A 280,618-nucleotide genomic window follows, 5' to 3' on the forward strand; every position below is an offset into this window, starting at 1 on the left:
ACAGAGTCTCGCTGTGTTGTCCAGGCTGGTGTGTAGTGGCGATCTCAGCTCGCTGCAACTTCTGCCTCCCGGGCTCAAGTGATTCTCCTGCCTCAGCCTCCCGAGTAGCTGGGATTATAGGCATGTGCCACCATGCCTGGCTAATTTTTGTATTTTTAGTAGAGACAGGATTTCGCCACGTTGGTCAGGCTGGTCTCAAACTCCTAACCTCAGAAGATCCACCTGCCTCGGCCTCCCAAAGTGCTAGGATTATAGGCGTGAGCCACCGTGCCTGGCCAGCATTGTTTTTTAATGGTTTATGGAACACTTCTTAAAGAAATTGGAAATTAGAGAAAAATGTAAGAAAAAGTTGTTTGCGTTCCCGTGTCTGTGGAGGTGCATTTTGGGTTTTTTTTCCTGATCTTTTTTCTCTGCTTGGAAATGTGGCAGGCACCACAGAAGACAGTGTGCCCGTGCCTTTTGGGGGCAGGGGTAGAGCAGGGCTTGGGAGTCTGGAGACCTCTGTAGGACTTGCAGTTTGGCCCACATACTAAGCCAGTGATTCCAGGGCTGCGTCTGCCGTGGCTCAGAAGGTGATCAGAGGCTGGGCGCTGGGGCTCATGCCTATAATCCCAGCACTTTGGGAGGCCAAGGTGGGCAGATCACCTGAGGTCAGGAGTTCCAGACCAGCCTGGTCCAACATGGTGTAACTCCGTCTCTACTAAAAATACAAAAATTAGCTGGGCATGCTGGCGGGTGCTTGTAATCCCAGCTACTTGGGAGGCTGAGGCAGAATTGCTTGAACCCAGGAGGCAGAGGTTGCAGTGAGCTGAGATCATGTCATTGCACTCTAGCCTGGGCAACAAGAATGAAACTCCATCTCAAAAAAAAAAAAAAAGTTCTCAGAAACAGCTTGGCCTTCCCTGAACCAGGCTCTCAATAGTATCCTGCAGCTGTCCAGGCTTTTGACCTGCTGCCTGCCCTCAGAACAGAAACCCAGCTCTTCCCGTCCACTGGCCCACCACCCGGGAGGCCCAGACAGCCTTTGAACTAGCACAAGGTCCTGGTTCCTTTCGCTTAAAGAACAGCAGGATCCAAAGCCTGCCCTCACAAGATGAGGCAGCAGCTGAGAGGAAGGGATTTATTTTTCTCATTGGAGACTCTAAATTTGATGAAGGAATCCAAAGCTCGGAAAGGTAAAGCAACAAACTTGAGGTCACACAGCAAGTCAGTGCTGGGGCCAGGACAAAGCGTGGAATGGGAGGATAGTCAAAGCCTCCAGGGAAGGGCCCGAAGCTGTGGGGCTATGCTCACGAATGGGGTGAGGTCCCCGAGGTACAGATTAGGCACCCATTTTATAGGCCAGGTCACAGAGCTGGTTCACAAAATCCCTGCCCAGGGTGTGGCCCCAAGTGGCAGGAAGGAGTGAGAGAAGGCCTCCAATCACTTCCTAAGCAGTGGAATCACAGGGAGAACTTACTGTCATCAACCAGTATGATGACGGGGTGGGGAATGCCTCAGTTTCTCCCACCCCCAAGGGCCTACAGGACTACAGTTCCCAGGGCCCTGTGCTGCAGGCTAGCAGCCTCCCGCCAATGCTGGCCTGTAACCTGAGCATCCCTCTCCAAAAGGTCACTTCAGAGCTCCTTGAGGGACAGCAACAGGGGGAGCCCAGAGCTGCTCAGTTTCAGTGGGGGTGGAGTGAGGGCGGTGGCCCTGCCTCACACAACCTCCCTCACACCACCAGGGTCGTGGGCCCCCTTTCTCGAAGGGCCCCCTGTCTTGAAGACATTCTGCTAGTTGCACCTCTTCCGTAAGGGGACACTGACTTGCCTCCTGCACCGCAGCCTGCAGGGGGTCCTGGTTCCTTTTACCACAACACATGGCCTCCCATCCTGGTTTAGCCACTGGCAGACAGCTCCCCAATCCAGCACTCTTGCCTGCTCTTTCTTGTATCCAACCCTGCAAAAGGCAGGGACAAGGGACAGAAGACCCGTGTGCAAGGCCTGGAGGAAGTGGGTCAGCACAGGCCTGTGAACAAGCCAGGCCAGTCTTGGAGGCTCAAGTGGAGCTCACCTCTCCCTCCCCTCCCCTCTCCTTCCTTTACCCTCAAAATAGCTCCCTGAGCTGCCAGGCCAAGACCCTCCCATTGCAGGGGAGGCGGGACGTGCTGCCCAGAGCCAGGCTTTAAATCCCCTTGAGCCTGGGGAGCTCTACTCCCTGGCTGGAGGCAGTGCTGAGGCTGCCGTCTCCTCCACCATCAGTCCAATCCGGCCCGCCCTCCTGCAGCCATGTCCCGGCCCCTGTCAGACCAGGAGAAAAGAAAGCAAATCAGTGTGCGTGGCCTGGCCGGCGTGGAGAATGTGACTGAGCTGAAAAAGAACTTCAACCGGCACCTGCATTTCACACTCGTAAAGGACCGCAATGTGGCCACCCCACGAGACTACTACTTTGCGCTGGCCCATACCGTGCGCGACCACCTCGTGGGGCGCTGGATCCGCACGCAGCAACACTACTACGAGAAGGACCCCAAGGTGCTGCTGGGGACACCTGGGGTGGGGGTATGGGATGGAGGCACTGCCAGGGAGCTGGGGATCTTGATTTAAGTGGCTGCCCCTCGTCACTCTAGGTTCTTGGGGTTGGAGAATCCAGGGGTGCCAGGCACAAGTGGTGCTGGGACAATCTGAGGGAGAAACCTGGGGCGGGGGTGGGGGTCAGGGAGCTCAGAGCAGGTGGTCTGGCTGCAAAAGTGCCCACTCGGAGAAGGTTGGAGGGGGTGCTGGTGGGCAGGACAGCACCTGTGGCCTGGCTGGGCCCAGGTGGAAGGACATGTCAGTTGCTGCATGTATGCGTGGTGTGCCTGTGCAGCAGGAGGGGCTGGGGCAGCTCGGGTGGCAGAGATCAAGTGTCCTGTGGGGTCACTGGTAAATGTCAGCAACCTGACACCCCTCAGTGGGGAGTGGGGGGGGAGCAGGCAGACGGGGCCCGGGAGGGGACCCAGGCAACCAGGAGACCAGGCACTGGCAGCATCCTAGTTTCTGGTGCCTCTGGGTCTCCTTGGGATTGAGGCTTGAGGGCCAAGGGGAACTGGGCAGTGCAAGGATGGGAGGTGACAGTCTCTAGCCCAGTCTCTAGCCACTGTGTGACCTTGAGCAAATGACCTTTTTCTCTGGGCCTTGGCCTTGCCCTCCTGGGGAGCTCTTGGAGGCGCTTCCGCATGTCCTGGCGCCCTCCTGGGCAGTGCGGGGGGCGTGTGTGCAGGGGGAAGGGGTTCCCACTCTCCTGAGCGCCTCAGTCCCTGAAGTGGGTATGGCCAGCGCCATTTCCCAGATAAGGAAACAGGCCAAAGAGAGTGATTTGTCCAAAGTCAGAGGAATGCTGGGACCAGAACCTTACCCGTTGGGCCCCAAAGCCTGAGACAGGGAGAAGCAAACTGGGGACAGGGATGGGACTGCTGAGCAGGGCAGGCGGCCCAGAGGTCCAGGTGTGGCTGGGTCTGGCTGAGTGTTGGTGTGTGGCCCTGACCCCATCCCCTGCCCGTCCGTCTCTCTGGGTAGAGGATCTACTACCTGTCTTTGGAATTCTACATGGGACGGACGCTACAGAACACCATGGTGAACCTGGCCTTAGAGAATGCCTGTGACGAGGCCACCTACCAGGTATGTGTGGGGTGGGGCAAGCCATGGGGACTGGGGGATTCCCCTGCTAACACTTGACCCTGACCACTGTCACCCTCACCCCTCCAGCTGGGCCTGGACATGGAGGAGCTGGAGGAAATTGAGGAGGATGCGGGGCTGGGCAATGGGGGCCTGGGCCGGCTGGCAGGTAAGTGGACAGGGCCATGAGGGTGGAGGGGGCCGATGGGGTCCTCCGTGCTGGGTCCCTGACACCTGCCTCCCTGCACACCCCCAGCCTGCTTTCTCGACTCCATGGCAACACTGGGCCTGGCCGCTTATGGCTACGGGATTCGCTATGAGTTTGGGATTTTTAACCAGAAGATCTCCGGGGGCTGGCAGGTGAGCAGCCTTGGCTCTAACCTTGTGGGGTCTAGTCAGGATGGGGAAGACCCCCACTTGTTTATTATCTCTGAATAGGTCCGAAACAGCCCCCCAAGCTCTGTGGAAAGCATCCCTGCTGCTCCCCACCCCCCAACCCAAAGCCAGCTGGTGCCCCTGAAACAGGTGGTCTATGTCCCACTGGATAGCCCAGCAGACCAGGGGCCCACCTCAGAGCCCCTAACTTACACTTGGTGTAGGGTACACGGGCCCACAGCCCCCGCCCTGCCCCACCATGCACTGTGGTGTGAATGCCTGCGCTGATGCTGCCGGCCTTTCTCCCTGACCTGCCTTGGGTGCAGATGGAGGAGGCTGATGACTGGCTTCGCTACGGCAACCCCTGGGAGAAGGCCCGCCCTGAGTTCACACTACCTGTGCACTTCTACGGCCATGTGGAGCACACCAGCCAGGGTGCCAAGTGGGTGGACACACAGGTAAGGATGAAGCTGGGGGTTGGGGGAGCTCAGAGAAGGGGAGGGGAGAGAAGGAAGCCCAGAGAGGAAGCAGGACCCAGTGTATTTTATAACTGAGGATACTGAGACTCAGAGAGGTTAAGTGACTTACTCAAAGTCACACAGCTGAAGCCAGGAAAGACTGGATACAGGGACACAGGGGAGCCAGTCTAAGTACTGAGCCTGGAAGGGGAGAGAGGCTGCCCTGCTCCCCCAGTGTCTCCCCATGACCTGGCTCCACCACACACCATGAGATTTATCAAAGGACCATCTTACGACTTGAGTCTGCCCTGAACATCTCGATAGCAGCAGCCCAGAAACGGGGACAGGAGAAAACTGGGACCTTCTGAAAGGAATTCACTCACCACACAGCAACTTAGAGGAATCCTGAAACCAAACCAAATCTGGACACGGTGACTCATGCCCGTAATCCCAGCACTTTAGGAGGCCGAGGCAATAGGATGGCTTGAGTTCAGGATTTCAAGACCAGCCTGGGCAACATAGAGAGACCCTGTCTCTACAGAAAAAAAAAAAAAAAATAGACTGGGGCAGTGGGTCATACCTGTAACCCCAGCAATTTGGGAGGTCAAGGTGGGCAGAATGCTTGAGCTCAGGAGTTCAAGACCAGCCTGGGCAACAGGGCAAAATCTGTCTACAAATAACACAAAAGTTAGCCGGGCATGATGATGTGCGCCTGTAGTCCCAGCTACTCGGGTGGCCGAAGTGGGAGAATTGCTTGAGCCCAGGAGCCTGGGTGACAGAGCCAGACCTCGTCTCAAAGAAAAAAATTTAAAAATTAGCCAGGGTGCTGGTGCATGCCTGTAGTCCCAGTTACTTTGAGGCTTCAGTGGGAGGATCATTTGAGTCCAGGATTTCAAGGCTGCAGTGAGCTATGATTGCACAACTGCACTCCAGCCTTCGTGACAGAGTGAGATTCTGTTTCAAAAATCAAAAAGACCAAAAACTGAAAACCTTAAAACCAAACCAGGTGTCCAAATCCCAGTTTAGGCCGGGCATGGTGGCTCACGCCTGTAATCTCAGCACTTTGGGAGGCCAAGGCAGGTGGATCACCTGAGGTCAGGAGTTCAAGACCAGCCTGACCAATATGGTGAAACCCAGTCTCTACTAAAAACACAAAAACATCAGCCAGGCATGGTGGCACGTGCCTGTAATCCCAGCCACTCAGGAGGCTGAAGCCAGATAATTGCTTGAATCTGGGAGGCGGAGGTTGCAGTGAGCCAAGATAGTGCCACTGCACTCCAGCCTGGGCAACAGAGTGAGGCTCCATCTCAAAAACAAACAAAAAACAAATCCCAGTTCAGGCAATCTTCCTGCTGGAAGCTTCAGGTCATCACCCCCAAGATGGGCTGCAGATAAACCATTAGACTTTCAGAACTGAGCATTTGTTTGCTGTCATCCAGGTTAAGATACACTGGGGGTTGCTGGCAGTCCATGCCAGGTGCACATGGCAGCTGGCACAAGTGACTGTGGCTGGAAGGCAGGAGACCTGGCTCCCTCTGGTGCTGCCAGCCTAGCTGTGTGCTTGGGCTTGGGTCCCTTCCCTTTCTGTGTGTCAGCTCCCACCCTGCTCCAATCAGGGTGACTGAGTGTGGGGAGGGAGGGCGATGCCCCTTAAAAGGGCTCCCTTGGAGGAGTGAATGTACCCCTGGCACCGTGGTAGCAGACAACTACTGATGTTTGCTAGTTATGGAAGGCGGGGCAGAATTAGTCACCGTGAATTAGCCCTGTGGTCAACCAGACATGAGACCTTTGGATGGACTTGACCTCTGTGACCCCTTCAGCCTGGCCCTGGGTTTCCCCACCCCTCTCATGAATCCACAGTGTCCTCTAGCTTTTGCTCAGGCCAGGCTGGCCAGCCCAGCCCCCATCGCAGCAGAGTGGTTGCCAACAGAGCCCCTCCTGGGCTCCGGGCTTATCACCTGCCTCCTTCCGTTCTCCTCACCACCGTCTGCCCAGGCAGGGCTTATGGGTGTCGGGGCTTGAGGGTGTCTTTGCTCTAGATGAGGTCCAGAGAGACTGTGGGGTTTGCTCATGGTTACCCAGCTCGGCGATGCTAGTGTCAGGACAAGAGCCTGTGTCTGCAGAGTGCCCTGAGGGGAGGGAGGCAATTGCCAGGGCTGGCCAGCTCCCAACAGGATTGCCCCCACAGGTGGTACTGGCCATGCCCTACGATACGCCCGTGCCCGGCTATCGCAACAACGTCGTCAACACCATGCGCCTCTGGTCTGCCAAGGCTCCCAATGACTTCAACCTCAAGGACTGTGAGTTCATCCGCTGGTAGCCAGCAGCCCCAGCCTGCCCGCTGGCCACGCCCAGCACAGGCCTTACCCTGTCCCCACTTTCGTCCCTCAGTCAACGTCGGTGGCTACATCCAGGCTGTGTTGGACCGAAACCTGGCAGAGAACATCTCTCGTGTCTTGTACCCCAATGATAATGTGCGTCACCCCCTGGGCTGGGGGCTGGAAGCCTGAGTCTTCGGAGCGGGGGTCAGGGAGAGCTGGGGAGGGACACTTGCTGGTGCCCTAGTCACACCCAGGGCATATTGCTGGCCTTGTGCATCCTATACCCCCACTTCAAGTCTTTTGAGTGCAAGGACACCTGAGTCCTCAGGAAAGTGGGTTAGTGAAGGGCACTTTGGAGGGGCTGTTCCCTGGCGACACCCACAACACACTCAGTTCTTGTGCACCTCTTCCTGACACTGTCTCTCGCCACTAGTTCTTGGTGGAGGAAAGGCCCCTGGGTCCCAGAGAGGGGGACAGCTCAGGACTCAGGGGGCCCCGTATGGGTGGGAGTCCCTCCTGGCCACACCCACTGCAGCTTTAGGCCATGCCCCCACCACCCTGACTCACGCTGCCTCGTGCTGTGCCCAGTTCTTCGAAGGGAAGGAGCTGCGGCTGAAGCAGGAGTATTTCGTGGTGGCCGCCACCCTCCAGGATATCATCCGTCGCTTCAAGTCCTCCAAGTTCGGCTGCCGCGATCCCGTGCGCACGAACTTCGATGCCTTCCCAGATAAGGTAGCATGAGCATGGAGGGTGCCTCTGTGACTGGACAGTGTGTGCCAGGCCTCTCCCTCCAGCCTCAGCCTGCCTGCCCCATGTAATAGATAAGGGAGTGGAGGATGGGAGTGTGGGAGGGTCAGTTGCTCAGGATCCACAATCCACAGGCTCATAACCTGGGCTTCCCTCCTACTCCTGCCCCACTCCCCCATTCCTCCCAACCCCGTGAGCGCCTGCCTGCCTCTGCCCACAGCCCAGTCACAGAACCATGCTGGGCTCTCTGGGGGCCTCCAAATGGCACAGGACAGTGACCATAGCATGGAATGTGGTTTGGAGCCCAGACTGACTCCTCCCCCTACCCCAGGTGGCCATCCAGCTCAATGACACCCACCCCTCCCTGGCCATCCCCGAGCTGATGAGGATCCTGGTGGACCTGGAGCGGATGGACTGGGATAAGGTGGGCTTCAGGGCCCCTCTGCCCCATCTGATGCTCTCCGCTTCCGAGTTCCCTTCCCAGTTTGGGAGCGTGGGAGGATATGAGTGGAGTGAACAGATTGGAGCCTGAGGCCAGAGGGACCATCCTGGAACCTGGCACTGCAGTGCGGGGGGACCCACTGGGCTGCATAGTGTGTGAGGAGACCCACTGGGCTGAGGTCAGCATCCTGACTGCCCACCTGTGTGCCAGGCATGGGATGTGACAGTGAGGACCTGTGCCTACACCAACCACACGGTGCTGCCTGAGGCCCTGGAGCGCTGGCCGGTGCACCTCTTGGAGACGCTGCTGCCGCGGCACCTCCAGATCATCTACGAGATCAACCAGCGCTTCCTCAACGTGAGTCGGGAGGCTTGGGGGACAGTGTAGGGGTGAGGGGGAGGACACCCAGTCTGGGCCTGGGAGTTGGGGCGTCCAGCCCGGGCCCTGAGACTCTGGGGCAGTGGGGGCTCTGGGCAGAGCTCTCGGGGTATGGGGCTGGGGACTGGGGACTGGGGTTTCTGGGTCTGGTCCTAGCTCTGGGCTCTCTGGGCACAGCGGGTGGCAGCCACATTCCCAGGGGACGTAGACAGGCTGCGGCGCATGTCGCTGGTGGAGGAGGGCGCAGTGAAGCGCATCAACATGGCACACCTGTGCATCGCGGGTTCGCACGCTGTCAACGGCGTGGCGCGCATCCACTCCGAGATCCTCAAGAAGACCATGTGAGCCCCGCTTTGCAGATCCCGCCCCTCTCTAGGCCCCACCCACTCCACACCCCTCCCACTCCACGCCCCTGTCACAAGAAGCCCCGCCCTTCACCGACCGCTCTCTGTTCTCTGGCTCCTGGCGCCTTTCACAGGTGGTGTCATTCTTACAAGCACAGCAGCCCCTTCCAGTGCCACCCTGTCCTGAGATGATCCCCTCTTACACACAGCACCCCCAGCCTTCCCCAGGTCTGCATTCCCTGCATCCCCTTTCAGCAAGACACCAGGGTAGGGGCCCCAGGGCAGAGGCCTCCATCATACAGGGGCGAGTGGTGACCTTCGTCCAACCTCATCCTGCAGCTTCAAAGACTTCTATGAGCTGGAGCCTCATAAGTTCCAGAATAAGACCAACGGCATCACCCCTCGGCGCTGGCTGGTTCTGTGTAACCCCGGGCTGGCAGAGGTCATTGCTGAGGTGAGAGGCCACCGTAGGGCCAGCAGAGTCAACATGGGTCCCTGCAGGGATCAGCTGGGTATGGTCGTGTAGGTGGTTCACTGAGGCTGAAATCCCTCCCGCACTGTGTTCCCCAAGCCTCGCATCCGCCTGGAGGAGGGACACCATCTTATTTGCATGAGGGTGCTCCGTGTGCTAATGGAGGCCCTGGCTGTGGAGGTGAACCCAGCAGAGGTCACAGTCTAATGGAGGGAGTCATCCATGGGTCACATCTGAAGTGAGCCTGGAAGGGGGCAGATATCTGGTAGGGAAGGCGCAAGGTCATGCTGGCGTCAGGAAAAGGCCAGGAAGCCGGGAAGGCCTGCTGGGGTCAGATGGGGTCAGCCATCAGAGCTCAAGGACGGGAGGGGAGGAAGGTGCATGGATGCCCTGTGCCCCATCTGGGAGGCTGGAGGAGGAGGGGCTGGGAGGGCCCCCCAGAGCAGCCTGCTGGGTGGAGGGGGCTTGGCCGACCTGGAAAGGGCCCCTTCTGTGTTGAGAGGAGGGAGGACAGGGGGATGGGCTTGGCTGAGAGCCATTTTCCCACAGCGCATTGGGGAGGACTTCATCTCCGACCTGGACCAGCTGCGCAAATTGCTCTCCTTTGTGGATGATGAAGCTTTCATTCGAGATGTGGCCAAAGTGAAGCAGGTGGGGAGAGCTGCATCGTGGGACAGCTGTGCTGTGTGGAGAGCGCTGGAGGGGGCCAGATGGCTGGGTCAGGTGTGGCAAATAGAGCTCATCTCTCCTGCCAGCCCAGGCCGTTGGTGGAAGTTGGCTGGAGTCTGTGGTGGGAAGGCATCATCTGACCTCACGTGAACAGTGCTGACGTTGATTAGCAATGTCTACCCTGGTGCGGGAGTGGACAGAAGTAGCCAGTGAGCCTCCTGGCAGCCATCCTTCTGGGGCTGAGTGAATGGAGTGTGGACTGTAGGATTTCCTGAGGCTGTGGCCTGTTGGTGAGCCCTTCCCTGTCTCTGCCTCCAGGAAAACAAGTTGAAGTTTGCTGCCTACCTAGAGAGGGAATACAAAGTCCACATCAACCCCAACTCACTCTTCGACATCCAGGTGAAGCGGATTCACGAATATAAACGACAGCTCCTCAACTGCCTCCATGTCATCACCCTGTATAATCGTGAGTGGCAGTCACTCTACCCTGTCTCTCAGTGCTCCCCTGTGTTCCTGAGGCATAGTACATACTGCCCACCCAACATCTCCTTTGGCCTTGGGACTACTCTCGGGGCATGGAATTATCCCCATTTCACAGATGGGCAAACTGAGGCTCAGAGAGGGGAAAGTGACACTCACATAGCAAGTGATTTTCTGAGTCAGGCCTACTGTCTCCCAGCCCAGCCTCTGTCAGGAGCTACTACCCAGAGGGAAAAGTAGGCCTACTGGATCCCTCTCGTTCCTCCACAGGCATCAAGAGGGAGCCCAATAAGTTTTTTGTGCCTCGGACTGTGATGATTGGAGGGAAGGTGAGAAGCCAGGCTCCAGCCCTGGGCTCCCATCCTTTGATATATCCAGGTTGAGGTCAGCCTGGCTGAGTTGCAGGATAGGGGGTGGGGGACCAGGCAGTAGAGTTGACCTCAGACTTTGTCCCCTCAGGCTGCACCTGGGTACCACATGGCCAAGATGATCATCAGACTCATCACAGCCATTGGGGATGTGGTCAACCATGACCCGACAGTGGGTGACCGCCTCCGTGTCATCTTCTTGGAGAACTACCGAGTCTCACTGGCCGAGAAAGGTGGGTGCTGCCAACAGGGACCCTAGGGAGGCTTTGACCCTAGTTCAGTCTCAGGAAGAGGCATCAGTCATCTCTTCCTGGGATACTCGTACTTGAAAGAAGAATCTGGAGAGGGCAATGCTTAAACCATGAGGAAGCTGGGTGTGGTGGCCAACGCCTGTAATCCCAGCACTTTGGGAGGCCAAGGTGGGTGGATCACCTGAGGTCAGGAGTTCAAGACCAGCCTGGCCACCATGGTGAAACCCCATCCGTACTAAAAATACAAAAATCAGCTGGGCGTGGTGGCGGGCACCTATAATCCCAGCTACTCGGGAGGCTGAAGTAGGAGAATCACTTGAACTTGGGAGACAGAGGTTGCAGTGAGCTGAGATTGCGCCACTGCACTCCAGCCTGGGCAACCAAAGCAGAACTCCATCTCAAAAAGCAAAACAAGACAAAACAAAACAAAGCAAAAACCCCATGAGGATGCCCTCTAATGGTGGGCTTTCAGGCAGTACACGATGAAATTACCTTCAAATCTTCAAGGTGGGGAAATCCAGGTTGGACCTAGATGGTCAAGAATCAACAAGAGGTGGAGGGCAGTGGGGGTGCAGTGTGAGAGGCAGGCTTGGCTGGTGAAGACTGGGAGTTTGGGGTGGAGCGACTTTGAGTCCGGCTATGCCTGGGGCCAGCCTAATCCGAGAGTCCCCAGCTGGTGTGAGGGTCTCCCCTGAGTTGACTTGTCCCCCTGCTGCCACCCCACAGTGATCCCAGCTGCAGACCTCTCTGAGCAGATCTCCACTGCGGGCACTGAGGCCTCAGGCACCGGCAACATGAAGTTCATGCTCAACGGGGCTCTGACCATTGGCACCATGGACGGGGCCAATGTGGAGATGGCAGAAGAGGCTGGAGAGGAAAACTTCTTCATCTTTGGCATGCGGGTGGAGGATGTGGATAAGCTTGACCAAAGAGGGTATGGGGGTCAGGGTTCACGGGGAAAAGACACTGAGGTGTGGCTGCTCGAGGGTGGTGCTGGGAGCAAGAGGCATGTCTGGAAAGACTGGTCCAGGCCCAGCAAGGTCTTGGTCATGGCCAGCAGGATTCTGGGAAACTTTAGAGGGTGCTTACAGCAAATAAGCTTAATGAAATGGGGAAAGAAAGAAGTAACACAGAACCGAAGGAAAAGGAAGAGAATATTATATCAACCCTAAGAGATAATATTGTTTGGGAAATGGAAGTAAAAAAATCCTTGCTCCCGGCCGGGCGCGGTGGCTCAAGCCTGTAATCCCAGCACTTTGGGAGGCCGAGACGGGCGGATCACAAGGTCAGGAGATCGAGACCATCCTGGGTAACACAGTGAAACCCCGTCTCTACTAAAAATACAAAAAACTAGCCGGGCGAGGTGGCGGCGCCTGTAGTCCCAGCTACTCGGGAGGCTGAGGCAGGAGAATGGCGTGAACCCGGGAGGCGGAGCTTGCAGTGAGCTGAGATCCGGCCACTGCACTCCAGCCTGGGTGACAGAGCGAGACTCCATCTCAAAAAAAAAAAAAAAAAAAAAAAAAAAAAAAAAAAAAAAAATCCTTGCTCCCTGGAAGTCATGGGCAAAAGGGAAATACGGGCACAGTAGTTACAAGGGGCCTATGGTCAGAAACAGTTCTTCAGAGGAGACATTATCCTGGCATTACATTAAAAAAATTTGTTTTTATTTTATTTTTATTTATTTATTTATTTTTTGAGATGGAGTCTCGCTCTGTCACCCAGGCTGGAGTACAGTGGCATGATCTCGGCTCACTGCAAGCAGCTCCGCCTCCTGGGTTCACGCCATTCTCCTGCCTCAGTCTCTCGAGTAGCTGAGACTACAGGCACCCGCCGCCACGCCTGGCTAATTTTTTGTATTTTTAGTAGAGATGGGGTTTCACCATGTTAGCCAGGATGGTCTCGATCTCCTGACCTTGTGATCCACCTGCCTCGGCCTCCCAAAGTGCTGAGATTACAGGTGTGAGCCACCGTGTCCGGCCTATTTATTTATTTTTGAGATGGAATTTTTCTCTTGTTGCCCAAGCTGGAGTGCAGTGGCGCGATCTTGGCTCACTGCAACCTCCACCTCCTGGGTACAAGCAATTTTCCTGCCTCAGCCTCCTGAGTAGCTGGGAGTACAGGTGCATGCCACCACACCTGGCTAATTTTTGTATTTTTCGTAGAGACGGGGTTTCATCATTTTGGCCAAGATGGTCTATATCTCCTGACCTCATGATTCACCCGCCTCAGCTTCCCAAGTGCTGGGCTTACAGGGGTGAGCCACTGTGCCTGGCCTATTTATTTTTAGTTTTTTGAGACAGAGTCACTCTGTCACCTAGGCTGGAGTGCAATGGCATGATCTTGGCTCACTGCAACCTCCGCCTCCCAGGTTTAAGTGATTCTTTCACCTCAGCCTCCCGAGTAGCTGGGATTACAGGCATCCACCGTTACGTCCAGCTAATTTTTGTAGTTTTGTAGAGATGGGATTCTACCATGTTGGCCAGGCTGGTCTGGAACTCCTGACCTCAAGTAATCCGCCTGCCTCAGCTTCCCAAAGTCCTGGGTTTACAGGCATGAACCACCGCGGCCTGCTTGAATCCTGGAGAGAGATTTTCCATGTTATTAGTCTTCAAAAATATTTTAAATGTTTGTATAACATTCCATCCTATGAGCATGTCACAACTTATTTAATCAATTCCATATGGCTGGACACTGAGGTTGATTTCTGGTTTGTTAAATATTATTGTGATGAGCAACCTTTTAACATCTACGTCCACATCTGATGACTTCGTTAAGATAATTATCGGAAAGGCAATATTTCTGAGTTAAAAAGTATGAGTTCTTAAGGCTCTTGATACAGATTGCCAGACTGCTTTCCAGACAGTTTCTCCCAGTTTACCCTCCCACAACAGCTTCCCAGAGTTGGCATTAAACACTGAAAGGAGTTTCTCCTGTGAGGCTTCACTAGAAAGCTGGCTGTCCCATGGGCAGGAGGGAGCTGTGAGATGTTGTGATCGCGGTCCCCCATGCTCAGAACTAGGCCTGGAAGAACCCTCTGGCTGCAGGATGGAGACAGTGCTGGAGGTGGCAGATGGGGGACCGCTGTGGGGGCTGACACCATAATGCAGGGAGAGTCGCCTGAGAGTCGCATGAGGGGACAGGGATTAGAGACTGTGGGGAGCGCTGGTTTCTGATTGGAAGGGTTAGGGTTTGAAACTGGCCTGTGGAGCACTTTGAGCCGTGGTGGGGGCGCTGAGGGTCAGCTGAAGGGATATCTTTTTTTTTTTTTTTTTCTTGAGAGGGAGTCTCGTTCTGTTGCCCAGGCTGGAGTGCAATGGCATGATCTCGATTCATTGCAACCTCTGCCTCCCGGGTTCAAGTGATTCTTCCACCTCAGCCTCCCGAGGAACAATTGGGATTACGGACACACAACACCACGCCCAGCTACTTTTTGTATTTTTGTAGAGACCAGGTTTCACCATGTTCGTCAGGCTGGTCTTGATCTCCTGACCTCAGATGATCCGCCCCCCTTCAGCCTCCCAAAGTGCTGGGATTACAGGCATGAGCCACCGTGCCCAGCCCAGTTGAAGGGTTGTACCTGTTAGCTGCTCTTGCAGTCCGAGGGCAAGGCCAGATGTGGACTTGGGCTACTGGAGGAGAAAAGCCATTTTGGAGCAAACAAACCGGTTAAGAGACAGCAGTGGCATGTGGAAGGCAAAGAGCTTGTTCGGGGGCCTTGGCTCTAACACTTAGCTTTGTGTATCCTCCGGGCCTCAGTTTCCTCATTCACAAAGGAGGGATGAAAAGCTGAGCAGAGAAGGGGAGTTGCAGGGAGGCCCTCCGGGGTGTGTGTGGCAGCCCTGGGGAGCAGCAGGCCGAGCCTGGGTTTTGACCCTTGGGCATGGGACCTCAGCTTTTCTCTGGAAGAGGAGCCAGGAACCCCTTTCTGGGTAGCTGACTGCAGCTCTGTCCTGGCAGGTACAATGCCCAGGAGTACTATGACCGCATTCCTGAGCTTCGGCAGGTCATTGAGCAGCTGAGCAGTGGCTTCTTCTCCCCCAAACAGCCCGACCTGTTCAAGGACATTGTCAATATGCTTATGCACCATGACCGGTGAGCTGGCTGGCCCGGGAATCACGCAGGTGGGGCTGCTGGGTGGATCGAGGTTCAGGTTTGTGGTGGGGAAGCTGGACAGGGGTCCTGGCAGTTGAAGCCAGGAACCTTTGGAAGCAGCATGACCCTCCAGGTCCCCGGCTGTCCACTGGGACAGGGCAGGCTTGGCCCTTGACCTCATAGAACTTAACCTAGCCCCTAAAGGAATAGCACATGCCTATCCTTTCCCCTCCAGGTTTAAAGTCTTCGCAGATTATGAAGACTACATTAAATGCCAGGAGAAAGTCAGTGCCTTGTACAAGGTGAGGGGTCCTGGGCCAGGGGTTGGCAGGGCTTTGGTGGCCCTGGTTGGGATGAGGCAGAAAGTGGAGATCCTGCCACCAGAGTGAACCAGAGCTTCCCTTTGACCTGCAGAACCCAAGAGAGTGGACGCGGATGGTGATCCGGAACATAGCCACCTCTGGCAAGTTCTCCAGTGACCGCACCATTGCCCAGTATGCCCGGGAGATCTGGGGTGTGGAGCCTTCCCGCCAGCGCCTGCCAGCCCCGGATGAGGCCATCTGAGCCTCCAGTCCAGACCCCAAACCAGCCCTTGAGCCTGTCAGAATCCCCTGGGCCAGCCCCAGTGCCTCATGCAGAGGGTGGGGTACTAAAGTTAGATCTCTAAGCCCCCTCCTGGAAGTCTCATTTTCCCCACTCTCAATGTCCCAGTGTCCAGCGTGACTAAGGACACGGGCCCCCTTCCATCCTCGGGCTCCCGGTCCCCTCCTATTTATGGGGTCTGACCAACTGCACCCACTCCCCAATAAACTGATTCTCCTTGGGAGCCTCCTTACTCCTCGTTGTTGGGAAATATTTTTAGCTCTTGGCGGGCTCAACAGCAGCCGCGCAATCGCCCTCTTATCCTCCACCCTCGGCAGGTGCGTCCCAGGGCGGGGCGGTGGTGGGAGGTGGAGGGGGCGACCCCGTGGGGGCGGGGCCTAGGCCTCTCCAGCCCCTTTCCTGGCGTCACCCTCCACGCCTCTCTTCCCAGTGCCGTGTCCATACTAGGTCAGCGGCCAGCCTAGCTGGCCGGGGGCGGGGCGTCTGTCTGGGTGGGGCCCACCGGGGCTGGGAGCTGGGACTCGGGCTGAGGCCTCCCGGACCATGGAGGATCCACGCTGTCGAGGGCAGGACCCAGGAGGGGGAGGAAGCAGAGGATGCTCGGCGCCTTCTTGGCTCCGCCCTTAGCCCCGCCCTACTGCGGCGTTTAAGGGTCTCTTAGCAGGTGGCTTGCGCTCGATCCAAAGTCGGGGGAGTGGTAGGGCAGGGAACACTCGCAGACTGCCTAGGCTAGGCCATGTCACCCCCTCATTATGGGGAAACTAAGGAATAGAAAGGGCCTGTTTCTAGGTCTTACATTATCAAGACTGAGGTGCGGGGGCGGTCCTGGTTCCCCCGCCCCGAGGCTGGGAGGGGCACGCCTCGGAAGGGAGGTTTGGAGTCGGTGGTTTCACAGTGAGTGTGTGAAGCCAAATGGCCGGAAACCGTTACCCGCTCTCCTAGGCCCGGCTAGTGGGGACCCCAACCGCCTGCGGCTGCCTCTCCCAAGTTCCTCCCTGCTGGCCAGGCATCCAGGCCCCCAGTCTCCAAGCTGCGGAGAACCCACCGACACATGCGGCTGCCCCTTTCCATTCGGCCCTGTGGGAAGCCAGGCTTCCGGGGCTCCGTTCCTCCTGTGTGAACTGGGCCCCCCGCCCCCATGCCTAGACATCAAGGCCACGTCTCCAGGTAGCCACAATTTCATTCCTCGCTCCCCACAGGCCCTTCTCCCCAAAATATTCCCATCTTGTCCTAGCCCCTCCCCCAGACTATCTCAAGGACCCGCTGTCCCCACGCCCCCGACCTCCACTAGGCCTGTGCCTCCCGCTGCCTGCAGGAAGACGCCCGGTCCCGGGCCGGGTTAGCCCCGTGGGAACGGTTTGTCTCGAAAACAGGAACCCGGGCTGGGGGCTGGGCGGGGCGCCCCTTCCCCACCGCAGTCCGCTTCCTGCCCCTCCCGGCTTCCTCCGCCCGACACCCAGGCAGGGCGGGGGGCACTGGGGCGTCCGGGGTTGGAGGAGGGGCTCTTCGTTTCGGTCCCCCCTCCGCGTCCCGGGCGGCGGGGCCTGCGCTCGCCCACCCTCGGGGCAGCCAATGGCGCAGCCCCCCACCCGCGGCCCTGGCCTCCCGGGCGGCGCGGCAGGGGAGGGGTTAAGCTGCCGCAGGGACCGCCGCGTGCGGGGCGAGAGGGAGCCCCCGGTGGGGGTGGCGCAGCCGGCGGTGCGGAGCCCGGCGCAGGGGCGGAGGGGGGAGGGGGCGGGGCGGCGGGGAGCGGGGCCGCGGCGCGGAGAGCGGGCGGGAGCCGCAGCCGCAGCGAGGCCGGCGGGCGGAAGCGCACGGAGGTGGGGCCGGCCGGGCCGGTGCGGGCTCCTTGCGGCAGGTCCCAAGAGTGAGTGAGCGAGCGAGCGCGCGCCGGGCGCTAGGCAGAAGAGGGCACAGCCCCCAGGGACCCCCCCAGGGTGGCGCGGGCGGGCTGGGGTCGGCGGGCGGGTGGGGAGTCTGCGACCCGGGTCAGGGAGAGGGGCCAGCGGCCACGAGAGCTAAGGCGCCCTGGATCCCCAGAGGGCGGAGGACCTCCGCTGCGCATCTGGCTTTTCCTAGCCACGGTCCATCGGGGCCCTCCCCCGCGAACCCCCATTTGACAGATGCGAAAATTGAGGCTCCGAGAGGCCAAGTGATTCTCAAGGTCACACGAGGAGGCGGCAGAGCCAGGCGGGGACGGCTCTGGGTGGCTTCTAGGAAAAGTCCGCCTGAGAACTCTGTACAGGAGCTCTTCCGTCCTCCAGCCTGGGGGAGTGAGTATGTGTAGGGCCAGGGTACCTTTCCGTGGGGCAAGGCTCTGCCAAAATCTGGGAGTGAAGGGAATCAGGGCGCTGGGACCGCAGGGCGGGCCCTGCATCGCAGATGGGAGGGGGGCGATGGAATGGGCGTGCGCACCCATGGGGGTGTGTGCATGTGTGTGGGAGTGTACATGCGTGGAGAAGCACTGCCTTGCGTGTGTGCACACGTGTGAGGATGTCAGCGCCTGTGTGGCCGCGGGACTCGAGGCTGGCCTGGCTCAAGTGAACAGCAGGTCCAGGAGGCGACCTCGTCCACGGGTTTGCATTCTGGGGTAGACGAACCGGGTATGTGTGCCTGAGGGTTCCTTCGTGCAGGTGTGCACGGGGTGTGGGTACCATTGTGTGTGAGAGACGGAGGATGGGAGGCTGGTGCCTGTGGCCCGGTGCGTGTTAAGTGCGGGCGCCTGCACCTCCATGTAGGTCCCCGGCCTCCGACGAATAACTTGGGTGTGGAGTGTTTGCCCCTGCCAGGGTGCGTATGACCAGTGACCGGAGTTGCTAATGGTGTCATGCACCCACCGGCCACCCCCGGCTCGAGCGCCCTCCTCTGGACGCCCTGCTCCGTGCGCGCTCACAGTTCGCCTGTGCGGGGCCAGGGCCGGGGTCAGGAGCCAGGGATAGGGAGGAAGAGGGCCTGTGGACGAGCTGAGCCGTGACCCCTGGGATCTTTGCGGAGGTGGCCTGGGAGCGCTCCGTTCCCATGCTCAGGCTTCCCGTTGACGCCTCCGGGCCGCAGCGGTCTCCCCCCGCCCCAGGAATGTTCCTCTCCCATCTAGTCCGCCTCCCCTAGGGCAGGCCCCTGGGGGCTGCCGCAGCCCCGCCTCGCCTTCCCGGGCTCTCGGGAAGAGGGGAGGCGGGCAGGACGCCTGGGTTCTCTCCTCCCTCCTCCCATACCAGGGAGAAATTCCTCCGAGGTCCCCTCAGGCTCCGGGTTCCCAAAATAACCCTGCGGGGGAAGGGAGGCTGTGGAGGGAGGGAAGCGGGAGGGGCGCAGAGCCGAGCTGCGGGGTGCTGCAGGTGCCTCTGGGGAGAGGACGCGAGGAGAAGGGGGCCTGCGGGGGCCTGGGCGCCAGCCAGTCCTGGGATCCTGGCTCCCCCGTCCTCATGAAGCCCCTCGGCCCTCCCGCGACTCCGAGGGTGGGCCGGAAGCCTGTCCGCGGGTCCATTTCCCAACTGGCGGGTTGCACCATCCCGGGCCAGACCGTTTAACCCCGGGAGTGGCCGCGGCGGACAACTCCGCCCCTGCCCAGCAGGGGGCGTGCCCGCCCCGCCCCGTTTCTGCCCGCGGGGCCGCTCCCCCGTCCGCGCCTCCGCAGACTCCCGATCTGCCTCTCCCGGGACAGGGGTTCGGTCCGAGACCGGTGGGAGGCTCCCGGAGCGCAGTCTGAGCCCAGCCCACCCCGCGCCGGCGGCCATGGCGGGCACTCTGGACCTGGACAAGGGCTGCACTGTGGAGGAGCTGCTCCGCGGGTGCATCGAAGCCTTCGGTGAGTGGCTCGGGAGGGCACACGGAGCCTGAGCCCAGCCCCGAGTCTGAGCCCGGGTCCCTGCCTCCCAGGCACCATCCAGGGCACAGCCCTGGACCGGACCCACCCAGCTCCGCAGCGTGCAGTCTCTTTAACTAAAGCCTCCTCTGCATCGCAGGGCAAAGAGATGCACGCCCTTCAGACAGATGAGGTTTCCCTTCTCTAGCCTTCGCCAGCGGCGGCGAAGGGAGAGCCGGGTCCCTGACTCTGACACTTGAGGGGCATTATCTGTCTCCTGGGGAATCCGGAGGAACTCTCTATCTCCGGCCTGGGAGCTGTTTCCGGCTAATGGGGGGCGGCTTATCTGGTGAAGGGGTGCCCCTTCCCCCAAGCGCTCAGGAAATGACCTCTGGATTCTTGACCCCTGGGAACCCAGGCTCCTTCCGCCCCAGCTGGGTCCCCTCCGGACGATGGGCGGCTCGGGCGCTCCTCTCCTCCAGTCCTCAGGGCCTGCCTATCCCTCGCCCACCCCACCTTTCCTCTCTAATTAGCCTCCTGCTCTCGGAGTCCTGGGCAAGCAGGAGGTGGGCGGGGTCGAGCATGCACCCGAAGGGCCGATACCCAGCGGGCTGCGGGGTGGGGGTGAGGCATGGTCGCTGCGGACCCAGCTCAGCCGCCTGTCTTTGACCCTTCGGAGTCAGATGACTCCGGGAAGGTACGGGACCCGCAGCTGGTGCGCATGTTCCTCATGATGCACCCCTGGTACATCCCCTCCTCTCAGCTGGCGGCCAAGCTGCTCCACATATATCCTTCGCCCGCCTTGCCAAGACCCCCGCCGTCGGAGCCCATGCGCAGCCCCTCTGCCCAGCCCAGGCGCAGAATGAGCCTGGCTCCTAAGTATAGGCGGCTCTTTATCCCAGCGCTCAGGCGTCGCCCCAGCCTCCAACCAGGGCTTAGGCTCTGCCCCCTCCTTGCTCCTGGTGACTCGGCCCTGTCCCCAGCCTCTGTCCCCAGCCGAGGCCTTGCCCTCCTCCTCCCTAGAGTCTAGGGCCTGCCCCTGTTCCAGGCTTGGGTCCGCCCCGTGCATCTATCTCTCCCAGAGGCCAGGCTCTGCTCTCAGCCTCCCTCAGCACCTAGTCCTCCACCCCCACCTCCAACCCTTCCCAGAGCGCAGGTCTCACCCCCAGCATTCCCGCAGAGCGCAGGCCCCATCCCTAGAACGTGTCTCCTAGAACCAGGCCCCGGCCCCAGCCTCCCTCCCCTCGGGCCTCCCTTTTTAGAGTTAAGCGGCCTCCTTAACTCTCTCCTTCACCTACCAACAATCCCGGAAAGACAACTCCAATTCCCTGCAGGTGAAAACGTGCCACCTGGTCAGGTGAGTCTTTCGCCTGGGGCTCTGACCCCTCCCTTTCTCCCTTCTCTCTGGCTTCAGGCTGGCCTGGAGGAGGGGGCAGGGCGCTGCTTCTGGGAGTGGGTTTGAACCCTGGTTTGTCTGGGTGGGCTGTGCTGCCACAGGCTCACCCCTTCCTGGGTCTGGGCCTTAATTTTCTTTTCTGTGCAGTGCGGGTGGTTGTCTAAAGGCTCTAATGTACACTTGGAGAAGGAAAGAGCTGGAACCATAGTTTAAGGCTCTTTTTCCTTGGGTGACTACAATCTCAAATAGCTCCTTGCAGCCTGCTGGGTGATGGTGGGGGAAGGGCTGTCTTGGGTGACTCCCCTCTCCTCCAGGTACTGGATCTCTGCCTTCCCGGCGGAGTTTGACTTGAACCCGGAGCTGGCTGAGCAGATCAAGGAGCTGAAGGCTCTGCTAGACCAAGAAGGGAACCGGAGGCACAGCAGCCTCATCGACATAGACAGCGTGTGCGTGGGGGGAGTACAGAGGGCTGGGGGGGCACTCAGTATCCTATACCATCTGTGCTTAATAAATGTCTGTTGAACTGAATGAGTGAGGGTCATGTCACTCTCTCGCTTAAAAACCTTCCATGGCTCCCTATTGCCTTCAATATGCCTTCTTTGGGCAGCTTGGCGTTCCTGCCTCATCTTCCACTGCCACCGCCCATCCCACACACCTCCTCCTGTAGCTGCGTTGGGTCGCCTCCCCGTCAGCTGAGCTCCTGAGTCCTTTCCCACCATGGTGTTCTGCTCATATCATCCCCTTGCTGCCTCCTCCGTGTTACCAAGACTCAGCTCAGGCACGAAGTCTCCACGGGCTCTGAGGGTTCAGGGCTCTTCCAGGGTAGAATTTGTCGTTCCCTCCTCTGTTCTCCATGGCACTTTGTACAGACTCCTGTACAAAGACCTCTGTACATGTGTCACGCTGTTTTGTGATCATGTGTTTCTGTGTCTGTCTCCCTCAGTAGACTGTGAGCTCCTCGAGGGCAGGAACCGTGTCTTACTCATCTCTGTATTCCCAGCGCCTAGCACAGTGCCTGGCACAGAGTACGTTGTTCATAAACGTGTGTTGAATGCATGATGGGGTTGGGGGAGATATGGAGGAGTTGCTGGGACTGGGAACATTCGTGCCTAGGACAGTGCCTCGCATTGTGTAGGTCCTCACAGTGTGAATGGTGTGTCTGTGTGAGTGGGGGGCCACGAGGCATGTGAGTGTCCAGCAAAGGGCTCACTACTCCTGTCCCCCCAGCCCTACCTACAAGTGGAAGCGGCAGGTGACTCAGCGGAACCCTGTGGGACAGAAAAAGCGCAAGATGTCCTTGTTGTTTGACCACCTGGAGCCCATGGAGCTGGCGGAGCATCTCACCTACTTGGAGTATCGCTCCTTCTGCAAGATCCTGGTGCGGCCCGAGGGTGGGGGCAGTGGTCCAATGTGGGCTGGAAGGGGGTTCTAGGAGGGGCAGGGTCCCTGGGGTAGGCTGGGTCACAGGGTGCATCAGGGGTTTCAGTGCAACCACTGAAGGTCAGCTGGAGAGTGAGGAGGAGTGGCCATCCGTGAGGGGAGAGGCTGGCAAGGTGCTGAGGCCACTCCTCCTGCCCCCAGTTTCAGGACTATCACAGTTTTGTGACTCACGGCTGCACTGTGGACAACCCCGTCCTGGAGCGGTTCATCTCCCTCTTCAACAGCGTCTCGCAGTGGGTGCAGCTCATGATCCTCAGCAAACCTACAGCCCCGCAGCGGGCCCTGGTCATCACACACTTTGTCCACGTGGCAGAGGTGCCTGTCCCTCCCTCCCTGTGTCTCCCAACCTCCCCACATGCCGGTCAGGCCAACCCTTCCCTTCCCCTAACCCACTGCCTTCTTTCCAGAAAGGCTGGGCCAAATTCTGGGCCCACTCAGTGACTCCCTGCCTCTGCCTCCCCATTTGCCTTCCAGAAGCTGCTGCAGCTGCAGAACTTCAACACGCTGATGGCAGTGGTCGGGGGCCTGAGCCACAGCTCCATCTCCCGCCTCAAGGAGACCCACAGCCACGTTAGCCCTGAGACCATCAAGGTGCCTGGGACTAGGGAGGGGCAGGTGCTTCCCAGATCTGTCTTCACTGGGTCCTCCCAGCAGCACTGGGGGCTGGGCACAACTGTCCTCATTTGACAGATACAGATATGGAGGCTCAGAGGGGTTAAGTGCTTTTCCCAGTTTGCACAATGGCAACAGCAGACTGGGGGCTCACAGGTCGTCATGGACCCCAAAACTAGTACTTTTTTTTTTAAGACAGAGTCTCTCTCTGTTGTCCAGACTGGAGTTCAGTGGTGCAATCACAAGCTCACTGCAGCCTTGAACTCCTGAGCTTAATTGATCCTCCCACCTCAGCCTCCTGAGTAGCTGGGACTATAGTGTACGCCGCTATGCCTGGCTAATTTTTGTATTATTATTAATTTTTTTTTTTTTTTTTTTGGTAGAGATGGGGTTTTGCCATGTTGCCCAGGCTGGTCTTGAACTCCTGGGCTCAAGTGATCCACCTACCTTGGCCTCCCAAAGTGCTGAGATTATGGTGTGAGCCATTATGCCTTGCCACTTGTACTTTCTTCTTTTCCTTGTCCTTCATTTATTATTATTTTTGAAGTATTGAGTAATACACATATAAAAAAGTATATAAAAACTTATGAGACTGGGTGTGGTAGCTCACGCCTCTAATCCCAGCACTTTGGGAAGCTGAGGTGGGCAGATCATGTGAGGTCAGGAGTTTGAGACCAGCCTGGCCAACATGGTGAAATCCCATCTCTACTAAAATACAAAAATTAGCCAGGCATGGTGGTGGGTGCCTGTAATCCCAGCTACTTGGGATGCTGAGGCAGGAGGAGAATTGCTTGAACTTGGGAGGCGGAGGTTGCAGTGAGCCAAGATCGTGCCACTGCACTCCAGCCTGGGCTACAGAGTGAGACTCCGTCTAAAAAAAAAACAAAACAGTATATACAAACATATGAATCGTTTAAAGAAAAATTGTACAGAAAACGCTGTGTAACTACTGCCCAGGTTGGGAAATAGAACCTTGCCAGGCTCCCAAGTGCCCAACACTTTACAGCATAACTCCCTTCCCACGACTTTTGCAATGATGATCTTGCTTTTCTTTATAGCTTCACCACGTAGGTATGCGGTCCAAAACAATGTGGGGCTTTTTGTTGTCTGTTTTGAACTTTCTATGAATGGAATGTTGTTTGTGTTATTTTATGTCTTGCTTCTTTCATTCCACATGGTTCTGAGAGTCTTTTCATTCTGTTATGTGGAACAATTGTTTTTTCATTTTCATTGCCATATAATATTTTATTGTATGTCTACCCCAATTCATTTATTCATTTTTTTGAGATGGAGTCTCTCTCTGTCATCCAGGCTGGAGTGCAGTGGCGAGACCTCAGATCACTGCAACCTCCGCCTCCTGGGTTCAAGTGATTCTCGTGCCTCAGCCTCCTGAGTAGCTGAGATTATCTGGCCAACTTTTTGTAGAGACAGGGTTTCACCGTGTTGCTGAGGCTGGTCTTGAACTCCTGAGCTCAGGCAATCCACCTGCTTTAGCCTCCCAAAGTGCTGGGATTACAGACGTGAGCCACCGCGCCCAGCCTATCCCAGTTTATGTATTGATTCTATGTTGAATGTTGGGGTTTTTCCTTTCCTTTTTTTTTTTTTTTCTTGAGACGGAGTCTTGCTGTATCTCCAGGCTGGAGTACAGTGGCGCTAATTTGGCTCACTGCAACCTCCTCCTGGGTTCAAGCGATTCTCCTGCCTCAGCCTCCCAAGTAGCTGGAACTACAGTTATGCACCACCACACCTGGCTAATTTTTGTATTTTTTTAGTAGAGACGAGGTTTCACCATGTTGGCCAGGATGGTCTCCATCTCTTGACCTCATGAGCCGCCTGCCTTGGCCTCCCAAAGTGCTGGGATTACAGGCGTGAGCCACTGCGCCCGGCTGGTTTTTCCAGTTTTTGCTGTTTGGACGGGGCGGCTGAGTACATTCTTCCAGGTCATTGTCCTTTGCTGCCTTGCCTCCCTGAGCCTCTGATTCTCCTGTTAAATGTTGATGATACTCTGTGTCCAGGCCTGGTTTAAAGTTGTGGTGCTTTTGGCAGTGAGTATTACCTCAAATTAATGGCAATGAATTCAATCCCCAGGGGCTGAGAGAGCCAGTCCTGGGGGACAGTAAGGGAGAATTTTACTCTTTCACCTGTCCCTGACCCTGACTCCTCCTCACTCACTCCTACATTTCCAGGGCTGAGATAGGGAGGATAGTTGTGGGGGTATGACCCCTCTGCCCTTTGTCCCCCAGCTCTGGGAGGGTCTCACAGAACTAGTGACGGCGACAGGCAACTATGGCAACTACCGGCGCCGGCTGGCAGCCTGTGTGGGCTTCCGCTTCCCTATCCTGGGTGTGCACCTCAAGGACCTGGTGGCCTTGCAGCTGGCACTGCCTGACTGGCTGGACCCAGCCCGGACCCGGCTCAACGGGGCCAAGATGAAGCAGCTCTTTAGCATCCTGGAGGAGCTGGCCATGGTGACCAGCCTGCGGCCACCAGTACAGGCCAACCCCGACCTGCTGAGCCTGCTCACGGTGAGGAGCAGGGGGCAGGGAGGTGGGGAGCTGGGCACCAGGGCTTGACAGTTTCCCCGGGTCCCGGCGGTGGGCGTGGCCTGGGGCTCTGGGTTCTGACCAGGGAACTGAGAGCTAGCATGGGCTCTGGGGTTTGGAGTGGATGCTGAGGAGGGGTCCAGGCTCTGGTTGGGGCTGTGGACTGAGGTCTGATCTCCAGGCTGGCATGTGGACTGTGGGCAGTTTGAACTGGGCCTGGGTCCCGGTTTGAGTTCTGGCAGTGGGTTGTGTTCTAGGGCTGGGCCAAGCTCTGCGTTCTGCGGGCAGGGGTGGTTTCTAAGCATGGCCCTGGGCTGGGAGTGAAGTTCTGGGCTTGGCTTTGCACTTGGTCTTGGGGTCTAGGGTGGGAGTTGGGTTCTGGTTTAGATCCAGACTAGGTTCTAGACATTGGGCTGGGGCTTAGGTGTTAGGGTTTGGAGTGGATTCTTAGCTGCTTTTGTACTCTGGACAGGATCAGGGTTGAAAGCAGAGCTTGCGGCTGGGTTCTGACCTAGCTTCTTCCCTGACATCTTGGCAATATGTCATGTTCAAGGTTTGGGGCCATGCTGTGGTTTGATCTGTGCACTGGGACGGCGTGGGGTGGCTGTGCTGTGTTCTAAGCCAGGCTTTGTCCTGAGTCTAGCTTCTGACCCGAGCTCTGGGCTGAGCTGTGGCCTCTAGGTGGACCTTTGACCTTGGGCTCTGTGGCCATGGGCAGGGGCCAGTGGGTGTGATCAGACCTGTATGTCCCAGGTGTCTCTGGATCAGTATCAGACGGAGGATGAGCTGTACCAACTGTCCCTGCAGCGGGAGCCGCGCTCCAAGTCCTCGGTGAGGGGGTACTCTCTCCTCTCCACTCTGCCCCTCCCTCCTGAGAATCCCAGGATGTGAGGACGGGAAGAGCTCTTAGCAGCCACCTCACCATCCTTCTTGTAGGACAGAGGCATCCTGGGGGCAGGGCACAGTGTTGATCAGACTTCCCTCTCCCAGGGATTCCCCTCTCTGTTCCCCTGGGCTCTGGGCTCCCCCTGCCTCTGGCCCTAGCTTAGGCCTGACCATTTCCATAGCCAACCAGCCCCACGAGTTGCACCCCACCACCTCGGCCCCCGGTGCTGGAGGAGTGGACCTCGGCTGCCAAACCTAAGCTGGATCAGGCCCTCGTGGTGGAGCACATCGAGAAGATGGTGGAGGTGAGCTCCTGCGGAGCCTGAGCAGTGTGTGGGGAGAGGCCAGTTTGCTGGAGCACTGCCCTGGAAGCCAGCATGAGTGTCCTGTTCAAGACCCAGCACGAAGCCCCCAGGAGTCACAGGGCCTGGCAGGCCATCTGCACAGGGCTGAGGTGCCCATGGGTAGGGTGGGGGCGGGGCTATGGAACAGGGGCAGTGTCAGAGACCTCTGAGACACACCTCATCAAATGGACTGGGAATGTGGGAAGGGACAGTACCTGATGTCCCCTTTACTCTCCCCTCTCCCGGCTCTGTGTGTCCCTCTGTATGCCCCAGTCTGTGTTCCGGAACTTTGACGTCGATGGGGATGGCCACATCTCACAGGAAGAATTCCAGATCATCCGTGGGAACTTCCCTTACCTCAGCGCCTTTGGGGACCTCGACCAGAACCAGTGAGGAGGGCTGGGGGCCTGGGGGAGAGGGAAGGCAACCTAGCCCACTTCTGCCTGGGCTTCAGTTTCTTGTGTGCAAGATAAGGTTACTAAACCAGACCGTCTTGGCCTGGGAAGCTGCCAGTGTGGGAAGGGGCACTTGCTTTTGTGGGGAGGAGAGGCTGCCAGCTGTGGAGGTGCAGTGGTATCTCACAAGTTCAGACAGATGGGGGGCTCCACCTGAGTCTTATAAAGACTGTGGCCTGGGGACAGTGGCTACAGAAGTGCTGTTTTATTTGTGGAACTCACAGCTGTCAAGAAGTGTGGGCAAGTTGAACTCCTGGATAGCCTGTTTTAATGACTAGATAAGAAAAGTTTATAATTAGTGGTACCCATTTGCTTATCAACAGTTCATATGCTGACAATTTGGAAAAACAGCTGGTTCTCTGAAGTAGGTGAAACATGCCCCCTGCAGCCAGATTCATGCCCTATTTTTGCTGAGCAGACAAAACTCCATTCAAAATTTACAGTCCATCTCAGGTCGATTTATTTTTTAATGTTACCTGTATTTCAAAAATCTGTTGTTTTTTATTTCCACATTACAAAAATCCATGGTAAAATAAAATCTAGGTAGTAAAATAATTTTATAGTGAACAAAGTGTTTAAAGTAAGAAATGAGAGGCCAGGCGCAGTGGCTCATGCCTGTAATCCTACCACTTTGGGAGACTAAGGTGGCAGGATCAATTCAGGCCAGGAGTTCGAGCCCAGCCTGGGCAACATATTAAGACCCTGTCTCTACAAAAATTAATTTTTTTTTTTTGTTTTTTGGAGACAGAGTCTCACTCTGTTGCCCAGGCTGGAGTGCAGTGGCACAATCTTGGCTCACTGCAACCTCCACCTCCTGGGTTCAAGTGATTCTCCTGCCTCAGCTTCCCAAGTAGCTGGGATTACAGGCATGTACCACGCACCTGGCTAATTTTTGTACTTTTAGCAGAGATGGGGTTTTACCATGTTGGCCAACCTGCTCTCAAACTCGTGACCTCAAGTGATCCACCTGCCTCGGCCTCCCAAAGTGCTAGGACTACATGCATGAGCTACTGCTCCCAGCCTAAAAAGATTTTTTTCGGGCATGGGTGGCGCGTGCCTGTAGTCCCAGCTACTCAGGAGGCTGAGGCAGGGGGATCCCTTGAGCCCAGGAGGTTGAGACTGCAGTGAGCTATGATCACACCACTGTACTTCAGCCTGGGTGACTGAGCGAGACCACGCCCATCAAAAAAAAAAAAAAAAAAAAAGGGAAGAAATGAAAGTTCCCTCTTTCCTTTTCCGCTGGTAGAAGTTGCCATGATTAAACACTGTTGACAATATTAAGCTTGGCAGTATGTGGGTTCTTCCAGTCTTCTTTTCCCAGGCATGTGCACATTGATAGAGATTTTGTTTGTTTGGTGTCTGCTTCATGGACAAACAGGATTAGAGTATAAATCCAATTCTGCTTGTGGCTTTCACCGTAGCTGCTTTATTTCTTCTCCCAGAGTTTAGGCAGAGGTAGTTAAGCTCCATGTTTTCTCCCTGGGTTGGTGGGCGGATTTTTATCTAGACCACCTTTTCAGTGAGGATGACCCTTTGAGATTATGGAGGCCTCGGCTTCATGCAGCGCTCTCAACTTTAACCCTCCACCTCCTGCAGGCCCCAGTCTGTGTATGTGTGTGTGTGTGTGTGTGTGTACGTGTGTGTTGGTGAGGGGGAAGCCTTGGTTGGGTATCAAAACCTAGCACCTGGTTCAGCAGGAGGGAGACCGGGCCCAACTCACCGCGTCATTGTAAAGCTCCCTCTTGGTTTCTGGAACTTGGGGGTTTCCATTTCTTTCTTACAAAATTATCTATGCATTTACAGCAATTGTTGATATATCTTTACGCAGCATCTAGGTACTTGTAGTAGTGGGGTTCTCTTTTTTCTTTCTTTTTTTTTTAATCACCCTCTTTTTTTTTGAGACAGAGTCTTGCTCTGTCGCTCAGGCTGGAGTGCAATGGCGTGATCTTGGCTCACTGCAACCTCTGCCTCCTCCCAGGTTCAAGTAATTCTCATGCCTCAGCCTCCCGAGTATCTGAGATTACAGGCACCGTGCCACCAGACCTGGCTAATTTTCTTTCTTTCTTTCTTTCTTTTTTTCTGAGATGGAGTTTCACTCTTTGTTGCCCAGGCTGGGGTACAGTGGCACAATCTTGGCTCACTGCAACCTCCGCCTTCCGGGTTCAAGCGATTCTCCTGTCAGCCTCCCGAGTAGCTGGGATTACAGGTGCCTGCCATCATGCCTGGCTAATTTTGTATTTTTAGTAGAGATGGGGTTTCACCATGTTGGGCAGGCTGGTCTTGAACTCCTGACCTCAGGTGATCCACCCGCCTTGGCCTCCCAAAGTGCTGGGATTACAGGTGTGAGCCACCGCGCCTCGCCTAATTTTTGTATTTTTAGTAGATACAGGGTTTTACCATGTTGGCCAGGCTGGTCTCGAACTCCTGATCTCACCTCAGGTGATCTACCCACCTCAGGTGATCTGCCCACCTCGGCCTCCCAAAGTGCTGGGATTACAGGCATGAGCCACTGCGTACCCAAAATCACCATCTTGACAGAACTGCATGCCTTGCTTTTTGCTTTTTTTTCGTCTTCATGCTTGTTTTCCACTTAACCCTTGATCACAGACATCTTTCCATGTGGATTCATGTAGAACTACCTCATTCATTAGAACAGCTGCACAGTATTCCACTGTCCGGTTAGTCTATCATTTCCCTAACCATCCTCCTGCTGATGGACAGTTAGACTGTTCCAGTTTTTCACGACGATTGTACGCCAGGCTGCCGTGAATGTCCTTTTACTGATCCACTCAGGCCAGTATTTCTGTAGGAGAAATTCCTAGAAGTGGGATAATTGGATCAAAAGATATGCACATTCTAAATTAGGAGAGAGACTGCCAAACTGACCTCAGACAAGGTTGTACCAGTTTGCACCCCCATCGGCAGTGTACGAGTGCCTGCTTCCCAACTTCCTCGCCAACAGTGGATGCTATAAAAAGCTTCACAATTTTGCCAGTCTCATTGGCAAGTGGTATCTTGGTTAAATTTGCATTTCTTTAATACTAATGGGGGTAGGGTATCTTTTCATATGTCTATTGGCCATTTATTTCTTCTGTCAATTGCCTGTTCAGATTCCTTGTCCATTATTCTACTGGGTTTGTTGGTCTTTTTCTCATTGATTTTTAGAATCTCTGTTAATGGATATTAACCCTTTGCTGTTGAATGTGTTTGCAAATATTTTCTCCCTGTCTGTCATTTATATTGTCTTTTTCCACATAAAATTTAAAAACTTTTGTGTGCTCAATATGTCAGTCTTTTCCTTTCTGGCTTCTCGGATTTGTGTTCTGTGTAGAAAGGCCCTCAGCCCCTCAAGATTATAAAATTATTATCTTGTATCTTTTTTTTTTTTTTTTTGAGACAGGGTCTCTTGCCGTGTCATCCAGGGTGGAATGCAGTGGCATGATCTTGGTTTGCTGCAACCTCCACCTCCCAGGTTCAAGTGATTCTCATGCCTCAGCCTCCAGAGTAGCTGGGACTACAGTCGCCCGCCACCACGCCTGGCTAATTTTTGTGTTTTTAGTAGAGACGGGGTTTTACCATGTTGGCCAGGCTGGTCTCCAACTCCTGACCTCAAGTGATCCGACTGCCTTGGCCTCCCAAAATGCTGGGATTACAGGCGTGAGCCACCGTGCCTGCTCTATCTTATATCTTTTCAGATAATTTTATAGTTTTTTTTTTGCAGGAGTGTTTAAAAAAGTCCAGTGAGAACAGTGAGAATGTAGTTTTCATGCACAGTATGAAGAATGTTGGCTTGTATTTTTATTTTTTTTTTTGAGACAGAGTCTTGCTGTGTCGCCCAGGCTGGAGTGCAGTGGTGTGATCTCAGCTCACTGCAACCTCCGCCTCCTGGGTAGGCTTATATTTTTTTCTTTTCTTTCTTTCTTTTTTTTTTGATACAGGGTCTCTTGCCATGTCACCCAGGCTGGAGTGCAGTGGCATGACCTTGGCTTGCTGCAACCTCCACCTCTAGGTTCAAGCGATTCTTGTGCCTCAGCCTCCCGAGTAGCTGGGATTATAGGTGCCCGCCACTATGCCTGGCTAATTTTTTGTATTTTTAGTAGAGACAGGGTTTTGTCATGTTGGCCAGGCTGGTCTCGAACTCCTGACCTCGTGATCCACCCACCCCGGCCTCCCAAAGTGCTGGGATTACAGGCGTAAGCCACTGCGTTTGGCCCTGTATTTTTTTCATTTTTTTTTTGAGACAGAGTCTTGCTCTGTTGCCCAGGCTGGAGTGCAGTGGTGGGATCTCAGCTCACTGCAAGCTCCACTCCCGGGTTTACGCCATTCTCCCGCCTCAGCCTCCTGAGTAGCTGGGACTACAGGCGCCCGCCACCACACCTGGGTAGTTTTTTGTATTTTTTTAGTAGAGACGGGGTTTCACCGTGTTAGCCAGGATGGTCTGGGTCTCCTGACCTCGTGATCCGTCTGTCTTGGCCTCCCGAAGTGCTGGGATTAAAGGCTTGAGCCACCGCCCGGCCCCTATATTTTTTTTCTTTTTTTTCTTTTTTTTGAGACGGAGTCTCGCTCTGTCGCCCAGGCTGGAGTGCAGTGGCGCAGTCTCGGCTCACTGCAAGCTCTGCCTCCCGGGTTAGCGCCATTCTCCTGCCTCAGCCTCCCGTGTTGCTGGGACTACAGGTGCCCGCCACCGCACCCGGCTAGTTTTTTTTTTTTTTTTTTTGCATTTTTAGTAGAGATGGGGTTTCACCGTGTTAGCCAGGATGGTCTCGATCTCCTGACCTCGTGATCCGCCCGTCTCGGCCTCCCAAAGTGCTGGGATTACAGGTGTGAGCCACCGCGCCCGGCCCCCCTATATTTTTTTTCTAAATGGCCAGTTATCCTAATGCTCCCTTGATTTGAAGGACCACCTGGATCACACATTATGAGACCCCTCATACAGCAGGTGGGAGTCTCAAGTGAGGGCCAGTCCCGATGGGAAAAGCACTTGGTGGCTGAGGACCCTTCTATCTGTGCAGACACTGTTGTAAAACTTCACGTGCACTATCTAATTTAATCCTCACCAAAATCCTATGAAATGTAGGAATGATCATTACACCCATTTATAGATAAGGAAACGGAGGGGCAGGGAGATTACTTGGCTACTCATTGGCAAATTGTCAAGAGGCAGAGAGGTAGAGCTGCGATTTGAACTGAGGTCTGTGTCTAGAACACATGCTCATTCTTTCCCTAAAATGTATTCACAGGTGAAAAAGGGCTTCCGCGGAAAGCCCTGGGTTATGTGGGAAACCCTGGATTTACAGATGTCTTTCCAGCAGGCTGATGCAGGAGAGAGAGGGGTGCGATTTCTCCCAGTCTTTTCTGGTCGCAGAACTCATTAGAGAGTTCTCCCTGCCCAGGGCTCCCGACTGGTGTTGCACACAGTACACTTCCGGAGCCCGAGGCTGATGGTTCCATGGAAAGTACAGTCCTTTTAGTTTGCAAACCAAGTGTGAAGTGGGCAGGGCAGGCCAACTGTTCTGAGAAGGAACCCAGGGAAAGGGACTGGCCCAAGACTACACACTGGTTAGCGGCACTTCCCACATCTGCCTGACCCCTAGTCCAGTGCTGCCTTTTCTTTACTCTGCACCAGGAGTCTAAAATCAGGAGTTCCATGAGGACACTGGGAACAGTGGGATGGGTTAGACCAGCGGTGGATGGTCCTGGGGAGGGCCCGAGCTGAGGTGCCCCCCAACTCCCCACAGGGATGGCTGCATCAGCAGGGAGGAGATGGTGTCCTATTTCCTGCGCTCCAGCTCTGTGCTGGGGGGCCGCATGGGCTTCGTACACAACTTCCAGGAGAGCAACTCCTTGCGCCCGGTCGCCTGCCGCCACTGCAAAGCCCTGGTGAGCGCCCCTTTCCCGGCTCACCGCCCAAGCCACGCCCCTCCAGCCCCGGCCCCGCCCTCCCTTCTGGCCCCGCCTCTGCCGGAGCCCTTTTCAAGCCTGGAAAACCTGGTTAATTCCATCTGTCTCTCCTACTGCGGTTCTGCCCCTGGCCCTGAGGCGGGCTCTAAAGCCCCAGTCCCACCCTCAAGAAGGAAGAAGTAGAGTCATCACCTCTAAATCCCACCTCCCACCACCGCCCCTCCTCTATTGCAGATCCTGGGCATCTACAAGCAGGGCCTCAAATGCCGAGGTGAGATGGAATGACTGGTAGGGCTGCTGGGCAGTGGTTTTTTTTTTTTTGGAGAGTTACTATTTTGGTGGGGCAATTGCCAAGGAGTGAAGTACCTTAAAAGCAGGCACGTGGCCATGCACGGTGGCTCACGCCTGTAATCCCAGCACTTTGAGAGGCCGAGGCGGGTGGATCACCTGAGGTCAGGAGTTAAAGACCAGCCTGACCAACACAGGGAAACCCCGCCTCTACTAAAAACACAAAAGGTAGCTGGGCGTGGTGGCACCCACCTGTAATCCCAGCTACTCGGGAGGCTGAGGCATGAGAATTGCTTGAACCTGGGTTTCAAGTGATTCCACCTGGGTTTGCAGTGAGCTGAGATCACGCCACTGCACTCCAGCCTGGGCAACAGAGCGGGCTCTGTCTCAAAACAAAACAAAACAAAAAACAAAAAAACCCCAAAACCCCACAAAATCAGAGGTGCAAGATGATTGATGTGAACGGAGTGGCCTTTAAGAGGCTATTTATTTTGATGAGGCAGCTGCCCAGGAACAGAGAACGTGGGAGAGGGCATAGACTGACAATTAGGAGGAGGAGAACACTTTGGAAGGAGACTCTCATTTTGGTGGGGCAGCTGCTCAGGAACAAAGGTTCCTGGGGAGGGGCGCAAGCCTGCGGGATGGGATGGAGGGTATTCTGACCAATGGCCCTGGCTGGGCTCTCCATTTGCCCTCCCCCAGCCTGTGGTGTGAACTGCCACAAGCAGTGCAAGGATCGCCTGTCAGTTGAGTGTCGGCGCAGGGCCCAGAGTGTAAGCCTGGAGGGGTCTGCACCCTCACCCTCACCCACACACAGCCACCATCACCGCGCCTTCAGCTTCTCCCTGCCCCGCCCTGGCAGGCGAGGCTCCAGGCCTCCAGGTAAGAGGGACTCATTCTGTACCGGCCTGTGGAGGGAGGGATGCAGGGCCATCGGGGCAAAGAAGGCAGGATGGAAGCCATTCCAAAGTGCATAATTCTCTTTTTGTGGTGGGATAATAAAGAAGGGACAGGTAAGGGTGCCAGAAAGTGGCCAGGGAGCCCTGGACCTTCTGAGGCTGAGGAGAGAGACCCTAATTTATAAAGAGGTATAATAGTGAAAGAGGCTTCAACATTCCAATTACAGTCTTATTTTGTTGGAGGGATTAACGAAGGATTGGAGAAGGTGTTATATGAGCCATTGGCTTGCCTTTTCCTTTTTGGCTGTTCTGGAGGCTCTTCTGGGGAAAGTCCCTTGCCCTGATAATGTCCTGGCAGCTCTCTTGGGGTCTTTGATGGTTTTAGGTCAGTTTGCTGAATGACAATTGGGCAAATGATTATTTTGCTGAGAACAGTCGGAACAACTATGTTAAACCGGGGTCTAAGGTAGTTGATCACAACTGTTTACGCTGGCGTAAGTCCTCAAAAAACAGAGGCAGGCAAAGGGCATACATCTTCAAAAATGGAAAAGATAAATCCATTTGCATTGAGCCTTCCAGAAGTGCTGGGGTCTAAAATGTGAAATACACACAAAATTGACATTTAAGCAAACAGCACTGACGAATCTGTGGCGGCAAAAAAACTGGCAAAACGAAAACATAGAAAAAGAGCCTCAAAAATTGGGCTGAGGCTGGGCGTGGTGGCTCACGCCTGTAATCCCAGCACTTTGGGAGGCTGAGGTGGGTGGATCACCTGAGGTCAGGAGTTGGAGACCAGCCTGGCCAACATGGCAAAACCTCATCTCTACAGTACAAAAATACAAAAATTAGCTGGGCGTGGTGGCGGGTGCTTGTAATCCCAGCTACTTGGGAGGCTGAGGCAGGAGAATCGCTTGAACCTGGGAGGCAGAGGTTGCAGTGAGCCGAGATTGTACCACTGCACTCCAGTCTGGGCAACAGAGAGAGACTCTGTCTCAAAAAAAAATTGAGCCGTTAGGTCATGCAGGGAATTGATTTTTGGTGGATGGGTTTGCTTCTGGGATGATGTGGACACCTCCTGTGGTGAGGGGAAGAAGGGTTGCCAAAGTCCCAGGGACCTGGAAGTGTGTTCTGCAGCAATCCCCCTCCCAGCAGAGATCCGTGAGGAGGAGGTACAGACCGTGGAGGATGGGGTTTTTGACATCCACTTGTAATAGATGGTGAGTCCTCCCACATCAGGCACCAGAGCTCCCCACTGAGGGCTGGGGCGGGGGTGGGGAGTATCAGGGAAATGGGTGCTTTATCCAAATGGCCCCAAGCCAGGTGGGCTTCTACCTTGTTGTTGAGGGGGGTGTCTTCTTCACAACCTGTTTTTCTCTTCCCAGCTGTGGTTGGATCAAGGACTCATTCCTGCCTTGGAGAAAAGACTTCAACCAGAGCAGGAAGCCTGGGGGTGTTGGGGCTGGAGACTGGGGCTGGGGGTGGGATATGAGGGTGGCATGCAGCTGAGGGCAGGGCCAGGGCTGGCGTCCCTAAGGTTGTACAGACTCTTGTGAATATTTGTATTTTCCAGATGGAATAAAAAGGCCCGTGTAATTAACCTTCACCATCAGTGCCTAGAATCCCGTGGGGTGGGGGGATGCTATACTCTACAGGAGGACAATCTTGGGAGCTAGAACTTTGTAGCAAGAGAAACTTGGGAGGTCTGGAATCTCATGTGTCTGGAATCTTGGGGGAGAGAATCTTAGAAGCAGAAAACCTTGGAATATAAGAATCTTGGGGAGGGTCTAGGATCTTGAGGAGACCAGATTCTTGGACATCTAAAACTTGAAACTAGTAGGGCTTGGCACCCGAGAATTGCGGGGCCAGTGGTCTTGCATACCCAAAGCCTTCAGCCCATGGCCAAAATTCCCTTGCTGGACAGGGGGCTTTTCAGCCCCTGCTTGTACGCTTCCAGTAACAGGGCCCTCACTGAAGGAATCGTGGGAGGGAGGGGGGCAGTGCAGAGTTGCTGGCTGTGGGGGAAGGGAGGGAGGGCCCTGGGCAGTCCGAGGGCTCTGCTGGGCTTGTGCCTCAGGGCAGGGGCTGCACTCCTCGGCCTTGCAGCCTCCTGGCCTGGTGCTGCTGCCAGCCGGAAGGACAGTGACTTCCAGAGGAAATGCATATCCATCCTGCTTTCAGCCTCCGGTGGCGGCCTCTCCCAACCCAGCTCTTCCCTCCTGAGCCTGCAGCACGGAGGTTTTGGGGGTCACTGCTACCTGAAGAAGGCTAAGGCCACTTCTTTTTTTTTTTTTTTTTTTTGAGACGAAGTCTCCCAGGCTGGAGTGCAGTGGGCGATCTCGGCTCACTGCAACCTCCGCTTCCTGGGTTCAAGCAATTCCCAGCCTCAGCCTCCTGAGTAGCTGGGACTACAGGCACCCGCCACCATGCCTGGCTAATTTCTGTACTTTTAGTAGAGATGGGGTTTCACTATCTTGGCCAGGCTGGTCTTGAACTCCTGACCTCATGATCCACCCACCTCAGCCTCCCAAAGTGCTGGGATTACAGGTGTGAGCCACTGCACCTGGCCGGCTAAGGCCACTTCTAAGGCTGGTCTGGGAGTTTACGAAAGGTTTTGAAGCTGGGCCGGGCTGCCCTTGGAGTCAGGAGACTCCAGACAGCAGTCCTGACAATGGGAGCTACCTCCTAAGTCCCCCAAACTGGGAGGTGTCCCAGCAGCTGTGGGATTGTCCTGGGGGTGGAGACCTGAGCACCTTCAACTCCAAAGCCCAGTATCTGCGGGCCTGGCCATGGCCTCAGTTCCCCCATGAATGCCCTGGCCCCCTACTCCAGGGTGTCTCCACATCACATCCATCCCTGCTTTGAGACCCCACTCCCCCTGGCATATTCTTTATTTTGTGTCACTCCCTTCTCTTTCCTGGTCATACCTCTCCTGCAGGCCTACCCCGTGTTGGGCCCCCCAGCCCTGTCTCTGCATCGGGTGCCCCCCTGCCCCTCCTTCTGTCCTCAGCCCCCTACACCCTTCCCCCTCTTGAGGCTGTAATATCCGTTTCACGATTTGGGGGCTGAGTTGCTATAACAACAGACGGCGATTGTGTTGTGAAGAGCAGCTCGCTCCTGTGCTGCCTGCCTCCTGCGCTGCCTCCATCCCTGCAGCCCAGTCAGCTCCTCTCCTCACCACCCTGTAGTTCCAGTCTGGCCTCTTCCTGGTGTGTGTGTGTGTGTGTGTGTGTGCGCATGCATATGTGTGTCCAGGTCTGCCTGTCGGGATGTGATGTGTAGCGGTTTTCATGGTTGCATGTGTCTGAATTTGGTGTCTGAGCTTCATGTTGTATGTGTCTGTGTGTGCACAGACATGCATGCTGTATCTGCTGTGTTTCCCCTCCCCCATGTGTCCCCACTGGCCTTTGCACATGGGAGAAGGGCATGTGCTCAGCATATCACTCAACTGTCCACATCGGGTGGGTGCCTGTGTGCGGTGTGTGAGTATGGGGTGTGTCTTGAAGTGGCAGGTCCCAAATGCTTAGGCAATCTGAACCTTGGACCTTGCAGAAAGGAGAGATGTCCCTGTAGGTGGGAGGGGCAGGGAGGTGCAGCAGCTGCCCAGTGACCTTTTCTGCCCTTGATGGGCAAAGCTGGGGGTGGGGACAGGAGACAAGTGCTCATACTTACCTCCCTCCCTGCCCAGACTCCTCTGTAAGAGTCTGAGTCTGTCTCTGTGAACCATTGCACCTGTCTGTCTGTCTATGCCCTGATGCCTGGATGGACAAGGTGTGTGTATGTGTGTGTGTGTGTGTGTGTATGTGTCTGAGTGAGTGTGAGGAGGCTGCAGGAAGAGGAACAGTGGGGGATGGGCAGGAAAGTGGGCTGTGGGGTCAGAGAGGCGATTTCACATTCATAGGCCCTGACTCAGCAGTTCCACTCTCTGGCTCCTTCAGTGGCTTTGGTGGGGATGCCCTGAGGGTCTCTCCAAGGTCAGAGTGGGCCCTAAGTCTGGGACCTGGCTTAGGGATCACCCTTCTTGACTCCTAGGAAACACTCCTTGCAGCCTGGGTCCCCCTCTTACCCCGTCACAGGCTGGGGAAGGAGGTTCCCTTTGGGGGACTGGTGTCCGTGTTAAGCCACTCGGTAACTGACCACTCTTTTCAAAGTGTCTGGGCAGGGGTCCAGGATGACTGTGGGCAGGTCTCCTGGGTGCACCTGTTCTGGGCATGTATTAATTGCCTGGTGTGGGTACCTGTGTGCACAAGTGTGTGTATTCTTGGGCAGTATATGCTTCCTGTGGGTGTTACCATGGTGGGGCATTTCTGCAGTGCTCTTGTGTGTCTCTGGGAATGCCCAGTGTTCACAGCTAGGTGTGCATGGCTGTGAGTGCCCGATGTGCATGCATTGGTGGTTGAATGTAAGTGTTCTTGCATGTTGCCTCTGGCTAAGGAAGTGCCAACTACCACCAGCTGTGCATATCACAGACCCTGCAACAGAAATCAGGGTCCTGGAGTGAGCTGGCAGAATGGTCTGGCACGTGTGCGCGCACACACACACGCACACACACACACTCTCTGTCTCATTCAGCAGCCCAGTGACCAGCCTCCAGGTACACACACTAGGTGCCAGTGTGTGTACACTTTTATTGGCAGAGTGAGTGAAGGGCGTCCCCCAGTCCCCCACACTCGTACAGATGCACAGTCATGCATTTACCCTTACAGGAGAGACCTGCGCCCCCCAACACCACTCTAACTCTGAAACTCATGGATGGGAGGAGGAGAACAGAGAAGGGGGCTGCTGCCAGGTGACCTCAGTCACCAGGCATGTGCAGCCGCAATCCTGCCCCCACACCTACTCGTACCCCAGTCCAGGGTTCCAGGCAGAACTTAGAGTTTGGCCTCAAACTCTGGGATTCCCATGAGGCAGGACTGGGAAACCCCCAAGTCCTAGGTCTACCCTGCCCCCATCTCTGCCTTTCCTTCCCCCACTGTCTCCGTCTTTATCCCAGCAAAGCCCCTTCCTCTTCAGTGCTGGGGGCTCCAAGCCAGGGGCCCTCCGGACGGTGGGAGGCGGGGGCCAGGCTACCGGCTGGAAAAAGCCCCCAGCAGCCGTGGACCCACCGGGTTCCCCTTCTCTAGTCTCCTCGAAGCCCGGGCCCGCCCCTGAGCATAGCCGGCAGAGGGCGCTGCGGCCCAGGCCCCGCACCAGCCCTGCTCCCGTGGCGCCCCAAGTCGGGGTCCACAGCCTCTCCTTCGGCTCGTCCCAGCCCCTGCGCTGCGCGAAGACCCGCTGGCCGTTGCGGGAGGGTGCGGGACCCAAGGCCCCGAACCAAGGGGCAAGGGGCGAGGGTGCCTGGGTTCCTGGAAAAGACACTGAGGCCGGGTTTGGGGTCCGCCTGGTTGGGGGCCCGGGCGCCCCAGAACCTCGAGAGGCTGGGAGGAGCGCGGGTGCCGCGGAGCCGGGACGCCTGGGTCCCGCGCGGGGGAGGGAGTGGGCCTGTGGAGCCGCCGGACTGACGGCTTCTGCGCCCTTGCATTGGCTGTACTGCTCGTCCGTCAGCGCAGTGTGGTCCAATGCGCGCGTCTCGGGGGCGGGCACTGGTGCTGATGCTGCCGTCAGTCGGTGTTGCAGGGATGCGGCGGCGGGAGCAGCCGCCCTGACTCGCGGAGCATCCTCCTCGGAGAGGCACCGCGGCGGGGCGGGCGGGCGGGGACGCGGCGGGGAGTGAGAGAGGCGCGAGGCGGCAGACACCGCTAGCCCCGGCTCTGCCACCCGCCCGAGACGGAGACGGGGCGGCCCTGTGGCTCTGCTACCCACCCTCCAGCTTCTGGCGCCCCGAGAACCAGGTAAAAAGGAGGGGGGCTGCGGCGGAGACAGGCGGGGGGCGGGAGCCGATCGGGGGAGGGGAGCGGATCGGAGGGGGCGGGGGAGGCAGGACGGATGAATTGGGGGGCGGGGGCGCCGCGCTGAGAGGGCTGGCCGGGTGACAGAGAGGAGGCAAAGCTTCTGGGGGCTTGGGGGTTGGAGGCTCCTGTGGAAGGGGCACTGGCCCTGACAGCTGGGGAGAACGGGGAGGGGTGGGAGGGAGGGTCTTTGGGGGAAGGGATGGGGAGAGAAGGAGGGGCATCCAGAGGACTGTGAGGGGGTTCTAAAAGGGGGGTCCCCAGTCTGTGCTAGCCCCAGAGGCTGGAAGCAGCGCCGGGCCAGAGGGGCTGTTGTGTTCTGGAGGGTCTAACCAGCGAGAAACTGGGCTTCGTGGGAGGAGAGGAGAGGGGGCTGGAGAGGAGAGAGAAGTGGAGAGGGAAGGAAAGGGGCCAGGCCAAGGGCTTCGTCCTGAGAGGACCCACTGAGGACCAGGCTTTCCTGGGGGATGGGAGCCAAGGCGAGAAGAGGTTATTGGGAGAGGGCAGAGGGGAATGTGCCAAGGTGCTCCAGGCAGGGATGGGTCTGTGCTGGTGGAGAGCTGGGGAAGATGGGGTCTGAGGGAGAGGAGCGGAAGCTTGCGGGGGAAGGCTGGGGGTGATGAGAGAGGGAGACTGGGAAATCAGTAGGAGGGGGCTTTGCTGGGGTGGGAATGCGCTGGGGGCGGTGACAGGGTTCTGGTCAGAGAGTGCTGCAGGGGGAGAGGAAGCTGCAGGGCCCTTGGCTTGCTCCCCCACCCCTAAAGAGGAAGGGACCATTTCTCATGTCCCAGCCTCCTCCCCCAGCTGAAGCAGCAGTCTTCCCTGGGGTCTTTGGGTTGGGGTATGAGCCTTTGAACCCTTGATGGGCTCTTGGGGCACAACTGGCTTTGGGGTGCTGTTGTCTCCTTTACTCTCAGCCCCCTCCTAAGTCTTGGGAGAGGGCATTCGATGCCTCATTGAGCTAGCAAGGGCTGGGAGGGGCTTTTTCATGGTGTCTGGAGGTGAAGGAGGAGGCTGTCCACCTGGAATAATGAAAGAGATTTTTAGGGGGTGGGTCTTGGGTCCCCAGTCCCTTGGCTGCCCTGGGAGCTTCCAGACAGCCCTGTTTTTGTATGTGTTGGCGGGTGGGCATCTCTCCTCTTCCATTCATTCTTATCCTTCCCTCTTGTCCACCTTCCCAGTGTCTGGGTGTTCCTTTTGGGGGAGGGTAGACATTAGGGTCTTACTTTCTCTGTCTTCTGCCAGAGAAGGAGAAAGAAAGAAGGGGGAGGGAAGGAGAAGGGGAGGGAGGTCTGTGGTCCACTAACTGTGAGGCCTTCTGTTTTGTGGGTGCTTCAGCCCCTCAGTCCCTAGCTCCTCTTGCTTCCAGGGATGGCTCCAGGGATACTGGCATCTGAGGTGTGGCTGGATCTTTTGGGAGACAGGGGAGAAGGGTGTGCTGGGGGCTCTCCATTCATGCTAGAGGAAGTATTCTCAGACCCATCCTGTCCTCAGATCCACAAGGGTGGGCGGGATGGATCAACCGGCCATGGCTGCTGGGCAGTTCTTTCCAGGAGCCTGGGCCTCTCCTGGCGTCTTGGCCTGGGTTGAATCCATATGACAGTGGAGTTCTGAGAGGAGGGACTGGGTGATTGAGTGGCTGGTAGGGACCCCTCTTTCCTTCCAGGCTCAGTCACTACCCAGGTCCAGCTGCTCCCTCCCGCCTGCCCTTGCCAGTGACACAGACACTCTGACAATGATACACAGGCTCAGTGGCACCCACCCAGACACACACCTACACAGGCACACACACCTGCGTACACAATACACCTCCTGGCAGCATACCGCCCACATTCCCCACCCAGAGAGGCTGCCACCTCGTGCCTGCCTCCTTGAGACCTCCCCCAGGTGCCTTGCTGTCATGTACACAACACACACACATGGTCACTACGTGCCCCCAGAGCCCCAAGCGCCGCACTGCCAGCCCTCACCCTTGGATGCACACAGCCCCCATCCAACCACTCACCTCCCCAGGCTCACAGCCATTGCAGGCACACCTGTGCTTCTTCCTCATACACCTTCAGTCCCTGCAACACACCCTCTCCTTCTAGACACCCCATCCCTCCCAGGTCTTCACAGCATGTGTGCACACCCTCCTAGACACACCAGTCCCTGACCCCAGCAAGCTCATCCTGAAGTACCATGTGCATGTCTGTCTGGGTGCTGAGCACTTTGCCCCAGGCCTTTGTGTATGTGCACGTGCGTGTGCACACCAGCACACACTTGCTAATACACTTTATGCTGTGGCTCACCCCCTAAACCTCTCTTCTACTTTCTCTCTCACTCACTTATCTTTGTACCTTCGGCCCAGGGCCTCCTACCCCTCCTGGTCACAACCACGACCCTTCCTGGTGGAGTCCAGCCCCCAGCTATACCTGGCTGCCCTGGGAGCCTTCCCATTTCTAAGTGGCACCATCCCCCGCATCAGTCCACAGGCACAGGGGCCCCTACACCTGCCTGTGCACTGGAGACACTGTCCTTTCATTCGCAGCTCCCAAGTCCAGACCCCACGGGGATGCCCCGATTGTGTGTCCTCACCTGCCACCCACCCTGCTGCTCCATCTGTTGGTGCAGCTCCTCCACCCCTGCCCCTTCCACACTGACGGGCCTGTGGGCTCTCGGAGACTCATTCAACAAACAGTCTGGTGCACACCTTCAGGGGTGTGCGAGGCACTTTGTTAGCATTTACGAAGCTGCTTCCCTACTGCCACCACCGCTGTTTGGCATGGTGGGGTGAGGGTGAGGCTGGGACTCCGCTGTGGTCCTCAGTGAGCCTCAGTTTCCTCACCCGTGAAATGGGATCCTCATCCCTACCTAATGGGATGTTACGAGGACTCACTGAGAGGACAATGATGGCAATGACAGTAGTAACAAGAATATTTATTGTGTACCTACTGTGTGCCTGGCCCTGTGCGAAGCACGCTGTAAACCTTACTTTGATGTATTTGTCAGGCACATAGAAGGTCCCCATAAATGGTAGCTATTTTTATTGTCATTATCATAACCTTCCCTGCACACACACACGCACACACACACGCATACACACACCTGTCATAGATACCTTTAGGAACATTCCCAAGCACCTCGTGCTTACTCACAAGGCCGCCCCGGAAGCCATCTGTCCCCTCTGCATCACTGGGGTGCACCCACCCAGGCTGCTGTGCCGCAGCTGTGCACAGCATAGGTACGCTTGGTGCTTATCCCTCCCACCACCTACCTCCATGCTCCCATGCACCTGTCCTCTGGCCCCCACTGCACCGAGTCATTCCATTGCACCTCCATCCCCAGCCCACCTGCTTCCCCAGCTCCACAAGTGGCAACAGCCTTGTCCTGTGCACCCTGAGCTACCAGCTCCTGGGCCCAGCCCGCTCCCTGCTTCTCTCCATGACACAGAGAGCTGCTTGGAGACCCGTGGACATGCTCACTCATGCCCAGCCCACCCTGGCATGGGACTCTGACTTATCTTTAGACCTGTTTGTTACTTCTCCTGCCCTCTGAGTCAGGACAATTGACCAGCAGAGTTGAGGAGGACACGAGGGATAGGGATTAGACAGAGCCAAATCTGAATCCCAGCTCCACCATTTACTATTTGTGGGACCTTGGGTGAGTCCCTTCTCCACTTTGAGTATCTATTTCCTCATCTGTAAAAGGAGCAGTGATAATACTTGTCTTGCTTACTTTTCTCACCAAACCCTGGTGAGGATCAAAGGAAACACTAGGCACTCAGTACTGCAAACTGTAAAAGGCCGAGATGAGAGGTTTTAAAAATAATCATTAATACGACACACTTTTTTTTTTTCACACGTTAGTCTATGCCAGGCACTGTACTAGGTGCTTTATGTATGTTAATTCTAATTTTGACAACACTATTACTATCTCTATTTTATACATAAAGAAAGTGAAGCACAGAGAGGCTGAGTAACTTACCAAAGATCACACAGCTGGGTAGGGGTAGAGCTGGCATTTGAACCCAGTCTTTGGAGCCAGTGCCTCTAACCACTGTGCTGTCTTGTTTTTGCTGCTGCTGAGGTTATGGCTGGGTGTGGACAGGCATGGGGTCTTCCCTTTTTTTCTGCCAGATCATCATGGCTGGAAGGAAGGGGAGGTAGGAACTGTTCACTGTCTGCCAATCCTGCCTGGAGTTTCATGGGGGAGAAGGGACCCTCCAAAAAACACTCTGCACCTGAAAAGAACCTCAGGGGTCAAGCAGTCTGCTGTCCTCTTCCATATGATTCAAGAGCCTCCCCCACGCCGAGCCTCTCTGAGCAGCAGTCATCCGGTCTCACCTCAAACACCTCCACAGACGGGGAACTCACCGCCCCCCGAGGCAGCCTACTCCATTGTTGGATGCTTTAGATTGCCAGCCAGCAAGTTTCTCTTTAGCCTGAGCCAAAATCTCCCCCCGTAGCACGCACTTCTCCCACCTGTCCACGGGCTGCCTTCTGGGGCCACCAGAATGTGTGTAAACCCAGCTCTTCCTCCCTGGCGCCTGGAGGAGGCCCCTGCTGTCTCACTCCCAGCTGGCATGAGAGGATGCTGGCGTGAGGAGAGGAGAGCCAGAGGGAGGCCGGCATCCCCATGGCTGGAGGTGTGTGTATGGGCGTGTGTTTGTGTGTGTGGGCATTGACAGAGAGGGGGCTGTGTGGATGTGGGGAGAGGGCCCTTGGCCAGGGGCTCTGCTTGTGTGGGCATGGATCACTATTTGCATACATGCCCCTGGTGCTGTGGGGCTGAGGCCTTTGGTCAGGCAGGAGGGAGGGCCCAAGTCTAGGTCAGCAAGTGCAATGGGAGGTGTCTGGAATGGAAGGCCAGCGACCTTGGTTCTAGTCTTGCTTTTCTGTGTGATCCCGGGCCAGCTCACTGCCCCTCCCTGGGACTCAGTTTCCACATCAGGAAAAAAGGAGAAGATGAACCCCATGAGCTCTGAGGTCTCTGTCTCCCAGTCCCAAGAGTGGGCTTTAGAGTGGGGCACCTGAGAGAGCCGTGTCCCCTGTGAAGGCCAGATCAGAGGAGGGTGGCTCTGACCCCCAGACACAGTGGTAAAAGAAATGCCTTGGAGCCCTCACACCCTTTACCTGCCCTGTGGCCTCAGGCAAGTGAATTCATCGTGAAGCTCATCAGTGAAGCTCAGCTTCCTGGTCTGTAAGCCAGAGTGACAAAATGACCTCCTAGAAGCTGAAGGATTGAATAAGACAGTGTACATGGGGTCCAGCCTGGTATCTGATGCAGACGGAGCCCAAAGCTTGCAGCCCAGAGGCTTCAGTGGCACTGACCTGGCCATGGGAAGATGAGGAGGAGGCCCTGGCCTAGGAGGACCCAGGAAGAGTTACCGGGAGAGGGTAATGTTGAGTTATCGGGAGAGGGTAATGTTGAGTTATCGGGAGAGGGTAATGTTGAGTTATTGGGAGAGGGTAATGTTGGGGAGAGGCAGCAGAAGTCCTGAGGGCAGCCTAGCCACTCCCTGCCCCATCCACTCCAGCTTGGGCACCACTGGCCCAAGGCTGCTGAGTCTATCTGTGGGCGGAGGCAGGGTGGGAGGCACTAGGGAGCTGACTGGGTGCAGAACCCCAGGATTACTCAGGAGGTCAGCTCCTCAGAGGTGTGGTGGCTCTGGGCCAGCAGTGGGTTGGGTGGCAGTGTGCACTGCACTGACGTCAGTGAGCAGGCAGGTACCCCAGGGCCACCCTGCAGTGTCCCTGCACTGGCAGTGGGCAATGGAAGAAGAAAAGTGGGCCCTGGGGGGGCAGTACTTGGACGCTGTGGGTGCAGGGGGGCTTCCTCTGCATTGCATAAACCTGGGGAAGAGCTGTTGCCTTGTACAACTCCAGGGGACACTGTTTACTTGATGTGGCCATGTGAGGCAATGGCCCTGGCCTGTGGGGAGACCTCTGGAGAAAGGGTTGCTGCTGAGTTCCAGGAGCTGAGGAAGGATGGAGCATCCAGGGTAGCAGGAGCCCCCTGTGTTCTGGGAGAAGGGTGGGTTGGAGGCTGGGTCGGCTGCAGCCTGGGCCTGGGGCGGGAGAGGCGTGGGGAGGGGAAAGGCGAGGGAAAGAGCAGCACGTTTCCTGGACACTGAGTGTGGGAATGGAAAGGACCCAGGTGTCTGCTGGCTCACTCCTCCTGGGGCCATCTCTGCCTGGCAAGCGTGAAGCCAGGGCCTGTGGATCCCTGGGGAGAGAGGACTCAGGGAGTGCTGGGGCTTCCTCCTGGTCAGCCCCGCAGCCCCTGTGCCCCCAGCAGCCTGGCTGGCCTCTGCTGCAGAGCTGTGGGCTGCGGGGAGAATGAGTAATGAACCTTGAGGGGCCGCAGGCCCAGACCTTGCTTCTGACCCTCCCTGGAGGCACCGCATAAGCCCAGCCTCTGTCCCTGAACCGGCTCACAGAAGCCTGCCTGCACAGCACCCCTCCCACTCTCCCTCCACACAGACCAGTAGAACCTCTACCTCCTGGACTCTCACCCCCTTCACCTCCCTGCCCCTCCACCCAGATAACATTCCCTTTGGCTCTCAGGACCCAGGCATCTGCCTTCCAGCCTCTGACAGCCTCCCCACCATCTTTCACTCTATCTGTCCTCCCCCAACTTCCTGCCCCTAGCTTTTCCCACAGAACCCGTCTGCCATCTCCCTAAAGGGTGGTGGATGTGACCATGGCAGGGGGTCTGGGCTGGGGGTGAGGCAGATGAAAGAATCCCTCCTATTCTGAGCTTGGGGGTGAGTGGACAGCAGCACGAAATCCTATTCCCTCCGCCAGTGGAAATCGATAGCTAATTAATTCCCTCCCCAAAATAGTGTCCGGAGGTGGGGGTGGGTGCTGGGAGGGCAGCAGACAGAGGCTAGGCCAGGCCAGACTGAGATGGAGACCCTAGCAGGGAGGGAGGGAGGCACGCTGGTCACTCTTCTGGCCACAGGACTGTCCCTTTGCTGAGGGTCTTTGGCTACCCCTTCTGGAAAAGAGGAAAAGCTTAGACCTTTCCCTCCCGCGACGCCTGAGGAGCCCCTTTCCCTGCCCTGGGCTGGGGATGCATGTGTGTGTGGGGGGGTGAGGGCGTCAATCAGGCTGGGAGCAGGTGCTGCATTTAATTTGATTGGCTAATTAGCCCGCACATGTTAATTATCTCCATTACCCAATGAGGAGAGGCAGTGGCAAAGCTATATATAACCTGACAGTGTTTGTAAGGAGTGGGGGCTGCTTGCCTGGATCTCCTCCCCACTGCCCAGGCAGAGGCAGTCCTTGGAGGGGTGCTGGGGCAGGACATTGGAGCCTTGTAGGATTGGGAGGGCAGCAGTCAGGAGTTGGATGGCAGGACCCAAGGGCTGAGCTTTACGGGCCTCTTGGAGATGGCTCCCCCAACGCTCCTGACTACCTTCTGAGGCCTTTTCTGTCCAATCTTCCTCTGCACAAGGGTTACTCTCCAGACGCCCCCTCGCTATGGCTTTTTAGGAGGTCTCTCGTTTCCATCCACATAGCTCTTTGGCTCCTCACTGCACCTCTGCAGCCTTCCCCTCCCAAAGTCAGCCTTCTCCTTATCTTCTGGTTCTCACCTCACTGAGTTACACCTGTGGCTGTCCTGTGCTTTTTCTATTTCCTGGGGATGCTGGAGTCAAGCAGACTTGGATCTGAGTCTCAGTTCCCTGCTGACTGGCCACGTGACCTTGGGCAAGTCCCCAGATCTCTTTACCTGGGTTTCCCCAGGGGTTAATGAGAATAATGGGACTTCTCAGAGTGATTATGTAAAATGACATTTGTAAAAATGCCCAGCACCCAGGGCACTGACAAATGCTGTTTGGATTTGGAATTTAATTTTCTCTGTCTTTTCTTTCATTTCTCCCCACTAGGCCACCTTTCTCCTCCATTACTCTTCCATCTCTGTCACTTTTCAGGCACTTCCTCTCATTCCTCTTTCTCTCCCCTCTTGCTTCAGTCTTTCCCTGTCTTTTTCTAAACTCTAGCCCCTCCCTGCTTCTCTCCCAGGCTTCTCCCCACCTCCTTCCCTCCCTCCCTCCCCAAAATAAAATCAATGCAATATTCAGGAGGGTTGTTGGATATAAATAATTACGACTTGGAGTTTAACGAGATGCAAATTCCCCTCCCCGGCGTGGGGTATAAATTGCTCTCTGACAGCCCGTTACAAGGGTAATCATTTCAGAAAGGCAATTTTATGCAAATGAGCCTGCCTGCCTCCTGGTGGCTCCCCCAATCTTGGGTGGGGGGTGTGCAGAGGGAACTGAAGGGTGAAGAGAGCCCAGGTAGTGGGGCCAGTCCTGAGGCTGAGCACCGAGAACTGGAAGTTGAGGATGACAGACATTTAGCTTCAGAAAGGACCTGGGTTGATAAGCAGAGAGGCTGGGGCCTGGGAAGGGGCGAGCGTGGTTTTGGGGGAACTGAAGACACAGAATTGGATGCCAGTGTCCCTGCTAGGATAGAGAGGGCTTGGGGCCTGGATATCTGGGTCCTGGCTGGCTTCTCTCCCTTGCCCCCTTCCCAGTCTGGTTACCCTGTGATACCATTGACGAATTGGCATTTAATTAATCCCAATGAATTATTTAGCAACTTCATTATCCAGTATCAAGGGCTGATGAGAGGAACAGTGGTTGGAGGTGGGAGCCAGGCAAAGACGTTGGGCGGTTCAGAGAAGGGGCTGGGGTCACCAGGCCGAGGAGAGTGACTAGCCTCGCTCGAGGAGCTGGCCTTGGTCCTGACACCCAGGTCCTTTGAGAAGGTGAGGGCGCGGGCAGATGGGTTGGGCTCTTACAGGGCTGGAACGTGTCACCTCTCCCTGTCGACATCTCAAACCAATGCTGCCCCTAGTGCGTGCCATCTCTCCCAAGTGCTGGCCCCCGGAATCCGTGTCTCTTGCCTCGGAACCCTCTGCAGGTCAGGGCCTCTCTAAGTTATGTAGGGAAACAGTCTGGTGCCTGCTGATATGAGTGGGGAGCCCGGCACCGACAGCCCCTGTCGTTGGAGCCCCTCATTAACCCTTTCCTCTCTGTTCTCCCGCAGGCATCCCTCCCCGCTCTTCCGTCGGAGCCCGCGGCGGGGGAGGGGCGCCGCCGCCGCCACCCGAGGGAAGCCGGCGCCTGGCCCTCTGCGCGCCTCGCCCCGCGGCCGGGCCCATGGCACTGTGAGCCGGCAAGAGAGCCCCGCTCGGCGCGGGGAGCTCCCGGCCCCCTCCCGCCCCATGCGCCCGCGGCTCTGAAGCCTGAGCGGGGGCCGGGGGCCGGGCGGGGCCGGGGCCGCCGGAGGCATGGCGCCCGGGAGTCGGTGGCGGCTGCCACCGCCGCCGCCGCTACTGCTGCTGCTGCTGCTGGCGCTGGCGGCGCGCGCGGACGGCCTGGAGTTCGGCGGCGGACCCGGGCAGTGGGCTCGCTACGCGCGCTGGGCGGGCGCGGCGAGCAGCGGCGAGCTTAGCTTCAGCCTGCGTACTAACGCCACGCGCGCGCTGCTGCTCTACCTGGATGACGGCGGCGACTGCGACTTCCTGGAGCTGCTGCTGGTAGACGGCCGCCTGCGGCTGCGCTTCACGCTTTCATGCGCCGAGCCGGCCACGCTGCAGCTGGACACGCCGGTGGCCGACGACCGCTGGCACATGGTGCTGCTGACCCGTGACGCGCGCCGCACGGCGCTGGCGGTGGACGGCGAGGCCCGCGCCGCGGAGGTGCGCTCCAAGCGGCGCGAGATGCAGGTGGCCAGCGACCTGTTCGTGGGAGGCATCCCGCCCGACGTGCGCCTCTCGGCGCTCACGCTGAGCACCGTCAAGTACGAGCCGCCCTTCCGCGGCCTCTTGGCCAACCTGAAACTGGGCGAGCGGCCCCCCGCGCTGCTGGGCAGCCAGGGCCTGCGCGGCGCCACCGCCGACCCGCTGTGCGCGCCCGCGCGCAACCCCTGCGCCAACGGCGGCCTCTGCACTGTGCTGGCCCCGGGCGAGGTGGGCTGCGACTGCAGCCACACGGGCTTCGGCGGCAAGTTCTGCAGCGAAGGTGAGCTCCGGGGAGCGGCCGCCTGGCGCCTGGGCGCAGGGGTGAGGGCCTGGGGCGCCCCGTGGGGGTCGGAGCCTGTGGGGGCTCCTGAGGCACGGGGGCTGGGCGCGAGGGCTTGTGAGTGGGTGCGAGCGCGCCAGGACTGCGAGGACGCGTGTCCGGGCGACGGCGCGTGGAGTTGGCGGTGGGCGGGGCGAGCGGGCGTGGCCGGCGTGGGCGTGGTCAGCGTGAGTCCCGCGGCGACCTGTGGGCAGCCTGTGTGGCCAGGTTCTGAAGGGGCTGCTGAGGGTGGGGTGCACGAAGCCCTGTGGGCTTGGTGGGTGAGGGGCTGTGAGGCGCTGGTGAAGGCTTGTGGGTGGGGTCTGCGTGGACAGGGCTCATTAAAGGCAGTGGGCGGGGACCATGGGGCCCCTGGAGGACAGTGGGTGGGGCTTCTGCATAGAGCGGGACCTCGTATGAGGCCGTGAGGGGCGGTGGGTGGGGCCGGCGTGGAAAGGCCAGTGTGGGCAGGGCTTATAAGACAGGGGGCGGGACCTCGTGTGAGGCCATGAGGGGCTGTGAGTGGGGCCTGTGTGGAAGGCCAGTGTGGGCGGGGTCTATGAGAAAGGGGGCGGGACCTCGTGTGAGACCGTGAGGGGCTATGAATAGGGCCTGTGTGGAAGGCCAGTGTGGTCAGGGCCTACGAGACAGGGCAGACCTCGTATGAGGCTGTGAGGGGCTGAGTGGGGTCTGTGTGGAAGGCCAGTGTGAGCGGGGCCTATTAGACAGGGGCCTGGGCCTCCTGTGAGATCATGAGGGGCTGAATGGGGCCTGTGTGGGCGGGGCCTATGAGACAGGGGGCGGGGCCCCGTGTGAAACCGTGAGGGGCTGAGTGGGGCCTGTGTGGAGAGGCCAGTGTGGGCAGGGCCTATGAGACAGGGATCGGAGCCATGTGGTGGGGCCTTCGGGCAGGGGGGCATAGTCGACAGTGGGTCGCAGTCTTTGAAGGTCCTCGAGCGAAGGGCGGGAAGTGCGGCCTGTGCGGCCTGGACAAGCACCAAGGGATGAGGGCCTAGGTGTGAGGACGCTGAGTGTAGGGAGAAGGGCACAATAGCGATTCCAGGGCAGGTGAGGGAGAATGGGGATTGCGAAGCTGTGGCCAGGAAGGGAGGGCTTCTTTTTCACCACAGAATCCTCAGAGCGCCTTCAAAGAGTAAAGGGAAAACGGGGGAGAGGGTGGCTGAGGCTTCTCAGGCTCCTGACGAGGAGTGGACAGTTTGGGTGAGGGGCAGAGATGGCCAATAGTTTCTCTTGATGACAGACGGGGCGTGGAGCCACTGAGAGCGTCGGGTTTGGTGGGAGATTGCTGGGCTGGACAGGGCGAGGTGGGACCCTGGGCTGTGGGGCTGACTATGGAATGGCGCTTGGGAGAGAGGCTCAGCGGAGGGAGGGGTCCGGCCAAGACCGTGAAGTGGAGAAGTGCGGGCGGGCCCTGGGCTGAGCGGCCCGGGGCAGGGCTGTGGTGTCGGGGGGCTGAGGGGAGGAGGCACTTGGAGGAGCCTCTTTCTTAAGGGTCTGGCTGGGCGGTGGGAAGGGGCTCCCCTATCAGGCTGGGGGCCGCGCATGCGCGTCTCTCCCCGCCCCTCGTCCCTGTTCTTCCAGCCCGTGTGTGCCTCAGGCCTGCCCTCCTCTCCCCTGGTCCCTCTAGAAGCTGTGGGTCACTCAGCGGTTGTGTGTGTGTGTTCGTCCTCCCAGGGGCAGAGGCTTTTGAGGGAGCGTGTGCTTGTGCACGTGTGCGCCAGCAAAACGAAATGGCCCGGTACTGCTTTGGGGATAAGTGTCCTGTGGCTGTGTGCCTATGGGCAGCCATGGGAGGGGCCCAGCCTGCAGGTGTGGCCCTGGGTGTGGGAAGACTGCACTTAGGAGTGTCGTTTGCCTGCGTATCTGTAGTTGTGGTCGATGAATACATTCGAAAGTTCTGGGGATTGTTTTCTTGGGGTTATTGGTACAAGGTTGTGGGATACGTCATGAGGAACTGTGTATTAAGTTAAGCTGACACCTTCTCACCCTTTCTCCAAGGAGTTCAGGTGTTTCCTAAACTGTGAAATTCTGTGTCGGTGTGTGTTTGCCTGCGTGTAGAGGCCCGCGAGTCTGGCAGTGTGTATTTGACGTGTGAATGGGTCTGTTTGAATAGCAGTGTTTGCAGATAGGAGCCTAGTGCCTAGTAGAGTGAGTAGTTCCCAAGTATGATGCTCATGTGCCTGTGTTTTAATGCGAGGCTTCAGTAAGACAGCTGGAATGTATGAGGACTCTTTCTTTCCAGAACCTTAATTTGATCCTCTGGTTCCTCTACCCTTCCCCCAAAGCCCGCCTAAGAAAACAGGATGAACCATCCTCTAATTTGATGGAGGGAAAGCTTGAGCTGCAGGAGGTTAGGGTAACTGGTCCCTGGCCTCACTGTGGCTGAATTGGGCTTGGGTGTATGAAAAATGCAGCCAGAGGCACCTTGGTCAACCAGAGCCTTTGTATCCATTCCCTGAGAGGATTCATTGGCCAGAGGCTTCCAGTGAGGCAAACAAGTGCATGCTTCTGAATATGGGTTGTGTGGTTGTGTGTCTAAGATGTGTTTGAGTACCTGTGGGAGAGGGATGGATGTGTGTATAATATGGCTTGGTATCAGATGAATGTTTGTGTCAGCTGTGGTGAAGATGTGAGAGATGGTTGAGTATGTGTGTCTGACCCATTGTGTGTGTGTGTGTGTGTGTGTGTGTGAGATTCATGTAAGAAAAGGGAACGTGAGCCGGGTGCGGTGGCTCACACCTGTAATCCCAGCACTTTGGAGGCTGAAGTGGGCAGATTACTTGAGGTCAGGAGTTCGAGACCAGCCTGGCCAACATGGTGAAACCCTGTCTCTACTAAAAATACAAAAATCAACCAGGCATGGTGGCAGGTGCTTGTAATCCCCACTACTTGGGAAGCTGAGGCAGGAGAATTGCTTGAACCTGGGAGGTGGAGGTTGCAGTGAGCTGGGATGACACCACTGCACTCTAGCCTGGGCGACAGAATGAGACTCTGTCTCAAAAAAAAAAAAAAAAAAAAAAGGGAAAGTGAGATATAAGGTGGGTGCCAGCTGGTAGGGGCAGGGTTGCCTGTGCGTATGTCGTGTGTGTGTGATGTGTGTGTGTGGTATCTTTTGAGAGAGCAGTGCTTTGTGGTAAAGGGGGAGTGTTGTGTCTTTATTCATTTCTGTATTTCCAGCACCTAATCTGGTACCAGACACATAGTGGGTGTTTGATAAAGATTTGTGGAATGAATGGAGAGATGTTAATAAGTAATTGAGAGAATAAAGGCTTGGGGCAAAGCTGTACATACATATGAAAACATGTATGTATATATTTTCAGATATATGTTGTGGGTGGGCACGGGGGTTGTAGGCACTGATTGCATCTGGAGATGACAGGCACAGCAACAACCCTACTGATTCCCTTCTTTTCTCTCCCCACTCTGCAACCTCATTTCTTCTTCAATTTGTTCCTTATTTCCTGGGTAGCTTTTATAATATCCTGTGCTCATTATACTTCGAGTACTTTCTCATCCAGTCAAGGAGGAAAGACATGGCCTCCAATGGTTGGGTACTGGGGTGAGGAAGGAAGACTTTAAGGGGAGCAGGCCTGGCTCCTGATCTCTGAGACAACTCTAGGGGTCAGAATCCCCAGGCCTCCTTGGAGTTATAATCACTTTATCATCTGTTGTGAGTGGTTCCCAACTCTTTCTGAGACTGAGGACTTTTTTGTTTGTTTGTTTGTTTGTTTTTTGAGACAGAGTCTCGCTCTGTGCCCAGGCTGGAGTGCAATGGCACGAGCTCAGCTCACTGCAATCTCTGCCTCCTAGGCTCAAGCGATTATCCTGCCTCAGCCTCCCCAGTAGCTGGGATTACAGGCACCTGCCACTATGCCCAACTAATTTTTGTATTTTTAGCAGAGATGGGTTTTCACCATGTTGGTCAGGCTGGTCTCGAACTCCCAACCTCAGGTGATCTGCTCGCCTTCGCCTCTCAAAGTGCTGGGATTACAGGAGTGAGCCACCGCGCCTGGCCCACTGAGGACATTTTTAAAAGTCAGTAATTCACAGTACCCCTTCCAAAGTAGTTATTATTTTTATATCTGTTTAGTGTGAGTATAAATGACTCAAAGCTACTGTGAATTTGGAAAAGCTTTTAGATGACTTTGATGTTATATTTGCCATTGTGGTTAATAAAATATACATTAGAAAAATGGTTTTAGCTTTATATGCAAGATGTTTCAATCTGCCTTCAGATGTTTGGTGTGCATACGGATTTGTGTATCCTTTGGAATCCCTCCTGCTCTCCCAGGGTCTGGGCTTACTCATTCATGGAGAACCTCCATGCTAGGAAATTTGCATTCTCTCTCTCTCTCTCAGGGATCTGGCCACACATAATTGAAGACAGAGCTCAGTAGGAGTGGCTGAGAGTCTGTCTACTGTTGCTGATTATCTGCCAAAGCTGGGATAGAGTAGACTGGGATCTTGCAATTATTTGCATGTCAGTGCTTCCTCATGTCACCTGTGTGTATGGAGAAGGGGCTGAAAAGGGATCAAAGAAGAAGGGATGTGCAGGCATGTGTGTGAGACCTCAGGTGGAGTGATGGTGCAGGTGTTTAGAACAGCGTGTCAGGTATATACGATTTGCTCAGGAGAGAAATAGGAAACTAGTTGTAATGTGTGTGCTTGCAGGGAGGTAGACACACATGTCTCATGTGTTTTGTGTTAGTGATTTAATTCAACAGGTAGTTATCAAGGCCTCCTTTGTGATAGACTGTGTTGGAGGCTACAGTGGGGTCAGAGATGAATAAAATGACTCTGTGCTCTAGGAGTTGACTGTTTTTTTTTTTTTTTTTGAGGTGGAATTTCGCTCTTGTTGCCCAGGCTGGAGTGCAATGGCACAATCTTGGCTCACTGCAACCTCTGCCTTCCGGGTTCAAGCAAAGCAATTCTCCTGCCTCAGCCTCCCAAGTAGCTGGGATTGTAGGCATGTACCACCACGCCCGGCTAATTTTGCATTCTTAGTAGAGACGGGGTTTCTCCATGTTGGTCAGGCTGGTCTCAAACTCCCGACCTCAGGTGATCCGCCTGCCTCGGCCTCCCAAAGTGTTGGGATTATAGGCGTGAGCCACTGCACCTGGTCTGGGAGTTATTAAATTAGGGAAGGAGATATTATGAAATTGAGGAAGCAGATAAAAAAGCTGTCCAGTGTAGTGTGAAGAGATTCCGCCTCCAGACTGCCCAGGCAGTGACTTTATGCTTAAACTCTCTTTGCCCCCATTTCCTTATCTATAAATGAAGATAATAATGGTACCTACCTTATAGAGTTATTGTGAAAATTAAATTAGCTAGTTTGTGTAAAGTGCTTAGAACAGTGCCTGGCACGTAGAAAATGCTCAATACATAATAGCAAAAAAACAAAAAAAAAAAAACAAAAAAAACAACACAATAGTGTGTGGCCCAGAGATGCAGTAAAGCAGTGTGGCTTAGTGATTAAACCATAGACTTCTGTGGCTCTGGTCTTGGTTTAAATCTGTTTTCTCTACTCCCTAGGCCTGTGACATTAGGTGAGTACCTAACCTTTACAGTCATTTTTCTTTATGTATAAAATGGTGATACGTGACTGGGTGTGGTGGCTCACGCCTATAATCCCAGCACTTTGGGAGGCCAAGGTGGGTGGATCATGTGAGGTCAGGAGTTCAAAACCAGCCTGGCCCACATGGTGAAACCCCGTCTCTACTAAAAATATAAAACAGTTGGCCGGGCATGGTGGCGCACGCCTGTAATCCCAGCTACTTGGGAGGCTGAGACAGGAGAACTACTTGAACCCAGGAGGTGGAGGTTGCAGTGAGCTGAGGTTGCGCCACTGTACTCCAACCTGGCCGACACAGCAAGGCTCCATCTCAAAAAAAAAAAAAAAAAAAAAATGGGGATACACACGCTTATCTCATAGGTTTGTTGTAAGAATTAAATTAGCATTTGCTATATAAAATTAGTGATGAGTAAATGGTAGCTATTATTACAAGCAAAGTGCAGGGGAGAGTTTATAAGTTGAGGGGATCAGTAATAGATTTATGAAAGGCATGCTGTTTGCAATTGACCTCAAACACTGATTAATAAACTTGATTGGGAGAGGTCATTTGAAGCAAAGGAGCTGGTATGAGCAAAGGCATGGACGCGGGGAAATGTACATCATATCTGTAGAGGGCACCAAGACGTATAGGGAGAATAGTAGAACCTAAAGCAGGAGAAGCAGGTTGAGACCAGGTCTTGATGATCTGGCTTAAATTATTTAACTCATATTGAATGCTGACTGGGTACAGTGTACTGGCAAATGGAGCCACAAAAGAATTTTGAGGAGGGAAATGGATAAGATAAGAGCTGTACTTAGGGAGCTGGGAGTGAAGTGCAAAGGGATTATAGAAGACAGAGTTATGTAGTGAAGAAATCAGTTGGGAGATAGGTCACACAAGAGATATTGAGGACCTGAGCCTTGGTTGTCTTGGGGAGTGGCGAGGAAGGGTGGTGGCAGTTGTGGTGGCAGTGATTGAAGGCCATTGCTGAGCCTGAAACTGTAGGATTTTTCCTCTTGGATGTGGAGTGGGAGGAGAGGGGTCAGAGATGATGAAGTTTCAGGTCTGCACAGTTGGAAGTTTGGTGGAGGGGTGAGAGGAAAGGGGAGTGCCAGGAAGGGGAGCAGGCTTGGCACAATAGATCATGCTTGTGTTAAGTAGTGGTGCCTCTTGACATTCCAGGTGATTGGGAATGTGGGACCAGAGCTTTGAGTTGAAGCTGGGGCTGCAGATGGAGCTGTGTGTGTGTAGAGATAGTATTTGAAGCTCTGAGATCAGATGAAGTGGCCAAGGAGAAGGTGAGGAAAATTGAGCAGAAGACTTCAGCGGCGCCGACAGCTGGGAGAAGGAGGAAGAGTAGTAGTGGCCGCAGACCCAGCAATTTGAACACAGAGAATTGGATAGGAAGGTTAAGGGAGGAGAGGGGGAGACTCGCAGCTGTTGAGCATTTGCTGGGTGTCTTAGATGTTTTATCCCATTTAGTCCTCATGATCACCACATGAGGATAACTTTCTCCATTTTACAGAGGGTCAAAGAGAGGCTCAGAGATGTAAGAGTTGGGATCTGAGCCCTGAGCTGACTCAAGAACCTGTTGCTCCCTACCTGTCTCCATGCTACCTCCGGAAAGGAGAGCTGGTCAGTTTGATTACCTGCATTTGGTTTATTGGGGCTATTTAGGGACAAGTTTTTTTTTTTTTTTTTTTTTTTTTTTTTGAGACAGAGTCTCGCTTTGTCGCCCAGGTTAGAGTGCAATGACGTGATCTCGGCTCACTGCCAGCTCCACTTCCTGGGTTCATGTCATTCTCCTGCCTCCACCTCCCGAGTAACTGGGACTATAGGCGCCCGCCACCACGCCCGGCTAATTTTTGTATTTTTAGTAGAGACGGGATTTCACCATGTTAGCCAGGATAGTCTCGATCTCTTGACCTTGTGATCCGCCCGCCTTGGCTTCCTAAAGTGCTGGGATTACAGGCGTGAGCCACCGAGCCCAGCCTAGGGACAAGGTTTTATCAGAAACCAGTAACTACCCTAAATTCCTTGGGCCACAGCTTCTTCCTTAAGCCAGTGTGTGCTGAGGGTGTTCCTGTATTTATCGGTCAGCTGTCCCAGCACAGAGAAAGGACGATAGAGATAGATCAGGAAAATCTCAGTTTTCCAAGCCCTTGGAGAGGAACCCATCCCAGAGAGCAGGGCATTATCCTATTAAAACACACAGCTAAGCCACATTTAACACATTTCAGATGGAAATCTCTTCACAATGTGTTACACACCTCTCTGCCTCCCTAAGCATAATAGCTGGAACGTGATTTAACTTTTTGCAGATGACTCAGGGTGGTCGTGATTCCCCTCAGGTATTACATCAAACTGTTATGCAGTGGTTCCTTCACTGAGGTTTGTCCCTGCCTGAGATGATGCCTGACTGCTGTATTTCTGAATTCTTATATTAGCTTTTTCTAGTTTTTCCATCTCTACCCTTAGGAGGAGTTGTCAGTTAGCAACTGACACCTCTCTCTCTCTCTCTCTCTCTCTCTCTCTCTGTGTGTGTGTGTGTGTGTGTGAATGTGGAAATCAGCATTCCTAAGCTAGGAATTGCTGTTAGAATTGTGTGTCACTAACAGTAGGTGGACTCTGGCTAGGGCCTGAGAGGCCCTATGAGAAAATAACAGTTCTTTTTTTCATTTTTGTAGAAGTAGCTTTATTAAGGATGCAGCTTTACAGCTCCATGACTCCTTCTATAGAGCAAGGCTACCTTCTAGGCAGTGTGTGTAGAATAGCCAGAAAATAACAGTTCTTAATTGCCCAGGTGTTAGATGTATGTTTTGGTTGTTTAGAGCCTTTTCTTTTCCCTTTTGTTCTGGTCTTCATCACTGTCCTTGATCACCCATCTGCTGGAATCCTGAGTTCATGTTAGGCAAGACATACCATCTATGACACCACCTCTGTATTCTGCTGGGGGAGTGAAGTCTTGTGTCTGAAAGTTAAGCAAATGAAATCACCTATGTTGGGTTATTCTGTCAGCTCTAACATCCAGTACTTGTGGTCCTGACAGTTTCTGTGGGTAGAAGTGGCTTCAGGTAGAATGGGACAGGCTTCTCTAGAGGGTGGTATAGAAAGCAGCTGCTCTCAGAACCCAGAGACAAGCTAGATGCCTCTATGTAAAGATGGCAAAATGGGTAAGTGCATAGGCTGCCATGGTTTGAACCTAGCTTTGCTACTTGTTAGCCATGTGAACTTGGGCAGTTAACTTATCCACATTGTTCTTCAACGTCCTACTCTGTAAGAACGTTTTAAGAACGTTGTAAGAACTAAGTGAATTAATATATGAAAATCCTTTACAATCCAGGCGCTATTCTGAATCATCAATAAATAGTACTATGGTTATTAGCTGTAGTGGTCAGGGAAGGCTTCAAGGAGGAGGTGGGACTTGGCCAGACCTTGAAGAAGGATGACTGAGTGTGAATTATAGTGGTGGAAAGGAAAGGGCAGGGCTTTCCCACCAGGAGAGTAGCGTACATGAGGAATATAGGGGATGTGAATTGAGTGGGTCAGGGCGTGGTGAAGAGACAAAGTTGGTTGTGTTCTATGGTAGATAAAATCAGAACGTTAGATTAGAATCAGTTTCTAGAAGTCTTGACTTCCAGGCTAAGCATGTAGCCCACTGGAAGTTTTCAGACAGGCAGATTTGGGTTCAAATTTTGACTGTCACCAACTAGCAGTGTGACCTTAGCCAAGTTACTCCTACTTTCTGAGTCTTGGTTTCTTCAGCTCTAAAAGGAAGTGATAGTAATATCCATTCACAATGTAGCAGTGGTGGGTAAAGGAACAATGGGGGTAAAGAGCCAGGCACACCCTAAGTGCTCAGTATATGCAAAGTGTTATTTTATGATTCACTCAACAAACGTGAGAATGCCTTTTTTTCTGAGCCAGGAGCCATGTAAGCAGCTGGATATAGAGAGAGGAATGAGGCATTGTCCTCACTTCTGGATATTTCACAGTCAAGTCAGGAAACAGACATGTTAACACACTTGCAATAGAGACTCAATAAGATAATTAATAATAGAATGTACATTTCTAGAGCTGGCACAAAAGAGGAAGGCTAGCTCTCCTTTGTTTAGAACAGAGACAAATGTATATTGACCTGGATCTTTTTGCTTTTTCTTTTTTTTTTTCAGAGACCCAGGCTGAAGTACAGTGGTGTGATCGTAGCTCACTGTGACCTCAAACCCCTGGGCTCAAATGATCCTCCAGTTCAACCTCCTGAGTAGCTGGGACTATAGGCGCACACCACCCTGTCTGGATAATTTATTTATTTATTTTTTTGAGGCAAGATTTTCTCTGTCATCCAGGCTGGAATGCAGTGGTGTCATTATGGCTCACTGCAGCCTCGACCACCCAGGCTCAAGTGATTCTCCCACCTCAGTCTCCCAAGTAGCTGGGAGTACAGACACGAGTCATTACATCCGGCTAATTTTTGCATTTGTTTGTAGAGACGGGTCTCCCTATGTTGCCCAGGCTGGTCTCAAACTGCTGGGCTCAAGTGATCCTCCCACTGTGGCTTCCCAAAGTGCTGGGATTATAGGCACAAACCACTGTAGCTAGCCCTTGACTTGGGTTTTAAAGGAAGAGTAGATTTTCTTAGCCAGCTGTAGGTGAAGAGTATTTCAAGCACAAGGAATATTATGTGCAGAAACATAGCATATTATAGAAACAGGAAGAAGCTGGGGTGGTTGCAGCCTGGATTGTCGCAGGAAAAGAGGTTAGAGGAAGGCACAGTAAAATTTCGGGTGGGATTTTCTGAGAAGATTCCACTTTAACCTACAGGCACTGAGAAGCTTTGAAGAGTTTTCAGCAGGGTCGTAACATGGTGGGAGTGGACCACTTTGTTATGCTGTGGTGTATGAATTTCAAGGTGAAAAGAGTGGCTGTAGAGGGCGTCATCTCCTAGGCTTATTAATGTTCCAAGGAGAGGGACTGATCAGGGCCTGGCCTCACCAAGGCCGGGCCTGGGCAGTGCCGGTGGAAATGGAGGGATGATAAGGATTTCTAGGAGTTTAGTTTTGTTTTTAGGGTTTTGGAAGGTGGAACCGATAGAATCCGGTGATTGGCCTGACAAAAGGAGCAAGTGCTTTCTGGGTGCCTAACTTGATCAGGGAATTTGGTGGGGTGAGAAGCGGGTTATGAGGCCCACCTTAGACATATTGAGTGTGAGAAGCCTATGAGACACTCAGAGACAGCGGCTCTAAAGGCAGATGGGTACATAGGTCAAGAGCACGGGAGAGAGGTTTGTATCAGAAACACTGAAAGGTTCTCATCACAGCAGTATTTAGTAAGGCATATCTGTTACCTGTGCCAAAAGGGTCAGGCTAGGGATGGGTAGGAGACTGACCAAGAGAAGGCTATTGCAGGAAACCAGGCACAAGGGGTGCGGCCAGAGGCTATGATGACCTAGGATTGCAGTGGAGAAGGGCAAAGGTGATTCTGCGCTCCTGGATGTGTATTCTTCTCTGCACCAAGGAGATAGATAACACCGAGCTCAGTGTTGCAGTGAGGCTGATGTGTGACATTGCATGTGAGAGTCAGTACGGTGCCCAGCACATGGCTAACTAATGGCATCTCTGGATTCTGTGAGGGCAGTGTGGGGCATGTAGTGGGAGCTCAGGCAGCACTGGTTGAAAGCAGGGGCTTTGCGTGGGAGTGGAGGTGTCGAGAATGGCTTCAGTGGTGGAGTTTAGATGTCAGAGAGTTGGCCAAGCAATTACATTGCTGGGTGGACACATGGTGATACAGGACTGGCACTCAGGGAGGAGGCCGGGACTACCCATGCAGGTTTGGGAGTCTCTGAGCACGAAAGTGAGCCATCACTGAGGACAGCGAGGAGAAGTAAGAGGAATGTGGAGGGCAGGGGCCAAGCCTGAAGGGGCCTGAGGTGGCAGGGGAGGGGCGTAGGTGAGTCAGCAGAAAGCAAAGGGCAGCAGAGGAAGAGAGATATGTGAGTTTCTAGGTGCTGTCTCTCCAAAGCCAGAAACAAACCAAGCCTGGTTGTTTCAACTTCCTGAGCATAGCATGACGTACATTTCTGGCAGGTGGAAATACGTTTTGAAATACCTGCCATGTTGGATTATCTAGAAATCACTACGCCTCCTTATTTGCACAGGTGCTGGTGAGACAATTGTGCTGACTGACCAGGGTCTTAGCATACTGGGACCAAAGAAATCCTGGCACAACAGTCTTCACGAGAGCCAAAGGTTTTCCTGAGGGCCCCTTTATTAGCCGGCTCCCCCCATAAATGTAATGTGATTCAGTTTACTTAAGAAAACTATTACTGGGCACTGTGGCTCACACCTGTAATCCCAGCACTTTGGGAGGCCAAGACGGGCCCATCACCTGAGGTCGGGAGCTCGAGACTAGCCTGACCAACATGGAGAAATCCTGTCTTTACTGAAAATACAAAAATTAGCTAGGTGTGGTGGCGCATGCCGGAAGCTGAGGCAGGAGAATCACTTGAACCTGGGAGGCGGAGGTTGCGGTGAGCCAAGATTGCGCCATTACACTCCAGTCTGGGCAACAAGAGCAGAACTCCATCTAAAAAAAAAAAAAAAGAAAGAAAGAAAGAAAGAAAACTATTGGATTGGATACATAGCTTTTAGGTGATGCAGCTGTCCGGTAGAAGCAGCTCTGTGTTGTAAAGGAGTGTGTTTGTAACACATATTGACATGGAAAGACTGTGTGTGTAGGTTTAGGAAATGGAAGATAGAAAGAGAGCTGTGTTCATTGCTGGCTGTGTGTCTTTAGCCACTGGAGTCACTGTGGGGTGGTGGTGTGTGTGTCTAGTGTTATATAGTAGATTACTGTGCAGGTATTGGTGCTTGCATTCAGCCTGTGTATGTGCGTGGATTATGGGAGTGGTATAAGGTATGACAAATGACTGTGTTTGTTTTCAGAGTATAGCTACCTCTCCGTGAGTAAATGAACACATATCACCAAATGGGGTTGGAGGTAGGAGGAGATAGTGTGTGCATGCGTGAGTGTGTACTGGATAGTTGTGTGTACACAAGTGTGTATCCTGGGGCCTGCACATGCAAGTATGTGTTTCCCCACTGGGTTTGTGTGTTTGTAGATTGTGCTGTTTCCCCCTTCCTGCTTATTGCTTCATCTAAAGGCTCCCAGGAGGTGGGCACATGGCAAATGTTTGGAACTGGGGGCACCTCCATCCTCTTACAAAGCAGATCAGAGTCCAGCCTGCTTGAGGAGTTATAGCTTAGTTGAAGGAATTATCTCCATCTTCTCTTTGTTCCGTCTTCTCCCTTGACCCATTTGGTGAGCTCCAAGGCCAGGCCCAGGCAGGGCCCTAATAGGTGAGGTCTGCCTGTCCAAAGAATGTGGCATGGTCTAGCTCTGGGCCCAGTGTGGCCCACTGAATTTGGACTCTCTTCCCTCACTGGCATGGCCATCCAGCCTGGGGAGCCTTGGCCTCATCCAGATGTTAAGAAGACATTTGTCCTAGAATCAGAATCAGAGTCAGAAGAGGCCTCAGAAACTATCCAGTCCACCCCTCTCATTTTTGCAGAAGAGGCAGTAGGGACTCAGAGAGGTTAAGTGAATAGGATGAAAGTCACACAGTGCTGTGTGGCAGAATCATGTTTTCTCTATCTGTGTCCTGATGTCTTTTCACCCCCGGGAGGGTCAGGGGCTGTAGGTGGTTGGGTCCTGTGTACAGAGGCTTTATATGTGAATTGTGTGAGATGGTGTGTGTCACTGGATTGCTAAGTGCCTATGTGTGTCAGTGTGTCACTGAGCATGAGTGTGTCTCTAGTAAACCCTGTGAGACAATTAGTGGTGTGAGTGTGTCCCCATGTCTCTGAGATGCAATGGAACGCAGGGGAGGAGCCTGTCTGGGGAAACTGGGAAGCCTGACTGCCACTCTTGGCCCTGCCTCAGATTCTCTGTGTGACCTTGAGTGGTTACTTCCCTGTCCTGGGCCTCAGTTTCCTGAAATGTTACTTGAGGCTTGGGTGTGATGGGTACTGGCTGACTGTGTGTGAGGTTCTGACTCAGGGAGTAGCTCTGTCTCTGCCTCATCCCCAACATAGCTGTTTCTTGAGATTTGGGCCTTCCATGTTGGGTGACTCATGTCAGGGTCTGGGTGGGCTTGGACTCCACTCTCCCCTTGGAGCCCCTGTCCGTGGTACCTTTGCTAACAGCCCTCCTTTTTCTTCTCTCTCTGCCTCTCCCTTCTCCAAACCTCGCTGGCTGCAGAGGAGCACCCCATGGAAGGTGAGTGAAGCCTCCCGGTCGCTGGGGTAGTGGATCTGTTGCTATGGGGATCCTACAGGAGGGGCTGTCGTTGGCTACCCAAGGACTCCCTTTCCTGCCATGTTTAGGGCCTCTCTGGAGAAGGATGGCTGGGGTCCTCCCTTGGCTGCCTTGCCCCACTCTCTTGCATCCCCTCTTCATGGGTTTCACAGGAGCTGCTGACCGGCCTTTCTTCTTAGGGAAGAGATGAGCGGTGAGGGTGGAGGGACGGGGCTGACAGGATTCCGAAGTGCCCAGAAATAATTGGGTAGACAACATTTAGCCCAGCCCAAGTTAAGAAACTTGGAAAGGCAATTTTGCCAGATGCTGGGGCAGGCTGGGGTGGGCTGTTGCCCCAGAAACCTGTGCTTGGGGGAAATCTGCCCTGGAGTCTGGTGCCACTGTGCAGGGCTCAGGGGACTGGAGGGTGGTGGAGTGCACTGGCAGAGTAGGGGGTTGGGGGTGTATAGTTGGGGCAGCTTCTCTGCCCCACTGTGACCAGCACTTGCCACTTGCATCAGGCCCCTAGCCGCTGCCCTACAGGTTGCTAGGTAGGAGTGGTCTGCTTCTTCCTTCATCCAGGTCAGAGGGCAAGGGTAGGGCTTCTGCCTCTCTCTGAGATCTCTCTGTTCTTTCTCTATCTCCTGTTTTGTTGGCCTCTTCTCCCTGTCCAGTTTCTGTCTTTACCTCCTTTTCTCTACGACTCTGTCCCTGGACCATGTGTCTCTCCTTCCCCAGGCTCTCTCTGGGTTTCTGTCATTCTCTGACTCTTTCTCTAGCAGTTTGGCTTTCCCTGTGTTTCTTTTCCTTCTCTGGGGTGGACTGAGAGCGGGAAGAAGGTAGTCCTGGCTTGAAGGCTGTGTTGAAGATCAGCTCACATAGCCACCATGAAGAAGGCTGCAGAGCAGGCATGAGGTGGCATCCTAGTCCCTTCTCCTGGGAAGGAGGAGTGGGAGGGCAAGGGTGTCCCTGGGGAGGAGCAGAGGAAAGTGCCAAGGATGCAGTAGTCATGGGAAAGAAAGGCAGCAAAGGGCTCTTTGCCTGAGTGTGGGGCTGGAACCCATTTTCCTTGTGATGTCCATGGTCTGACTTGTCTCTCTTGGAAATCTCTTCTCCTTGGGGTCCTCAGGTTTCCTGGGCCCAGCTGGCCGATGTGTGTGTGTGTGTGTGTGTGTGTGTGTGTGTATGTATATGTGTGTATGTATGTCTGCATACACATACATTTATACAGCTCTGCTGGTCTGTGTGTCTCTGTGCACGCCTCAGGATATATGCTGTGTACACGTAACATGATTTTGTGTCTGAGTGTGTGGGTATGCTCTGCGCCTCCATCGATGCATATGTGGTGTGGCCCACATTTCTGTATGCCTGTGTAGAGCATCAGCATCTTTGTGTGTCTGCATCTGTGTTTGCATCTCCGTGTGTCAGTGTTTACCTCTGTGTGTATGTCAGAGAGAGAGTCTGCATGTCTGGGTGGACGCAGCCTTCTGAGGGCTGGAGATAAGATTTAGTGCTGATGTGACTTTTACTTGCTCTTGATGTCATGTCTCCTCCGGAACAAAGGGAGAGATGGAGGGAGGAAGAGAGAAAGGGAAAAAATGGTGGAGGAGAGAAAAAAGGAAGGAGCAGAGAGATGGAGGAAGGAGAGGGGGCAAGTGAAGGGGTGGGAAGAGAAAGACTCAAGCCTCAAGCTGTAGGGAGGGGCAGGAATGGGGAACAACTTGGCCAAAAGAAGAAAGGCAGGGGGGCACTTGGGAAGAAGGAGTCTGGCGGGAGTAGGGGAGAGGAAAGGGGCTGATAGACAGGGACAAGAAGGGAAGCTGGGCTTTGGGGACCCATGGGGAAGGAGGCCTGTGGATGCCACCTCACTGTTTCTTTGGGTGGCGTGGTGGTCTGCTGGTTTAGAGGTGGCACTGTGGGTGCCTGCATGTCAGTGGCTGTGCAGGGCTGTGTATTGGTGGCTGTGTGTGTGTGTGTATGTGTGTGTATACACACCTAGGAGTCTGATGCATCTCTGTGTCACTCTGTGACATGTCTTTGTGCCTGCTTTTGTGTCTCTTAACCTTGTCACCTATCACCATCTTTCTTTTGATGGTGGTCCTCTCTGGGGTTTCAGTAGGAGAGTTAGGGGATGAGACTGAAGGTGGGGAGGTGGTTTTAGCAGGTCGTGGTTCCACGTGGGTGGGCTGGGGGCTTCCTCTGTGGCACTGTGCTCTGGACCCTGCAGCCCTCCTTATATCTCTAAGGAGTCCTCTGTACCTTCACCCTCTTCCCGCTTGACACTTGCCCGAGGCCTAGCTTTCTCCAGGAACCCCAAGATCCTGCTTTGCAGCCCCTGCCGAGCACCTCCTTTTTCCTCCCACCCTCTTGTGGCAGGGCAAAGAGAACCAGAAGTAGCTGGATAAAGTGCCCTAGGAAGGGACCCTTGGCAATGCCATCCATCACTGCCAGTCTCTTCTCCAGTGGTGGGAGGAGGGGCTGATACCACAGGTGGATGTGGGGAAGTGAATACCCCAGTGGGGCTGGGGGCCAGGAGGAGGGAGCAGAGATTTCAGATTAGCGGGGAGACAGACTTTAGGGAGAAAACCCTGGGGCCAGCTGGGGCTGAGCCAGGGGTAGACAGGAAGGGAACCAGCCTCCCCTTCACCAAGATGGCTGGTGCTGTCACGCCTGAGGGAGCTGAGCAGCTGGTTGCCGTGGTGACAGAGGGAGACTGCCGAATGCTAATGAGGCTCGCGAGGAGCTGGGCAGTGGAAGGGTCTGGGAGAGAGAGATGTGGCTTCCCCCAGCAGCAGTCAGGCCTGTGGGAGACAGAGGGTGGGTTCACAGGGCACCTGGCTCCTGGGCTGGGGGTGGGCAGAGGCCTGGATTCTCAAGGGTGGGAGCCTGAGAGCAAGGCTGCTTCTGACAGGGAATGTCAGATGTGGGTTGAGGGCTCTGGGTCTGGGTCCTGGGTTTAGGGGGTTTGGACGGAGATGCTGGTAGTTCTTGGGGAAAGGGTTGGTGGCAGAGTAGGAGGGTATTCAGAGTAAGGAATGAGGAGACTCGGTTCAAATGCCTGGGTCCTTACCTGTGTCATGGATAAAAACCTACGTCCTCCCAAGAGCTGTTCAGTCCTAAGGCTGCCCTCAGTGGCTGTGGCCTCCTCCTCCAAGTGGCCTCAGACTCAGATGTGGGGAGAAACCAATGCCACCCTAGAGAGATGGGGCAAAGAGGGAAATGTGAACCATCTGGCCATGTCCTTCCTGGCCTCCTCACTGCCTTTCCTCTTGGAACCCAGGCATCCTGGCCCCCAGCTTCGTCTCAGAAATACTCGTAACTCTTTAACCTTGCTACTTCCATCCTGGCCCCAGCTTTCTATCCCTAGGGTTAACATCTCATTGCCACAGCAGTGGGGCTGGTTTCCAAGGGTGACAGTGGCACTGCAGGGCTGTTCCCTTTCCTACCCTCTTGGCTAGACACCACAGGGGAGTGAGTGGGGCTGGGGTTAGGGTTAGGAGGGGGCTCTGAGGTTTGGTGGAGCTGGCTGGACATCTCAGGGAGCCCTGGGGTCTCAGACCAGCTGTGGGGCCTGGTGCTGCCAGCCTCTCTAGGAGAGTGCGTTCCTTGGCTGGTGCCCGTTGGGGACAAGGGTACTGATCCAGTGGGCCAGATTCCTTCCCACTAAGGCTGGGGAGGGATACTTTGGGTTAGGGCTGACAAGGCTGTCTCAAGGGGCCAGTGTAATTCTGGATGGAAATCCTAGCTGATCTTCCTATCAGTCCATTTTCTATTTTCAAAATCCAGCTTTTGGGTCATTTGAGAGAGGTCCTGGCCAGAGAAAGGGGGTCTGTAATTTATGAATGATGTACTTGGACCTTTCAGAGAGCTGGGCCTCCTCCCATAGGGCTTGGCTGTCCTCTTTGGACCTTGCTGTCTGAGAGCTCTGAGCCCAGTCTCTCAGTGTCTCCGTAGATTCTACCTTCTCTTACCTGCTTCCTCACTAATTTTGTCCTCTTGAACTCCAGTTTCCTCTTAGAACCCAGGTGTGCAGGGTCCCTACTATCCCTACAGAGGTTATTGGGAAGGGTAGCTGGGAGGATTAGAACCCAACAGATGTCCTTCCAAACCCCGCTTTAGTGGGGGATCCTTTTAGGCCCGGGTTCTTTATACCCCCCATCTTTCCCCCTTTTCTGTCAGCATCCTAGGGGTAACTGGAATTAGGGGTGTTGGGGGGTTGGAGGCCCCCTTGCCCGCTTAATCCCATGCTAACAGGACACTCTCTCTCTCTCCAGGTGGCTTTGATTTTTGTGTTGTGTTTTATTTTCTCCTCCATCTGAATCGTTTTTCTCGTTGACCGTTTTTTTTTCTCTCCGCCTCCCGGAAGAAAAAAAAAAAGAAAAAAAGAAAAAGGAAAAAGCAACCCTCCCAGCCTAATGCTTCTCCTCCTTTTCCTTTTTTTTTTTCCGGCAAGAAGAAAAAAAGAAACCAAAATCTCCTCTCCCCCCTGCAGCGACTCCCCGCCCCCTCCTTCCTCCGGTTCTGCCTGTACCCTTTTCACCCTCTCTGAAGCCCCTAATCTCTCTTTCTCTCTTCCCCTGTTGTGCCCTCCACCCGCTGTTTCGGCATCGGGCCCCTCTCCTCAGCTCCTGGGCTGGGGCTCCCCCCCGATGTCTGTCACAAGTTAAAAAGGGTTTTTAAATTGTGGCAGCAAAAGCTTTTTTCTCCCTTCTCTCTGGCTGATTTTGATGACTTGTGTTTTCTTTGTTTCTTTCCCCTTTTCTTTCTTTTTTCTTCTTTTTTTTTTCTTTCTTTCTTTCTCTCCTTCCCCTTTCCAAGGTCCGGCTCACCTGACGTTAAACAGCGAAGGTATGGTTTGAAGTTTTGGTTTGGTTTGGATTGGATTGGATTGCCCCCAACCTGCGCCTGGATTTTCTGTTCTTCTCCCTGTCCCTCCCCTGTCCCCTTCCCCTCCTCCGCCTGTCCTGACACCTTCCTTCCTTTCCTACCCGCTTCCTTTGCCATTTCTTAATTTTATTTGGGGGGTGCTGGGGTGGGGGTGGGGGCCTGCCCTTGTCTGTGTGCTCCCCTCTCCTTTGCCCACCCTGAAGCACTCCATCCACCTACATCTCACCTTGGTTTCTGACATCAAGAGATGTTTGAACTCCTGCCGTTGTCTCCAGTCACCATTTTTTTGCGTTTTCCTGGTAGTATATCTTGCTTTTTTTGTTTCTCATGGTGGTGTTTGATTTCCTTCCAATCATTCTAATCATTCTTTCTTTTCTATGGACCTAAGTAACAAGAGAAAAGCATGGGCTGGAGAAAGAGGGTCTTAGGCAGTCTCATTACCCTCACCCTGCTACTGTGGGAGGCCCCCATCCATGACTAGAAGGGAATGGGAGTAGAGTTGTAGGGTCTCTGCCTTTCCACAGTGTGCACTCCCAACACCCTGCCCACCCGCACGCCTTCACCCTTGTGTCTTTTGAACGTCTCTTTTTTTTTGAGACGGAGTCTCGCTCCGTCACCCAGGCTGGAGTGTAGTGGCGCGATCTCAGTTCACTGCAAGCTCTGCCTCCCAGGTTCACGCCATTCTTCTGCCTCAGCCTCCCAAGTAGCTGGGACTATAGGCGCCCACCGCTATGCCTGGCTATTTTTTTTTTTTTTTTTTTGAGACGGAGTCTCGCTCTGTCGCCCAGGCTGGAGTGCAGTGGCGCTATCTCGGCTCACTGCAAGCTCCGCCTCCCGGGTTCCTGCCATTCTCCTGCCTCAGCCTCCTGAGTAGCTGGGACTACAGGCGCCCGCCACCTCGCCCGGCTAATTTTTTTGTATTTTTAGTAGAGACGGGGTTTCACCGTGTTAGCCAGGATGGTCTCGATCTCCTGACCTCGTGATCCGCCCGTCTCGGCCTCCCAAAGTGCTGGGATTACAGGCTTGAGCCACCGCGCCCGGCCAATTTTTTTTTTTGTATTTTTAGTAGAGATGGGGTTTCACCGTGTTAGCCAGGATGGTCTCGATCTCCTGACCTCGTGATCCGCCCGTCTCGGCCTCCCAAAGTGCTGGGATTACATTGAACATCTCTTAACCCTATTTGACAGATGATGACATTGAGGACCAGAGAGATGAAATGACTCGTTAGTGATTCCACAGCCCTAATTGGTGGTATGGTTGGGACTAGGCATTTAATTTTAGCACTCCTTTGACTAAGTGCCTACCATCTTTGAGAACCCTGGTGTTAAGTAAACCTGGAGACAGAACCCAGGAGTCCTGTCTGAGCTCCTCCAGCTCTGGCCTGCTCCAGTCCTCTGCTGTCACTGATTCTCTCTGAGCTCAGGGTTTTGGCCTTCCAGACCCTTTGGCACTGTTGGACCTGCCCAGTTCAGCCCTCTGTTGGGGGGTCATCTTACTGAGGAACAGAGTGGGGTCCTTAGCCTGTAGGCAGGACCAAGATTGGGCTACAGGGAGAAACTCGTATAGATATGAAATCTGGGTTGGATTTAGGTCTGGGGAGGTAGAGGCCTTGGAGTCTTGCAGGGATGTGAAATTATGGCAAGAAGTGTGGGGAAAGAGGAAGTCCCAAATGGAGAGTCTTCAGTAGGAGCCCTGGTTGGTTCACTCACATCCTTCTTGCCTCTCAGTGCCTGGTTCTATGGGTGCTGGCTGTGGCTCCCCTTTGTCATAAGGGAAGCCCCTCCCAAAGGATCTCAGAAAGCCCCCCTGGAAAGTTCCACAGCTCAAGTATTATTCTAGTTCAAGTTTGGGGATTTGCAACTGGGGTTAGACTAAGAGCCCATATAGGGACTTTTCCCCTTCATCACTGAGTTTTCTCATCCTGAAGCCATCCTGTGGATCTGGAAGTAGGGCTGGGTACCTGGAAGCCAGGTGCTGAGTATACAGGTTCACTGGCCGGGGGAGAGGTGGGGTGAAGAGTTCAAGCCGGCCTGGAACCCAGACATGGGTTTGGACTGAGGCCCAGGTGCTGCTGATGAGGGGGGTGGTGGGGAGTGAGAAATAACTCCTGAGAAAGGGCTTGCCCACATCCAGGCTGAGCTCCAGGCAGGATCTCCTTTGACGTGCGCAGCCCTTTTGTAGGCACGATGGTGGGATGAAGAACAGACAGGAATTACAGGAAGCCCCTGGAAATCTCTGGGAAGCTCTGGGGTCTAACTGGCAAAGAACTGGACGAGGGTGAGCTTCTGAGCACTCACTGTGTTGAATGAAGCAGGTGTGGATGGCCTCAAGGTGTAGTGAGAGCCTCAAGGACAGGAAAGAACAGAAGAGGAGCTTGGGGTGTAAATCTGGAGAAGTTTCTGGAGGAGAGGGGTGCCTGTGTCAGGCTTTTGAACGAGTTGGGAAGTGTGAGCTTGACCCAGCATAAAGGGTGTGAGCAAAGTTGCAGAGTGGTGGGGAGAATATGCCTCATGAAGGAGGCTAGGAGAAGGAGCGGGCAGTTGGAAGGGGGAACTGGGGGCCTCCAGTGCTGAGGGCTGGCCTGTTTGCCTGCTGTGGGGAAGGAGGGATCCTGCACTCATGGTGAGGTCTCTGTTCCTCTGCCCAGTCTCCCCGCCCCAGGCAAAGAGTGGAAGTCGGTGATCATGAGTCTGATGGGGTCTGTGGGGCTGATCGTCCTTGGTTTGTCAAGCAGCTCCTTCCTTAGAGGTATTGAAGGCAAGGGAGTCCCCAGAAAAGTCCCTGCAAGCAGCACCTCCACCCTGGAGAGGGCCCTTCATCCCCTCAAGGCTGGGGAGGGACTGGCTCGGTAGCCCCTGTGCCTGACTCCCCAATTCTGCTTCTCCAGTAGGGTCCTTACTGTTCTCCGAGGGGGGGGCCGGGAGAGGAGGAGCCGGCGATGTGCACCAGTCAACAAAAGGTCAGTGATCCCCATGGTCCCTAGAGAGCCTAGCCCTCATCCTGCTGCAGGCTAACTGTGCTTCCTGGGGGGAAGCCAAGTCAATGCAGGCACATCCCCTTGTCCTCTCTGAGGCCTGTGGGAACTGATGGGCCTGCTCCCTGAGTGCCATTCCAAAGGCCCCATTAGCTGCCCTGGTGTGAAGGGCCACACACCTCCATTTCTTTCACAAAGCCCAGTTGTTCTGATGACCTCTTTGTAGACCACAGGTATCTTTTTTTGTGGCAGTTGTTCAGGCTGATCCCTAGGAAGTGTCTGTTTCTTTGGTAAGGCAACCAGGCAGCAGGGCAACCCCAATTTAACCATCAAATTCTGGAAGCCTGCTAGGTGCCCAGTCCAGAGAGATTCTGGTTGGGAGCTGTGGCCAGCACAGGGCCTTTAAGCCTGCTTGGGGGCTCTAGCTCCTTTTTCTGTACTGAAGCTGCCTCTCTTAAGATAATCTCTTTCCTAAGAAGTTTGTAAGCCACTATAACATAGTCCTCAAGGAACTCCAGTGGGTGCCAAGCACTGGGGCTATGGAGTCCTATTTCCATTCTTTAGTCTGCTCTTCTGTTTGCCTGGATTTCTGCCATCCTTGTCCTCTCTCCAATGACTTGGTGTGTCTCTTTTGTCTGACTCTTAAAAAAGCAGCCAGGCCATCCACACTGGAAGTCTCCTTGAACACCCCAGGCGGACCTGGTCACTTCCGGTGTTTCCTTTGTCCACACTTCCACTAGAAGGCTCATCACACTGTATCATAACTGTCACTTTGCCTGTTTGCTTCCCAAACTAGACCAAGCTCCCTGAGGCCGGGGATTGGATATTTTTGTTCCTATGCCCCTGGTCCTTTACACAGCTCTTGGCACATAAGTAGCTGTGTGCTCAGCAAATTTATCTTACATGAGCCGATAGGCTCTGTTCCCAAGGGGCTGATTGATGTTCTAACAAATAACTACAATAAAGTATGGTCCATGCAAAGTATTTGAAAAGTATAGGCTCTTTTGAGAGGAGTTAGTTTATTCATTGAGGCCAGGCACGGTGGCTCATGCCTGTAATCCCAACACTTTGAGAGGCCGAGGTGGGAGGATCACTTGAGGCCAGGAGTTCAAAACCAGCCTGGCAACATGGTGAGACTCCATCTCAAAAAAAAAAAAAAAAAAAAGAATCCTTGAGAAAGAGAGGAGACACAGGGAGAGGCAGCACACTGGCAGAAAGTTACCAACAGGCATGAATCGTTTATTTGTGGGATGCTTTACAGTTGAGGAAGCTGGACACTGACCTTTCTCTTTCTGAGATGCCCACAGCAGCCTGTGCAGTTCTTGATGATCAGCTCCATTTTCCAGAGGGGGAAGCTGGGACTTAGAGCCCAGCTTTGTGACAAGCCAAGGTCACAAAGCTGGTGGTGGAGCCAGCACTAGCGCCCAGGTCTTCTTTCTCACATCACATTTCCTCTCCAGGGAGCAGTACAAGATGTTACTAGGCAATAAGTGCCAAGTGAGCAGAACAGACAGCTGTAGAGCTCGAGAGTAGGGAGGGCGGAGGGGGGCGCTGGAGACCTTCCCAGAGGAGGTCTGGGAACTGGGCCTGGAAAGGAGGCAGCTGCTCTGTCCCTCATGCATGGTACTCAGAAATGCAGGACCACAACAACTAGTCTCTAGCCACATTCATCTTCACTGGGGACACTTGTAGGGCTACAGACTCCCCAACTGTGGGAGATAAACGAGCATCAGCTATTATCCTCCTTCCTGGGTCCGGAGCAATTAGGGGCGGTAACTGTGCAAGCGCTGATGGGAGTTGTAGTTCCCAGTTGCGCCAGAGCGGCGAGATGGGGGAAAGCGCCCCCTGGTGCTTCAGAGCTTGTTCAGCCCAGATCTGGTTTGTGCTCTGCTGAGCCCCTTGGTCGCCCCCACAGGCTCACCCCAGTAGAATCCCTCCACCAGTACCTTGAAGTCATGCCCCGACCTCCCCTACTCAGGTTCTCTTTCTCTCTCCTCACCATCTTCGGGTTTTCTTTCCACACTTGCTCATCCTTGGTTTTCTTTTTTTTTGCTCATCTCTTTTCGGTCCCTCTTCTCAAAGGCTTTCAGGTTCTCTTTGGCTGCTCCTCAGGCCTCTTGGCGTCTCTGGGCTGACCCAGGTCTCTGGTGGCAAAGGGACTGGAGCCCGTGGAGGCGCAGGTTCCGGAGTAGCTAGCTTTGCCACCTGCCCCAGGAGACTGGAGGCAGAGCTGAGGAGTTGAGGAATGGCCTCGTTTCTCTACTTGGCCTTGGCAGCCACGGTCCAGCCCCAGACCCGCCTCTTTCCCTTTTGCTGGCCTCTTTTGTTCTGTCCGAATCACTTTTTCACACGGTTGCCTTATTCTTTTCTTTCTTTCTGTTTGACTCTCTTTAATGATATTTTCTTTGACTGCAGTGAAGGTGAGGGAGTGGGAGGAGTGGCTTCTGGTTGGGACTAGTACATGTGGCAAAACCAAGGTCAAACACATTCCTTTTTCTGGTCCTTGAGCCCCCTGGTTCTCCCAGTGCCTGGGCAGCAGACTTCGTTGCTATGGAAACAGCAAGGCCCCAGAAAGCCTTGGCTTCTGTTCCCTAGAGGTCCCTGTCCACTTTCATTTCTGGCTCTTTTCCCATCTCCTGTACCTGTCCCCGCAGGGCTTGCTCCTTTATCCAGATAGCCGTGCTCATCCCCTCTTGCTCCCTCACAGTCCTGAGCCTTCTTCATTTCTTGTCTGTCTTTGCGATGGTTCACCTTTCCCCGGCTCTGCCCCACCTCCCTCCTCCTTGCCATTTTTCCCTGCTTTCCCCTCTTGTCTCTGCTGGGGTCCTCACTTTTGCTTTCTGGCCCTCCCCACTGGTACCCTAAGTAGACAGAGGAAGGGATTCAGACTGTCCCGATGTTGCCCAGGCCCCCACCAGCCTTGCTGCCCTGTGGCCTCAGGAAACCGGGCCTTGCCAGCTGCAGCGAGTGCTGTGCCAGGCTCAGGGGCAGCAGCTGGTGCCTTGGCATCCGGAGGCAGTGAGGACAGAGGCTGTGGGCAGCCTGCCCAGAGAGAGAGAAGCAGGCTGTGTGTGGAGGGGAGGGGATCTGCAGAATCTGCACTCCAAGACCCCCCCTGCCACCACCCCACTGCCTCAACACATAGCACTGCTGCTGAGCCCTGCCCCCACCAGGGGAAGGCAAGTGCCTCCTGGTGGCCCTGCATGCACCTTGGCATTGTGCCTGTTCTTGCCTGGGCCTTGGGAGCATCTATTGAGAATTCCCGCATTTGGTTAGCTTGGCCTCTTCATAAAGACTCTCACGGCCAGTGTTGTTTGCCCTGCACCTGTCCTGTGAGGTAGGCAGGGCCAGCTGTGTGCCACTGCTTAATGGCCAGAAGTAGCCACTGGTAGAGCCCAGGTCCTCTAGTTTGTCCTGACTTCATATCCGGTTCTCTTCTCTCTGCTTGCACTCTGGCTTGTGCCGGTGTTGGACGGAAACTTCAACTTCTTGGTACTACGGAGTCATTGTCTTCTCACTTGTTACCAGCTTACAGAATGCTGACAATCCCTCAGGCTCTCCCAGTAGTTTTTGCTTCTGCTTAAAAAGTGCCAGTGGAAGGGCCCTGTGCCAGGTGCCTACGGACACACATGCACATACACAGACATGCGCACACACGAGGCCCAGGCCTGCCCTTGCCCTGTCACTCTCTGGGCACACACAGGTCACATCCAGGCACTCTTTGCTCTCCACCTTGGCCCTGTCTGCGCTGTCCTTGGCTTGGAGTAGGGAGCTGGGGGTGGAGATGATAGCTGGGGCGGTGGCCACCCATGTGAGCTCTGCCTGGTGGCCTGTTGCTATCTGGTGCATATCCCTGTCACCTGCATTGCCTTCCTGTGTGTCTTCCTGACCCTTCCCCCATTCCCCCACCTCCCATTCTCCTCATCTCCTCCCTGCTGAACAGCAGGCCTATTGGTCCCATCCCATATGGTGAGGCTGAAACTGTCTTCAGGCACTGAGATTGGCCATCGCTGGAGGAGAGGCAGGAAGGGAGGTGGGCTGTGCGTAGGAGGCCCTTGTGGACCCTGCCATATGGGAGGAGCACCCAGGGAAAAGTAAGGCAGAGCCTCTTATTTCCCTTCTATGTCCCTTTGTTAAGGGGAGTGGCCGATGGGAAGGTAGCTGGGGAGGAGACAGTGAGCACCCTCTGCTCTGCCGGATCCTGTGGCAGAGTAATTGTCAGCTGTCAGTATGGGAGCCACTTAGCAGCCTCCTGGTTTGGAAATGGACACGGGGGACATTGACTTTTGACAGCAGAGACGGCAGGGTCCCGAGAGGATGGTTGACAGGCCAAGGGAGGGAAAGGGGCCTAAAGCTACAGGTTGGGACCTCTGGGCTCCTGGTGCCCAGGACCAGTGCCTGGGTTGCTGGAGGGGAGAGGGAAGCACTGGCGTACCCTACCCCATTCAGTCTTCTCCCGTTTCCCCACACCATGGCATCCAGGCAAGGAGGAGTTTGTGGCGACCTTCAAAGGCAATGAGTTCTTCTGCTACGACCTGTCACACAACCCCATCCAGAGCAGCACTGACGAGATCACGCTGGCCTTCCGCACCCTGCAACGCAACGGCCTGATGCTGCACACAGGCAAGTCGGCCGACTACGTCAACCTGTCCCTCAAGTCTGGGGCTGTCTGGCTGGTCATCAACCTAGGCTCAGGTGCCTTCGAGGCCCTCGTGGAACCCGTCAATGGCAAGTTCAACGACAACGCCTGGCACGACGTCCGGGTCACCCGAAACCTGCGCCAGGTAGGGGGAGTGAGAAGAAGGCCAGGGATTAGCTATATCTGGGGCAGAACGGGGGTTGGGAGAGGGGGCTGCCGGGAGCTTGTGATGGAGGGATCAGGGCTGGGCAGTGAGGTGTGGTTCTGGAGAAGAACAGAGATTGGGGCTGTGAGGGTCCCAACATAAGGCTGCAGTGGCTGGCAGGCTTCAGAGACTAGGGAGCTGAGCTAGGAGGAGGCTCCAGAGCTGCCCCTGGGCAGGAGCCTGAGGGCAGGGGAAGGACTGGGCTCAGGTTGTTGGGAGCAGCTGGGCTTTCAAGGATTGGGGCTAAGAAATCAGGTGATTTAGCAGGAGGGCAATTCAGGAGATGGGAGGAGTGAGCCAGTGCCTGAATGGGTGTGCCTGGGTGCCAGGGGATGGGGAGGGGCTCCTGTGGAGTGGGCAGGCTTTGGCCTGGTGGAGAAGATGAGGGTGTCCCAACACTTGGGCAGCAAAGCATGAAGGCAAGCCTGAGTTATGTGTGGGGGCAGGATGTGTTCTGCCCCCAGCCGAGGATTTTTTAGGGCAGAGGCAGAGATGGAGCCAGTGAGGTGGTGGCGTAGCAGGTGGGTGACAGAGAGCAGGACCAGAGGAGGGGCTTGGCCCCTTATCTCCTTGGGCAGGACATGCCCTTCTTTTCCTTCTCTTTCTTTCAGCCCTTGGGAGGGCTGCCAGGCCCTCCCAGCATCCATGGCTTGCTTTCTGCCTCCTCCGGCTCCTGGGCAAGCCCATACAGGTGCTCAGAGACCTTGCTGCATTGGCTCCTGCAGACAGGAGCTCCTGTTCCCGGATGCTCCCACCAGACAGTTCCTCTTAGCAGTGGTCCTCTTCTCCTTTCCAAAGGCCTCTGGCCAGTCTCTTCCTAGTTATCTTCTCTGAACTTCCTGGTTCTAGCGGTGTGGTGGCTAACTTTCCTTCTCTCCTCCTGTCATCCTCCTTCTCGTCCCCTTCCTCCCACTGAAAGGCTTGTCAGTAGGCTCAGGATCTTGGCTGGCCTCCCACTCTTCTTACTTGTTCTGATTTCATCAATGATGATCTAGTGGGGATACCTCCTCATTAATGCCACTTCTCCTTGCCAGGAGAACACAGTAGCTAGTCCTGCTGCTTTTCCTCAGACCTGCCACTACCTGTTGCAGCCGGGCTCCTACTAATGTGCCTATTCTTAGTGGCCCCTGCGTTTCAGAGAGTGACATGCTTGATGGAGTCACTTCTCAATGCAGGGCTCCTCTTCTTGTCAAATCATCCCTTTACCCAATCAGAGGGCTGTCCCGCGTTGTCATTACCAGGTGCACCTGAGTGTGTCACGTGCATTTGTGACAGTTTCAGATGCCACACACATTTTATTGGGGAGTATGGAGGAGTTGCCTGTGGTGCTTTCTGCTCGCTTTGCTCTCTCTATGACCAGTGCTGTCACCTGGTACTGACTTCGGTAAGATGCTCCAAGTTCAGAGTCCCCATGCATCATATGACCAAAAAATACATGGCACATCCATACTGGGAACAGAGCGGGGAAAAAAGACATGGTCCCTGCCCTTCCAGGAGTTCAGCTCTTGAGGAGACAAGATGAGTCTGTTAAAAGCGAGTAGAGCAGCCGGGCGCAGTGGCTCACACCTGTAATCCCAGCACTTTGGGAGGCCGAGGCGGGCGGATCTCAAGGTCAGGAGATCGAGACCACGGTGAAACCCCATCTCTACTAAAAATACAAAAAATTAGCCGGGCGTGGTGGCGGGCGCCTGTAGTTCCAGCTACTCAGGAGGCCGAGGCAGGAGAATGGCGTGAACCCGGGAGGCGGAGCTTGCAGTGAGCCGAGATCGCACCACTGCACTCCAGCCTGGGCGACAGAGCGAGACTCCATCTCAAAAAAAAAAAAAAAAAAAAAAAAAAAAAAAATTGAGTAGAGCAAAGCCATGCCAGTGCCAAGTGAACAGCAGAAACCTTAAACACCCTACGACTAGAGTGATACCCAAGACGAGGGAGAGGTCTGTGGCTAGGGGAGGTGGAAAAGCCACACAGAGGAGGAGACACTCGGTCTCAGTAGTGCTGAGTGTAGACAGTGACTCTTGGTTGCTTCTTCCTGGGGTTCCCGTAGTTGAGAGTCCAAGCTGGTAACTGATGGAAACCTCTTCCCCTGGATTGTTCTACCAGAAGGCTCAGAGCAGAGGCAGGTCATATGGACCCTAAAGCAGGTCCTGAGGTCCACAGAGGGTGTCTGCTTAAAGACTTTGATTGGGCACTCTCTTTGAAAAGGGATTCTGGGGGAATTTCTTGACTCCAGTCCACACCCATAAATATGAAGTGTTGGAGCTGCAGACAAGCAGTCCTCTCTTGGTCGTCATGGCTACTAGGGGAAGGTCAGCCCCAGAGCCATGCTTTGGCTCCACTGCCCTCACTCAAGGCCTAGACTGTGGCCAAGTTCAGCCTCACCAGGCCCTTCATGGGCCTGTTTTTCCTGGCCTCAAAGAGTAATTTATTGGATCTTGTGTCCCTCGAGCAGTGTTTCTCAGTCACTCAATTGTGTTGCGCTCCCCGGGAGACATTTGGTAACATCTGGAGACATTTTGGGCTGTCATAACTTGGGGGTGCCACTGTCATCTCATGGGTAGAGGCCAGAATGATGCTGAACACCCTACAGTTTGCAGGACAGCCCTCATAACCAAGAATTATCTAACCCCAAATTGTCAGTAGTGCTGATATGGAGAAGCCCTACTCAACCAAGTTTCCTTCCTTCCTTCCTTCCTTCCTTCCTTCCTTCCTTCCTTCCTTCCTTCCTTCCTTCCTTCCTTCCTTCCTTCCTTCCTCCCTCCCTCCCTCCCTCCCTTCCTCCCTCCCTCCCTCCCTCCCTCCCTCCCTTTCTTTTTTAAAGACGGAGTCCCAGTCTGTTGTCCAGGCTGGAGTGCAGTGGCATGATCTCGGCTCACTCCAACCTCCGTCTCCTAGGTTATAGTGATTCTCCTGCCTCAGCCTCCCGAGTAGCTGGCATTACAGGTGCCTGCTACTATGCCTAACTAATTTCTGTATTTTTAGTAGAGATGGGGTTTCACCATATTGGCCAGGCTGGTCTCGAACTCCTGACCTCAAATGATCCTCCTGCCTTGGCCTCCCAAAATGCTGGGATTACAGGCGTTAGCCACCACACCCGGCCTCAATCAAGTTTTTGTAGTGTCTGGGTGACATCCTGGGATTGGAACAACACTTATGTGATAAGAAGGGTGATGATGGGTGGAGTGATTTGAATCAATATTCTGTCTCCCCCACGTTTGGTGGGCCAGGAGCAAGGACAGGGAGAAATGACATCTGTCTTCAGCCTTAATAAGATAGAGGGCCAGGATCTGAGAACACTGTGGTTTCCAGGTTATTTTTCTCATTTGATTAGAATGGCCAGGGAGATGGCCTTCTGGGGAGGACCTGCCTGAGAACCAGCACTGAGGGGTCTCCATTCCCTTTGCTTCTGCAGCCATGGGAGTGGGTCAAAGGCCAGCTCCAAAGACTGGAAGGAGGCAGAATTTCCCTTTTTCCCTTGGACTTGGTAATTATCCCTGGAATCATCTAGAGGCTCTCAGAACATAGCAGTTAGGACCAGGGGCACCTGATGAGACAGTGTCTCGCTCTCTCCTTTCTCTCCTTTCAAATCCAGCCCTCGAGGTCACTGTGACTGGAGGTGTCTCTTGGAGGATCTTGGCAGGAATTGTTACCTCTGAGGATTCCCCGAGGTCTATTTTAAATCCTGGGCCCACTCTCCTTCCATACCCAGTATGCTTCCTAACTGCCTCCCACCACCATGCAAGCAGTGTGCAAACCCATTTCCTCATTAGCCAGCACCAAATTTGGAAGACAAGCTGGCTATCCAAATATCACATGGTGCTTCCTCCTGCCCAGCTTGGATAACTCCTCTCCTTGCTGCAGAGGCTTTCAGGAGCTCCTCCAGGTCCCAGAAATGGAGTCGCCAAGGATGCAGTCCTCAAGGATGGAGTCCCTCAAAGATGTGGTCCCCAAGGATGGAGTCCCCAAGGATGCAGTCCCCAAGGATGGAGTCTCCTAAGGATGCATTCTCCTAGGGATGGAGTCCCCAAGGATAGAGTCCCCTAAAGATGCAGTCCCCAAGGATAGAGTCTGCCAAGGATGGAGTCCCCAAGGATAGAGTCTGCCAAGGATGGAGTCCCCAAGAATGGAGTCCCCAAGGATGGATTCCCCAATAATGGAGTCCCCCAGGGGCAGAGTACCTTAAAGATGCAGTCCTCAGGGATGGAATCTGCCAAAGATGGAGTCCCCAAGGATGGAATAGCCAAAGATGGAATCCCCAAGAATGGAGTCCCCAGGGTTGGAGTCCACCAAGGATGCAGTCCTCAAGGATGGAGTCCACAAGCATGCGGTCTTCAAGGGTGGAGTCCACCAAGAATGCAACCCTCCAAAGATGGACTCCCCAAGCATGCAGTCCCCAAGGATGGAGTCACTAAGGATGAGGAGACCCCTGGGAGTCTAGGAATGCATTCCCCTAAGGATGGAGTCCCCAGGGGTGGAGTCCATCAGGCAATTAGATTCCTTTCCTCTCCTTCCTGCCCAGGCCTCTCTCCCTCTCTGGCATGGCATACACCCTGTCTCAGGGCCTGCTGTGCTGTTCTCCATACTCATCCATGCCAACTTTCTTAGTTTTTCCCTTTGTTTTCACAGTTCTCCTACAGACACCACTCATTTGCCCTCCTTTCTGCCTGGTGAAATCCTAGATCTGAGGTTTGAGTCAGAAAGACCAGGTTCAAATCCCAGCTCTGCCAATAGTTTGAGTGTTTTTAGGCAAGTTATACAACTTCTGTGAGCTTCAGCTCCTCATCAGCAAAGTGAGAATGAGCCTTTTGATGACTAACTGGGGTATTGCCTTAAAACACTCAACACAGTGCCTGGAACAAATTAGTTGTGTTTTTTTCAATCCTTCAAGCCCAGTTTAAATGCCACCATCTTCATAAAACCTTCCTTGATCCATTCCTCCAGCCAACCTTCCTTCTTGGCTATGTTCTTTGAGCCCTTGGAAATGTGTATTTGAGCCCTCTCATCACATTCTGCCTGTGTTGTCAATATTTGTGGTCATTCCTTATCTGTACTTCTAGATGGTAAACAAATTAGTGGCTTAATATCAGCAACTATTGAGTGTTTGTAGTTGTTTTCCTAGTAGTTTTTTTCTGATCCATTTGGTCTCTTTCTTGAAGACAACTGGTAAGGTTTTGGACGCGAGGACCCATGTCCAAAAGTAGCAGATCTAACTACTTCGTGTGAGCACTGAACTACTTCTTGTCCTCTTGGGAAAAAACCCTCCAATTCACTTTTTTACTTATTTTATTTTATTTTTTTTTTTGGCAATAGAGTCTCACTTTGTCTCTCAGGCTGGAGTGCAGTGGCGCAATCTCGGCTCACTGCAACCTCTGCCTCCCAGGTTCAAGTGATTCTCCTGCCTCAGCCTCCTGAGTAGCTGGGATTACAGGTTCCTGCCACCATGCCCAGCTAATTTTTGTATTTTTAGTAGTCATGGGGTTTCACCATGTGGGCCAGGCTGCTCTTGAACTGTTGACCTCAAGTGATCCACCTACCTCAGCCTCCCAAAGTGCTGGGATTACAGGCATGAACCACCGCGCCCGACCCTAATTCACTTTACAAGACCAGAAGAACACCTCTCCTGGTCCCTCCTCTAAATTTCCTCGGGACTTTATCTTTCTGTCACAGCGCTTCTCAGATCGCACTGTAACGTCTCTACCCACTAGCCCCTGGCCTCAAGGATCTCATTGTCTTTACTATCTCACCTAATTTTTATGACAACTCCGTGAGGTGGAGATATTATTCCGATTTTACTGACACAGAAGATTAAAGAACTTGCTCAAGGTTATCCATTTAGGAAGTGGTGGAGTTGGAAGTCTGACTTTGAAACCACTCTGTTCCTCTGCCTCCGAGTGAGGGCCTGGTTGTTGTCATTGGTGCAAAATGCAAAGAGGCTGGGGTTTGTCCTGTGCTTCTGTCATTCTTGGATGTTCTCAGATCTTGAAGCCATTTTAATGTTCTGCTTGTATCTCTGAAAAATGGGTCCCTCTTATGTGCAAGTGGAGTGGGTTGCTCTTCTCTTTGTCTTGAGCTTCTTTTACTCAAGCTCCACAGATTGTCTTCACCCCAGATTTTTATGATTTATGTAAATATTCCCCTCTCTTGGCTTTCTTGAGCGGGCTGGAGCTACACTCAGATTTCAAGGTGGAGATGGGGTATAGTTTTGTCCTGAGGCTCTCCTTTCTACCTGGTGAATTCCTAGAGCTAGTGTTTGAGTCAGAAAGACTTGGTAAAAATGACCACTTGATATGATGCCTGACTTCTCCCCTCTGTGACTTTGATACCCTTCTCATTCATCATGTGTTGTCATGCTTGTGCTCCTAGGCTCCAGGAGCTCTCTAGCTCTTTCTGTGAATGGGGATAAAGCCTTCGTTGCTCATCTGTTATTCTGAAGCCTCAGCTCTCCAGATCCTGGCCATTGGGAAGGCTTAGGCTGCTGTGTACCCCTTCCCTGTGCTGTGTCCCAGGCTACCAGGAATGGGTTCTGGTGGAAGCTGCATTCTAGTATTTCACGACAATTGACCCCATAAGCACGATCTCCATTGGACTGGGTCTGGATCCATAATCCTTAGGTCTAGAGGGGCCCCATCTCATCTACTCCAACCCTACTATTTTTAAGAGGAAGGCTGGATCTCTCATCAAATTTGTGGAAGGCCCAAGGGTTAGAACTCACATCTCTTTCTTCTCAGTCCTGATTTTTTTTTTTTTTTTTGAGACAGAGTCTCACTCTGTTGCCCAGGGTGGAGTGCAGTGGTGTGATCTTGGCTCACTGGAAGCTCCGCCTCTCGGGTTCACACCATTCTCCTGCCTCGGCCTCCCAAGTAGCTGGGACTACAGGGACCTGCCACCACGCCCGCTAATTTTTTGTATTTTTAGTAGAGATGGGGTTTCACCATGTTAGCCAGGATGGTCTTGATCTCCTAACCTCGTGATCCACCCGCCTTAGCCTCCCAAAGTGCTGGGATTACAGGCGTGAGCCACCGCACCCGGCCATCAGTCCTGATTCTTAATTTGCTGTTCTACTTGTTAAAATGGAATCTTCTTCTTAAAGTTGAAAACATTTAAATCTTATTTTATTCTCCACAACCAGTTCTAACTCAAAGAGTAGTAGTTGGATTTTTACCTCCAATGCCTTTTTATTCCTGCCTTGTTTGACTAGGGCAGTGAAACCAGACAACACTTACCTTTTTGGGTCTGGTTGTTTAGCTGCCCTGAAGCTAATTGTTCCTTGTTCTGACTAGTTGGCCTCTTCATTTCATGACAGTCCTACCAGCCGCCAGTACTAATCCTCTTAAAACACGCTATCCCCTGGCTCCCATCACTGCACCTGCAATTAGACTCTTCTCTTGCTATGTAAACTGCTTCTGCATCACTAATAATTAATATTGGTTATTCAGCACTTCTTCTGGCTGCTAAATATTGAATTCTGTTATTTTTAATTATACGAGGCCCTTATTCATTATCTTACTGAATTAGTCCTGTGCCCACTGGTTATAACAACTCTCTAACTAATGGATCTGTCCCTAGAATACCTCTCCTTCTCACAATCACACTCTCTGGGGTACAGTTTAGTATTTAACAGGCATCAAGCAATAATGTCCCTCCATCTCTAATACTCTTAAGTAAAGCTGCCTCAGTGCCTCTGACGTGTCCTCCCCAAAGACAAGGATAATTTGGAAGGTGGGTGTTGCTGCTGTCTGTGGCAATGAGAAGAGAAAATGAACTTAGAGCCACATGAGAGTGGGGACACTAGAGACTGGGGTAGAAAGAGTGCGCTTATAGCTTAGGGGGAAGTCAGGGATTTTAGAGGTTCCTTTTTATGGGTGTAGGGGGGTGAATTTCTGGTGCTGGCTCTGGGGAGTGGAGACTCAGGGGGTTGTGGGTGTACATGAAAGGAGGCTATGCTGCCGGGATGGCCTTACCAATTCTAGAGACTGGTAGAGGTGGTGGTGGTGGTTGGCACTTGATTCTGGGAGGGACAGCAGCCCGGAGAGTAAGAGAATGGGGTTGGGGTGATTGAAGAGCCTGGAGAACTTTTGGGGAAAGTTCTGAAAAGTCAAGGTGGACACGTGGGAGGAGTCAACTATGGGTGGGAGATGGGGAGGAGAGGGAGGAGGGTTGCAATAATTTGATATAATGTGTGAGCCATCTGCCAGCCCATGGAGGGCAACATTTCCTTTTCCCTGTACTGGTGGCGACTTACTCTCTCTTCCTTTCTTAAGGACGAGAAGAAAAAAAACAAAAAACAAAAACAGAGGAGCTGCCCCTCTCCTCAGTGACTCCCAGGATCAATTTGCGTATTCTCCATCCCCAGGAAAAGCAGGCATCCATGGTCCCTCCTATGCTCCTTGGGAACCCCTTCCTTTTGCCTCCAAAATGAAATTGCCTTTCATTCTTGCCAGTCCTTTGATTCTCCAGGGGTGATGCCCACTCTTCTTCCAGCCTGATAGCCAGCTGGCCCATCACCAACTGGTTAATCCATTAACCCGGTATGGCCACTGGTCAGCCAGTTGGCCAGCACCAACTCGCTCTTTAGCCAGTTCTCTGGAAAGCCATCTGGTTGATCAGTTAGCCAACAAACCTGTAAGTCCATGGCTCCAACCAATAGCCCATCCCTCCTCACAGCCCTTGTTCCCTCCCTTCCTTCCCCTAAACTCTCTAACATTTCAGCTGATAGGACTTACTAATACTGCATAATTGGGTCTGCTTCTTAATCCCCTGCCTTCCCTCTCTCACCCTTCTGTTGGAAAACCCCGTTGCCGACTCTGTGTGTGTTACTAACACGCTTATAACCCAGGGGACCAAGGGATGGGCAGGGACAGGTGGGGCAAGGTATGAATGAAAAACCGAACTAACCTTTCTGTCTCATCTGCGGAATGTCGGCCATCTTTAAGTCTTTGGTTTCTTGGTCCAGTTCTTTTGTTGTTTTCTTCTCTACTAACCAAGGTCTCTAACTGTTCCCCTTCTCTGCAGACGGCTCGTCTTCGGGGAGGGGATGAGGGGGAAGAGGAATCCAGAGGAGGGATGGGGGACGGATGGGGAGAAGAAGGAACTTAATTTTTGTGTGTGTTTTATTTCTCCTCCCTCCATTATAATTTAATTTTCTTTAAACAAATACTTTCGCTGAACCTAAGGTGGGAGGGTTGGAACAAACAACCAAATATATATAGATATATATTTTTTCCTCCTTCCTTGAGTTTCACAGTTGGTCATTTTATTTTTCTTTTCTTTTCGTTCTGTTCTTTTGTTGTTGTGTTTGTTGTTGTTTTTTGACATCCCCCTCCTCCCCATCCCCCTATATCTCCGGTGAAGCACGCAGGGATTGGACACGCTATGGTAAACAAACTGCATTATCTGGTAGATATCACTCTAATTGTCTTACCGTTTGGTTTGCCGTGGGTTTTTTTAACTGTTCGATTCTCCTTCTTTTGTTTCCTCTCCCTGTTTGGTTTTTTGGTTGTTTTGCTCTTCCAATTGTTTTTTGCGTCCTGGACAATCTTTAGATTTTGCTTCTCTTTTAGTTTCCCTCTTTCCCTTTTCTTTCTTTTTTTGGTCCAAACTGAAATACAAAAGACAAATGGAAATCGAGGAATTTGGCTTGTCCCTGCTGTAATCCCTAACTCCTGAATTCAGATTCCTGGCCAGAGAGACCTGGGGGCAGGCCCCATGTTCATCGGCTCTGGTTAGACCAGCCCCGATGCCAGGCTGCTTATTTCTATTGCTTTATTTTGTTCTTTTCCCTCCCCTCCCTTGTTTTTTCTCTTTGATTTAGTTTCTTGGTCCCCTGAAAATCCATGGAAAACACCATCCCATGACATGCTATGCTCTGCTCACTGTCAGCTCCCTGGACAGGGCCCCTCAAGTTTGAGGAGGGGGCTGGGGGTGAGACCTCCAGTGGCAGCCAGCGGGGTGGGTTCCCAGGGGTGGGGGGCATGGCCTTGGGAGATGCGGAGCTGTCTGAGATCAGTCCAGACCTCATGCAAATCATCAGTTCATAGCAGTTTGGGGGCTGCCCCATGCTGGCTGCTGCGGGAAAGGTGCCGTCCCTTCCCTCACTTCTCAGCCTTGAGAGTTCCTGGTTCCAAGTCCCCTACATTTTGCATGGCATGAATGGTCTTTTCCCCCAACCAGGGATAGCGTCCAGTTCCCCGCAACTGCTCTGCTGCTCTGACTAACACTGTGTTTCACACTGTCTTCCTTCCCCTCACCCCCTGCCCTCTCTGCCCACTGCCTGCCCCGCATGGCCTCTGACAGGGGCTGGTTTCCTTTCCTGTTGAGGGGAGTGAGAGGAGGAGGCCTGCAGGGGTGGGAAGGGGCAGCATTGGTTGTCCTTGTCACCCAGTTCCTCTGTTTGGGTTGGGCTCAGTCCTGGTGAGTGTTGGTGTGGGTGTCTGTGTAAATGCAGCTGGTGTGTGTTGGTGTGTGGGTGTGACTGTGTGTAAATGTTGGCGTGACATTTCGGGGTGTTAGTGGGAAGCTGTACTGTGTATGTGCGAGGCTCTGCTGGTGACTCTCCATGTGTGAGCTGGTGTGAGCTGGGGGCTGCGTGACTGTGTAGGTTTTTGAGCCTGGTGAGGACTCTGTGTGGAGGTGGACTGTGGGGACTGGCCCTTCAGTCGCGGTGCCATGGCAGGCAGGAACAGGGAAGGAGCTGGGGCTAGCTCTTTGCTCCTTGCCTTGCCTCAGAGTGTGTGCCCGTAGGCCTTGCTGCGTGCGATCCCCTGGGATTCCCTTGTGCCTGCCCAGTCCTGGCTCTGCAGCAGCAGCCGGTTAGTCATCGCCTATTAATAATGCAGAGTGATTGAGCACCAGGCTGGGGACCCTGCAGATGGACGTGTCTGCTCCTGTGGGGCTGGCGCTGCTTGGGGCAGCTGCCTGGCCTGCCCAGCCGCCCAGGTTTGCATGGCTGGCTGGTGAGGAGGGAAGCGTAACAGTTGGGGCTCCCAATCTGAGTGTCTCCCCAACTTCCCTAGGAGGCTGTACCTCTGAGGCTACATCTGGCTTTTCCTGACACTTATGCGGGTCCATGTTTTCCTGCACCCATATAGACTAGTGCCCATGGCCAAAGACATTCTGGCCCTCCCCAATTTAAGATCTCAGGTTACCACTCCCAGTGGTCTTGGTGTTCCAATGGGGCATACAGTGCCAGGTTTCTTGTTCCTCCAGCTGCTGCTTCTAGGAGTTAGCTGCTACCTGCCCAGCTTAGGCCAGGCCATTGAGTACCTGTCAGGAGTTGGCCATTTGGAACTTTCTTTATGGTGCTTCAGTAGATAGCCAACCTGTGACTTTGGGGACAGAAGGGAGGCAAGATCAAGCCATGTGGTACACCCCAAGCCTCTGGGTAATACCATCCTAGAATTAGGACCCAGCAGACTTTCCATCTAGCCTCAATTTGGTTAAAAATTGACCACGTGGGTTGAGTCTACTAAAGCTCAGTTTCCTTATCTACCAAATGGGCTGATAGGGGTAATATACCTGCATTGCCTACTACATGGAATCAGTGTGAAGATCAAGTAGAGTAATAGAAGTGAAAACATTTGTACTCTGTAAAGGAAATTGTAGTGTTACTAAGCTTTATAAAATGTTAACTGATTGTCTCAGTGTTTCCAGGGCAGGGATGTTTTGTAAAGAAATGATTCTCTTCCATAGCAAACCCTGGAGAATACAACATCTCTGGCCCACTGGAGATCCTATTACTTACTATCTCTTCTTAAGAATCAGTCCCAAAAGAACTGTATGAAACCCTAGAATGCTTCAGGAATTGGGCTGGAGAAGAGGAGGAAAGATGAATGACTTGATTAAATTGGTTAAGAAGCAACAACCAGCTAGGCACCTGTAATCCCAGCTACTTGAGGCTGAGGTGGTTAAGTTGGTTAAGAAGGAAACAATCTGCTGGGTGTGGTGGCTCACTCCTGTAATCCCAGCATTTTGGGAGGCTGAGGCGGGTGGATCACCTGAGTCCAGGAGTTCAAGGCCAGCCTGGCTAACATGGTGAAACCCTGTCTCTACTAAGAATACAAAAAAATAGCCGGGTGTGGTGATGGGCATCTGTAATCTCAGCTACTCAGAAGGCTAAGGCAGAAGAATTACTTGAACCTGGGAGGCCAAGGTTGCAGTGAACCGAGATCGCGCTACTGCACTCCAGCCTGGGTAACAGGAGTAAAACTCCATCTCCAAAACAAAACAAAACAGAACAAAACAAAACACAAAACAAAAAGAAGAAGCCAACAACCAGCTATGAACCTGTAATCTCAGCTACTCAAGGCTGAGATGGGAAGATTGCATGAGCCCAGGAGTTCAAGACTAGCCTGGATGACATAGCAAGACCCCCCTCCCCTCTTTTTTTTTTTTTTGGAGATAGAGTCTGGCTCTGTTGCCTAGGCTGGAGTGAAGTGACATGATCTCGGCTCACTGCAACCTCTGCCTCCTGGGTTCAAGCAATTCTCATGCCTCAGCCTCCTGAGTAGCTTGGACTACAGGTGCACTCCACCACACCTGGCTAAGTTTTTGTATTTTTAGTAGAGACAGGATTTCACCGTGTTGCCCAGGCTGGTCTCGAATTCCTGAGCTCAGGCATTCCACCCACCTCGGCTTCCCAAAGTGTTAGGATACAGGCATGAGCCATTGTGCCCCAGCAAGACACCATCTCTAAAACAAACAAACAAACAAACAAACAAACAAGACCCTATCTCTAAAACACACACACACACACACACACACACACACACACACACACGCACACACACACACACACAAACAAACAAACAAACAAAAGTAAACAATACTGTCTTGTTTCAGCCCTGAAAATGAAAGTATCTGCTAAATTCTGAGTCTCTAAAGTCTGCACTTTCCTGCATGAGCAATACTGACTGGTAAACAGATCTAGTTGCGTTTTGGTAGCCTCACAGACCTTCATAAACCTGTACTAGGAATCAGCTCTTTCCGGCCAAGACCAGAGTCTGAAGCCTTGTAACAGGGTTCGATGTGTTCTGATTCCCAAGGCATCCCCCAGACAGGTTTTGGTTAGTTTCCAGTTTATTTTTACTAACTCATTTATATGGACTCTTTTCATGTTGTTTGAGCACTTCTTCTTCGGGGAGAGGGTGGATATAAAGCAAAAAGGCCAACCTTGAGAAGGTTGAGAAGTTTGGATTAGGTGTGATCAGGCTGATGGAGTTTGCTTGTAAAAATAATGATAGTTCTTTGTATACACACTGGGAGTCTTTGAATAGCTTTCCCCTTTCGAATATCATTTAAACTTGATAAATGCCTGGGTTGCACGTAGCAGGCAGAGACTGTTCCCAGTTAACAGATGGGGAAAGCTGAAGCCCAGAGAAAGCACCTGGTCTAGGGTCACATAGCCAGATATGGAGGACTTTCACTTCAGTTTTCTCATTTGGTGCTCAGTGTAAGCCTGGAAGAAATGGGAGCCGCAGAAGTTGTTAAACTCCTCTCACAGATGAGAGTCAGAGGTAAAATGGGATTGTTTTGGAAAAGGATAAAGGCTGAATGAGAGCCCAGGATTTCTGACCTGATATCTTTCCTCTCTATTCCCAAACTATCAAATCCAGACCTCAGGATTCACGACAGGGCTGTGCCTGCCGATTCAGTCCATCTTCATGGTGTATCTTTCCAGCCCGAGTCTCTGGTTAGTTTCTGCCCTCTCATTGAACAGGTAGCTAACCCAAACCCTTAGCAGGACTTGCAGTACCTCACTCAGCCTGGAGACCCTTTCTTCCCCTTTGTCTTTGTCTCTTATTTCCACCCACTCAATCCTAAGGGGATGCCAGGACCTTTCCCCTAGACTAGTTGTTCTTAACCACCTTTGGCTCTTGGATACCTTTGAGAATTTGATGACAGCAATGGACTCTCACAGGAAAAAAGCCCACAGAGCCAGTTTTGCACACAATATCAAGGGACTTGGAATCTCCCTAGCTCAGTCAGCTTGCCCACAAGTTAAAAATACCTGCCCTCTGTCTTGTTCTCCCCAGAATAAGTCCCACTCCCAAGGAGGTCAGTGACCCTGTGACCATCACAGGCAACTGAGAAAGGCTCCAGAAGATGGCAGAAGGATACTTCCCCTCTTCCTCAGCCTTTCTTCCTCAGGCATGGTGGGCATGAAGTGCCCACCAATGTGGAGTTATTTATGGCCAGGGCCTAGTTTCATATCCTGCACAGCCTGCCACAGGGGAGGTGCGTGGAGCAGAAAGAGAAGTGGGGTCAGCAGGGAGGGCTGAGAGCCCACCCAAGTCACAGGCTGCCCCTTGTGGCCACCTGCATCCAGCCTCCCTGCTCCTGGGGAGCACGGTGGGGGCTGGGCCGTGGGCTCCTGCTGCCTCTGCACCCTCTCCCTTCTCCTCTGGCTGGACACAACTCTTCCAGGGCAGAAGCTCTGGCTCATTCCCCTTGGCCAGTTCAGTACCCACTTGGCTCGCTTGTCTGTGTTGAGCGGGTTGGCATGGGTTGGGTGCAGACACTCTGCTACGTCTCAGTGATGCTGTTTGGAAGGAGACAGCTGGAACGTCTCACTGCCCTGGGTAGGATGTGGTATGTACGCAGGTGTGTCTGGGGATTGGTGATTGGTGGCGAATGGGTGGTGGAATGAGTCTTGGGTCGCCTGCTTATGAGGAAGGTAGAGTCAAATGTCTTTTCTCTTTCTTTTTCAACCCTTAAAGTGTCTCTGTCCTAGTGGTCACTCCTCTCTTTTCCCCTCATCATCGGAAGGAAGCTCTCCCTACCTGCGCCCCACAGCTCTGTCGCCTCCATCTCTGATCCTCCCAATGCCCCTGCCCTGCACGCCTTCTTACCTGGCTGCCTTTCTCTGGCCTGTCCTGCTGGGCCTAGCCCTTACCCTGCTCCTCTAACCTGCATGTGTCCAGCTGCAGTGGCTGTTCTGTGTCACACGACCCCCTCCTTTCCCTCCTCCCCCACCGGCCCCACCCCTTCCAGAAGATGCGTGGGGGGGGTTGGGGGGCAGGGGCATCATGAACCCCTGGGGTGGAGGGGGACCGGGGGAATTATTCCCCTGTTTCCTGCTTTTACTAACGAACCTGCCATTTTTGTGTCTGGACTTTGATTTGTCTGAGGGAACAGTCGGGTTTTACTAATCTAAGTCATCTCCCTCCTTGCCTTCCCCAGAGACCTTCCTCCATTCCCTCTACCTTTGGCTTCCTTTCCACCCAGAACCCATCCCCACTTTCTCCCTCTACTCCCCACCTCTGGCTGATCCCCTTCCTCAGGGCACTTCCTTATATTGTCCTTCCTCCTGCTACCCCACCCCCAGGCCCAGCCCTGGGCCATAAGAGGATGATTAAGGCAGCCCTTTCCCAGTAGGGAGCACATGGGAGTGATCTGCAAAAAGCCCAGGGGGCAAGGTGAGATTGTGCCCAGTCAGGAGGGAAACTGAGGAGGGTGTTTCCTCCTCTTTACCCTACACTGTCACCTCGTCTAAGTCTGAGAGGGCAAAGGGAGGGTGACTTTGGCAAATGGAGTGGGACAGAGAGAGCCCATAGGGTGAGGGAGATGGCCAGTGGCTGGTGCCCTGGCTTCTGAGGTCAGGGAGGGAGGACACAGCTGAGGGGCTCAGGTGGGCTGGAGGCCAAAAGAGGAGATTCTCTTCCTGGGGAGCTTTGGGACCAGAAGAGCTCTTTCCCTGCACTGAAGCAGGAGTGCACTTGAGTTTCTGTCACCAAAGTCACAGGCTCCCTAGGTGTTAGGTTCATAGATGGAGATGCCGGCTTTGTGGCCCTGGGTCATAAGATGATCTTTAATGGCTATGTGCTGTATATCCTGGATTATGTTCAGATTAGTGGGGTTACAGGGACATGTCAGGCTGGTGCCTACCTGTCAGGAGCTGACCAGTTGGGGTGACCAGACTTAGGCACAGGAAGTAATCAGCAGCCCAGTTCCTGGTCTCTCAGTGCAGCATCAGGGAGAGTGGAGGTGGAGGGCTGGATGGAGTTGAATTTGTCCCAGGGAGGCCCGTTCAGCCTATTACCCACTCCCTGTCTTCTCCCTGACCTTTCATCCCGGTTCCTTCTTCCCTTTCTCCAGCCCCTCTCTGCCAGGTCTAATCTTGTTTGCATGTTTTTGTGACTAATACTTTGACCCTTCCCTTTTCTACCCAGACCCCTACTTCCCAGCCTTAGGGTGGGGTGGAGGGAAGAAGAAATAAATGGTAATGACCGGCCCTCCCTCAAATAAGATTCAAAAGCTTTCAGACTGCCCCTTTCCACAAAGACCCCCTCTTACCTTCTGCTCTTGAACCTAGTTACCCCAGCACAAGGTTTGATGGTTCCCAGGAGGTGGAAAGTGGGGCTCAGTTCTACCCTATTCACTGCAAGGCTCCAGCCAAGCACGGGGGGATTCGGGGGTCCTGGGAGGGCAGGAAGCTCCCTTACCCCAGTTCTGCTCATGTCCCTTTGGAGTTCCTCCCCTCACCCACTGAGACTATGGACCCCTGGAGACCAGTCGCTGGAAGATGGCTGGTGGCATGTGCATATAGACTGGTGTGGGTGAGGAGGGCATAGGATGTGACTGGAAGGCCCCAATCTCTAGACTGTTCCTGAAAGAGGGTACTGAGGCACCTCTTTCAGTGCAGCATCAGGGAGAGTGGAGGTGGAGGGCTGGATGGAGTTGAATTTGTCCCAGGGAGGCCCGTTCAGCCTATTACCCACTCCCTGTCTTATCCCTGACCTTTCATCCCGGTTCCTTCTTCCCTTTCTCCAGCCCCTCTCTGCCAGGGGAATGAGAAATGGGGTGAGCTGTGGCCTTTGGAAACACAGTGTTGGGCTAACCCTGAGCCAGCTTCCTATTGACCCTGCAGAGCTCTGCCCTCTTTCCCAGCTGACCTTCCCAAACCACTGCCTTCCTAGAGTAGGGGCTCATGGTCTCATAGCCCTTGGCCCTTCTCCCACAACCTTTCTGGGTGTCTTGAACCCTTGTGGGCTGCTTGTAGAGTTAGATTTTTTGGAGACTAGGTGGACATTTGCCTGGGGAGACTGGGGGAGTCAGAGAGTTTCCTGTCCTTGTCACGCTCCGCCCTGCCCCACCTAAGATCACTTCGGCATTCTCCAGGCCACCGCTGAGCCCCCCTGCCTCCTGGAACACCAAGTACTGCCCCATTCCCACTCATCCTGCTTTCTTACTGAACTTTCAGCCCAGGGGCAAGGTATTCATGAGGTTAGCCCTATTCCCCTCTGTTCCCTAAGCTGGCCCTGGCTCCCTGGAGTAACTCTGGTGGTGTCTGTAGACAAGGCAATTAGATAGGAAGAAGGAAGAGTGGACTAATGTAGCTAAAGAGCTCCCTCTCCTTTGGAGGCAAGAGAGTGACCTGAATATAAGGAGATCTGAGGAGCCAAGAGACAGACTCAGGAAAGGGCTAGAAGTACAAACCCGGAGACTGGGCGGCAGGGGTGGAAATCAGCCCCGATGGGCAACCCCAGAAAGTTTCAAGACTTTCTGGGAATATCTGAGTTCCTGGTCCTCACACTGCTATCTTCCATCTCCCTACTGGGTCCAGACTGAAAGGCTTCCCAGCACCCAGCGGAGAGGGCTGCAGGTGAGTCTAAGCCACCAAGGTCTGGGGAACACCATTCTCTGGCACACTTTTGAAAGAAGTTCTGGAGTCATGTGTGTGTCCAGAGAGTACCTTCAGGAGAAGAAAAGTGAGGATGCCATCTGCACCCATCCTGTGCCCCAGAATGGGGGATCCATCCTGGAGCCCACATTCTTGTTCAGAGTGCCTTCCAGGAACAACTTCTTGGGGGACCTCATGGGGAGCTCTAAGTACCCTTCAGGCTCTTGCCTGCTGAGCTGGGGGCAAGAGGGCAGGTCTTAGCCCACCCTGAAACCATCAAATCTTGTGCTGCCTCCTTTTCCTCATTCCTTCTCTCCCCCCACTGTTCCTTCTCCAAGACAAGCAGACATAAAAATGGGGGTCCCCCTCCCCTGCTGCCCTCTGGCCCCTCCTTTGCCCAGCCATAGCTCTTCCTAGGGATTTGATGTTGGTTGTCTCCTGTCTTTCTCCCTCCCTCCTGGGCTGGGCAGGTGACCATCTCGGTGGACGGGATCCTGACCACCACAGGCTACACGCAGGAGGATTACACCATGCTGGGCTCTGATGACTTCTTCTACATTGGGGGCAGCCCCAACACAGCTGACCTGCCGGGCTCACCCGTCAGCAACAACTTCATGGGCTGCCTCAAGGACGTGAGTAGGGCTAGGGAGGGGCTGCAGGCCGTTCAGGAGCCCTTTGGCTCCTGTCTTCAGTGTCACTTAGTCTGACCCGGCTAGGTGTCTGGGTCCTCTGTTCCTTCCAAGTCCATGGTGGGAGACACCCCCTCTTTAAAACCTAAGGCCCACTGACTCTATCAAGAGGCTTCTCTCCTCTCATTTCCTTGAGCCTTAGAAACTCCCATCCTTATAGAGGCCCCTCAAAGGCAGCTGTGAAACAGAGGAAAGAATGCTGGGTGTGAAGACTAAAGACCTTTGCTTGAGTCCCAGCTCTTCCACTTATTGGTTCTGTGACTGTGGTCAAGTCACTTGACTGTCTAATGCTGAGTTTCCTCCTGTGTAGATGGGTAGTCAGTGCCTACTTCATAAGGTTGTGAGGCACACATGAGAGTGTAAGTGAACGTGCTTCATCAAGTAGAAAATGGCTACCACATGTCAGTGGCCTTGTCATTATTATGAATTGCAATTTAGTGGGCACTGAGAGCCCACAGGGCAAGTTACCATGCTCCTGCTGGGCCAGAAGACAGGACAGGACAGGCAAGGGAGGTGCTTGTTCACAGCCTCTGTGCCTGAAGCTCTGGAACAGAGGCCTAAGGGGAGTGGTCTGGTGGAACTGAGCAGGGGCTACAGGGGTGGGTGACTGGGTCCCCTGGTGCTCGCTGCTGGGTGGGAGTGACCAGGCCCTAAGCTGCTTTCTGATTCTTTATACCTGATGCCACCCCTCCCTGCAGGTGGTCTATAAGAACAATGACTTCAAACTGGAACTATCCCGCCTGGCAAAGGAAGGGGACCCCAAGATGAAGCTGCAGGGGGACTTGTCATTCCGCTGTGAGGATGTGGCTGCCCTGGACCCTGTGACCTTTGAGAGTCCCGAGGCCTTTGTGGCGCTGCCCCGCTGGAGCGCTAAGCGCACTGGCTCCATCTCCCTAGACTTCCGCACCACTGAGCCCAATGGGCTGCTGCTCTTCAGCCAGGGCCGGCGGGCTGAGGGTGGAGCTGGCAGCCACAGCTCTGCTCAGCGGGCTGACTACTTTGCCATGGAGCTTTTGGACGGCCACCTCTATCTTCTGCTGGACATGGGATCTGGGGGCATCAAGCTGCGGGCATCCAGCCGCAAGGTCAATGATGGCGAGTGGTGTCACGTGGACTTCCAGAGGGACGGGCGAAAAGGTCAGGAGGCCTCTGGACCCTTCCCCTTCCGTGGGTCACCCCTTTCCATCTGCCCTGACATGCTCTCCGTCTCTCTTCAGCGGGTCTCTTCTACACCGTTTCCTATACTCTTCCCTGCCACCTCTCCTCCACTCCTCCTCACGTCTTCCCAATTGTCCTTTCTGGACATTTGCAGAAAGAGCACACCATTTGGTGTCAGTCAGACCTGGATCACACCTCAGCTCCCCTACTTGCTGCAAGTGAGACTCCATTTCCTTATCTGTAGAAGGAATAATCCCACAAGGGCCATCAAGAGGAGAAAATAAGAGCACACCTGTAGAAGGATTAGTACAGTGGCCAACATAGAGTAGATACCCCATTCTCCTTTAAGAATATATCTTCCGGCCGGGCGCGATGCCTCTCGCCTGTAATCCCAGCACTTTGGGAGGCCAAAGTGGGCAGATCGTGAGGTCAGGAGATCGAGACCATCCTGGCTAACATGGCAAAACCCCATCTCTACTAAAATTACAAAATATTAGCCGGGTGTGGTGGTGGGCACCTGTAGTCCCAGCTACTCGGAGGCTGACGCAGAAGAATGGTGTGAACCCGGGAGGCAGAGCTTGCAGTGAGCCTAGATCACACCATTGCACTCCAGCCTGGGTGACAGACTCTGTCTCAAAAAAAAAAAAAAAAAAAAAGAGAATATATCTTCCCAGCCATGCCTCCCTTCTGTCTAGAGCCATTCAACTTAAAAAAAAAAAAAATTAACTCACTAGGCTAGGCGCTGTGGCTCATGCCTGTAATCCTAGCACTTTGGGAGGCCGAGGTGGGTGGACCATTTGAGGTCAGGAGTTCGAGACTACCCTGGCCAACGTGGTGAAACCCCGTCTCTACTAAAAATACAAAAATTAGCCGGGCATGGTGGTGCACTCCTGTAGTCACAGCTAATTGGGAGGCTGAGGCAGGAGAATCGCTTGAACCTGGGAGGCGGAGGTTGCAGTGAGCCAAAATCCTGCCATTGCACTCCAGCCTGGGCGACAGAGGAAGACTGTCAAAAAAAAAAAAAAGAAAAAAAAAAAATTCGCTCACTCAGCAGTTACTGAGCACCCACTGTGTGCCAGATGCTGTCCAAGGTTCTGGAGATATGGACAGCAGGGAAACTAAAAAGACTATCTTTGCTGTCACAGACCCCCTGTTCTGGTGTGGGGTGGGAGAACATGGAGTGAAAAAGACAGTAAATAGCCCCACACCCCCACCTAGCAGTGAGGGCTCTAGAACAATAAAGTGTCAGGGCAGAGAGTCCTGGCGTCAAGCAGATGCCTGTTCTTGAATCTTCTGTTGCTTCTAACCACTGTCTTCTTCACCCTTCATTTCAGTCTTTTGCATCCTCTTCCTGTTTTCTGTCTGCTAATTCTCTCTCCTTTACTCTTCTCCATCTTGTTAAACATGAGAGAATTATCCAAGAAAGGGAAATTGATATAAATGAGAACTGACACATTATCCTATTTAAGCACTTATCAACGCTCAGCTAAATATATATATATATTTTTATACGGAGTCTTGCTCTATTGCCCAGGCTGAAGTGCTGTGGTGTGTGATCTCAGCTCACTGCAACCTTCACCTCCCGGGTTCAAGCGATTCTCCTGCCTCAGCCTCCTGAGTAGCTGGGACTATAGGCACCTGCCACCACGCCCGGCTAATTTTTTGTATTTTTAGTAGAAACAGGATTTCACCATCTTAGCCAGGATGGTCTTGATCTCCTGTCCTGGTGATCTGCCTGCCTCAGCCTCCCAAAGTGCTGGGATTACAGGCGTGAGCCACAGCACCCGGCCAACATTAGCTAAATTTTTGTGCTCCTCCGCCTGTCACTGAGCTGGGCCTGTGAGTTTGGGTGGAGTGACCATTCCTCCCTGTGCAGGAAGGAGGGGCCCCTGTGGCTCCCGGAGAATGACAGCTTCTCATGGGCTTGCTATTTCTTTCGCTTCCGTCCTTGAAGTGTTGCTTCCCCTGGGCTTCACATTAAATGGTTTCATCCCTGGGTTGTGTCTCAGGACAGCACCAGGAATTCTTCCCAGAGCTCTCTGTGCCCCAGGGTTTCCACCAGGTGGTCAGTAACACTCTAGGTTGGAAGTCTGCCCAAACCTTGCAGGGCACTGCAGGGCTTCCACTTCTCTGTGCTTTTAGGAAGTACTCCTGTTAGCTCACACCAATCTCTGGAGCCAGAGTCTGGACCAGGTCTGGCCGGTACTTGGATTCCTGTCTTGACAATTCTGGACATTTCTGACGACCCATTTCTTTTCTTTTTCTTTTTCTTTCTTTTTTTTTTTTTTTTTTTGAGACGGAGTCTCGCGCTGTGTCACCCAGGCTGGAGTGCAGTGGCGCGATCTCGGCTCACTGCAAGCTCCGCCTCCCAGGTTCACGCCATTCTCCTGCCTCAGCCTCCGAGTAGCTGGGACTACAGGCGCCCGCCACCACGCCTGGCTAGTTTTTTGTATTTTTAGTAGAGACGGGGTTTCACCATGTTAGCCAGGATGGTCTCGATCTCCTGACCTCGTGATCCACCCGCCTCGGCCTCCCAAAGTGCTGGGATTACAGGCTTGAGCCACCGTGCCCGGCTCTTTTTCTTTTTTTTTTTTGAGATGAAGTCTCACTCTGTTGCCCAGGCTGGAGTGCAGTGGTGTGATCTCAGCTCACTGCAACCTCTGCCTCCCGGGTTCAAGTGATTCTCCTGCCTCAGCCTCCCAAGTAGCTGGGATTGTAGGCACATGCCACCACGCCTGGCTAATTTTTGTATTTTTGTTGGAGACAGGGTTTCACCATGTTGGCCAGGCTGGTCTTGAACTTCTGACCTTGTGATTCACCTGCCTCAGCCTCCCAAAGTGCTGGGATTACAGCGTGAGCCACCGTGCCTGGCCTCTGATGATCCATTTCATATGTGTACACAAACACAGACTTGGGGCAGCTATTCCGAGAAAACTATCTTAGATCTTTTCCATTTTTTTTCTATTTTTGTTTTTGCAATTGTGGTAAATGATACATAACAAAATTTACCACCCTTTCCTGCACATCACGTGGGACAGAGAAAAAAATGAAAAAACAGCAAAAAAAAATTTACCATCGTAACCTTTTTTTTTTTTTTTTTTTTTGAGATGGAGTTTCGCTCTTTTTGCCTAGGCTGGAGTGCAATGGTGCGATCTCGGCTCACTGCAACCTCTGTCTCCTGGGTTCAAGTGATTTTCCTGCCTCAGCTTCCCAGGTAGCTGAGATTATAGGCGTGTGTCACCATGCCCAGCTAATTTTGTGTGTCTGTGTGTCTGTATATATATATGTGTATATATATATATAATTTTTTTTTTAAAATAGAGATGGGGTTTCACCATGTTGATCAGGCTGGTCTTGAACTCCTGACCTCAAGTGATACTTTTGCCTTAGCCTCCCAAAGTGCTGGGATTACAGGTGTGAGCCTCCGTGCCCAGCGCATCATAACCATTTTTAACTATGCAGTTTAGTGGTGTTAAGTACATGCATATTGTTGTGTAAATATCACTGGTAACTATCATTTATCTCCAGAACTTTTCTCATCTTCCCAAACTGAAACTCTGGCCCAATAAACACTAACTCCCCATTCCCTCTCCTCTTAGCCGTTGGCACTCACCATTCTACTTTCTGTGTAAGAATCTGGCCACTCTTGGTACCTCCGTTAAGTGGAATCATATAACATTTGTCCCTTTGTATGTGGCTTTATTTCATTTTGCATAATGTCTTCTAGGTTAGTTCATGTGGTAGCATGTGTCAGGATGTCCTTCCTTTTTAGGGCTCAATAATATTCCATTGCCTGGATATACACTTTGCGTTTATCCATCCATCTGTTGATGGATGCTTGGGTTGTTCTTTTCCATGTATTGAGTGATCTTGGTGCAGAGGCCTGTACTCACTAGAGTTTCCTCTTGTTGACCCTCCATTATACACCCCTTCCCCATCTCTTTCCTTCTCTGTCTCTTCCTTTTCCAACATTTGGTTCATTTGTAGAGAGTCTGGTTGGGTCATGTAGAGCCCAGGAGACCCTGCAGTGGGTGGGCAGAACAGGCATGGGGGACTCTGGCTATAAATAGAGGTGTGGGTGGTCAGGCAGGCCATGTTTAGTGGCCTGTTAGGGGAGTGGGCCCCCAGCCCTGGGAAGTGGGTTTAGAGTCAGGACCTTGGGTCATCTGGCACCTTGTATGGAAAGAATAGCTAGAGACCATGTTACTAAAAGGGGGCACAGCTCTGGTTCAGGTAAGGTGTTTTTTTTTGTTTGTTTGTTTTTGCTTTTTCTTGAGTCAGAGTTTTGCTCTTGTCGCCCAGGCTGCCAGGCTGGAGTGTAGTGACATGATCTCAGCTCACTGCAACCTCCGCCTCCCGGGTTCAAGTGATTCTCTTGCCTCAGCCTCTTGAGTAGCTGGGATTACAGGTGCCCACCATGCCCGGCTAAATTTTGTATTTTTAGTAGAGATGGGGTTTCACCATGTTGCCAGGCTGGTCTTGAACTCCTGACCTCAGGTGATCCACCTGCCTCGGCCTCCCAAAGTGCTAGGATTACAGGTGTGAGCCGCTGCGCCCGGCCTCAGGTGAGGTTTTGAGCAAAGAAGAAGAACATGCCCTGAATGAGGGCATGTGTCTGTAGAGGAGGTCCCTGTTCTTCCCTCTTGGTTTCCCACCCTATGCTCACACCGATTCTCCTCCCAAAGCTCCCTGCCAAATTCAGGCCTCTCATGCAGACCCAAACCCTCCTAACCTGTCTTTAATCCCATGAAGTTAGGCAGTCTTTTTTTTTTTTTTTCTAACTAAGATGACTGCAATGGGGTCTTGCAGTAAGGAGAGAGATTGAACTCAACTCCCACCCCGACCCCTTTTAAACAGTTCTTCCAAACTTGGAAAAGGACAGAAGAAGGAATTAAAAAATACAAGTAGAATAAAATTTCTAATGTAGAGGTTTCTGCAGCTTAAGGTCTCAGTAAAGGCTATGGAACTCCCACCTGATCCCGTCTTTTTTCTAAGATAATCACCTACTACTACTACTACTACTACTACTACTACTACTACTACTACTACTACTACTTCTTCTTCTTCTTCTTCTTCTTCTTCTTCTTCTTCTTCTTCTTCTTCTTCTTCTTCTTTCTTCTTTCTTCTTTCTTCTTTCTTCTTTCTTCTTTCTTCTTTCTTCTTTCTTCTTTCTTCTTTCTTCTTTCTTGAGATGGAGTCTCGCTCTGTCTCCTAGGCTGGAGTGCAGTGGCATGATCTCGGCTTACTGCAGCCTCTGCCTCCCGGGTTCAAGTGATTCTCCTGCCTCAGTCTCCCGAGTAGCTTGGACTACAGGTTTGCACCACCATGCCCGGCTAATTTTTTTTTTTTTTTTCCAGTAGAGATGGAGTTTCACCATGTTGGCCAGGCTGGTCTTGAACTCCTGACCTCAAGTGATCCATCCGCCTCGACCTCCCAAAGTGCTGGGATTACAGGCGTGAACCACCACCATACCCGGCCAAGCACCCTCTATTTCTGAAGAACTCTTCTACCTAAAAATTCTGTGCCTGCCTCCTTTCTCCTCACTGCTGTCCTGCCCCACAGGCCCTGGAGCCAATCTGCTCGTGTGCCTTGCTGGCTGCAGAGTGGGCTCTTGTCTGAGGGGTGGAGAGTACAGGCTCTGAGTTCTTGCTGCTGGGACCGTACTTTGGCTGTGTTCCTTCCCCACTGTGGCGCTTTGGCACTGTTCCCCAGTCTCTGCAAGCCTCATCTACCATTTCAAAATGGGATCATAAAGGACCAATTTCGTAGAGTTATTATGAGACTTAAGTGATATAATATATTTAAAGTGCTAGGTGCCTGGCATCTAGTCATAAAAGCTCAATAAATGTTTGTTGGGGGAAAAAACTCCCTTGGATTAAAGATCTTTCAGCCCCTTCTGTTCCTTAAGGTTCTCTGCTTCCGGTTCCCAGTCTAAGAAACTGGCTGGCAGGAATGACCCAGTGAATGATCCAACCCTTTCTGAGCTCAAGATTTGGGCATGCTCACTTCCTGCATATCTTCTGAGGACTCACTGAGGTGGGGAGGAGGGTATGGACGGAGGCCCACAGCATTCTGCAGCTGGGCTGGGGCTGCATCACAGGAGCCTCTGAGCCTGGGGGCCTTTGTTAAGCAGTTTTTGCAGTGAGTGAGGCTGAGCTTCCAGCCCAGGACTGCTGCTCATCCTCCTGAGCCTGCTGCAGGGCACAAAGTGGAGGGGGCCATACTTGGTGGGGGCCTCCTTGGCAGAGTCAGGATGTCCCTTTCTGTCCTGTGGCTTTTCTCCATCCTGCCTTCCCTTGATTCCCAGGCTCCATCTCAGTGAATAGTCGCAGCACACCATTCTTGGCAACTGGGGACAGCGAGATTCTGGACCTGGAGAGTGAGCTGTACCTGGGCGGTCTCCCTGAGGGGGGCCGGGTGGACCTGCCCCTACCCCCAGAGGTGTGGACAGCAGCACTCCGGGCAGGCTACGTGGGCTGTGTGCGGGACCTCTTCATAGATGGGCGTAGCCGAGACCTCCGGGGCCTGGCCGAGGCTCAGGGGGCTGTGGGCGTCGCCCCCTTCTGCTCCCGGGAGACGCTGAAGCAGTGTGCATCTGCCCCCTGTCGCAATGGGGGCATCTGTCGAGAAGGCTGGAACCGCTTCGTCTGTGACTGCATTGGGACCGGCTTTCTTGGGCGGGTCTGTGAGAGAGGTGAGGCTGGTCTTCATCCTGGGTTTCCCTGCTTCCCATCCCTGTGCTCCTTCTCAGGGTAACTCCTACTTTCCATCCCTGTGCCACCTCCTCCTAGGATATCCTCTCATAGACCTGCCTTAGGCTTGTCACCCTTGTAATGATTCTCTGGTCTTTTCCCTCCCCTGGCCTCTGCCTGTTTTCCCCTTCCCTCTTCCCCGACTCCTGTGGGGCAGAGGCCACGGTCCTGAGCTACGATGGCTCCATGTACATGAAGATCATGCTGCCTAACGCCATGCACACGGAGGCAGAAGATGTGTCCCTGCGTTTCATGTCCCAGCGGGCCTACGGACTCATGATGGCCACCACTTCCAGGGAGTCTGCCGACACCCTGCGCCTGGAGCTGGATGGGGGGCAGATGAAGCTCACTGTCAACCTCGGTAACCATCCTGCCCTGTGCTTCCTGACCCCTCACCTGGCCTTGTCTCTGACCCACACCTGCCTCTGTCTGGAGAAGCTGGAGGTGGCACCAGCAAGAGGTGCCCTCAGCAGAGTTTGGGAGTGGGGAGGTGCCAGCCTGGGTCAGAGACCCTGAGAGCTCTGTCCCTGGTGAGGATGCACAGTGTAGGGTGACACTCCATGCTCGATGACACTGTGAAGGGCAAGACTCAGAGTGTCTGGGGTATGCTAATTGTCCTCCTAGGTCACTCATGTGGATCTTGGCAGCATCTGTCCTGCACACACATGGATGACACAGCTCATTTTGGTCAGTGGCGCATCCACTTACTCATTCATTGGTTCATTCATTTGAGAAGCACTTGCTGATGCCTACTGGATGCTAAGCCTGAGCTCAGTGTGGTAGCAGATACAGAGATGAGGAAGGCCTGGTCTCTGCACGCAGCTGCCCCCCACTGCTCTGCTCAGTCTAAACAGCAGTCTGTGTGTTGGCGTGTGGAGGCGCATATGTGTACACTGGACACACAGACGTGCTGTCTTCCCCTTTCTAGTGCCATGGGCTCTCACATTTGAGCCTCATGGCTGTCCTGTGAAGATACTAGATCACCAAACAAGCGTTACTGTCCCTGTTTTATAGATTATGAAATTCATATATTGACTTGTTCAACATTACAAAGCTAGTGAAGGCAGAGGGAGGAGCCAGGACTCAACCTGGGTCATTTGCCTTAAAGTTCAGTGCTTTGCCCATTGCCTCGGACAGGGCTGCTGACCCTCCCCCTCAGGCCACTCATGCTGACTCGTGTCTCCACCCATGCCTAGGATTGAGAGCAGGCCTTGACTCCACTTCACCTGGCAGTCCCTGGGGTGTCCATGAGGGCCAGACCATGAGCCTGTTAGGTTCTCCTCATGGGCTTCAGCTCTCCTAGTCGGGGCAAAAAGAAAACAGCAGGTTCACTCATTCAGCTATTTATGGGACACCATATAAATGCTAGGTATGTTTCAAGCCAGGGGCTACAGCAGTTAATAAGCAGTCCCCACCCTTTTGGAGCTTTCAGAACAGGGGAACCCTGGAAATGGGAGGTCCTAAGCTGTTCAGGCTGAGGTCAAATCTGTCCATTTCAGACTGGCCTCTAGAAGCTTATAAAGGTGTAGCACCTGCCATATTGGAAGTTTGCAGGCCATCAGGGTCACCTGTTATGTCCTGGACCTAGAGGGGAAGTAGGGCTCTTCTGAGCAGGTTAGAATACACGACTGGAGAGAATACAGAGCTTTGACCTTTTTTTTTTTTTTTTTTTTTTTTTTTTTTTTTTTTTTTTGAAACAGAGTTTTACTCTTTTGCCCAGATTGGAGTGCAGTGGCATGATCTGGGCTCATTGCAATCTCTGCTCCTGGGTTCAAGTGATTCTCTGCCTCAACCTCCCAAGTAGCTGAGATTACAGGTGCCTGCCACCACGCCTGGCTAATTTTTGTATTTTTAGTAGAGATGGGGTTTCACCATCTTGGCCAGGCTGGTCTTGAACTCCTGGCCTCGTGATCCACCCACCTTGGCCTCCCAAAGTGCTGGGGTTACAGGTGTGAGCCACTGTGCTCGGCCGAACTTTGAACTTTTAAATACTTATCTGGAGTCTCATCCTAACGTCGGTCTCCAAGGCATTTGTGGGACAGACTGTGGCCTTTGGGGGACCCATTGCCTTGTAAATATATTTATACTATGTTCTTTCCTTTTCCCCTTTTGGCCACCTGGCCTTTGTATTCCTAGGACAAAGATTTGCTGAGAGAGATGGGGACTGGAGGTGGGGAGATGTGCAGGTGGCCAGGGCCTCAGAGTTGTTTGAAGGGTTCCCCTCAGCTCTGTTTCTAACCACAATCACAGCCTGTAGAGCAGGTGGTGTGCAGCAGCTCTGCAGGGGAAAGCAGGCTGGGAGACACTCTAGTCAAGAGGATGGCCCCAGCCAAGAACCCCATAAGTGGCTCTATACTTCCAAGTCTGCCCAGATCTGTGTATCTAGTGTGAGTTCCCCCCCCCCACTTTGCCTAGGCATGTGCGTGTTGTCTGCATCTAAGCACATGTCTCTGTGCTTGCTGGGGACACAGCAGGAAAAATCTGGGGCCTTAGATTTGCAGGGAAGGCAGATGCATTTTGCTTATTTGGACTGTCTTAGGCCCCTGGGAAGAAGCTTGTGTCTTTTAAGATTAGACAGGAAACAATGTCTTTGGTCAGGAAAACCTATCCTGTGGGCCCTTGGGACCCACCCTCTCCTCTCCATGGGTGCACTTTTCTCTCTGTGCCACATAAGTGCTCAGAAGTCAGAGAACAAGGTGGCCTCTTGGAAGACACATCATGTTAAGAATAGGCTTCCCAGACTGACAGATAACAGGACTGTCCTCCCACCCATTTCTTACCCCTGGCTGTGCCCCTGCCCCCATCTGACATGTATGAGCTGAGATGCCATCTCTAGCATGGCTCCTGACAATCCACGACCAAAAGCTTGGTGCAAACGCATCTGTCTATAGATTCCTCCTGTGTAGGCACTGTGGACATGCAGGTGGTCCCTACCCAGCCACCGAGCCTTGGGTTGGGATGGGAAGAGTTCTGGGCTCAGGGCCAGAAGACTTGGAGCCTAAGCTTGGTATCTTTTACTGTTGAGTAAGTCATTTCCCATCTCTGAGTCTCTCTCTCTCTCTCTTTTTAATCTTTAAAATGGAGATAAGAATCTTCACTCTGCCTACGTCTGTGGTGCTTTTGAGGCTCAGATGGAAGAATGGGAATGAAACCATTGAAACCATTGTGCAGATTCAAGGCCCATAGTAGAGACCCACCCAGCCTTCTTGGAAAACCGTATTGGAATAGAGACCTGAGTTTGGAGCCAGGCCTGGGAGCCACTTCCACATAGCATGGACAGACTGGAGTTGTCCTCTACTAGGTGTGCCATGGGGTCCCAGCTGTCAGTGCAGCTGATATGAAGAGTGCAGTGTAAAGAATCTCTGAGCCGCAAGGCATCACCTCCTTCAGCCTCCTGGCCCTCGTGAATCACTTCAAGAGCCCCATTCCTGTCCCCCATTGCTTACTCCCCAGGACTTGCAGGGCCTCACAGACCGGCAGCAACACCAAGGCCCCAGGCCTGGGCTGGACTGTCTACTGGGGAACAGAGAGAAGCCTGGTGAGGCTTGGTCTCTGGCCTCATGATCTTATCCTGTAGAGAGGGAAGCTATTGCTCCAGGAGGCATCTCTGCAGCTCCACAGGCACTCAGTGGATTGAAACAGACCCTGGGCTGGGCCTGAAGAGGGAGTGGAGGCTGCGGGTGACCACTTGGTGGGATTGCTAAGTCCCAGCCTCAAGAGATGGGATATTTGCTAGATAAGAGAGGGCCAAAAAGGCACTGCTGCCTCTTTCCAGGCAGAGGATCCTAAGGAACTTATCATGCCTCCTGCTGCGGCTCCTCAGCCCCCACTATGTTTGCAAACACTGAGCAAGTTCCTTGAGCTCTGCTGTCTGTAGCCCCTGAGTTGGGGAGTTGATCTCTGTCCCTAGAGGATGGTGGAGTCCCCTGGATTCTTTGCCCTATCCCAGCATGGCCTGCGTCCCTCCCTGAAGGGGAGGAGAGGACAGGCCAGGCTGGGCACTGTCCTTTACTAGATGTGCCCCTGGGGTCCCAGCTGTCAGTGCAGCTGACATGAAGGGTGTGGTGTAATTAAAGAATCTCTGAGTTGCAAGGGGGTTACCTCCTTCAACATCCCTTCCCACCCTGTGAATCACTCATGCACTGCCCACCAGTAGGAGGCCTTCTACCTCCCACCTCCAAGATGGACATTCTGATCACTGAGTGGTTCTTTCTTAGTGTCATCCTGCCCTTCTGAAATTCCCACTTGTTGTGAAATTCCCATTAGTTCTGCCCCCTGGAATCAAACAGAGAAATCTAACTCTCGTTCATGTTTTAAATCAGGCTAAATACACACTGTATCCCAAAGTCCTTTAATCCCTGGGGTCATGGGAGGGTGCATTGCCTTTCCACCTGAGGCTGGTCAATAATTGTCAGGGGGGCTGCCGGGAGCCAGCTCTGAAGGAGGGCTATGACAGAGTGCATGCTGCCACTCTGTGATGTCACTTCTGAGACAGATGTCTGGGAGCCTTGGGCCCACTGTCTCCAACCCATAGGGCCTGGGTGGGGAAGGAACCCAGGTGAGGCAGGGCTGGGAAGCCGGTGTTCTTTCCCCTGAGTTCCTTTCCATGCAGACTGTTTTGTCTCACCTCCCCAGAACATGTTCATACTACGACCCTGCTCTGTGTCCAGCCAGGGCCTTCATGGGTCTGTGCCACCAAGACCACTCACTTCTGCCTATTCCCTGCACTTGAGGCATAGGTCATAGTTAACAGGTTACTAGTTAGTGCCCCCCTGAACTTTGGTGAATGTGAATGTTGAAGGGACTGGGTTTCTCCTGCTCGCTCTCAGTCTCTGGCTTTCTTCTGGATGGGGCTGGCTTCCCTCTGGGTGCCCATCTTCAAGTCGTTTGCTCTTGCAAACCCTACTGAAGCCTGTGCTTCTGAGGGTGGAGTCTCTGCAAGGGCAAGCCTGGAGCTGACACCTCTTCTCTGGACAGATGGACCCCCCATTCCTGGTGCTCCTTTGCTGGGGAAGGGGAAGAATCAAGCTCCTTCTTTGGGCCTTTTCCCCAGTAGGGGACCTGCTTGCCCGTCCAGCCTCCCCTTTTTTCTTTTTTGGACCCTTCATTGGTGAAGACTCTGCTGGCCCCAAGAGGGCACCTGTGACCTGACTCCAGGGCCTGGCACCCTTCCACCTCACCCTGACAGTCCTCCCCTTCCTCTTCTGTCCAGCCTCCCCTGTCCCCTCTGTGCAGCCGCTCCTTCCTCTGCTCCATTTTCTTCCTCTTTTCTCTCTGTACTCTCTCTACCTCCTTCCTCTCACTGAGACTTCTCACTTCCCTCTGTGTCTGCCCTTTGACCTTTCTCTGCTCCTCTGCTCTTCCCTTGGTGCCAGGCTGTGGCCCAGGGTCCTGGCTGCTCGCCTCCACTCTTCTGCTGCGGTTGACAACGCGTGTGGAGCTCAGCTGTACTGCCGAAGGGCCGTGGCCCTCAAAGCCACAGGGGCATCAGTTTACCTCCACTGCAGGAACCTTCAGGGGCCCAGGGGATGCCAGCTGCTCACCCCCTTTGCTTCCTGGGCTGTGGGGTAGGCAGAGCCTGTTTGGGGTGGAGTGACAGGAGGCCAGGGTACTGGGTCTGTCAATCGAGGGCCGGGAGACTGCCCCTCTCTGAAAGGCAAAGCCAACCCAGTGTCCACCTGCTGCCTACTTCCTACTCAGGATCCTACTGTTATCCATTCCCTCAGCTCACATGCAGAGAAGCTGAGGCATGGAGAGAAGTGCTTTGCCTAGGGTCACACGGTGAGTTAGTGAGTGTTAGGGTGGAGACGAGGACTGAGCTCCCCTGATTCCCAGTAAAGGATTTCTGCAGCTCCAGCCAGCCCCCTCCCTTGGGCTGAGTCAGGCTTGGGGTTTGATGGAGTGGTGCAGGCATCCTGAGGGCCTTAAATCTGGACTTCATAGGACCCTGGTCCACTATTTCTTCTGCAAGACGTGACTGGCTCCCACCTTTGGTAGATGTGTCTAACCAGAGGGATGGCCAGAGGCTTTAGGGCCCTGGGCTGCTGGCTCTGTGTAGACACGTGCTTTCTGACCACATAGGGCCTTCCCAGTCCTGAAATCAGAGGATAGCAATGCCAGTACTAGAGCAGGGGCAGGAAACTTTGCTTATGGTGGCTACTTGTCCCCAACTGCTTTTTGTTCTCAGAGAAGTCATATTTTGGGGGCTGCACTGTCTCCATCTATGTCACCTTGGCTCCTCTGACTAGGAAAGCAGGTTAATACTAGGTCCTCTTCAGGGTGAAGGACTCCCCTGATCCATCCCCAGTGGCAGCCTGGCATTTCCCACGATAGGAAGGGGTGGAAGGAAGGTTCCTGTAGGGGTGGTGCTAGCCCCTGGGGCTTTGGGAGGTGTATGGCCTCGGGAAGGGGGCCCTGGGGCAGACCCCTCCATTTAGCTCAGAGCCCAGAGGGGAACAGGGAGTGACAAGTCACACCTGGACTCTGAGGAGGGAGTCGTCCCAGAGCAGGGGATGCAGGGACTCTGGCTCTCCCCATCCATCTCCCTCCCAAAGACAGGGGAGATGTGGGGTTGGTCAAGCCCTCAGCCCCCATTGATCCCCTGTACGACTGGGATTCCCAAGGTGCCCGTCTCCCTCAGACAATAGAGGTCTAGTCCCCTCTAAGAAGGGGGACACAAGCCCTCTTCCCATCATCTGACTGCCCTGCCTTCCAGCTCTGGGGAGGGTTGGAGCCCTCTTGGGGGCAGGAGGGACAGGGGTCTAACTGAGGAAGGGAAGAGGGCACCTGGGCACGCGTGGTCCCCGGAAAGTGGCCCTGGGGGGAACCCCGCCCGCAGACACCCCTCCCTGTGAAGGATGTAAAAAAAAAAAAAAACTTGTTTTACCTTTTTGTCTCCCCTTCCCCTCTGCCCGCCCCATGGCCCCCCCAGACTGCCTGCGCGTCGGCTGCGCACCCAGTAAGTGGCTTCCCTCTTCTTCTGCAGAGACCCAAGGGGACTGGGATGCTGGACGCTGGGATTTAGGGAGGGAGGCCTGGAGAAAGAACAGCTGGCTCGAGTGGTGGTTGGGCCTTGGGTGTGGGGAGGGGTGCAGGCAGTGGGGTGGAGTTGGGTGGTTGTGGAAGGCAGGAGGGACCAAATGAAGCAGAGCCAAGGAGAGCTGGGGGAGGGCCTGCAGTCAGGATGTTCACTGGGTCTAGGAAGGGAGAGACAAGAACACCCTTTGCCCAAGTCAGCAGGAGGGTGGGGAGGAGGTAGAAATCAAGGGCTGGGGCAGAGACTTGGGTAGCACCTGTGGCGGGATGCTCTGAGGTCCTAAGGGCTGGCAGGCAGGAGCCTGAGAGGGGCTGGAATAAGCTGCTGCATCTCCAGAGTTGGCCACAAGGGGGAAGGCGAGGTATGCGGGAAAGAGGATGAGAGTGTGAAGGGAGCTCTCCTCAGTTCCTGTGCCAACTGGGGTGAATTTCTGCCAAATGGGGGCTCTTTCTGTGGTGACAGTGAGGGCTTTCAGCAGGGGTGAGATGGAGAGTGAGCAGGTGGACATCTCCAGACATCCCAGTGCGCCTGGGCTCAATGCTCTGTCTCAGGGTGTTTCTGCATGGTGTGGCTTGGGGTCATGTGGGCGAGCGCATGCACGTGGTAGGCCCAGGCACAGAGACTGTGTGTGCTGGGCACGGGCACCCTGCTCTTCATGTGTGCGTGGCATGCTGTGTGTGTGCTGGAGTGAGCACTGGGTGGCCCGGGGATGACCAGGGAGTGCTACAAAGTCCAGCAGCATTTGAAAGATAAGTATGTTTTGTTTTAGACTCTGGAAGCTGATAAGCCTGGTCTTGAGTCAATGGCCATAATTCCTAAGAACTAGAACCTTCCCCTCTCTGGCCATCCTGCATATTTATGGGCAGTACATATGGTGGCGTGAGCTGGTGTGTGACGTTAACCAGGCATGTGTATGTAGAAAGGTCCCATTGGGTCCCGTTGTAGATGGAGGAGCTGGTATGTGCGTGGAGGCTGAAGCTGTGGGCTTGCATTTACATTTGGGTACTGTGAAGTTTTGAGTTTTAGGTCTGTGTTTATACACTGGGAATACAGCTTCTGGCCACACTCACTGAAGGCCCTTAGCAATCTGGGGGAAGAGTATGTTGGTCATAGGTGTGGGTGTCTGTGTGCAGGGCCTCAGGGTACTCTAGAGGCACCATTCGCTTAATATTCTATGTGCATGGCACCTACTAAAGTCACACAAAGGGCAGTCCTGAGAGTGGATGTATGACTGGGATATAAAAGCTCTGCGTGTGCATGGACTCCAGCTGTGATGGGAGGCCATGAGTGTGTGTACTTGTATTCATGAGTGTGTTGTATGGCCAAATATGAGCCATTGGTCATGTATGTGTTCATATGTGGCATGTGCGGGGGTGGGGAGGCTGTCTGTGTGTCCAAGGTGATATAGGAAGTCAGCTGTGAGCATGTATAGGTGCCCTACTCACTCCCCCCTTGGTGCCGCAGGTAAAGGCCCCGAGACGCTGTTTGCGGGGCACAAGCTCAATGACAATGAGTGGCACACGGTGAGGGTGGTCCGGCGTGGCAAGAGCCTGCAGCTGTCTGTGGACAACGTGACTGTGGAGGGTAGGTGGTCTGGGCCCAGGGAGGTGGACACATCTCCAGTGACCTATGCTTGGCCCTGTTGTACTTGGTGACCACTGCCTGGGCTGCTGTTCCTAGGGCGGTGTTCTGGTGAGCTGCCTCTGCCATTTCTCCTTCGGGGTGAATGTTATGGGCATCGGGACCCCAGAAACGATTTCAACTCCCTGCAGGCAGCATTCCCCTGGCAGCCTGTTGGCTCTTGACTGGCGAGTCCTGCCACTCCTCTTGGAGCTGTGCTGACTGCTAGTGCCTAGCTGAGGACATCTCTGCTCATGTCACTCATGGGTGGCCCTCCTGTGGAGGGGGGGGGCTCCTGGGAACCCAAGCCCCAGCCCTGCCCCAAAGCCGTCCCCCTCATCTTGGTCTCCTGTCCTGAGCAGGACAGATGGCAGGAGCCCATACTCGGCTGGAGTTCCACAACATTGAGACGGGCATCATGACGGAGCGGCGGTTTATCTCCGTGGTGCCCTCCAACTTCATCGGGCACCTGAGTGGGCTGGTGTTCAACGGCCAGCCCTACATGGACCAGTGCAAGGATGGTGACATCACCTACTGTGAGCTCAATGCTCGCTTTGGCCTGCGTGCCATCGTGGCCGATCCCGTCACTTTCAAGAGTCGCAGCAGCTACCTGGCCCTTGCTACGCTCCAAGCCTATGCTTCCATGCACCTCTTCTTCCAGTTCAAGACCACGGCCCCTGATGGGCTTCTCCTGTTCAACTCGGGCAACGGCAATGACTTCATTGTCATCGAGCTGGTCAAGGGGTGAGGGGCTGGGCATTGCACGGCTGTCAAGGAAGTGGCCCCCGCCCCCTGCTGAACCACATACAGCTCCCCCAGCTACTGGCTGAGGTGTCCGATCCCCCTAGATCACAAATCAAGATTCAGGTCCCCAACCATAAGTCGAGAGGCTCCCTCTTCAGCCAAGATGGAGAAGCACGCCCTCTTCCACTCTGCTGACTCCCCAGCTGCTTCCTTGCCAGAGTTCCCAGTTATATCTGTTCTCTGTCCACTGTCATCTTCTCTACAGGCAGAAGTCAGTCTTGCCCCTCTGTTGCCTTAGGGGACCCCACCCCAGAGCAGCCCAGTCCCTGCCTCCAGAGGACCCTGCTGGCCCACAAACCTCTCCCCTCTAGCTCCTCTTCTGAGCTTGTGTCACAAGAGCCAGCTCCTTGGTGGCCCTCCTTCCTTACATTCTCCCCATGACAGGACCTCACACCATAGCACTCTTGCCATTGGTTTTGGTCCCTCTCTTCTGGGGTCTCCCTCTCAATCCCTTCTTTCCATGGCACCTAGGACCCCTGCCAGCCATAGCTTCTCCTCACCCCACCTTCCCAGCATCACCCCCACCCTGACCCCGTGTCTCCTCCCTACTGTGGGGCAGGTACATCCACTACGTGTTTGACCTGGGGAATGGCCCGTCCTTGATGAAGGGGAACTCAGACAAACCAGTCAATGACAACCAGTGGCACAACGTGGTGGTGTCCAGGGACCCAGGCAACGTGCACACGCTCAAGATTGACTCCCGCACTGTCACGCAGCACTCCAATGGCGCCCGAAACCTCGATCTCAAAGGTGGGGCTGGGGCCTCTGGAAAAGGCCTGGCCCTAGCCCAGATACCCCTCACCCCAGTGAGAGTACCCATTCCTGGGACGCTGCTTCCCTCGGTTCCCTGCCCCTAGTTTCTACCTCTCTTTCCCTGTCTCCACTATGTCCAGCCTGACATTTTCCTGTTCAAGTTCTGCTTGGCTCTCTTGCGAGTCTGCATCTCACCACTGAATGCCTGGTTGCAGGATGCATCTCACAGGGTGCTTGGTGGCCTCATTTCAGAGCTAGGAGTAGGTAGCCCAGGCCCTCCAAGGACCTCCTGGGCCTCCAAGGTTGAGAAGCCTATGTTGGTTGAGGGCTGGAGTGAGAATAGGGAGCTTAGCATCCTCCTGGGTAAGGTAGACAATATGGGGCGAAGGACGTAGCAGGAGCTAGAGTCCCCGAGTCACCTGTCTTGGGCATTGGCTGGGCTAGCTTAGGGATATTTTGGACGTAGGCTTCCCTGGTGTGCCCAGGGTCACATCAGGGTGCCACATTCCCCAGGGCCTCTTCAGTGGTCATTGAAGCGGTCATTGACTGCCCCCAGAATGGGTGAACTGAGAGATCAGGGAAGAGGAAGGTGAGCTAAGGCCTGAGCATTGGGACAGGAAAGATGCAGCTTCTCCAGAGCCTACTGAGGGCAATGTGATCTACTTCTTGCACATGCCCAAAGTAGCCCTCAGCCCCATAGGAACCCCTGGGCGTCAGCCTGACTCAAACTGTCAGAGCTTGGGGAGGGTCCTCAGAGACCATGGAATTAACTGCCCCACTCCCCCAAATCTGAGATCTGTGAGATCTCCCGACATAGTGCTGTGAATTCCCCTTGCTCTCAGAAGGGGGCGATGTGTCACAGAGAATCCAAAGTGCCAGCAAACCCAGGGGTTATCTTGGTGGGTCTTGTGTTGTACTGAGCCTGTGGCCAGGGCAGCAGACTGACCAGTGTCTTGACTGAAGCTGGGCTGTGGGCTGGCCAGGGCTTCCAGGGATTCCAGGGGTTAGGCTCTATGGCAGGGGATCAGGTGTTGCGGAGAACTTCCCAGAGTCCCAAGGCGAAGCCCTAGTTGTTGGAGGAAGGGAGCTGGGCTTTGAACTCCCTAGGATACAGCCCAAGAGTTGGGAAAGGCTTGAATGAGTTCTGGGAATGGGAAACTTTGGGAGGGAGGGAATGGGGGTGGAGGGGATCGGGCTGCGCATCTATGAAAGGCCCTGATTACGGGCCGGAACTGGAATCAAATGTGTGGGAGAGAGCACAGAGCAGGTTCCTCCAGCTGTCCCCCAGCCCCCACTCTCCCAGGCATCTGGGCTTCTCTGGGAGGGGAGCAGGCAGATGGCAAAGTGGAGAAGGAAGAGGTGTCGGAGGGTGCGGGTTGTGCAGGTCTCTGGATCTCTGTTAAGGACCTGGAATCTGGGATGGAACGCAGAGAGCCCGAGAGGGCTGGGAGGACCTGACAGCCAGATGCCATTGTCTTGGGAAGGGAATGGGAACCTGGATGCCTTGGTTGACCCCACTCCCTTTGCAGGGGAGTTGTACATTGGCGGTCTGAGCAAGAATATGTTCAGCAACCTGCCCAAGCTGGTGGCCTCCCGGGATGGCTTTCAGGGCTGCCTGGCCTCAGTGGACCTCAACGGACGCCTCCCAGACCTCATCGCCGACGCCCTGCACCGCATTGGGCAGGTGGAGAGGGGCTGTGATGGTGAGTGGAGGGTGGAGGAGTGAGGCGTGGCCCTACTGGCTACAGGACCGCCAGCTGCAGAGGCAGACCAGGGCAGGTAGCCTCTGCTCTGCAAAGGGGCCTTCCTTCTCAGGCCTTATGGGAGCTTGCCCCCACAGTTCTGGGGCAGGGATACAGGTGTGTGAAGGGTCACTTGCCCTCCCTGTTGTCTCACACCCTGGCCCCTTGTCACAGTCCAAGGCCAAGCGTCGCAGACCTGACCCGCCCGCCCCAATCCCTCTCATCAGTACTTGGCCCTTTCAGCCAGGCAGAACTCAGAGTAGGACCTCTCTGCCTGACTCTGAAGCTTCCGCACCTCCTGGGGAGAGAGGGGGCTTGGCTGAGCCAGGGGTGTTCCTTTCTCCTGCCCCTTCCAGGCCCCAGCACCACCTGCACTGAAGAGTCCTGTGCCAACCAGGGCGTCTGCTTGCAGCAGTGGGATGGCTTCACCTGCGACTGCACCATGACTTCCTATGGAGGCCCTGTCTGCAATGATCGTGAGTGCCTGGGAGGGCTGGGGATGGTTTGGGGAGACCAGGGTCCATTCCCAGCTGTAGGGGCTGCCAGGGAGGAAAGAGGGCCTCTGAGCACTCAGGAGCTGTGTTGCTTGCTTCCTTCTCATCCCTTGTCTGCAGAGTCCCAGGGGAGCTGCGGCCTGCTGTCCCCTCATAGGGTCTTTCTCCTGGGACTGTGCAGGATTGCTGCTGCCTGAAGCTCTGGAGGGGCCCACTGATAGACAGCCTCTCCTCCTTGTTCTCAGCTGATGGGACCCTGCTCCCTTCACCTAGAACCAAAGGTGTTGGCCTCAGTGGGGTGAACTTGCTGCCGTCCTGTGTGGTTTTGGTGATGGCCTTACATGTATTTGTATCTCACGCAGACACACTGTTGCACAGGGAGGGGGGCTGTTAACAACCTGCACCCCCTTTGATGCCCTCAGGGCATGAAGTGGGAATCTGTTATTTCCTGCTGAGAGCAGGACCACACCCCAGAGGACAGGCTTTGGAGGCTCCCAGGAGGCTAGGCTGCTGGACAGCTGGTTTGCCTGGAATGGGCTCCTCTTTCTTCCCCAAGCATCCCAGCAGCAGTTTGTCCCCTTGAGCTACAATGTCACTCCCTACTGTCTTCGCTTAGTTCTTTTCCTCCCAGGCTGGACATTTGCTTGCCAACTTGCATTCTGTTTGAGGCCCCTCCCCAGAGAGGGCAGGTTCAGCAGCAGCTCCCAGTCCCTAGCGGTTGGTGGCCAGCAGCTGGTTAGAGCCCTGCAGAGGGAGGGCAGCTGAGGCAGGAATGGCAGAGAGGCAACCTTCTACTCTGTGGGGTAGCTTTGGCGTTTCCCTTGGATGATTGGGCTGGAGTGGGTGGGCAGAGTGCAGCCTCCTCAGCATCGCTTGAATCATCTTCCCTGGGGTCCTTCCCTGAGAGACCAAGCAGAAAAGTCAGCTGCCTGGGAAGAAACACACACATGCACACACACACACACACACACACACACACACACACACACACACACACACATATCACAGAGCGTCTCCATTTTACAGACATGGAATACGACTGGAGAGGGACGGTCGATTTCTGGAAGTAGTTCATAGCAGATTTGGGGTGAGACCCCAGTCAGTGCCTTTGCCTCCATACCACACTGCTGGACCTTCGTCACCTGGGCATGAGTCCTGAGTTTCTTACGGGAGAAACCTACTGGGTCCAGGGGCTCTTGGGTGGTGTTAGTTTTTCTTTCCTCTTTGAAAAAATGTCTACCCCATCTCCCTCAGTGCTTTCCTTGTGTTCTTAGGCATGTCCAGCCCTTGGGTACCACCACATCCCCACTCTGTCCCCCAAGATTTTCCTCACCTGACCTGCTGCTCTCTGTGCCTTCCAAAGCCTCCAGACAATGGCCAGTTGAGGGTGTTCCAGCCCTGAATGCCAAGGCATGGAGACCTGGCTGTGGCTGGACCTCTTCCCCTCCAGCTAACTCAGCTTTGCACAGATCTGGAGACGATGGTAACTTCGTTGCTTAATGGTAACAGTCCCCACTAATAGTTTCATGTTTTGCAGCTTACAAAGCCCTTTTAATTTGATCTTCAGAGAAGGCAGTGGGCTTTATGTTTAACTGATAAGGAAACCCAGGCCTCAGTAAGAGGCAGTTACTCACCCCAAGTCATAGAGGGTTGATGGTAGAGCTCGGCTGGAACTTAGGTGCGCCTGTTTGTCACTTCCTGCTGCTCATTTAGTCCCCAGGGGAGTGGTGGTGGTACCCATGGTGGGCACTTCTTGCCTGGGGTGGAAGAAATCAGGATCACGAAGCGCTGCTGCCCGTCATCACTGCTTCACTCCCACACAGTGGAGCCTTCTGAAAAGGGGGCATGAGATGGATGGGAAGTGGGGGTTGTGCCACCTTTCAGCAGGGATGGGAAGAGCAACTTCTTTGGGTTCCAGGCTGGTGGGAGGGAGGGAGAGTTGGGGCTGGGGAGCAGGGCGCATCTTGGGAGGCGTCACCATCCCCAAGCACTGGCCTCTACAAAGCTGTGGAGCTAAGACAAGGTGGGTGCAACCTGGGGGCCACACAGGGCTCAGTGTGTTGCTGCTCTGAGCTCTGGCTCTGGGGTAATGCTGAGATCTCCGCCCCTGGAGGGCAGGGCAGGAATCTTGGGAGTGGGGCCCAATCCTCTCTTCTCCCAGGGCTACTCCTCCTTCCTAGCTTGTCTCTAGTTTTTCATGCTCTCTTTCTATGGCACATCTTCTTGGGGCCCTGTGATATATAAGGTCAAGCTGGAACCCAGCAGAGAGACCTGTTCAGTTAGCTCTGCCTTCACCCCTGGGAGGCCCTGGGGGCACAGGCAGGCCTTGGTCTCAAGAGAGGAAGGAGGGTGGAAATGGCAAAGGTGGAAGGAGCAGGTCCTGTCCTCTGAAGGGTGGGGCTGCGGGCTGGAGCTCTCTGGTGGGGAAGAGACTAGGGTGAGGAGAGGTCACACCTGCAGAACAACTTTTCCCCACTTACCACCTCAATTTCTCCATTTGTGACATGGGGGCTACTCCTGGGGGTGCGGTGAACTTTGTGTTCCTTTAAGGCTTATGAGTATCTCCTTTGGGAAGACAGGAGAGAAAAGATATGATGGAGGAAAGTGGACAGTGAATAAAAAAGAGAATATGAAATGAGAAAGGGTGGCTAAAAGGAGACACTTCCCAGGCCTGAGATTTGGGACTGAGGTGTTCCCATCAGGCCTGCTTGCTCCTCTGTCTTTCAGAGCCTGTCTCCTGCCTCTCCCGGCAGTCAGTTCCTTACCATCTCTGCCTCCCTGTCTCTGTTCATCTCTGCAGCCTCTATTGATCTCTTGCACACCTCTGTCTCTCCCTTCTTTTTTACCCTCTATGTCTCCCCCTCCCTTCTCAACCTTGCCCTCCACCCCCATCTTTCTCCAGTTCCCACTCACTGGTATTGATTGGCCTCTAGGCGGTTTCCCTTCCTCTCCTCTCGCCACCAGCTCCTCCCTCCCTCCCTGTGGGACCATAAATTTTCTGCCTGCTCAGAGCTGTGTCAGTCTATATTCCAGATCCAGGGGCCCAAGAATGGGATAGAGAGGTCAGGGGGACGTGGCCTCTGGGGGCCCCAGCCCTGCTCCTGGCCTGCAGTCTCTCCTCCAGCACTGCATCACCGGAAGCCTCCTCTGGGTGCCTCTGAGGACTGCTTTCTTCACTTCTAAAGGCCTGGGGTCCAAATCCAGCCCTGGCATGTAGTAGGGGTGGAGGGCTGGCAGCAGCACTGGGGAGATGTCCTGGGTCCTGATTACATCCTGGAACTGGGGGTGGCAAATGGGGCCCGTGGTGACAGTTTTTGCTCCCAAATGGAGTTCAGAATCAATAAGCAGGAGCCAGCTCTCTCCAGCCCCTCCCCTTTCTCACTTCACCCACCCCTGCCTCCTGTCCTTTCCTTACCCAGCCCTCCTCCTCACTCTGCTGCACTGTTTCTTCAGCTCCCCCAGGTGCCCTCTCCACCTCTCTCCTTTCCCTTCTCCTCTACCCTCTGCCTTCCCACCCTCTCCGCTGTCCGAGCAGGTTGGTGCATACCGGGTGATGGGAAAGGAGTCTCTGTGCTTACCTCTGGGGCCACAGGTGCTTTCCAGAGGTGTCCAAAATTTGGGGGACAGATCCCAATTGGAGGGCATCCTGAAGGATAAGTGGTTTCCTCAGCTTGACATTTGTGGCCCAGGAAGGGTTTTGTCCTAAGTGGGACACTCCGTGGGCAGGTGTCCTCTAGACCCCACCATGGAGAGAGAGGTTGGAGCCAGGGGAGGGGCAGTGGGAATGGAGAGGAAAGATTGGAGGAGTCCAGGAGAGGCTTGTGCAAGGGGCTAGGGGAGCAGCCTTTTGGGGAGGTGGTGGGGAGCTGTATGTGTGTGGCATGTCTTACTCCTGAGTACCTCGAAGGCTCTGGGTGCACTGTATGCTGTGGACCCTATTTTGGAGGGTGAGCTTGGAGGGCAGGGGTGTCTGTGTGTATGTTGGCCATTCATGGCCTGTGATCAAACGTGTGTGCGCACGCATGTATGCCTGGTGAGCATGTGTACATGCTCCCCTGAGAGTGAGTTGGTGTGCCCATGTTTGTGAGCACATGCATGCATGTATGTGTCTGAGCCTGTGTGCCTGCCCGCACACTGTGCCCATATGGGCACGTGGATGTTTCCATACCCAAGCCGGTACACATCTCAGTGTGCGTGTGCGTTCTGAGGGGTGTGTGCAGAGGTGGCCGCCGCGGCATCTCAGCAGGCTGTGCCAGAGAGCATTATTGGGGTTCATCCAGGTGGGGTGGGCGGGGAGGAAGAAAGTGGCCTCTCTTGCTAGCCTCAATCCCGTTCCATTATTCAGCAGGGTCCCTTCTCGAGGAGGGGGGTGCAGGAGGAGCGCGCGCGTCCAGGCGCGGGGGAGGGGCGGGCGCGCGCAGAGGAGAGGCGAGCGGCGAGCGGGCTAGCCAGGTGCCGCGCGGCGGAGCTGCCCAGCGCCGCCCGCAGATCGGGAGCCGCTCTGGTCCCTCTGCCCTGCCCCCTCCTCCTCCCGCGCTTCCCCTCCCCTCTCCGCTCTCCTTCCCTCCCTCCCTCTCTTTCTCCCTCTCTCCCTCCCTCCCTCTCCCTTCCAGCCCTCTCAGCCTCTGCAGCAACACTCCGCTGCCTCCATCTCTCCGCCGGAATCTCGCAGGCTCGCGCCTTTCCTCTGCTCAGCCCCGCTCCCCTCCTCTCCTCTCCCCTCCTCTCCTATCCCTTCATTCCCCCCTCACCCGGATTTGCTTCCCTTCCCCCTTCTCCCGCCCCTCTTCCCCCGGCCGCTCCCTCCTTTCCCCCGGCCTCCGTCGGGCGGCAGCGGCAGCAGCAGCTCGGCCGGCTCTAGTCGCCGTCGGTCTCCTGCTTTCGGGAGAACCAGGCCTCCGTCCCTCTTTTCTCCTCCAGCCCGCACCGCCCTCCTCCCCGGCTCGGTTTTTCCGCAGGATTTCCCTCGCTCTCCCCTCCCTGCTTGGCCCCCGCGCTCCCCTCCCTCTCCACTCGGCACCATGCCCCCTCCCCCGGGCGCTCCCCCGGGTTTCTGACGGCCCTCTGCGCCGCTCCGACCCCGCCGGGATGCAGAGAGACCCCTAGCTCCTCGCGATGGACCCAGGCATCCTGGACCTTGGTGTTGCCGCTCCGCGGACCCCCGATTTCCCGGCGGGATCCAGTTGATTTTATTGGCTCCGGACCGAGGCTTGGGCCCTGGTTTACCTCCGCTTCATCCCTACCCCGCTCCCGGAGCTCGGAGCCGGAGGGGGGCTTCGCGGGGCTGCGCAGCCCCGCGTCCCCGCCCCCGGCCATGGGGCTGTGAGGCGGTAGCCCCCGGGCCGAAATGCCCCCCGGGGGGAGCGGGCCGGGGGGGTGCCCGCGCCGCCCCCCCGCCCTGGCTGGGCCCCTGCCGCCGCCGCCGCCGCCGCCACCTCTGCTGCCGCTGTTGCCGCTGCTGCTGCTGCTGCTGCTGGGGGCGGCCGAGGGGGCCCGGGTCTCCTCCAGCCTCAGCACCACCCACCACGTCCACCACTTCCACAGCAAGCACGGCACCGTGCCCATCGCCATCAACCGCATGCCCTTCCTCACCCGCGGCGGCCACGGTAAGTGGCACTGTCGATGCCGGCCACCCGGTTGGCCCCGGGGGTGGGGGGGCTTCCCGTGTGCGCAGCCAGGCCCCCGTGGGCCCCACCCCAGCTGTGCACGCCGAGTCCGGCCCCTCTGCTTTGCGTCCCGGAGCCCCTTCACCTCCAATCTCCAGCACCCATCATCTCAGCCCCACCCTTGCCTCCATCTCTCTTCTCCCCCATCACCCTCATCTCTGTCTTCAGCACTTTGCTTCCTCTCCTCACCTAAACCTGCTTACCCCTAGGTCTGGTTCATTATCTCCTTCTACTTCCTTACCCTCCCCGCCCTGTCTGTCCTTTCATCCTCTCCGTGCAGCTCTGCCTTCCATTTCTCTTCCGCATCACCTCCTCCATCTCAGCCCCTTATCATCTCTCCATCTGTCTTGCCTCCACCTCTGCCTCACCCTCACCCTTCCATCGCTGGTCTGTCATCTCTCCCCCTTCACCTCCCTCCCACCTCTGTCACATCTGTCATCTCTGCCTCTGACATATCTCTTCCTCCTTGACCTCTTCTTGTATGTCTCTGTTTTACCTCCATCCTTCCAAAACCTTCCCTTCTTTTCTGACGACTGGCCTTCCATTACCTCCCAACTCACTCCACTGTCCCACCATTCTCCCATCCTCCTTCCCCTTATCTCTAGTGTCTCCCCTCCATGTCCCCTCATCTCTGCTCTGTCTCTACCTCTGACCCCCAGCATCTCACTTCTGTAGGCCCAGCACTTCCCGTTTCCAGGCTTCCCCTCCTGTGTCAGTTCTCTATCACTGTCCACTTACAATCACCTCCTATCTCTGCCCCTCATAACCATCCATTGAAAAACTTCACCTTCCTTCTCAGACCCCATCACCTTCTCATTTCCATCCTTCCTCAGCCCCATCTCAGGCCCCCCATTACTTCATATCTTAGACCCCTAAGATTCTCTCCATGCCATCTCTTCTCACCTCTGTACCTGTCACCTTCCATCTCTGTCCTCCATACTCTGTGCCCCCATCACTCCCAAGCTCTGTCCTCCCCATTACCTTCTACGTCCGGCCCTCTTTACATTTTATTTCAGCTCATTTCAGCCCATCACTTTCCACCTCAGTCCCTCCACATTCCATCTCAGAGCTTCTGTCACTTGCATCCCAGGGACCTCCTCACGTCCCATTTTAGTCTACTCATCACTTCCCATCTCTGCACCTTGTCATTACCTTTCAGAGGGTAGCCCCATTACCTCCATCTCTGTACCTCTCTCACCTCCCATTTCTGTGCCTCCATCCCATCCCATCCCATCTCATCCCTTCCCATCCCATCCCATCCCATCCCATCCCATCCCATCCCATCCCATCCCATCCCATCCCATTCCATCCCATCTCATCCCATCCCTGTGCTCTCAGCACCTCACATATCTGTCCTCCTATCCATGTCCTCTCCCCTCTGTGCCCCCCTCTCCTCACCTTCCATGTTCATCACCTCCCATCGGAGTTCTCTGACACCTCCATGCTCCCATTCCCTCTCATTGCTGTGCCTTCATCAGTTCTCTCTCTGTACCCAGGTGGCCTCCCATTTCTGCACTTCTCTCCCTTCCTATCCTTGTACCCTCATCACTTCCTGTTTCTGTCTCTCCATCCCCTCTCATTCTTTACTCCATTTTTGTTCCTCCATCATCTTCCATTCCTGTATTTTGCGCCCTTCCCATCTGTGACCCTGGTTGCCTTCCCATTCTTGCTCCATGCCAGTCCATCTTTGCTTCCCAGTTGTGCCACCGTATCACCTCCAATCTTTCTGCTCATTTGCTGGTCTTCTTCCTTTTCTCCTACTTTATCTATTTCCCTTTTCATGCTTCCGTTTTCTCTTCATCCAATTTCTCTGGAGCACTTCCTTCAAACTCTTTACTCCATTCTTTTATTCTCTCATCCCCAACACAGTTTGCCTCATCTTATCTCTGTCCCACCTGGCTCCTCTCAGGCAACATTCTTCAGTTTCCTTCTCTTCTTCCACGACCCCACCCAAACCCTTGCTCCTGGACCTTAACTCCCTCCCCCTCCCCAGGAACTCTCTGGCTCTTTGTTAGCTTCCTCCCTCTTTCATTGTCTCCTTCTGGCTCCCTCGAGGCCCAGTGTTGCCCCCAAAGGTGCCCAGATAGGCCATGGTCTTTCTGGGCAGTGAGACAAAGCTGAAGGAGTGAGACAGGTAAAGGAAGTCAGGGATACTGGGGATTTTGCAGGATGAAGAGAGTGTGGAAGAGGAAGGTGTAGGAGAGAGGAACTGGCTGAGGGACCCTGAGCAGGTAGAAAGGAGGGCCTGGGAGCCAGAGTGCCCAAGAAAGATTCTGTGAAGGAGCAAAAGCTGGACAGAGGGAGGGAAAGTGGCCAGAAGAGTATGGGGGACAGGGTATGGAATGTTGGCCTTGGGATTGCCTCGGAGACAGCCACCCCTTTGCTGCGCAGAGGAGAAAGAGGACCAGTGCCTAGTGGAAACAGGAGGAGTCATCTGGAGGGTGCTCAAGGATGATGATAGAAGAGGGTGGGAGGTGTGGGGGAGGAACCTGTGAAGGGTGGGGCAGCTGAGAGGAAGGATGAGGACCCAAGGAAAGGAGGAGAAGGGATGAGGCCACCTGTCCTGGCTAAACTCCACCTTTGCTCCCATTAACCATTAACCATGGTGGGAAAGGTGAAAAGACAGGCTCTTTTTGGGACCCTACACTTGGCTAGAGGACCAGGCCAGGCTTCCTCTCTGCCCAGTGTCTCCCTAGCATCCCCAGTGGGAGGCAGCCTCTCTCCTTTCTGCACCAGCTTCTCCACTTGCCTTCTTTTGGGGTCTCACTGTGTTTCTACTTGTCCTCTCCTCTCTTTTCTTCACACTATCCACCATTTACCCTGCCATCCCCCCAACCCCTCCTGTTACATAATGTCCTTATCTGCCAGACACCCATTGCCACTCCTGTACCTGATGTCTGTCTGGGGCATGGGAGGACTGGCACACCTGGGTCCTAAAAATGACCTGAGCCCAGGGGCGACACTCTCCTGGTCCTGGATCCCCAATTCTGGTTTCAGAGTCCTTGAGGTTCCTCCCACCTCACCGTGTTCATTTCTGGTACTCTTCGGCCAGAAATGGAGTGGTCAATCCCTGCTAAGTTCTGAGTCGGTAGCTTCCATGGGTTCCAGGTTTATCACTCCAGCTTATAAAGGGGGCTAGCATTTATTTTGATTCTGAACAGGGTGTGTTAACTCGGATTTCTGACTGGATGGTTTATGGCCAAGCAGGGGGTTAACAATTGAAAGACTGTGTTCTGGGATCCTAGATCAAGAGACAGCTGAGCGCAGGGATCTGGACCAGTAGAGATCTGCCCGTCCGGGATGTAAAGGTTCATGTACAAAGCGCGGGTGTGGGCTGTGAGCACTCGGGCCATGGCTTTTCTGGGTTGTGCAGGATGTTTTATCTTCTCACAAGTCTAGATCTTCCAGAAGGTTTTCTTTCATGGCTTCGGATGCTGCAGGGACACAGGCAGGCAGAGGTTCTGCACATGTAGTTTTAACCACAGGGGCATCACTGCATGGGTGGTTTTCTACATGGATGATTATGTTGTTTGGGTCTGGGTTAGCTAGCCATTATTAATGGTTGGTTGGTTTTTTTCTAGAATGCAGGTGTGTGTGGGACTGCATGGAAGATTCTTGAACATTTAGAGTATTTCACTGGATCAGTGAATTTCTGGGTCTAGGAGGTATTGAGGAGACTATATTGGGAGTGGGCAGAAGGTGCCAACCCTGGGCCTGTGGCATCTTGTGTTTGGCCAGAGGCTTTCTTGCCTTAGGCTTCAGGTGTGTAGTTTTCAGCTCACTGATGGTTTCCTAGGAAGGTTAAAAACAACTGGTCTACACCACCCTTGGGCAACATTTTTGGGCCTTGACTCAGGCCCCTCTTGCCTTTCAAACCCTTTCTGGAGCCTGTCAGAGGTTCTAGATGTGGTGCCCTATTTTGGGCTCCGTTTTCTCCTAGAAGGCAGCTGTGCCTTCCCTGGGGGAGTCCGTGGGCAGGGCCAAGGACAGCTTGCCGGGGTGAGAGGCTGGAGGCGCCTCCGGAGCGCGGCTGGGGAGGGGCCTGGCGGAAGCCCCGCCTCCCAGCCCGGCGGTCTCCGAACCCCAGCCTTCTGCGCTCCGGAGGCAGCCGCGGTGCTGGGAGAGAAATGTCTCCCCAGGGTAATTACTGCCGCCCCAGTCCAATAAACCATTCATCCTTCACCTCTTCTGCCCAAGAAGAGTCTCTCCGCCCCGTCCCCCAACAGTGTAATAAACGCCCTTAGGCTTTAAGAGGCCCGCCCAGCATAATAAACTGGCTGCAGTGTGAGAACAGCTGGGTGATAAATCCTAGGGGAGGTCTGGGTTTGGGCAGCCTGTGCGCCACGGGCCTCGGGAGTGGGGACGCGTGCGCCCTGTCCCACGCCTGGCCAGTCCCTGTCCTGGGGCCGCCTTCCATGGTCTGTCTTTGTGCCTTCACCGCCATGTTTCCTGACTGCTTCGTCTCCTGTCGGGGGTCTGCCTCTCCACGCTGGGTCTTTGTGTGCAGCTGGGTGCGTCGCCGCCTGTGTGTGGGTGTGGGGCCTGGGGGCTTGGGCGCTGGACGCCGCCTCTGATCCCTCCTGCCTCACTGCCCAGTGAGGCATTTGGCCGGCTTTTTCCTCCCGCCCTCTCTGGGCACAGACAGGGCTCTGTCCATGGTGATGTGCTTGCTGTCTGGGATCTGGGCTGGGAAGTGAAGAGAAAGGGCCTCTTTTCTCCTAGACCTGGGGGATTTGGAGGCAGCCTGCAGGTAGACTGGGTTTCTTTCCCTGGTCTGAGGGACCAAGAAACCCAATAAAGCCTTCTCTGAATGGGAGGCCCTGGAGCTCAGGGGTGAAGAGGCTGCAGCCTCTGATCAGGGAGGTGAGGGTAGGAATGTGTGGAGGAAGGTCAGCATCTCTGCTCCCCTGGCCCACCCCACCCCCCAAATTCAGATGTGCAGCTTGTGTGGAGGAGGGGGGGAGGAGGACCCTGGGTATTACAGTTGTCATGGAAACAGCCGATTTTCCGGAGTACTGCAGTGCTGGGAGTGGAAAGACTGTTACTGGCTGAGGCCTACTGGGCTCCCCACCTCCAGGCCCTGCCCTTCCAGGCAGGTGACCACATGGTGTGGGGGTGGGGCTTACTGCATACCCCACTGTCAGCCAACTCTCCACCCTTGACTTGGGGGCCCATCCTGAGGATTCAGTGCTCACCACTGTGCCTCCAGGGCCCTCAGGTAGAAAGGACACCTGGATCTGGAGAGGGCAAAGCCAAGCCCCCTCTGTCTGCTGGGGGTGCTTTCCTGGCCAACAGGCAGAGGTGAGATGGCAGTTATTAGACATCCAGATGGTTCTTTCCCTCCTGCCCATCCTCCTGGGGTCACCTCTCACCATCACTCTGGGGAGATGGAAGATGTTGATGGTGGGTGCTCTGAGGAACAGCAAGGGGACCCATGGCTCCTGCTTCCCCCAACCTCAACCCCCTGCTGGCCTCAAGACCTCTTTGGGAACCAGGCAACAATCTTCCCTTCTCTCCTCAGCCCCTCCCTGGGCCTGCAGATGGTGGCTCCCCACAAGAAACTCAGGCAGCCCCTCCCCTTTGGGGTCCTAGGAGCTCCCTGGGATGGAGGCTCCTCACACCTGATTGACCCAGCTACAAGGGGGTTCAAGTCCCTGAGGTGAGAGACCCCATGGTACCTGAGGGAACCCGGCCTAATGTTACCAACTGGGCCACCACCTTGGCTGCTGGCAAGGCCTGCTCCTTAGAAGTGCTGCAGGCCCTCCTGCCCCCGCAGGCTACTAGTTCCTCACTCCAGAGTTCTCCCACCCCCAGACGGACATTTTTCTCCCCCTCTAGGCTTTTACCCTTAGGCCTCATCTGTCTGTCTCCCTCTCTAAGTCCTCCCTTGAACCCCTGTCCCCATAAGAAGTGCTTTGTGAGGAGTCGTTAGTGGCTAATTATTTAATTAAGCATTTTATGAATCTCATCTGCTCCATTTATATTCTAAAGAATGCAAGATTGTTCTCTTCCCTTCCCTTCTCTGCAGGCTGTGGAGTACTAGTCCTTCAGGCCTCCCAGACAAGGCTCCTTTCCGGGAAACTGGGTGACCAGCCCCCCACCCCCACCCCCAGAGAGCTCAGTCAGCCTCAGGAGGGAACATGGCGACTAATGGGGTTTATTTTGGGGCTGAGATCGTTAGGGACCTCACACCCGCCCCCAGCAGCCGGCTGGCGAAGAAGAGAAGGAGAAGGGGAGAGAGGGTGGGGTGGGGGAGGGCTGGGAGAGGGAGCCTTCATCTCCGGCTCCCACTCTCCCATTTCTCTCACCTACACCCCTCTCTGTCCTTCTCTGTCCATCTGTCTCTCTGCCTCCTTCCTTCTCTGGCTGTCAATCTCCCCTCTCCCCTCCCCCCACCCCCCAACCCATGGCTGTCTCTTCCTTTCTGGGCAGGGCTCCAGGACCTTCCTACTTTGGGACCCAGGCAGTCCCCTGGGTGAGGGCGGAAGCAGGGAGTCCTGGGCAAGCCAGGAGAGGGGTGGGGACAGGGAGATGTTGGAGGGCACCAGCTCTGACTGCATACAGCTCTGCTCATCTTCCTGCCATCACCTGGAGTTCCTTGGTGCCTGCTCAACTCTGGCCCCAAAGAAGCACACACCTTGGATCTGTCACCTCTGCCAGACCTGGGAGAAGTGGAGCTAGTCAGGACCGGGCCCCCTGGGTCTTTCCTGCCCACAGCACTCTCGTCTTCTCAGTCTCCTTGCAGCTTCTCTCTGGGCTCTCTCTCTGTGTCACTCTATTACCTCTCCGTTTTGCTGTAATTAAAGCTAGACTTCTTGATGAGGCAGCTACATCTGTCTGTGCGTGTGCACAGGCTCTCACCCAGGCACCCGCCTGCCAACTGCTCCCTGGGGTGGCGGGGCTGGTGGCTGCTGTGGGTATCACAGCTGAAGTCCCACATCTAGACCTGGGGTTCCATCCCTCTCTGGTCACAACCCTGAGGACCTGCTGACCTCGTCCTCCTGATGTCATTTCTTCTTGTCTCCCTTTCCTTCTCTCTGCAGCCGGGACCACATACATCTTTGGGAAGGGGGGAGCACTCATCACCTATACGTGGCCCCCCAATGACAGGCCCAGCACGAGGATGGATCGCCTGGCTGTGGGCTTCAGCACCCACCAGCGGAGCGCTGTGCTGGTGCGGGTGGACAGCGCCTCCGGCCTTGGAGACTACCTGCAGCTGCACATCGTAAGGACCCTGGGCCCCAGCCCTTCAACCCCAAGCTTCCTGCTCCCAAATCAGTTCAGCCCTTCATTGCCATGGGATCAGCACCTCAAGTCTTCCCTCATGGGGAATCCTCAGAACTTCTGTTCCTTCATTGCTGGAGCTTCCTGCTAAGAAGTTCTGCTTCTGAGATTCTTCCCTCTCTCAGTTATTCACCAAGACTCCCAAATCCACCCTCCCATCTGATTCATATTTCTCCAGCTCCCCACTCCCCGAGACCACCTGTGTTTTCTGACCTTCCTAAAAGTAGTCAAGGGCCTCTTTGGCCCTTCCAGGCCATTCTCCTGCAGCCTTCAGAGGTGTCCCACATTTGTGACTTCCCCCAGGCTGCTGCCTGCTCACTCCTAGACCAGCTAGGCCAGCCCACTGTGTCCTGCACCTGTTCTTGCCCCTCCTTCATACCTACCTGCCCCAGGGCAGCCTACCCTTGCAGCTTCATCTTGCCTCTGGATTCTGCCCCTTTGCCCTCCCAGCAGCCCCCTTACCCTGTCTCCCTTACTGCCTCTCTAGCCAGGTTCACTCCTCACTAACCCCTTGGCCCAGCCCCACATCCCCAACCTGACCTCGGCTCCCACCTTGCTCTGCCTTTCTCTGCTCAGCTCCACCTGTGGCCCTAGCCCCTCCCTGTGTCTGCTCCCTGCCTTGACCTTGGTTCATTCCCAGGGTCTCCCTCTGGGCCTCCTACCATATATGCAGCTCCTTGACTCACCATTTTGAGTCCTGTCGAACTCTAGTCTGCAAGTGGCCCCTTTTCTTTCCCTGCCCTTTCCTCCATCTCTGGCTCTGCCCTACACCCTTCCCTATGACCTCTGGTATTGCTCCATTTCATTTCTGGTCTCAGACTCTCGCCTGACCCCTCCTCACAGTCCTCAATCCCGAGCCTCTGCCCTCAGTCTTCATCTGTACATTTCTGGTCCCTAACAGCCACCTTGTTTCCCTGCCTGTATTTCACATGCTCACCCTGGCCAGGACCCCTGTGCTGTGGGGATCAGGCAGGCTGGCCAGGCTCTGTGGGCTGGAAAGCTCTGGGTGAGGGGCCCCTGGCTTTCAGGAGGGCATAGTTAGTTGGAAGGGGAGAGAGGAAGCCAGGGGAGAGGCTTGTTTGGGCTTTGATTTCTCCGCATCTGCTTGGGAATGCAGCCACTGGCCTTCATTACACAATAGCTTTTAAGCATCCCAGGTCTGCACCCCACCCCACCCCAACACCAGGGCGTGAAGGAAGGAGCATGAGGGGAGACTTCCTGTAGGCAGAGCAGAGCTGGGGTGGAAGTGGCAGTGGATGAGGAAGGGGTGCAGAAGGAGGACTAGCAAGCAGGACAGCAGTCAGGCCCAAGAAGAGGCCTGGAAGTTCTGTACCTGTGTCAGCAGAACAGGCAGTTATCTAGAACGGTGAGAGGCATCCGGCAAGTGAGAGACAGTGTGGCTGTAGACGACAGTGTGGGACTAGATGCACCGTGATGTGTGTCAGGAGTGATGGCTGTGACAGTGGGGGGTGAAGACAGAGACTGGGTCTCATGATTTCTGATGGAGTGTATCTATAGATGTGTATTTCCCCATGAAGTGGTGTTTGCAGTTGTTTCAGTTGCCTTTCTGGGTGGTGGGATGTGACTGGGTTTCCCTGTGTCCTCTGTGAGTGAGGGCTTCTCCTTCTCTCTCTTCTCCCTCATGCGAAGCTCTGCATGGCTTGCCACTTCCTTGCTGTCTTTGTGCAAGTCACCACAGCTGTCTGAGCCTCAGTTTGCCCATCTATGGAGTGGCATGGGAAGAGGACAGAGGGATGTTGTGAGGTTGAAGGAGATCACGTATGTGAAGCACATAGGGAGCATGCTGTGTTAGCTAGTATCCTGACCATCTCTGATCAGCTACCTGGGCAGGACTGTGTACCTCTGTGCCTGTTAGGTTAGGGCACAGGGCTCCCTACTGAGGAGAAAAGGTAGGGGGATCAGGGTGTGAGGAGAAGGGATTTCCTCCTTTTCCCTCCCAACAGTTGTGCACAGGCCTTACTGGTGCAAGGCTATGGAGGAACAAGTACTGGTGCCGGGTACTACAGAGGTCAGGGAAGATGGGAGTCTGCCCGAGGGTGGAGAGGCCTGGCAAGGGTGAGGGGCCATGAGAGGAGCCAGCCATGAGGTGCGAGTTGGGCACCAGATGGGCTGAGGCCCCCTGGGGGCAGCCCCCAAAACCCTTCCTTCCCTGGTGACACATCAGCTCCCACTACAGCGTCAGTAGCAGCTCTCAGAGAGTGGGGAGGCGGCAGCAAAATAAGAGAAAAGCAATTTGACGTTTCTAATAAAGCGTCGCTCCACTTTGCCAAATTAATTTTGACTCCCATAATTATTTGCTGTAGGAGCGGCTGCGTTCTCCCCACCGCCGCCTAATGAGGTAATTGGGGAATTAGGAATTAATGACTTTAACAGAAGTGACAACTGACTTCACACTGGGAGAGGCTCTGGGGAGCTGCCTCTCCCCCGGAGTGCAGGGCCCTGAGCTTGACTGCCTCCTAGAAACCCAGGTGTCCTGCCTCCCAGCTCCCTGGCCGGCTCTCTGCCAGCCTGGCTCCCAGACCGCATGTGCTCCTTGACCACCATCACTGCCTGGGCTGAGCCTGTGGGGAGAAATCCTCAGAGGAATCCAGGGAGCTGATGCTATTCTGGGTGATATTATTACTAACAATAGTACCGAGGAGGATCGACTGTTCCCTTCCCGTGTGTGGGGAGCAGATGATCAGCCCGTCTCCCTGGGGATGTTGTCAGTCTGTGGGTGGTGGATGGGTGGGACTTGCTAATACTCTTTTTAGGCAAGCCCAGCCTCAGTTTCCCTGCTTTACTGCATCTGAGGAGAGAGGCTGCATGCATGTATGACTGTGTGCATGCATGTGTGTGTTAGCGTGCATGCATGCATATATGTATGTGGTTTTCCCAGGTTCTGAGAAGGAGACAACTGGACCCCACAAGTGGGAAGGGATAGGACATGGGTCTTCTGAGCCACAGCTGCAAACCTTGTCCCCCAACTCTCTCTGCCAAACCCTAACCCTTGCCCCATCTGTGAGCCACCCCTGCCAACACCCCCAGTGCCACCAAGCCTCTCGGCTCTGCTAGATGCAGGAAAGAGGTGGCAGCTGAATGTTCCACATGTCCAGGTCATGGGGCAGTCTTTCAAGAAGATCCCAAGAGTGTAGTGTGTTTCTATGGTGATGGGCTGGTGTAGTGTGTTTCTATGGTGATGGGCTGGGTGCCTGAGAGTGTGTGAGCCAGGGGGTCTGAGTGAACCTGTGTGAGTGTCTGTTCCCTGTGGGAGGAGAGCTGAGACCGCATTCAGGAGTGCTGCTGGGAGGTTCAGGGAAATGAAACAGGGGCTCAGGCTTAGTGCCCGGTGGGCCTTCAATGGTTTTTAGATGCCTTTGGTCTTGAAGGTAGGTTGGCTTCAGCAGCCTCTTGGATCATCCCACACCCCCACCTCTTTGAGTCAGGGTCTTCCTAGGCTGGTGGGCAAAGAGAGAGAACACTGGCTTTGAAGTCAGACTAGCTGGGGTTCAAATCTGGGGCTTCCTTCTCATGAGCTGCAAGATTTTGAGATGTTATTTAACTATGTTGAGCCTCAGTCTCTTTCTTGATGAAACGGGGAGCTATGAGCTTCTTCAGCGGGTTGGTGTGGGGAAGAGAGCATGCATGTACAGTACCCACACAGGGCCTGGCATGATTTAGGTTTCAGTGAAGCCCTCCCTCTCACTCTAGCACCACAGACAAAACTCTTCCTGGGCTGATCCTGGGTTGCCTTTGCAGGGTGTACCATGGGCCTGGGTCCCAGAGATTGCTTAGGTTCTTTCTCCCCTTCTCCAGGCCTCTGTCCCTGTCTGTACTCTGCCTGTCCTTCCCCAGCCCCTAGCTCCAGTCCCTACCCCGACACCCCCATGATCCCCTTTCTTGGTCAGTCTAGCATAGTTTGTCCGTCAACTCTTCTGGTGTCCATCCCACCATACACACAGTCCACACCCCCAACCTCTACCCCCATGGCTGCAGAGGGGCCACCCCCATACTCAGAGCCTGACCTACTTTGGGCCTGAGAGGCTGCCAGGAGAGGCATGCTAATGCCCTGGTGTGGGTGGGAGCACCCTGGGGGCCTGCCTGGTGCAGAGCATACTGGGGAGGAGAGGCTGGAGGCTGGGGACTGGGGAGGGGCTGGGGATCAGACCTTCCTCTGGCAGAGGCCAGCTTCTGTGGACTTATCTGCTGGTCTTGCCTTAGGGAGGCCTCTGCCCTCTATACCCCGAGCTGGTCCCCAGCTTGGCCCAATCACCCCTGTCTGGGCCCAGTGGCCTTTGCACAGAGTAGGTGCTCTATGAATATTTGTGAATATCCAGGACAAACCAAAAGGCAAGAGACAGGTGTGGTTAGTCTAAGGTGCTCCAGGCCCAGGATCTGCACCCCACAGTGTCTGCCCCCACCTCCAGCCTCAGGTTACTCCCTTGCATGTGGGGAAGGGTAGCCAGCCTGCCCACCTCCTCCAGTGGTTGAGACCTGGGAAACGTGACTTGTAAAGCTGTAAAGTGCTGCGGAGCTGGGCTAGTGGTGGCCACAGGAGTAGCCACTGCAAGGGATGAATGGTTGCTCCCTCTGGTGGCTGACCTCCACCTCCCTGTCCCCAGGACCAGGGCACCGTGGGGGTGATCTTTAATGTGGGCACGGACGACATTACCATCGACGAGCCCAACGCCATCGTAAGCGACGGCAAATACCACGTGGTGCGCTTCACTCGAAGCGGCGGCAACGCCACCCTGCAGGTGGACAGCTGGCCGGTCAACGAGCGGTACCCGGCAGGTAGGCGGCGCGGGCCCGCGGAGGAGGCACGGTGGCGGGGCGGGGCGGGTGGCGGCCTCTGGGCGGGTGGGTAGGAGTGCGGCCGCACCGGGGCGGGGCCAAGCGGCTCTGGGGCGGTGCGGGGCTACTGGAGAGACTAAGCTTGTGAGGCGGGACTAGGGCAGGGGCGGGGCTAGGAAAAGTCGGGATTTGTGAGGGCGGGGCGAGACCTTGGTGGTGCGAATGCGCCCCCTATAGGGGAAGGTGCAGGGCTAAGGTGGGAAGGCTGCAAGGCTAGGGTCCAGTTTGGGGGTGGGGGGAGAAGAGGAGGGAGGGGAGAGGTGAGGAGAATCTGATGCGACTGAGGAAAGGGTGAGTTCAGAAATGAGGGAGACAGATGCAGAAACAGGAGAGAAAATCCAGAAGTAACATAAAACGTGTCTTGGCAAGGAGACAGGGCTGTTACCAAGGGCAGAGCCAAGGAAAGAACCAAGGTCCTTATAAAGAGCAAGTCAGAGATCCACTTAGGAGATCCACTTAGGAGATCTAACGAAGGAAGAGAAGTAGCCACGGAGACTCAGAGTGAAGGACCCCAGTGTCCAAGTCAGTGAGGGACATGGTGAAAGGAAGGGAGACACAAGTGACAACAAAAATGAAACACAGGGTCATGTGCATTCAGCAACCTTTGTTGACAACCTGTTTAGGCATCAGGGCTTGTGCTAGGTCCTGGGGACTCAGTCCCTGCTTGCAGGGAGCCTTGAGAATGCAAACAGACCAAGTTCGACAGGGTGACAGCTGTGGCGGCCAAGGACAAACCAAGGTCTGAGGAGTGCAGGAGAGGGACAGAGATGAGGACATGGGGGAAATGAGGAGACAGAGACTGGAAGATGTTGAGGGAGGCAGAGATAGAGCCTCAGAATGAGAGGAAACCGGAGGGGAAGCAATGGAAAGATAAGGAGATAGTACTGAACTATACGCAAAGACAAGGAGAGATGTGGAGAGGTAGATGGAGATGCTGACATGCAGGCCCAGGGAGAGAAGAGGTGGACAGAGCCTTGGAAGGGAGCGGAGGAGAGCCCCAGCATGGGAGATAAAGAGGGAGTGGAAACAGAAACACTGCAGGGAAAACTGCAGAAACACAGAGATGCTGAGATACTGTCTGAGCGACATTGCAGTCAGGGCCTGACTGAGAAGTGGAGTGAGCATCTGCGACCTCCATCACTCTCCCAAGCGGAGAGACAGCCAGGCTGAGGCGGAGAAGCTGCCCCATGCTGACTGCAAGGGGTAGGGGCAAAAGGCCAATGTGGAAACCTTCATGGGCTCACCTATGCTGGAGTAAAGATGCCAGTACAGGCTTATGACACCAGTTATGCAGGCTTGTACCCAGACATTTCTGGAAAGTCCCTGGAGATAAAGAGGCCCACGTGGCCCCCTAATACCTACAGAGGCTGATGTACACACAGGTCAACCTTAGACATATGGACAACTGCAGACATTCGTATGGTCAGACAGACACATGAAAAAGCAGCTCTGCAGAGGGATGCCAGCCTACATCAAGGCCCTGGGTACATGTAGGGACACTCAAGACCCACCAACCCTCCTACACTAAATTCCACTTACCCCCCGCGCCCCGCAACAAGCCAACACTGACAGCTCTGGCTGCGTAGGCATGATCCCTGTGGGCAGCAGACTTCTCTCATTCTCCGACGCACACACACTAGGGCAACCTTTGTAGCAGTGATGACATTGGCCTGTGCTGGATAGGGCTGGGCTCAGAAGCATGAAGGCCTCACCATGTCAAGCCAGGACTTGGATCTAGAGCTTCTCCCCTTGGGGCCCAGCAGGCCACCAGTCAGGATGGAAGAATTATTCCTGCTCTCCTCTCCTCAGGGACCCCTGACTAGGGGTGAGGAAAGGCTGCTGGGTGCCCCTTGCCTGTAAAGGGGAGTAACATGAGGGCCTGGTGGTTGCCTTTGTGTACTGAGGGCAGATCCTGAGCAATACCAGCAGGTCAGATCAGCAGTATGCATGGGCCCGGAGAGGGGAGACCCTCTGACTCTTTGAGAGCACAGAGACACAGCCCATGGATTCTGAGTCAGAAGGACCTGGGTTTTAATCCTGGATCTCCCACTGGCAAGTGTGTAACCTTGGACAAGTCATCTAGCCTCTCTGAATCTCAGTTTCCACCTCTGAAAGGTGACAATACTTACCTCATAGCAATACTGTGAGAATGTCATTAAACGCTAGAATGGCATGGCATAGCAAAGGTGCTCAATAAATAGGACTTTTGTTAGAATTTTTATATACTCAGCCTCCCTCCAGGCAGATGTACATTCTTCTCTTCCTCTTGGAGACACACACACAGGATTGAATGATCTGTTTTTAATTTAAACACAAATGTCCTGAATCTATAGGGAAAGCAGAATCTCCTTGCCTCATAAGCACCTAAGGAGGCACCATCCATACCCATATGAACACGTCGTGTGCACCTTCATGGGAGGTGTACCTAGGCAGGCCCAGGCCCGGGTCTCTGGGCAGGTGAGCGCAGCTGTGCAGTGAGAGATGACAGGAAAAGCCTCCTGGCCCCACCAGTGTGCACTGAATAGTTTGTCAGTGGCTTAAATGGGAGGAGTGGCCAGATTCTCAAAGGAAATCAGTTCCCTTTCCACTGCTGCAGACCGGGATCACCCACAGCTCACAGAGGAGCACAGATCCTCTCAGGCGCACTGACGAACCCCTTTCCACATAGGCTTGTATGCACACACACACATTCACACACATTCCCCTTCCCAGTCTCCAGGGGCTGGAGATTGGTGAGCGGAGAGAGGAACAGGTGGGTATCCCAATGGACAGCCAAGCTTGGAAAAGAGATGGGGGCTGGAACTAGGGGGAGGAGCCTGGAAAAGAAAGGCTGAGGGCCTGGCAGGGTGAGCAAGATGAGGTCCTGAGACAGCAAGGAGAGGAGACTGGGCTCTGAGCAGAAAATGGTCAAGGTGCATTCAGGGCAGAGAAGGGTGCAGAGAAGGGTGGCGGGGGACTGTCTGCAGGGGAGGAGAAAGGGGCCAAAGAGAAGGTGAGAAGGGGAAGAGGGCTGCTGGATGATGGTCCAGCTCCCACACCACACCTGTAGCGGCTGCCCAGTAGAATGGGAGCCCTGACCAGGGTGAGGAGGCCTTGCAGGGAGTGCAGTGGTGGGGTTGGGAGCAGGAGGGACTTAAGGGGGACGGTGGTGGTGGGGTCAGGGGTGTGGTATGAGATGGAAATTGAGGGGAAGCTGGGAGTGGAGCACGAAGGTAAAAGGAGTTGAGGTGGCCTGGAGAAGTGGTTTAAATCTCACTGTTCAATGCGCGTGCTGGGTGGCCCCCTAAATGCCGCATAAACCCCGCTTAACCCATCCCTCCCACTTCTAAACCGCCCTCTAAACACAGGAACCAGCTGGGCCACTGATGCCTCCCTCCCCCAACTTAAACCTGCTAAATGCCCCTCCCCTGCCCGCCCCCCCCCCACTTTGGGATGGGGAAGGAAGGGGGCCACAGCAGCTTAACCACAGATAAACCTGTTTAACCTCTGACCTTTGACCTTCCAGCTCCCTTTCTTTTGTGTCCCTTTCCTTTTCTTCTTTTCTCATCTCTTTTGCTTTGGGTTGCTCCTGCCCCCAGGGTGGGGCTGGCTCTGAACCAGAGCCTAGGGAGGGGGTCGAGGGAGAAGAGGGGCCCAGCGTTTCTTTTCCTCCCTTCCCCTCTTTCTGTGGATGTTGCTGCTTACTCTGAGTCTCCTGAGGATTGCATAATTACTTTTCTAACTCCTTTGGACTTCGCCGCCTGAGAAACCTACTGTCTTTCTAAACTTTTCCAAGGAAACTTTGATAACGAGCGCCTGGCGATTGCTAGACAGAGAATCCCCTACCGGCTTGGTCGAGTAGTAGATGAGTGGCTGCTCGACAAAGGTAATTAACCAGAATTAATTAATTAATTAATTAACTTTAAAAACACTATCTTAAAGGTGCAGAGCTCTCTCTTTCCCCCTCCATGCCTTCACCAACGCCTACCCGCAAGTGAAGGGACAATTGGCTAGCCAGAATGCTCCCTTCCCCTTTGGAGTCAAGGGTCTGTCTGTGCATTTCAGAGTGGTGATTTTTGGGGTAGGAGTGGGGTTTTTCCTTAGAAGTAGGGGAAGTCTTGTTCTCTTTCTAAACCTGGGATCAACTACAGTAATCCACAAGATCCCTACCATGGGAGCTCCCCACTGCGATCCCAGCAGTAAATCACAAGCAGGCTGGGAATGCAGGTTGTAGAGTAGGTTCCCTCTGCCCAGAATCATCTCGGAGGCTTGGTAAAGGGCCAACGGAGGGCCACAGAGCATGCAGAGGCAGGAAGCCTTTGGGAAGCAGGAAGGCTGACCTGAGGAGGGTTAGGAAGGCTTCACCAGAGCCATGTGAGGAGAAGAGAGAAGAGTGGGGGCCTCAGATCCTACTGGAAGACCCCCAAAGAGAGTGCTGTGGGGCTGCTGTCTCTGGAACAGGCCCAACTTAGTCCAGAAGGCCTCTGAGAAGTTGAGGAGAGACTAAGGGAGGTGGGGCAGGAGGTGGTGGGCCCATAGAGATTTCTACTCCTGCTTGGCTGATGAGGAAGACCGAGCAAGACCTTTTGAGGCCTGAGTGTGGTGAGGTGTTGCTGGGTGTGATAGAGAAGGCTTCTTGTCACCAAGGGAAGTTGGGGACCAAGGGCAAATCCATCCCATTCCCTTTTGCGGGGGCGGGGGGGCGAGCTCTGTACCTCTAAGGCTAAACTCTAAGGGGGAAGTAGAACTGTTAAACCTCCACTTAACCAGCTGATAACTGCGCTTTTAAATGTCCACTGGGGCCTTCCCCAACTAAAACCCCCAAATGTAACTTCTAGCCCCCCATGCCTGTGGGGCCTAAACCTGCTGATAACCAGATGTGATAAACCCATAACAGGACAAAAAGTTAAAGGGACTGTAACACACATCGCTAAAACCTACAGCCCCCAGCCACACTGGGCTGCTCTCTCCAGCGGGGTGAACTTTAACCCTTTGAGGAGTTCATGGCGGATGGGGCCAGGGGCCACAGGGACCAAGTTTGATAACACTGTGGCTTCCTCTCCATTACCCACCTCCCTCTTCCAGAATCAGAGAGGCCAAGGGAGCAGCCTGGGCTGAGGCTGGGACAACTTGTGACCCCAATGGCAGGGAGAGTTGGACAGGCCCTACTGGGGGGTGGGGGAGGAATTGTGGTTTAGATGAAGGAGAGCCGGGACCCTCCTTCCCCTTCTCCTTAGATCTGACTTTCCTCTTCTAGAAAATAACCGATTGGACTAGAGAGGTAGTTCCCAAAGTGTGAAAGAAGGAACTCGCTTTTTGTGGACTTAGCCAAGTACTTCCCCTTTCTGAGGCTCAGCTCTCTCCTTGGTAAGATGGGACAGTGATGGTTACTCAGCCCACCTCACAGGCATGTTGTGAGGGTGAGAGGAAAGAAACATCAGGAAAGTATCCCAGAACAAGGTCTGGGGATGCTTGGAGGGCGTATTTTATTGTTAGCGCGTGACATATGGTAGGTGCTCAATAAATATTTATTGGATGAATCCATTTTCCAGTTCCAAAGCATGTCCTATGAAACAGTCCCATGAGATGCTTCACAATAGAGAGATTTGTGGTAGAACGAGTTTGGGAAATGCTGAATCCTGTTTCTTCCTCTTGGAGATGCCTATGTGCATTGGTTTAATAAAGACTCTGAAAAGCCCTTGGAGAAAGAAACCTGTTTGATTGTGAAATGTTTGCTTCCCCAACTCATTTGACCACTGAGATCCTTGTCTCCTTTGTTTTCCTCGTGATTCTTGTGTCTGGGGATAAACTTGGATGCAGGGGTCTTCCTGGGCCTCGCTGGGTCTGGCATTCCAGGGCCTGTCCCAGAGCTGCCACCACTGGCCCTCTGCCTCTTGGGCTCTTGGGCACTGGTAGTGGGCGTTGCTGGTCCAGGGGCTATACTTGCCTGAGTGGGCAGTGGGAGGGTGCTGGAGGAGGAAGGAAGACTGAGTGGGGGGCTGGGGAGACACACCAGTGGCCATCATTGGCTAGAGGCTGGAAGGATGTTTGGATGTCCCAGAGGCCTGGGTGTCCCAGAGAACCGGTGTTTCCAAAGAGGTTGTGGGCTTCACAAGTTGGACTCTCCTCAGCCCAGGTTTTGGGGGCAAGGCTTACAGGCACCTAACTCTAAACCAGATATTTAACGAGGCACTAACCAGAGGCTAACAAGGGCTAAGCCAGGTCTAAAACCCCCAGTGCCAGCAGCTGAAGGTTCCGGGGGAGATGGGGCAATGTAGTAGGCCCTCTGCCCAACCCCTCCCCCCCAAAAAAATAAGCAGCACCAAAACCAAAGTTAAATCTAAACTTAAACATAATAAACATCTTTTCTAAAAACCAAACCAAAACAACAAACTCAGAGGGTTAAACCGACCCCCAGATCCACTAAAAACAAACAGAACAGCCCAACCCCACCCAGCTGGGAATTCTGAGGTGTCATACTGCTGAGTGTGGGGTGAGATTGGAGCTGGAGCGGGTTATATTGGCTGTCAGTGAGCGAAGCAAGGTCCCTTTAACATTTTCCATTTCTGTGCTTGCATGTCCAGGTGGGGAGGAAGGGCTCGGCTTACCAGGGCCTGGTCCCAGGCAGTGCTGGGCCTTGGCAGTCGGGGAGAAGAGAGGGGATCCTGGCCAAGGGTCAGAAGGCCTGGTCATAGGCGGGAGGTCAGCCTGGGCAGGTTGCTGCTCCCACACACCATCACACTGTCTCACCTCCTTCTCTGTTCTCACACGCACCGACTCCACCTTGGCCTGGCAGCTACCTCCTCTGTCTCTGCCTCTGTGTCTCCTCTATCTGCCTCTTCCAGGGGCTCCATGGCTTCATGGCTCGGGGCTGGACACTGGGGCAGGATGTTTGGGGAAGCAGAGGGAGAAAATGGGGACGGACTGAGGGAAGAGGATGAAGAGGGGAGATGGCCTTGGAGCTGGAGAGGAGAGGGAATGGGGAAGGTGGGAAGGCTTGCACATGGTGGGAAGGGGGGGCTGGGCTCGTCTTCCCCAGCCCGTGTGTGCCCTGGGTGCCCTCCCCTTCTGGGGTCCCCACCTGGCTGGGCTAGGGGCTGTGGCTGACAAGGACTTTTCCTTTGGTTGTTTGCCCCTTCCTCATTTCTCCCTGTCCCCTCCTCCCTTACTGGCTTCCTCCTCCATTCCTCTTTCCTCTCCTTGGCTTCCTTCTCTTCTTCCTTCCCTTCCTGGTCTCCCCTCACTGCCTGCCCCTTCTCTGTCACCCCCTCCCCTCCCCCAAGGCCGCCAGCTGACCATCTTCAACAGCCAGGCTGCCATCAAGATCGGGGGCCGGGATCAGGGCCGCCCCTTCCAGGGCCAGGTGTCCGGCCTCTACTACAATGGGCTCAAGGTGCTGGCGCTGGCCGCCGAGAGCGACCCCAATGTGCGGACTGAGGGTCACCTGCGCCTGGTGGGGGAGGGGCCGTCCGTGCTGCTCAGCGCGGAGACCACGGCCACCACCCTGCTGGCTGACATGGCCACCACCATCATGGAGACTACCACCACCATGGCCACTACCACCACGCGCCGGGGCCGCTCCCCCACACTGAGGGACAGCACCACCCAGGTGAGGCCCCACTCTGGCTGGTGGATTAGGGCAGGGATAGGTGGGGATGGAGCTGATATCTGCATAGCTACAGTAGTGGTGCCTAGAGTGAGGATCCAAGGGGTCTGTTGGGATCCTGGAGGCTGCTGTCTCTGACTTTATTGCCATGGTAATGGGCAAGGTCACCTTTCAGGAAGTGGCTTTCACCCTAATGACCAGGCATCTTGTGATGTGGGGGTGATCACTATTTCTAGAGGGACCATCCCCAGAGTTGGGGAGGAGTTTGATGGCCCAGTTATATGAGAGAAGATCACCCTACCTAAGAGAGATGAAGTCTGGACTCGGGGTGAGAGTGGGATGGCTCCTTCTGCTTCTCCAGTGAAGGCCATGCCTAGTGTTCTGTGTGGGCAGAGAGTGGGAGATGGATAGTACCAGGCTGGCCTTGCTGTGGGCGGGGGTGACAGCATGGGAGGGCTGGGTGCAGTCACCTGGCATGGGCAGCCCCTCTCCAGAGGCTGGTGGAAGCTAGGAGGAGCCTCTCCTTGTTTTCTGGGTTTCCTACAGTGGGAAAACCCTGACTGCAAGTTCATTGCCTTCACAAGCCCTCTCCATGTGACCGTGAGCAGGCACCACAACTCAGGCAGCTTCGGTGTCCTCTCCGTCTGTGCGTCTGAGGGAGTCTCAGGGCAGACAGTTCCCTGGTGCTCACCCCACCTGCTGATCTGGATGGCCCCAGCTGCCTAGTCCCAGGCTTCCTGCAACACAGACTGGTGGGGAGGAGGGGCCTTGAAGCACATGGAGCTCACCCCACCTTCTCAGGTGTTTCCTGGGTCAGGTCAAGCCCTAGTGATAGGGCAGGACTGGAGGGGCCTGCACCCGGGGAGTGGGGCTCTGCTGGAGCAGGACTTGCCTGTGTGGCTTCCTGAGGCAGCCCAGGCTGGGCTGTTTTCTAGTTGTTGCCTCCAGTGCCTGCTCTGACCTTTAGCACAGGGAGGGCTCACACCTGGCATGAAGGCCTTTTTTGGCCACCCCTTCTCTCCCCATCACCCTGTCTGGCAGCCTGTGGCTGTTAAGTACTCTCTGTCCTTCTAGGGTGAGGGCAGGATCTGGGGGTGGCCATGAGGATGTGCCCCTCCCTCTGTCACCAGTCTGTCTTCAGCTTCTCCTCTGAGGGGTGGGCTCCATGTGCTTTAAGGCTCCTCCTCCCTGCCAGTCTGTGCTGCAGGAAGCCTGGGACTAGGCTAGCTGGGGCCATCCAGATCAGAGAGACAAGCCTGTACCCACTTCCTCTCTGCCAAGAAAGCTGAGGGGACCTGAAGACGTTGTCCCTAGGGAGCATGGAGTCCCTCGGGGAAAGGTCTGGGCTCTACCCAAGGCTGGGTACCCACCATGCCCAGTGCCCTTCAAATCGTAGGGGACGAGGGGCTGTCTGGTCTCAGTGGGAGGGTGATAGGCAGATCATCCTGGTGGAAGAGAGAGGTGGGGGTCCCAAGAGTCACTGCTGTGGTGAGGAAGCCCAAGATGGAGGCTGGTGCGGAGGGGGCAAGAATGCAGAAGGGAGCTGGGTCCTCCAGGCACCACCTTGCCCTTGGGTGAGTTAGGGCTGTTGAGTCTGAAGATCAGGGGCTGGGAGGAGGCAGGTTATGACCCGTTCAACCCTGCTCGTCCTTGTCGTTCAGCCTAGCTCTCTCCTCCCCTTCCTGCAGTTTCTCGGGCTCCCTTCCTGCCTGGACTTTAGGTTTCCCTCCTTGGGTCTCCTCCCTCATACCCCTGGGCACCCCCCTCCTCCTTATACTCACTCATCTTGGGGATTCTCTTTCTTTGCAATCAGTAAGAGAGAAAATGCTGACAAAGTGGACTCCTGTTGTCATGGCAACCACAGCCCTAATTATTGTGTGCAGCCGGGCTCTCTCAGCTCCAGGCTCCAGGAAAGGAGGTTGGGAGAGAGATGAGGGGTGATGGGTGGTGAAACTGGAGCCAGGAAACCCCTCCAGGCCCTGGTCGTGTTCTGCCTGTGCTGGCCTCTGCAGGCTCCGCCCCGTAGGGCCTTGCCTCCCCAGCACCCCTTCCCTGAGGCATCCTAGACCCTTTTGCCCAGGCCCTGCAGGTCAAAGTCTGGCATCCACTCTCCTCACTTCCCAGAAATAAAAAGCACCACATGTGCTGTTTCATTGACCCTCGGAAGCCGTGAAAACCTGCAGGGCTGCTGCTGGGAAGTTCCCTGTGCATAGGAGGAAGTGGAGGCCTGAGGTCAGCCAGCAAGAGATGGAAGGGCTAAGACTCAGACCAGGCTGGTCCGTCTCAGCCCAGGGGCATCCTGTGTACCACCATGCACCTCAAGTGGCAGCTGTGGGATCTGCTGACCTGCCTGGAACCTCTCTTTCCCCACCCCTTCTCTCGCCCCCCAGAACACAGATGACCTCCTGGTGGCTTCTGCTGAGTGTCCAAGTGATGATGAGGACCTGGAGGAGTGTGAGCCCAGTACTGGTGAGTGCCTTTCCCCCCTCCCCTGCCCCGGGGCCCTCTGTGACGCTACTGGGAGGGGGGCGACTGTCCCTGCCACCTGGCCCAAGCCCCAGGGCCTGCTGCCAGGCCTTAGCTTTCCCTGATAGTTCCACCTTGCCTAACATCCTCCCAGTCCCTCAGATGCTCTCTGGCAAGATGCCTTTTGGTTCCCAGCCCCTCAGAGGTAGTGAGGTCCTTAGCCTGGGGTCCTGGGGTTGAGAGCCAAGGGGTGCTGGGAGAGAAGGAGGGAGACTTTTCCCTAGAAGATGAGTAACTGCAGCTCCCATGAGTCCCTGGGGTGGGGGAGGGTGAACATGGCTTAGGAACTACAACTCCCATCAGTTCTTGGGTCCAGAATCACAACTCCCGCCTGCTCCTGAGGCCTGGTGCTCTCTAGGCCACTAGTAGAGGAGATCTCTCCTGGATCCTGGGCCTTCCTCTTCTCCTGGGTGTTGGGAGGTGTCCTGTGCTCTTGTCTGAAGGGCTCCCAGAGTGGACACTGCCAGGACTGCCAGGGCAAGGTGAGGCAGTTACTACACAGTGACTGCTCTGAATCTGATAGTGTGCTGGGTGGGAAGTCCCCTCTAGACTAGACTTGTGGTCTCCTGGGGAAGATTAGGGCCTGAGGTCTGGCCCGGATTCTAGTTGGGGAGCTGTGTAGGAGGAGAGCAGGGCTGGGAGGGAAGGCTTTCCAGGGCCTGGGGCACTGGGGCCAGGGAGTGCTTTCTAGGCCTCTGCTTGATACTTCTTGCTGGAGCCAAGAATGCAGCCACAGAGAGAGACCAGGCTGGCAAAGCGGGGGTGGCCTTGAGTGCTGCTTGAGAAGTGTGGGGTGTGGAGTGGTGCAGCGAGTGCCAAGGCTGCTCATTTGAGCAGGTTGGGGGTGGCTGGGAGCAGCTGGGGGAGGGTGGGATACTTGAGGCTGGCAGAGGGAACAGAGAAAGGACTGGATGTGGCCAGATTTCCCAGTGGAGGAGCGTGGGCCTTGGTGGCTGCCAGATGAGTCTGTGGGAGTGGAGGGCCACCCACATTTCTCACTTGGGCTGCTGGAGGCTTCTCCCCATTACCTTGCAATGGGTCGCACCTGGGTTGTTGGTACCAGAAGGCTGGAGGTTGGGGCAGGTGCTTGCGGGGTTGGGGGAGATGATGTGGTCAGGAGGTGGGCAGTATGCCCTGGGTACATCCTGTGAATCTGGCTTGGGGCCTCCCAGCTCCAGAAAAGACATTCAGGCTGAGGGTGGGCCACGATCTTGGAAGGAGTGTGGTTAGAGCAGGACCATAGCATGGCCTGTGGAGCCTTGGGGCAGAGGCTCAGCTTCAAAAACCAAGGGCAGCGGGTTTCTGGGGCACAAGCCCCCAGATCCAGAGGCTGAAGCCCAGTTGCCCTCCATGTCCTCCGAGTAGGCTAGAGCTGAGAGGGGTTATTCCCACGGGCCTGGGCCCAGGGACCTTCAGGGGAGCTGCCAGCTGCTGGGCCAGAAAGGCCTTCCCTTCCATAGCCCAGGGCCTGTGCTTTCTGGGACAGATGCCTTCGTCTCTAGGAGGCCCCTCTGCTGAGTGCTGTCACTTCTTCCCCCAGGGCAATCTTGGCTCAAGGATGCACACTTCAATGCCTCCATTGCTTTGGGGGGCTCTGGGCATCTGGCAGCTTCAACACACAGCACCCCCTGCCCTGCTTTACTGCTCTGAGCTCTAGGCACTTACCGGTGGCTCGTGTGGCCAACACAGCACTGCTTGCGCAGGCCTGCTGGAAGTGGCTGTGATGAGTGGCCCCATGAAAGCTCTGGGATGGGGCTCTGCGGACAATGGTCTTTGAGGGTCCTGAGGAAAGGGCACTGAGTGGCATTACCACATGTGTTCATACACAGGTGCCCATGTTCACACACTCTGGGGCAGGAACTCCTGGGTAACAGGAGGAGTCTCTGCTTTCCCTGCACCCTGCAGAGGGGTATCTGGGGCCAGATGGTCACCATGTAGGGACATGCAGTACACACTGGACCCCACCTGGGCCATACTTTGTCCACCGAAGTTCTAGCCTCCCAACCCTGGCTTGGAGTCTAGTCAAGGGCCTGGGTCTGATGCTGAATGGGTGTATTGGTGGTCTGAACTCTTTTAGGCTGCATTAGGGCAGAGGGTGAGGAGGAGTTGAAGCAGGTGGGTCAGCTGGTTCCCAGTCAGGGATCTGTGAGGTCACTGACTATTGAGCCACCCTCTTGGGAAAAGGGACAAGTAGAGGATGAAGGGTGGAGGAGGTCTAGAAGTCTGGGATAGGGAGGGACTGGTAGCCGTTCCAGCAGCCAGCTTTAAAAATAGGGCCAGGAGGGAGGGCAGAGTGCACTCTGGAATTCCCAGAGGAAACTGCCAGAAGCCACAGCCTCTCCCCCAAGCCTGCATCACACATGCTTACATGTCCACATTTGCACCACTGTGAAAGGTTTAACGATGGATCCTCATCATCCCAATGGGAGGCCAGGCAAGGACCAAAATGACTCCAGGGTCTCCCAGGCTGGTGTAGACCATGCCATGCCCTCCAGAGCCTCTCCAGCCAGTCTCTCCCAGGCCCCAGTGCAAGGAGGCTTTTCTCCAGCAGATGGCCAGGCCTCCCTTGGCTCCAGTGTCAGAGGTGGGGGCAGCCTGGCTGGAGACCCCATGGTGTTTTACCTCTCCTACCTTGCAGATCTTCATCCCTGGGTCTAGGATCATTCCTGCTCGCTCACCTTTCCACTGTTTTCCCTAACCTGGGCTCCTCCACAGACCCTGGCCCATGCTTTCTCCCTTGTTTAGTGAGACCATCATCTACACGGTTATTTTAGCTGAGGTTGGCTTTTCAATGGGAGTGTCTTTAGTGGGGCATGCACCATTAGTAATGTGACCCACTGCTAGTTGTCTCAGCTGGCCCAACCCATACATTGTGTTCTGGGCCTGGCCCCTGAGGGGATCTGACTTTGCACAACCTGAGACACATAGGAAGAGAAGAGCACACACAGGCTCAGACCCACAGAGGCAGTGTCTGTATGCACATGTATGACCAGAGGCACACACACATACAGCCCTGCATATACATTTACAGACCCACCAGCAAGCTCACATGGGCCCACTTCCACACACACACACACACACACACACACATTCAAACCTAGAAGAGCACACACTATTTGTACCTAGGCCAACAGAGGCACACACATGCTTAGACTCCAAGAGACATGTGTGTGCTTATACCCTTCTGAAGTCCATACACACAGATACACACCTGTTGAGACTCACAGAAGCTCAAACTCATGCACACATGCACAGCCTAATGAAAGCACACACATGTACTCAGAGCTACCAACTCTTGCATGTGTGTGCTTAGAGCTCCAGAAATACCCACAGAGGTACTCAGATGCACACGTGTGCACCTACTCAGCTCCCAGAGGTTCACACTTGCGTGTGTGTTCAGTTGCACCAAGGCACACACACACATTGTCTCAAACTTACCAAGGCACTTGACTGTGTTCTGAGCTATGTGTACATGCATGTTCAAACCCACTGAGGCACACTCACACACTACTGACAGCCATGCTGAATGTTCAGAATCACACACACATGTTCAGACCCAGAGACAGACTTGCATATTGCAGACACTCAGGACACACACATCTGTGTTCAGACCTGAGTGTGTGTGTGTATGTGCTTAGGCCTAGTAAGACACATAACTTGTGACACGCCCTTGGACTCACAGATTATACATCTGTGCTCAGCTCAGTGGCACATGTGTACAGATCCACCTGTGTAACACACACAGGTGCTTAGACCACAGAATCCTACACCCATGTTCAGACATGCAGATGTTCACATGTGTTTCAGAACTGCAGAGGCATGTAGGCATGTTCAGATCAGGCAAGTAAGCAGTGTGCTTAGACCCACCATAATGCACATGTGTGCCCACAGGTACTCACAGAAATGCACATCTATGACCAGGCTCACAGAGGTACATGTGTGTGTAAGTTTACTTACCACGATGCACACATCCATATCTGCAGAGGGGTGTACTCATGCACCAACATGTGCATCCAACCCCCAGATGCCCACATGTACACAAAGGTGCACCTAGATAAGACTCACAAGAGTGCAGGTGTGCACATTCTCAGAGGCAGGCTGTGTGCTCAACCTCAGGGGTCTACATACACACACAATTTGTTCGGCTTCACAGACCTGCACTTCTCCCACCAAGCCCACCCCTATAGAAGCTCATATTTCCGTGCACAGCCGAGTGCCACAGTAGTGTACACACACACACACATGCTCACCTGCTGAAACATACATACTGGTTCACACTCACTGAAGAATACATAGGTACACACATACACATAGACCTGCAAGTTCATGTGCTCAGACCTGTACAGAGGTGTAAACACACACACGCACGCACACACACACTCTCGGGCCTCCATTAGCCCACACAGGTGCAGGTGCACTTCTGTGCTCCAAGGTACCCATGCAGTGGCACACAGAAGGGCACACACATATCCTCAGACCTGGAGGGCATGCACACATGTTCAGACACAGTACAAGGCATGCCTGTATGCCTGTGTGCTCCCACTCAGGCAAGTATACACAGTTGTTTAGACCCACAAAAGCACACACATACACACATGTGTATTCAGATTCACCCAGGTCCACGTATGCTCAGACCCACAGAAGCAGCCTTCTGCACTTACTCCATGCAAGCATCCCTCCTGAGGCATTGCCCTCATGCACACATAAATGAGACCCTCAGAGGCACATGCAGGCTTAACTCCACAGAGTCACAGACACATTTGCCCAGACTGGTAGAACCACAGTGTGTTCAGATTCCAAGAGGGTCTCAAGGTAGCACTAGTTGCTATAATGGACAACATGTATTGGTTTAACACATAGACATGTATTTCTCATTCACCTAAGTTATAAACAAGTGTTCCTGATTGTTTTCCAAGTGATGACTCAGGGCTTGGTCCCTCTCCATCTTGCGGCTGCACCATCTTCAACAGGTGACTTCCTGAGTTGCGGTGGCATGGAGTTGTGAAGTGGAAGATTGTATGGGCCAGCTGTGGGAGAGGCTTCCAGGCTCCTGCCCACATTCTGTTGCCTGGAGCTCAGTCATGGGGCCCAACCTAACTTTAAGGAAGGCTGTGAGGTGTGGCCTTGCTGTGCCCTCAGGAGGAAGCAGAAAAAGGTCTGGGGCCCAACTAGTGAATTATTTGTCACTGGCTTGCCTGTGGGTCATCAAGGATCCATGTCACTCTTCCTCACCTCCAGGACACACCCACCCCTCCCCAGGAGACCACCCAAAGTCCCAACCATTAGGGCATTCATCTCAAACCTGATGATGTCTGGGAGATGGTGGCCCTCCACATCCGGTTAAGACCTGACTCCTCTGGAATGGGGACCCATATGTGATCCAGATACCCAAGAACTAAATGGATAATTTATCTCACTGCTCCCACAGCCCAACACACACCCAGAATACTGTGGTGTGGGGCAGAGTCGACAACTGTAATACAACCTCCCATACAAAAAAGGGAAAAATGGAAGACACACAGCAGCCTAGATTCACACAGGCCAATGTGTGCTCCTAGCGCTGAGGAAATCCAGCAGGCAGGCAGGCCAGGCTCTCTGCCCCTGCAGTGGGGGAAATTTCTTCATTAAACCCTGGGAGAGACTCTGCTCTCTGGGGGAGACTCCCCTCTCCTTTGTCTGGGGTCCCTGGCTCTCCCCTCTGGGAAGTTCCTCCCGGTCCTCCCATAGCCATGTCTGAAGTGGGTGTTGGGAACAATATCCTCCTTGGGGGTGCTGTAGCATGATAACCTACCCCTGCTCATGCAGATTTGGGGCCCAAGGGTGGTTTAAGGTTCAAAGTAACCATACCTAGACACAGTTCTCAAGCCTCACTTATTTCCTTGTTGCTCCGCCCCCATGCCTCTTTCTCTTCATACAGTGGTGACTGTCTTGAGGACATTTGAAACAATAGGTGGGAAGTTGGCGGCGGGGGGGTGGCAATCCCTAAATCTGATCCTTGAGCAAGGCTGAGTGTTCTTATTGAGTGAGGGTGAGAAGCTTTACTGCACCATTGTCCCTCAAAGCCTTTTCACTTTTCTCTCTTACTGTTTGGAAGCAGTGGCCTCTTCTGACTCTGGTGGGATACAGATTTCTGGGCTGTCTGTATTCTTTTCACTTCTGCTTGCGAATCAGCCGATTCTTGCCTCCTCGTACTCCTTGCCTCCTTAGTCTCCTCCTTGTACTATGTCACTAAAAGCAGAAAGTAGAAGCCTCATGGTCACTGGCCTTTCCCAGCCCTTTCCCTCAGTGCCCAGAGTCCATAGGCAGTGCCTACCCTTCAGGTCCTCATGAGCAACGGTGCACACCACATGCTTCACCACTGCAGTACGTGGGTTTCATCTTCCCAGCCTCCACGCCTTGGATTGTCACGAGTGCCTTCTCAGGTTTATGTTATCGTGACATCCATTTCTGGTTCCAGTGTCTATATTAGTTAAAGTAACATTTGTTTCTGTAACAGATAAGCCCCGGATCTCCGTAGTTAATTCAAGAGGAGTTTCTCACTCAGGTGCACCCTACCTGGGTGTGGCTGATCAGCAGGTGGCTCTGCTGCAAAGAGTGCTTTAGGAATCCACACTCCTCCCATCTGTGGCACCTCCATTTTCAACCTGTGGTTTCCAACATCACTGTAGGAGAAGGAGCATGGAAGGTGGCACCAGGAGGCTGCTGGGGCACTGGTACGGGCAGTGCCCACTACTCAGTCACACACCAGGCCTACTCACAAGGAATGTCGGGAAATGTAGTCTTACTGCCCAGGAGAAGGGAAAATGAGTTTGGTGAAGGATGCATTCCCTGGGGTGCACCGCTGGTGCTCGGATGCCGTGGTGCACTCACATGTTCTGGGGCACGTTCATATATGCACATGTGCACATAGAACTCAGACCCAGGCTCAGTGGCCGGCAGGCACATGCCAGAGCCAGAGGTCCACGCACTGACATGCACACGCTCATGCTCAGATCCATCTAGGTTCACGTACATGCATGTACACATGTGCTTGGGGCACAGAAACACAGATCCTCTGTGTGTGTGTGCACGTGCATATGCCACAATGTACCATTTTTTTCTTACCTTGAAATACCCTGGCCTCTGCCCTTGCTGTACTGGTGCTTGTGGGTGGTGGAGGGCACCTTCCTTCAGGGCACCATACACAGTGGCACAGATTGCTCTCTGCTCGCACAGGTGAGTAGGGGCTGACATCCGCCCAGAGCTCTGCTTGCCCAGCCGTGTGTCCTGGGCACCAGAACAGGACCGTCCACTGAGAGGAGAGAATGGTTTTTCCAATATTGCATGAAGGTACTGTTTGTGAAGTCATGTACCACAGGGTCACGTCCGCATAGAACTGTTTTTTCTAACCCCCATGAAATGCCCTGTAGGCTGATGGCTTTCTTGCCCCTCACAGCCTGGGCAGGGCCTTCAGCTCACTGCTTAGTCTCAGACATGCTCAACCTCAATTCTAGACTCCCCTTTGGGGGTGGGCACACCTTACTTGGGTGAGAATGGGGTTCTTGGGTAGATTTCCAGGCAGGGGCCTTCTGTTCCCTAAGGGCAGAAGGGGCTAAGTTTGTTGGGCCGGCAGCCCCCAGAGGAAGGAGAGTTGGGGAGGAAGGGGAGATCAGGAATGGCTGGTGGTCTCCCTGGTCAGGGATGGCATTCTCTAGTAAGTGGGACCCACATGCACTGAAATTCAGCTTTTCTTAGGATGCAGAGGAGTGTTGGGTGGGCGGGTGGTGTCTGTGGTAAGTGTGCACCTGTGAGTATTTTCCAAATGCCGCAGCTGCCTGAAGTTGGGGAGAGGCAGGAGGCTGCCTGAGGTCCTACCAAACTCCACTGACTCCTAGGAGCACCCCATTCCAGGATGCATCCTTGGTGTAGAGCTGGACCATGAGTCATTGTGAATCTGCACCCACAAAGCCCAGCAGCACAGGCAGTGGTGGGGCTTTGGGCAGGGAGGAGTCTCTGAGGATTCTGGTCCTCCCCTCCTCCAGGTCCTGCCAAATCCTCGCCAGGACAGCCTCTTCTGATCCTTCCTGAACTGGTGTGTGATCCGGGAAAGCCCAGCACCCTAGGTTAGGTGACTTGACTGCCCCCAGAGCCTAGGCAGGGTTGAGCGAGCCCAGGGAAGGAAGTCCTCATGCATTCTCATGGGTTCTCCAGAGCCTTTTATCTTGTGGAGAGGAAGTGGGGTGTGGGACACTGGGAAGAAACGGAGAGGAAGCCATGTGGAAGACAGAAGCTACCATGAGAAGGGGGGACCAAGGGGAAGTTATGGCAGTGTAGGGGGTGTGTGTGAGGGGAGGACACCTTAGGAGATGGTGCAGTCAAAGCCTTGGGCAGAGAAACCCCAGAGGAGCTGCGGATGCAGGGACAGGACTGGGACCCAGATATGGAGACCAGGAAGCAGCTGGGGTTGGAGGAGCAAGAGGTCAATGTGAGCACGCCTGGGAGGAGTCTGGGGGCAGAGGAAGGCTGCAGAAGGGTGACCCGAGGAGCCTGTGTGTCCCAAGGGCTTAGCTAGCGCAAATGGTTGTAGGGGGCTCAGGCTTGGTAAGACTTGTCTGTGGTCCAAGACCTGAAGCCCCCCATGCCCTAGCCTGACTGGGGGACAGCAGGTTGGTAGAGAGCTGAGCTCTGTGCCCTGATCAGCCTGTCAGCCCCTCTAGGGCAGGATGTGGCCTCAGCAAGGGCCTCCTGGTCTGGTCCTGTGCCCTGGGCCTGGCACTTTGCTGGGGCCCCAACTATGGCCAGCCAGCTTAGGCCAAACCTTGATGCTGGGGTTTCCAGCAGCAGCTGGTGGCCCAGTCTAAGATGGAAGGTGGCGAGCTGGGGTAGGAGATGGTTTGTAGAGAAAGGCTGCCGCCAGGCTGAGCTCTCCACAGTGCCTGCTGCCTAAGAGGGTGGAGGGGGTGGGGTGTTCAGAACTCTGCTGCTCTGGCCTGTGAGAGAGACGCCCACTCCCTTCCCTAGATACCTAGCCTGGCCTGGCCCAGAGGAAATGCCTGAGGAATATTGCTCCCTTTCCCCTGGAAAAGTATAACGAGCCCCAACTCTGTGCCAGGCCCACTGCCGTTGGCCCTTCCCTGGCAGTGAGTACAAAGCCATGCCTCCAGGACAGAATTAGGGTATGGTGTCAGAGGCACTCAGGCAGGGAGCATCCTCTGCCTGGAAGAGGAGGTGTTTGACCAGACTCTGAGATGTCAGCAGGGAAAGGTGTTCTGAATAGAAGACAAAGGTCAGGTAGAGGGCTGGTGGTATGGACCAGCAGGAAGGACCCCAGAGGCACTCAGAGTTCACGCAGGGAGGGGAATCCTGCCATGATTGGGCCCAGGTTACCACCGCTCGAGGGGCTGCCAACCCTCCTGAGAGCTGACAGCTGAGTTTGCCCCTTACCTGGGGACCAGGGTGCTGGCTTTCCTTGTCTGGGTCCCAGGTGGGTACAGGAAGACATCCCACTTGTTTATCCAAAGGCTAGAGGTCCCACGAGAGCCAAGCCTTGGCCTCATCCTGGGCCTGGAGCCCAATACCCCAGTTTTATAGATGAGGAAACTGAGGCCCAGAGACTGGAAGAAAGTTGCCCACAGTCACACAGGAACTCAGAACACCTGTTCTGTCATCCAAGTTCACATCCAAGCCAAGAGTCAAGTAGTCCCAACAGATTCCTGGAGACATTGGGAGGATGACTTAGGCTTTCTTGGGCTTCTCATGAGATCTAACCCTTCCCTGGCCTCACTTACCTTGCTGGGCACCTACACCTGGTAACCTTGGGAAGTCCTGCCCACCCAGGCCTCAGCATTCTTATCCATAATGAGCTGGGATCGATAGTCCCAGCTCCACAAAACATGCTGCTTTGCTCTTAGCTCAAAGGTTTTCACTGTGACTGAGCCTTTGGAGGGCCAGGAGCCCTGGGGTTTCAAAATCTAGGGTGTAGGTGAGCCCCTGGCCAGGGGAGATTGGAGTCTGGTTGGAAGAGCAGCCTGGGGAGCTCAGCAAGGCTTCAAGTTCGATGGAAAGGTCTTGGCTACAGGCTGGCTTGTGTGGGCAAGGACAGCTCTGCAACATTGCTGGAGCTTGTGATCTGAAGGTTGGCAACAGTGTTTGAACTCAGCGCAGAGGTAGAGGGCCATGGGTGGGTGGGGAGCAGGAGAAGACAGACAAGATGTGAAGGTGGAATGTGGCTGGTCTGGCTGCAGTGGGGCTGAAGTGGGGCAGGTGGGACCTGGCAGTGGAGGCCCTGGGGTGCTTTTCCACCAAGAGGCTGAGGGGATTCTGGGCACGATCTAGGAAGACCACACCCTGCAGAGACCAGCGAGAGGCACTCAGATGTTGGCAGGGCTTAGGCTGTGCTGAAGAGAGAGCCAGAGAGGAAACCTCCAGCCCTTGTAAGGCCCAGAGGTGCCCCTGCAAGAGGAGCAAGTCCTCCCACCAGCCACCTAGAGCCAGCCCCAGCTCCCTTCTACCCCAAACCAGGAGGTTGCACTATTTTGCTTTGAGAGGAGGCCCAGGAGGCTGATGGGAGTCACAGTTGTTGACCTAGTGGCTGATGGGAATTGTGGTCTACACTCCTCCAAGGACTGATGGGAGTTATAGTTCTCACCTTTTGGGGGCTGATGGGAATTGCAGTTTCTGCCCACAGGACTCCAGTTATCAGACCTAGAGATGGGGAGACCCGTTCTCCCCTCACAAAGCCCTCCCCACTCATTCCCATGGGCCCTATTTAGCAGGTGCTTCCCTCCCAGATGGCTGTGTATGTATTTTCTTTTCTTTTTTTGCTTTCTTCTTCTTTCCGTTGTTTTATTATTGTTTTAACAATAATAAGAGGGCCAGAGGCAGTCAAGCCCTGGCCAGGTCCTGGCGGCCCATGGGGGTTCTGGGGAGGGGGAGGGGGGAAGTCAGTGGGGGTCAGAGGTGGAGGGTGAAGAATGAGAAAGTTGGGGAGTTAGGTTTAGCTCAGGAACCATGTGTCCCTGCCCACTTCCCTCACTCCTTCCTTGTCCCTCCCCACATCCCTGCCTCTACATGGCTTCTCCCCACCCCTCCCAGAGTCCTATGGGACAGGACTCTGCTCCAATGCATCCGACTCCTCCCTGCCCACTCTTCCTCATGGGCCACCTCACTTCCCACTTTCGATGTCTCCCCTCCCATGGCCACCCTGCAATTAGCCTTCCAAGCTCCCCCCATGGCCGTCCCCTCCCAAGACCTCTCACCCATGTAGCAATCCCTACATGGCTGCCTGTCATGTCCCTACTCTCCAAGCCCTCCTGCCCACTGTTCCTCCCTCCCCCATATGCTGACACCAAGTGGTGGAAACCGCCCCGCAGCCCCAGCCTGCCCTGTGCAGAGTTCAGCTTTGTGTTGAATGAGGGGGAGAGGGACAAGTGAGGGCGGAGAGAGTTCAGGAGGAGGCAGGATGTGCAGGGAGCGGAGAGTGAGGGAGGGAGATACCGAACAGATAGACAGAAAACGTTGTACGGAAAAGTTGTTTTTTCTTATTTTTTCCGGGAGAACCCGCTTACACAGCTCTGTTTGTAATTTTTTTCTTCATGCTAAAATCACACGGCCTATTTGTTGATGTAAGTTGCCTGAATTCCGTGGTATGCTATCTTCTTTTTTAAAAACAAAAGCAAAAAAAAAAAAAAAAAGCAAAAAGAAAAATCTAGAAAAAAAAAAAAACCCTAAAAGATACTGTTGTTAGGTTTGTTTAAATGCTGCTGTTGTATCTGTTTTTAAAGCCTTAAACCAGTAGAGTTTTTTTTTTTCTGTTTCTTTTCAATTTCCTTTCCTTTCTGTTCCTTTTGATTTCTTAAGACAAACAAAAGACCAAAACCCAGAGTGTCACAGAGCCCGTGCGTGGGGTGCCCAGGGCATCTGAGCCGCTGCCCGCTTAAAGCGCAGTGCTCGGCCGGCTGGCGGGCGGGCCCAGCCCGCTCTAGTCTCCGCCAAAGCCAATTGGAACCGATTTGGGTGTGTGAGGCTGTTGTTTCTCTCTCTGTGCCGGCCGCCTGCGCCCTGGCCCTCGCTGACGCCCTCTCTTTTCTCTTCTCTCTCTTGTTCTAGGAGGAGAGTTAATATTGCCCATTATCACGGAGGACTCCTTAGACCCCCCTCCCGTGGCCACCCGATCCCCCTTCGTGCCCCCGCCCCCTACCTTCTACCCCTTCCTCACGGGAGTGGGCGCCACCCAAGACACGCTGCCCCCGCCTGCGGCGCGCCGCCCGCCCTCCGGGGGCCCGTGCCAGGCCGAGCGGGACGACAGCGACTGCGAGGAGCCCATCGAGGCCTCGGGCTTCGCCTCCGGGGAGGTCTTTGACTCCAGCCTCCCCCCCACGGACGACGAGGACTTTTACACCACCTTTCCCCTGGTCACGGACCGCACCACCCTCCTGTCACCCCGCAAACCCGCTCCCCGGCCCAACCTCAGGACAGATGGGGCCACGGGCGCCCCTGGGGTGCTGTTTGCCCCCTCCGCCCCAGCCCCCAACCTGCCGGCGGGCAAAATGAACCACCGAGATCCGCTTCAGCCCCTGCTGGAGAACCCGCCCTTGGGGCCTGGGGCCCCCACGTCCTTTGAGCCGCGGAGGCCCCCTCCCCTGCGCCCCGGCGTGACCTCAGCCCCCGGCTTCCCCCATCTGCCCACAGCCAACCCCACAGGGCCTGGGGAGCGGGGCCCACCGGGCGCAGTGGAGGTGATCCGGGAGTCCAGCAGCACCACGGGCATGGTGGTGGGCATTGTGGCGGCGGCGGCGCTCTGCATCCTCATCCTCCTCTACGCCATGTACAAGTACCGCAATCGTGACGAGGGCTCCTATCAGGTGGACCAGAGCCGGAACTACATCAGTAACTCGGCCCAGAGCAATGGGGCGGTGGTGAAAGAGAAGGCCCCGACTGCCCCCAAGACGCCCAGCAAGGCCAAGAAGAACAAAGACAAGGAGTATTACGTCTGAGCCCCTGGCACTGCGCCCCACTGCCAGCTGCCCCTCCTGGGAGGGCCCGGGAGGAGGGTGCCACCCTCTCCCTGCCAGGGGCCTGGGGACCCTCTCCCTGGCTGCCTCAGGCTTCTCTTACGAAGAGGAAACGCAAAAAAAGAAAAGGAAAAACCCCGTGTTCGCCCCCTTCCTCCTGCCGTCCACCGCGCGGCCTCGTCAGTCCCAGGGCTGACTGTCCCTCTCAGCTCTGCGCCTGCCAGGCAGGGCACGTGCTCACAGCCCTGGGTTGATTTATTTTTTTAAGGGGGGTAGTTTTATTTTGGTGGGGTTGGGTGGGAAGGAAGGCTGGGGGTTTTGTAAAGTGTCCACTATTCGTCCTGTTAATTTTCCTCAATTTTTCTTCTTCCTCCTTCTGTCCCTCCTGCCTTCCTTCTCTCCCCAAGCCCTCCAGTCCCCATCCCAGGCTTGCTGTGTCTCACTGTCCCCACCCTTCTTTCCTACTTCTTTTTTTGTGTGTCTCATTTCTCCCTTCCTTTCCTCCCTTTGGGTTTCCAGAGTCGGTGGGAGAAGGATGGGAGGGTGGGCCCGAGTGGCCCAGTGGGTGGGTGGGGTGGGGCAGTGGGCTTGTCCCCAAGTGCTCCAACTCCCCTCACCAGGAGAGGCACCTGCTTGGTGCCGCCCAGGGAAGGGGCTCAGGCCTGGCTGAAGGCCTGTTCTGTGTGTGCCGCCGGGCGACGTGCATTGATGGGGAAGCTGCTGGAGGAGCAGGGGTGGGGGTGGGAGGGAGGGGAAGGCAAATGCAGATATATATTACAGACAAATACTCTAGATTCCACGAGCAGCAGCCTGTGGCACCTGCTGGGTGCAGGCAGCAGGGAAGAGGGAGCAAGGCATTGTCCACAGACTGCTGGGGTCACTTCTCTGCCCACGGGCTCCCTGCTCCCCCAGTTTTTTTTCTCTCTTTGTTAACAAACGTGTCTGAGTCTTGGAAAACACCCCAACCCCGGAAATGTGTGGGAAAAAGAAAACAAAAACTTTCCAAATTCCAACGGTCCTGTGCAGTTTTTTTGGGGTGGGTGCTGTTAGATCCTGGCTTTGGGCTGGGGTCTGGGCCCACATGGGGGCCCACAAGATCTGGTAAGTTGCTCCCGAACTTTTGGGCGTAGCGTGGCTTTGGGTTCCTGGGATGACTTGTCTTTGTCTCATGGTGTCCTGTGTCCTGTATCCCTGCTGGGCTGAGGAACGGGCAGGAAATGTGGCTGGTCTCTGGCCGGTTCACAGACCTTAGCTTCTCAGGGAGGCAGACAGATCTCTGGAGACCTTGTGTTGCCCCTTGATGGCTACTGGACTCACATCTCGGGGCATGTGTGCCCAGGCACCGACCTGGGTGCGGGACAGATGCTGCCTCATCCTTCAGCAGCCCTTGGAGGGAGGGAGGAGGTGATTCCTGGGCTTGGAGACCTTCAATGGCTGCTCCCAGGTCTCGAGGTGAATGAATGACTGAGTCCATGTGGTCTCCTGTTCTGCCTGACTCCAGAGTCTGTGCTCTTCCTCTCTGGGGATTTGGACCCTGGTACCCTACCTCCCCCCAAGTCCACTCTGGTTGACTGTGGGCAGCTGCTGGAACTGAAGGTGGAACCAGGGCTGGCCACCTCGTCCACTGTGTTTACTCCTTTGTGGAGATCCTAACAGGTCCATGGTCCAGACATGTTACGAGATGGGTCTGTATTTGTTAAGCCTCTCAGTCGCAAGGGACAGATACCCACGTGTACAGCATTGTCAGGAGGGGAAAGTGAGGAGGGTTGCGGACCTCGAGGGTGGCGGTGGTGGGGTGTTGCCCCACCTGGCACGGGAGACATGACTCAGCCATGCTGTGTCACTCAGGGTCCCTCTCTCGATGGGCTTCTCAGCCCTCCCCTCTGCCAGGCTTCCTCATACCCTTGGCTTGCCATCCCCTCCACTGCCCAATTCTGCATCTTGATCTTCCGTCTGCAACAGGCTCTGGCTGTTGACCAGCTCATCCTCGCGGCATTTTGCAGTTCAAAAGCCTGGTCCATCTTTAGGCCTGGCTGCCTCCATGCCTGCAGGAGCCCCACCCTTCAGCAGGGGAACATCCCTTAGTGGGAGTGGCAGGTACTGACCTGAGCAGCCTCCAGCTGTCTCCAGAGGCCAAGGTCAGTCTCATCTCCCTCTCTTCCTTCTCTCCATCCCTGAAAGAAGCTTTTGTCTTGGGACCCTCCCCACCATGGGGCACCCCCAAGACCTCTTGAGATTCCTCCCGCAAAATCCTAACAAGGGCGAGAGAGCAGAGCCCCAGGTGTGGATTTCTATGGACTCAGCCCCTCCTTGCCCTTCTGATCCAGCTCCTGAGGGGTGAGACTTGGGCCCTGCTTGTCCCCCAACTGCTCACCGTCTTGAAGCCGAGGTCAGCATCATTGAGGTCAGCTCTAAGCACCCGTGGAAGTCTGGGAGAGGCCCTGGTTTGGGGCACTCTTGCTAGGATGTCCTGTTCCTGGGCTGGTGATTGGAACCTTTGGGGCTTCCTGTTACTACTATCTCTGACCAAGGGACGGAGACAGCTTGGATTCCCCTCCTCCCATCACAACTAGCCAAAGAAAGACAGGCAGAAAGGGGCTCCTTGGTGTTAGGAAGGGAAAGAATATCCTTACTCCAGAAATTTCTGGAATGACCCTAAACAGGATAGGGGACAGTATATCAGGGTAGGGGAGCAGGAACAGGGGCAGTCCAGGAGTTGGAAGGATGGACCCCAGTCCTCCTGGTTGCCATATGACTGTGGGACTTGGTCTTTCTCTCTGCATAAGGCAGCTCAAGGTCTTGGTTATAAGAGGACAGACTCAGTCATTGACTCAGTTTACCCATCTGTAAGAGAGAGTCACCTGATTCCCAGTTTATCTTCTTATGCCTCTGAGGTTGAACTTAGCATCTGGGCCTGAGCTGGGCTCCTCAGGGTCTGGCTGGCCTGGCAGTGGCCCCAGGAGTGTCCCAGACAGGCCCAGTGTCCAGGGCTTGATGGTGCTTGAGATTCCAGGCATCCTGGCTCCTTGGCGGGTGGTCCTCACAGGGATGTGTCAGGAAATTTCTCCTCAGGCCTCTTAAGGACAGGGATTTGGGGGAGAAGTTCACAGACTTGCCCTCATCAAGCAAGCCCCCAGGAGAGGGAACACCAGCCCAGCCAGTGCCCAGCGCTTCTGGATAGAACCCCCCCTCTTGAAGGCAGATCTGGAGCCCATGGGGCTTGGTGCTACCTCTTCCCACACATCCTCCTGGGTGAGCTATGGGCTTGGCTGGAGGCAGGAAAATGAACAAAGTGAGTCCTGAGCCACTTTCCTCATCCCTGCTGCCTGAGGCCTCCACCGCCATGGGGATGAGACTGACGAGGGTAGTTATGGGTTCTTCTTTCCCTTGGCTCCTCCATAGCAGGGTGCCCCACAGGCTCTGAGGTTGGAGCCCCTGTGGTGGGCATCAGAACAGAGTGTGTCCCAAGCATAGGCTTGCCATTCGGGTGGGCTTGCGGCTGCTGCTGAGCGGGGCCCTTCTCCCTTCGCCGACACCCACTTGGCCACGGCAAGGCTGCTCACTCGCCAGAGGAACAGGGCCCTGGGCCTTCCCAGCTTTCAGGGCCTCTTGAGTTAATCGAGGGATGACTTATGTTGGAAGCAGACAGGCCTTGGGTCCTGGAAGGTCGTGACTACCTGGAAGGACCAGGAGCAAGGCCACTCAGGATGCGGGCAGAGGGGTAGCCCAGACCCCCTTGGTGAGCTGGAGGGATATCCCAGAAGACAGGAGAGGACATCTCCCACCAGCCCTGGGTTCTGCCTTCTAGAAACTTCTGGATACCCTAAGGTCCCAAGAATGCTGTTCAAGGGTTAGAAAGGGCACCGGGCCTCAGCTGGGCAGCAGATAGACAAAAGACAACAAGTCCAGGGCAGACTGAGATGACGTTGTATTCAGGCATCTTCACAAATGGGATTCCTGCCCAGGGTTCTTTACTGAGGGGTGACCCTAGGTAGATGGCCAGAGGACACGGCCCCCCAGAGGCCCAGGGGCTGCAGCTGACAAGACCAGGCCAAGAAGTGACCCCCTTCCTGTGGGGGCAAAGAGTTGCTTTCTGTTTTCCCATTCCATGCGTGTGCATGTGCACGTGGGCACACGTGTGCACACATGGCTAATGTGTGTGTGTGGGGGGGTGGGGCACAGCCCTCGGTCAAGGTGCCTGGAGGTAGCAAGGCAGGCACAGGTGGACCCAGAGACTATCTGAGCATGGCCCCAGGGTGGCTCGGGTGACTGGGTGGGCTGACCGGGACCCGGCTGGGCAGGAAATGGCTTCTGCCTGCACCCAGACCTCTGTGTGCGCTGCACTGCGTTTCCCTGCGAGCCATGCCTGTGGACACTGTGGGCCCCTGGCCTTGCCGCTGCCTCCAGGAGAGTTACTGGACACCCAGATGGTGAGGCTGGGTTGGGCGAGACTGCGGGTGTTTGTGACCAGAGTGGGGCTCTGGAGGCCTACTGACGGGTTTGAATCCTGATACTGCCCCCACCTAACTGAGTGTCATGGGCAATCGGGTTCTTCAAGCCTCAAGGTTTTTTCATCTGTAAAATGGGGCAACGTTTGCCCTACAGGGTTCAGGAAAAGTGAAGTGAGATGATGCTTTGAGGGGTCCAGCACAGCACCGGGCCCACAATAGGGGCTGGAAATAGCAGCCACTCTGGCCTGGCAGCTGGGGCAGGAAAGCTGGCCTGGAAAAGGCCCATCCCAGCAAGGAGGCCCCAGAACTTTCCTCCTTCCCCCAACCTGGGAGGACCCTGGGGGGTCATCACTGGAGTCAGTGAGGGGCAGCCATTCATTTTTCCCTTTATTCAATCCCTCGCACCAATGCCCCACTGGCCCAGCGCTGTGTGGGAGCTGGGACATGGGGTCATGGGACCACCCCAACCCTCTGGGAACTCATAGGCTGGCAGGGTGGGAGAAGGCAGGCTTGTGGCTGTAACTGTGGGTAGAAGTTTCACGGGCATCTCAGGCTGGCCCTGGAGCCCTGGAAGGGGGTCTGGGTTTGGGGGTTAAGTGGAGTCTGTCAGGGATAAGGGTGGGAAGGGGACTGCAGGCAGAGGATGTGGCGGGCAGGTGGCTGAGGTCTGGAGGGACATGGAGAGGGGCCAGGGGTCAGGCTAACAAGGGCTTCTGGGTAAAGCTGTGGAGCTGAGACTCTACTGCTTGTGCGGAGCCAGGAGAGGCCTTGACCTTGGATGGTGGTTAGCTCTGAGCTCTGGGCAGGTGGACGGGTGTGGGCGAACAAGTGGCAGTGAGGAGGCAAGCAGAGGGTTGGCAAGGCCAGCTCGTTCCCCTGGGCTGACCCCTCTGCTCTCTGAAGCCATGAGGGCAGGGCAGGGTGGTGGTGCACTGGGCCGCCTTCTGCAAATCAAACTGTTCTTTGCCCCTTCAGTATTGAAGGGGGCCCTTTGGACTGTGAGAGGGGCAGGGCTCAGCTGGAGGGGCAGCCCTGGGGGAGAGTGGGGACCTCAGAGGACAGCCTCTGGGCCTCTGGAAATGGACTTTGCTTTCCTCCTGCCTTCTCCAGAGGACAGAAGAAGGCTCTTCCTCCGACTGTCCCATCACAGGCTTCCCAGGAGGCTAAAATTGTGTGGATTTCAGGACAGAGTTCCCCAGTGTGCCGTGTGTCGCCTTCTTTACTGCCCTGTTCAGGAAACACACGGGGGTGTGTCTTGGGGGTGCAGAGTGGCCCCTGACCTTTGACCTGTATCCATCCCAAGGACTCCAGGGAATGCCGCCACCCTGCTCTCGGGGGCCCAGAACTGAGCTCCCAAGCATGTGATGGGTGGGGAGTGCGTGTGCAGTGACTGCCCTGTCAGTCATCAGGGCTTTAGAGGTAGAATCTGGGGCCTGTGAGGTCCCCCAACAAGAGCTGGATCTCCCTCTCACAAAGGACTATCCACTCTTCTCCCTTTGGCCTCTCTCAGGGTGGACCTGGGGGAGCTTGGCCATTTGTGCCTCGAACGGTGTAGTGAAGGGCAGAGGACAAAGCCGTGGGTCAAAGCACTGCCAGCTGGAGACCAAGCCCTGGGTTGCCACTCTCCCAGAGATGTACTGTGTGACCCTGGGCCAATCCTATCTGTCTGGGCCTCTGCTTCTCCCTCCGTACAGTGATGGGGATGGGTGAGCAGGCTGCCCTGTGCTGGGGTTCTCTGGTGGGAGGGAGGGCTGGTCCCAAGGCTGGGTCCACTCACTGGTTCTGCACATCTTGGATGGTGTCGGGCAGCGGCAGGCTCTGGGTCTCGGGCAGAAGCAGTGCGGCCAGGCCACTCAGCACCGGCACCGTCCCGTATACCAGCAAGGGCAGCCAGGGGCCATGGACACCCAGCAGCCGGACCAGGGGCCCCAGGATGGCTCCTCCACGGGCCGCCATCTGGCCCAAGCCCACTGCCGTCATCCTGCCAATGCAGATGCACCTGTCAGCGCCTGGTCTGCCTGCCCACATCCTTGATCCCATACCCGGGCCAGGCCCACTTGGCCCAGGGAGGCCCAGGGCGTCAGGCTGGGCTTGGGACGCACCTGAGCAGCCCCAGGATCATGCAAGAGGGAGATGCATGACATGAACATCTAGGTCTGGGAGAAGCCAATCCTGCCTGGGGTTGCTCCGCAGCTCAGCCCAGGGCTCCCCTCTCCTGGAGCCCAGGCCCAGCCTCACCTGAGCACGGTGGGGAAGAGCTCGCTGCTGTAGATGGTGATGCAGGTGAAGGCGGCCCCCACCCCGCCCAGCCCCAGCACGGCCAGGGCTGAGCGCACAGCCCCCATTTCTGTGGGTAGAGATGGGATTAGTGAGCTTGGTGGGGGGCCCAAGATCAGATGGGGGCTCCCTTCAGCCCAGGGGGCTTATCCTTGAGCTGCAGGCCTCTTTGCAAATGCTTGGGAGTCATCTCCATCTGGGGGTCCTGTCCTGAGTGGCCTCATGGCCACACCTGCAATCTGCTCCCCACTCAGACATCCGGAGCCAGCCCTGGAGTCCTCTTGACCCCTGTTTCCCTCCCCCTGCAACCCATCGCTCAGTTCTCATTTTAACTCCACATTTTTCCCTGGTGCCACCCCTGCCACTCCTTCACCATTCTCGTTGGCTCAGCGCAGACACTGCCGTCTGTCCCTAGACGGCTCCAGCAGCCTCCTTCCTGACAGGGTACCTGCTCTAGTCCAGCACCTCCAAGGAGGGGCCGAGGTCTCTGTTCCCATCCCGACACCCCCGAGGTAGGGAAGCCTCTGGTGTCCAGCTTTGCCCCCTCACCGTGGGGCACCAGCGTGTTGGCCAGAATGCAGAGCCCTGCCAGTAACAGGGATGCGGCCTGCGTGGGGCGGCGGCCCAGTCGGCTCAGCAGCAGCAGGGCGCCCATCTTGGCCGGGATGTCCACTACACCAATAAACATCTGGAGCAGGAAGATGTTGCTGCCCAGGGCCTGCAGGTCCAGGGCCAGGCCGAAGAAGGTGAAGCCAAAGGCGAACCTGGGGTGGGGGTCAGGGGAGTCAGGGTGGGGGTGGGGGTGGAGGGGCGGTGGGCAGGATGGGAACAATGGGCGGGGGCGGTCAGGGTGGGGGCGTGCTGCTCTTAGGTCAGCGTTCTGGCCCTTCAGCTGCAGCTCTGTGGGCTGGGGCCAGTCTCTAGACTGTTTCCCAGGTCCATTTGCCAACATGGCTTTCCTTTGGGTTTGGCTGATGGGAGGCTCTGGTGAAAGGCTGGAGGAGGGGAGAAGCGGGGGATTTCTGCCTCCCTCTCTGCGTAGGAGCTTTGTCTGGGAGTGACTATGTTCCTTCCGTGGCTCCAGCTGCCACTAAACAGGCCTTCCCTCCTTGGCCTTGGCGGTCTTGGTCTTTGCTGGATGGCTGTGGGTCCTGGGCTCTGATAAGCCCGCTCTGCCCTCCCCAGCCCCTCCACACCAGGCAGGGGCGCTTGCTGCCCATGCTGTTGCCTGGATGACCCCATCGTCCTGCCTGGCTCCCAGCCCCCCCAGGAGCTTTGTTAGGGATCCGGCCTACCGCATCTCTTCTATCTGCCTTGCCCCTTATTAAAGCCCCTCAGTGAGCCCACCCGGCCTGGGTTGTCTCCTGTCAGGAGTGACTGACAGAGGGGAAGGTGTCTGTGCTGCAGGCCAGCGGGACCAAGCAGAGCCAGCAGAGGCCGGGGCCATGTGCCAGCGAGAGCCCCGATTCCAGGTTCCTCTGTGGAGGTGGGGTTGGGGGAAGGGCGTCTACCAGCACAACATGGAGATACAGGTCCGGAAGCGCAGTCCGGGCGTGCGGAGCAGTGTGCCCAGGCTGGCGGGAGCCTGGTCCATGCTCAGTTCCTCCCTCATGGCTGAAAGCAAGACCTATGGAGATGGGGTGGGTGCTGTTGGCACTGGGGGCTCCAGGTGCCTCCTCCTCTCTGAGACCTTCTTCTCAGGGAGCTGAGGTCCTTGGTGGGTCTCCCAGGGTGCCCTATGCAGGGCCAGGGAGAGGGTCTGAGGGTCCAGGTTTGAGGAGGATCAGCCTTACCTCAGGGGTCAGGGTGTCCCGCACCGCCCCCTTTCTGTTGATGGCAGCCACCCTCCACAGCTCGCGCAGGCCCCGGTCCAGCCTGCCCGTGGTGAGGAGCCATCGTGCCGACTCTGCCAGCCACCTTAAGTGGAGGGGCATGGGAGGGGTCATTGTCTGTGGCCCCCAGGGCCTGGCCTGCGCCAGCCTTAGACTGCTCCCCTGTACCCACTGCTCCAGGCCCAAGGCTCAGGGTGGCTGAGGACCCTGAAGGGCAGCCATGCCCTCTTGGGCACCCTCCTTCCCCAGCAGAACTCCTGCTTCCTTTCTCCCTCCTAGGGGTTGCGGTTGGGGATATGCAGTTCTCATCCTGGGGCTGGCTGCTGGGATGGAGGGAGGGACGACTCCGTTGAACCCTTCCTGCCTCCCTCTGGACCCCACAGCCTTTCCCCTACCTCACTAGAAACCTGGCCTGGTTGCAGTCAGGGCCCCTAGGGCTACAGGACCACCGGGTCCTGGCCGCTGCCAGGACCTTGGCTATCTCCAAGGCCGCTGGGGTCCACCCCTGTCCTGGCACCTCCCATACCACACGGCCTTCCTGTCCACCCCATGGCTGCATCTTCCTCCTGCAAACAGTTTAACAGCCACCCTGGGACTCAGGCTGGGAGCAGGGTCCCCAACAGCACCAGTGCCCTCTGGCCGCACCCAGTCAGCCAATTCCCACACAGCACCCCTTGCACCTGAGTCTCTGCTACCTCAGCCTCATGAGCCCAGCCCCTCCCCTCCCCTCCCTGTGGCAGGACTCAGCCCCTTACACTGACCTGGCTCCCACTACTCTCAGCGTCAAACTGAGCTTACGCCACCCCATCCTGCCCCACCTGCTGAGCGCCTGCCATGCTACCACTCTACACAAGCGCCCCACCACTCTACACAAGGCCTGCCTCTAGGCCTTGGCTCCTGCAGGTCCTTCAGCCAGACATGTTGTCCCCTATGAGCAGCCGGGTGGGGGCCACCTGCCTACACCCACTGGGGCCCTGAGCTCCTTAGGTATTTGCAGAACAGAGGAGAGAAGTAGAGATTCCAGGTGCATATTAGAGGTAGAGCTGATGAAGCCTGGTGACCCCGTGGACTTGGTGGGGGGATGGTGAGGGAGAGAGAGGCATCATGGTCACTGTGACTCAGCATCTGGTGAGTTCAGGGGCTGCTCCCCACTCTGGGGAAGCCTTGAGGAGGAGAGGTCTAAGGAGATGTTTGTGGAGATGAGACACCTATTATGGAACCATCACACAGGCAGTTGGAGGCGCGAAGCTGGAGGTCAGTGGGGGAGGCGGGACCGAGTGGAGATTTGGAGTCTGCAGCATTTGGAGGGAGCTGGGGCTGCAGGCAGGGGTGAGGCTGCCTGAGGGAGAGAGTGCAGACCGTGCCCGCCACACAGCAGGGGCCACAAGTGATGGTGGCCGGATCATTGTGGGTGACCCTGGGAAGGGCAGTTTGGGTGGAGAAGAGGGAGAAAGCTGACTGGAATGTGTTGGAAGTGACTGGGAGGGAGAAAGCGGGGTCCCATTTTCAGATGTCCACACCCCAGCTTGTCGTCAAGCCTTAGGCGCAGTTTGTGAGGCCATGATGTTTGGGATTCCCTGTGAGTTCCACATGGGCAGAGACCCCGTGTCTGCTCATAGCTGGTGTCAGCCAGTGCCTGGCATCTGGTAGGTGCTCAGTAGTTATTTGTTGAATGAATGAATTAATGAATGAATTAATGGGCACTTCTTCAGCCCTGTAGGAGCATATCTACCAAGGAAAGGGGGGTGCAGCTCTGTGGCCCTGCATCAGCATGAGAACCAGGAGGGGTGCCTTGGAATTTGTATTGCTGACCTTTGCCTTCCACTGTCTGCCCTCTTGGTGTTGGGAGTCAAGCTGCCATCCCAGAAGGCTGTTGGACACAATTGCCTCCTTGTGGAGCCACTGTATGAGATGTAATTGTCTCCTGCTCTGAGGAGTGGCTGCAAATTGTTACTCCACTCCAAACTGTTGGGTGGGAGAGATTTGTGGAGTCAACCTTCTTCCTAGTGTGGGTGTGGGCATCTGTTCACCACTGGGCCCTCTGCTGTGCTCCTTTCTGCGGTGGTCCCAATGGCCAAACAACTACTAAGTGCAGGGCCCGTGTATGAATGATCCAGGCTCAGCCCTGCCCTCAAATGGCCTCCGTCCATCCATCTATCCATTCATCCATCCAGTTCATCCAATTCATCCACCTATCCATCCATTCAACCATCCATCCATCCATTCCATCCATCCATCCATCCATCCATCCATCCATTCAACCATCCATCCATCCATCCATCCATCCATCCATCCATCCATTCAACCATCCATTCAACCATCCATCCATCCACCCACCCATTCCATTCCATCCATCCATCCATCCATCCATCCATCCATCCATCCATCCCAACTATCCATCCATCCATCCATTCCATCCATCCATCCATCCAACCATCCAGCCATCCATTCCATCCATCCATCCATCCATCCATTCAACCATCCATCCATCCACCCACCCATTCCATTCCATCCATCCATCCATCCATCCATCCATCCATCTATCCATCCATCCATTCCAACTATCCATCCATCCATCCATTCCATCCATCCATCCATCCAACCATCCAGCCATCCATTCCATCCATCCATCCATCCATCCATCCATCCATCCATCCATCCATCCATTCAACCATCCATCCATCCACCCACCCATTCCATCCATCCATCCATCCATCCATCCATCCATCCATCCATCCATCCCAACTATCCATCCATCCATCCATTCCATCCATCCATCCATCCAACCATCCAGCCATCCATTCCATCCATCCATCCATCCATCCATTCAACCATCCATCCATCCACCCACCCATTCCATTCCATCCATCCATCCATCCATCCATCCATCCATCCATCTATCCATCCATCCATTCCAACTATCCATCCATCCATCCATTCCATCCATCCATCCATCCAACCATCCAGCCATCCATTCCATCCATCCATCCATCCATCCATCCATCCATCCATCCATCCATTCAACCATCCATCCATCCACCCACCCATTCCATCCATCCATCCATCCATCCATCCATCCATCCATCCATCCCAACTATCCATCCATCCATCCATCCATTCCTTCCATCCATCCATCCATCCATCCATCCATCCATCCATCCATCCATGCATCCATCCATTCATCCATTCCAACCATCCATCCATCCTTCTATTCCAACCATCCATCCATCCATCCTTCTATCCATTCATTCAACCATTGATTCAATTCATCTATACAATCCAATCCATCTATACACCAACTCACCCATCCACTCGTCTAATCCACACATCCATCATCCCATTTATTGATCTGTCTCTACCTACCTGCCTACCTACATACCTACCTACCTATCTATTTCTACTTACCTAACAATTCATCCATTCAACAAATATTTATTTAGCACCTACTATGTGCCAGGTGCTTGGCAAGGGCCAAGCCTGATTTAAGGGCAGTGCTAACATTTCCTAACTTCCTACACATGCCGGCTCTCTTTGGGGACTGTGGAGTCCCCTCTGATGAGTGGGTCCTGGTCCCTGTTCTCCAGCAGACAGACACATGCATTGATTCTGTCAACCCATGAGGCAGACTGCAGCTGTGTGCTGTATGTGCGGGCATGTGTTGTATCTTTCCACCCGCAACCCTAGCCTAGTTCAGTGCTGCCATGCCTGGCACAGAGGGGCTCAGAAGATGGGCCTGGCAGCACAGATGCCAAGGCAGGCAGAGACAGGAGAGGGGAACAGGCCAAGAGATGAGGAGAAGGAGGGAGGAAAGGAGAAGAATGAGTAGGAGAAGGAGCACTTGGGAGGAGCAGGGGAGGCACCCTAGGGACCCAAGCCCTGGTTGAAGTGGGTGTCTTGGGCTTGTGGGTGGTCCACTCTGCCAGGCTCCTGGCTTTCCTCCAGCCCGTGCACCCCTGGCCTCTAGCACTCCCCAGCCCCCAGGGATAGGAGAGTCTCCCATTCCCCCGGGTGGAAAGTGGGCAGGATCTCCTCTGAGGAGGGAAGTGGAGCACAGCACCCACCATGAGTACAAAAAGCAGAGGAAGAAGGGGACCGAGACCACCAGCTGCAGCAGTGTCCAGTCCCGCACACCGTAGGCCACTGCGGCCGTCAGACCATGGCCGAAGCTGAAGCCCAGAGAGTTCAGGGTCATCACCAAAGGTCGGGCCTGCGCCGCCGTCCACTCCATCACTGCAAGGAGACCGAGTGGTTCAGCCCTGGAGCCTGCATGGAGCCCCCCTGCATGGCGCCAGGTCAGAGACCTACAGAGAGTGCCCGTGTTCATCATGACACCTGCTACGGCAAAGGCCAACAGGAAGCGGAACAGGCAGTACACGGGGAAGGTGGGGGCGAAGGCAGCTGCCGTGCCCATTACAGCCATCTGAAGGTAGCTCCAGGTTAGCACCAGCCTGCGCCCGAACCTGCGGCACAAACCAGGAAGAGGCAGGGTCTGTGACTGGCCATGGCACTGGCCACGGGGATCTGGACCACAGAGAGCCCACCCTCTGCTTGGCCGCTGAGCTGAGGCGGACACTGAAGCGGCACCTGGGTGAAACCTGCATTCTCCACCCATGGAAGACTCTGGAGCAAGACTCTGGAGCACAAAGACAGTCCCGAGGCTGGAGCCAAAGGGAATGGGCTCCGGTCACCAGGAGCACTCAGGTCACAGCTGAAGGCAGGCGTGTGGCCAAGCCAGTTTTAGCAGTGAATGTTTGCGGGGGAGTAGCAATCCTCTACAACCCCCAGAATAAAGTCAGTGAACTTGAGGCTCAGAGAAGGTTCCAGACCTCCCTACATGGCACAGCTGCAGGGTGGCTGGTCCGAGACCCACCTCCAACAAGGAGGGCGTCTAGACTTGGTTTGTTGAGGCTGGTTTGGGGCCAGTCGGCCAGGGGCCTAGGAGAGCGGGGTCGTGAGGGGAACTGGGACCTTCCTGGACTGGGGGTACTCACCTGTCTGAGGCAGGGCCGCACGCAGCAGCTCCCACCAGAATCCCAGCCAGGTAGATGGACTGGGCCATGGGCTTCAGGGCATGAGAGTCACACACCAGGTTCCACTGAGGGGAGAGGAGGAGAATGAGCTCAGGAGGCTGGGAGAGCCCGTGCGGAGGGGCAGAGAAACTGTATGGGAGGGCCCCCAGGGAGCTGGGTGGGGTGGGTGGCCTGGTGACCTCTAGGGCTTTAGAGCAAGACCCTGTGGAACAGTGAGGGCACCCACAGGCACAGTTTGGTCTTCTGAGGAGTATATCCTGCCACCCTTTGCCTAAACTCCTCCCTGGCTCCCTATTGCCCAATGGGTTTCTAGCCACATCTGCCCCGTCTCCTGTCTGTCCACTTGGAAGCAGCCACCCAAACTGACACCCTGGCCGCTCTCCCGGAGGCTGCGTCCCTCCTGTTCTTTGTAAAGAGTTTCTTCCTGCTTGTTGGGACGAGCCGCCCCTGTCTGCTTGCCTGGCCTTGCCTGGCGCCCCATCTGGGAGGCAGCCTGGGGTGGTCCCTTACCCTGTGTGCTTTGGTCTTGGGGAATCCAGTGAATGGTCACTGAGTCCCCCTGTGGCTACGTTGCCTGGAGTCACAGCTGATGGGTCAGCAGGGCCGAGACTGGGTGAGGCCAGTGAGTGTCCAGGTGCCAGCATTTAGAGGCGCCCGCCCAGGTGCCCCCTGCACCTCCAAGAGCCTGGGCTGGCTCCATCTGTAGACTGATCCCTGCCGCCCACTCCCCTGTGTGTGGCTGACGAGGGGCTGAGCGGCTCAAGAGTGAGCAGGGCCTGAGGAGGTGGGTCCCTCCCAGGACTGAACCTTTGAGTCTGAGCCACCGTGATCCATGACTCTGACCTCCAAGGTGGCAGGACTCGAGTGGCTCTGGGGGAGGCCCTACCTTGGCCACGATGGTGGAGGTGAAGATGCTGCGGTCATAGACCCAGCCGTCCACACACGGCTCCGTGTCGGCCTCGCTCCAGCTGGTGGCCGTGGCATTGGGGTCCAAGATCTGCCACTGTGGCTGGCGGAAGCGGCGGCATTGGTGGGGCCCCTGGTTGGGGCCCGGTGGGATGGAGACAGCCAGGAGGGCCTCGGGAGTCAGGCCCCCTGGGACGCCGGCCTGAGCCGTGCTGTTGTCCAGGAGGGGTACCCAGCAGCGGTGGCTGGGCACAGCGGCCGAGAAGTTCTCCAGCATGCTCTGGGTACTCAGCCACATGATGGAGACCATCAGAGCCACTGTCTGGAGAACCTGGAACCTGCCCAGGCCACCCACGAGGTCCAGGAGTTCAGAAAATGCCATGGAACCTACTCAAGGGGCCCAGAAGAGGGCCCACTTCACAAGGGCTGGCCCAAGGCAAAGGGGCCAGGGCCACGGGCCTGTTTCCTCCACGGTGGTGCCCACAGTGGCTTCTCCAGCCCGGCGGCTGGGAGCATGTCAGTGGCTGCTGGCTTCACAGACTCGGGGCTGGGGGCTCAGGCTGTCTGGTCATCTGCCTGCTGGTGTCACTTGGAGTGGCTCCAACCGGACCCTGAGGCTGCGTGAGGTGATTCCGAGACCTCCAGCATCTCCCCAGAGAGGCAGCTGCTCCAGACCTCCCGGAAAAGCTGAATTTGGAAAGTAGGAAATGTGGAGACTGAAGACTTTAATTCTAGACTGGAATTAAAGTGTGACTGGTGACACTTACGGAATCGAGTTTAGCAATCATTTCCTTGGTCAAAGTTTAACCCGCGTTGAGGGAGGCGCAGATGTGAGGGAGATGCAGCCTCCTTCGCTCGGGGGCCAGGGCCAGCCCGCTCTTTGCCAGGTCTTGGGAAGGCCTAAGTTCTCCTCCTGGCGGCTGTGGGATGCCAGGGCTGCCTGCCCCCTTCGGTGCCCCTGCGTGCCTACCTCCCAGAGTGGCTGAGCCAAAAGAAGGCGGGCCCGCAGATACCCCTAACTTGGGGCTGGGGCAGCTGTGCAGGTCTCTGTGTGTGCTTGGGTCACTGGCAGCTGCCCAGCCCCTGCGCCTCCCAGGCTGTGCGGCCTGGCCTTGCCCATGGCTCCACCCGTGGCTCCTGCCTCCACTCACCTGCTATGGTTGGCGTCCTGTTCCCCCTTTGCTGTTACCCTGTCCTGAGCCCTCGGTGGAGCTTCACAGCATCAACAGACACCCCACAGACTCCCCAAGTTCAGTGTGCCCAATGCCTCCCCAAATCTACGCCTCCTGCAGAGCCCCACCTCAGCTATGGCCTCCCATGTCACGGTCCCTGGCCTGGAACCCAGCGTCTTGGTTCATGCCTCCTGCTCTCTGCCTCCCAAACTCACAACAGGCCAAGCCTGGCTAGTTTTGCCTCCTAAGGATGTCTCTCTCCCACCTCCCCAACTCCACAGCTGTCCTTGCCCTTGTCTTTCTGCCTCGACTCCTGTCCCTGGACCCACCCCGCACTGCAAACCCTTGGGTCAAATCCTGCTTAAAAGTCAAGGGGCTCCCAGTCAACAATAGCTAGTGGTGCCTTACCAGGGCAGGGGGGCGGGCAGCAGTGTGTGCCGGTGCAGGGTGTGGGGTTCAGGAAAGTCTGGACCGAAGCCAAGAGAACCCCCTTGGTCTTGATAGCTAATTCTCTAGGCGAAAGGGCCAGAAAACACAAAGCAGTTAAAAAGTGTGTGTGTGTGGCTGGGTGTGGTAGCTCATGCCTGTAATCCCAGCACTTTGGGAGGCCTAGGTGGGCAGATCACTTGAGATCAGGAGTTCAAGACCAGCTTGGCCAACATGGCAAAAACCCATCTCTACTAAAAATACAAAAGTTAGCTGAGCACGGTGGTGGTGTACAGCTATAATTCCAGCTACTTGGAAGGCTGAGGCAGGAGAATCTCTTGAACCCGGGAGGTGGAGTTTGCAGCAAGCTGAGATTGCACCATTGCACTCTAGCCTGGGCAACAAAGCAAGACTCTATCTCAAAAAAAAAAAAAAAAAAAAAAGAAGTGTATATGTATGTGGCTGTGTGCACATACCTGTGTATATGTGCACATGTGTTTGCACAAGTGCATGTGTGTATGTGTGTGCATGCGTATATGTGCAGTGCAGCAGTGATGGCAACCCAGGTGTTTGCTGTTATGTGCTTTGGGCACAAAACTCTCCATTTGAGGCATAAATGCCCCTCCCATCTGCTTCTTTTTGCTTCACCCACTCTTCCCACTGCCCCACCACGTGGCTTACCAAGCCAATTTCTTTGCCTCCCTGGACTCTGCACCTTGACTCATCCACTGCTTCTACCACGTGCCCTGTACATGCTTGCTCAGTTCCCACCCTTGCTTGTGTTGGACCTCCAGCCTGGAATGCTGTCTCCAGGCTCACCCTTAGGCCACATACTGTGTGGAATGGGCACAGTCCAAATACTGCCTCCCCCAGTGGGCTCTCTTTGCTTATTCCTGCCTACACCCAGGGCTCAGAGTTGTCAGTGGAATCCCATCTTTACATTGTCCTGCATTCTTCTCAAACTCCTGACCTCAGGTGATCTGCCCACTTCGGCCTCCCAAAGTGGCATGAGCCATGGCACCCAGCCATGTCCTGCATTCTTCTATTATGGTCTGGTTGGTCTTATTTCCAGCGAGCTCCTGGTAGTCTGGGACCCTTCTTTAGAGCCTCTTTGGAACTGATTTGGACAACAAATAAAGGCTCCATGAAGACTTGCTGAAGTGCATGGACGATTTTTTTTAAAAACTTCCTTTTTTTTCTAATTATGAAATAATTTACACACTTCCTTAAAAATTCAGAACATATTGAAAAGTGTAATGAAAATAAAGATCACTCATATACTCATCAACCAGTGAGTTACACTATTGTTTACAGTTTGGTGTAAATATGTCCAGGCTTTGTTTTTGTAACTGATAGTTTAGCTTCATCAGCCTGACCTGCCAAATAAGCTTTACATTTCCTTTTGTAAAATCCAAAAGAAAAACCTTTGCCTTTTAATTAGCAGTTTTAACCTGTTCATATTTATTGTAATTATTGACATGTTTGGACTTCATTTACCACATTTTCCCTTTAAATCTTGGTTTCCTTGTTCCTAATTTCTACTGAATAAATTAAGTTTTCTTGTTCTATACTTCTGTCTTGGTCTGTCAGTTATGTTTTATTTCTGTTATCCTTATATTTGAACACACAAACCAGGGGTTATTTGATACCACTTTCCCTCTTCAAAACTACCACCTTCTCTTCATTCTCTCTCTCAATAGATGATCTTTCTTCTTATTTCACTGAAACAATAGAAGCCATCAGAAGCCAACAATCTAATTCGCTCACCAGCTCACCTGCCTTGGTGCCCCCACATTCTGCCTTCCCTCCACCCAGTTTGGTCTCTCTCTCATCCATGCCAGCCCCTCACTGTGTGCCTAGAGCCCCTTTGCCTATTCACATCCCTTGGCACTTGTCTTTCCCTCACTACTGGATAATTTCCAGCAATGTACAAATATGCCATTTTTTCTGTAGTCTTCCAAAAAGTCCCCCTCCATTTGAGCCGCTCTTTCTTCTTAAGCTATCGCCCCGCCTTTGCTTCTATTTACAACAAAATTCTATGAAAGTATTATTGACACTCATTTCCACTTTCTCTCTTCCCATTGTTTTGTTTTTTTGGATTCATTCCCATCAAGGCTTTGACCCATCACTCTGCTGTCACCAATGACCTCCATGCTACTAGATGCAATGACATTTTCAGTCCTTATCTTACTCGAGCCATCTGTCTCTGATCTCCACCTGAGGATACTTTCTTCCCTGGGCCTCCAGGACTCACCAGTTCTCAGTCTTCTTGGTTGGGTTTTCCTCTTCTCCCCACACTGTTAACATTGGAGGCCACTGAGCTCACTCCTTGGTCTTCTCTATCTTCTCTATCATCTGGTCCATTCACATCTTTAGCCTGTACCTCTTCTTGGAATGCTAGATTTTGATCCAACTGCCTAATCTTAGGTGCTTAATAAATATCTCACACTTAGTGTGGCCAAAGCTGAGCTCTCCCAAAAAAGTGCTTCTCATTCAGCTTTCTCTACTTTTTTTTTTTTTTTTAATTGCGTCAGAGTCTTGCTCTGTTCCCCAGGCTGGAGTGCAGTGGCGCCATCTCGGCCCACTGCAATCTCCACCTCCCAGGCTCAAGCAATTCTCATGCCTCAGCCTCCTGAGTAGCTGGGTCTACAGGCATGCGCCACCATGCCCAACTAATTTTTGTATTTTTAATAGAGATAGGGTTTCACCATGTTGGCCAAGCTGGTCTCGAACTCCTGGCCTCAAGTGATCCACCCGCCTCGGCCTCCCAAAATACTGGGATTATAGGCATGAGCTACCACACCCAGCCCAAAATCACCAGCATTTTAATTTCAGAATGTGTAATTTCCATTTCAGAATCCCTGTTTGGTTCTTCCTATAACTGCCTCTTCTTGTTTCCTAGTTTCCACTTCTTGTTTCATGGGTGGAATAATTTCCTTGATCTCTTAGTAGATATTAAGAGTGTTTCTCTTGGGCCAGGCATGTTGGCTCATGCCTGTAATCTCAGCACTTTGGGAGGCCGAGGTGGGTGGATCACTTGAGGTCAGGAGTTTGAGACCAGCCTGGCCAACATGGGGAAACCCTGCCTCTAGTAAAAATACAAAAATTAGCCAGGCGTGGTGGCACACACCTGTAATCCCAGCTACCAGGGTTGCTGAGGCAGGAGAATTGCTCGTATCCATGAGGTGGAGGTTGCAGTGGAGCCAAGATCACACCACTGCACTCCAGCCTGGGCGACAGAGCGAGACTGTATCTGACAAAAAAAAAAGAGTGTCTTTCTTGTTAATATCAATATGCATTTGTTGAGCTGAGTGTTGATAATGCACCAGCTACTGCTGTAGGCACAGGGATGCAGCAGTGAACAAACAAGATAATTCCCTGTTCTCACTGATATGTAGAAAGACATGCCAGTAAGAGAGGGGAAACACATCAAGAAATAAATGAATATAATGCAGTGACAAGTAGTTATCATGCCGTGGAGAGAGCAAGACAGCATAAGAGGCAGAGAGTAAGGATCATGTTGCCACTTTGGGTGGGGCAGTCGGGGAAGACTTCTCTGTGGAGGCGGCATTGAAAGAGACTCAAGTAGATGAGGGACAAGACACACAATTGACTGGGGAAAGAACATTGCAGGCAGAGGGAAGAGTATATGCAAATACCCTGGGATGGGCATGTGATTTTATGCTCAAGAAGTAGGAAGGAGGCCAGTGTGGTTGGGGATAAGTGAGTGGGAAAAGTAGAGCAGTTATGGGGCCGAAACATACAGATCCTTATAGGGTTTTGAGGAGAGGAGTGGCATGATCTGACTAATGTTTTTACAAATCCCCCTGGAGAACAGACTGAAAACGGGACAAATATAGAAGAAGGGGTTCCCCCAGGAGGCTGTTGGGGTGTATCATGTGAGCAATGAGGGTCAGTGCTAGGGGATTAGGGCAGGTGGAGAGAAATGCTTGGATTTGGGGCATATTGCTTTGCTTTGATTAAATATAGGGCCAAGGGTGAAGAAAAAGGATAAACTGATGATCAGGTGGGTGGTGGGTGGATGGTGGGCCATTTACGGAGAAGCAGAACACTCGGGGAGAAACAAGTGTGAGGGAAAAATGAATCTTTTTTTGTGATGAGATTGACACATCTATTAGCCATGCAGGTGGTGGCATCATGGAGTGACTTGGGAATAATTAGGGGATAAAAGGCATTTTAAGTCACAGGACTGGATAAGCTCACGTAGGGTGCAACTTTTCATAGCAAAGAGATGACATTTGTGATGGAGCCTTCGGTCTCTGATTTTGAGAGGTCAGGAAGAAGATGACCCAGCAAAAGAGCTGTGAAGGCAAAACCAGTGAGTCCTGGAAACCAGGACAGCAGGATGTCCCAGAAGCCAGAGTAAAAAGTATCTGACAGAGTCAATCAGCAATGTCATATCCTTGGGTGGGTGCAGTGGCTCACGCCTGTAATCCCAGCACTTTGGGAGGCCGAGGCAGGTGAATCATCTGAGGTCAGAAGTTCGAGACCTGCCTGGCCAACATGGTGGAACCTCTATTAAAAATACAAAAAATTAGTCAGGCATGGTGGCGCATACCTGTAATCCCAGCTACTCGGGAGGCTGAGGCAGGAGAATTGCTTGGATCTAGGAGGCAGAGGTTGCAGTGAGCCAAGGTCACACCATTGCACTCCAGCCTGGGCAACAAGAGTGAAACTCCATCTCAAAAACAAACAAACAAACAAGTCACAGCCTGCTGAGAGGTGGAGTGGGATAAGGTCTAGAATTAGCCCCCGGATTTGGCAGCATGGACTTCTCTGAGGGCCCTGGCTGGAGGGTTTACTGTTGAGGGGTGAGGTGAAATGCAGAGAGGCACAGGACCGTGAGAGTGCTGGAGGCAGGGAAGTGAAGTCGGTGAACACAGGCAGCTCACCTATGGAGTTTCACTCTAAGGAGAAGCAGGAAAATGGGGATGTGGTTTGCATTAATTAGAGTAACGCTGGCTGCTGTAGCAAGCCAATCTCGAAATGTATAACAGCTCAAACACAATAGAAGTTTACTTATTGATAGTTTAAAGTCCCAAATGGCTGTTGCTGACTGTGGGCAGCTCTTCTCCAAGAGGTGTCTGGAAATGCAGGCTCTCCCTGTCTCGCAGCTCTGTGCTTGGCGTCCACGCTGGCGGTGCTCACGTGCATCCAGCCACAGAGGGGAAGAGAGGATAAAGCATCCACCTGCATTTAAAAAAATTTTTTTATTTGTATTTTTTTGAGATGGAGTTGCGCTCTGTTACCAGTGAGCAATCTCGGCTCACTGCTACCTCCGCCTCCCAGGTTCAAGCGATTTTCCTGCCTCAGCCTCTGGAGTAGCTGAGATTACAGGTGTGCACCACCACGCCTGGCTAATTTTTGTATTTTTAGTAGAGACGAGGTTGGCCAGGCTGGACTCAAACTCCTGACCTCAGGTGATCTGCCCCCATCAACCTCCCAACGTGCTGGGATTACAGGCGTGAGCCACTGCTCCCGGCCCACATTCACCTGCATTTTAACCGTCTTAGCCCAGAAGTGACCCACATTTATGCCGTTCACACCTCACTGCTGAGAACTGGTGACAAGGCGGAAGGTGGGGAGGGACACAGTTCCTGGCTAGACTGCTGCTTCCAGGCCACATCTCAACACTGGATGGGGAAGCGTGGGTGCTGTGGGCAGTTGGCCATCTCTGCTGTGGGAGCTCACCCAATTGTGTTATTGAAGCTTTGTTTTCAAGCAGGGGTGTCATTACAACTCGCTTGTGTGCTGATGGATCACATGTCAGAAAGGGAAGCCTTGATGTTGTTGGCAGGAGGGATATCTGAGCAGAGTCCTTGATATCGTGAGGGGGGACGGAACCCAGAGCACAGTGGCCCCAGGAGTTCATTGCCAGCTGCAAGAGGTGAGGGTGATCGTGTGGACACAAACAAAGCTCTGCGTTGGGAGGACAACAGGGGCCGGTGAAATAAGAAGCAAGGTAGGCAGTTGAGCTTCGGGAGGTATTGCAAATTTGAAGAGAGAGAGGCAGGAGAGCCGACAGACCAGGGAGGGATGGTTGCTGCTGGTACCCCTTGGGAGTCTGTGATGAGACTTTGCCTTCTCTGTGGGGTGCAGGAGTGGTGTGGAGAGTTAGGTTTGGGCATGGAGGAACCTGGCCAGGCAGCAAAAGAGGAGAGAGATGGGGCCGCTGCACAGTGCGCATGTGCAAGGGAGTGGCTGTAAGATGTTCCCCGGAGGAGTCCTGAGCTAGCGGCTAAAGAGACTCAAGGCCACCGGGACAGTGCAGGAGAAGGGGCGCCAAGTCTTAGAGCACACAGTGTGGAAGGACTGTTACAGTCCAGGTCTGGAGGGGAGCCCAGGTGGAGAACTGGGACGCGGGCAGCTACTGGTCTAGTGATGAGCCCTAGACCACAGGGGTGAGTGGCGGGTGGAGGATAAGATTTTTGCTGGGGGAAGGGTCAAGGAACAGAGAGTGGAGGCAATGGGAGCAAAATCAATGAAGGGAGATCCCGTGGCCGTGAGGCTTCAACCCTGTCCCGGGCCCGCCTTGTTACTGGCAAGATGGCAGATTTTCTCAAAATGGGCACAGCAAGTGGTTTGTCAGCGTATTCTTTTTTTTTTTTTGGACCTGGGGTTGCACGGTGGGCATCTTTCTGGCTGGTTCATGCAGCAGGTTTTTTGTGATTCCTCCCAGCCCCCAATGTCCTGTGGTGACAGCAGCTGCCTCTGGTCCCAGGCCAGGCAGGAGAAAGGGCAGGCAGGAGAGCTTACTGTCCATGACTCAGCAGGGCTGGCCGAATCCAGGCGGGCGGCTGAAGGAGGCAGCAGCCAAAGCTGGCTGGGCTTGCTCAGGGCTTAACAGGGCTCTGTGCCCCTCGAGGTTGCCTGGGGCTTGGAAACTATTACTGCAGAATCAGAGCCTCTGCTCTTCTCCCAGCCCTTGTTTCTGTGGGCTGGGTTCTTGGAGGTAGAAGGGCGCTCCTGGGAGAAGCTCTGTGCGGACCCCTTGGAGGATCTGCGAGCCTTCAGCTTGTCACCCCTTGCTCAGAGTCTGAGATAACTCCCTAGGGCCTTGGAGAGGAGGCTGAGGCCATGGGAACCCTCTTTTCTCCCTTTGGCTGCTTCCATCACGTGGCCCCAGCCCTGCCCACACAGGCACTAACTCTCTTCTGAAGAGGTCCTGCGCTCCTGTCTTTGCTCCATCGCTGCTTGTTCCACCTGAATGCTGTGGCCACCGTCTCCGCCTGTCCAGGCCCATTCCTCTCTCCTCGCTTCCCTATCCCTGAGGCCCTCCAGAACAGTGCCCACCACCTGGAGGTGCTTTGAGTGAGGTGACGGGCTGCAGGTTTTCTAAGCGCCAGGTCCAAGTCATCGTGCCTCTAACAGTGCCCAGCACAGGACCGGCACAGGGTAGGGCCCAGTCAGGGCTGCAGAGAGGGGGTGGCCATCTTCACAGTCTCGGTTTAAATCCAGGTCTTCTGGGCCTTGATTTCATCATCTGTGGAAAGGGCATCGTGTTCTCCACTCTGTGAAGTGGTCTTTAGGGCAAGATGTCCTGGTTCTCCGAGGGTCCTTCTCCAGCTTCTGAAGTGTCTACCTGAGGATAATGAGGGCCCCCAACCCATGTGAGGCTCGGGAGTGCCAGCTCCTCCAAAGCCTCTGAAGGTCTGCTCTCCTGGGCATTGCTTGCTCCAAACGTCTGTTTGGAACAGCCTGGGCCACTGCCTTTCTGAAAAATGGCAGTGGCTTTGCTCCTTGTCACTACCAAATGTGCCCCAAACGTGGCCACAGGCTCAATTTGAAATTCCCCACAGAACAACTGGGAAATGCCCCAGTGCTTATGATGGTGATGATGATGGTGATGATAGGAATGACAATGATGGTGGCGCTGCTGCTGATGGTGGTGGTGGGGACTGAGATGGTGATGGTGGTGGTGATTGAGATGGTGGTGGTGGTGGTGATTGAGATGGTGGTGGTGGTGATGATTGAGATGGTGGTGGTGGTGATTGAGATGGTGGTGGTGGTGATTGACATGGTGGTGGTGGTGATTGACATGGTGGTGGTGGTGATGATTGAAATGGTGATGGTGATGATTGAGATGATAATTGAGGTGGTGATGATGATGATTAAGATGATGGTGGTGGTGACTGAGATGGTGATGGTGATGATTGAGATGGTGATAATTGAGATGGTGATGATGATGATTAAGATGGTGCTGATTGAGATGATGATGGTGGTAGTGATGCTGATGGCAGTGGTGATGATGATTGAGATGATGATGGTGGTTCTTGAGGTGATGATGGTGATGGTGGTGGTGATGATGATTGAGATGATGATGGTGGTGATTGAGGTGGTGATGGTGGTGATTGAGGTGGTGATGGTGGTGGTGGTGATGATGATGATTGAGATGATGATGGTGGTGATTGAGATGGTGATGGTGGTGGTGATGATGATTGAGATCATGGTGGTGGTGATTGAGGTGGTGATGGTGGTGGTGGTGGTAATGATGATTGAGATGGTGATGGTGGTGATTGAGATGATGATGGTGGTGATTAAGATGGTGGTGCTGCTGGTGACGGAGAGGTAAGGGAGAGTAGTGGTGAGGGAGTCCTAGAGGGAGACTCAAATCAATCCTGTCTTAGTGCCCTTGGAGCCCAGGAAGAGCTCCCACACTTCCCACCCTCCAGTTTGGCCTCCTCTCTCTCTGGACCAGGTTCTAGCTTTGCCCTTGTGTACCCCAAAGCCCAGCAAGAGGTTTTCCCAGAAGGACAGCCTCCCCATGGGCTGTCACCCCGGGAACAGCCATTTCCACCTCTGCTTCACACATGTGGCCCCTGCCCCCTCCTCAACAGCACTCACTCAACAGCCCATCCCTCCCTCCCCGCACCCTTCTAGAGCATTCACAGACATCGCTTGAATAAAAATACATTTTCCTCTGGCCTGAAGGCTGCTGACCCCTGGGAGCAGGCGATGGTTGGCCACCTGTGTGTCCCGCCGCCCACACGGAGGCCGTATTGTGGGGAGGCAGCCACGGGCTGCTGGCTCGGCACCAGCTCAGGCAGGTGGCCAGGGCTGGGGGGAGCACACTCGTGACTTTAATTGGCCCCTGGCGCGAGCTGGCACGGCTCTAACTGCAGGCCCCACACTACGCAGACCCCTTCTCTCCAGCCCCCCTGGATCCTCCGCCTGAGGGGTTCCTCTGGCCCATTGAGCAAATCTGCCTAAGTAGGCCGAGGAGGGCGCGGAGCATGGCTCAGCTGCCCTGCCCTTTCATGTGCCTGGCGGCACCTGTGAGCCTGGCCTTCCTGCTCCAAAGGAACTTCGCTCTTCTTGTTATGTCAAAAAGATGTTTTACGTTAAAATTCAACACAGAATGTTAACCAGACGTCGGAACCAGGCTCGTCAAAACGGGAGCTGCTCAAACAGGTTGAACTTTGCACCGTTCTGTGTTTTTGGAGGGTCTTGCCCATGGCCAGCATTTTCTGGCTGGCACATTTTAACAAGGCTGGGTACAAATGCTGCCCTCTGAGTCATTCCTCCGGAGCCTGTGCCCAGGGCCCCCCTTCCTGTGGGCTCCCATGATTCTTGGCCTCTACCTTATGATTGCTGCATCTTTACTGGAGAAGTTTCATGCTGGTTAAGCTGCAGTCTCAAGAATGCTGGTCTTCTAGTAGAGAGCTGTCTCTTTTTGACTTTGTGAGTTGCAGCCTATTGTTCAGAGGAGCGATTTTAAGTGGATGCAAGGACAAGTCTAGCTGTGGGGAGGGCAGGGGAAGGCATGATGTGGATTTTGGCAAAATTCCTCTCATCTCATCGGAAAACAGTGTGGGATTTGGCCGGCCGTGTGCAAACACACTGTGCTAGCAGGAGCCTTCTTTCCTGCTTCTGTGGATGCAGGAGCCACACAGAGTGAGCTCAGAGCAGCCAGTGCTGGCCAGGGATTCAACAGACCCCGCAGACTCCCCGGTAAATGAGAGGCAGTGAGGCCCAATGGTTAAGTGCACAGACTCTGGGTTCAGGCTGCCTGGATTTGAATCTCTGCTCTACCCAGGCTGTGTGGCCTTGGGAAAATTCTTAACCCCTTTGTGCCTCCGTTTCCTCCTCTGTAAAATGGTGGTGCTGGTAATTCTGATTTCATCAGGCTGTTGAGAAGACCAAACGAGTTTCTACAAATCACCTGGAATAGTCCCTGGAGTGCAGTGAATGCCTCATTCGTATTGCTGTTGTTATTGTGATTGATTTTTGACAAGGAAGACTGTGGGAAACACGTGGAAGCTCCCAGAGGCTGAACTTGAGAAGGACCCATGGGAAGCCAGGTCACCCCAGGGCTAGATCGGGCAGGCAGAGATATCATTTGAAAGACAAGGCACCAGGGCCAGGTGCCTGTAATCCCAGCGCTTAGGGAGGCCAAGATAGGTGGATCACCTGAGGTCGGGAGTTCGAGACCAGCCTGACCGACATGGAGAAACCCCATCTCTACTAAAAATACAAAATTAGCTGGGTGTGGTGACGCATGTCTGTAATCCCAGCTACTCGGGAGGCTGAGGCAGGAGAATCGCTTGAACCCAGGAGGCAGAGGTTGCAGTGAGCCAAGATCGCGCCATTGCACTCCAGCCTGGGCAACAAGAGTGAAACTCTATCTCAAAAAAAGAAAAAAAAAAAAAAAAAAGAAAGAAAGACAAGGCACCAAACTGTACACAGTATCATGAGTCTGCTGAAAACCTGGGGTGAGATGTTCATTTTCACCTGTGGCTAATCTGTGCTTAGAGTTTTAACAAAGACCTCTTATTTTTTTCTAAAAAGAACACCCGTATGACAGATGTCAGGGGCACTGGACCTTCGGGAACTAAATACAATCGGCCCACTCCCTGTTCATGCTTTTGAGCAAAGCGCAGGAGGGTTTGGGGCTGAAGAAGATGTGGGGCTCTGTGTTCCTGCTTACTTTGTGTCCCTGCTAGAGTCGTCCTCCGCCATGGGGGCTTGCGGCCCTTCCTGTGTCTCTATCCTGGAGGGATCTGTGTCCTTGAAACATGAATGGCAGTCCCTAGCTTTTACACACAGACACACACATGTACACATAGAGACACACAAGCAGGTGGGCACATGTGCAGGCTCATGCACACACACAGCAGGCAGGCACACACACGAGCACACACACGCATGCACCGTCCACCTGAGTTCTCAGGGTTTAAAGAGACATAGGGCGAGTTTGCCCTGCAGCCATGAGAACAGCTTGTGGCTAGACAGATAATGGACTGGACCCTCCTTCCTGATGGATGCCCTGGGCCTGTTTACCACACAGCTCCTCTCTACCCCTTGCTTCTCTGCTTTGTTTGTTTGTTTTTGTTTTTTTTTTTGAGATGGAGTCTTGCTCTGTCGCCCAGGCTGGAGTGCAGTGGCACGACCTCGGCTCACTGCAAGCTCCACCTCCCGGGTTCACGCCATTCTCCTGCCTCAGCCTCCTGAGTAGCTGGGACTGTAGGCACCCGCCACCATGCCCAACTAATTTTTTTGTATTTTTAGTAGAGACGGGGTTTCACCGTGTTAGCTAGGATGGTCTCGATCTCCTGACCTTGGGATCCACCCGCCTCAGCCTCCCAAAATGCTGGGATTACAGGTGTGAGCCACTGCGCCCGGCCTCTTCTCTGCTTTCTCCCCACCCTGGTGGTCTGTTAGTTCCAACCCAGAATCATCCTGTTCTCCCTCTTGGGGCTATTTCTCCTAAAAAACAACAGGTGTCCTTAGGGTCTCGCCTTCCCTCCAGTAGCCTCGCCAAGGGATTTTCCTAAGCCAATGCAGTTTTATCCCTGAGAAAATTCAGTTCTTAGCTGTTAAGATCACATATACTACCTATAACTGACTGGAAAAGCAGCGATTCTCCTTTAGGCAGCTACCTGGGGACCCAGACGGGGAGGTGGCCCCACCAGGGCCATCACCACCCAAGCAGCACAGCCTGCCACAGGCTGACTCCTGGGAGGACATACATAGGTGGCTCCTGTGGGTGCTTCTGCCCTGCGCCAGGCCCAGGCCCCCTATGCTGCAGTGGTAGGATGTTTGGGTTGTGACTGACAGGGCCCCAGGTCATACAAACTTAGGGGGAAGGGCTCCCTGGAAGCTCAGGGCCCCTGGTCTGTGGGGTCTCATGGGGAACTGTGGCTTTTCCGCTCTGTCCTCCCTCTAGCATTTGCTTCTGTTTCTCCCTGTTGCTTTCATTTTTGCTACAGGTCTGTTTCTCCACAAAGCACACAGCATGACCGACAGCCCAAATGCCAACTCCTGCTGCTCTACCCTGAGAGAGGGACTGATTTTCTTTCTTCATTTTGGCTACAAGTGGCCCAGGAGAGGGCTCTGGTGGCCCAGTGAGGGCACATGCAGCCTCCTGGACCCAAAGAACACAGCGACACCCGTGATGACATGGGAAGGGCAGGGCCTGGGTAGGGAAGGTCACCTGAGGTCCCTGGGATCCCTGTCCAGTGTCCCCTTTTCTATCTCCTGCCTTGTGATGTCTGTGCCTGGGGGAGGGTTATTTGTGGATGAGTGTGGGTTCCTGGAAGCTCTCACTCTAACCTGGGAGGCGGGGCTCAAGCCTGTCCCTCATGGCCCTGAGGAAGGGGTAGAGCTTTTAGCAGACAGAGGCAAGGCAATGAAAACATAACTGAATGAATAGTCACACACTTATTTACAAATCTCTTGAAGATTTTATATAAAATTTCTATTATTTCTTGCTTAAATATTTGTCAGAATTCATCAGCAAAGCCATCAAAGCCTGGAATTTTCTCTGTGGGAATATTTTTAAATGCTGTCTTTGACCTCTTCACTCTCTTCTCTCCCACTCATTCATTCATCCACCCACTCATTCATCCATCTACCCATTTATTCATCAACCCACCCATCTATTCATCCATCCCATCCATCCATCCATCCATCCATCCATCCATCCATCCATCCATCCATCCATTCATCCATCCGTTAGTCCATCCATCCATTCGTCTGTCCATCCATCCAACCACCTATCCATTCATTGATTCATTCACCCACCCATCCATTCATCCATCTACCCATTGATTCATCCATCCATCCATTCATCCACCTCCCCATTCATCCATCCATTCATCCACCAATCCATCCATCCATCCATCCATCCATCCATCCATCCATCCATCCATCCATCCACCCACCCACCTATCCATCCATTCATTCATCCACCCACCCATCCATTCATCCATCTATCCATGTATCCATCCATTCATTCATCCACCCACCCATCCATTCATCTACCTACCCATCGATTCATCCATCCATCCATCCATGTATCCATCCATTCATTCATCCACCCACCCATCCATTCATCTACCTACCCATCGATTCATCCATCCATCCATCCATCCATCCATCCACCCACCCATCCATCCACCCACCTATCCATCTGTTCATTCATCCACCCACCCATCCATTCATCCATCTACCCATGCATTCATCAACCCAGCCATCCACCCACCCATTCATCCATTCATTCATCCATCCAACCACCAACCCATCCATCTATCTATCCATCTATCCAGTAAACAGTTATTAAAAAGATACCAGAGTCAGGCCCTGGAGCAGAGCTTTGGGGACACTGTGGAGAAGATGGTGAAATTTTCCTGCCTGGGTTGTATGGTGCTGGCAGAAGGACAGGCCGACTGGCCACTGCCATTAGGAAGACAGACTCTATAAGGGTCACGAACAAAATCAAGAGGTCATAGAATAACTGTAAGGGTGTGGAGGGCCACCTAGCCAGTGATCAGGAAGGAACAGGAGCTCCCACCTGAGGCTGGGAAGGGAGGTGCCTACAGTTGGGGAGCAGCATGTGCAAGGTCCCTGTGATGGGCAAGAACCTGTCAAGTTCATGGAACCATGAGGGGAATGAGGATGGGGCTGGGTTGGGGGAGGCAAGCTGGTGTGGGATAAGCCTGGTCACACAGGGCCCCAAGGCATCTCAGAAGGACTGAGGGTTGAACCCATGATTAGACTGGAGTTACAGGTTTTCAAGAAGACCAGTGAGATGGCAGGGCCCACTCATCACATCATTTTGGGGAGTACATGCGCAGGTGCACGAACATCTAACCAGTATCACCAGTGATATTGGAAAGGGTGATGTTGCCAGGTTTCTTGGGGACTATCACTGATGTCATCACTTTTTTTGTGGGCTCCTGGTTCTCTGACAACCCATACCTGCCCCTGAGCAGCCAAATGTGGATGGAAAAAATACACACACAGCCCAGCTGACAGACCACTCTAAGTTCATGGCCGGACTTGGGTGGGCCCTCCGTGTGCCTGGCAGCCTGACTCTGTTTCCCCATCTGCTCCACTGCATGGCCTGTTCCATGTCCTGCACAGCCCAACCGCTAATGGGGATGTGTCTCAAACACATAACAATAGTTTGGAAGAAGCAAGTCACAGGAGACCGCGGAATCCCACACTGGTGTCACCAAACAGAATGTTGCTGGAGGATATATAAGTAGGTGGCACGCTTATGAGGAAAACAAGATAATTCGGGATAGCAGTTACCTCGTGTGGGAGGATTTGACTGGGGAGGGCCACGCAGGGGCCATCAAGCACCAGTGAGGCTCTGCTTCTCCAGCTAGGTCTTGGGAACGTGGGATTTGTTTGATGATAATTTGTAAATTCAGTGATAGATTTGAATTTATGTTTTTGTTTGTTTGTTTGTTTGTTTTTTGAGGCAGAGTCTCACTCTGTCACCCAGGCTGGAGTGCTTGGCATGATCTTAGCTCACTGCAATCTCCTTCTCCCAGGTTCAAGCGATTCTCCTGCCTCGGCCTCCCAACTCGGAGTGGTTGGGATTACAGGCATCCACCACCATGCCCAGCTAATTTTTGTATATTTAGTAGAGACAGGGTTTCACCATGTTGCCCAGGCTGGTCTTGAACTCCTGACCTCAGGTGATCCGCCAGCCTGGGCCTCCCAAAGTGCTGTGATTACTTACAGGCGTGAGCCAGCGCGCCTGGCCTCGTTGAGGTTTTAATTTGCATTTTCCTAATGATGGCGATCATCTTTTCTTGGGCTTATTGGGTACCTATATATCCTCTTTGGCGATGCATCTGTTCAAACCTTTTGCCTTTTACAATTGGACTGTCATTTGATTGGTGCGTTGTAAATGTTCTTTACATTTTATAGGTAGAAGTCCTTTGTTAGATACAGATTTTTCCAATATTTTCTCCAAGTTCGTGGCTTGCCTTTTCATTTTGTAACAGTGTCTTTTGGAAAGCAAAAGTTTTTAGTGTTTATGAAGTCCAATATGTTTTTTTATAGTTCATATTTTTGAGTACTAGTTAAGAAATCTTTGCCAAACCCAAAGTTGCCAAGGCTTTCTCCTGTTTTCTTCAAAAAATTTTATAATTTTAGCTCTTATATTTAGGTCTATGATACAGTTAAAGTTAATTTTTGGAAATGGTGTGAGTTAGGGTTGAGTTTCTCCCTTCCCCACTGCCATCTTTCCTTTCTTCCTTTCTTCTTTCTCTCCCTCCTTGCCTCTTTTTCCTTGTTTCTTTCTTTGTTTATATATGGCTATCCAATTGTTCCAGAATCATCTGCAGAAAATATTATCCTTTCCTCATTTTAATTGATTTGGTACCTTGATTGAAAATCTATTAAATTTAAACCATAAATGCATGGCTCTATTCTGAACTTTTGATTGTATTATATTAAAAAAAATGCTCTCCAACTTAGTCCTTTTCCAAAATTGTGTTGGATAATTTAGGCCCTTTGCATTTTCATATAAACATTAGGGCGAGCTTGTCAATTTATCTAAAGCAAATCTGCTGACATTTTGACTGGGATTGTATTGAATCTAAACACAACGTTGTGGAGAATTGGCATCTTGATAATATTGAGTCTTTCGATCCATGAACAAGATATGTCTATGTACTTAGCCCTTTAATTCCTCTCAGTTCTGCAGTTTCCAGTTCATGGGTCTTGTCTTTCTTTTATTGAATTTTTCCCTGGGTGACACATTTTTTCCATGCTGTTATTAAATGGTATTGTGTTAAAATGTTCAATTTCTGGTAGTTACTTGTATACAGAAATACAATACGCATTTGTATATTGACCTTGCTAAACTAATTTATTAGTTCCAGTAGTATTTTTGTTGGTTCTTTAGGATTTTCTACATAGACAATTATGTTATCTGCAAATAAAGAGAGTTCCGTGTCTTCCTTTCTAATGTGTATGCCTTTTACTTATTTTGTTCACCTTATCTCACTGACTAGGAGAAACATTGAATACAAACTGTGAGAGTGGATGTCCTAGCCTCATTCCGGATCAGAAGGGGAAAGCAGCCTTTACCATAAACATGATGGCACCTCTGGGATAACAGGGTGCCCATCTAGGGCATGGATGGCCTTGATCGGGCTGGAAAAGTTGCCGTGAATTCCTGGTTTGCTGAATGTTAGTGATCAGGAATGACTGTTGAATTTTGTCAAATGATCTTTCTTTGTTTATTTGGATGACATATGGCTTTTCTGTTTTGGCTTGTTCATAATTTGGTTTGTTACCCTTGATTTTAAATGTAAAACTAACTTTGCATTCTTGGGATAAAGTCCACTTGGTCATGATATATTGCTCTCTCTCTCTATATATATATATATGTATATATACACACACCTATATATAAAATATACAACTACACACATATGTAATAAATACCTATATATAAAACACACAACTACACACACATATGTAAATATATATACATGCATAGTTGGATTCAACTTGCTAAATGTTTCTTAAGAAGTTTTATGTTTATGTCCATAAGAGATGTTGGTTTATAGCTTTATTTTCTTGTAATGTCTTTTTCTGGTTTCAGGGAAACAGAATGAGTTGGGAAGTGATACCTCATTTTCAATTTTCTGGAAGGTTTTGCTTGTAGAATCGCTATTATTTTCTGCTTAAATAGTTGTCAGAATTCACCAGTGAAGCCATTTGGGCCCGGAATTTTCTCTGTGGGAAGGTTTTCAAACATAAGTTCAATTTTAAAAACAGATTGAGGGCTAATCAAGTCACCCATATCTTCTTGAGTGAGTTTTGGTAGTTTGTGTTCCTCAAGAAATTTGTTAAAGTGTTCAAAATTTTTGGTTAATTATTGCCCAGAATATTCCCTTATTACCGTTTTAATGTCTGGATTATTAGTGATGTGTCCTCTCTCATGCCCCAGATTTGTCGTGGGTGTCTTTTCTCTTTCTTTCTTTTCTTTTCTTTTTTTTTTTTGAGACAGCATCTCGCTCTGTCGCCCAGGCTGGAGTACAGTGGTGCGATCTCGGCTCACAGAAACCTCCGCCTCCCAGGTTCAAGTGATTCTCCTTGATTCTCCTGCCTCAGCCTCCGGGGTAGTTGGGATTACAGGTGTGCACCACCACACCGGGCTGATTTTTGTATTTTTAGTGGAGACGGTGTTTCACCATGTTGGCCAGACTGGTCTTGAACTCCTGACCTCAAGTGATCCTCAGCCTCCCAAAGTGCTGGGATTACAGGTGTGAGCCACCATGCCCAGCCTCTTTTTTCCTTGATCAGGAAGGCTAGAGGTTTGTAAATTGTATTGATCTTAAAGAACCACCTCTAGGTTTTGCTAATTTTCTTTATTGTTTTTTCAATCCTCTGATTTCTCTTGTGTATTATTTCTTCTGTTTACTATAGTTTTAATTAACTCTTCTTTTTCTACTTTCCAGGTGAAAGCTGAGGTATTTGATTTGGAACTTTCTTCTTTTCTAATGTTAGCATTTAATGATATCAATTTCCCCATAATCATTACTTTAGCTTCATCTCACAAATTTTGATACGTCAGTTTTTCATTTTCACTCAGTTCAAAATCTTTTCTTATTTCCTTTGAGATTCACTCTTTGACCCGTGGGTTACTTAGAAGTGTATTGTATAGTTTGAAGAGGTTTTCTATATCTCTTTCCATAATTGATTTCTAATTTAATTCCATGCTGTTTCAAGAACATTCTTTGTATGATCTGAATCCTTTAAAATATACTGAAGTGTGAGGAAAGGCTGGGGGCCCATAGGGGCCTGACCAGGCAGGGGAAGAAGTGTGATCCTTATCGTGAGCCACTGGAGGGCTTTCAGCAGGCAGGGAGGGATTTGGTTTGGATTGCATTTTTAATAAGCATTGTGGCCGTTGTGCCGAGTGCGATATGGACATCAGGGACCAGTTTGGAACTACAACCGTGGTGTGAACCAGGGTGTAGCCAGAGTGAAGGGGAAGTAGGTGGATTTGGGAGCTGTGAGGGGGCAGGAGTGATTGACCTGGTGTACACGGGGTGTGAGAGGTGAGTTGAGGGGCCTGAGATTGAGGTTTCCCAGAGTGGGGCCTCCAGGGAAGGGCATGAGGGTAACTTTGTGGCAGGGCCACAGATATCAGGGGCGTGGAGGGGTGGAGACGAGGGCTAGGAGCCTTGTATGCTGGAAAGAGCCCTGGGCTAGGATCAGGGCCGGGTTCGGCCGTGTTTCTGCAAGCTGGCCCCTCCACCACTCTGCACTTTTGCTTCCTTGCCTCTGAGATGGGCAGTTGGCCTCAACCATCCCAGAGTTTTCACAGCCTGGACAAGGGAGGTCTGGGCATGAATCTAGAAAAGGTGTCTCCTCCGGAAAAACAAACAGCAAAAGGGTGCCCTTTGGTTGAAAACCAAAAGTTAAGGTTCAGTATTATGTGCTGCCTTGACATCTGGCAAAGCCAGGAGGCCTCAGCAGGCCTGCCTGTGAGCTCCCCTTCTCCCCTTTCACTCCACCCCTGTGGAAGAGGCTCCCTGGCTGAACAACCCTCAGCGAGGGGACCGAGGGCGGTTCCTCTTATCCCTACGCTTGTAAGGTTCCATTTCTCGCCAGCCTGCAGCATGATGGAACAAGCCAATCACACCCTCCTGCAGAAGCCAGGAGTTGCCCCACCCCCTCCGCGCTCCAAAACTGCCTTCCCGCAGCCCTGGCTGTTCGCTCAGATTCTCGGTGCACCCTGTCCCGTGTGGCCCGCATGGCGTGCAGTGTCATCTTTGTGGGCTCTGAGCACATGTGTGTGGCAACCTGCTGCCAGCCTCCTGTCTGGTGTTTGGTGATGTGTTTGGCCATCTTTGTAACCACAGGGCTGGAAGCCCTCCCTCACTGATGGGTAAATGAAAGTGATTAAAACAGCTCTTTTCTTGGAGTGGACACAGCCTTTGCCAGGGTAGGTAGTGGGGCCAGTGTAGCCGGGGCTGAGTTTCAGACCCCACATGCCTCCTTGGCCACATGCCTTGGGCCAGTGTGCAACCTGGACACCTGTATCTGGCAGCTCTCTCAGCAAGTTCCATTTATTTGGCCGGTGCTAAGATCAGTTCACCCTGATACCTGCCCTGGGGGTGGGTCACATGATCATTCTCTTTTCACAGATGAGGGCTCTGTATGTGGTGGGGTGAGATTGGAACCTAGTCTCTGGTTGGCGTGGCTGAGTGAAGGTGTAAAGACATGAGCCTGGCAGGGAAAGGGAGGGGAACCATCTTGTTATTGGTTGGGCATAGCCGCCTGCACAGGCTCCTGTAGGGCTGGGGTAAGGTGGGGCAGGGAGAAGAGGAGTGAGCTGTGAAAGCTGCCTTCAGCCACAGCAGATGGCCATGGTGTCCACTCAGCTGCGGATGCCTGGCCTCTGCCATGCCAGGCCCTCGAGTTCGCCCAGCTCGCCTCCACCCTCTGATTGGAGAAGAGGCAACTCCTTTCCCAGGAGTCTTTGACTAAAGGGGCTCCATGCAGGCACAATTTCTAGAGCGAGGTACTTTCCACAGTGACAGCCTCTTGCCGATTGCCCTGGGCTGCTGTTGATTTCCTAGAATAATCCAAAGAAAAGCAGTGCTATGTGATGAAGTGGGTATGCACTTGGGGCTTGGGGCAGAATGACAGTCAAGTCTTATTGGGGGGTAAACTCTATGGTATTAGGCTTTTACTCCCTTCTGTGTCCTAAGCATGGGACAGTGCCTGAAACATAGTAGGTACACAACAAAAATCAATTAAATTAAAGAAAAAATGAAGTCCCATCTTCTCCGGGTCTCCACAGGTGTCCTTAGGCAAGTTATATAACCCTGCTGCATCTCAGTTTCCTTGGCAAAGAAATTGGACAGTAATAGCACCTCATGTGGTTGTTGCATTGATTAAATAAGGTGACATAAAACAATAAGAGCTCAGTATTATTACTATCATTGTGACCTCAGTCACCAGCAACCACATGTCCAGAGTGCTTGCTGCAAGCCTGGCATTTTCCCAGGCGCTTTAAAATAATAATTCCCTTAAACCAGAAAACAGCTCTGTGAGCCAGGCTGGGTTTTGTTTGTTTGGTTTTTTTTAAAAAACACCATTTTACAAAGGAAGAGGCTAAAGCCCACAGAAGTGGTTCTGGCTATAAAATGCAGCTAGGGAGTGCTCCCTCATCTCTCCCTCTCAAAGAACGGATGTGAGATGGCACAATCTGTTCTCTGAGGATTTGAAAAAACTCACTTGTTGATCTGTCTGGGCCTGAAATTCTTTGTGGGAAAATTTCACTAGGACACTTGAGACTATCTGTATCTTCCTTTGTCAGTTTTGCTGAGAGAGGTTAAGTCACTTGCCCAGGCAGGTGGGGAACGTGGGCCCAGGCAATCTGGCTGCCAAGCCTGGGCTTTCAACCGTTACATTTTCCTGCATGAGGTATGATCACCTTCTACCCATGAGACTTTGGATAAGTCACTTTTCTCTCTGACTCTAGTAATAGTATGGGGATAGTAATAGTACTTTTCTGCAGGATTGTTGGAAAGATTAAATGGTTTCAGAAACACAGGCTTTGATATTCTTGAGCCTTTGCCCTGGGCGGCCCAGGCCTGTCTCCATCTTGGCCCAGGAGGAAGCCCAGCCCTATGCCCAGGGGTCACAGGTCACTCACTGGCTCTCCAGGTCCTGGATAGTGTCAGGGAGCGGAAGTCCCTGGGTCTCCGGGAGGAAGAACGGCACAACCAGGCTGGAAGCAATGGAGATAACGCCATAGAGGAGAGGAGGCAGCAGGGGCAGGGCTTGGCGGCTCATCAGGATCAGGGGACCCATCATAGCCCCCAGTCGGCCCACCGAATGCAGAATGCCATCTGCTGTCATCCTGTGGGTGAAGGGGAGGGCCCAGATCCCCGTTATAGCTGGCCCTGTGGCAGGAAGACAGGTTGGTTGGGCCCATGGATGCCAGGGGAAGGAAAGCTGGGCTGAGAGAATTGCTCTCCTCAAAGCCTCCGCTAATGCCACCTCCTCCATGGAGCCTACCCAGATTTTCACATCTAGTGTTTCAGGGGAAATCTACAGGGTCCACCTCATTTTCCCTGCTCTTGGGCAACTTAAGGGCTTCTCCATGCTCCTGCTAGGCCACTGAGCTCCCAACTCAGGCTTTCCATATGATATCAACAAAACCAATAAATGCTTGTCCAAACAACAAATTTAAAAATGGACAAATGAGTGAGTGGTGGAAAGAACATTGGGCTAAAAGTCTGGAGAACTGGAGTCCAGTCCTACCCTTCTGCTGAGTCAGCCTTTCACCCCGAGCCTGTTTACCCAAATATCAAATGTGGGGGTGGCCTAGACTCTAGACCACTGGTTTTCCATCTGTGTTTTGTGATGCCCTTGGGCTCCAAGGAGGTGACTTGGGGCTCTCTTGGGGCAGGGAAGGAGTGGTGGGAAATGAGTTGACGGTCCCCACTGCGACCAGGGCAGATCTTGGTCTCCTTATCAGGGTTCTTGTAAGATTCCACCTGGACAGATGACTCTGTGGTTCAAAACGGTGTGAAAACACAGGCCCAGATGTCCCCAGGGCTCTGCTGTAGTGCTTCCGTCTGGGCCGAGACTCTCTGTGGGGAGGAGCTGTCCTGGGGGGGCCCTGAGCGGCCCTGGCTGCGCTTCCCCGACTACCAGGCCCTTGTTTACCCTCCCCACTGCCCTCCCAGGATGGCTCTGCTGGCCCTGGGGCATGGCCTGCAGCCCAGCTTACCGCAATGGCGTTGGGAAGAGTTCAGCCTTGTAGATGGAGAGGCAGGTTAGGCTTATCCCAAAACATCCCTTTCCCAGCACAGCAAAGACCACACGCAGGGTCTGCAAATCTGGGTACAGGAAGGGAGTGAGAGCGGGGTTTGCCCCGGAGGGTCCCCAGTCAGTGTGTGGCCAGCCAGCCTGGAGCAGAGGGGCCCCTGGGCTCCCTACAAGTCCCCAGCCCTGATGGCTTGGTGCGGGGCTGCCCTGGGCTGGGGTTGGGGGACGGAGCACAGGATGTGATATCACGGCAGGTGGGCCCGAGGGGCACAGGCAGAAACCCAGCCAGGTCTGGGGTGGCTGAGCCTGGCCGGCTGTGGAGGCTGCACTCAAAGCCTGCCCCCCGCAGCTCCTAGGGTCCCGAGGTGCCTCTTGCTGTGAAGGAGAGAGCGCCAGGCCCAGCCCATAGCAGCTTCCCTGCTGCCCCCAAGACTGCCTGTGTGGGGAAGGCAGAAGCCCTGCCTGGAGGCGGAGGTCTGGGCCACCTTTTGGCTGCAGGCCTGGCCTCCCCAGTGTGTTGTTCCCAGCAGGCACCTGAACTGCTGGGAGGGGCTCGCCGTTGCCAGTTTCCTTGCAGCTGCTCAGAACTTGGGCTCTCGCTGCAGCCTGCAGGGCCCCGGCCGCCTCCATCCTCACTCAGGCCTTCCCCTGCCAGCCGCAAGGCACCCTCCTGCCTTCCTTCCAGCTCTGCTGCCACCACAGGACGTGCGGCCCTGTCTTTTTCCCCCAGTCTCCCACCCTGAGCAATAAAAGGAGACATGAAGAGGGATTCCAGGTCCTCGCAGCCTCCCTCATTCAGAAAGAAGACAGGGAGGCAGCTCCCGGGGCCAGGGAGGGGATGTGGCCCCACGCTGAGAGCAGTAGGGTGGGAGGGGAAGCAGGGCCCTGTCCCACCACCCAGGCCTCCCACCTCACCTTGCGGCACCAGCATGTTGGCCAGAATGGCGAGGCCAGCCATGACCTGGGAACCTGCCTGGATGGTGCGGCGGCCAAGGAAACTGAGCAAGAGGGCAGTGGTGGCCCGGCCCAGGAAGTCCACAGCCCCGAAGAGGGCCTGGAGGAGGAAGATGTCACGGCCCAGGCTCTGCAGGTCGAAGACCAGCCCGTAGTAGGAGATCATTAGAGAGAAGCTGCGGGCAAGGCTGGAAGTCAGGTCCCGGCCCTGCCGGGGAGAGGGCGCCCCAACCGCAACAGCACCTCCCACCAGGAGCTGCCTGGAAAGACACGGCCTACCCCGGAGGACAATCCCGGGCTTGTCTCGGCCAGCCGTCCCAGAAGCCTGCTAAACTCAGGACACAACCCCAGGCTCAGGCTCTTCCAGAAAAGGGCAGGCAGGGTGGTGCCCCCATCCCTTCACATACGGGCTTTGGGTCAGGGGCAGTGATAGACTGGGGCATCGCCTCTCTGGCTCCCTGGCTGGGAGACTCTGCCCTCTTCAGGCTGGGACCAAGCCTGCCCTTGGGGGTCTCTGAGCTGCCCCTCACTTCCGGCCTAGCCCTCTCTGACTTTGATTCCAATAACCAATCACACCGTGCCAGTTCCTTTGTTTTGGAAGATGGGAATCATGGCAGGACGGGGCCTTTCGGGAGACCCTGGACTGCACTGCCCAGACCGCATTCAGGATGGAAAGCCTGTCCCCCAGCCCCTGGGAGTGCTGCCCCTCCTCTGGGGTGAGTAGCCTGTGACTGCTTCACAGGGCAGAGGGACCACCTAGAAGGGCCCCAGCTCCCATGCTCCCAGGGGCTGGGCCGGGCCCAGGCTATGGCTGCATCTCCCCTTCTCTTCTCTTCTCCATCTCAGGGTCTGCTTTCTGCCCACTCCCCTACCCACCGGCTCACGAGTAGCTGAATTTACAGTATTTAAATTCTCATGGTTTGGAGACCGGATTTGGATCCACAAATGGCTGCAAGGTAAAATTCTTCTCTGCCAAGTTTAAAATCTGTGCCCCTCCCTGCTCAACCCAGACACTCCTCCTAGCCCTCCCCTTAGGGGTCACCTGATTGCATCACCCAATAAACATTGGACAACACCAACCCAACCACAGCAGAGTAAAATCGCGATTCATGCACAAGCCGCAGCGTTTCATGAAGTTTATGTGAGTGACGTGAGAGTCACTTGGCTGATGCTCAAAAGCGGCCGACGCTGGAGCCTTGGACAGATAACAACTGGGTTAACAAGTCAAGACAAGAAAACCCACAAGGTCACCCGCTTCAAAGCCTCTGATTTGAATAACAAAGGTTGCAGAGCCGGCCCCTGAGGAATCCTGGAAGGTTTTCTTTTCTTTTTTTTAAACAGGTCCCGGGTGTTTGCAGCAAGAGCACTTCTTCTGATTTATCAGAAAATAATGGAAGTTTTTAAAAAAAGGCATTTGATCTATCTTTGTTCTAAGATTAGGAAATATTTGCCATCATAACCCACATGTGGTTAAATATAGCATAAAAGAAACGTTTTCCTAAGCTTTAATTTTATTTTAAGATAAAAGTCCCAGTCAAACCTGGTCCTAAGGTTTTTTTCTTTGCTCTGTCGTCCAGGCTGGAGTGCAGTAGCACAATCTCAGCTCAGTGCAGCCTCTGTCTCTTGGGCTCCAGTGATCCTCCTGCCTCACTTTTTTATTTTCAGTAGGAGATAAGAGGGTCTCACTATGTTACCCAGGCTGGTCTTGAACTCCTGGGCTCAAGCAATCCTTCTGCCTCAGCCTCCCAAAGTGAGGGATTACAGGCTTGAGCACCACGCCTGACTGGTCCTTGCTTTTTAATATGCTCTTTCGGATGTCAGCGGAACTGAATTTGTTTTAAGGGCCTTTTCCTGGGCCTAGATGACCTTGGGTCCTGGGGTGGGCCAGGGTCTGGTGGTGCGGGCCCTGGCGGTGACAGTACCAGTAAGCCAAGTGCTAGCGCAGCCCGGTTCCAATGCAGGCTCTATCATCTTGGGCTTGTTGCTTACCCCTCTGGGATCCCCGTTCCCCATCAGTGAAGTGGGGTTGCGTGGAGGGGTCAGTGAATGCGGGTTCACCCTCTAGGAGCATGGCCATACTCTCTAGGAAAGTGGTAAGTCTCTAATGCTGACAAGCAGTGGTACTCCTCGGCCACGGCTGGTCCCCTGGCTTTAGGGACCTTGACTCTGCCTCTGTCTTGGGACCTCCCTGGGACCTTGGGACCCCCAGCCTTTCCCTCTAGCTTCCTGCAGATGGCCGCCTCCAGACCCCACCAGTGCACAGTCCCTCTCTGGGGTCTGCCAGGACTCCTGCCTCCTGGGACTGCCTGCGTCCTGTCCCAGACAGAAATGCACCCCCTTGAGGCCTGCGGGTGCTGTTTCCCCCAGACACCCTGCCTCCTGCCTATCCCAGCCCTGCCTTGGGGAGGGACGCCAGGACGGCGTACTTCACCACCAGCATGGCGCAGCTCCTCCAGCGGAGCACGGGCACGCAGAACAGATCCAGCACCGACCGCGGCTCCTTTGCAGCGGCTGCCTCCTCCTCCATGCTGGACATCAGCACCTTCCGGGGAGAATGGGGGTACTGTGAATGGTAGGGCAATGGCCCCGCCCCATCCCCTGTGCCAGAGAACTGTCCAAGTGGCCAGAGTGACGGGGAGCCTGTCCTGCGCCTCAGCCTCTGGAAGCCGGATCTCTAGGGGAGGGGCAGGGATGGAGCAGAAAAAGTTCTCTCCAGGCCCTGGCTCTTCTGCAGGTTTGACTCAGCCCTGGTCCTCTCAGCTCTAGCTTGCCTCCTTCTGGAAGTCTTCCTTGATCCTCCCGCCCCATCTTCACTCTAATCTCTGGCAGCACCTGCTTCCTGAAAACAGCTACCTTCAAATAAGCACATTCTGTTTCCCCAGACACATCGAGAAGCCCCGTGAGGTGGGTGTGTGCCACGTGCGGGTGGAGGTGGTGGGGGATGGAGGTGACGGTGTGGGCGCTGTTGATAATGACAGTGCTGTTACGGATGGTGACGATGGTGGTGACGGTGGTGGAGATGTTTTGCAGAGATGGTAGCTGTGGGGTTAGTGATGGTATTGGTGGTGCTGGTGGTGATGGAGTGATGGCGGTGAAGGTGATGGTGGGTGTGGACGGTGGTGGTGCTTTTGGGGAGGGTATTGGGATTAGTGGTGGTGGTGGTGTCTGTGTGGAGGTGGTGATGGAGGTGTTGGTGGTGTCTGTGGAGATGCTGGTGGTGGTGCTGGTGGAGGTGGTGCTGGAGTGGGTGGTGCTGATGTTGGAGGCCACATGGACGATCCATCAGTGCACGTCTTGTCCCAGGTCAAGTCTCACAGACAGCAGCATCTCACCTCTATGGTCAAGTTCTTGGCCTCCTTGTGGCCATTTATCCTGGCCACCTTTCTGAGCTCCTGAAGCGCTTGGTCTGGTTTGCCCTTAATAATCAGCCACCGGGCGGATTCTGGCAGCCACCTGTAAGGAGGCAGGTGTGTAGCTGGGGTGCACGCTGGGCTCTCCCCCGGGGCGGGGTGGAAAGGTGCAGTGGCATAGACCCTTCAGCTGAGATGAGTGACGAGTAGGCAGATGCTTCTCTGCTGCTGCTGTCCAGCCAGGAGCCTGGCAGTCCCCGATGGTTTCAGAATAAAGCTGAGTCCCAGTGCCTGGCAGCCCACCTTCCCACCGGCCCAGATGGAGGTGGCTCACCTGGCTATTGGGGCCTGCCCACACAGCCAGGGCACAGGTGGCCTGGGCATGGGGTGTCCCTAGAGTTGGCTGCTTCACCAGTGATTCTGGGGCAATTTCTAGGATAGAAAGGTCACTTAGTACTGTTTTTTTTTTGTTTTTTGTTTTGGAAATGGAGTCTCGCTCTGTCACCCAGGCTGGAGTGCAGTGGCGCAATCTTGGCTCACTGCAACCTCCGCCTCCCAGGTTCAAGTGATTCTCCTGCCTCAGCCTCCCAAGTAGCTGGGACTACAGGCATGCACCACCATGGCTAATTTTTTTATATTTTTAGTAGAGACTGTGTTAGCCAGGATGGCTCGATCTCCTGACCTCGTGATCTGCCCGCCTCAGCCTCCAAAGTGCTGGGATTACAGGCGTGAGCCACCACACCTGGCCTGTTTTATTTATTTATTTATTTTTTAAAGCACATTTAAAACATTCTCAGGCAGAACCAGGTGATTTTATAAAACCAGTCTGTTTCTCCCCAACCTCAGGGGCAGATGGGCCAGAAGCATTTTGCTGGTGGAAGGGATGGGATCTGCCCAGCCCACCGGCTCTCAGCCCTGTTTGCAGGGAAGCTAAGAAGGACTTCCGGAGGCAGTTTGACGTAGTGGTGAAGAGTTAGCCTGCCGGGGTTCAAATCCTGCCTCTGACATTCACCGGCTGTGTGTGACCCTGGGTGAGTGACTAACCTTGCTAGGTCTCGGTCCTTCATTTGAAAATGGCGGTAATGGCATCATCTTCCTTATTAGAAGATATGTTAGTAAGCATCTGGTACACACCTGATCAGTGTGGCAGGGATGGCCTAATTATTGTAAGAGATGGCCTTCCTCTTCACTTATTGATCTGTGTATGAAACGTAAGCTCCATGGGGCCCCTGGTTTTTGCCTGTTTTGTTCACCTGTGTGTCCCTAGCACCTAAGACCCTCTGCACCTATCTGTCTCCTTCCTCAGTGCCAATCCAAGGAGGAATTTCCAGACATCACGGATTTTTGCAGCCCCTAAAACTGTAGTGACAACGATCTATTTTCATATCCAATGTTGGTCCGCACTGTATGTGAAGGAGTGAAGCTGGTGGGTGGGGGCTGTGCAAGCGTTGGGGAAGGACGATGCCCACAGCCTCAGCCCGGGGGACGGTGGCGGTGGGGCCTGAGGGACTGGGAGAGCGGCTGCTTCCACTGTGCCTGAACTTTGGCCCAGTTCCCCTGGATCTTCCAGTTTTTCCAAAGAAGGTAAAAATACTGCTTTTGTTTGTTTTAAAAATCTTCTGATTTTTAAATGTTAGCAACTAGTTACAAATATATTTTTTAGATTACCATTTGAACCAATGCTGTGCCAGTCCATCTTGGCCTGTCTGGGCTAGATGGGAGCCACAGACCTTGGGCTGCAACACTCAGCCTAGGACTGCCAATCTCCAACGTCCCTCCCCAGCGAGGGCCCTGCTCACGCCACGGCCCTTCTGTGGCACTGCATGGTTCTGGACCTCCTGCCAGCCAGAGAAGTGAAAGTGAAGGGACGCCCTCCCACCCTGGGTCTCCTAAGGAAAAGGTCCCACATCATACTGACCAGGATATCAGGGAGATGGCAAAAAAGGGCACTGATGCTGCCAGCTGGAGGGTCCTCCAGTCCCGCAGGGCAAATGCCAGGCCACCCAGTGCCGCCTGGCCTGCGCTGAAGGCACATCCCACCACCGTCATGGTGGCTGCCCTCCTGCTGGTCATGGTCCACTCCACCACTGCAGGATGCAGACACGTGCAGGTGAGGCCTCATGCGGCGGCCTGAGCCCCATGCTCTCCTGCCACCCCCGCCCCCATGGCAGCAGAGCTGGGCACTCACTCAGTGTTAGTGAACTCAGAAGGATGCCGGCCATCCCAAAAGCGGCCACGAACCGCAGGCCGCAGTAGATGACAAGTGTTGGGGCAAAGATGGTGCTGGTGCCCGCCACGGCCAACTGCAGGCAGCACCAGCTCAGCATCGGCTTCCGCCCAAACCTGTCAAAGGAGAGAAGCACACGGGGCCTGGAGAGGGGCCCCTGAGGACGTGGATATGTGGTCAGGCACTTGCCTTCTGGGAGTTCGACAACGCCAGGGGGTCTCCTGCAGGAGGCTCATCTTTCTTGGAACTTTTAGGGGTACACTCAGAGTGTTTTTGTTATAAAAGTGGCAGTACCTTGCCACGGGAGGGTGCAGTTCGGTCTCAATGTTTAAGAACATAGGGTTTGGGGCCGGGCACAGTGGTTCATGCCTGTAATCCCAGCACTTTGGGAGACTGAGGCTGGAGGATCACTTTAGGCCAGGAGTTCAGGACCAGCCTGGGCAACATAGTGAGACCTCAGTCTCTACTAAATAAATTTAAAAAATTAGCCAGGCGTCTGTGGTCCCAGCTACTTGGGAGGCTGAGGAGGGAGGATGGCTTGAGCCCAGGAGTTCAAGGCTGCAGTGAGCTATCATCACGCCTCTGCACTGCAGGCTGGACAACAGAGTGAACCTCTGTCTCTAATAAATAAATAAAAAAGAACACAGGTTTGGGCATCAGATGCCTGGGTTTGAGACCCAGCTCTGTCCTTCCTGGGTGACCCTGAGCATGTGACTCAACATCTCTGAGCCTCAGTTTCCCCATCTGTAACACAAGGGCATCCATAAGGACATGCCTCACAGGGCTGCTATGAGAATCAAGACACTGGGCAAGGGGCTGGGGAGTGAGGAGGCTGAGACTTTGCAAGGCACTGCTCTCATCTGTGTGCTGTGAAAGGGGTGCTCATGGGGCGATGCAGAGCCCTCGGCCCTGCCCAAGTGTCCTGGGCCGCAGTGGCCTCCAGGCTGGCTGAGCCTGAACCGGAGACTGCATTTAGTGCCACTCAAGCCCGTGCTGCTCAGAACGGAGATGCGAGGTGGACCTTGGCCATACCTGTCTGAGCAGCATCCAGGAGCAAGGACACTCGCTTCATCCTCACGACAACTGCGTGGGCAGGTGCGAGGCCCCACTGCTGGGGGGAAACTGAGGCCCAGAGAAGGGAAGAGATCTACCTTGTAGAACAAGACTGGGTGTGGTAAGACTGGGATTCAGACCCAGGTAGTCAGACCCCAGAGCCAGTAGGGTGGTGGCAGGAGGGAGCGGGAAGGCAGTCCTCCATTCCTAAAATAATGACTGACTGCATGTCTGCCACGGTGCTGAGCTGGGCTCTGGGGCACAGTCCCTGGGTTCCTGTGTGCTTGTGGGGACATGGACAATAAACAAGACTTAAGCCAGCCAGTCATGGTCAGAGCCAGGCACGGTGATGAGGGAAGCAAGGAGGGGCTGGGATAGTCATGCCTGGGGCTGGGCAGGAGTCTCTGGCTCCGTGGCCTGGGAGGGCCTCCCCAAGGAAGAGCATTGAGCTGTGGCCTGTGTGTGGGCACCAGGCAGCATGGGCAGGAGCTTCTGGGTGAAGCACAGTCACTGAGGCGCTCTGCAGGGGTGCAGGGAGTTCCAGGAGGAGGCTGGTGGAGCTGGGGGTGGGAGGAAGCCCAGCGCAGGGCAGGGGGTGGGCAGAAAGGGACTGTCCTCAGTGCAGTGGGGCCCTTGGAGGACTTCCGGCCAGCTTTTATCGACCTCCAAGATTTTGCAAAGTCACTCAGTGCTGTGGCAGCGTGGACGGCCACTGTAGAGGACACCTGCGAGGGGTTGCAGCCTGCCTGGTGGGAGGAGATGGTGGCTCAGGCAAGGGGATGCTGTGGCAGGGAGGGGCTTGGCCTGAGTGTGTCCTGGAGGAAGAGCCAGGAGAGTGTGGGGTGAGGAAGGGAGGCCGGGGACAGCGCAGGTGCAGAGGGGCCCATGGGTCGAGGGTCCATGTCCTCTGATGGAGGCTGCTGGGGGAGTGAGCGGGGTGGCGAGGAATCAGCAGCTCAGCTCCCACAACAGGAAGAGAGGGAGGAGGGGGAGCAGGAGGAGGGGGAAGGGGAACAGCTTCCTGGGAGGTGGAAGGAAAACCAGCAGTGAGGATGTTCTGGAAGCCAAGAGAAGAAAGTATGTCACAGAAAACGCTTCTTCCCGCCAGCAGGCCTGGGTTCAGTGTCACCTGGTATGAGACATATCCAGTCCTGCCGGCCGGCCCCGGCGTGCCCATCACCTGTGCCCTGTTCCCTAGCCCCCCCACGTTCCAAGGTGGCCTAACTTACTCACCTGTGTCCTGATCCCTGCTTGGCTCCAAGCTGGGGAAGAGCAGGCACTTGTCTCCCAGCCTCCCTACCGCCCCTTCCCCCATCTCTGCTGGGGGTGTCCCTTGCACCTGGCCAGTGTTTGGCCCACGTGAGGCTTCTGGAAAGGCTTTGAGACTGGGGGACAAAGGACAGAGGAGAGGAGGATGGGGAGCCAGGATAGCTCTGAGGCACAGGGTCCAAGCACGGCCACATGGAGGAGGCCTATGACCATCTGGCTGGAGTATGGAAGAGGGAATGGGGGCAGTGGGAGATGGTCTGGGGTGACCTCCCTGTGAGGGGAACCAGGCCAGGGTCTGGGGCGACTTGCTGAGGTGGGGACCCGGAACAGTCTGTGGGTTGTTGGGGATGGCCAGGGGAGGGAAGAAACAGAGGAGGCAGGAGGGAGATGGAGGGGGGGATGGGGTGCTCGCCTGACATTTCTGAACCTTCTGCCCCATAGTCTTCAACTCTGTTTTGAGGGAGCTGGGAGCTGGGAGGAGCGGAGGCACTCACCGATAGGAGACGAGGCCCCAGATAAAGGAGCCCACCAGGATTCCAGACATGAAGATGGACTGGCTCAGGGGCTTCAAGCCCTGGGAGCTGCACACCAGGTCCCACTGCAAGAGGAGGGTGCAGTGGCTCAGCTCGGGGGGTGTGGAATCATGGGGCTGGGTGTGGCCGAAGAACACCTGGCCAGCCTGAGCCCTTGGGGCTAGCCACCCACACTAGGGTCCCTGGACTCCCAGTGCCAGGTCACAGAGGTAGAAGGGACCTGCTGACCATGGGGCTACAACCCCCACGGGAAGCCCAGCTGCAGGACAGAGTGCGGCCTGGCTCTGTGTCCGCCAGCCGTGTGGCGGCCTCTCCACGGGGCCCGGTGGCCCCTCATGCAGAGGACAGACTCTAATGGGCAGCCGGGCCTTGAAGGGGCAGAAGTGGTATGAAAATGAACAATTTCTGGGTAAAAAGAAGTGTGGCAGGCAATGTGTGGCTGTGTCTGGCAGTACCTGGCAGGGGTGGGCAGTGAGGTGGCAGGCAAGGTGGGCAGTGGGAGGCAGGGGCAGGGAATGGCTGGCAGGGGTGATATGACAGGTTCGGCTTCCACCTGTACTGAGTGCTGGGCAGGTGGATGTGGCAGAGCCACTGCCTCTGCTGGGCTATCGTCTCCTCTAGAGACGGAGCCATGACCTGGTCCTCTCATCAGCAGTGAGGGTGACTAGAGAGAGCTTGGCACAGTTCGCTGGGATTTTTACAGTGGCTCCAGCCCAGGGCCCATCATCCTTTGCCTGAACACCTCACACCCGTCCCCAAGCCCGTCCTCCACTGAGGCCCGACAGCTCCCCCACCTCTCTCTTTCCCCTCCCACCTGGGCAGCTGCAGTAGCCTCCAGCGGGTCCCCCATGCCCTCACAGAGCTTGTCCACCATGCAAAGTGACCTCTTGAAAATGCAAGTCAGACCAAATCACTTCCATGCTCCAAACCCTCCAATGAGGATGATGATGATGAGGTTCTTTGCATTTAAAAGAAAATTCCAGGCACAATGGCTCATGCCTGTAATCCCAGCACTTTGGAATGCCGGGGCTGGAGGATCCTTTCGGCTCAGGAATTCGAGACCAGTCTGGGCCATGTAGTCAGACCTCGTATCTACTAAAAATTTTAAAAATTACGCCAGGCGTGGTGGCTCATGCCTGTAATCCCAGCACTTTGAGAGGCCGAGGTGGGTGGATCACCAGAGGTCAGGAGTTCAGGACAAGCCTGACCAACACAGTGAAACCCCTTCTCTACTAAAAATACAAAAATTAGCCAGGAGTGGTTGTGCATGCCTGTAATCCCAGCTACTCGGGAGGCTGAGGCTGGAGAATCGCTTGGACCTGGGAGGCGGAGGTTGCAGTGAGCTGAGATTGCGCCACTGCACTCCAGCCTGGACAATACAACAAGATTCAGTGTCAAAAAAAAAAAAAAATTAGCTGGGCATGGTAGTATGCACCTATAGTCCTAGCTACTGGGGAGGCCAAGCCATGAGGATCATTGGAGGCTGGGAGTTAGAGGCTGCAGTCAGTCATGTTTGCGCCACTGCACTTCAGCTTGGGTGAGAGAATGAGACTCTGTCTCAGAAAAAAAAAAAAAAAAGAGAAAGAAAATCTCACTTCCAGAGCATGCCCCCGCACCTGCTTCTGGCCCCTCAGCACCTGTGCCCAGATGCACTGGGCCTTGTTCAGCTCCTTCAAATCCCAGACATGCTTCTATGCACGACCTTTGCTCTGTGGGGCTCCTGACCTTCACCGATTCCTCCCCTCACCATCCAAGTCTCAGTGTCAATGTTGCCTCTTTGGAGAGGCCATCCCCAACCATCTGCCTGAAGGAGGCTGCCCCTCCTCGCCCCTCGAAACCTTGCTTTTGTCCCCCATGCAGACTGCCGGGATTGAATCAGGCTCCAGGACACTGTAGTTGTGAAGCCTGGGACAGCCCCTTAACCTCTCTGTGTTTTCCTTTTCTCTGTTATTAAATGGGGACTGTCATAGGATCCATCCCACAAGACTGTGGCGAGGTTGTGGCAGCAGAGACCCATTGGAAATGTGTTTGCCACTTCGCAGGTGCAGCGCAAGGGCTGGCTTTGCTGCTAGGAGGGGTTTAGATGTCAACTGAGTGAAGTCACCAGTGGAATGGATGCTTCTTGAAGGCTCCCTGCTCATCTTGGAACCGGAGCCCTGATCCGAATCTGGCCCATCATCACCAATCAGGAAATGGGTGTGGGGTGACCAGAAGTCTTTGCTTGGCTAAACTTTAGTCAGGTTCCTGAACCTTCTCCTGGGCCCATCTGGGCGCTTCCTCATAAAATCCAGTTTTAGCAAAGGACCCTGCTGAATCAGTTTAGCAAGAATCCCCTCTGACTCCAGCCTCGATATCCGATCCGGTTCCTCATCCTCCACCCACCTCTAGGGTGATGTCTGGTCACCCTGGCCTGTCTCAGCAAGAAGCCTGTTGGGTCAGTTCAGCCAGATCCCCCCTTACCCCTGACTTCCCCTGCAGCTGAGTTGCCTGGGGTCATGGCTGATGGGTCAGCAGGGCCGGGACCAGACGAGGCTGGCGAATGTCCAGGTGCCAGCATTCAGAGGTGCCCGTCCAGGTGACCCCGCACTTCCAGGAGCCTGGGTTGGCCCCATCTGTAGACTGATCCCCGCCGCCCACTCCCCTGTGTGTGGCTGACGAGGGGCTGAGAGGCTCGAGAGTGAGCAGGGCCTGAGGAGGCGGGTCCCTCCCAGGACTGGACCTTGGAGTCCAACCAACCTGATCCATGACTCTGACCTCCACTCGAGTGGCTCTGGGGGAGGCCCTACCTTGGCCACGATGGTGGAGGTGAAGACGCTGCGGTCATAGACCCAGCCGTCCACACACGGCTCCGTGTCGGCCTCACTCCAGCTGGTGGCCGTGGCATTGGGGTCCAAGAGCTGCCACTGTGGCTGGCGGAAGCGGCGGCATTGGTGGGGCTCCCAGTTGGGGCCTGGCGGGATGGAGATGGTCAGAAGGGCCTTGAGAGTCATGTTTGCGGGAACTGCAGAGCCGTTGTCCAGCATGTGTGTCCAGCATCGGTGGCCTGGGACAGCGGCTGAGAAGTTCTCCAGGAGCATCTGGGAAGGTATCACGAGGCAGGGGAGGATGAAGGTGAGGACCTGCAGGGTCTGGAAGAGGCCCATGCCTCCGGCTTGCTCCAAGAGCTTTGAGAATGCCATGAACAGAGCTGCCTCGGCTGAGCGGACAGCTGACCTAACTGCTGTTTGGAACTGGTTACAGCCACAAGATCCAGGGCCACCAGGACCTTCTGCCCTCCTACCCCTCGGCTGGGTTGAGGGTGGAGCACTGTCCAATAGGAGCACTGTCCAATAACCAGTTGAGTCGGTCCCAGGAAGCCCTGTGATGCCTCCGGGAAATTCCTCCTTCTCTTGTTTCCAGGAGTGACTGCGGATGCCCCAGCGCTCTGTGGAGGGGGTAACGGGACTAAGCTCACTCTACTCGGGCTGCCTGGGGCATCCGAGCTACCCACCAAGTGTGGACCAGAGGGCTGAGCCACCTTCCGAGTTCTCCAGCACCAAAAGTGAAAGTCAGGCAGATTCTATTAAAAAAAGACAGGGTGCTTTGATGTTACTGAATTACAGTTTGGAAGAAATATCAACTGGGCTGTTGCCTCACTGAGTTGGTTAAAGTTTAATCTCAGCGTGGGCTTCTGAGTGAGGAAGGCAGTTCATGTCTCAGGACCTGAGGCCTCAGCCACTCCCCACTGGCCAGTTGATCTCATTCTTAAATCTTTAGAACCTTCTACGTGAGGCCCTTTAAATCAGAAAACGGTCAGCCTAAACTTCATCCCTCCTGACAATTGTTCAAGGCTCTGAAGCCAGATGTGCGGCCTGGGAAGGGCCTTCCCTAGCTGGGGAGATGGTGCAGGTGGGCGTGGGAGAGGACGTGGGGTGGGCATGAGCTGGCAGGAGGGCCCAAGTCTGTGCTCTTTTCTTTCCTGATGTGAACCTCCTACCAGGCAGTGCCGGGGAGACCAGCTTGCAGACTCACTATTTCGGGAAGCTTCTATTCCGAGGTTTTAGGTTGCCTTTATTAGACAGTAAGCTCCCCCAGTGGAAACCATGGCTACCATTTCCTGGCTTCTCTTTGAAGCCCCTCGTGGGCCCGCAGCTGAGCAGGCGGGCAGTTGGGGAAGTGAGCAGAATCACGACGCTGTGACCCAGCCTCTGAGGCCAGCCCCGTTTCCAGGCTCTGCGCGAGGTAGAGTGAAGCCAGCCCTCCCCCATGGCCATCTGGGTGGTGCCTCTTAGTGTGCTGAGCTCTGGGCTGACCTCACTGCCTGCACCCCTTCCTTCACTCCTTGTGGCAGCCCAGCAGAGAAACAAGATAAATTCCCTTAAACAAGGAAACCGAGGCTCAGAGAGGACAAGGCAGCTCGCCCAAGGTCACTTGCCACAGTCCAGATCGGAGCCAGACGCCACAGCCTGAGCTTTCTCCGCTGCCCCTGGGCAGCTGCTGTGTGGTCTCCAGCCTGTCACGGACCAAATCCTGGCCAAAAGCTAGAATTCAGGATTTGGGTCAGAATGAGGGCCAGCCCGAAGTCACTTCCCAGAGCGCGAGAGGGAAGCGGCTGAGTCAGTTCCGGAAAGAAGTCCGAGAAGTGCTGGAAGTGTGGGTGAGGTGTGGGAGGGTGTCTGGACCCTGAACCTCTGAGAACCTCCCTGGAGGGCTTGGGGAACTCGGCCAGGATGGAGGCTGGCCAGGAAGCTGGGGAGCCGGATTCTAGGCCTGGGCTTCAAAGCTGGGGCTCCTTCCGTCTTTGGCCTCTCCAGGCAGGAAATCGTTACGAATTTTAAAATCGCAGAGAGGGACTGGGGGAGGTGGAGAACCAACCCAAATTAAAGCCCAGGAGGCCGCAGGAGAGGGACTCCTTGGACAGAGCCCCGTCCAAAACAACCCAAAGGCCTAATCTAACGTGCAAAGAATTGCACCCTATTCCTGTTTTGAGCAAGCACCGTGCTGTTGGGGGTAGGCCTGGCCCTGAGACGTGGCCTTCCGTGGTGGCCTCCTCTCTCTGGCTCCTGGCTTCTCGCCTGCGGAGTGAAGTGTGTTGCTGTGTTGGTGTTTGCAAACCTCAGCATGTGCCAGAAGCCACTGGGGTGCTGGCTAGAACGCGGTTTCTTGAGCGTCTGCTGCAGGGTGGGCTGGGCCCAGGAGTGCACGTTTTAAAGTAAGTCCCCAACTGATTGCACCACACCGGGCCCGGGCCTTGCTTTGAAAATCTCTGGGCTGGAGGTGGCTGCCGGAATCCAAGGTGTCCAGGAAGCCCTTCGATTCTTTCTCCTTCCTCCGTCCATATGCTTTCACGTTTTTTCTTCTTCCCTGCCCTTTGCCTGTCATGGACACCCCTAGGCTTTGCTTACAGCAGAAGGTCAAACCTCCTGGACCTGCCAGAAGGCTCCCGGAATCTCCAACTGACTTTCCGCTTCCAGGCCAAGGAATTTTTCATTTGTATTTTCTGTTTTTCTGGGGCTGCTGGGGGCAGGGCTTGGTGCAGCTGCTCTGCCACCTGGCGGTCACACCTGGGACTGTAGCCTTTCCCAAACTAGGCACATCTTGCCCAGGTGCCCATCCCTCAAGGGTCCTCAGGCAGGGGTGGGGAGAGAAGGGCTTGGGGAGGAAGGCAGGCAGCCCCCGATTATAGTCATCAAGCCCTCTGGGGTGCCTCATTAAATTAATTTGTGTAACATAAACCCCTGTTATTCATAGAACTAGAGTTGCTGTGGAGTTGACCTTCCTAGCCCAGGTTTCCCATCAATTAAACCAAAGGCCAGCATGGCCACCAAATGACCTTAGGTGGTTGCCTTCCCTGCTGTGAACTTCAGTATCTCCATCTGTAAGATAGGGCCTTCCATTTAAGGTAGTAAGATTAAATGAGATAATTAATGGGCCTGACAATAAATACTAGCCACCACAATCACCATCACAACAATCACTACCACCATCACTACCATCACCATCACCACAATCACCACCACCATCACCACCATCACCATCACCACAATCACCACCACCATCACCACCATCACCGTCACCACAATCACCACCACCATCACCGTCACCACAATCACCACCACCATCACCACCATCACTGTCACCACAATCACCACCACCATCACCGTCACCACAATCACTACCACCATCACCACCATCACGTCACCACAATCACTACTGCCATCACCGTCACCATAATCACTACCACTATCACCACCACCATCACCGTCACCACAATCACTACCACCATCACCACCACTATCACCGTCACCACCGTCACCATCATCATTACCATCACCGTCACCACCGTCACCACCATCACCATCACCATCACCACCACCGTCACCACCATCACCATCACCACCATCATCACCATCACCATCACCACCACTATCACCACCATCACCACCACCACCATTACCACCACCATCACCACCACCATCACCACCATCACCACCACCACCACCACTATCATCATTACCATCACCATCACCACTATCGCCACCACCATCACCATCACCATCACCACAATCACCACCACCATCACCACCACCATCACCACCATCACCGCCATCAGCACCACCACCATCACCACTGCCACTATCATCATTACCATCACCATCACCACTATCACCACCACCATCACCATCACTATCACCACCATCACCACCATCACCACCATCATCACCACCGCCACCATCACCATCACCACAATCACTACTACCGTCACCACCACCATCACCATCACCACCATCACTATCATCATTACCATCACCATCACCACCACCATCACCATCATCACCACCATCACCATCACACCATCATCACTATCACCACCACCATCATCATCACCATCACCACCATCACCACCATCACTATCATCACCATCACCACCATCATCATCATTGTCACCATTACCACCACCATCATCACTATCACCACCACCATCATCACCATTACCACCATCATCCCCACCATCACCATCACCACCACCATCACCATCACCACCACCATCATCACTATCTGCACCACCATCATTACCATCATCACCATCACCACCAACACCACCATCACCACCATCACCATCACCACCACCATCACCACCACCACCACCACCATCACCACCACCATCATCATCACCACCACCATCACCACCATCATCACCACCATCACCCTCACCACTACCATCATCACCACTATCAACACCATCATCACCATCACCACCATCACCACCATCACTATCATCACCATCACCACCATCACCACCATCATCATCATTGTCACCATTACCACTACCATTATCACTATCACCACCGCCATCATCACCATTACCACCATCATCCCCACCATCACCATCACCACCACCATCACCACCACCATCATCACTATCTGCACCACCATCATCACCACCATCACCTTCACTATCATCACCATCATCATCATCATTACCACCACCATCATTACTACCACTGTCACAACCATCACCATGACCACCATCACCACTGCCATCACCATCACCACCATCACCATCACCATCACACCATCACCACAACCATCACAGCAGACCCATCGTTCTTCCTTTTTTTCTTTTCCAGTTGAAGCTGCAGTATTTCAGATCCAACTGGAATCACAGGGATTTCTTGTTTGACTCCTCCCTGAAATCCTGGAAGAATCTGGAGTCGGCAGAAGGTGAGGCTCTTTCTTAGTTTCATACTGCTGTAGGGACAGGGCTCTCCAGGGTCTCAGATCCTGACTCCAGTTTGATTGCTTTTTCCACTGTACCCTTGTAAAGATGCCCAATGATCCATCAGAAAGTCAAAGAAACATTAACCATAAAATATCAAATTATCCTCCTGCTCCAGAGAACAGGCCACACCTCACTGAACAGGAGATATTGATGAGCCACATAAGGCCAAAAGCAGATCTCACCTCTTCAGTTATTTAATTCCTCTTTGAGGGACATAAATTTGGGGACTACTCCCTCCTCCACCAATAACACTACAAACTTAAATCATTTTTCTTCGCTTTTGAACTCCTCTTCAATTCACTGCCCAGCAGCAGCTTAGAGCTCTTAGATCTTATTATGCCTTATAAGAACTCATTTTTGCGAATCTTCCTAAATTCACCCACGTGCCTTTTTGCAGGGAGGGAGGATGATAGGAACCTCCTTAACTCAATTTTCTTGTCTTTTCTTAAAGTGTACATGTTGCAAAAATCACAGAATCATGTGAGGAATGAAAGGAAGGCCCCCTTTTTCCACCCTGACTCCAACAGTCCCACTGCTCAAAGGACCCCAGGTAAAACACCTATTTAAAACACCTATGTATTTAGAAATATGTCAACATAAATCATTATAATTAGTCATTTATACCTGAGAAGTCTTGATGTATACGATAACAACCAAAATGATCTCAAAGTATGTAAAATGGCAAGTAAAAGTCCTTTTCTCCTCTAATCCCCAACTGCCTGGGGCAACTGCCACCAACAAGTTATATTCTTCCAGAAAAATCATAATGTACCTTCAAACACATTCTTAAAGTTTTAAAATTGTTCAATAGGTAGTAAATTCACATCGTTCAAAAATAGAAAACTTACGAACATGTGTAGAGTGAAGAGGCTCTCTCCCATCCCACCTCCACCCACCTTCAGGGAACCATTTTTAGTTTCTTGTGCATCCTTCCAGATTTTCTTTCTGAAAATATAAGCGAGGGGAGACGCACATTCTGATTTTACTCCTTTTACACAAAGGTACTCTTCCCCTTTGCGTTGATTTCCCACAACAGTGTACCTCGGACGCCTTTCCTCGTGCTTTGTGACCATCCTCCTTCCCATTTCACTGTAGCATGGTAACCCCCTGTATGGATTTACCATCACACATTTAACCGCCCTCCCGTTCATGGTCACTTGGATTGTGTCTAAAATTTTGATTTTTTGTTTGTTTGTTTGTTTGTTTTTTGAGACAGAGTCTCACTTTGTCCCCTAGGCTGGAGTGCAATGGCATGATCTCGGCTCACTGCAACCTCTGGGTTCAAGTGATTCTTCTGCCTTAGCCTCCCAGAGTGCTGGGATTACACGCACCTGCCACCAAGCCTGGTTAATTTTTGTATTTTTTGTAGAGATGGGATTTCATCATGTTGGTCAGTCTGGTCTCGAACTCCTGACCTCAGGTAATCTACCTGCCTCAGTCTTCCAAAGTGCTGGGATTACAGGCGTGAGCCACCTTGCCTGGCCCTAAAATTTTGATATTTCAAAAATTTTTTTTTTTTTTTTTGAGGCGGAGTCTCGCTCTGTCGCCCAAGCTGGAGTGCAGTGGCCGGATCTCAGCTCACTGCAAGCTCCGCCCCCCGAGTTTACACCATTGTCCTGCCTCAGCCTCCCGAGTAGCTGGGACTACAGGCGCCTGCCACCTCGCCCGGCTAGTTTTTTGTATTTTTTAGTAGAGACGGGGTTTCACCGTGTTAGCCAGGATGGTCTGGATCTCCTGACCTCGTGATCCGCCCGTCTCGGCCTCCCAAAGTGCTGGGATTACAGGCTTGAGCCACCACGCCCGGCCTCAAAAAATATTTTTAAAACTATGAAAAAAAGCTCCATATCACTGATCACTAGAGAAATGCAAATCAAAACCACAGTGAGAAACCATCTCACACCAGTCAGAATGGCTATTGATTAAAACAGAAAACAACAGATGCTGGCAAGGTTGTGAAGAAAAAGGAATGCTTATAAATCGCTGGTGGGAGTGTAAATTAGTTCAACCCATTGTGCAAAGCAGTGTGGTGATTCCTCAAAGAGCTAAAAACAGAACTACCATTCAACCCAGCAATTCCATTACTGGGCATATACTTAGAGGAATGTAAATCATTCTACCATAAAGACACATGCACATGTGTGTTCATTGCAGCACTAGTCACAATAACAAAGACATGGAATCATCTAAATGCCCATCCGTGGTAGACTGGATAAAGAAATTGTGCTACATATACACGTGGAATACTATGCAGCCATTAAAAAGAACAAGATCATGTCTCTTGTGGGAACATGCGTTGAGCTAGAGGCCATTATCCTCAGCAAACTAATGCAGGAACAGAAAACCAAATACCACATGTTCTCATGTATAAGTGGGAGCTAAATGATGAGAACTCATGAACACAAAGAAGGGAACAACAGACAACACTGGGGCCCACTTGAGAGTGGAGAGTGAGCAGAGGGAGAGGAGCAGGAAAGATAACTATTGGGCACTGGGCTTAGTACCTGGGTGATGAAATCACCTGTACCAACAAACCCCATGACATGAGTTCCCCGATGTAACAAATCTTCACACGTACCCCCAGAACCTAAAATAAAAGTTAAAACATTATTTAAAATGCTCGGATGAATAACTTTACATACATAATATTTCAAATGTTTGTTAGTATGTCTGTAGAATAAAATTCCAGAAGTGGGATTGCTTCCTTGAAGGGTGAGCGAGCCGTGGTTTTGAGAGGCAACCCACTGCCCTCCCCAAGGACATAGTCGTGTATCCTGTCCCCAGCTCCTTAACTCAGAAAGCCAGTGTCACAGTTGTGGGGTTTTCCCAATATCATGGATAAAAAGTGCTTTCTCAGTGTAGCTTTACTTTGCATTTCTATTCTTATGAGTGAGGCTGAGCACTTTTTAATATATTTGAGATGCATTTGTATTTCTGTTTTTCTGTTATTTCTTCATATCCCTTACCTATTTCAATTGTAGGTTATTTCCTTACCAATATCTACAAACACTTTATAAACTAGGGAGACTGGAATTTTTTTTTTTTTTTTTTTTTGACAGAGTCTCACTCTCTCACCCAGGCTGGAATGCAGTGGTGCATTCGGGACTCACTGCAGACTCAACTTCCCAGGCTCAAGCGATCTTCCCACTACTGTGGGAGAGGGAGTAGGTGGTGCATATCTGTAGTCCCAGCTACTTGGGAAGCAATCCTCAGCCCCTCAAGTAGCTGGGACTACAGGTACACACTACCACACCCAGCTAATTTTTGTATTTTTAGAAGAGATGGAGTTTCGCCGTGTTGTTTAGGTTGGTCTCAAACTCCTGAGCTCAAGCAATCGTCCCACCTTGGCCTCCCAAAGTGCTGGGATTACAGGCGTGAACCACCGTGCCCAGCCCGCTTTGTCTTTTAACAACTCATGTTATTATTGATACTTTTCTGCTTGCAGAATTTTTTTTGTAATTGAATTTATCATTTTCTTTTTTGATTTTTGGGTTTTAGTCATCATTAGAACAGCCCTCTCTACTCCATGGTGATAAAGGAATTGTTTCACGGTTGGATTTTTAAATCCAGAATGCTTGTTGGATTTGTCACTTTCCTCTCCAACACCTGTAGAGTTGACACTATGACTTTTCTTCTTAAATTTATGAATATGATGAATTATATTAATGGATTTCCTAATGCTGAACCACCCTTTCATTGGATGAAAGGGAAGCCGAGGCGGGGTGGCCGAGGCCGGGTGATCCACCCGCCCCAGCCTCCCAAAGTGCTGGGATTATAGGCATGAACCACCATGCCCAGCCTATTTGTCAGTCTTTTATGTGGAGGTTTTCATTAATCTTTACATGTGAGATTGGGCTGTAGTTTCCTTTCTTTTCTGGCAAAATCTCTACTCACTTCTAGAATGAAAGGATGGTTCAGTATTAGGAAATCCATTAATATAATTCATCATATTCATAGGTTTAAGTAGAGTTACACAGCCACACACAGAGCTGGACAGATTGTATTATTTCTTTAATGTACTGCTAGGTTCTGCGTATTAATTTTTTTTTTTTTTCAGTTTCCAGGAGATCAGGTTTTAACCAGTCTCACCTGTGGGCTTCATTTCCTCAAATGGGTCCAGACTGTCATGTGATCTGGGGCAGGGGTTTGTTCTCATTCTCACATATGTCTCCATCACCATATGCCCGTTTGGACTTTGACCGGCTGCAAGAATCAGAGTGTCTGAAAACTAGTAGACTTACACAGCCACCCGCAGAGCTGTCCTGCAGGTCCTGCTCAAAGCAGGTGAGCTGAGGCTGGACTTGCCCTGAGCTCCAGTGATGGGGGTTCATTCTTTGCTATTTGGCTTCTGCTTATTTCCTTTCATTTTACCAGGAAGAGGTCCCCAAGCCTTCTTTTCTGGTGCCTTCTGACACCACATACTGCAAGTACTCCAGCACTTCCCTTGCTTTGGGAACTCAAAGGGTCTACTGGGAGCAAGACAGAATTAGTGTTGAGGACTTAGCACCCGTAGGGTAGCCTCCACTCAGTGACTGTTGGGACCTGGTGGATCAATACCCCAGCTCCCTGGCCCAAGTTGCTCACAACAGTAACTTGCTTGATGCCACACCCTTTGCTGACTTTCTTCCATTCCCTGTCTCACTTCCCCTACCAGTGCCTCCTGGGTTCGCCTCCCAAATAGATGACTTACATTCAAATCTTTATTTTATGTTGGCTTTGGAGGGGACCCAACTTAAGGCGGGGTTCCCAACCCTCTTTTGTGAGGTGCGACAGCTGGTTAGGGGCAGTCCTGCAATGACAAGCCTGCCCCCTGCTGATCACTGGCATCACCCCCCGTCATGCTTAGAACAATTGCACAGGTGGTTGACAGGTGGGGCAGTGAGGCTCAGAGAAGTTAAACGGCTTCTCCAAGCACAACAGCAAATGCACTTAGTTCTGAAAATTTTTTCCCAGCAATTTCCTTCCACCTAACAGATACACATCTGAAGGTTGTGAAAGAATTCATCATCATGTCAGCTCCACAAACATGTATTAAAGGTGTACAAGGTTCCAGGCCCCATGCTGGGCCCTGGAGACCCAAGGTGAATCAGCAAGGAGGTGCGTCCATTGGGGAGACAGATGTAAAAACCACTGCATCAGGGCAGTATCAGCCAACTCAACACACCACAGGACGAAGGCCAAAAACGTAACTAGGAAGTACAGAGAAGAAAGAGCTGAGAGAAAGCACAGGTTTGAGAGGGTGTGGGGAGGTGAGGATGGGTGTTCCGAGAGCAAGAACAGCATGTGCAAAGGCCCTGAGGCCAGACCAGGAGAGATGGGGGAAGAGTGTCTGATTACTAGGAGAATGTCTTGGATGGATGAAAATGTAAGGTGGGCTCAGATGAGACAGGGCTACAGAGAGGAGAACCAGGAAAAGGCTTTTCCTGGCCTGAACTGGGCACAAACTGTGGAGATAGTGAGGAGAATGTGAATTCAACACATTTTAAAGAGACGGGGAACAAGCACAGTGGCTCACGCCTGTAATCCCAGCACTTTGGGAGGCCGAGGCAGGCAGATCACTTAAGACCAGGAGTTCAAGACCAGCCTGGCCAACATGGTGAAACCCCATCTCTACTAAAAATACAAAAATTAGCTGGGCGTGGCAGCACTTGCCTGTCCCAGCTACTCGGGAGACTGTGACAGGCGAATCGCTTGCACCTAGGAAGTGGAGGTTGCAGTGAGCCCTGATCGTGCCACTGCACTCCAGCCCAGAGGTAAATGGGCAGGGACTGCCTAGAGTGCTCCGTGGTCCTAGCAAAGTCTTGCTGGCTCTTGTAGTGATCTCAGTAGCATGCACAGAGTTCCAGAACTTCAGAGCACCTCTTTTTGGTAAGGGGGCAGCATCCTGACCTCTACCTGCCGAAGCATGCGCCTGTCCTGGTCACATGCTGGATTAACCTGTAAGCCTATTAACCATGGCTCAACATCCTCCGCCACCTTGAAAGGAGCTCCAGAGCTCCCTGGTTAGGGAGAGAGTTCCCAGCCTGGTCCCGAGGATGGCCACGTCTCACCTGGCCCTGAGCCACTGTCACAGGCAGTGGGGCATGACTGTCCAGTTGTCTGGAGCCTTTACCTTGACCCTGAGTGACCTGAGGGAGCCAAGCCCGACGGCAGCAGTGACCGCTGCTGAGTCATCTGGCCCCCAAGACACCCAAGGGTCCCTGGGCACCCACGCTGTGTTAGCTTCATGCAGAGGTCTCAGTGCTCACGAGGACCTTACTGCAAGCTCTGAAGCCCCAGGGCCGTGTGGACGGCTACAGAACTTCATCTGACCAGGCTTCCCCCAAGAACAGAGCCAACCCCCAAAATTCTGGAGAGAAGTCTTCCCTGACCAAGTCCAGAGCTGCTGGGTTGTGTCCTGTCCAGGCAAAGCCAGCTCCAAGCACTTTCCCTCTGGAGCAGCATGAAGGGCAGAGGGGGAACTGCAGGCCAGGCTGACCTGGAAACCAGCCTCCATCCTGCCCCTGGGCCTGGGGTTGGGACAGGGCCTCTTTCAGAGGCCTCGGGGGCAACTGTTCCTGGTGGGTTCCCACAGGTGCCCTCAGCACCCACAGGACATCAGGGCATGGCAGGAAGCTGGGGCTTCCCTCTTCCCTTGCTGCTGCATCAGTGTCACTTGGGAGTTCTTTAGAAATGTAGAATCTCAGATCCCAAGCCAGACCTCCAGAACCAGAATCTGCATTTACTAAGAGCCCCAAGTGATCCGTGTGCCCACTGAAGTTTAATACGCCCTGGCCTTGACCACTCTCCACAGCCACGACTGTTCCACACCTTCTGTCTCCTCAGAAGGAGTTTCCAGGAAGGGCTTTGTGCTTATTTCCACGTCTGCCTCTCCGTCAAAATATAAGCTTCTTATGGATGGGAATGTGTATCCCTAAAGCTTTCGGTGCCTGAGCCCTGCCTGCACACTGGAGGTGCCTACTCAGTGCTTGCTGGATAAGCGAGGGGATGTGTGTCACCATGCAGACTGGCAGCGCGCCAGGGCCAAGTCCCTTTCTATCCTCTGCATCATCAGGCAATGGAACAAGGAACAGAGTGGCATGTGAGAGCAAAGAGATGTGCCACCCCTGCCACAGCGCGCTAGGATTTGTTCTCTACACAGACAACTGGAGAGGCAGAAGCCTGGGGGCCTACATTCCCCCACCCCCCTTCCCACTCTCCCCGACACACGTGCCTTTGCCCTGGCGGCAGGTAGGTTTCAGACCCTTCTCTTCGTTGGTCTCGACCCAGCTACAGACTGAGCTCACTTAGCCACTTCTTTGCCAACTAAGAATCCTGCCCTTAAGGAACCTACTGGGTGACATCGCCCAAGAGATGCAGGAACCCGAAGCTCTGGGTCACACAGGTCTCCTGACCACTTGCTCTCTGTTTTCCAGGGACATGGAGGGGCTCGGGGTTCAGGATGGCTGATGGGGCACTCATTTATCTCCCCCAGCCAAATCCAAGTGGATCAAAGAAGGAAATAGTCTGGCAGTCCCAGAGCAGCATGGGAAAGCTGAGAAATGGAAAACTAGGGAAAGAATCTGCATAAGACATAAAGGTCATGGGACAGACAGACAATGAAACCCACAGACCAAGGGACCTACACCCCATGCAGGAGGGAAAGGAGGCCCAAACCCCTGAACCTTCCTAGGAGGACAGCACTAGGTGAGAGGCTGCAGGGTGGGCACAGGCCAAGGACATCTGAGTAATTAACAGTGTCAGGGTGAGCAGATTGACTGTGTCCCACCCTTCCTCCACCAAACACCACTTGGCATTGAATTCCATGTTTGCCTGGAGGTCAAGGCGCAAGAACAGCTAAATGGAGTTCTGAAACTGCGTACTAGGCCAGAGAAAAAGGGCAGCACCCCAGGTAACTTAAGCGTCCCATAGGGAAGCAGAACCCTTTACTCAGAAAATCAGATCCACCAGCTCCTCTTGGCCACAGGCCTCTTTCACTTGCCCACATGTCACAATTACTGTAGATAGGGCTCTCCAGCACAAAGATTTCTTGCATGGCTAAGCCAACAGGAATTCCCACTTAGCCTGAGGAAGGACATTCTAGGAAACAACAATTTTGTCCAGATCCCTCCCCGCACCATCTTCAAATATGAAGAGACAACCAAGAAACACTAAAAATGCAATAATCCAATGCACCAAAAGAGAGACCAAACTCGACAAACAAAAGAACCAACACAGGAGGCCGATGAAGTAATGCTGTAAACAGAAGAAAAAGGTAAAACAGCTGTACTTTCTATTTCCTGGGAAATTTGAGAGGACATCTATCTTTTAAAAGAAACAGGTTCCTGAGAAAAGGAAACCTTTTCGGTTTTGGAAATTGCCAACTTGATGGACAAATTCTGAAACCACTAATTAGCAGATTGAATAATGAGGGGAATACAGTGACCTGGAAGTTCTTGACAAAGGAGTTTCCTGGAACCCAGTGCAAAAGCACAGAGAGATGAAAAGGAAGAAAAGAAAGGACCTCTGAGCTGAAGAAGATGGAAATGTTTAGACTACAATGTCCCAGTAGCTTTGGGTAGCAAGGATGAAAAATTGGCACGTGCCTGGTGAAATGTCTAAACTCCAAGAATGGAGGTAGGTTTGTACATTAAATGTCCACTATAACTCTTCAATTTATAGGTTACCTTGGCCTTCATTCATCTTTTTCCTTCCCTTCCCTTCTTTTCCCTTTCCTTTCCTTTCTTTTCCTTCCCTTCCTTTCCTGTCTCTTTCTCTCTTTCTCTCTTTCTTTCTCTCTCTTTCTTTCTTTCTTTCTTTCTTTCTTTCTTTCTTTCTTCCTTTCTTTCTTTCTTTCTTTCTTCCTTCCTTTCTTCCTTCCTTCCTTCCTTTCCTTCTTTCCCTTCCCTCCCCTCCCTTTCTTTCTTTCTTTCCTTTTCTTTTTTCTTTCTTTCTTTCTTTCTTTCCTTCCTTCTTTCTTTCTTCCTTCCTTCCTTCCTTCCTTCCTTCCTTTCCTTCTTTCCCTTCCCTCCCCTCCCTTTCTTTCTTTCCTTTTCTTTCTTTCTTTCTTTCTTTCTTTCTTTCTTTCTTTCTTTCTTGCTTGCTTGCTTGCTTGCTTGCTTGCTTGCTTGCTTGCTTGCTTCCTTGCTTTCTTGCTTCCTTGCTTTCTTGCTTTCCTTGCTTTCCTTGCTTTCCTTTCCCTTCCTTCCTTCCTTCCTTCCTTCCTTCCTTCCTTCCTTCCTTCCTTCCTTCCTTCCTTCCTTCCTTCCTTCCTTCTTTCCCTCCCTCCCTCCCTCCCTCCCTCTCCCTCTCTTTCTTTCTATCTCAGAGACAGGGTCTTACTCTGTTGCCCAGGCTGGAGTGCAGTGGTGTGATCATGGCTCACTGCAGCCTCAAACTCCTGGGTTCAAGCAATCCTCCTGCCTTAGCCTCCCCAGTAGCTGGGACTACAGATGCAGCCATCATGACCAGCTAATTAAAAAAATTTTTTTTGAAATAGAGATTGGGTCTTGCTATGTTTCCCACACTGGTCTCCAACTCCTGCACTCAAATGATCCGCTCTCCTTGGCCTCCCAAAGTGCTAGGATTGCAGGTGTGAGCCACCGTGCCCAGTCTCATTCATTATTTCAATCAGCAGATCTTTATCGACAACCTGAGGGCTCTGCCAATTCCTATGAAGGTAAAGGAGAATAAAACAGACATAGACCCTGACTTCAAAAGCCCCGTCTAACAGGGGAACAGACGAGAAAACAGGCGACTGCACCGGGGCCGAAACACCGGCTCGGAGTCCAGCTCTGCCTGTTACCAGCTCGGTAACTTCAGGCAAGTGACTGACCCTCTCTGTGCTTCAGTTTCCTTCCATGTACAATGTATAATAGTAGTTCCTGTCTCGTAGGTCGTTTTGAAGGTGTAAGTAGAGCACTTAGGGCAGTGACCACACACAGTAAAAGGAAGCATTAAGTGAGAGTTGGATAAATACGGGAAGACCGTGGTAAATGCTAACCATAAGGATCACCAGGGATGTGGGAGTGTAACAGCAGTGCCTGACCCTCCTCGAGGGGTCCAGGGAGCTGCTCGGCCAGGCCTGGGCATCATTGTGCTGTAAGAAGCTTCCAGACCCGGGTTCACTTGAGTGGCCGCTGCCACCTCCCCGGGCCCGGGGCCTCCGCTGTCCACCCGGTGCATGTGAAGCACATCAGGCTGCTGCCCCGGGCCCTTGGCTTGTCACTTCCTGTCCGGGTAATGCTGACAAAGACTGCGGTGTCACCAGGGCCCGGAGGAAGCTGCCCCAGCATGCCAGAGATTTCACAAGCGATTAGGTATTTCTGCTCTCCACACCCTGATTTCTTCTTAGCACATCACGCTTTCTCAGCCCCCAGTGCCTCAGGCCAGGGCCAACTGGTGGGCGGGGAGCGCTCTGACAGATGAAGATGACGGGGTGTGGGAGGCTGCTGTGTCCTTCTGGAAGGGCGGCAGGGGAGGTGACCGTGAGGTGGGCTGGGACAAGGGGGTTCGGGCCACGCTCCCTTCTTGGGGCTTGCCCTCAGGGACACAGGGTGTGGGGAGCAGAAGTGCCATCTCCGGGTGGGGATCTTGGAAGCAGGGAAATTTGAATCTAGGTTTCTATGAGGCCCCAGGAGTACAGACACAACGTTCACTCGATGATGCTCTTCTTCCCTTGAAGGACTCTGTTATGGAAGCAGGAGCGGGGAGAGCCACAGTGATGCCATTTTAAATTCGGCTCCATCTCGACACAAACAGGCACATTCCTTGCCGGTCGTGACTCAGGGTCATAAGATAATTACATCTAGGAAGAACACAGCCTGAAGATGCCTGCAAGGACATGCTCCTACAACAGCAGAAAGTCCAGATGTCCCAATGCCCATAACAATATATGCTTTCAAAAAATTGTAGTTATGCTTTGATGTACTCGCTCATGAAGATGTCAAGGATAGCTTTCTTAAATCAATAGCATAATCATTGTTGTCATGCTGTCAGCCCAGCCGCATGTAGGCACAGCTTAGGGTAGTCTTTACACAGATAAGACCCCTATATAAGAGAAACTTAAGGACGGGGCGGTCCTCTGCTCGCTTTCTGAGAATGCTCAAGGGTTTTTTTTTTTTTTTTTTTTTTTTTTTCTGAAGCAGAGTCTCACTCTGTTGCCCAGGCCGGAGTGCAGTGGCGCAATCTCGGCTCACTGCAACCTCTGCCTCCCAGGTTCAAGTGATTCTCCTGCCTCAGCTTCCTGAGTAGCTGGGATTACAAGCACGAGCCACTAGCCTGGCTAATTTTTGTATTTTTAGTAGAAACGGGGTCTCGCCATGTTGGCCAGGCTGGTCTTGAACTCCCGAACTCAAGTGATCCTCCCGCCTCGGCCTCCCAAAGTTCTGTGATTACAGGTGTGAGCCACGGCGCCAGGCCGGGAATGGAGGAGTTTTAATAAACTTGCTTCTTTCACTGCACTCTGTGACTTGCCTTGAATTCCTTCCTGTGCGAGATCCAAGAACCCTCTCTTAGGGTCTGGATCAAGACCCCTTTTCTATTATAGTCACCATTTCACTTCCTGACTTCCTCCTGCTTCCAGAACGATGAATATGGAACGCAGATGCTCCTCTTGAGGGGCTGGACATGTGGTCGGGAGACCTGCAGCCAGGGCGGCACAGGGACTGGCAGCCCATGAACCCGAGTGCCAGACGGGTTCCATCATGCCTAGATGCCTAGGACGTCTCTGGCCACTGAGGCCTTGGGTCTGTGACTTCGGCCCCTAGGCAGGGTCCCCTGCAGAGTAGGGGCCTCCAGCTGCTGACAACGCAGGCAGACCAGAACCTGGAGCCAAGGAGACAGCTGGACCCCAGAGCCTCTTGGGAGACTAAGGACAGGACATCCCAGCCCAGCAGGACCCGGGCACCTCTGGGCTCTCTCTGTAGCCACTAGGGAGCCCTCACCCTCAGAACTTTGTCTCTAGGACCTTGTCTTCACATTTCTCCATCATCGGCCCTTTCTCTAGGACCTTGCTCACTGTCCTCCGAGTCCTGGGTAATGTCAGTTCCAGAAGGAGAAAATTCCCCAGGCTGGCCGTGCCCAGGAGGATGCGGTCGGTGATGAGAGGGAGCGGGGTGAAATGTTCTTTAGGGGTCCTCAGATCTTCAGAACCGGGGGTGAGCTTATATCTGACCCACTCCCCAGCCGCTGTCCTGAAAGGAGGGTGGGCACCTTCTCCAAATGCCCTGTCCTGGAGGGGAGCCTGGTGGTGCCCGTTTCACACTCCAGTGACCAGTACTCCCCTAACTCTGCCCTGGAAGGACAGTAACTGTCACACTTCGTGCTTCAGCTTCCCTGGCCTGGGGATACCAGCCACAGCAGCGGCACCCTAGTCTCAGAAGAGGATTTCCACCCCCAAGGATGTTGAGTCTCCCTTGGTGCCCACACAGCAGGGACCCTGGCGGAGGCTACGGCCCCTAAGCCAGTAAATGACAAAACAGCTCTAAGAGGCTCTGAGGCACCAGCACCAGGCAGGGCCAGGCCTGCGTTTCCTCCAGGGCACACGTTGAAAAGGTGACCCAGGGACACAACCGCCACATCAACAACTGCCCTGCAGGGCGTAAGGGCTGAGACGCTGGAACTGTGGCGGGAGCTCACAGCACAGACACTTGGCCAGGCAGCCGCATTCAGACCCCAGCTCTGCCATTCACTGGCTCGCCTCAGTTTTCTCATCTGTAAAATGGGAACGTTGGACTGATGGCATAGTGTGTGAGGATGAAGTGAGGCCACATCAGAAAAGCACTTAGGGGAGTGCCCAGCCACAAAGGAAGTGTCATGTGCATGCTTAATCAACTCATATCTGTTCCGGGGCTCCCAAATCCTCTAGGCCACAATAGCCTGAGAGCAAGACACAGTCACAAAATAACGCATCCCTGACCCAGCAAGTGATCCTTGTCTTGCCTCAGAGCAGCGTTTTCCAAATCTGTGTCATTTACATACCTTTCTGATTCTGCCACATCTCAGATCACATGGACTATTATCTAATTCATGGTTTTCTCTCGGTGAACTGACTTCTAAATCATTTATGTGCCCCAGAACGTCTACAGCAACGACCACAACTGGAAAACCAGGATCACTCGCCACAAAGAGAAGAAAACTGTAAAAATATCCTGTGCAAATGAAACAAATGTGACAGTTCTGGCTGGGTGCCTTCGCCTGCCAAGGGCGCCGAACTGAGGCCAGCGTTCTCTTTGTTTTTAAGAATAAGGCATTACTAGCCTCAGGAAGCAGATTCTCCTGCTCGAGTGACTTAAGGGGACTGAAAGAAAATTGCAAAGGGGGCCAGCCACGATGGCTCACACCTGTAATCGCAGCACTTTGGGAGGCCGAGGTGGGAGGATTGCTTGAGCCCAGGAGTTCAAGACCAGCCTTGGCAACATAGCAAGACCTCATCACGAAAATGGAACTCCTCACTGCCTGCCACAACCAGCACAGGAAGCCACAGCCTCTACAGCAACGTCCCAGATGGCCAGGACTTGGCCGGCAACTGCCAGTTTCCCTAATTTTGGTCACAGTTTTCAATTTAGGATCAACTAAAGAAAGCCGGCCAGGAGCGGTGGCTCACGCCTGTAATCCCAGCACTTTGGGAGGCTGAGGCGGGCAGATCACGAGGTCAGGAGATCGAGACCATCCTGGCTAACACGGTGAAACCCCGTCTCTACTAAAAATACAAAAATTAGCTGGGCGTGGTGATGTGTGTCTGTAGTCCCAGCTATTCAGGAGGCTGAGGCAGAAGAATCACTTGAACCTGGGAGGCGGAGGTTGCAGTGAGCAGAGATTGCGCCACTGTGCTCCAGCCTGGGTGACAGAACAAAACAACAACAAAAAAAGAAGACCTGTCTCAGAAAAAAAAAAAAAAAGAAAGAAAGAAAGGAAAGGAGAGGAGAGGAGAGGAGAGGAGAGGAGAGGAGAGGAGAGGAAAGAAAGCCAACCTGCTCCCTACCCAGACTCCCAAGAGGCCCTACAGCTTCCCCACGTGCCAGCCGCATCAGGGCACAGCCAAGCCCGCCACCTTTCCCACTGTCTGGCGTCCTCACTCCCCGGACACCTTTGAGTCACTGCCAAACAAGTGACAGTGATTGACTCCCTGGCTCTAGCAAATTCTGAACAAACAGCTTCGCTTGTTCTCATTTGGTTGGTCTTCGCTTATTTTCACAGTAGTAAAAATAACGACAAATTTTTGCATATAGTGAGAGCCTCATAAATAAAGTTAACTTCTACTGGGGCTTTTACATGATGCAGACTTTATGATCGATATCAAACTTAATCCTTATTTACACATGAGAAAACTAAGGCTCATAGAGGTTAAGAAATTCGCTGAGGTGGCCAGGCACGGTGACTCATGCCTGTAATCCTAGCACTCTGGGAGGCCGAGGAGGGAGGATTGCTTGAGGCCCAGGAGACCAGCCATGCAACATAGCATGACTTCACCTCTACTAAAAATAAAAAATAAAATAAAATAAAAAACCCTAGCTAGGCGTGATGGCACATGCCTGTAGTCCTAGCTTGAGGTAGGAGGATGGCTTGGACCCCAGGAGTTTGCGGCTGCAGTTAGCTATGATCACACCACTGTACTCCAGCCTGGGTGACGCAGTGAGACCCTGTCTCAAAAAGAAAAGGCAAGAAATTTGCCAAGGTCACATAGCCAAGGAATGATGGAGCCAGGACTTGAACCCAGACAGTTGGATTCCAGGGTCCTTGTCTTAAGGCCTTGTTATGAGACCCCCTTGCTGGCAGTGGTTCCTGTGGTGAGTATAAGCTGAGAGGTTTTCAGAAAGAACTTGAATTTTGGCTTTATATACTTATCTATGATTTGAATTTTTTTTTTTCCCAAAGAGTACATCCAATTGTCGTTATAAACCAAAACCTCTGTCCCTGAACTTCTGTTCCATGGCCACCTGATGAAGCCAGGAAGGTGCATGGCCTCCAGGGAGGTTCTGGGTTGGCCAGAATTAAAGGAAAGGGACCAGGGCTTGGGAGAACCGATACCTTAACCACTCCGAGCCCTCATTCAATGCACACAGTACTTCTGCCCATTTCTTGAGGTCCTCTTGGATTTCTTTCATCTATATTTTAGAGTTTCACCATACAGAACCTGCACATATTTTGTTAGATTTATGCCCAAGTATTTCAGTTTTTGGAGTTAATAACACTTTAAATGTTTAGTTTTCAATTGTTTATTGCTAGTGTAGAAATGCAATTGACTCTTGTATGTTGACCTTGTATCTATGATCTTGCTAAACCCTTGTGTTACAGGAAGGTTTTTATTTGTCTGTTTGTTTTGTAAGTCCTTGGGATTTTCTGCAGAGGCAATCATTTTGGATACAAATAGAGACAGTTGATGAGTCACACTCATCATGGTCCTTCAGGTCTCCCCACACAGTCCTCATCCCTGGGAGCAGGCAGAATGCCAGGGGCTAACCCTACACTCTGGTTCATTCATTCATTCATTCATGCTATAGACATTTCCCGAGTGCATGCTGTGTAGCAGGCCCCGGGATACGACACAAAGCCCTGCCTCACGGAGCCATCATTCTTGCAGCAGAAGAGAGGCAATAAGCAATAAATATTTAAAGATGGAATCGAGGGTGGGGACGACAGAGCAGAAGGGATCTAGAGAGGCCGGGGTGCCTGACCAACATGGTGAAACCCCATCTCTACTAAAATACAAAAATTAGCCGGGCATGGTGGTGCACATTTATAGTCTCAGCTACTCGGGAGGCTGAGGCAGGAGAATCGCTTGAACCCAGGAGGCGGAGGTTGCAGTGAGCCGAGATTGTGCCACTGCACTCCAGCCTGGGTGACAGAGCGAGACTTCCTCTCAAAAAATAAAATAAAATGAAAAATAAAAAAGAGAGGGGCTGGGGGATTCCTGTAATGCAGGTGGTGAAGGGAAGTCTCTGAAAAGGTGGCATTTGAGCAGAGACTGGAATGAAATAGTGGGGGGAGCCATTTGGCTCACTTTACCATTTGTAGTCTGTGCTGCTGTTCCCTCCCCACTGCCTCCTTTAGGACCAAAACCAGCCCAGCTCAGAGCTGGCATGCAGGGACCCCTGAAGGGTCATCCCAGCTCAGAGCTCCCTTAGGATGGTCTGGGGCCTCTCTGGCAACCATCTCAGTTCAGCTGCTCCCCTGCCCATCCAAGTCCTTTCTTTCCTCCCCAATGTCCTGACTCCTGCCCCCAAATCTGCTTCCTTCCCTGGGAATTCCAGCCTACCATGGTGCATGGAGCTTTCTTGGCTCTGCTCAGCAGAGCTCCTCAAACAGCTGGAAAAAAAAAGGTGAAACTTGCAAAAGGTCATGTTTGCAGAAAATCGTAAAATCTGTTTGCTTTGAGTGGCTGTAATCTCTGTTCATTATAGTGTTTTCTTTTTATTTAGCTTTCTGAGTTTCAAAGTTAACTTGATACTTTCTTTTTTTAGTTTTAGACAAAATAATATTTTTGAAGCAACAAAAGCACAGATGTATTGAAACGAAAGTACATACCAAAAAGTGGGCGCAGGCTTGAGTAAGCGGCTCAAGAGCTCACCTAAATAATTTTATCTGGTCATCCATGGACTTGTATGGGGTGTGCAAATACATAGGGTGGAAGGGGGTGTTAGTCTTTGAATCAGACATATCATTTGTAAGGACCCAATACATGTTTGTTGAATGAATGAATGAAATCATGGAACAGGTGAGTTAGTGAATACACCAGGACATCCCTCCCAGTCATCACAGCCCAACTCTTCTGCCTCAGTCTGTGGTCAACATCTCTGCTGTCCCTTTGCTCTCCTGTGCTCTGGCCACCGCTCTAGGTTCCTGCCACCACCCTCTGCTTTGCCTGTGATATGCAGCTAGCAGGCCTCGCCACTGCCCCCCAGATGGCTAAGAGGCCTGCAGAGAGCAGGGGAGTTACAAACCTCGCCCCCTTCTCCAGGATCTTTGGCGGCCCTCCCTCTCCCTGGGGAATGTTCCCTGGGGATGACAGTTCCCAGTCTGGCTGCTGAGTTTCAAAAGCCTTCCCTGCGAGGGTGGTGGAGAGAGTGACTCCAGAACGTGGCTGGGGCTCAGTCTCCTGAGTGATCCATTTGTAAATCTTCCTCCTTCTGCCTGCTGTCCCCAAAGGGCAATTTAAAGCCTCCCAGCATCCCTGCTTCCCTCAGAGAGAGGAATACTTGAATTCCGGTCTTGCCGCCTGCCAGCAGCACTAAGGAGAGAAGAAATTAAGGGGAAGGTGGGAGGCGTTAGCTAGAGTGGGTGCCTGGATTATTGGTGGACGTGCGTCCGCGTGTTGGAGTCCCTGTACTGTGGAGTCAGGGCGTCAAGCTAAGTGGAAGCAGGCGGTAGTAGAGCCCTGATGGCCCGCCTGGTGTGACTGCGGATTTCTTCTTCTTCCGTGAGGGTGATTCAGGGGCACCGGGGGACTTTTCTCCTCTATGGCTGTGTCAGCCCTCGCCTCCCCTCTCAGTGCCAGGAACCCCATCCCTGTTGCTGTCCAGCATGTTGCCTCTGGGCCCCCATCGGTGGGGCACTTTGTTCCCCAGGATGGGAAGGAGGGAGGGGGGCAGCCAACACCTACCCATGGGGACAAGGACAGCACGTGAGGTGGCAGCTCTCAGGAACCAGTGCTCCCGGGTGAGCACAGGGGCTGTGTGAGCAGGGCCCTTACGACATGCGCAGCACGAGCTGCGTTTGTTGTTTCACAGTGACAAGAAAGGAACACGAAGCTTGGCTTTGCAAGGACACAGCCTGGGGGCGGGGGGCGCATCTCGCATTGTCACTGTGTGACCTGGGCCAATTATTTCACCTCTAGAAGCCTCACTTTCAGTGCCTGGAAATTGAGATGCAAAAGGTAGCTGTTGTGAGGCTTCCTAAAGATAACATAGGTGAGGCTTGGAGCAGAGACCCTGGCTCCCAGAGGACCCCCAATGAGTGACGAAAGAGCTATTGGGTTTGTCAACCTGACATCAGTCACCCTAGGGGCTTCAGGGGTGGGTGGTGTTCATGTCCAACAAGAAAACTGAGGCTGGCACAGCTCCATGAAGACCTGGGGCTGGGCTCTCCCAGTCTCAGCCAGGCCCGTCCCAGCTCACCCCCTAACCTGGCCAAGGTGCTGGTCCCCCTTCTCCTGCACCTACCTTCCAAGGATATGTCTCTCAGTCTCTCTCTCTCTCTCTCTCTGTGTGTGTGTGTGTGTGTGTGTATTCTTTTTTCTTCCTTTTGTTTAGAAATCATAGCCCCTGGCCATTTCCACTAACAATATTTCTTGGAACTCATTTCATATCAGCACATACAGGGCGTCCTGACTCTTCTTTAAGCCTGAGTAATACTCCACCCCTATGGATATAAGTAATTCATTTTTACAGGTGAGGATATTTATCAGTCAATTCCCAGATGAGTGGCCAGCTTGTGTGTGGGGGAGGGTGTGATTCTGCAAACTGGCCTCTCAGCATCCTCGCCTCATGTAGCTCTCCTCTGATGAGTGGGCATCTTTTTGGCTGTGTAACAGCTTGCTTTGTGAATCTCTTCTGCTCATTCTACCCTCCCCACATTAGGCCGATGGCCATTGTCTTGTTGCTTTGTGGATGTTCCTTATAGTCCTGTCTGAGATATGAGTTACAAATATTCTCCCAGTTGGTCATTCAGACTCGGCACTTCTCCGCTCTCTGCTACACCCTGTGCTTTCTCTCTTTGTAAAATATTCCCACAGCAATTAGCACAGTGCTTTGCACACAGTAGATGATCAATAAATGCTCATCAATTCGATTAATGGTGGGAAAACTTTCTTTACTAGTTGTCATCATATCTAAAGATTTTGAAGCGTTATACTACCGTTTTATGTTTATTTCTTTATAATTATATACTTATAACCCTGTTCTACTATATGAAGTATAAAAGATATTTAAAGAATGGCGATATAAAAGAATGAGCTAAAAATAAATGTAAATGGAAGTTCTGATATTTCTTCCCATATCCCAGCAAATTGTCTGGCACCACTTACTTAGAGACTTCTGAATTGGAGGCCGTCACACAGACACATCCGGTTTCCTGCGAACTTCAGCATCACCGTGATGTGAATCGGCTTGGCCTGTGGGGTTTGTTGGGAAACGTTGGGCTGTCTCCCCAAAGTCCAACACCAGGCACTTCTGAGCCACCATGGGAATCCAGACCACACTTGCCAAGAGTACAGGAAGAGGGCAGCCATGGGGAGTGGGAATGGTGAGGTACAAGAGATGCCAGTCTGGGGTACAGTGGTTCAGGACTCCAGCAGTATGAGGCCCATGGGAAGTGACAGGTGGTGATGGCCACTGTGACGGCCTGGCCCAGTTTGCAATACACTCCACCACAGCAGGGAAGCTGCAGAAGAAGGCCACACCAGGAGAGGTGGGTGCTAGGGTCTGAACGTCCCCTCCAAAACTCATGTTGAAATTTAATTGCCGCTGTGATGGTATTGGGAGGTGGAGCCTTTAAGAGGTAATTGGGTCATGGGGTCCCACCCTCATGAATGGATTAATCCTGTTATCATGGGAGTGGGATTGTTATCTCAAGAGTGGTTTGTTATAAAGCAGGACTAGCCCTTGGTGCTCCTCTCTTTCCCCCAAGCTCTCTTGCCCTTCCACCTTCTGCCATAAGGTGATGCAGCATGAAAGCCCTCGCCAGATGCCCACACCTTGATACTGGCCTTCCCAACCTCCAGAACTGGGAGAAATGAATTTCTGTTTTTATAAATCACCCAGTCTCAGGTACTCTGTCATAGCAGCAGAAAGCAGATAAGACAGTGGGCAAAGAAAAAGGCTGGCAGCCCTGATGTCAGACCCTGGGGGATTCCCTCCTGCAGGCTCACAGAAGAGACCTAAGTTCATTCTCGTGCTAGTCTCAGCCACTTCCACCAGGAAGCACAGCCAGCAGTGACTGCGGAAGGTGCTGCCCATGACAGTAGCCAGCAGGGAGCTCCCTCTTCAGCACCAACAGCCTCCCTGACCTGGCCGCAGAAATGGCATTTGCTGCAAGACCAGGAGCAGAGAACAGAGCCCACAGCTTGACACGGGGCCAAGGGAAGCTCAACTGCCAGACGGCTGGCTGCTTGCAAGTCCTCCCACCAGCTGCCCACCTGTGAGCAGGGCCTGTGGTAACTGCTTCGAGTCCCGGGAATCACACACCAGGCCCCACTGAAATGGCAGGGGACACGGATCTTCTGTGGAGGGAGCAGGAGAGGAGATCCGGGCCACTTCCCTCTGTGATCTATCTCAGAGAGGCAGTGCCACGGCCAGCCCTTCTCTTCCCTTTGTCCTCGCTGCCTTTTTTGTAAGTTAAATTCTTGCTGGCCCTGCCCCTCACTGATGCTTTTGGTCCTTCCAGAATTACTTGGTGTCCTTCAAGTCTGAGGCACCCACATCTCCTTAAATCCTACTGATTCCCGCATTGCCTCTCCTGCTGTGGCTCTTCTTGCCCTTTGCTGAATGGGCCTGAGCCTGCGGTATGCCACGCGCTGTGCTCAGTGTCATTCCCACCTCATCGCATGTCTTCCTCCTACCTTGGTGGAGGGCAGCAAGTTGGTACTACAATTACTTGAGGCACCAAGAGGCCAAGTAAGTTGCCCAACATCACACAGCCAGAAGGTAGTCGAGCCAAGATTTGAGTCCAGGTCACTGGCCTCCAAGGCTCATGCTTTGACCCACCATGTCACTTCCTAAGAGAACAGAGCTAGGCTTGCATGGATGCCAATTAATGTTTGTTGAGTGAATTAGTAAATAATTTTGGTGCCGGATGTCTTCCATTTTCACCTCCAGAAACACTCTGCATCCTTCCACACCCACATTGTGTCCAGGAGACAGACCCGTATGGAAGGCAGCAGCGGACACCCTCCCCTGCATGAAGGGCCTGGGAGATATCCAAGCAGCTAGAGTCTGTGGGGCATGGTGGGGACTCACACCTCAGTGGCAATGGTGGAGTAAAAGGTTCCTGTTGTGCACTGTCTGGCCACAGGCTTCATGTCCTGCACCAGCACCTGCCCCTTGCTTGTGTAAAAACTGTCACTGCAGATTCAGGAATAACCAGGATTTCTCTGGCTGATGTGAGTCCAGGGGGATGAAGACACCCACGAGGGCACCGCGATGGAAGCTTTGCTTGGCGTTTGGAGTGGGGGCAGTGTCATTGTCAAGTTCAGAGACAGATGCCCAGAAGTTCTCCACCAGATGGTGAGATGTCAGCAGTGTGCCAGGGAAGATGATGGCTGGGTCCAGGAGGTCAGCAGAGGCCGTGAGCCCTGGAGGAGGAGCTCAGCTATCCAGGTGAGCTGAGAGCAAGGAGGGGCCCTGGGCAGGTGTGTCTTCTTCCCGCAGCCGCTGTAACAATAACCACCAATGCGGTGGCTTAAAATCACACACCTTTATTCTCTAACAGTCTTGAATCCAGGAGTCCAAAATCAGCCTCCCTGGGCTGACACCAAGGCGGCGGCAGGGACTTGTACCCTCCAGAGACTCTGGGGAGAGCCCATCCTCACCTCCTCCGGCTTCCAAGCCATGCTCCTGGCTTCAGTGCTCAGTGTCCGTCTTCTTTCACCAAATCTCCCTCCACCTCCCTCTTAGAAGGACACTTGTGATTACATTTAGGGACCTCTCAGATAATGTGGGATAATCTCCCTTAATCTCAAGAACCTGAACTTAATCACATCTGCAAAGTCTCTGTTGCCATATAAGGGAATGTTTGCAGGTTCCAGGGATTAGGACCTGAATATCTTTGGGGGGCATTCTTCTGCCAATCACAGAGGGCAACGCCAAGCAGGCAAGAAGCTCTGAAGACCCAGGTGGTTGGGCTGTCATGGCTCATTTTCACAGAGGCTGTGAGGCACAGTGGCTGGGATGCTTTGGTGACCCCAGGGCACTGCAGACTGTCCTGAGGGCTGCTTTGGGGAGCACCTCCAGGTCCGGAGCTGCTGGCTAAAGGTGAGTACTCTGTGGCAGACCCAGGTGATAAGCACAAGAATAAAGTCCCATTTCTTTTAAAGTTTCACTTTCAGAGTAAGATCAAAAGGGAAATGAGAAAAGTGGTCCTTTCCAATGCTGCGGGCTGGGCTGGTTGAGGCCACTGTGGGGACCATCACACAGCCTCTAGCAACAGTCGGATCTCAGAGTGCCTGGGCAAGTCCTAAGCTCCCGGGGTTCGGCATCTGAATGGCGTCTTCCAGAGGCCCCGTGTCTGAGACAGCCCCACCCCCCTCTCTCCCACCCCAAGCTCTGGCTCTGGGTGCCGAGGACAGAGTCATCAATGGGACTGTTTTGTTTTCCCAGATGGGGCCCTGGTGAGACTCACCCATCTCCAGAGGGGGGCTTAGCCAAGGTCGTGGTGATTTCTCCATTGGTTCCGCACCTGTTGCTGACAAGGAAGTGCCTGAGCACTGTGGGGAGGGCCCCCATAGGGATCAGACCCCCGCCCTAGGCCTCCGTGGTAGCTGGGGCTTGGGGTAGTCATGATGGGCAAATACCCGCATGCTCGGGGGACGACAGACGTGCTGGCCCCAGACTCCGCAGCAGTGCAACCAGCAAGATGCAGGGAGGAGGAGGTAGCAAGAAAACAGCAAAAAGCCTAAAAGCAAAGAAGAAGAAGGGAAATAAAGGGAAAAGAGGGGAAGAGACACAGGGCTCGCTGCTTACCCAGCACTGAGCGCCTCTCTGGCCGGCGAGATGCACCTCATAGCCGCCCTTCAGTTCCCCTCCAGTCCTTGGGAGGAAACAAGGTGGATCCATTCTCGGGCCACAACCTCAAGTGAGAAATAAATAGAGCCTGTTTTGCTCGTGCTTGTAATTCATCTCCATCCACAATTTCATCCTCTGTTCTATCTGAGCTCACTCAGCCTGTCCCTGAGTTTGGGGACTTCTTAAATGCTGGGAGCCTGGGTCCAGGGCTCCTACTGAGCCCTCGAGGCCACCGCCTGCTGTGCCTACCGTCCCATTTGTTGTGGGCCTCATCTAGGCAGGTGACAGCTGGATCCACCTTATTCCAGCCTCCTTCTGGTCCAGCTCCAGTGATTTTTTTGAGTGTTCTTGAAGGCAGCCTTTGAGGAGGAAAAAGACTTCAGAAATAGTTTGATTTTTAAAGTTGTTTTTTAGGCCAGGCTCGGTGGCTCGCACCTGTAATCTCAGTACTTTGGGAGGCCGAAGTGAGAGGATCACTTGAGCCCAGGAGGTCAAGACCAGCCTGGACAACACGGTGAAACCCCGTCTCGCAAAAAAATATAAAAATTAGCCAGGCATGATGGGATGCACCTGTAGTCCCAGCTGCTCAGGAGGCTGAAGTTGGTGGATTGCTTGAGCCTGAGAGGTGGAGGCTGATGGAGCCATGATCACACCACTTTACTCCAGCCTGGGCAACAGAGGCGAGATCCTGTCCCAAAAATAAATAAATAAATAAATATAAGTAAAGTTGATTTTTAAGCCCTAATTCTTCCTTGAACTTTTAGCTCTATTGCTTTTATAAAAATTGTGGTAAGAACACTTAACACAAGATCGACTCTCTCCACAAGCTTCTAAGTGTACAGTGTGGTACTGTTAACTGTGGGCCCTGTGCTGTGTGCATCTCTGGAACTTTAGGCCTCGTATAACTGAAACTCTATACCTATTGAACAGCAACTGCCCGTTCCTCTACCCGCCCTCGGTGAGCTTTCAAATACAACTTACAAATCTTATTCTATGAATAGATCCGGCAAATTTCAATCATCATTTATAAGGAGGAATTTAATTAATGTTTGTATTATTTACCTACTTAGTTAATTTAAATTCCTTTAAACATTTTAAGCTGCAATCAAAATGTATTATATTCCATTTTCTAAGTTTTTCAATTATCTGACTAACAAAGCTTCCCAAGTCATTACGTGATGCTTATAAATCAAATACATTAAATGTATAATTATGGTGATTTTTAAATATTCAAAAACTGTTTACCAACTTGGTCAGATTTCAGCCTGCAGCCACAGAGGATGATCGCTGGTGTCAGGCTAGTTGGTTGAAGGGATCATGAGTTGAGCTCATGGGTTACTGGAAGGGCTCCGAAATCCATGACTCAAGAGCACATTTAAAATTAGAATCACATGTCTGATGTGAAGACTCAAATATGCCAAATTCTCTTAAACTTTGTAAGTTCTTAAAATGCCAAAGATGTATATTTCTGAACTTAGCACAAAAATATAAATGCTGTCATTTTGATCTACTTCATCATTGCTATACTTGATTCTGGATGTGTCTGTGTTAAAACCGTTTTCTAAACAGATGTGGGGTTCCCTTCTCAAGCACGTTTCTGCTCAGCTACATGGGATTTCTGAATATTCTGTTTCAACCCCGACTGGCGGATGGTAATTCAGTTCTGACAGCCGCCTAGAGTTAGTGTCAGACTCCAAGGGCTTGAGGACGTGGTTCCCAGCAAGACGGCCCCCACTTCAGATACCAGCGGCAAGTTCAGGGGTCCCCAGGCCACCTGCACTTTCGACTGGCTACAAATTCAGGAGTTCCCACAAACCCCTCAGGTTCAATAAATTGCTGCAACAACTCACAGAACTCAGGGAAGCACTGTACTTACAATAACAGTTTTATTATAAAATATGCAGATCAGCGCTGGCCAGATGCAGAGATGTGCGGGACAAGGTCGGGGGGGTCCTGAACCCCAAGCCTCATGCCTTCTCTCTAGAGAACCAGGCAGCTCAGCTACCTGGGACATCCATGTGCTCACCAGCCATGCCCTCTCTCTGGGGAACCAGGCAGCTCAGCTACCTGGGACATCCATGTGCTCACCAGCCATGCCCGCTCTCTGGGGAACCAGGCAGCTCAGCTACCTGGGACATCCATGTGCTCACCAGCCATGCCCGCTCTCTGGGGAACCAGGCAGCTCACCTACCTGGGACATCCATGTGCTCACCAGCCAGGAAGCTCCCCCGTGCTTCAGTGTTCAGAGCTGTTACAAGATTTCATTGGGGTGATTCCAGTTCAAGGCTCTCTTAAGTAAAGCTGATCTCGACACTCATGGAATAATGTCTTGGGGGACATCCACACTCATTCCTGCTGGGTGTGTTAAAAGACAAATTTGAGCACATTAACATTTGTAGTAAGTTTATTTGAACAGTCAGCAATTCATGAATCGCAGCACTGGATCTAGAGCTACTCAGGACTCCGCCAAGGGGCCATGAGGGGGAAGCTCTTATGAGAGGTTTGCAAAAGCCAGACAAAGAAAACATTTGGTTAATTAAAGTGGAAAGTCCCTAGTTAGAGGTTACTTGGCAGTTTCTCATTGGTTATGCTTGAGTCTCTTGGTTTCCTAGACTGGGACGATTCACCCTGCGTTGGGTTTCCGTTTGCAGGGAGAATCCGCCCTTGCCTCTCACCTGGGACAACACGGAGAACAGCTTGGTCCTAACCCACAGAACCTGTGAGTGTTGCCTTATATGCAAAAGGGACTTTGCAGCTGAGACCGAGTTCGGGATCTGGAGGTGGGGGATGATCCTGAGGGGCTGCAAGGAATCACAGGGGTCCTCCGAAGAGAGAAGCTGATGTGCAGACGGAAGCTGAGAGACTGGCAGACGCGAGGCTGCTGGCTTTGAAGACGGAGGAGAGGCTTCCAGTAGCGGGGACCCCCAGAGCTTCCAGAAAGAACTGGCCCCACTGCCGCCTTCATCTTAGCCCAGTGAGACCCACTTCAGACTTCTGACCCCCAGAACTGTAAGATAATAAGTCAGTGCTGCTCTTAAGCCACTACACTGGTGGGCGATTTTTACAGCCTCGGCAGGGCATGAGCTGCTGTGTAAGATACAGGAAATAGCAGAGCGTTTCCCCACTCCTGAACATCCCGCACCACTCAACACAGAATATGCCTGTGCCCAGATGTGCGGGGGGTGGCGGCTCTCAGGGGGCACCAGCAGGGTGTCCTATAATTTAACCCAGTTCTGACACCAACTACCTGCAGTTAGCGTCAGATTTTCACAGGGTGAGGGTTCAGTCCCACAAGACTGCTCCCGCTTCTGATGCCAATCACAGGCCCCAGGTGGTGACCTGTGCTTCTGACCAATCAGCTCTAAGTCAGGGTCCCCACGACCTCTTCCTCGTGTTCAATTCATTGGCTAAGACTGCTCACAGAATTCGGGGAGACACTTACAGTTATAGTTTATTGTGAAGAAGATTACAAAGGACACAGATGAACTGTGAGATGGAGGGGGGCACGTGGGGCAGGGCTGTGAGGGGGGCTGCGGAGCTTCCACATCCTCCCCGGGCGCTATTCTCAGGACACCACCACGTGTTCAGCAACCCGGAAGCTCTCCAAACCCAGTCTTTTTGGGTTTTATGGAAGCTTCACTATGTAGGCGGAATTGATTGCATCATTGGCCATTGGTGATCAACTCAACATTCAGCCCCTCTCCCATCCCTGGAGGTTGGGAGGTAGGGCTGGCTAGTCCTGCCTTGGTCTTTCTGGTGACCAGTCCCATCCTAAGGCTACCTAGGGGCCCCCAGCCACCAGTCATCTGATGAGCATACTAAAGGCACTCTTACCACGCCAGAGATTCTGTTTTTTTTTTTTTTTTTTTGAGACGGAGTCTCGCTCTGCCGCCCAGGCTGGAGTGCAGTGGCCGGATCTCAGCTCACTGCAAGCTCCGCCTCCCGGGTTCATGCCATTCTCCTGCCTCAGCCTCCCAAGTAGCTGGGACTACAGGCGCCCGCCACCACGCCCGGCTAGTTTTTTGTATTTTTTAGTAGAGACAGGGTTTCACCGTGTTAGCCAGGATGGTCTCGATCTCCTGACCTTGTGATCCTCCCGTCTCGGCCTCCCAAAGTGCTGGGATTACAGGCTTGAGCCACCGCGCCCGGCCTACCACGCCAGAGATTCTAAGGGTTTTAGAGGCTGTGTGCCAAGAACCAGGAGCAGAGACCAAATATAGATTTCTTATGGTATGGTAATATCACAAGTGTCATTCTGTATACCACCCTCTGCTGTCCACCCCACTCAGTTGGGGTCCCCAAGGCACATCGTGCTCTCCACCTACTCCTGTGGGGTCAAGTGGGGTGTGGTTTAAACAGATCATCCAGTCCTGCTGGGGGAGGTTGGGTGTGTCACACCCCCCATCGTGGAATGCAAGCCCTGTGGGAAAACAGCCACATCCAGGAATTCCGGCTTTGGTTTGGTTTTTCCTGCACAAGTACCCCTGAGGCACAATATTCTCTCAGGGCAACACTACAGTGGTTCAGACCGGAGCTCCTGCCTTCACACCCAGCCCAAGGTAATCACCATTGCTCTAAGTCACTTAGGACAGTCCAGTTACCCACTTTTCCAGCTTTCCCTACAATTGGCCAGTGCCTTGGTGCTGGCCAAGAAGGCATGAACAGAAGTCGGCTGGGGCTCTAGAAAACCTCGCACTCCCGATGAAAGGGCAGATGCTGCTGGCACGCTTCGTTCTGTTGTCCTGAGAGCAGAGGAGAGGCCTGGTGCTACAGTGGCCATCTGTACCCAGGAGGTGACAGACATGGTTATGACATGGATGGAAAGAGAGAAGGGGAGGGTGTGGTCCCTGGTGGCACATTAGGTAACTGAACCAATGCCAGAAACTGTCCATTATGGATTCACAGCTACACACGAAAAAGAGACCCACCACCTGTCTAAGGCATAGCTGGTTGGGGGTTCTTTTTCTCCTACTTGCAGCCAAACACACTCCTACTGATTCCATGCATGGATGAACAGCCGGTCAGTGGAACAGAACTGCCTGCCCAGAAATAATGGATGTGTCATACTCAGTGGGCAAGAGCAGGAGTGTCTTCAGAAGTAGAACCAGGACTATTCACTGGCCATATGGGGGAGGAAAGTTGGATTCATACCTCACTCCACACACAAAAATAGATTGCACATGTGTCAAAGGAGGGGAAAAATGAACTGCAAAGACCTAGAAGAAAACAAAACTAAATATTTATAAATAGATATAATAAATAAAGTACCAATCAAAAGCAGACTCTGTGTGGGTGTCGGGAGGGCACAGTAGGATGTGCCCTGCCCCACATCACAGTGATTTTATCCTACATTAATACGACCCTCCCACTACAAATTTCAACCTGCTCCCAACTCCCAAATTAATTCCCCCAAAGTTCCGGGGGTGGAAAGAGGCAAGAAGTACTTTAATTGTTTGGAACATGCTAGCACGGAAACCACGGTTCAATTTGTTCTGCAACAGAAAATGACTTTTTTGTGATAGAAGCTAAAAGCAAAGAGAAACCACAAGGAGTTCTGCTTCCTACAATATCAAGGACTCAATATTATGAAAACAATAGCAACAACAATGAAAACGATGAAGCCTGTAAACATGCTAGATTAAATGCCACAGATATTCTTTGAAATGCATAGCTGGGCTTACAAGAACGTAAAAGAAATACTCCATGGAACAAACAGGGAAATGGAAGAGAAAGCCTGAGCAATTAGGAGCAAAGGGTTTTTGTGGAATTGAACGGAGGTCTTGGTTTTAAGAGTCCCATGGGGATGGGAAATAAGGCTTGGAGCCCATGGGAAGGGAAGAGATGGAACGACAGCCCCCTGCTCCCTGTAAGCCTGGAACCCCTGAAAGGCTGCCTCCTTCATGAAAGGTGGGCTAGAACAATCCCACCTGCAGCACAGAGACTGTATGGATGGTCAAGTCTCTGCGTGGCCAGCTGGGAAGGCTTGCCTGGTTGTAGCCCAATACAAGAGAAGAGGAGAGGGAAGAGAGGGAGGGGAACTGCAGGTTCCTGCTAATGTGCACCTACAAACCTGGAAGCACATGCCTGGGAGTGGATGGAGTGTGCTGGGCGAGATTAGGGGTGGAATAGCAGGCCAGGTAGGGAAGATTTACTGATGAGGGGCACTGTCCCGTGACTCAGGAGTCTTCATCATGACAAGGGCAGCTTGAGCTGCCCCTAATGCTCCACTGGGCTGCCATCTTGAGATTTAGCAACAACAATGGCCTGCAAGAGATGAGGAAGAAATGCTGGAGTTACCTTGGCAGATTTTGATCAAGAAAGGGATCAAATGGCTCAGAAGGTGCACATGTTACAATGAAGTTACAATGGAAGACTGGAGAACTTACTCCCTCTGTATGTTCCCAGGAGTCCCAGGGGACTCTGCTTGCGAAGACTGTAAGACACGCACTAGTGAAGGAAGCCCCGGCGGTGTTGCCAAGTCCGGTTGTGGTCATCATTTACAGGACAGGATTGATGACGGGAGGCTGCTATAGAATTGACCTCCCTAGTGTCCATGGAGAAGAGAGGATCCCAAAACGACAGAAGCCATGTAGCACTCTTAACCCTCAGAGGCAAGACGATGCCATTACCAAAACGGGCAGAGAGGGTGGAAAGGTCACCAGGAGCCTGACATGCAGGGCTCTGTGGTAATGAATAATAGGCTGTGTTCTGGCCGGGTGCAGTGGCTCATGCCTGTAATTCCAGCACTTTGGGAGGTCAAGGCAGGCGGATCATGAAGTCAAGAGATCGAGACCATCCTGGCCAACATGGTGAAACCCCATCTCTACTAAAAATATGAGAATTAGCTGAGTGTGGTGGCACATGCCTATAATCCCAGCTACTTGGGAGGCTAAGGCAGGAGAATTGCTTGAACCTGGGAGGTGGAGGTTGCAGTGAGCTGAGATCGTGCCACTGCACTCCAGCCTGGCAACAGAGCAAGACTCCATCTAGAAAAACAAGAAAAAAAAAAAAAAAAAAGGCTGTGTTCTTTCTGGAGGCAGGGTAGATGGGCAGCCAGTGTGCTTATTTGACTTATGTAACCAAAAAATGATAAGAATGTGTGAGCAGGAGGCTGAGGCCAGCCACCTCAATGGAAGCATTATTATCTCTCCCCCAACTTCTAGGTTTGCACCAGTTCTCAGACTCAGAGCCCGCAGATTGAAGGGAAGAAAGGTCCTCTTGAGGAAGGATCCTGCAAGCCCACATAGTAGGATTCTCCCAATCCCTCTGCTCTGCTTATTTATCAGAATAGCTTTCATAGTGGGGAAGTGTGATGCCCAGACCTCTCAAGGACTGGTGAATACAGGTCAGATCTGACACTGCTACCAGGGAACCCAAAATACCATCGTGACCACCCCCATTAGAGTGGGGTCTACAGAAGCCATGTGATAAATGAAGTTCTGGCCCAAGTCTACCTTTCAGGAAGCCAGTGAGTCTGGAGAACCTTCTGTGGCCATTTCTTCAGTCTCTGAGCACATGTTTAGCTTGGAGACACTTAACAAGATGGAAAACCAGAAGCAATACTAAGTCTGAGCATTATAAGAGAGATAAGTGTTACCCTTATTCACTTACAGGATGCAAAGAGGGTTGTCCCCATTATATCCCTCTTTAATTAGCCCGTACAGCCCTTGAAAAAGTCATCTGAATCGTAGCAGATGATGATGGATTCTTGTAAACCTGACTGCATGGGAGCCCCAAGTGCTGCTGTTGTGCCACGTACAACGTCTTCTGTAGAACAGATCAGCACAGCCTTGGAATTCGGTGTAAAGCTGTTGATCTGGTGTGTGTACCCTCTGAAACCCTATAAGAAGATGTATCTAAACTGATTTGCACTTACCTGGAATAGCAGCATTACACATTTACAAGGACCTTAGTCATCTGGACATCCCACAGAACATCACATTGGGATGCTACATTGAAGATGTCATGCTAATCAGACCTGGTAAGCAGGAAGTGGAACATACCCTACATGCCCTTGTAAGGCACCCATGCATTGCAGAGAGTGGGAGATAAGCCCTAGAGTGGTTCAAGGGTCTGCTATCTCAATAAAGATCCAGGGGTCCATGCTAGGCAATATAGCAAGACTCCATGTCTAAAAAAATGTTTTTAAGTAGCTGCACGTGGTGGTGCATGCCTGTGGTTCCAGCTACTCGGGAGGCTGAGGCAGGAGAATTGCTTGAGCCCGGGAGGTCAAGACCAGCTTGGACAACATAGAGAGACTCCATTTCTACAAAAAATTTTAAAAATGAGCTGGGCATGGTAGCGTGCACCTGTGATCCCAGCTACTCCAGAGGCTGAGGTGGGAGGATCGCTTGAGCCTGGGAAGTTGAGGCTGCAGTGAGCTATGAGCATGCCACTGCACTCCAGCCTGGGGAGCAAATCGAGACTTTAAAAAAAAAAAAAAAATTCCAGTGGTGTAGGTCATTCTGAGACATTCCCTCCAAAGTAAAGGATGAGTTACGTCATCTTGTGTCTTCTACTGCTAAGGAAAAGGCACAGACCTTGGTAAGCCTCTTGGGACTTTGGAGATGGTCCCTTGTCATGGCACACTTGGGAATACTGCTCCAACCCCTTTATCAGATGACTTGGAGACTGCCAGTTTTGTTGGATCTGAGAGCAAGAAATGGCTGTCTCTCTAGAAGGTTCAGGTGCCAGATAAGTAACTCTGCCACATGGGCCACATCTCTTCATATCCTGTGGTACTAGAGCTGCCCATGGTAGAGAAGGATGCTGTGGAAAGCGTGGAAAGCATCTGGAAAGAATGGATAGGGGATTCACGGTGTGGACACAAGAACCAGGCAATACTGGCAGCAGCAGAGAATTGGTCACCATTGAAAAGTAGTTCATAGACAGACACTCATGCCTGGCATGGGACAACAGTGACTCCGTGGTAGAGCTGCCCATCTTGAGCTGGGCATTACCAGGCTTGCCAAGTCGGAGTGTTTGGCCGTAATGACAACAACCCACTGAATGATGAAAATGGAACAGTCAGCAACATGCCTGAGCAGGTCCTAATGGTATAAACAGGTTACACAAACAGGTGGCCCAGACCACATAGGCTGAAAATGGATGGACATTCCAAACGAGGTCACTGAAAGAGAGGCGGCTCAGGTAAGTTTTTGTTTGTTTGTTTGTTTTAAGACAGGGTCTCACTCTGTCACCCAGGCTAGAGTGCAGTGCCATGATTGCAGCTCACTGCAGCCTCAAACTCTTTTGCTCAAGTGATCCTCCTGCCTCAGCCTCCTGAATAGCTGGGACTACAGGTTTGTGCCACCACACCCAACCAATTTTTTAATTTTTTGTATACATGGGGTCTCGCTATGTTACCCAGGCTGGTCTCAAACTCCTGGCCTCAAGTGATCCTCCCTTGACCTCCCAAACCACTGGGATTCCAGGCGTGAGCCACCATACCCAGCCAATAAGGTTTAATTCTTTCTCCTAATAGTTTAAAGAGCTTAAAGTGTCCTTGGAGGTCAATGGGTACAACCTGCTCATTTCCTCACTGGATAACTGAAGTCAGAAGAACTCTGGAGACTTCAATTCTGTCCCCACCTTCTCCTGATATTTGAAGGTGTCCCTCACTCCTCCTGTGCTCAGTGGCACCCAACGGCAAGTAGTACCAGATGCTCCATGGAAGGGTCTGAGATGCTGCACATTTAGGAATATGGCTAATGGGTTGATGCGCATTTCTGGCTGTGAGGAAACTGTATTCCAAGTACAGTGTGAGCTCAAGCTGGGATGTGAGTTTCCAGCAAATGATGGGGCAGCCCTAGAACCCTGTTTCCTGGAGGAACAGGAGGCAGGAGCGGGCAGCAGAGGCTGATGCATTAACAAGTGCAGATTGCACTGCAGGGAGCAGGACCCTGAGACCATAACCGGCCTCGACCTCTGCGCTCAGCCCAGGCACCTGCCTAGCCTGGCCATATCCGGGTCCTAGAAAGACTGAGTAAAACCTGAAAGAGCTATTCTTGCAAAACCTTCCAGGCACATAGGGCTTAATGGCATAGCCTGAGCCCTTCAGCAAACCATAGAGATGAGCCTTCTCCCCACCTGCCACCCAGAGCACTAGGAGACAGACGCCAGGGGCTGGGCCAAGGGAAGGGACGGCTTTGTCCAGCAAAGACTAGCACTGGTGTGCCAAGCATCAGCAGTGTTGGTGCCCATCAGATGCCAGCTGGCAGCTGACTGGGCCTGAGCACAGGTGGGACACCCACGATATATGGGGGGATTGAGAGAAACTTGCAGGGAGCCAAGACCCCAACTGAGGATGGGTGCAAGAACCCATAGCAGGCATTACCAGATTATTATTGGTGTCCATAGGCTGGAGAGGCCTGCGGCCGCACCAGCTGTACAAGCAAACACTGGAAGCATATGAAGCACGTAGAGCAGCCTCTGAGCCCAGCTCAAACCCCTACCCAGCAATGCCAGTCTCAGGAAAACGCAGGGAAGTTGAGACACGCTCAAAGAATAAAGAATAAAACGCTTGTGATTTACAGTAGAGACAAGTTCACACATAAAAGATTACTTTAGTCCTGAATTTAAAATTTACGCTTGGTCTAAAAAGTACACATTTGCAAGTATTTTCACTTTAGAATATTATAAAAACAATTTCCTGAGGACTTAAAGATTTCTATTTTGAATTACAGAAGGCAAAGTGGAAGAAGTTGCTATCTGAAAATTGAAATAAATGTCAGCTGAGTGGTGTGAACAGCGGAGACATGATTTTATGGGCAAAACAGATTTCTTAAGGCAATATCAAAAGGCCTGAGTTGAGTAGTTACTTTGAATATTCTAATTTCAAAGAAATTTGCCTCTTCTTTACTGAAACGCTTTGCATTGTCACAGCACACTGGCACAAAAACACTTCACTACACGCACGTTATTAAGCAAATTTTTTTTTGTTTGATGCCTGTACATCTGCCAACCGATTTCCAGAAACTGATGGAGCTACTGTCCACTGTCGCCTGGGATGGGCAGGACACCAAAACTCCAGGTCAGAGAGGGGACTGGGGTGCGTCTCAGGGAGATCTCCTTCCCAGGGACAGGGAGAGAGTCAGCACGCACATCCACAAACAGCCAGGGGGTGCCTCTCTGGGGTCCTGAGAACTCTCTCAAAAGCAGAAATAGTGTGATGGTTGGCCGGGCTGTCTCTGCTGCCTAATACACCCCTTGGGGTCCCTGCAGCAGAAACAAGGGGTTCCCTTCCAGAAACGTCCTGGCCAAACCATTTCATTCGTGGTTGCAAGAAGCTCCAGGAAACCACTCTCCCAAATGCCAAATCGCCTGCAGAGGAGGAGAGCATGAACAAAAGGATGTCTCCAGTGTGGAGGAGCTGTGAGGGGTGGGAGTCAGCTCCTCTGTCTCACCAGGAATCCTCAGACCCGGCTGGTCACGGTGCAAACTGCTTTATCAGTTGGAGAACAGTTTGGTCCTATCTGGTAAAATAAAAATGTACATCTCCTCCTCCCTCAATTCTCTTCCAGACTCTGTCCCCTAGAGATGCCTCCACCCCCAACACACACAGACACGCAATGTTCATGATTTAGTTTAAAAAACTGGAAACATCTGAGTGCCCATCAATAGGAGAGTGGATATAGAAAATGTGATGCCTTCGAAGCGTGGAATATTACACAGCCAGGAAGACGGATGAATTAAAGCTGCTGGCCTCTGCATGAATGCATCTCAAAAACATATGGCTGCGTGAAACAGGCCCATGTCTGGATCAAATAATGCTATTCCTGTCAAATTCAAGAACGTACAAGACTATACCATATGCTGTTTATGAGGACATTCATGTGTAGTGAAAGTTGCAATCCTGCCTGGGGCGGGTACAGCAGGGACCCCTCGTAGGGGCCTGCCGAGCCCCCCAAGCATGGAAATAAAGGAAAATCTTGAATTCCTTCAAGGGAAATTCCCTGCACTTAGCTAGCCTCGAGAAGTAAACGGCAACTTCCTTGATAAGCAAGACCGTAACAGTGTCTTAAAGCGATGCCTGCCCAAATAAGTTAGCGCCACCAGAGGTTTGGTTCCCTGTAGAAATGAAATACAACATCCTGACCTATGTCCCGAGTTGTTTTTCAGAAGCCCAGATCTCCACTGAATGGCAAATGCCATCGGCTGCCTTGTAGACTTAGACCAGGGGGACTGAGGCCTGAATTCTGACTGCTGTTTTTTGTTCTAAATTTCTTCCTGAGGGCACAGCCACAGGCCAGACCTTAACATTTCTTTCTGCTGACCCCAAATGTTTTTTGTTTGTTTGTTTGTTTGTTTGTTTGTTTTGAGCCACAGTTTCGCTCTTGTTGCTCAGGCTGGAGTGCAATGGTGCAGTCTCGGCTCACCGCAACCTCCCCATCCTGGGTTCAAGCGAGTAGCTGGGATTACAAGCATGTGCCACCATGCCCGGCTAATTTTGTATTTTTAGTAGAGATGGGGTTTCTCCATGTTGGTTGGGCTGATCTCGAACTCCCGACCTCAGGTGATCTGCCTGCCTCAGCCTCCCAAAGTGCTGGGATTACAGTCGTGAGCCACTGAGCCCGGCCGTGACCGCAAGTTTTTAGACAAAGCTTTGCTTCCTTAACCAATCACAAATCAAAAATCTTTGAATCCGCCTATGACCTACAATCCTCTGCTTCAAGATATTCCTCCTCTTTAGGCCAGACCAAGGTAGAACCTCCATGTACTGATACGATTTTCCTTGTAACTTCTGCTTTCTTGAAATTTATCGCTGTCTTTACAACCCTTGTGTGTAGGCCACCACGGAGGTCTGGAGCTCCCGAGTGGCACCCAGTAAACAAACACCCTCCTTTCTCCCACCTCAAAACCTCAATGTAGATATTTGGCTTACTGTGCTGGGCTAGCGGACTCCAGGTCCGTTCGGTAACAATGATGCTAATAGGGTAGAGCAATTCCCTTGGGAAGGAAAGGGATGGGGGCCAGAGGACACATGGGGGCTTCAGGAGAAGTCAGGGGAAGTTGGAACCTCTGGTTTCTTAGGTCAGGTGACAGCACATGGTTAGTCCTTGTATTTATTATGCTTGCTGCCTCCTCTTCCTCCTCCTTCTCCTTCTCCTCCTTGTCCTCCTCCTCCTCCTCCTCTTCTTCTCCTCCTCCTCCTCCTCCTCCTCCTCCTCCTCCTCCTCCTCCTCCTCCTCCTTCTTCTTCTTCTTCTTCTTCTTCTTCTTCTTCTTCTTCTTCTTCTTCTTCTTCTTCTTCTTCTTCCTCCTCCTCCTCCTCCTCCTCCTCCTCCTCCTCCTCTTCCTTCTTCTTCTTCTTCTCCTCCTTCTTCCTCTTCCTCTTCTTCCTCTTGAGATGGAGTCTCCCTCTCACCCAGGCTGGCATGCAGTGGTACGATTTCGGCTCACTGCAACCTCTGCCTCCCAGGTTCAAGCAATTCTCCGGCCTCAGCCTCCCAAGTAGCTGGGATTACAGGCATGCACCACCACACCCGGCTAATTTTTGTGGGTTTTTTTGGTTTTTTTGTTTTGAGATGGAGTCTCGCTCTGTCACCTAGTCTGGAGTGCAGTGGTGCAATCTTGGCTCACTGCAAGCTCGGCCTCCTGGGTTCACGCCATTCTCCTGCCTCAGCCTCTTGAGTAGCTGGGACTACAGGCGCCCGCCACCACACCCAGCTAATTTTTTGTATTTTTAGTAGAGATGGGGTTTCACTGTGTTAGCCAGGCTGGTCTCGATCTCCTGACCTCATGATTCACCCGCCTCGGCCTCCCAAAGTGCTGGGATTACAGGCGTGAGCCACCGTGCCCGGCCCATGCTTGCTTCTTCTTTTGCATACAATTTTTTTTTTTTTTTGCTTGAAATATTCCACTAAGAAACAACAGCCCAAAAGTGGAAATGACCCAGAAGTCCGTCGTTGGATGAATGGATAAACATGATGTGTTAAAAAGTTGCCTCAGTTTGTTTTAATCAGGAAAGGGGAGACACCCAGACAAGGAAATGATCACCGTGAAGGAGGAAGCTTGTCCTCACCCTAGAAACAGGATCACGGCCGGCCACCCAGGGCCACATGAGGAAGCACCAGGGCTGTCAGGTGAGAGAGTGGCCCGTGGCCTTTACTGGGGTTTTCATGGGATAGAATGGGTATGATGGGGTAGGTGTGCTGTTTCAATTGGATGGTTTGAATAATTTTGGTGGACTCTGGAGTATAGGGCCTGTCCCTACTTGTCCAGGACCTGGCCCTGGGGTGACTTGGCCAGGTGGATTATTGGCTCAGTGTGTGAATTTGTGATAAAGAAGGCGGCTGGGAATATGGGCTCCGGGTTGGATGGTCTGCGTGTCAAAGGTGTGTTGCAGAGGAGTCATTTGCTAGCTCTAGAACTCAGCTAGCCCTGTGGGGGGCAGACTCTCCAGGATCAAGGATCCCAATGCCAGAGCACGGAGAACACAGAAAATAAGAAAGCATTGTCAATATAGGGGCATCTACAGATGATAGAATATTATTCAACCTTAAAAAGGAAGGAAATGCAGGCTGCAACACAGATGAATCTTGAAGACATTATGCAAAGTGACATAAGCCAGTCACAAAAGGACAAATCTGTATAATTCCACACATAGGAAGTGCCCGGAGTACTCAAATTCATAGAGACAGAAAGAATAATGTTTCCCAGGGGCTGGGGAAGGAGGAGCAGAGTATTTAATAGACAGAGCTTCAGTTTGGAAAGATGAAGCGTTCGGGAGCTGGGTGGTGGCGACGGCTGCACAGCAATGTCAATGGACTAAATGCTGCTGAACCATATGTTTAAAAACGGTATACATTTGATGCTATGTATATTTTACCACCATAAAAACAATACTAAATGTTAAAAGACTTCGTTCCCATGCAAAAATGTATGTGATTCCTTTTAGCTATTCCCAGCAGACTCTTTTACATGTAAGTGGGATATTTTCGGGAAGTCCTAAATTTTTCAGAATATGTTAGACAAAACACACTGATAAAAACAAAGCCATAAAATAACACAGGTTTACAGGAGCTGTTTATAAGGTCGAGGTGACCTGTGTGAGTCAGGATCTGGAAGCAGAGGCTGAGGTTTTCAGGCCTTTTTCCTGACAATAGGGACTTCTGTGACCCCAAGGGATGAAGGGGTGTCCCTTCTGCAGTTTTGTACTGAACACACACAGATGCACACGGCAGCAGTGCGCGACTCCACACACTCTGACTACTGCATGCCAGGGCTGGGCTCTGCTCCAGGGAGTCTCGATGTGGACTCAGGCGTGGTTGCAGCCCTCAGGCAAGAAAGCACACACCCTAGTTTTGCCAAGGGATGTTCAAAAAACACAGACCGCATTACAAGGTCCAAGGGGAGACACAGAGCAGGAGAAACGTGCTCTTCTAGGAGAGAGGGCTGGAGAGAGCCTCGAGAAGAAGGCATTTTTGAAAGGCCCCCTCGTCTACAGCCGTACCACCCTGAACGCACCTCATTTCATCTGTCTGGTCTCAGAAAGGACCACTGAGAGGTGGAGGCTGGCTCCAGCAATGGGGACAGGAGGCGACTGCGAACTGGGTCACGTGGTATCTGCAGAGTCATGGGACAGGATCGCACACAGCTGACTCGGGGAGGGTGAGCAGTTAGGTCTCCTGGCATTTATAGCTCAGCAAGAGATGAAGCTGGACAAATAAATTGGTGGGAATGAAAGGGGCCCCGTGAACAAGCTCCTGGGGCTAGAAAGACCTCGTCAGAGCAGAGCCATCAGCAGCGCGACACTCCAATAATCTGTCAAGCACGGGAGGAGGAAGCTGAGGGCCCCATGGTGGATAAAACCCACAAAATCACACAAATAGATCCAACCCTCAGCTGCGGCCATTGCTACAGAGAGGAAGTTCGGGTTCTCAGGAGAACAAGGTTAACAGGGCGCTTTGGTGCAGCCAGGGAGGTCAGAGACACTCCCTAAGGAAGCGATGCTTGAGCCAAGAGCCTCAGCATGAGTAGAAGTTAACAAGTGAGGAGGAGGCCAGCGAGTTCCCAGCAGAAGGGATGGCATATGCCAAGGCCCTGTGGATAGTGGCATGGCTTCAGATACCAGCCACACCCAGTGACTCCCAGAAGCGTACCTTCAGTCCAGCCCCCCTGTACACATTCCCAGAGCCCAGATTCATACCAATGGTCTACCTGACATTGCCGCTGGAACGTCTAACAGGCACTTCACACTCAAGGAGTCCAGTCCTTGATCCCCCGAACCCCTGCTGCCCCTTATCTTTCCATCTCAATCATGGTGGCACCATCCACCCAGCATCAGATAACCTGGTGTGATCCTTAAAGTCTCCCTTTTCTTCTCCCTGCCACTTCAACAGATACCCCTAAAAGCCAGAAGTGTCTGGGAGCCTGTGGCTGACTGCTGCAGCCCTGTGAGAGCCCAGCTCCCTTGCTTCAAGGTGGGATGAGCTCTGGGACATCACTAAGGCTGCAGAGTATCCTGCGGGATCTGGCTGGGGCTCAGCTCTCACCTGAGACTGCACCTTTGTGTGGTTTCCTCCCGATCCTGCTTCCCTCTGTAAGGGAGGTTACTCTACCACTTGCATGAGCTGGGTGAGACAGAAAGCTCACACTGCGAATTAAGCAAAGCAACTTTTTTATTCGTGGACCGGCATCAGGAGACAGCAGGAGCCTAGGGTCCCTGCCCCCCAACAAGGCTCTGGCAAGCTGGCCAGAGAGGGTGGAGTCCATCTGCACATGCCCTAGGCAGCACCACAGCTGAGGGATGCCAAAGGATACTCCACTCTAGGTTTTATACCTAGGGGAATTTGACTCACTGAGCTCAGATGTTGCAGGACGTCTTGTTCTAGGAGGGACAGGGAGAGACCCTGGACTGTTCCGGCCAGTTCCTCCTTATATCAAGATATTGCACTCCCAGCACAATCAACAGTTATTCTGAAAATGACAAGCAAGAAAGTGGGGAAGAGCTGGGTGGCCAAGGCCATCTGGGATTTGTCCTGCATGGCCACTGTCCTTCCCATTTGTCCTGCAAACACTTCTTTAATAAGTCATTTGCATGTGAGTCCCATCTCCTGGTTTGCCTCTGTGACAACACAATCTAAAAACCCCTCATCTGATCTATTACTAAATCGTATGCTCCATCTCCAAGATATTTCTTGAATCTGTTCACTTTTTCCCTGTCTCCATGGCCAGCATCCTGATGCAGAGAACTATCAGTGAACAACTGTCATGGCCTCCTCAAGGGTCTGGCTGACTTCCCTCTTCCTCTTCCACATTCCCCATCGAATCATGCCACTCCCTGAAAGAAGCCATTGATCTCACTGCAGGTTGGCCATGATGGCCAGTTTAGGTTCCTCTGATACCCCCTCTGCCATGGCAGCATCTGGCCTGTCATGGTCATTGCAGCATCCCCTGGCTCAGTGCCTGGCAAGAATGAATTCATTCCAAATGACCCTTAAAGAAGTACCCTTTAATTTCCTCTAAAGCTGAGGGGGCCAGAGCCTGCATAGAGGGGCCAGTGCAGAGTGGGCCAGCCACCAGGCCAGCTTCCTTGGAGTGCATGACCCCCTAACCAATATTTGTTTGAAAGAGGAGGGTGATGTGATGGTTAAGTTTATGTGTCAACTTGACTGGGCCACAAGATGCCCAGGTAGCTGGCTAAGCATCATTTCCGGTGTTTACATAAAGGTGTTTCCAGAAGAGATGAGCATTTGAATCAGTGGGCTGAGGATAGCAGATGGTCTCCCCGATGTGGGCGAGCATTATACAACCCGTTAAGGACCTGATGAGAACAACAAGGCAAAGGAAGGTTGAATTCCCTATCTGCCTGACTGCTTGGGCTGGAACATCCATCTTCTGTCCTTGGTGCTCCTGGTTCTCACACCTTCAGACTCAGACTGGAATCTGCACCAGTGACCATCGAGCTCTCAGGCCTTCGAACTACACCACCAGCTCTGCTGGGTCTCCAGCTTCTGGGTCTTCGGCTTTCCTGGGTCTCCAGCTCTTCAGGGTCTCCAGCTTTCCTGGGTCTCCAGTTTGCAAACAACAGACTATGGGACCTCTTGGCCTCCATAATAACATGAGCCAGTACCTTCTAATACATCTCTCAGCTAGATGATAGGCAGATAGAGATACAGATCTAGATCATACATATAGAGATTGTGATAATTAATTTTTGGTGTCAACCTGACAAAATTATGGAATATGAAACAGCTGGTAAAGCATGATTTCTGGGTCTGTCTGGGGATGTTTCTGGAAGAGACTGGCATTTGAATCAGTAAGCTGAGTAAGGAACATCTACCCTTACTCAGTGTGCAGGGAGCACCATCCACTTGGCTGAGGGCCAGGACAGATAAAAAGGCTTGGGAAAGTCCAATTTGCTTGCTCTCTTTCTCCTGGAGCTGGGCCATCCTTATTCTCCTGCCCTTGGGCATCACAACTCCAGGTTCTCTCACCTTTGGACTCTGAGACTTGCACCAGCAGATCCCTGTTTCTCAGGCCCCTGGCTCCTACTGAAAATTGCCCCATTGGCCCCCTGGTTCTCAGAACTTTGTGCCTGGACTGAGCCATGCTACCAGTTTCCCTATTTCTCCTGTTCGCAGATGGCATATTGCAGGGCTTCTCAACTTTTGATTACCTGAGCCAGTTCCCCTAATAATGCTCGTCTCATATCTATCTATCTATCATCTATCTATCTATCTATCTATCTATCTATCTATCTATCTATCATCTATCATCTATCTAATTTATCTATCAATCAATCAATCATCTATCCATCTATGTATATTATGTACACATCTATCATCTATCTATATCCCATTGGTTCTGTTTCTCTGAAAAATCCTGACTGCTATAGATATAGACGTAGACGCAGACATAGACACTGACACAGACACAGCCACAGATGCAGATGCAGATGCAGACATAGACATAGACACAGACAGACACAGACATAGACGCAGACATAGACACAGGCACAGGCACAGACATAGACATAGACGCAGCCACAGACATAGACATAGATGTAGACACAGACATAGACATAGACGCAGAGGAAGAAGCAGATGCAGATGCAGACGCAGACATAGACGCAGACATAGACGCAGACGCAGACATAGACGCAGATGCAGACGCAGATGCAGATATAGACATAGACACAGACAGACACAGACACAGACACAGACGCAGACACAGACACAGACGCAGACACAGACACAGATGCAGACATAGACACACACAGACGGACACAGACACAGATGCAGACACAGACACAGATGCAGACACAGATGCAGACATAGACATAGACACAGACACAGACAGACACAGACACAGGCGCAGATTAGGATGCAGACGCAGACACAGACACAGATGCAGACATAGACAGACACAGACAGACACAGACACAGACATAGATGCAGACATAGACATCGACACAGACACAGACGCAGACGCAGACACAGACACAGACATAGATGCAGACGCAGATGCAGACATAGACATAGACACAGACACAGACGCAGACACTGACACAGACACAGATGTAGACACAGACGCAGATGCAGACACAGACACAGACACTGATACAGACACAGACACTGACACAGACACAGACAGAGACATAGACATAGACACAGACACAGACACAGACACTGACACAGACACAGATGTAGACGCAGATGCAGACATAGACACAGACACTGACACAGACACAGACACTGACACAGACACAGACAGAGACATAGACATAGACATAGACACAGATACAGATGCAGACATAGACATAGACACAGACACAGACACTGACACAGACACTGACACAGACATAGACACAGACACAGATGCAGACATAGACATAGACACAGACACAGATGCAGACACAGATGCAGACATAGACACAGACACTGACATAGACATAGACACAGATGCAGACATAGACATAGACGCAGACACAGACACAGACATAGACACAGACACTGACATAGACATAGACACAGACACAGATGCAGACATACACATAGACACAGACACTGACACAGACACAGACATAGACATAGACACAGACATATATATATATATATATATATATATATATATATATATATATGTCTAAGCTTGGTAAAGGAAATCTTTTTGCAATAAAAGAAGTTTTGGAGTTGTGGAACAAAACTTTCAATATCCTCTAATATCGCCCTTTACTTTAGCCTTTTCAGGAATTTGGGATCCAGGACACAGGGCATTTTGTGGTGTGGGCTCCTGAGCTGCACAGGCTTCTGTCCTCTCTCCCTTACCCACAAGCAGACCCAGCCAGCCCCAGGAGCCTTTACAGCAAGGGTGTCCAGCCCCTGGGTCACAGACTGGTACCAGTCCATGGCCTGTTAGGAACCAGGCCACACAGCAGGAGATGAGCAACTGGTGAACAAGTGAAGCTTCATCTGTATTTACAGCCGCTTCCCCATTGTTCACATGACCACCAGAGCGCCCCTCAGGTCAGATCAGTGCCGGCATTAGATTTTCACGGGAGCACAAACTCTGTTGTGAACTGCGCATGCAGGGATCTAGGCTGTGTGCTCCTTATGAGAATCTAATGCCTGATAATCTGTTGCCGTCTCATTGCAGGAAAACAAGTTCAGGGCTCCTACTGATTCTACATTATGGTGAGTGGTATAATTACTTCCTTATATATTACAATGTAATAATAATAGAAATAGAGTGCACAATAAATGCACAATAAATGAAATGCACTTGAATCATCCTGAGACCACCCCCACCCCCATCCCCCACCATCTGGAAAATTTGCCTTCCTCAAAACCAGCCCCTGGTGCCAAAAGGTTGGGGAGCACGGCTTTAGGGGCCTCACAAGAGATCAGTCCTGAAGATGCAGTTGGGGTCACATGACCTGAGTCCACCCATCACAGGGCTGGCCCCCGGTGCCATTTTGAGAGAGTGCTCCTTCCTTAACTCCTGCTAGTGGGGCTAGAATTTGGTGGATTGGGTGTTTATTTGACGAGATTGCAGCATTTAGGTCTAATTTAAAACTTAGGATGTTCTTTAAATGTTTCCTTTCTTCTTTGGTTCATTTCCATGATGCTATGCCACCAAAGGGGAGCCTCTAAGAGAGTTTCCTTCCAAAACTGTATTTTGCTGGAATTTCACAATTTCTTTGATAAAGACCCCCACACACACTCTTCCATTGCTCTGCATTCTTTATGAAAGGACATATACCTTGTGCGTCCAGTGAGACCTGAATCGTTGTTAAAGTTGGCGGGAGAACAACAGCCTCACGGGTGAGTATAGCTTGGGTGCCCGCCTCCCGGCCCAAAGCTCTGAAGACAGTGGGAACTTATTGTGGCCGCCCCCACGCCAACAGTCCCTTCTTTGTGGCGTCCTTCTGGTTTATTCTTCCACACACAGCACTTGTTCTTTCCTATGATTGTTGGGACACTTGCAACCATTTATTTCCTTGTTTATTGTCTCTCTCCCCCACACACCCAGTCTGTACACTCTAGGAGGGCAGGACCCTGTCCTCCGCTCCCCACACTGTGCTCCATGCCAGGCCCTTGCTATGAGTGTGTTTTATGGACAAATAATCAAAGTTCATCTTCTCTCACTGGGGAAAAGTGAGGAAGTGACTTTTCCGCCTTTTATGGGGCCCTTCTTAGCCTTTCTCCACTTCACATTCTTCTTCAGTGAGCTGGGGAGATGCCTGACCATAGACAGGGCCAAGATTCCCCTGTTCCAGGAGCTACTAAAGCCATCCCCAGGGTCCTGTTTGAAGAAAAAGCCAATGAGGACTGTTCTTTCTGAGGCTGTGGACCACAGAGGTGGCGAGGCCAGCAGGCAGTCAGAGGAACAAGTGTCCACCCACAGCGCCAGCCCCAGCCCACACCCTAAACCAGGAGCTCTCAACATGGGTGGAACCCGGAATAGGTTTGGAGACTTCTGGAGACATTTTGTATCACAGTGACTTGGTGAGAACACTGTTGGCATCTGCAAAAACTGGGGTGGGGACTTAAAATGTTCTACAGTGGGTAAGATGGTCCCACACCACCAAGAATCATCCATACCCAGCACAACTTCTGAATGTCCATTGGACTGCATTTAAAATCATTTTAAATCATTTTAAAGTTATTCCAAAATGCTGAAGAAGTCTTATAATTTCAAAATTTAATTTTATTATAAGACCTTGTTTATAATCATTCAGCTCCTAAAACCTAATATTATTTTACTATATATAAAATATATAATATGTTATATTTTATATTATGTATATTTTTAACTGAAGCCTGAAGTTTTCAACTATCATGTGAAATGAGATTGTACTTTGTCTTGTTCCAATTTTTATCAAGACTTACTCACCCATTTGGAAGACCATGTCCCTAGTGGGGTTGTGCTTGAACATTTATCTATTATAATACAGATTATTTAAGTTATCTTTATTTCTTCTTTATTACAGTCAGGGAATTATATTGAGGTCTAAAAATGTATCTCTGAATTCCATTTCAGGACAGTAAAGAAGGAGCTATATAATCTTTGTGGTAGAATGGGATCATGGGGTTGAAGGGTTGAGGACAGTTGCAGGAGGCTGGGTGTAGGGACTGCACAGATCCCAGTGAAATTTTCCACCTGGTCCTGATGGCTCATCCTCGTGCCTTCCCTCTGGTTCTACTCACCTTTCCAGGCTGAATCATTACGCCAGTTCCCCTCCCATTGGTGCACACCTTTGTCACCAGTATGGTGGCCAAGTTAACTGCCTTTCTTCTTGTCCTACCTCCTTGCTTCTAAAGTTTAGTGTCTTATACACAGGCCCTGGAGTACACGGAGTGAAAATTATGCAATTTCACTTTCAAAATGAGGATTCCAAGGTAGCTCTTGGGCAGTGACCAGGGTATGGCTCCCTGACACCATGACTCAGTTTCCTCCATCCATGGGGACTGGGCAAGGGTCACAGTGGGGCAGGGGCTGATGTGATGCCTCTTGGAATTTCATCATCATGGCAGGGACAGTGGCTTCTCTGTGAAGCAGCCAAAGCTGCAATGACTTCTTCCTTCTCTTTATCTTACTTGGTGTCTGCGGGCCTCTTGAATCTATGAGTATTAACTCATCTATGAGTATTAACATTAGTCCTTCCTCAAATCCAGAGAAATCTCAGCCGTAATCTTTCCAAATGCCTCTGCACCATTTCCTCCAGCCACTCCTCTGAGGCTCTAATGAAACAGATTAGATCTTTTCATCCCTCTTCTGAAAGACAAGAGACAGAGAGGTTTTGTTTCTTCATGCTTTATTTTGCCAGGTTTATTCTGACCTATATTCCAGTTCACTAATTCTCTCTATAGCTATGTATAATAAACTAATAATTGAATTCCTATTTTAGGAATTAGGAATTCAGTGGAATTCCTAATTTTGGTTATTTTTTAGTTCTAGAATTTCTATTTGGTTCTTTGTCAAAGCTGCTATGTCAGATTTTGCTGCTGCTGCTTTTTTATTTTGGCCAAAAAAATTCAAACATAGCATGTATTTCCTTGAACATAGTAAACATAACTATTCCATAGTCTACAGGTTTTTTTTTTTTTTTTTTTTTTTTTTTTTGAAGCAGAAATGGAGTTTATTGCGTGATTGCTGCTAAGTCCAAGAAAAACAGTGAAAAGGGTGTTTTTTAGAGAGCAAGAAAACCCATCGGTGGACAGTGACTTCAACCTCTGACGTTCTAATTACTCTTGGGGATGTTATCAGACCGCCCAGGAGATCAAGCCGCTGCACATGCTCTACCCACCTCACCAGATGAGAAAAGCCCCATCCGCCTCACGAGAATGAGAGAAGCCCCGCCCGCCTCACGAGAATGAGAGAAGCCCCGCCCGCCTCACGAGAATGAGAGAAGCCCCGCCCGCCTCACGAGAATGAGAAGCCCCGCCCACCTCATGAGAATGAGAGAAGCCCTGCCCGCCTCACGAGAATGAGAGAAGCCCCGCCCGCCTCACAAGAATGAGAGAAGCTCCGCCCGCCTCACGAGGATGAGAGAAGCCCCGCCCGCCTCACGAGAATGAGAAGCCCCGCCCGCCTCACGAGAATGAGAGAAGCTCCGCCCGCCTCACGAGGATGAGAAGCCCCGCCCGCCTTACGAGAATGAGAGAAGCCCCGCCCGCCTTACGAGAATGAGAGAAGCCCCGCCCGCCTCACGAGAATGAGAGAAGCTCCGCCCTCCTCACGAGAATGAGAGAAGCCCCGCCCGCCTCACGAGAATGAGAGAAGCCCCGCCCGCCTCACGAGAATGAGAGAAGCTCCGCCCACCTCACGAGAATCAGTCTACAGTTTTTATAGTGTATTGAATATTGTGTCCCTCTGTTACTGTTTGTGCTGGTTCTTGCTCTAAGTGTCATGTCTCTTCATGCATCTGATTATTTTGGAATGTGTACTTGATACCTTATTTTATTTTATTTTATTTTATTTTATTTTATTTTATTTTATTTTATTTTAAGACAGAGTCTTGCTCTGTCTCCCAGGCTAGAGTTCAGTGACTCTATGTCTGCTCACTGCAACCCCCACCTTCCAGGTTCAAGTGATTCTCCTGCCTCAGCCTCCTGAGTAGCTGGGATTACAGGTGGCCACCACCCTATCTGGCTAATTTTTGTATTTTTAGTAGAGACAGGGTTTCACCATGTTGGCCGGGCTGGTCTCGAACTCCTGGCCTCAAGTGATCCACCCACTTCGGCTTCCCAAAGTGCTGAGATTACAGGTGTGAACCATCACACCCGGCCTGATAACAATTTTAAAAATTAACTGTAGAGGCCAGGTGCAGTGGTTCACGCCTGTAATCCCAGCACTTTGGGAGGCTGAGGCAGGCAGATCACAAGGTCAGGAGAACAAGACCATCCTGGCCAACATGGTGAAACCCTGTCTCCACTAAAATACAAAAAATTAGGCCAGGTGTGGTGGCTCACGCCTATAATCCCAGCACTTTGGGAGGCCGAGGTGGGCAGATCACAAGGTCAGGAGATCGAGACCATACTGGCTTACACAGTGAAACCCCCTCTCTACTAAAAATTCAAAAAAATTAGCCAGGCATGGTGGCAGGCGCCTATAGTTCCAGCTACTCTGGGGGCTGAGGCAGGAGAATGGTGTGAAGCCAGAAGGCGGAGCTTGCAGTGAGCCAAGATTGCACCACTGAACTCCAGCCTGGATGACAGAGTGAGACTCTGTCTTAAAAAAAAAAAAAAAAAAAAAAATTAGCCGCACATGGTGGTGCGTACCTGTAGTCCCAGCTACTCAGGAGGCTGAGGCAGGGGTATCATTTGAACCCAGGAGGCGGAGATTGCAGTGAGCCAAGATCACACCACTGCACTCCAGCCTGGAGACAGAGGGGGACTCCGTCAAAAAAAAAAAAAAAAAAAATTAATTAATTAATTGTAGAAAACACTTGAGGCCTGAGAGGATGTCATTCTCCTTTAAAGATAATATTTCTTTTCCTTTCCTTTTTTTCAGGTACTGAGGATAATAATGATCTAGAATCATCTCTTTTTTTTTTTTTTTTTTTTGAGACAGTGTCTCACTCTATTGCCCAGGCTGGAGTGCAGGGTCATGATCAGGGCTCACTGCAGTCTCCACCTCCTCGGCTCAAGCAATCCTACTTCAGTCTCCTGAGTTTCTGGGACCACAGGTGCACACCACTATGCCTGGCTAATTTTTTAAAAATGTTTTTTGTAGAGACCAGGTCTCACCATGTTGTCCAGGTTGGTCTCAAACTGCTGGGCTCAAGTGATCCTCCCACCTGGGCCTCCCAAAGTGCTGGGATCAGAGGCATGATTCCACCGTGCCCGGTCTAGAATCACCTTAATATAAATTCAGGACTTCAGATTTTCTGGGCTGTCTAGATGATGAAAAGCTAAGATTATTCTATTTCCTTGGGTGTAGCCCTTTGGGTCCTAGCCTAAAGTGGGATAGGGTTTACAGGTTCCCATCAGTGATCTTATGAAATACATATTTGGTCTTTTCCTGGCACACAACTCTTAAAATCCTTGGAATCTTCAAAGTGATGAGTATCTTTTGTATGCTGATGAATTCACTGATGGCTGGCAGCCCGTATGTAGCTTCAGGGTGGTGGCTGGTCACAATAAAGCCCAAAGCAGGATTAGATAATCGGGACTTTCATCTTGTCCCCCACCAATCTCCGAGGAAGAGAGAGAGGCTGAAGGTTAGATGGCCAATGACCAATTATTTAATCAATCATGCCTATGTAATGAAGCTTCCATAAAAACCCCAAAGGGAACTACTACTCAGCCATAAAAAGGAATGAATTAATGGCATTCACAGCGACTTGGATGAGTTTGGAGAAAATTATTCTAAATGAAGTAACTCAGGAATGGAAAACCAAACATCGTATGTTCTCGCTGATATGTGGGAGCTAAGCTATGAGGACATAAAGGCATAAGAATGATATAATGGACTTTGGGGATATGGGGAGAAGGGTGGGCAGGGGCGGGATAAAAGACTGCAAATAGGGTGCAGTGTATACTGCTCGGGTGATGGGTGCACTAAAATCTCACAAATCACCCCTAAAGAACTTACTCATGTAACCAAACACCACCTGTTCCCCAATAACCTATGGACAAATATAAAATAAATTAAATAATTAAAAAACCCAAAAGGACTTGGTTCTGGGAGCTTCTGGATAACTGAACACATGGAGGTTCCTGGAGGGTGGTGCACCTGTAGAGGGAAACACGCCCCTTCCCCATACCTCACCCTATGCATTTCTTCATCTATATACTTCGTAATATCCTTTATAATAAACTGGTAAAAGTAAATGTTTCCTTAAGTTCTGTGACTCCAGCAGATCAATCACACCCAAAAAGGGGGTCATAGGAACCCCCATTTATAGCTGGTGGGTCAGAAGCACAGATGGAACAACCTGGGGCTTTCAATGAGCACTGGAAGTGGGGACAGCCTTGTGGGACTGAGCGCTCAGCCTGTGGGATCCGACGCTATCTCCAGGTAGACAGCATCAGAATTGAATTGGAGGATGCTTAGCTGGTGTCCTCTGCAAAGTCGATTGATTGCTTGGTGTGTGGGGGAAAAGAGCAAGCAGATCAATCAAGAAGTATTGCTTGTTGATTATTGAGTGAGAGAATAGGAAAAGCACTTTTGTTGGTTTCTGGTTGTTCTTTTTCCTATGTCCTCAGACCACCCTTTCCAGGCACTCTGACTTTTGTCCCCTTAGCCTGAAGGGGCTATGACAAACAGGGCCCATCTTTTTAGGTATCTCATTGGGATGGGAAACTATCCTCAGAGCAAAGCGGCTCTGAGTACTGGAAAGCATGTGGCAACATGGAGGTAGACTGGTTACCTAGAAAAGATTGATCAAATAAGCAAAATGTTGAGGAAAGTGGAAGCCAGATTTCTCACTGCCAGAGAAGTTACAGACACAGAAAAGGAGGAAACTGGAATGAACTCTGTGTGTTAGATTATAATTGGAGGGATGAACTAATGGTTTTCAATACTTATGGACCGATACAGAAATGAATATAGATATAAATGTGTGTATACATACATGTGTTGCTAGCTTTATCCACCAAGAAGTCCTGGGTGCAATAACACCCTGACAGCAATGAGCATGCCCAGCACTCAAATCTTGGTTTCTAAGTACCATTCTCCCCTAAAAGCAATCAGGATTTACTGGGAAAATGGCTGATTCCAGGGTTGAGGTAGGAAAAGCATAAGATGAACCTATAACATCTTTTGTGCCAGAAAGTGAGCATATGCTCAAAAATTGATGGAGATGAATTAAAAGGACAGAAGAGCCAGCTCTAAAGGGGTCCCGCTGGTTCTGACATAATTTGAACCCCAAAGTAGATAATAATAACATATTATAACCCATTGAATAAAACAGAAAGCCGTATAGATACCAATGAATGAATACATAAATGAGAAGAAAAAACTTTTCTTACAACAAAATGCCAACTAATAAACGTGGAAGAAATTATAGAATTAGGAAAGTTACCATTTGACAATCATCATAGCTGTTAGTAATTTAACCAAGAAGTATTAGTAGATGTTAATGCTGAGGAGTGAAAGTTTGAACAGTCAGGAATGTTTACATGGTTTCGAGGTACTTCTCTACAAAACACTTTTTAAATACAAAGGGAAAAATAATAACTTTACAGTGGAGACACCTGGCAGATACCATTTTAGCCAAGTGACCAAAGTCACAGTCAAAGCATGATGTCCCATCACCAGTCATAGGATAAATCTATGTTGTGTTCTCTCTGATAGGATACAATGGAAAGAACACAGCCCAACTCCCTGATAGTCCTGCCAAAAATGCGTAACCTGAATCTAATCAAAAGGAAGCATCAGACAAATCCTACTTGAGGAACATTCTACAAAATAACTGATCTGTGCTTTTCAAAAGCGTCACGGTCATACAAGTCAAGAAAAGACAGAGAAACTGTCGGATTGAAGGAGACTGAAGAGACATGTCAACTAAACACAACTTGTGACCCAAGATGAGACCCTGTTGGTACAAAGGATGTTCCTGAGAAATTGCCAAAACATGAATGCAGGATTCTGCTGATTCGATGGTAGTAGTGTGTGAGCGTTGATCTCCTGATGTTGATGTTGCCTTTCTATGCAGGAGACTGTCCTTGTTGTAGGTGGTACACCCTAAAGGATTTGAGATAATGGGCATCAGGCTGGTAATTAATTCTCAAGTGGTTCAGAAGGGAAAAAATGCTATTTGTACTCTTCTTACAATTTTCTTTTTTAAAATTTTTTTATTTTATACAGATGAGGTCTCACTATGTTGCCCAGGCTGGTCTTGAGCTCCCAAGATCAAGTGATCCTCCCACCTCAGCCTCCCAAAATGCTAGGATTACAGGGGTGAGCTACCTCACCTAGCCCAAATTTCTATACATATAAAATCATTTCAAAATTAAAATTATATTTAGCTCTAAAAATATGAAATAATAGCAAAGAAACTGGTTAGAACATAGACATCTAAATATTGACTATGAAGCAATAATAATAATGTCTAATTTTAGGGATTAAAAATTATAAAAGTGAAGACAACAGTAGTATGTATAAGTTAGATGGGTTATTTAAGCACTAAAGCATTGTAAGGTCCTTAATTAAGAGAATGAAGATATTGATTAAATTTAGATTTTGTTAATTTAAGTATACATATGAAAAAAAAATCTATGGTTGCCACAGAAAGAATAAACAAACAATAGGAAAAACAAAAGTTAGTTCAAACGAAGGCAAGAAAGGGGAAGGAAGGAAAAAGCAGAACCAAAATAAGATGGTCACAAGAAGTCCAGGCAGCCGGGCGCGGTGGCTCAAGCCTGTAATCCCAGCACTTTGGGAGGCCGAGACGGGCGGATCATGAGGTCAGGAGATCGAGACCATCCTGGCTAACACGGTGAAACCCCATCTCTGCTAAAAAATAGAAAAAAAAACTAGCCGGGCGAGGCAGCGGGCGCCTGTAGTCCCAGCTACTTGGGAGGCTGAGGCAGGAGAATGGCGTGAACCCGGGAGGCGGAGCTTGCAGTGAGCTGAGATCCGGCCACTGCACTCCAGCCTGGGCGACGGAGCGAGACTCCGTCTCAAAAAAAAAAAAACAAAAAAACAAAAAAACCCAAGAAGTCCAGGCAGATGGAAACACAAAGCAAACATGAGTAGTAATATTAATATGAGAAAAAGTGGAATTGAAGGTTAAAGCACTAACTAGAAAAAAAATGGACATTACATAATGATAAAAGCCACCATTTATGAAGAAAGTAGACCTGTGTCCACACAACAGTGCCACAGATAGACATAAACAAAAGCTATTCTAAATTGTAGGAGACTCCAGCCTGACCAACATGGTGAAATCCCATTCTACTAAAAATACAAAAATTAGTCAGGTGTGGTGACACATAAATCCCAGCATCTCAGGAGGCTGAGGCAGGAGAATCATTTGACCCAGGAGGTAGCGGTTGCAGTGAGCTGAGATTGAGCCACTGCACTGCAGCCTGGGTGACAGAGTGAGACGCCAAAAAAAAAAGAAAAAGAAATGGTAGGAGACTTTGATTAAAATATAGACCCATGACCAGGCACAGTGGCTCATGCCTGTAATCCCAGCATTTTGGGAGGCTAAGGCAAGCAGATCTCCTGAGGTCGGGAGTTCAAGACCAGACTAATCAACATGGTGGAACACTGTCTCTACTAAAAATACAAAAATTAGCCAGATGTGGTGGCGGATACCTGTAGTCCCAGCTACTTGGGAGGCTGAGGCATGAGAGTAGCTTGAACCCAGGAGGCCAAGTTGCAGTGAGCCAAGATCACGCCACTGCACTCCAACCTGGGTAACAGACCGAGACCCTACCTTGGAGGAAAAAAAAGATGCACACACGTATATGTATGTGTATATATTTATGTATGTGTACACGTATACACATATTAATATGTGTAAACACACATATACAAGTATAGTGGGAAATGTCAATATATACAATAAGATACACTAAAATCTTCACACTTAATAAAAATATATCTTTATATCACCTGAATAGAGATTCATTTTTTCAAGTCCATGGAACACATTGCTGTTCTGAGCCATAAATAAATCCTTGAGAATATTTTTAATTTTTTTTAATTTTTTAATTTAATTTTTATTTTTTTAGACAGAGTCTCACTCTGTCACCCAGGCTGGAGTGCAGTGGCATGATCTTGGCTCACTGCAACTCCACCTCCCGGGTTCAAGAAATTCTCCTGCCTCAGCTCCCAAGTAGCTGGAATTACAGGCATGCACCACTACACCCATCTAATTTTTGTATTTTTAGTAAAGATAGGGTCTCGCCATGTTGGCCAGGCTGGCCTCCAACTCCTGAACTCGAGTGATCCGCCCCCGACTCGGCCTCCCAAGGTGCTGGGATTACAGGTGTGAGCCACTGTGCCCAGCCGAGAATATTTTTAAAACAGGCTTTACCAGCACATCCTCTAAACATAATCCAAAACAATTAGGAATAATTATTACAGAGATGACCCAAAAATGTTTACAACTTCAAAATTAAGAGACATATTCCTAGCTTACACCTAGCTCAAATAGGAAGTTTTAAAAAATCAATGGCATACTATCCTGAAAATAATAATAATAATAAAAACAGGACATTTCATCCCGAAATCTATGTGAATCCTCAAAAACCAATACTCGCAGGAAATGTTAGCACTTTAAAATGCTTTCGTTATTAAAGTAGGAAGATGAAAAATAAAAGAACTAGTATCTTGTACTCATCCTAAGAAATTAGGAAAGGAAAACGAAATTATTCAAAAGAAATCAAGAAAAGCAACCGAACCAACACAAAAGTCACATGGATGGAAGGGAGGAGTTGGTCTGTGCCACAGATGGGCGCTGTGATCAGACGATGTTTCCTGAAGACACTGCTCAAACTGGAGAGTGTTCTAGAGAGAGGGTGTGGTGGGTGCAGGAAACTACAGCCTGCTGTCATGGCCAGGCAAGCCACACCCCCGTGATGGGGGCCGAGAGGAGCCCCAGTGGGCAGCGTGGGGACTGGATGGCCATTGGGAAAGGGAGGCTCCTGGAGAATCAGATTCCATGGGACTCAGGTGGGATCCCTCAGAGGATGCCCTCAGAGCCACAGGTGTTGTTCGGCAGTCACTGATTGGCACATAGACGGCTGCAGGTGTGGAACAGGCCACTTGCCGAAGCGCGGGAACAGGCCGGTTGGTTCATCTGAGCAACAGGAGGGTGTGTGCCCTCTGGCACGTGGTCTCCAAAAACGCAACATCCTGGCCAGAGTGAAACTGAGACCCAAGCACCGTTTATGAAAAGGCATGGCTCTCTGGATGCGCTTATCAGGCATCCACATGCATAGGTCCAGAAACTGTCAGTGTGAGCACAAAGGAAGACGAAGGACCACGAACCCAGCATCAACACGCCACTGGCGAGCTGACAGAAAGGAGGACGGACAGAGGAACGAGGAACTTTCCCGTGACCCTGAGACCTGGGGGCCACAGGTCTGCTGTAAGTGGGTTTGGCCCCTCCTGCGTGGGGGGCAGGGGAAGTCCCTGCTGCACCGGGTGAACACAGGGTAAGGGTGTTGGGTTGGTCTCCACTGAGGCTGCTCAGAAGGGAGTTCCATTCATTTTTCCCTGGTAACATCCGCAGGGTCCTTCTCCACCAGCACACAGCTCCCCACTGCGTGGTCCTGTTCTTGAACTGATGGCCTAACACCAGCAACGCCTCTCAGTCCTGAGACCCTCCTCTGGCTGGGAGCCACGGTATCCATGGCAACCATGGCTGACACAGAGGAGGATGCGGACATCCTGGGAAACAAAGCCACATCTGAGTGAAAAGCTCAGAGGTGCGGGTACTGGGGTACAGCGCGTGTGGGGCGCCCCCAGGTGGTCAATCAGGATAGAGGCGCAAGCGTGTCCCGCAGCGGGTGTAGAAAACTGGCCCAAGCCGGAGTGTCCAGAGGACCATGCCTAAGGAAATGAGTTTGTCACATTGCAGACCCCTCTCTCGCACCTCCCTGGCTTCTGACAGTGACCCTCTTCATCCCCTCTTCATCCTGTACCTGTGCTGGGACCCTCTTCATCCCGTGTCCGTGCGGGACCCTCTTCATCCCGTGTCGGTGCCGGGACCCTCTTCATCCCGTGTCCGTGCCGGGACCCTCTTCACCCCGTGTCCGTGCGGGACCCTCTTCACCCCGTGTCCGTGCCGGGACCCTCTTCATCCCGTGTCTGTGCCGGGACCCTCTTCATCCCGTGTCTGTGCCGGGACCCTCTTCATCCCGTGTCTGTGCCGGGACCCTCTTCACCCCGTGTCTGTGCCGGGACCCTCTTCACCCCGTGTCCGTGCGGGACCCTCTTCATCCCGTGTCCGTGCCGGGACCCTCTTCACCCCGTGTCCGTGCGGGACCCTCTTCATCCCGTGTCCATGCGGGACCCTCTTCATCCCGTGTCCGTGCGGGACCCTCTTCACCCCGTGTCCGTGCCGGGACCCTCTTCACCCCGTGTCTGTGCCGGGACCCTCTTCATCCCGTGTCCGTGCGGGACCCTCTTCATCCCGTGTCTGGGGGACCCTCTTCATCCCGTGTCTGTGCCGGGACTCGCTATTCTGTTGGGCCCAGGGAACACAGGGATGAGTTAGGCTCAGCAGCCCCTTCTTTCTAGGAGTGTGTATGACATCTGAGTGAGTGAGTCTAGATATTGGAGTTACATCATTCAACTAGTGATTTAATATAATATTTTATGGTAAAACAAAAGCATACTATCTGTAGAGTAGAATGAATAATTTACTGGAATTTTTAAGGTCAAACAGAGACTTTCAAGAACTTTTACACCCAGTTGGGTCATTTTCCACCCCTCTGTACCCCCAGGGACCCGCATTTCCCTCTTCTGTGTTGGGGATGCTTCGTTGCAAATGTTTGAAAACTATGTCCCGGCTCTTGAATCAGAAAGATTCTGCCTTTGACATAAGAATTTGGAGGAGCGCAAACGTTCGTCCATAGCATCATTTCATCTCTCTAAGTCTATTTCTCATCAAAAAGTGGCGATTTAAGTCTATATACCCACAAGGCAAAGAAACCCGAAATGCATTCCTGAACCTGTTAGGCCTCTCGGATTACAGTTGCTGCTCATCATTCGCAATAGTTACATTCTGTAAGGTCCCCTCAAAGACTGAACTAGAGCTAGTGGATACTGAATTATTGCTCTTAGGGAAACTTGGAGTCAGGGTCCTGTGAGACTCTGGTCACTTTTTTTTTTTTTTTTTTTTAAAGACAGAATCTGGCTCTTTCGCCCAGGCCGGTGTGAAGTGGTGTGATCTCGGCTCACTGCAACCTCTGCCCTCCAGGGTCAAGTGATTCTCCTGCCTCAGCCTCCCAAGTAGCTGGGATTACAGGTATGTGCCACCACGTCTGGCTAATTTTTGTATTTTTAGTAGAGATGAGGTTTTGCCATGTTGGCCAGGCTGGTCTCGAACTCCTGACCTCAAGTGATTCACCCACCTCGGCCTCCCAAAGTGCTGGGATTACAGATGTGAGCCACCATGCCCAGCCTCTAGTCACATTTATTAATCTATGAATAAACAATTCTCCTTTATGTGTGTTTCCGTTTAAATATACCTCATTTCGTGTCTATTGCTGATTAATTATCTCATGCCTGCACGAAGTGTATCTAACACATGTGTTTTCTCCATGGGGCAGGTCACTGCCTTCTTGCGCTTGGAACATCAGATAGCACTTTGGTGCTATGCTGGAGCTAGAGCCATTTCAAACAACAAAATCGCCGAGAAGAAACATGAAAATGCAAAACCACAGTACCAAATAGACTTCGAAAAAGACATTTGTTTATGATATAAGAGCTGAAGCAAGACGGCAGTTCCTTGTTCAGCCTCAACTGGAAACCTGCATTCAAAGCCTTTTTTTTTTTTTTTTTTTTTTGCCACTGGGCCTGTCCATAAACGAACTCAAAAGGCCCTGACTGGCCAGGTGTGGTGGTTCACGCCTGTAATCCCAGCACTTTGGGAGGCGGAGGAGGGTAGATCACGAAGTCAGGAGATTGAGACCACCCTGGCTAACACTGTCTCTAATAAAAATACAAAAACAAAATCAGCTGGGCGTGGTGGCACACGCCTGTAGTCCCAGCTACTCGGGAGGCTGAGGTGGGAGAATGGCGTGAACTCAGGAGAGGCTGAGCTTGCAGTGAGCTGAGTTCATGCCATGCACTTCAGCCTGGGTGACAGAGCAAGATTCTGTCTCAAAAAAAAAAAAAAAAAAAAAAAGACCCTGAGTGTTGATTTTGGGTTTACAAATACATTTTAGCAAGTAGGCAGATTTGCAAATACAGAATCCACATATAACTAGGGTGAGGATGACCCGTCTGTGCAGCTCGGGTCCCTGTGACCCTGTAACAGGCTGTCATCTGTTTGGGTCACTGAATATTTCACAGTTGTTGGATGTGGGGCATGAGGGGGGTCTTGTGGGGCTCACTCTGCACAGGCTTGCCCCAGCCTCCTCTCAGTCTTGGCAAAGCCATGCTGGAACACTGAGAACTCGATTTTTCTTTTCTCTGAAAATAATATTTCTACATTGGGGTGATCTTCAATCGCAGGTCTTCACTCTGCTATTTTCTCTCCAATGAGAAAAAAACGAAGTTCACCACCAGGGCCTGTGCCCATTTGTGGACCAGGGATATTGGCCCCCAATGCCTTGGAACATCGTGGCTCTCCAGTCAGGGCAGAGAGAGCGTGCCAGCCATGTCCCTGCCCCCAACTCACCCATCCCCTGCCCAAGCTCCGGCCATCACTGCTCTCTGAGGGTGGCTGAGGCCCAGAGCTTCTTCTAAACAGCTCATTGTTCCTTCTTGCTTCTGGGACCCTCCTCTGATAATTCCTCACAGCAGCACCAGCTACAAAATGTGCGGGTTCTGGTGCAAAATGAAAACACAGGCCTTTTATTCAGAACTAGTAAGAATTTCAAGCTGGTGGTTGGAAAGCATTGGAACAAGCTTGGACCCTTCTAAGTGGCCACACAAACCCATGAAGCCTGCCCTGCCTCAGAGCCCCAGGTCCTTTTCCTCCCCTCCTCCCACACCATCCTGGTGGTCCTTGCTGCCTTAGGCAAGGCCCTGTGTCCATTTTGCAGGGCAGTGGCCTGTGTCTACCTACTAAAGGCATTCCTGGCAGGAGGAGAGCTGTGAGTCCTGGCCCAGTGGGCATAGCCCCAAAAAGGAGCTTGACCCATGGTCTGGCCAAGTACATCCACAGAGAGACTTGGGGTGGTCCCATGGGGCTCATGACTAAAGCTGTGCTCAAGGAGTCAGCTGGGTGGGGAAGGCGCGCCCACGCAGTGCTGAGAACACTGGGCACGGTGCCACAGGGTGAAGGGAGGTGGATTCGGCCAACAGACGTGTTGAGCTCTATGCGTCTGCTGGTGCTGTCCACGGAGCTGGCAACTCAAAGATCAATAAACATGGTCCCTTTAGAGGAACAGGGAGTCACTGGGAGGCACAAACCCATAAATGAATGATTACAACAAAATATAATAAGATCAACATGGAAGTGTGTACAGGAGGGGGTTCTGACTCCCTCCCTTCCCTCCCCATCCTGCCCTGGCCCCCAGAGGCCACTCCGCAGGTGGCAGATGGTGGACTTCTCAGCCTCCATAATTGCGTGAACCAATTCCCATCGTAAATCTCCTCTTATGTCTCTATGTAGTCTATGGGTTCTGTTTCTCTGGAAAACTGTGACTAATACGCTTCTGATACTCTATTTCTTTCAATCGTGAGTAGGAGCTGTTGGCTACACTGAAGTTCCCTCAGACGTCTGCATGTGTGACTGTCAGTGTAACCCATCAGTCACAGGGCTCCACGTGGCCCAGTCACTGCTTGATGTAGAACTGAAGGAAACGGCAGCCGGATTCTAGAAGCCACAATGATTCACAGAGAGCTTTGCCTCAAAGGCTACCCATAAATCCAGCGTAGGCTTCTCTTCCCCATCTCAAAGTTTCCCAGGCACGGAAGTTGCTGAAACCTCTCCACCCCTCCCCTCATTGATATCCCCCACCCATCAGGGGAAACCCCAAACCTTTCGGCAGCCAAAAATGACTCTTGGCTGGGCATGGTGACTCACGCCTGTGATCCCAGCACTTTGGGAGGCCGAGGCGGGCAGATCTCCTGAGGTAGGGAGTTTGAGACCAGCCGGGCCAACATGGCAAAACCCCTTCTCTACTAAAAATACAAAAAAAGTTAGCTGGGAGTGGTGGTGGGCACCTGTAATCTCAGCTACTCAGGAGACTGAGGCATGAGAACTGCTTGAACCCAGGAGGTGGGAGTTGCAGTGAGCTGAGATCGTGCCACCGCACTCCAGCCTGGGCAACAGGGTGAGACTCCCCCTCAAAAACAAAGACTCTCGAGACATCTTTTCACAGGAACTGGGCTGAGGCCCTCGTTTCCACCCATGGGACCCCAGAGAGCACATAGTTCTCTCTCTGCTTTTCTTGTGAGGATCAATGGTGGAGTTTCTGGTGAATGAAACTGACTACCTGTTGCATCCGGGTCAAAATCGGTAAGACAAGGAGGTGTTGCCTTGAGCCGTGCGATCGGGCTGTCTTTGGACGGTGGGACTGTGAGTGAGTTTTCCCCTTCCCCTTTTCACCTCTCTGTACTTTCCATGTTTCCACCAGGGAGTGCCTTATTACAAAAATGATCAGAACTAGAAAACAAAAAAATAATCTAAAGGGAAATAATTAGGCTTGAATTGACACGTAAGGTCCTGTTATTGGCAATCAGGGATCAGGCTGGGAGTTCAGCTGGTGGGTGGCCATTCTTTGGTGCAACAACTATTTATTGGATGCCTTAACGAGGTGCAGGAGAGCTTGGGATGAGAATGGACGAGATCCCTGTCTCGTGGAGCTTCCCCACCCGAGGTGCAGGCGGCCACCAGCCAAACTCCCAGACAGATGGAGGCGCTGCCCCACTGGGATGCCTCAACGAGGCGGTGAGTGTGGAATACCGGCCCCAGCCTGGGGTAGGGGGGATGGGAGGAAAGGGTGGGGAGGATGAAACACACAAATCCCAATCGAATACAGCGAAATGTTTGCAGTTGTCAAATCTGGGCTGTGAATTCTCTGCACTCTTCTATATGTTCAGATTCTTTCACTTAGATTAAAAAGTGGGTGTGAGGTGATAGAATGGAGACAGCAGGAGCGGACAGCTCTGCTGAGGAGTTTGGCGCTGAAAGGGAACCGAGAAATGAGTTGTGGCTGGAAAGGGTGGTCAAGGGAAAGACTGGAGTATTTTTGGTTTGGTTTTGCTTTTAATATTTTGTTTCTGAGGTAGCAGAGGGGGAGAGACCGATAACTGAGAGGGAGAGGAGGTCTGAGAGAAATGCTTCCTGCATTGTAACCTCAGAGGCATTCGAATCAGAGTGACTCCATCTTGAACAGGGGCTGGGGAAAATGAGACTGAGACCTACTGGATGGCGTTCCCAGGAATTTTGGTATTCTAAGTCCCAGAATGAGATAGGAGGTTGGCACAAGATACAGATCACAAAGACCTTGCTGATAAAACAGTTTGAGGTAAAGGACTCAGCCAAATCCCACCATAACCAAGATGGCGACAGAGTGACCTCTGGTTGTCCTCACTGCTCATTATATGCTAATTATAATACATTAGCATGCTAAGAGACACTCCACCGCCATGACAATTTACAAACGCCATGGCAACATCCAGGAGTTACTCTTTATGGTCTAAAGAGGGGAGGAACCCTCAGTTCCAGGAATTGCCCACCCCTTTCCTGGAATACTCATGAACAATCACCCCTTGTTTAGCATATAATCAAGAAATAACTGTAAGTGTAATCAGGGAGCAGCCCACACTGCTGTTTTGCCTATGGAGTAGCCATTCTTTTATTCCTTTACTTTCCTAATAAACTTGTTTTCACTTTACAGACTTACCTCAAATTTTTTCTCATGTGAGGTCCAAGAACCCTCTCTTAGGATCTGGATCGGGGCCCCTTTCTGGTAGCAGTAACAGTGGGGAAGCTGAATATTTGAATTGGAGGCAAACTTTGATGAGACTCTTGCCACTCTGCAGCCCAATGCCCTTTACAAATAGTATTTCTCTACAGTGGCGTTCGGACATTTGTAGGAGCCCTTTGGTGGTTGCCATGATTGTGTCTGGCATTTGGTGCCACAGCCCGAGCAACAGGTGCCCCCATTGTCCAGGACAGCCCCTCACAGCAACACTCAGCTTCCTGTCACCTTGCAAATGTTCTGTGGGACATTCATGTGGTGCAAAGCCTGAACAATTGTTTGTGCTTAGAAATAAGAAAGATTTGTGCCTATTTCCATATAAAACCAAAGTTCTTTTTTTTTTTCTTCCTTTTTTTTTTTTTTTTTTGAGACAGGATCTTGTTCTGTTATCCAGGCTTAAGTGCAGTGGCATGATCATAGCTCCTTGCAGCCTCAATCTCCCAGGCTTAAGTGATTCCCCTGCCTCAGCCTCCCAAGTAGCTGGAACTACAGGCACGCATCACCATGCCAGGCTAATCTTTAATTTTTTTTTTTTTTTTTTTTGGTAGAGATAGGGTCTCACTATATTGCCCAGGCTGGTCTTGAACTCCTGGACACAAGCAATCCTCCTACCTTGGCCTCCCAAAGTGCTGGGATTACAGGCATGAGCCACCACACCTGGTAATTGTTTTGGTTTTTGTAGAGATGGAGTCTCACTAAGTTGCCAGGTCTGGTCTCGAACTCCTGGCCTAAAGCGATCCTCCTGCTTTGGCCTCCCAGAGTAATGGAATTACAGACGCGAGCCACCATCCCCCAGCCAAAACCAAAGTTTCTTTTGTGTATATTTAACATACACTAGATAATACTTGCTCCTAGTCTCTTAAAATAATTCTCCAGGCCTGTCTGGCACATGTTTTCAAGGGACAGCTGCAGAGGCCAATGGATGGAAGCCAGCACCAGTGGTGTTGTTCTCAGCACTGTGAGGCTCTGCCATGGTGAACAATTCTTGGAGAAGTCCCCAAAAAACAAGGAACCATCTCCCTTGCTTTGTGTGGTAGCTGCATTCCTGGAAAATCCAGTGCCACATCCCTGCGCCTGTGGGATCTGGAACTGCCACGTGCATGCCCTTTATTTTGTGCCCTGGATGTCTGTGGGCACACAGGAGATTTAAAAATAAAGAATTACTTTTAAACAGAAATAGTTCTGTTTGTTTTCTTTTTGTAAATGCATTTAGATTTTCTAGTGAACATTAAATATGCATATGAAAAAGGGAGTTTTTAGCAAGTGGAATTCCATTCAGGTTTTATAATGATGACATAGGGGGAGCAAGATGCAAAATTTAAGGAGGTGTTCAGTCTTTTTAAGGATGCTTTGCCCTTGCTAAGAGCAAGAGTTTCCTAAATGTTATGCCTTAGGACCCTCTCTCTGGCCCTGCATAAAGGTTTACCTTTGTTAGTCTCTGAGAGCAATGAAATGGAATGACTCTATGGACAAATCTGGGAACAACCTTACATCTGGAGCACTGCCTGGGATACTGTGTGTGTGTCCCTCTGTGCCCAGGGGTAAACACAGCATCCAGTCTGTTTTGCTAAGAAGTTAATTTGGCAAGGTTGCTGGATACAAGGTCAACATACAAAAATCAGTTGTATACCTAATCTAGCAATGATGAATTAGAAAATGAAAAATTTTTCATCAAGCATGTGAAGTACTTTGGAGATAAAATTAATAAAATATGTGCAAGACTTGTACATTGAAAACTTCAAAGCACACCAGAAAGAAATTAAAGAAGATCTAAAGAGATGGAGGGATATACCCTGTTCATGGATTGGAAAACTCAGTATCATTAAGATATTGGTTTTACCCAAGTTGAGCTGAGGTTTAATGCAATCCCAATTAAAAGCCCAGTAGATTTTTTATAAAAATTTATAAGGTGATTCTAAAATTTATATGGAGACAGAAAAGTCCTAGAAGAGCAAAAATAACTTTGAAAAAGATGAGAAAATGTGAAAAACCTAAAATGACATAAAACAAATTTTTATTTTGTTATATATATAACATTTCAATGAGAAGACTTACTGTAAAGCTACAGTAGGCCAGGCATGGTGGCTCACGCCTGCAATCCCAGCACTTTGGGAGGCCGAGGCAGGGGGATTACCTGAGGTCAGGAGTTAGAGACCAGCCTGGCCACCATGGTGAAACCCTGTCTCTACTAAAAATACAAAAATTAGCCGGGCGTGGTGGCGGGTGCCTGTAATCCCAGCTACTTGGGAGGCTGAGGCAAAATAATTGCTGGAACCTGGGTGGCGGATGTTGCAGTAAGCCGAGATCACACCACTGCACCCCAGCCTGGGTGACAGAGTGAGACTCCATCAAAAAAAAAAAAAGCTACAGTAATCAAGGCAGGTAATATTGTTGTAAGAGTTAACATATACTTGTGAAACAGAATAGAGAATCCAGAAACAGACCCACATACATAGTCTGTTGATGTTTTACAAAACTGCCAAAATAATCCAATGAGGAAAGGATAGAATAGTCAATAAAGTACTGGAACAATTATATATGGAAATGACCATTTCCTCCTATGGTACACAAAAATGAATTTGAAAAACATCATAAGCCTAAACATAAAAGCTAAAACTATGAAACTTATAGAGGGAAACAGGAGAAAATCTTCACAACCTTGTGGTAAGCAAAGATTTCTTAGGAAGCCCAAATCATGAGACAATAAAGTTTCAATAAATTAAAACTTAAGGAAATTTAAAATTTCTCCTTTTCAGAAGACCCTGTTAAAAAAGAAATTAAACAGCAAGCCACAGGCCAGAAAAAAAAAAAATTTACAATGCATATATCTACTGAAAGACTGGTGGTATACAGAATGTAAAGAACCCTTACAACTCAATTTGAAGACAACTCAATTTTTAGAAATGTGTAAAAAGTTCAAAGGTATTTCACAGAAGAAGATATACAAATGGCCCGTAAGTGCATACATAAAAGTTTAATATCATTGGTTATCATACACATTTAAATTAAAACCCTAGGCTGGGCATGGTGGCTCATACATGTAATCTCAGCACTTTGGGAGGCCAAGATGGGAGGATCACTTGAGCCTAGGAGTTCGAGACCAGCCTGGGCAACATAGCAAGACCCCGTCTCTACAAAAAATTAAAAAATTAATTGGGCATGTTAGTGCATGCCTAAAATGTCAGCAATTTGGAGGCTAAGGTGAGAGAATTGCTTGACCCCGGGAGATCAAGGCTGCCATGATCGTGCCACTGCACTCCAGCCAGGGCAACAGGGCAAGAACTTGTCTCAAAAAAAAAAAAAAAAAATCACTGACACTACTAGAATTGTTGAAATTTAAAAGACTGATAACTTCAAGTGCTAACAAGGACAAGAAGAAATTGGAGCTCTCATACCTTCCTGGAGCAAATGCAGAATTGCACAGCCACTTTGGAAATAATTTGGCATTGTCTTATAAGTTTAAACATATACTTATCCATGCAAACCAGAATCCCACTCCTAGGTATTTACTCAAGAGAAATAAAAACATATATCTCCACAAAAATGTGTACTTAAATGTACATAGTAGCTTTATTCTCAATAACCAAAACATGGATAAATCTCACAGATGTTACACTGAGCAAAAGAAACTAGACACAAATGGCTGCACAAAGTATGATTTACATTTACGTGAATTTCCAAAAAGGCTAAAAACTAATGTACTGTGACAGAAAGCATTGATGATCAGCCGGGACCAGGGAGGTGGTGATGCAGGTAGTGGTTACACAGGTATACATGTTGGTCAAAGCCAAAGCCCACTGAACCGCACACTTAAAATAGGTGCATTCTATTGTATGCAACTTATAGCTCAATAAAGTTGATTTTGCAGAATTTTATATACTTACTATTCTTCTATAACAAGCCCAGACACAGCTCCTATCTCATGCTCACAGTCATTAACTCTAAAGTGAGAATTTAGGAAAACACTTGATTGGGTTGTGAAACAACATCAAGATAAAAGATGTGGATGGGTCTGAAAAATGGTAACAGAAAACACAAATGTTAGTTACAGTTGGTTTCTATAAATACAAGACAATACAAAAGAAAATGGCCTAGCGTGGTGGCTCACACCGGTAATCCCATCACTTTGAGAGGCAGAGGGAGGTGGATCACCTGAGGTCAGGAGATTGAGACCAGCCTGACCAACATGGAGAAACCTTGTCTTTACTGAAAATGCAAAATTAGTTGGGCATGGTGGTGCATGCCTGTAATCCCAGCTACTCGGGAGGCTGAGGCAGGAGAATCACTTGAACCCAGGAGGTGGAGGTTGCAGTGAGCCAAGATCGCGTCATTGCACTCCAGCCTGGGCAACAAGAGCAAGACTCCATCTCAAAACCAAACAAAACACACAAATACAAAACCAGACACAACAAAACAAAACAAAACAAAAAGCAATATAAGTCATTGTTATGGCTTGAATGTTTGTGTTCCCTCCAAAATTCATGTTGAAACTTAGACCCCGATGCAACGATATTAAGAAGTGTGGTCTCCAGGAAGTGACTGAGTTAGGAGGACACCACCCTCATGAATGGAATCGGAGCTGGTCTGAAAGGCTTGCTGGAAGGAGTTCATCTCTCTCTTGTCCCTCTGTCCCTTCTGCCATGTGAGAACACAGCCTTTGTCCTCTCTGCAGAATGCAGCAACAAAGTACCATCTTGGAAGCAGAGAACAGCCCTCACCAGGTGCTGACTCTACCGGCGCCTTGATCTTGGACTTCCCAGCCTCCAGAACTGTGAGAAATAAATTCCTGGTATTTTTAAATAAATTACCAGGTCTCAAGTATTTTGTTATAGTAGCATAAATGGACTAAGACATACATCATCAGGAATAATGTTACCTAGAAGTCACTGTTATTAAATTGGCTATGATTTGCTAAGAGAGGAGTTGGTGTTGGTGAACAAGACTTGTGGAAGACTTTGGATTGCAGAGCAGGTGAGGTGAGTGTAGAGGAGAGAGGTGAGGAGGGAGGCCTGTACCCGTCACTGGGAAGACAAGAAGAGCCATGGGGAAGCAGGTGCAGAACAGGAGAAGCTGCTGGTGCCTTGCCCAGATACTCTGAGCTGGAGAGAACTGCAGTCAGCTAGGAGACTCCTCCCTGGAAGTGCCTGGGCCGTCACAGCATCCCTCAGAGGGCAGCCTAAAGCCAATGTCATCCCATGCGGGACACAGAGTCTCCACTTCCTTGCCTGTCTGTGGGAAGGGCTCCCCAGTGGGATGGGGCTGAGGCCAGCAGGCTGTGGTGGAAACACCATGTCTGCTGAGCCTCCTCCTGTCTTCCTCCTACTTCCTCCACTTCCCTTCCCCTGAGAGTCCCTCTCAATAAACCTTGCTCCAGAATCATCATCTTGGCCAGGTGTGGTGGCTCATGCCTGTAATCCCAACACTTTGGGAGGCCAAGGTGGGTGGATCACTTGAGCTCAGGAGTTCAAGACTAGCCTGGCCAACATGGAGGAACCCTGTCTCTACTAAAAATACAAAAATTAGCCAGGTTTGGTGGCGCGTACCTATAATCCCAGCTACTCCGCAGGCTGATGTGGGTGGATCCCCCACATCACTGACCCCACAGTTAGAGGCACAGTGATGAGTGGAGAAACCAGGAATGGCTTCCCCATTTTAAAGCATGGTCCCGCCCGCAGGCCATCGTTTGACCAGGCGGAGGCGGATGAGGGCTGCAGTGCCAGCCGGTGCAGGCCAGTGGACTATCTGGAAGGGCCAACAGCCTCAGCAGAGGCGGGTAGGAGGCAGGCTGCTTGGAACAAAGCCTCTGCCCGGAGCGCAGGGGCTGCCATCAAGGAACCCCTGCCCTGAGGGTCTCCAAACTGGCCAAGTCCCAAAAGAGGAGGCAACATCTGTGAACTCTGACAGATGCCAAACACAGAACCACGTGAGGACAGTGTCAGCCACACAGACATTTCCTGCCCTGCTGGCTCCTCCTGGAGCCTGCCCCTCCCCTTCAGACGGGATGAACGAGGAGGTCAGAGAGAAGGAAGGTGCCACCTAGATGCTCCCCAGCCCCTGCTGCCTGTCCAAGATGTCTTGGCTTGGAATGGAGAAAAATGTGTGGTCTAAGACATTGAACTGGAAGCCTTGAATTTCTGAATCGAGACTTTATTTTAATGTTTTTAGTTTTGTTTTTGTTTTGAGACTGGGTGTCACTCTATCACCCAGGCTGGAGTGCAGTGGCTTGGCCTCCTGGGCTCAAGCGATCCTCCTGCCTCAGCCTCCAAAGTAGCTGGGATTACAGACACGCAACATCACGCCTGTTTAATTTTTTTTTTTTTTTTTTTTTTTTTTTTTTTTTTTTTTGTAGAGACGGGGTTTTACCATGTTGCCCAGGCTGGTCTCAAACTCCTGAACTCAAGTGATCCACCTGCCTCAGCCTCCCAAAGTGCTGGGATTACAGGTGTGAGGCACCGTGCCCGGTCAAGACACTATTTTGGACTTAAAGTGACTATAGGACATTTCTCCCCTAAGGGTAATTGAAAAAGTCATAGGAGCACCCACATTTCCTTTTTTTTTTTTTTTTTTTTTGGAGACGGAGTCTTACTCCGTCGCCAGGCTGGAGGAGTGCAGTGGTGCGATCTCGGTTCAAGTTATTGTCCTGCCTCAGCCTCCCAAGTAGCTGGGATTACAGATATGCACCACCACGCCTGGCTAATTTTTTTGTGTATTTTTAGTAGAGGCGGGATTTCACCATGTTGGCCAGGAGGGTCTCGATCTCCTGACTTCGTGATCCACCCGTCTCGGCCTCCCGAAGTGCTAGGATTACAGGCATGAGCCACTATGCCCAGCCTAGGAGCACCCACACTTACATCTCTCACTTTACTGAGTTGAACAGTAGCCCCCACAAATTCATGTCCACCCAGAACTTCCATATGTGACTTTACTTGAAAATAGGGTCTTCAAAGATGTAACCCAGTTAAGATTAGGTCATACTGGATTCATGTGGACCCTAAATCCAAGGGACCTACTAGTGTCCTTATAAAAGGAGGGAAACTTGGGGACAGACACACTCGTAAAGGGAAGATGACGAGAGGATGCAAAGGCAAGGGAGGAAGTCTGGGATAACAGAGGGAACGGGAGTGATGCGTCTACAAGACAAAGAATGCAGATAATGATCAGAAGATGGACAGGAGAGGAAGGGTCCCCCATCGCCTTTGGAGAGAGTATGGCCCTGCCGACACCCTGATTGCAGATTTCTGGACCCCAGGACTGCGTGTGAGTTTCTATTGTTTCACACTGTCTAGTTTGTAGCACTTTGTTCCAGCAACCACAGCACACTCATTCACCCTCTGCAGAATTCAAGTGGGGCACTGGGGGGCAAAAAGAAAGACGCTTTCTGAGACCATCCCAGCTGGCTTGTTCTGCAACCCAGCCAACGTCTAGGCTCTCATCTCCACGTCCGAATCCCCGAGGTGTCTCTGTGCCCGCTCAGCGGGGAGAAATCAGAGTCTCAGACTGACTTGCCCATGGTTATTCATCTAATGCCTGGTGCAAGAGGCCAAGTGCGAAACCCATATCTGCAGGGCTCTTCTCCTAAACAGCCTGGTCCCTCCCGGTTCTCTTTCCCACGCATGTGTCACGGACACGCGTGACAACTCTGCCAGCCTCTATTCCTCTGCTGAGGGCCAGTATCCAATGTCCCATGACAGTCCCTACATTCTAATTCAGTGTATCGATCTGTTTAAATCTGCTATCCTGAGGCTTAAACAAAAGCCTTCAAATCTAATTAAAACCTCACCAACCACAAAGCTGGCGCCACTCTTGGGAAATGTCCCTCTTGGCGTTCCT

At 52.8% G+C, this 280,618-nt stretch overlaps 5 protein-coding genes and 2 long non-coding RNA genes across 71 annotated transcripts; 3 read left to right on the forward strand and 4 right to left on the reverse strand.

Annotated features, from left to right (window-relative positions):
* The first annotated feature begins 2,184 nt into the window (after nt 1–2,184).
* LOC105469531 (glycogen phosphorylase, muscle associated) lies at nt 2,185–15,867 on the forward strand. The gene is made up of 20 exons (XM_011720686.3): nt 2,185–2,513; nt 3,537–3,638; nt 3,726–3,804; nt 3,892–3,995; nt 4,337–4,468; nt 6,657–6,768; nt 6,860–6,942; nt 7,378–7,521; nt 7,868–7,960; nt 8,189–8,335; nt 8,534–8,697; nt 9,040–9,154; nt 9,722–9,823; nt 10,160–10,307; nt 10,592–10,650; nt 10,781–10,922; nt 11,667–11,874; nt 14,898–15,032; nt 15,268–15,334; nt 15,447–15,867. The coding sequence occupies exons 1-20, from the start codon at nt 2,271–2,273 to the stop codon at nt 15,594–15,596; spliced, it is 2,529 nt and encodes an 842-aa protein (XP_011718988.1). The 5' UTR covers nt 2,185–2,270; the 3' UTR covers nt 15,597–15,867.
* Nucleotides 15,868–16,596: 729 nt separating this feature from the next.
* LOC105469529 (RAS guanyl releasing protein 2) lies at nt 16,597–35,803 on the forward strand. 10 transcript variants are annotated; one of them, XM_011720678.2, is made up of 18 exons: nt 17,421–17,502; nt 17,759–18,238; nt 19,297–19,440; nt 20,121–20,223; nt 20,732–20,794; nt 21,148–21,279; nt 22,061–22,211; nt 22,415–22,588; nt 22,748–22,864; nt 25,129–25,410; nt 26,182–26,259; nt 26,496–26,618; nt 26,931–27,046; nt 32,851–32,992; nt 33,248–33,284; nt 34,004–34,183; nt 35,350–35,417; nt 35,583–35,803. In XM_011720678.2, the coding sequence occupies exons 3-17, from the start codon at nt 19,368–19,370 to the stop codon at nt 35,409–35,411; spliced, it is 1,833 nt and encodes a 610-aa protein (XP_011718980.1). In that variant the 5' UTR covers nt 17,421–17,502; nt 17,759–18,238; nt 19,297–19,367; the 3' UTR covers nt 35,412–35,417; nt 35,583–35,803. The 10 variants fall into 10 exon arrangements, with proteins under 10 accessions (XP_011718976.3, XP_011718978.3, XP_011718977.3 ...); XM_011720679.3 differs by having other exon boundaries at nt 17,759–17,908; XM_011720674.3 differs by lacking the exons at nt 17,421–17,502; nt 17,759–18,238 and adding an exon at nt 16,597–16,802.
* Nucleotides 35,804–39,798: 3,995 nt separating this feature from the next.
* Nucleotides 39,799–157,291, forward strand: LOC105469526 (neurexin 2). Of its 50 annotated transcripts, none has more exons than XM_011720642.3 (23): nt 39,799–40,028; nt 49,124–50,100; nt 63,969–63,986; nt 68,823–68,852; nt 71,779–71,850; nt 76,348–76,649; nt 86,058–86,102; nt 94,794–94,955; nt 95,711–96,149; nt 102,478–102,864; nt 103,080–103,283; nt 109,854–109,880; nt 111,423–111,542; nt 111,941–112,322; nt 112,942–113,132; nt 114,665–114,838; nt 115,234–115,353; nt 128,081–128,262; nt 132,944–133,115; nt 136,951–137,040; nt 140,438–140,763; nt 143,151–143,229; nt 155,374–157,291. In XM_011720642.3, exons 2-23 carry the CDS (start codon nt 49,368–49,370, stop codon nt 156,258–156,260), a joined length of 5,142 nt encoding a protein of 1,713 aa, XP_011718944.1. In that variant the 5' UTR covers nt 39,799–40,028; nt 49,124–49,367; the 3' UTR covers nt 156,261–157,291. The 50 variants fall into 50 exon arrangements, with proteins under 50 accessions (XP_011718944.1, XP_070930470.1, XP_070930471.1 ...); XM_071074369.1 differs by having other exon boundaries at nt 155,956–157,291; XM_071074370.1 differs by having other exon boundaries at nt 86,058–86,081; nt 155,956–157,291.
* Nucleotides 58,475–69,209, reverse strand: LOC105469524 (uncharacterized). The gene is made up of 3 exons (XR_979954.2): nt 69,118–69,209; nt 67,075–67,198; nt 58,475–58,683 (listed from the first exon to the last, which is right to left on the reverse strand). It is a non-coding gene; the product is annotated as an uncharacterized lncRNA (long non-coding RNA).
* On the reverse strand, nt 115,347–118,209 carry LOC105469525 (uncharacterized). Its single transcript, XR_011610500.1, has 3 exons — nt 117,852–118,209; nt 117,006–117,203; nt 115,347–116,271 (listed from the first exon to the last, which is right to left on the reverse strand). It is a non-coding gene; the product is annotated as an uncharacterized lncRNA (long non-coding RNA).
* LOC105477838 (solute carrier family 22 member 12) lies at nt 157,280–171,527 on the reverse strand. Of its 6 annotated transcripts, none has more exons than XR_011610499.1 (10): nt 170,755–171,527; nt 169,830–169,933; nt 168,900–169,298; nt 164,800–164,923; nt 164,518–164,633; nt 163,556–163,770; nt 162,968–163,076; nt 162,507–162,710; nt 159,140–159,955; nt 157,280–158,452 (listed from the first exon to the last, which is right to left on the reverse strand). XR_011610499.1 is itself a non-coding variant. In XM_071074385.1 (10 exons), exons 1-10 carry the CDS (start codon nt 171,154–171,156, stop codon nt 161,893–161,895), a joined length of 1,662 nt encoding a protein of 553 aa, XP_070930486.1. In that variant the 5' UTR covers nt 171,157–171,527; the 3' UTR covers nt 161,104–161,892. The 6 variants fall into 6 exon arrangements, 5 of the variants coding, with proteins under 5 accessions (XP_070930485.1, XP_070930486.1, XP_070930487.1 ...); XM_071074385.1 differs by lacking the exons at nt 157,280–158,452; nt 159,140–159,955 and adding an exon at nt 161,104–161,956 and having other exon boundaries at nt 168,900–169,068; nt 169,144–169,298; XM_071074386.1 differs by lacking the exons at nt 157,280–158,452; nt 159,140–159,955 and adding an exon at nt 161,794–161,956 and having other exon boundaries at nt 168,900–169,068; nt 169,171–169,298.
* A 20,359-nt stretch (nt 171,528–191,886) lies between these two features.
* On the reverse strand, nt 191,887–207,390 carry LOC105469523 (solute carrier family 22 member 11). Of its 2 annotated transcripts, none has more exons than XM_011720640.2 (10): nt 206,607–207,390; nt 203,782–203,885; nt 200,927–201,081; nt 200,657–200,825; nt 198,721–198,841; nt 197,815–197,930; nt 195,350–195,564; nt 194,397–194,505; nt 193,314–193,563; nt 191,887–192,227 (listed from the first exon to the last, which is right to left on the reverse strand). In XM_011720640.2, the coding sequence occupies exons 1-9, from the start codon at nt 206,997–206,999 to the stop codon at nt 193,338–193,340; spliced, it is 1,608 nt and encodes a 535-aa protein (XP_011718942.2). In that variant the 5' UTR covers nt 207,000–207,390; the 3' UTR covers nt 191,887–192,227; nt 193,314–193,337. The 2 variants fall into 2 exon arrangements, with proteins under 2 accessions (XP_011718942.2, XP_011718941.1); XM_011720639.3 differs by having other exon boundaries at nt 193,314–193,520; nt 206,607–207,389.
* Nucleotides 207,391–280,618: the final 73,228 nt, after the last annotated feature.

Source organism: Macaca nemestrina, chromosome 12, assembly GCF_043159975.1.
Source record: "Macaca nemestrina isolate mMacNem1 chromosome 12, mMacNem.hap1, whole genome shotgun sequence".
NCBI lineage: Eukaryota > Metazoa > Chordata > Mammalia > Primates > Cercopithecidae > Macaca > Macaca nemestrina.

Coding starts and splice junctions, on each gene's coding strand:
- LOC105469523 (XM_011720639.3), bottom strand. CDS start 206,999: ATGGCATTCTCAAAGCTCTTGGAGCAAGCCGGAGGCATGGGCCTCTTC. Junction 201,082..203,781: donor TGGGGCCTCGTCTCCTATCG/GTGAGTGCCTCC, acceptor CTCCTTTGACAG/GTTTGGGCGGAAGCCGATGC. Junction 193,521..194,396: donor CTCTTCCCAACGCCATTGCG/GTAAGCTGGGCT, acceptor CTTCACCCACAG/GATGACAGCAGATGGCATTC.
- LOC105477838 (XM_071074383.1), bottom strand. CDS start 171,156: ATGGCATTTTCTGAACTCCTGGACCTCGTGGGTGGCCTGGGCAGGTTC. Junction 169,299..169,829: donor TGCGGCCCTGCCTCAGACAG/GTGAGTACCCCC, acceptor TTTGTGCCGCAG/GTTCGGGCGCAGGCTGGTGC. Junction 164,634..164,799: donor GGGACACCCTGACCCCTGAG/GTAAGGCTGATC, acceptor CCATCTCCATAG/GTCTTGCTTTCAGCCATGAG.
- LOC105469526 (XM_011720641.3), top strand. CDS start 49,368: ATGGCGCCCGGGAGTCGGTGGCGGCTGCCACCGCCGCCGCCGCTACTG. Junction 96,150..102,477: donor CCAGAGGGACGGGCGAAAAG/GTCAGGAGGCCT, acceptor CTTGATTCCCAG/GCTCCATCTCAGTGAATAGT. Junction 113,133..114,664: donor CCGAAACCTCGATCTCAAAG/GTGGGGCTGGGG, acceptor CTCCCTTTGCAG/GGGAGTTGTACATTGGCGGT.
- LOC105469529 (XM_011720674.3), top strand. CDS start 19,368: ATGGCGGGCACTCTGGACCTGGACAAGGGCTGCACTGTGGAGGAGCTG. Junction 19,441..20,120: donor CGGGTGCATCGAAGCCTTCG/GTGAGTGGCTCG, acceptor CTTCGGAGTCAG/ATGACTCCGGGAAGGTACGG. Junction 32,993..33,247: donor GCCGCCACTGCAAAGCCCTG/GTGAGCGCCCCT, acceptor CCTCTATTGCAG/ATCCTGGGCATCTACAAGCA.
- LOC105469531 (XM_011720686.3), top strand. CDS start 2,271: ATGTCCCGGCCCCTGTCAGACCAGGAGAAAAGAAAGCAAATCAGTGTG. Junction 7,522..7,867: donor TCGATGCCTTCCCAGATAAG/GTAGCATGAGCA, acceptor CCCCTACCCCAG/GTGGCCATCCAGCTCAATGA. Junction 8,336..8,533: donor TCAACCAGCGCTTCCTCAAC/GTGAGTCGGGAG, acceptor CTCTGGGCACAG/CGGGTGGCAGCCACATTCCC.